At 43.9% G+C, this 288,358-nt stretch overlaps 1 protein-coding gene across 1 annotated transcript; it reads left to right on the top strand.

Moving 5' to 3' along the window:
• The first annotated feature begins 100,330 nt into the window (after nt 1-100,330).
• On the top strand, nt 100,331-255,730 carry EPAS1 (endothelial PAS domain protein 1). The gene is made up of 16 exons (XM_088477267.1): nt 100,331-100,754; nt 188,671-188,861; nt 211,806-211,957; nt 215,032-215,116; nt 217,805-217,923; nt 218,008-218,210; nt 224,533-224,639; nt 230,148-230,295; nt 232,386-232,591; nt 232,763-232,941; nt 235,571-235,684; nt 238,717-239,204; nt 242,171-242,294; nt 242,483-242,600; nt 244,911-245,084; nt 251,810-255,730. Exons 1-16 carry the CDS (start codon nt 100,729-100,731, stop codon nt 251,959-251,961), a joined length of 2,586 nt encoding a protein of 861 aa, XP_088333393.1. The 5' UTR covers nt 100,331-100,728; the 3' UTR covers nt 251,962-255,730.
• The last annotated feature ends 32,628 nt before the right edge of the window (nt 255,731-288,358 follow it).

Genomic DNA, 288,358 nt, shown 5'->3' with positions numbered 1-288,358 from the left:
ATTGCTCAAGGTCCTGCTTTATGCACCCCAGAGCAAGAATAAGCAGGGAGCCCAGGGGGCATGTGCCCCGGTCCTCTCTCTCCCAGGGTGCCCACCCTGGATTCCGGTCTCTAGGGACAGAACTCCAGCAAGGAAACCACCCCAATGTACATAAACAGAAGACTCTGATCAGCAAAAGGTAGTGTTTGTGTGCTGAGGCGTTGGTAGTTAATTGGGGGAGGAGTGTGTGTTTGGGTGCTGCTGCTGGGGTGTTGGAATAGCAGTGAATGCAGGGTGGGAGAGTGTGTGGGTTCTGCTGGGGTGTTGGCAGTGAAAGCAGGGGAGAGAATGTGTGTCTTGGTGCTGATAGGGTGTCAATAGTGAAATCAGGGGAGAGTGAGTGTGTCTGGCTGCTGCTGGGGTTTAATAGTGAATGCAGGGTGGGAGGGTGTGTGTCTGGGTGCTGCTAGGATGTTGGAAGTGAATGCAGGGGGAGAGTGTGTGCCCGGGTGCTACTTGGGTGTTAGTTGTGAATGCAGGAGGAGGAGAGTGTGTATCTGGGTGCGTGTTAGTAGTGAATGCAAGGGGAGGAGAGTGTGTGTCTGAGTGCTGCTCTTGTGTAAGTAGTGAATGCAGGGGGGAGGGTGTGTGTCATGGTGCTGGTATGATGTTAGTAGTGAATGCAGGGGGTGCAGAGTGTGTTTGGGTGCTACTGGGGCATTAGTAGTACATTCAGGGGGGAGGGTATGTGTCTGGGAGCTGCTGGAGTGTTAAAAGAATGTAGGGGGAGGAGGGCATGTCATTGGGTCCTGCTGGGATGTTGGTCGTGAATGTGGTTTTGGGGCAGTGTGTGTGAGGGTGCTGGGACTAAGGTGGTGGTAGTGAATACATGCGGTGGGGGCACCAACCACTATCTTGCCTCTGGGCTCCTGATATGAATTTATGCCCATGACTTCAGCATAACTGGTTGTCAATCTTTGTAAGGCCGGGGTACTTGCCATTATTTTGGTACATATTTTGTTGAGATTGGTGACTTTTTGTTTTGAAAAAAGGCGAGGTTTTCACTTTGTGACTTGCCTATGATGTCTTATACAGTAGACATGCTTGCAGGCATTGTTTGTCTTAAGGAGCCTACACATGGTACGATTTGGAAACGATTCAATCTCGTTTGCGATTTACCTTGAACTCCTTAACAAACGATATTGTGCCTACACATGGAACGATTGTACAAACGACCAAACGATATAGATGGGTCGTTAACGACTGCTACAAATCGTTAACGATATATCGTTTGCCAGCTAACATCCTCACGGTTCATCTTCTGTCTCTCCATCGGCTGGTACAAAATGGTGTAGGGGAGTGGCCAGGAAAAGTGACACCAAATCGTCCATCGTCCATCGCATCATTCATCGTGCATACACATGAAACGATTTTTGCCAAATCGTGAAAGATAGGTCAATATTTTTCTGCAGGTTCAAGAGATCAGCGACCACGATCAGCGAGAGCGTGCATTGGCATCGTGATCATCCCTACACGCGGCACTTTTTAAATGATTGGTCGTTCCAATCGATCGAAACGCCCAAATCATCTAAAAAATGGTACCGTGTGCAATGCTTTTACCGGCAAAACACGTGCTTGCCCTTTTACATTTCAGGCATAAACACAATTAGAGGCGCCGGGTTTTAGAACCCGGCACTTACTGTTATAAATAAACCCCTTAAGCCGCATACACACTAGACAATGTGTCTATGCAGCAACATCGTCAGTGGTAGGCCTGTCGGTGGTGCCGGCATCGGTAAGTGTATGCACACTTGACGATGCCGACAAATGATGGTGGCCATGCTGTATTCAGCATGCCATGCCATGCAGCGCGGAGCCATGCTGTATTCAGCAGCATGGCATCGCTCACGATATCCCAAGATTGGGCTGCATGTACAGCTGACTGGGGATATCGTTAACAAACCGCGGGAGCACGCATCGTTGGTCGTTTGTACCATACACACTAGACAATATGAACGATATATTGGTGGACAAATATCATTATCGTTAATATCGTTCACTTTTATCGTCTAGTGTGTATGCCTCCTTATATGTTTCTTATATGCATAGTCCAGGAAAGTATTGTCTCTACTGTCATATCCATTTTCTCAGCAAATGCTCAGAGTATCTAATATATTTGGATGATCTCATTTTCAAACCTAAATATTTAGAATATTCTGGAAAAATTTTAATTACAATAAAGTAAACAATCTTGTAAGGTTTGGCTGATTTATAGTTTCTTATCCAATCTCTGAGCAGGCTAAAGGAACCTGATATGAATGGAGAATCTTATATATAAAAGTCATTGTCTGTTTGTCTGTCTGTCCGATTATGCATTTGGACAGCCCTGCACCAATTGGATTGGTCCATTTGGATCCTGGACAGGTTTTACGGGGGTTAGGGTCCTGGTCAGTTGGTGTACGCTGGGCAAAACTTTGACCGGGGGAGACTGTTCCGGCACTTCCACTTAATGGATGTGGATGAAAACTTCACAGAAGGGTGACAATTGATCTGGGATGCCTAACTTAATACTTGAAGATTTAAACCTGGGCATTGCTGGGTACTTCAGCTAGTAAGTAATATAAATAGATAGCTGGTCTATGACCTCTCAATACTACTAGAAAACCCTTTTATTGCATTTTCGCCAGTCGAGTATTTTCTTCAGATGTGTATAAGAGACACAGGGCCTGATTCAGAGCCGCTCGTAAGTGGCTGCTCGTTCGCTCCGAGCGATGTTCGCACATCTGCGCATGCGTATGGGTCGTAATGCGCATGCGCCAACCAGTCAGTGCGGTCGGAAAATGTGTGTTCACAAAATTGCGAGTGCCTGCTAATTTGAGTGACAGGATGAGGCGTTTGTGGGTGGTAACAGGGGAAGGTGCTTGAAAACGGGGAGTGGTGATCCGAACGCAGGCGTGCCAAACGGTCAAAACGGGCGTTTTAAGGGTGTGCATAATTAACAAAGCAGCGTCATCGACCACGTCACTGGGTTGTTTCTTAGCCTGAACTGTTCACATGATTGCGGTAGGAAAATCCAACCACAAGCACTGCGAGCAGTTCAGACGCCTTTCGATGTACTCGATTAATCTAATAAATAGCGGAGATGACGTATGATGCGAGCGGCCAGGGGGTGTCTTTACAAAATAGCGAGTGCATGTTTCGTTCGCTCGCTCAGACATAGAGGCGTCAACAGACCGCAAAGAGCGAGTGCTCAATTTAAATAGCCGGCCCCTTTTTCTGAGCGAGTGCAAATAGCGTCCGGCTCTGAATCAGGCCCATAATTTGTTGACTACTTTTATATTAATTGGGACCAGTAGAAACACTATATTGACTGAGATGTGATATATAATTGCAGGTAGCATCATAAACAGTTATATCATTATTTCCAGCATATAATGGATGAAATTGACTGAAAAAAAACAAAAAAAGGATAACATTATATAAAAATTAAAGAAGTAATCTCATGATTGAAAAGTATCTTGTTGCTTATGGTGATTGTAACATCAGTCAGCAGACTCATAGTAATTCATACTCTTTGCAATTGTCAAAACTTTTAATTTACGCGCTATTTTTATTTACATTTTCAGATTTTTCTCTATTCTTATGCCTTCAACATCAATCAGCACAATCACATCTGTGTACATTCATAGGAAAGGAATTTATTTGACTTTAGAAATGATCATTGAAATTGTCTCTGAATTGGCATAAGTAGTTTGCAGAACCATGTATGTACAGGTTGAGCCTCCCATATCCAAAATGCTTGGGACCAGGGGTATTTTGGATAACGGAATATTCTGTATTTTGTAATATTTGCATAACATAATGAAATATCTTGGGAATAGAACCCCAATATACACACAGAATGGATTTATGTGTTATATGCACCTTATACACACAGCCTGCAGGTAATTTAATACAATATTTTCAATCATTTTGTGGCTCAAGCAAAGTTTGTTTACAGAAATGAAATTCATTTATGTTTCATATACACCTTATACACACAGCCTTGACGAAGCTTGTGTACATTGAACCATCAAAAATCAAAGGTTTCATTATCTCAGTCATGCCAAAATTATTCCGTATTTCGGAATATTTGGATATGGGAGACTCAACCTGTATTCTATTGGATGTCAGTGACCATAGCTTAATGTTCTTATTATATTCGAATATATAAATGGGATAATAGTATTAAATGCTGGAAATGCTTTCATTGGTATAAATACATTCATGTGATATCTAGAAATTAAGTTCAACTGGTTAACTTTAAGATAATGATTATGGAGAGTTTGGGACAGTTAGGGGTCTATTTATTAAACTACATTCGCTGTCTTGGGGACTGCGATAATGACCAATTTAGCAAGCTCTGTAAAGCTTGGATTTCCAGAGTTTGGCTCCGGTATCTAGCCCCATATTCAATATCGCAGGGACTGACGTGAATTACTGAATATTCTCTGTAAGCCGCTGTGGAATATGTCTGCGCTATATAATAATCTTACTTGCCTTTATGGTGTGAGTTTGTTGTGTTCAATAAATATGTACACATTTGTTTGGTAATGTATGATTTAGTATTTACTGCGTTTTAATATTTAATAGAGAAATGTTATTAAATGTGACAATTCTTTGAATTGTCTGATCTATTTTTAGATACAATACTGATTTGTTTAAACAGAGTTGGAGCACTTCACAGAACATTGACTACACACATCAGGGCTGTAGGAGAGTAAGACTAATGCTGGTCATACACCTGCGCGACCAGCATCAGATAAGATTAACCTCACGGCTCCCCGGAGCTCCCTGGCAGTCCCGGCGGCATATTTGATGTTTTTCATTGCAAGCGATCTGTCGTATGATCGATCCTGTGCCTCACGTGCTCATCAGGGAAACAGTCATTGAAATGACATGAATGGATGCATGATGCATCACAAGCACAAAATACACAGTACAATCTGTACATGATAGGATGGATCATATGGGCTGCACATCATACGATCCATTTTAGGATCTGCGGGAGCACGCATCGGGTCGTATCCTACTAAATAAAATACATGATTTCCACACGATACATCGTACGACTCATCGACAATCGGGCAATTGGCCCGAAAACATGCAAGTGTATGGCCAGCACTACAGTACGCCAGTTTGTCATTTGTAAAATATGTTACTTCACTCTGCACATGCCCAGAAAACAGGCCGTACGCCTTTGTGCCCATGCTGATTTGTGTAATCTGATACGCCCATGTCTGCTTAGAGTAGGGGGTGGGCAAAATACAGCCTGCGAGCCAATCCTGCCTGGTCCGCTGCCTCCCACCAATGCACGATGACAAGTGGCCCAACCAGCCGCTTGTCATTACTCTACAGTACCCCCGAACCATGCCTGCCGCTGAAAACAGCTCCCGGCTATGCACATAGGTACTGTCATACCCACAAGCAAGTTCCATGGTGCACTGCAGTGGTTCCCCCTACCAGAGCAGAGGCATAAGAGAATTCCCTGGAATGGCACTAGAGGAGCTGCAGTACAGCGCTGACTGAGTTGCCCAGCTGTTACAATCCCTATGATAGAAAGTAATAAGGCAATATTATGTATAACTGTAACATTGTATTGGACCGTGTTTCTTTGTTTTCCACTGTTGTTGTTTTTGTTTCTTAATGACTTCCAGTGGTTTTTGCATTTGAACCCTCTTCTGTTATCTTTTAGGCATAATCTTTTGTTACCTGTCTTCATTTTCATTGATATGTGAATAATTAAATAAAAATATAATGAATTTTGGGTCTGAGATGCCCACAGCAGCACTCAGGCAAATATGCAAGACACAGACTGCATAAAACACAGAGTGAAAATAGCACAGAGTGTTTCCAGCGCAGTGTTACAGCACAGGAGCTAGTCAGTAAACAGAAGCTGCATAAAACACATAGTGAAGATAACACAGAGTGTTTCTAGCGCAGTGTGTCAGTACAGAGATTGATTAATGTATAGAAGCTACATAAATATGACTGCAAGAAGTACAGTATGCACACAGAAGCTACACCCATGATGGGGTTTATCAAGTTCAAAATGGATAGAAACTCATACATCCAGGAAGTTTGCAATGGAAAAGCAATGAAAACGTGAAAGGTTGTGGAAAGTCATTATAGACCCAGATGCAAATCCAAGCCCAGGCGATATAGAGAGTGACATGGTTAGCATAGGCTTATGTGTAGAGCAACACATGTACTTTATTATACATGGGAAATAGTCAGCAAATGACAGGTGGACAACACTGTAGACGTGATGGAGGTCTCATAAAGAAGAATACATTTAAGACATGTATTACACAATACCAAGCAGTGGTAGAATTTGCACAAGGGCTGCACAGCTGCAGCCTTCCCCCTCAGTAAAATCCACCACCCAAGACACAACATGACAGTGTCTTCTTATTGGAAGCACTCCCTGCTAAAAACAGCCAGACAGGCACCCCATGGGGAGGTGTTTTCTTCCCCTGAGACTACTAGTTCAGACCACAATTAACAGAGAGAGCGCTTCCAATGGAAAGCCACTCTCCTGCTATCACAGCAGCTAAATCTGACTTCTGATGCAGCACCTAGCCTTCTTGTAAGAGCTTGATGATTTGTTGATCTTGAACACATTCAGACAGGTGGACCCAGTGGATCTTAAGCCACTGTGCCTGGAGGTAAGAACCACCACCCCAAGAACTAGCTCTGTGCCTGGAAGCATGCACCATCACCCCTGGACCTGATCTCTTTCCCCCTAGCAAGATCCTCTACAGTCATTGGCAAGAGTGCAGAACATATGAAGAGAAGCCACAGACCCCCTGTGACACACAGGTAGGAGCTGCTGCTGATACCAAGTAATGTGAATGCTGCATTGATTATATTGACAGAATGATTTCTATTTCTCAACAATTAACATTCTTTGGTGTGCAAGAAGATGATAAAGAGATTGCTACAGCAATGTTACAGAACTTGACACCAGAGTTTGAATTCCTAGTTGTGGCTCTAGAGGCAAACACAGTAAAGTTAACTACAGACACACAAAGAAACAAAGATATTGCAGATTCAACAGCGAGTGTCATGTGAGTCAAGTGCTGAGACTACTGCATTAAACTAAAAAATTTAGAAGATTCAAGTTACAACTGTCACAAGATATGTCACAAAGCATTTGAGTGCAAGCAAAAAAACTGAGGGGCCTATTCATCATCGATAAAGGGCCCAGTAACCAGGCAGAAACCCTCCATGGCATCTATGCACATGCGTGACCTTGCACCGATGAGGAGGAGGTAAGTAAGGCAGCTACAGAACTAGATATGATACTAACCAACAGCTTTTTGGAGCAGCTGTCCTGCACTAGAGCAATGATTAATTGCTCCGGTGTAAACTATCCCCTGCTGCAAGTTGGATAATTAAGTATCCCTCTCAGCGAGATCAATACTTAATCATCGGAGGCCATATGGCCTCTGATGATGAATAGGCCCCTGTGAATCTTTTGCAAAGCAAGAATTGCAATGATAAACATGAGTCATCCCTGTGTGTTACAGACAACCCGCAGAAAGGATTACTGGTATATTGATTCAGATGCAACAACGCATTTCAGCTGCAATGAGGAATGGATCACCAAGTTAGTTGCATGTGACCCTATCACAATCAAAGGGGTTGACAATCAGGTGTTTACAGCTACAAACTTTGGAACAATTAAAGCCTGCTTGAAAGCTGGGACAAGAATTAAGGTTGCAGAAATGTGAGACGTGCTTTATGTACCAGAAATGGGAATAAACCTTATGGCCATCAGTGTCCTAGAACAGAGAGTTCACAGAGTTCACTTTGCTAAAGGAAAGTGCATTGTGTGCAACAGAAAAGGGACAGTAATAGCTACAGGCACAAGCTGTTAGCAGTTGTACGTCCTTGAAACACAGCACTGTTATGCAAGGATGACAACATATGCTGGCCATACACGCTACAATTATCGGGGCGATCCGCCTGATATCGGCGGATCGCCCCGATAATTGTAGCCTGTGGGGGGGCGACCGAGGGTTATATATTGCTCGGTCGGGCATGCAGGATTGTCCAGCATGCCCGTCCGATGTGATATTTACCCGGTAAACTGTCGGCCGCATCGGGCAGTGTATGCCCAGTGCAGCCGACAGACAGACATTTCCTGTGTTCCTTCCTACGGAAGGAACAGGGAAATGTCTCCTCCCCCGGGGGTGGAGCGCAGATGTCTGCCGAATACACTGTGAGAGAAATCTCACAGTGTATGCCGGCGACATCTGCGGCTGGCAGCCGGCCAGATAAAATGTCTGTCGGTCTGACAGGCATTTTATCTGGCCGTGTATGCCCAGCATAAGTCACAAGTCATTGGAACTTTGGCATAGATGATTTGGTCACCTTAGATATGACAGTGTTCAAAAGCTACAAAACGTCAGTGTGTGACATAGAAAAACCTGTATTTTACAGCTGCATAGCAGAAAAACAAAGTCGTCAGCCATTTCCCAAGCCAACATACAGATCTACAGTACCACTTGAGATTCAGATGTATTTGGTCCAATGAAAGTAAAGTCAACAAATGGAAACAGAAACTTTGTGAAAGTCATAAATGACTTCACAAGACACGTGTACTTCATCAGTGAGAAGTCTGAAGTAGCAAAGATATTGCAGACTTCAAAAGACTTGTAGATAATCAAACTGGTTACAGACCAAAGACACTGAGGGGTAAATTTACTAAGATTCGAGATGGTCCCAATTTTCAAAGTGATTTATCTCGCTGGAATTCGCCAAAATTCAGGTGATTTAATCCCTTTTCCTTACCAAATTTACCAACAGGCGATTTGAGGCTAAACGAGTTTGCCGATGGTGAAGCAGAACGAGATATCTCTCCCGAGTAACTTGTTTTGCAGGAGATAAGTCACCCGAGATTGCAGTGTTTTCTCTCTGCAAATCTCTCCCGAGCTAGCAGCCAGCACATATCAGTGAGATATGTGCTTGCTGCTTGTGTTTTAACCCTTGTAAAAATTAGAAACATGTTTAAAAAAAAAAAATGACGTGAGGTTCCCCTAAAAACACTAACCAGCCTTGGGCTTGCCAGCCTGTCCAGGTTCTTAACATTACAGGGAAAAAAATGTGTAAGGATCCCCTGTAATGTAAGAACCAGCACAAGGCAGCAGGGACAGAGCTGGTTTTAAATATACGGAGAAAAAAAATGACGTTAGTTTCCCCGTATATTTAAAACCAGTCCTGGACTCTTTCTAATGGGGGACTGATGCCACAGCCAGGGGTGCTCTTTCAGCTTTATTTTACAGTTGTGTTGAGTGTTTTTTTAACCATTTCTTTACAGGTGAAGTACAGGTACCAGTGGGCCATTATTGCATCGCATGCTGGTACTTGTGGTTCTCCAAGTACCAGCATGCTGGGGAGGCTTGCTGGGACCTGTAATTCCACTGTAAAGACAATGATGATACATCTATTTTTTACACTTCACCTAACACAATCAACCCATCACCCACCACAAAGGGGAGGCGGGGATAGCCCCGGGCTATCAGCCTAGGCCAAGGGTGTCCTGGAGAGAGTGACCCCTTTATTGGGGGGGTCACCAACTCCTCAGGGACCCTTGGCCTGAGTTGACTAACGGTCTGGGCTGATGCTGCGGCTGGGGGGCCCGGTGAAAGGGCACCTCTGGCTGTGGCATCAGCCCCCCGATAGAAAGGGTCCAGGGCTGGTTTTAAATATACGGGGGACCTCACGTCATTTTTTATCACTGTATATTTAAAACCAGCTCTGTCCCTGCTGCCTTGTGCTGGTTTTTACATTACAAGGGATCCCTACACATTTTTTTCCCTGTGACATTAAGAACCTGGACAGGCTGGCAAGCCCAAGGCTGGTTAGTGTTTTTGTGGGGACCTCACGTCATTTTTTTTCACAATTTATCCCTATTTTTTACAGTTACAGAAAGAAACATACACAAATCACAATGATTTGTATATGTTTCTGACCATCTCGCAGCTCAGTGGGTTGAGAGTTTGAAAAGTGATTTTGCAAGAGAATTTGCTCCTATCTCACCTGAGCTTGTCATCGCGATTTTTGGTAACTTTGAGAGATGTATGTTTTAGGTGAAAAGTACTTCCGATTTGGCCCGATGGTGATTTGATTTGAGATTGCTATCTCACCTGAGTTTTACAAGGGAGATGAGAGAAATCTCTCTCTAACTCACCCGACTTTGACTTTAGTAAATTTGCAAAAAATCAATAAATCACCCGAGATGGTCATCTCGACCTATCTCGATTGTTAGTAAATTTACCCCTATCTGATAATGGTGGAAAACAAATATGAAGAAAATATGGAATAGTGCATCAATTGACCATTGCCTATACTCTGATCAAAACGGTGTGAGTGAATGAGGAAACTGTACACTAGCGGAGAAAGCAAGATGTATGCTGAAGGATGCAGGCCTAGACAAGCAGTTTTGGGTGAAAGCCGTGTCCACAGCAGTGTATCTAAAAAATGGTACTCCCACATTGCCCTAAAGGAATTAACTCTAATTGAAGCCTTGTGGAAGTACAGCCTACATACATGTGCCAATTCAAAGACAATACAAGCTGGATTCAAAATCAATATAGTGTATCCTGCTTGGCTATTGCCATTAAAGCAGTGGTTCCCAAACTTTTTTGAATCACTGCACCCTAGAGTATCAGCATGGTTTTCACGGCACCCCTAAGCCAAAAGTTTTTTATTGAGAAATTCAGAAAAAAATGTAGTAAAGTAGTCAAGTGAAGTAAATTGTACTTACCTGTCATCCTTAGGGTCAGTTATGTGGTGGGGACAGGTCTGTGCTTCTGTTTGTTCACAGATTTACATTACATTGACCACAAATAATTTGATTTGGTGCTGGACCACCAACCTGAGGCACCCCTGCAAGTGTCCTGAGGCACCCCAGGGTGCCACTGGACACAGTCTGGGACTCACTGCATTAAAGTAATAATTACAGATTGTGGAATCCAAGTATGAAAAGGCTTGTCAAGTCCAGAGATGTTGTATTCAAATAATCAGCACAAGTTACAGGGAGGCTGGAAGTTAAAATGCAGGACAAGTATGTGTCACTGGACATGCTAGTAGCTGGAGATGTATCTGAACCAGAAGCTACCAGCGTGGAAGTCCAATTACAGAAAAGCTCTTCTGCAAGATCAAACATTGGCAAACCACCTAGAAGTTATGATGAGGAATTTGCAATTATTGCATTCAGAGAGCCTCTAGATATCCAGAAGCCAAAGGCAAGATCCTATTGGTGTGAATGGAAATCCAAGATAGGAGAGATACTTTGCAAAATCAAGTAGTCACAAGTGTGAAAGACAACAAGAATCGTGACAGGGACAGCAGTTCTGAGTTTGAGTCCAAAGACTGTTGTAGCCCACGCGGTCAGTGAGGGGAATCTACCAGGAAGGTCAAACTAAAGTCACAAATGGAAACAGATACTTTCTGACATTCATAGATGACTTCACAAGACACATGTATTCTTCATCAGTGAGAAGTGCTATCTACTGTGAGGAAGTGCTGTGGCCATACACTGTACTATGCTTATTGTATAAACTTTATAATGAGTTATGCAAATATTTGCAGTGAGGGATTTAGTGACAGTAGTGTTACAGAAGGATATTCTCAGTGACCTGACCACGGTCCATAGCTCATCTATGTGCTACATATATCTAACTTAACACATCATATTGCATGGTGTAAAGCTGGGTACACACCTGAAAATATGTCTGCAGATTGATATATACACTGAACAACCGTCATTGCCATCTAACCGCGGGTCCCGCTGGCCGGGAGTCATGTCGTGCCCCTCTCCCCGGCGGCCTGTGAAGCAAGTGTACAGATGGCTGTCTGACCGCCCATACCTACAGCACGATGTGCACAGCCGATGTGATATGTCTGTGAATGAGGTTGTTTACTTTTGCTATCGATGGCAGAGAACCAATGGTTCTCTGCTATCGATGGATGAACAGGAGCTGATGGTTTGTTTGTTTTTAGTGGCAGGACTGAGCATATCCCCACCCCTGGCATCCACTAAGCCCCACCCCCATTTTTGATTGGCCCATGGCCCTGCATGCCTGCAGCAGAGGTGACCATCGAGTTGGTGCAAACCATCAATGGTTCACCATAAATGGTTTGTGTGCAATCCATGGTAACCATGCCAGACCAGAAGTATCTCTCAATCTCAGTCCCATGATGCTGAGCAGGAAGTCTTAGAGGAGAATGTGCTGAGCCCTGATTGGAGGAGCTCAGCACTCAGTCCTGTGACCCCTGTAGTTGGTTGAGAGTACAGAAAGAACTGTCCAGGAAGTTCCACCCCCTACACTGCAATTTTGTACAGAGCTGTTGGGCTTGCAGCCTGCCAGTGCCTCAGAAGTGTTGGCCCAGTTAACTCTCTAGAGGCGATTCAATTGTTGCATGGGCAGCGATAATTAATGAGTGCCCACTTTTGCAATTCAATTGTTCTGGAAGACCATTAATTATCGCCCTCTTTATGCCCTATTAGAGAGGATTTAGCCATGTAAAATGGCAAAACCTGTCTCAATTCCTGGCTAGGGCACCCTAACCACAGGTTTCTCATACATTTTTGCTCGCACCCTCATGAGAGTGTGAGCAGAAATGCCGGTGCCGGCGGCTATCGTGCTCAGATGGAGCAGCAATTGAATTGCTGCTTCTGGCTCCTTTAAAGAATAGCCAACCAGAAAACAATTGAATCACCCCCTATAAGTGAGCCCCTGCATCCCATCCCATGCATGAATCCGGGCCCTCAGGGTTTTTTTCTTAGTAAGAAAAATAAAATGTTTGGTCATTTTGGAGGCTGGTGGGCCCTAGGTGTCAGCCTAGGTTGCCATATGGATAAATCGGCCCTGCTGCTATAGCTTGACATTAGGAAACCAGGCAGCCAAAACCTCTATAAGGCGCAAATGCCAATTATGGGGATCAGTGGCGCAGACTGTGAATGTAGTGGGTCAGTTGAAGCGATCTGAATCCCTTTACCATAAGAGGTTCTAAGATATCACAAGGAGGGTGCAGGACAAAATGGTGGAAGTGAGGAAAGCTGCAGCCAGAATAGGTAATGGGCCCCCCGCTGTGGATGAAATAGAATCCTTCCTCTGGACATAAGTCAAGGTTTCAACCTGCATGATTCTGATGCACAACCTGAGCTGCCACAGCTTGGTGAGTGAATATTATTGAAAAGCAAAAAGTGTAAAATGTTTGTTTACATGCATTTGTCACAAATGCTTCACGCAAAACACAAAAAACTCTGGTCCTGATTCTGACCCGGTCGCAAGCGCTGAGCGCTCGCAACCGGGTCAATGGTGGCCCACAGCGCATGCGCACGACGGAGCCAGCTCCGTCGTGCACCTGCACGAGACCCGGCTAGTGACGGGCAATCCGTCGCTCCGGGTCTCGCACCAAAGGGGGCGAGCTGTCGATGTTGAGTGACAGCTCGCCCACTTTGGTGGGCGGGTTGGGGGGTGGCTGCCCAAACGGAGGCGTTCCCATGGGAACGCCTACCATTTGGGGGCGGCCCCACTGACATCACGAGTGATGTCAGTGGAGAGATTCCGGCTCTGTTAGAGCCGAAATCTCTCTGGGGCTTGCGGCCACAAGACCCTACCACAAGGGTCTCGTCACAAGCCCGATGGTCGCGATGGTCTTGACCATCGCGACCATCATCATGGCCGCTCACAATAGCTGTGGGTGGTCACCCACAGCTATGCGAGTGGCCAGGAGGCCGTTCTAAAAAAAAAATCCGGCCCTGATTCAGAGCGAGCGCTCTGTCAGAGTGACCGGGTCTGAATCAGGCCCTCTGTTCTTGTTCTACTAAATAATATATGTGCAAAGGTAAATCAACACAAACTGTCAAGCTGGGTACACACTGACAGATATATTGGCCGATTAATTGATCGGCCAATATATCTGGCACCCGTCGGCCAGTGTGTACCAGCGATATGTCTGTGAATGATGTCGTTCACAGACATATCGCGTCGGCTGTGCTGCACGGCCGATGGACAGATACATCTGCAGACAAATCTATCCACCGGCAAGTGTGTACGAGCGATCAGCCGACCGCCCGTACACATGCAGCGGCAGTACACGGGGGCAGGGCCGGATTGAGGGCTACATGGGCCTGGAGCTGAAAATGATCAAGGGCCTATTATGAGAAGCAGAGAGGTGTAACCACAGCTGTGTGGGTGTGGCCAGTGCCATGTGGGCGTGTACACCCCTATTCTCTCAGCCTCAATGTCTCCATATATATGTAAACGTAAAAAAAAGCTTCATTTTGTAAGGTAAATAGACCAAAATGAAATGGCAAATGGCCAGTCAACATCATGCTGTCATGACTATGGGCCTATTTTTCTGTGGAGGCTTGGAGCTGTAGCTCCATCCGCCCCATTATTAATCTGGCCCTGCCCCGCGGCTGCCTGGAAGATGATGGTCGTTCAGTGTATATGAACGACCATCATCTACAGATATATCTGCAGATCACTCGATCTGCAGATATATCTGTTAGGTGTGTACCCACCTTAAGGCTTATTAATCAATGTTTAATAATGTTTTACTGTTATATTCACAGTACCACAAAGAAAATCTGCTAGAACAAAACAAAACAACGGATGAAGTAATTGATTAGAATTGGCCCATTGGCCAGGATGGCACTCGCGAGGGATGCCGACCAAAGGGGGGGCGCCGTCTGGCAGTGCCACCAGTAGCCAAGGGGTGGCGGCTGTGTGTTTGTAATACCAGCCAGCTAATGAGAGTCAGACAGACTCTCTTTAGCTGCTGCGTCGTCCGCAGACGGAGCCGGCCGGAGCTCACTAATGAGCTCCGTGTGCCGGCTTCCCCCACAGCATGTGATGGGAGAGATGTCATACGTCATGACGTCTCTCCAATGCAGGAGAAGAGCGGCCGGGACTCAGAGAAGATAGCGGCGGTCGCGTCAGAGAGGGGATCAGGTAAGTTGAATTTTTTTTTTGTATGTGTGTGTGTAAGCCTGGCACTACAGGGGGGGCACTGAAATAGGGGGTGGCAGCTACTGGGGTGCCCGTTACTGGGGGGCACTGTATAGGAATGGCCACTACTGGGGACAATTTATGGGGGTGGCCACTACTGGGAGCACTGTATAGGGGTGGCCACTACTGGGGGCAATTTAGGGGTTGGGTGGCCACTACTGGGGGCACTGTATAGGGGTAGCCAATACTGGGGGGCAATTTAGGGGTGTGGCCACTATTGGGGGCACTATATAGGGGGGCTACTACTGGGGGCACTGTATAGGGGGGACTACTACTGGGGGCACTGTATAGGGGGGCTACTACTGGGGGCAATGCAGCATAGGGGGGATTACTACTGGGGGATTACTATTGGGGGCATTGCGTAGGGGGAGGTGGGGGGCGCCAGTCCATTACATTGCCAGGGGCGCTTGGATCACTTGATACACCCCTGCCCAGAATTTATCAAGCAGGGGTTTTGAAAACCACCATTAAACCTCCATTGAACCCACCAAAAAAATGAACTAGCCTTAGACAGGCGTGTTTGCTGATACAACAGGTACATTAATTGATTTTGATAGGCAACAATTGATTGACAGGAATATCATCCAATTGGACTATGGAGGATTATGATGTCTCTCACCAGTCATGACTGGCATATAACAGAAATACACAAACAAATATAAATATAAAACAAAAAAACACAAACACACAATCACACTGCACTCACACACCAAAAAAAATAAAACATCACACACAGGACTAAAAATATATATATATGCAAAACACATCTCAAATATAGAACAATAAACATGACTGTGATGAAAACCCTCATCACAATCACAATTAGCAATCACTTTATATCTTTCTCCTTATACTGTCCTACAACTTTCTCCTTCGCCACTAATACCTCTTTCACACGGCATCCCGAGCACCGGCATCTCGTACCCAACCCCTTTCACACTGCCAGCAATAACCCGGGTTATTTCAAATGAACGTGCAACAACTTGGGTTATTGTGCAATGTGAAAGGGCCAGCTAAATAACCCAGGTCGAGCGACTCAGCATTTCAACCCGGGTAACAAGCAGGGTTTAACATGGTTTCAACCTGGCTCCGTGGTGCAGTGTGAACGGGTATTCGGGTCGATGTGACCCGGGACAGCATAGGAAGAGCCGGCGCTTAGAGATGATCTCATTTCCAAGTGCCTGCTCGGCACGTGATGGCGGTGATGTAATTGACCCTGCAATAAGCCGGGTCGGGCCGCCAGTCTGAAAGGGGTCTCAGCCGGGTCGCACCCGGGATGGACCCTTGACCACCCACAGCTTTAGCGGGCGGCCAGGTGATGGTCGCGACCATCGGGCTTGCGACGAGACCCTTGTGGTTCACTACTGACATCATGTGTGATGTCAATAGGGCCGCCCCCAAATGGCAGGCGTTCCTTCGGGAACGCCTCCGTTTGGCCAGCCACCCCCCTGACCCGCCTACAAAACGGGGCGAGCTGTCGATCGACACCCGCCCCGTATTGCTGCGAGCCCCGAGCGAGTGACGTTCTCACTCGCTCCGGGGCTCTCGCACGCCGCGCGTGCGCACTGCCAGGCCATTGACCCGCTTGCGAGCGGGTCTGAATCAGGCACTGTGTCTATATAAATTGAATGCTGCTTCCTATAACAAACAGAGCAGTACAAGTAAATAAATACAGTATGAATAGCTTCAATTCCATGCTGGTCTGTTTCTATGATGTCAATTGAATCAATGTTGTTTCTTTAAAAGCACCTCTAAATGAATATGAATAGAATATATTCTAATCTGCAGTGGTTTCAGTCGAAATCGCAGTGAAATTGAAACCACGGCCAAAGAGAGCTCTCCACGGGGTATTGTCATTTAGAAACCGCTGGGAATCGACAGGGTTTCAGTTTAGACATCAAAAACGACCTTTAGTAAATGCTGTTAATTAGTAATAGAAACCGCCGTCAATTGAAAGCGGTTTCTAAATGACACCAAAACTGCCGCTTAGTAAATTTTTAATTTAGCCCAATATATGTAAACCCGTTCAGCCAAAAAATATTCGAAATAATTGGAGTTTTAATGTGTATGCAAAATAAATAACAATCAGAACTGATTACTTGTTAAATTTTATTACTGTATAGCTTTTTCATGCCTTAAAATTCCTTCCTTCTGGCTTTGACTTGCAAAGTTATCTATAACTTCTTCTAAATCCAGCTTCCTGGCCACGTATTGCTCGATGGATACTCCCAAGGATGGATAGAACTGCTAAACCTTCCAATCTTTGCTGACTCACGGTGCTTCCCAGATAGGGCCTCATTTACTAACAAGTTTTATCACCAAAACAAGTGATAAATGTCACTGTGTATGATAAATGATGCTCCAGCCAATCAGCTCCCAACTGTCAACTGTTAGAAAAAGTTAGACAGTTGGGAGCTGATTGGCTGGAGCACCATTTATCATACACAGAGAAATGTATCACTCATTTTGGTGATAAAACTCATTAATAAATGGGGGCCATAGTTTTTTATGATATCATGTTTGCACTGGCAGTTATGCAAAAAACTAAATTAAAGAAAGTGATTTTTTTACAGACGAGTTCACTGATTGTTGTCACTTTTGTGATGTCATCACCATGTGCCGATCACATCTCCTCATCACTCAGCCCAGCATGCGAAGGCCAATCAATCTCCTCTCTGTTCTCACTGCATGTCCCTGTGCGGTGGTGGTGGTGCACACTGCTGCATCCAGGCCACTCGCAGCATCAGGTGGGCCATAGGAAGCTCAGAGATGCTGTACAGCCTGCAGGGTACACGGCAGGTGGGCCCCCTTCACCTTGTGGGCCCCTGGACATTGGCCACTCTAGCCACCCTGTATTTACTGTGTATCTAATATGGGTGCAGGGAGTGTGGTACACACAGGTCCAGGGAGACCCACACCATACACCCTGCACCCATATAATTATATTCACCTCTCCAGAGTCCCACGTCAGCGCTGCAGCAGAAATCACCAAGAAAATGGTGCTAGTTTCGGTTTTACATTTTCAAATTATTATTTTTTTAACATGTAACCGTACAACTGTGCATGGAGCCTGTTTAATCTGGTCCTTAAAGGTGCATTATTCTGCACTGAGAAGCGCTTATAGGGTGGTATCCAATTAGCCCCGATATATATTTTCAGGGGCAAAAAACTGGGATTTTTCACTGATAATCCCTGTTTTTCGAAGATTTTCTTTCCACCCTATCCTATTGGTTTCGAGCGAACAAACAAGATAATTCTACCAAAAACAGATAGGATCCATGAGAAGTTAATGGACCTCTGTGTTTTCGCCATTGTGCTGAGAAAACACAGCACTTTTCGGGGATTATTTTTCGGGACACATCAGGTTCCGAGAAAAAAATCCCAGATAAGTGTCGGCATCGAACCGGACTTTGGGGTAATTGGATAACCCTGGGGCATCCTTTAGCACCCAAATAGTGTTCGGGGCTAATTGGATACCGCCCATAATGAGAAGATAAGACAGAAAAACATTGGGAGAGGTTCTTACATCTGTAATAATAACTATGATCAACTATATAAAAAGTCATCCAACAAAATGCTGAGTGTTTGGAATGGTTACGAAATGGGCGCAGACAGTGGCATAACCATACATGCCTACCCTCCTGGTTTTTGCAAGAGGCTCCTGATTTTTCGGGTAACCCCCCGCACCCCCGGAAGGGTAGGCATTTCTCCCGCATTCTGCCCACTTCCTAGTGAAGTGGGCAGAATGAGGAGAATACCCGCGGCGATCGCGGGTCTCCGTGTAGGGGGCGGGGCTTAAAACATGATTCTACATGAATCATGTCATTTGGCCCCGCCCCCTATGCAAATTCTAGCCCATCATGGCAATTTTACCGCAAGGGGGCGGGACTTAATGACGTGAATCATCAGGCCCCGCCCCCATCACCCCCCTCCTGCTTCTCTTACCCGGGCTTCTCCCGGGAAGAGATCTGAAAAGGTAGGCAACTCTGGGCATAACTAGGGTACTTGGATCCCAGGGCAAGATGAAAAATGGAGCCCCCCCTATGCATGCAGAATAAGAGGATGTGGCCACATGCCACAAGGGGCATGGCCACTGAAAAATGGGGCATGTCAACATGACACACCACCGTTTCTCATCATTCTGGGAACAATCGTTTTCATTCCATATGCACCTTAATGCTCCCAGTAGTAGTGCCCCTTATGCAATGCCCCTCATGCAGTGCCCACTGTAGTAGTGCCGCTTATGCAATGTCCCCAGCAGCAGTGCCCCTTATGCAATGCCCCCTGTGGTAGTGCCCCTCATGCAATGTCCCCTGTAGTAGTGCCCCTTATGCAATCCCCCTTATGCAATTCCTACAGTCTTGATGCACATTATGCAGTGCCCCCAGTAGTAGTGCCCCTTATGCAATGCCCTCTGTTGTAGTGCACATTATGCAGTGCCTCCAGTAGTGTCCCTTATGCATTGCCCCCAGTAGTAGTGCCCCTTATGCATTGCCCCCTGTTGTAATGTCCCATATACAGTGTCCCCAGTAGTGCCCCTTATACAGTGCCACCAGTAGTGCCCATTATATAGTGCCCCCAATAGTCATGACGTCTCTCCCTTCACCCAGTGCGGGAGCCGGAAGGCGTAGCTCATGGGTGAGCTCCAGCCCAGTTCCGGCCCTGGGTGCAGCAGCCAATAAGAGTCTGTCTGACTCTTATTGGCTGCAGTGCTAAAACAAACACACAGCCACCATCAGCATGTTTGTTTTAACGTGTAGTGCCGTGAATCGCACCTGCCCCGGGGCGCCCCCCTGCCGTGCTGGAACCCCCCACGTTAAGCCATATTGGTGTTGAACACTGAAATTTGTTGGCTTTCAAGAGGCAGGATAATGAACTGAGTTTTAGAACTTAAAAATTAACTATTTTAATTTTTTTTTATGTTAAAAAATAGAATATTCCGAAAACTTTACATGTAATGCATGGTGTGCTGTCCTGGCTTATCTCATTGATAAGCTAAATTCTCTGATCACTGGTATGCAAGGTTGAAAAGAATATCAGCAACAGATAAAATGATTAGCTTTTCCACAAAAAAATTGTGTTGTGGATATCAGGCACTGAGAATGATGACTAATCAGTTTTTCCATCTGCTGAGATACAGCTCAAAAAGTTCAGTTGAAGCAAAGTATAGTTGAGCATATTTTGAGTCTTCAAGAGGGATTGCAGAAAAACTTTCCTTGTATTTCAACAAAAGAAATTGAATGGATTATTTATTAATGTAAATATGGCATAAGATTCAGGCTTAACACTTACAGAAAAGAACAGTTGATAAAAGTTTTTTTCAGAAACCTCTCAGGTCCAAATTTCAAGATATGGCTTTTGATTCCTTTTGGATTTTGCCTGAAAATCAGTACCCTGAAATAGTTAATATGGCTTTAGATATTTTACTTCCCTTCTCAAATTCATACCTGTGTGAAGCAGGGATGTGCAGTCATACTCCTCAGATTTTCTATAAAAATGTATAGAGGAGCCTTGACGTGGCCTTGGTGCTTAACCATGTATTTGCAAATATATGCAACAAAGACCTCTGGAGTTCTATTATCATGTAGTATTCAAGCCATTCTGCTGTTTTTTTTTGCACTGTGCTGAAGGGAAACTTGTTTCTTTTTTTTTTTTTTTTAGTCCAGAGTAAACCCCCCTCCCTTTACAAGCACCTGTGAAAAACCATTAAGCTGATATGAGCTACTACTATTTTCTATTGCTGTTCAGATGTGTAATTAGCCAGGAGCGAGAGCCAAGCCCAAAATATCTGGCGTTAAAAAAAAAAAGATAAAACATTAGGCTACTTATTATTAAAGCAAATAAATAAAGGACATATCGAGAATGACTTGATAAAACACATACCCAGCAGCCATCCCTCCGTCATCAATCCTTCCCTAAATTTGTGATGTAGGTATGATTGTCCATGTGTAGTCAAGAAATCACACCATGCCATGTTCCTGGAGACCTGCACATGCACAGGAGCTTTTGGTACAGTGCCAGAGTCTACTCCGTGAATGCATCGGCGTGAGAGGTACCTGCACGGAGACTGCACATGAGCACTCTCTTCTCTTAAATCACGCCTGCTGAGTGCGCTATAGTGTCAGAGAAGCAGTCAGCACATTATGACCACATTGCAGGTAAAATCTTACGGGTAAACAAACACAAGGGGCCAAACGTAATAGGGTGTCAGTTTTAGTAACAGTACAAACTCGCACTTTCTCGCACTTTTAAAAAGTGCGAGTTTGTACTGAAACTCGCAAATTCAATAGCCTGCAAACTTTTCAGCTCGAGGCTACTGCAATTGCGAGTTTAGGCGAGTTTAAACTGACACCTTTTAATGCAAGTAGCATTAAAAGGTGCGAGTTTTAGAGAAGCCATCACAGATCAGTGAGATCCGTGATGGCTTCTGTGTGTGTTAAAAAAAAAAACGTGCACCCCCTCCCCAAAAGCATAACCAGCCCCGGGCTTTATAAAGCCTGTTCTGGGTCAAAAAATACAGGGCCCCGTCAGTGAAGGGGCCGCCAGCCAATCAGGGAGCATCTACGTCGGAGCAGCTCCCTGATTAGCTGAATGCGGCCAGCCTGTGACTCCCATAGACTTCTATGGTGAGAAATCCCCATAGACATCTATGGTGGGAACCGCTACATCGTAGTCGCAAGATTAATTGAGGTTAATCTTGTGGTTACATCAATGATACAATGTCGCGACTAGCGGTCAGGGATAATGCTTTGGCCGGGGAAACCGGTGAAAGGTTTTCCCTGGCTGTGGCATTATCCCCCCGCTAGTCAGAGTTCGGTGCTGGTTCTGGAATTTTCAGGGGACCCCTACTCGTTTTGTCCCCTGATTTTCCAGAACCAGGGCCAGCTCAACAAAGCCCTGTGCTGGTTCTTAATATACAGGGGCCCCCTACACATTTTGGCCGCTGTATTTTTTGAACCAGAACAGGCTTTATAAAGCCCGGGGCTGGTTATGCTTTTGGGGAGGGGGTGCACGTCATTTTTTTAAATTTAAAAACATTTTACATAAGTACACACAGAAACATGTACATATCTCATGGATATGTGCATGTTTCTGTGTTAATCTGACCTGCTCAGGATGTACTCGCTAGCCTGAAGCAGGTCTATTATTTGGGGACTTTTGGTAATCTTTTTTTTGCGAGTCTGAAACAGACACTCTATTACATTGGGCGAATTGATTGTTTTCAATGTGAAAACATCTGGATACGAGTTTGAGAATGGAGCGTTTTAGCAACTCTGAAAAATGTGAGTTTTAGTGAACAGACACCCTATTACATTGGAGAGTTGTGAAAAATTGTGAGTTTAGCACCAAACTCGCAATTTACCAAACCAGACTACCTATTACATTTGGCCCCAAGTATACGGAGAAGGATGAAAAATGGTTAAATTACCATTGAGAACGCTCTGTGGGTATAAATCTTATACCTCTACCAAATGGAAGATTTTTTCATCTGGCTGCTTACATACAAGTACTGGATGAACAGGTTGGCTCTGATTGCTAAAAAGCAAACATGACATCTCCAGGGTCTGGGAAATTCCTGGTGACAGATGATGGTAGAGGTATGAACTGTCAGCAGAACCATGACTCAGTAAAGATGGTCAGAAACATTGTATCACAAGGTGCTGGCAGCAATATATTAATTAAAAAATATATAACCCTACGGCTTTAGGCAACGTAATAGTTTAGTCCCTCATCACCCACCTTTGTAAAATATAACACAAGGTTTAGGGTTACGCAATGGATGATCCATCTATGCGTGCAATACCTGTGCTAGAATAATATATTGTAGTTATTTCAGTATGTATATATTTTTAACATATGCATATTTAAGCTTTCATATTTGTCAGTGTCCTGCAAGACTCATATTGTACTAGTATTTACAAAGAAAATAGCCTGCCCTGCTGATTACCATATTGAGGGGCCTATTCATCAACACTAAAATAACGTTTTTAAGGACATTTTTCTTAAATAACGTTATTTTGGTATTCATGAACAGACTTAACACAGGAGATATCACAGATATCTCCTTGCTAAGTCCCCCTGCGTTAATTTCCACACTCCCCATACATTAGTATGGGGATGTGGAAATTATGGTATTCATCAAATTCCGAAAATTATCAATTTTCGGAATTTGATGCAGTTACTATTCGCCACTGTGAGGTGGCGAATAGCAGAAACGACTTACCCGTATCCGCATGTGCAGGTCCCCTGACGAGTCCCTCCCGTGCTCTGCTCCGTCCTCAGGCTCCGGAGGCTGGTCTGTCATGTGTGCTCCCCAGCAGAGCACAAGAAAGTTTAGAAAAAGAAAAAAAAATTATTTTTTTTTTCTAATCTGTCATGTGGTCTGCAGGGAAACCACATGACAGACCAGCAGGACGGAGCCGGAGGCTGCTGCGAGGAAAGGTAAGTCGGGGGGGGGAAGGTGAGCGGAGGGGGGGTCGGGGGGTACGAAACTTACCGCATCTGTAGGCAGTGCTGTGCATGCGCTGGCTTTACAGATGTAACAGCGCATGCGCAGCACTGTTTCCAGACGCGATAAGGTAGTGTAGAGAGGGAAAAGTATCTATTTCCCGAAAAGCTGTCATCGCAAAAATGACAGCTTTTCGGAATAGATACTTATGGAGAGGTGGAATGATGACTTCCACCTATAATTAGTTAGAACTCCATGAGAGTTCTAAAGCTAATTATCTCCATTGAATTTTTACGTTTAATGAATAGGCCCCTGAGTACAGTGAAAAAATGTTTCTTATATTATGGTCTGAGAGTCATTGCCCATTACCACTCCGCAGAATCCAGCAGCGATGTTGTTCAGCTAAAGTGCTTGTATATACTATTATGCTGAGTACACACTTAACGATGTGTACCCAGCCAATGTCTCGTGCAGCTGGTCCCGGCAGGGGTGCCGGCATTGGCAAGTGCGTACACAACTGCTGATGCTGGGAGCGACGGCGCGACAGCGGTGGTTTGAAAAACGCAGACCTGTCATCACCGCTTTCTGGCGTGCTCTAGCGAGCCTCTGTGAATTCATCTGCAGCTGCAGAGGCCCCAGCTTCTTAGGAGAGCCACTCTGTTTGAGACAGCATAAACTTACTCAGAGGTTCGATGTACCACCGATGTTTCTGCTTTTGTCTGTAAGTAGCGGATGCTAGACGCCAGAGGTGGGTGCCTTAGTACCTCTCTCCACAAGATGGCGGCTGAGTCATTAGCATATTTTCGAAAGTCCACTGTGTACGGAATCGTAGTTGCGACAGGATTTGCACTCATCTCTGGGTCAGGCCCTAAGTACAGATTAGTCCTTCCGCTTAGAACTACAGTACTTAGGTCATTTTAAAAGTTTTAGCCAGATTGAATTACAAACCAACAAATTAAAAACAACAACATGGCTAAAGTAGAAGACTTACATATAAAAACAGGCGATTATTTAAATATAAAAATCTACCAAGCTGCAAGGCACTTGTTGTGTTTATGGATACACATCGACAACTATAACTTACAGGTGTGTATCCATAAATACACCAAGGGCCTGATTCAGAGCCACTCGTAAGCGGCAGCTCGTTTGCTCCGAGCGATGTTTGCCCAACTGCGCATGCGTACGGATCGTTATACGCATGCGCGAACCAGTCAGTGCGGCCGAAATTCATGTGCTCGCAAAATAGCTAATGCCTGCTAATTTGAGTGACAAGATGAGGCGTATGTGGGTGGTAACAGGGGAAGGTGCTTGAAAACGGGGAGTGGAGATCCGATCGCAGGCATGCTTAAAGGTCAAAACGGGCGTTTTATGGGTGTGCATATTTAAAACAGCAGCGTCATTGACCACGTCACTGGGTTTTTTTTTAGCCAGAACTGCTCGCAAAATTGTGGTAGCAAAAACCAACCACAAGAATAGCGAGCAGCTCATACCCTGTTCGATGTACTCGATTAATCTAATAAATAGCGGACATGACGTAGGATGCGAGCGGCCAGGGGGCGTAGTTTCCCAAAAAATGACCGCAAGTTTTGTTCGCTCGTTCAGACCTAGAGGCGTGAACAGACCGCAAACAGCGAACGGTTCATTTGAATAGCCACCCCTATTTTCAGGACGAGCGAGCGCTAATTGCGTCCGGCTCTGAATCAGGCCCCAAGTGTCTTTACGTCTATAGGGGCGAAATTTCTTATCTTACCTTACAGGCTGTAAGGTAAGATAAGAAATTTTGCCCCTATAGATGTAGAGAATATTTATCTAGCAAATATTATATAGCGCTCATTGTAATATCTTATATTTGTCTTGGCTGAAATCAACAATAGACACGTTTGTATATTTATCCATTTAAAAAGATTTATTCCAAATCACAATAATATTATTATCTATGTTATAACAAATATGTGATTATAATACATATAAAAAACGAGTTTGGTATGAAATACCGGCAGTCGGCATGCGTGCTGTCAAAATGCTGACAGGGGCATCCCGATGCTCGGTATCCCAACAGGTGTCGGGTAAGAATACAAACCCTCCCTCCTTCTCCCCCTAACCCTCCATTCTTGCACCCTAACCCTCTCCACCCCGCACCCTAACCCTCCCCGTTAGTGCCTAAATCTAACCCTCCTCCCTTGGTGCCTGAACCTAACCACCTCCCTTGGTGCCTAAACCTAACCATCCCCCCTTAGTGACTAACCCTAACCCCCCCAGTGGTGCCTAACCCCACTTCCAGTGGTACCTAACCCTAACCTCCCCACCTAAACCATAACCCTATCCCCCCGAGGTGCCTAAACCTAACCCCCCCCATGCGGATAACAGCTAAAACGCCCTTGTGTACTTACAATCGGGATGGCAGCTGTCGAGATTCTGGTGTTGGTATTTAGACTGGCGTCGGGATTTTGTTGCCTATGTTTAGTCCCAGGTCGGGCTTCCGACATCGGGATTTCAACAGGCGGCATCCCGTCCACCGGCAAACTAACTACATCCCATAAAAAATATCTTTCAACCATAAATCATTGTAAACATATACACCATATGAGAAATTAAAGGATTTTCAATCTTTTGTCTTAGATAAAGCTCCACATGGGAGCAAAACACGTTAGTATTGACATTTACAGGTGGTCTTGTGCTGTACTATATGCTGTGTGTATTGGATGTGACTCCCACAAGCCCGCTGTCCGCTGACAGTCTCTTTCCGCTTACCGTGACTGGGAAAATCTATAGCACTGGCCAGACATACAAAGCGGAGCCGTATGGTGAGATCCGTATTTAATTACAGCCTGCACAACGTGCATATTTGGAATCCTTACCTGTTCATTGCGATTGGTCTCCTACCACTGACCACAGGAGAGACCATACTACAGCTACTAGCCCAGGGCTGCAACTAGGGTGGACTAAGGGGGCACATGATCAGGGTGCCGAACTTGATGGGGTACCGGGAGGCTAGGTTGCTGCTCTTGTGGGTTTGGAGCCGCATCCCGGCCTTGACAGGCACAGAGATACTGTCAGTCTAATTGTTGCGGGTCGCCAGCCAATCAGAGCTCGTGGACCGGCAACCAATCAGCAGAGGCTTCCAGTCCGTGAGCTCCAATTGGTTCCCGAGCAGTGCCACATTACAATGATGGCAGTACTGACAGTTCCCCAATGTGTGGCAGCACCGTACCGCACCACCCTGAGCTTACCCACCGCATGGCCCTGGCAGGTAAGAGAATAAGGGGAATTACTGTGGCTTAATGTATAAGGGGCATTACTGTGGCATAATGTATATGGGCATTACTGTGGCATAAATGTATAAGGGACATTACTGTGGCTTAATGAATATGGGGCATTTCTGTGGCTTAATGTATAAGGGACATTACTGCGGCATAATGTGTTGTAAGGGGCATTACTGTGGCAGAATGTATTATAACAGGGACATTACTGTGTGGAATAATGTGTTGTAAGGGGCATTACTGTAGCATAATGTGTTTTAAGGGTCATTAATGTGTGGCATAATGTGTTGTAAGGGGCATTATTGTGTTGCATAATGTGTTGCAAGGGACATTACTGTGGTAACAGGGACAATACTGTGTGGCATAATGTGTTGTAAGGGGCATTACTGTAGCATAATGTGTTTTAAGGGTCATTAATGTGTGGCATAATGTGTTGTAAGGGGCATTACTGTGGCATAATGTGTTATAAGGGACATTACTGGGGCATAATGTGTTATAAGGGACCCAAATGTTTGGGTAAGTGAGTATATTTTTTGGTGCCCCCCTATGCAGTGCCCCTTTTACAGTGCCCCCAGTAGTGGTCCCCCCTGTGCAGTGCCCCTTGTGCCCCCAGTAGTAAGCCCGTTATATAGTGCCCCCAGTAGTAATCCCCCTGTGCAGTGCCCCCAGTAGTGGTACCCCCTATGCAGTGCCCCTTATATAGTGCCCCCAGTAGTGGTCCCCCCTGTGCAGTGCCCCTTGTGCCCCCAGTAGTAAGCACCTTATATAGTGCCCCCAGTAGTACTCCCCCTATGCAGTTTTCCCAGTAGTGGTACCCCCTATGCAGTGCCCCTTATATAGTGCCCCCAGTAGTAGTCCCACCCATGCAGTGCCCCCAATAGTGGTACCCCTTATGCAATGCCCTTTAAACAGTGGCCCCAGTTGTAGTTCTCCCCCCCCCATGCAGTAGCCCCAGTATTGCCTTTTATATAGTGCCCCCAGTAGTGGTCCCTCGATGCAGTGGTACTCCCCCCTCCCCCCCTTGTAGTGCCCCCAGTGGTAGCCCCCCCTTGTAGTGGTCCCCCGCTTGCAGTGCCCCTAGTAGTAGTCCCCCCTTGTAGTAGTCCCCCCTTGTTGTGCTCCCAGTGGAGGTTCCTCCCCCCCTATGCAGTGCCCCAGTAGTAGCCACCCCCTTGTAGTAGTCCCCCCTTTGTAGTAGTCCCCCCCTTGTCGTGCCCCCAGTGGAGGTTCCCCCCCTATGCAGTGCCCCAGTAGTAGCCACCCCCTTGTAGTAGTCCCCCCTTTGTAACAGCCCTCCCCTATGCAGTGCCCCAGTAGTAGCCACTCCCTTGTAGTAGTCCCCCTTTGTAGCAGTCCCCCCCTTGTTGTGCCCCCAGTGGAGGTTCCCCCCCTATGCAATGCCCCAGTAGTAACCCCAACGAGTAGACACACATGTAATAAAAATACTTACCTGAATCCCCGCTCCGGCCGCCGCCATCCGCTCCTCAGTCCATCCATTATTGGAGAGACGTCATGATGTCCGTCCCATTACCCACTACTCTGGCAGTGGGCGGAGTAGCCAATGAGAGTCTGACTGACTCTCATTGGCTGCTAATCAAAACAAACACACAGCTGCCGGTGCCAGCGGCGGTGTGTTTGTCACTATGTAGTGCTGACCGAACTCCGTCCGGTCAGCGCTACACGCGCGGTGCATCTGCGACACAGAGACACAGTCTGCCCACGGCCCGCATGGTCGCAGCTGAGGCGCCCTCCACTATGTGGCGCCCTACTCAGCTGCGTACCATGCGTAATGGTAGAACCGGCCCTGGTTATAAAGGACATTACTGTGGCATAATGTGTTGTAAGGGTCATCAGGGCCGCCACCATGGGGGGGCAGCCAGTACTCCTGTACCGGGCCCGGACAGCTGAGGGGCCCGGCTGCCAGCAGAGTAATTGCTACAGTAATTCATAACCCTCACTCAGGACAGAGAGAGTTTTATTAATGAGTCATCACACACAGGACACAGATGAGCTGTATGTGATGAGTAATTCATTAATTATGTCTCCGGCCAGCGCTGCATGATCAGCACATACCTACCTAGCACCAATGTCCTGCTTCTGATACTGTGAATCAGGAGCAGCTGCATTACGACCATCTTATAATAAAGTTAGGAGCACTGGGCCCCCTCTTGCAGACAGGTCCCCCTCTCAGGACCCCATCAAATAAGTAAGCAGTATCACCTCTGCGAGTCTGCCTCTATACTAGTTGCTCCACCCACAGCTCTCTTCCTGTCCTCCCCCCTGCTCTCATTGGCCAGATACTATGTGCACTGCACCGAGGAAAGAAATGTGAGCGAGCAACTACACACACAGCGGTGCCTCTGTCCCCTCCCCCCTCCTATACAATCTATCTGTCCCACTGTCCCCTTTACTATGCCTGAATCCTGCCTCTGTCCCCCCTCCCCAAATCTCTATCTCTGTACTCTCCCCATATGTGTCTTTGTTCCCTCATATCTGTGCCCCTGTTCCCACATTCCTCAGCTTTTGCCCCCTCTCCAACAACCACCAACCAACTGGAGAGGGGGGGACCACCTGAACATCATGGACTAACATGAGATGAAATGGGTGACTGTGGCGGCTCCAAAGGTGGGGCTGCAGCACAGTCCAAGTTACAAATAGGGGAGCCATACAATCTGTCATTTCAAACACTGCCAAACATAGATGCCTGGGACTCACTGGCAGTTGGTGTGGCCTCCCCTATTTGAATTTTGGATTGTACTGCAGCCTCACCCCTGGAGCCGCCACTGAATGGGTCTATACTCTTGCAGGGGTATTCAATATGAAACGTAAACTTCGCCGTCTATGCGGGTCGAAGTTTTCGCCGCACATCGGAGCTTTTGCCGGCAAAAAAGTATCGCGCGCGCCCCCGATTATACCCGTATTCAATATGAAATCATCGAAAATGGCACCCGGCGAATGTGAAATCAGCAAAAACTTCGCTGATTTTTGGGGAAATGACCCTAACACCCCCAAAAAGATGCTCTGAAATGGGGGATCACTCTGGATACCCCCGATTAGCCCTGCTGAAGGTTTTTGGGGTCTTTAAACGGACTCAATAGCTGCTATTTTGGGGATTTGGGAAAGTGGTGAAGAATAGTATTTAGAAGTTTTTTTTGCTGAAAATAAGTAGTCCCAGCAAATTTGGGGTACTTGAAAATGAGGGTGAGCATATTTAAAAATTGCTAAAGTGAAGTTTAAAAAAATTTGAAAAATCCACCTGCAGCAAACACCTGCAATGAAAAAAACACCTGGGGCATACTTAGGGACCCCCCTAGATTGTAGTTCGCTAGTGTTTAACTTTGTACCCCCCAATTTTTTTTTCACCCCCAAAATGAAGGTGCTTTTTTTGGCACAGTTTACCTTTAGGGGACTGTCTGAAGGTTGCAGGCTGGTTTCCGAAATGTTGCACCCCAAAACCCCAATTCTGCACTTTTTTTCGCCACCCATTCCTTGGTGATACTTTTCCGCAGGGTCGAATGCAATATACTTTTCGCACCAGCAAAAAGTTTTCAAATTGAATACGGTGTAAAAGTCAAACCGGCGAAAATGATGTCATCCGAGCGAAAACCTCGCAGAAACTGCGTTTTCGCTCCATATTGAATACCCCTATAAGTCTAAATACAGTACCATGGCACCAAAAGACTTAAATATAGAATTCAACAACAGAATCTTGATGAAATAGTTAACCCCTCGTAAATAACCATAGTTCTCACTTCCCCATCCTTCCCCTTCACAACCTTTCCATCATTCATATCCGGTTAGATTCACATCACCATCATAACATATAAGATCCAGTTCCACGGCATGACCGTTACTACAGTTGTAACACATATGTTCAGATATACATCATATACATTCGATTTAGGTAATGCAGAATTCTTGGCTCAAGTAATCTCTACATGTAACACAGAATAACACCTGCGAAACAACAAACACCTGACTACGACGTAACATGACAATATGACGAGATATGGCAACACTATTCTTTACGTAGCCCCTGAGCTATGATTCTGACATACATCCAATTTCAAATTGGACCATTAACCCGGCAATACCTGATATAATTTTAGATATACCACACAACCAATCATCACTTTGCAATGTGAGACATTCTACCATATAGAAGAAAAAGTCTGGCACACAGCTTTATTTTTTATTAATTTATTTTATATTATATTATTTATATTTATATTTTTATTCTGGATTTCACACATATATTTATATACTAATTTCCCTCAGCCAACACCAATTATTAACGCTATTCTACTATCTATACTGTTTAGATCAGTGGTTCTCAAACTCGGTCCTTAGGACCCCACACAGTTCACGTTTTCCAGGTCACCCAGCAGGTGCACACCAGGTGTACTCATTACTCAGTACACAGCAGGTGTACTCATTACTCACTGACACATTTTAAAAGATCCACAGGTGGAGCTAATTATTTCACTTGCGATTCTGTGAGGAGTCCTGGAAAACATGCACTGTTTGGGTTCTTGAGGACCGAGTTTGAGAACCTGTGGTTTAGATACATCCAATAAAGACTGACACACCCTACATTGCATCTCAACATAGGAACAGTTGGATCCCGATTAGGTTTTTTTTTACACTAGATGCTCAGCATCAGGCAGGATTTGCCCACTAGGAGGTGTTTGGCTGGATTGCAGGATATCTACCAGCCAGTTAATCACACACACACATTCTTGAAGAAGGCCTTGATAGGCCGAAACGCGTCGACAGACACATGATCAAACACACAGAGGACACAAGTTGCAGTGAGACCAGTGCATGGTCTCGCGCTGCCCGAGTTTCCTCCTATTCCTGCTTGAAAGTCTCACCCCGCTGCTTACTACAGCGCCCTGCACCGCGGAGGACAAGGATCCTTTCTGGCTTCCAAACAACGGAATTCCTCTTGCTTATAAGAACCAAGACATCACCCAATCACCCACACTTCCACATCTTTCCCTGGGAACTGACTCCAGAGAGCAGGAGCGTTAAAGGACCCTGGTGACATCGAGTGGTGAGCACAACATAGCGGGACACCGCTACTGTACATCACATACAACTGTCACACTGTTTATATACTTTGACTATCCTTCGCAGTGAGGGTAACGTATGCTATCTGTGACATGCGGTTAAGAGACCCGCCATATAAGGGAACTCTGACATCCCAATGTGTACAATCATAGATGGAATGTTTATATAGTTACACACACAGTGTACATAGGGTGACGTAAGTAACATACGGAGAGTAACCCTCTAAAGGGGCACACTCACCACCCAAGTAATTCCTATTTTACACTTTGCCCACCCAGAGTCAAGTGGGTGGGTCACTAGGTGCTTGGAGGGAAACGTATTGCTGCTGGCACAGTACGGATAGAGGCAGCCTAAAGGAGCCATCTAAACTCCCTCACAACCACACACAGATTTGGGCTGTTTTAACCCATAAATTGTTGAAAATTGAAGCATTGTGTCTGCCAATCATTAAACAACTTTATTTCCATATTTTAGAGTCACTGAGATTTCTTATTGAATTCATTCATTTAACATTCAGATACATCATTAGTTTTAGGAAAATCGAGATTTTGCATACAAAATAATAAGTATTTTTTATAGGTGTAAGGATTGAAAATCCTCCATTTATATTCATTTCTCATATGGGGTTCTATTTATTAACATTATTTTTAGTAAAATAAAGTGAGAAACGGTGTTTTCACACCCTTTGCACATTATTTTAGTATCACCTAAAGTTACTAATGGGCGATTGGAGTAGAATTCGTAAAATTCTACTCCAAGCCCTAATTATCACTTATTTTTAGTAATCAGATAGCATTTCCCATAATTGTAATAGGAAATGCGATCTGTGTGCAAGCTACCAAAAATAAATTGTGAAAAAACACCGGGGAAAGCCCTGTGATAATAACGCCACCTGGAGGTGGCGTTATCCAGGGTCTCCCCCAGTTACCGGACTCCTGCACTGCTCTAAAAGGCAGAGCAGAGCCCGGAACCGGCCCCAGTGATCAGCTGAGTGGCAGACCTCACGCTGATACACTGCTGAAAAAAAAAAAAAACTTTCCAGAGTCCAGGGACCGGAGATCGGGGCTCCAGTGATGTCCTGCCTCTGGCCAGGTGGTCTCCCAACCTGCACTGGGGCCCGGTCGTCACACCTGGTCCCAGTGCAGGATGGGATTTCAGCTGACCGGAGCCACGGAGGACATCACCGGAGCACCGATCACCGGAGGTGTGTAATTAAAGGAGGGGGGTCGCGGGGGGAGAGGGGGTGTCACGAACCTCAGGGGGGCAGGGCTTAGCGGCGGCCAGTCAGCGCATGTGCGGGTACTTGTTACAGTATTTTTTGCAAAAATACAGTGATAAGTGTGCTGAGGGGATTCGCAGGGACAGAGCTTTACCGCAATGCGAATTCAGTCAGTAATATCACACTACAATCTGCATTCAAAATGCGGATTGTAGTAAATAGAGCCCACGGTGTATATGTTTACAATGGTTCATGGTTGAAAGATATGTTTTTTTTATATGTATTTTAATCACATACTTGTTATAACATAGATGCTAATATTATTGTGATTTGGATTACATCTTTTTAAATGGATAAATATACAAGCGTGTCTATTGTTGATTTCAGCCAAGGCAAATATAAGGTATTCCAATGCAGCACCTGATATATAATAAAATAGAAGACTGTATAACATTTGCACCTTCCTCTTTCTCCTCCTTAGGTCATGTCACGCAGAAGTAGCTTCCTCTGATCAGCTCTTCTTCGATAGCTTCAACTGTGGCCCCAACTATGATGTTTTTTAATAGCAGTCATTGCAGAATTACAGACCTGGATGGAACTGGAAGCTGCAAATGACAGCTTGCTGGACAGACTGACGCACTTCAGTGAACTCGATCAACTGCAGAATAACAGTTAAAATCGAGTATGTAAAATAAATAACTTTGCTATATTTCAAAGCCATGTATTTAATTTTTGATGGCAAAACTATTTCTTACATCACTGAGTCTATTTCTATAAATTCGCAGTACAGTACAATCATACACAAAAACTGCTTTTCTGCACCAACTTTGGCTTATTTTTATGTTTCCATTTATGGCTTTAGCTATGGCTGAGATGTCTAGGTGATGGCTAGATTATAGTGTTCCCTATGCATAATGACATGTGACACAAAAAGTGTGTATAGAGTTACCTCATATTTAAATAAATTATAAGGGCAAAGGTATGCTCATGGAAGATTACAGGTGCTGAAATCCTCATTTAATAATGAATGAAATAAGAAAAAAAGTGTTATCCTCTAGCATTAAACAAGCATTTGGATTGGCTCTTTTTGCAGGTCAGTGTGATTATCCTCTAGCATTAAACAAGCATTTGGATTGGCTCTTTTTGCAGGTCAGTGTGATTATCCTCTAGCATTAAACAAGCATTTGGATTGGCTCTTTTTGCAGGTCAGTGTGATTATCCTCTAGCATTAAACAAGCATTTGGATTGGCTCTTTTTGCAGGTCAGTGTGATTATCCTCTAGCATTAAACAAGCATTTGGATAGGCTCTTTTTGCAAGTCAGTGTGGTTTGTAGACTTTTCCAAAGTACTGTAGGGCTAATATACATTATCATGATGTAATATTGGTAGGGTTTGCATATACATGCTGCAGCAAATAAATATCTTGGTGAATAGATCAAAGTGCCCAAACACCACTAAATCTTTCTTTTGACCTTCCAGAAACAAAAACAGGCATAATGGATGGACCTGTAGAATCTCTGCTGCTATCAACGTCTCAGTTTCCATAAAGGCCCCTAACAATATTCTGCACTTGTCCCATCAGCATAGTAAGGAGGTTACCTGTGTATTGGGTCTGTACTAGCCAGGGGAACCTATGCCCGCCAACAGTCCCGGGCCCAGGCCTCCCAGGGATGGCTCTCAATATGGTATGGCTACACCTCTGCAGCATATAACATGAGCCCCAGTAACTGCAATAGGATGTGGCCACGCCCCCCTCCCCCAAACACACTTGAGCATAACCCTGATCAGATTCCTCGATAGCACAGCCCCTAAGGGGAAGGAGAGACACATGAAACTGTTCTCTATCGTTTTGATTGCCACAAAATTTCCTGCTTTTACTTACAGCTCTGAGGTGATATTAAAAACTTCCCATGGTGCACCACTGGCATGTCCTAGGCAGACATATTGGGTCTGGCACAGAGATGGTAGCAAAATGGGCACAAATGAGTCCGCATCAGCACCATGTGCATCTAGTTTATGACAAGTCATTATCATCATTAGTGTATTTGCGCATACCCCGTAGCAGGTGCAAAAGACACGCCTTCTAATAGGCACATATGTGCATAACTGCTGGTCTGCAGGAGCCCCATTTGCATGACCTTACATTAGAATGCCCCTTTCACATTGCGCCTTGATGCGTCTGCAATCGCTCATTTGCGTGCCTTTAGTTTCTGTGCATATGTTAAATGATGCAATTTCGCAAGGCAAAGCCGGTTTTAAATAACTCCCAGTGTCTTGAAATGTGTAGTGAAAGCTGAAAGATTACTTCCAGCACTGCAGAAATGACTCTTAAAAGAAAATTTCCCACAATGTTGACAGGGGCCATGCACGTGACTCTGTTACTAGCTACAGCATGACTGTGCATTCTCCTTACCAAACAGTTCACAACGTCAGCATTGGGGCGGACAGACTCCGGCCACTGCACAGACACAGAAACTCTCCTTCTTAAAGCTTCTGAAACATTATTGTAACTATTCAATTATTCAATAAATATTAGCGAAGAACAATTTAGAGAAGAAGAGAATCTGAGGCGACATTTATAATGGAATATAAACTGAAGCCTATTTTGTATATATAATAACTGGAATACTTCATTTCCATGTATGCATGTGGTCTGGTCTCAGCGAGCTCTCAGGAAACAGGGGATCACCAGTTAATGTGGGATACTGACACTTGGATTCTCTCCAAAGTGTTGTTACCACATCTGGACATTGGGTTCTGCATAATTATGTATTGGCGACATTGAGGAAGGTTATATGGGAGAAAGCAATGTGAGGGTCATTTCTAAAATATAGTGATTTTTAATTAGTGGTATTTATCCTTTTGGTTGAATAAAACAATTAAAAGGCTCATACACATTCAACGCCTATAGCCTAAGAAGAGCACTTTGGGATCTATTCATCATCACTTAATTTCTACAAAAGCATTTCACCTGCTTTTGTAGAAATTAATGATGATGATTAGACCCAAAGTGCTCTGTTTGGAACCCGATAATCAGTGGCGTAACTAGGGTATCTGGAGCCCAGGACAAGTAACAAAAAATGGAGCACCTCCCCCCCAATTATGTGTGCGGTGAAAAAGCGGGCGTGGTCACGTGCCACAAGGGGCGTGGCCATTGGAAAATGGGGGCATGTCAACATGACAGACCACCATTTCTCATTACTCTGGGAACATTCCTTTCCATTCCATATGCACCTTAATGCCCCAGTAGTAGTGACCCTCTTGCAATGCCCACTGTAGTAGTGCCCCTTATGCAATGTCCCCAGTAACAGTGCCTCCTGTAGTAGTGCCCCTTATACAGTATATACAGTGCTCCCAGTTATGCACCCTTATGCAGGGCTCCCAGTAGTGCCCCTTATGCAGTGCCCCATACACAGTGTCCCCAGTAGTGTCCCTTATACAGTGCCCCCAGTAGTGCAACTTATACAGTGCACCCAGTAGTGCCCCTTATAGAGTCCCGCTAGTAGTGGTCCACCTATGCAGTGCCCCTAGTAGTGCCCATTATATAGTTCCCTAGTAGTGATCCCCCCTATGCAGTGCCCCCAGTAGTGCCCCTTATATAGTGCCCCCCATAGTATTCCCCCCTATGTAGTGACCCCAGTAGTGCCTCTTATATAGTGCCTCCAGTATTAGTCCACCCTATGCTGTGCCCCCAGTAGTGGTCCTTATATAGTGCCCCCAATAGTAGTCCCCCCCCTATGCAGTGCCCCTAAGAGAGTGCCCCCAGTGGTAATCCCCCCTATGCTGTGCCCCCAGTAGTGCTCCTTTTATAGTGCCCCCAGTAGTAGTCCCCCCTATGCAGCCCCCCAGTAGTAGTCCCCCCCTATGCAGTGCCCCGAGTAGTGGTGCCCCCTATGCAGTGCCAATACCCCTTACATATATAGGACAAAGACACACAAAAAAAACCCCACAACACTTACCTAAATCCCCGCTCCTGCATCCGCCACTGTCCACTCCTCCGTCCTCCTGGCCCACTCTGCACTATGGGAGAGACGTCATGACATCTCTCCCGTCACCAACTGCGAGAGCCGGAAGGCAGAGCTCATGGGTGAGCTCCAGCCCGCCTCTGGCCCTGGGTACAGCATCCAATGAGAGTCTGTCTGACAGCTTTTTTAAAATACATTTTTGTACTATGTTATATATGTTGTATATGTCAGTCTTATTTTCACCTTTCTTTTCATGTATATGTAATATCTTTGCGCTGTCAAATTTGTGACTTGCCCTTACTGGGCTGATCAACTAGCGTTATTCATTTTCAGATATACTGTTATTTTGTGTATTCAACAAATAGGTTTTATGCATAGGATCTCGAATTGTTCTTCTTTGCATACATTATATCTGTTTTTTCTTAGAGAACTTCTGCCTACAATTATTTAGTAACGGTACGTTGGGCACAGAGCAATTTACCCTTCTTTTACGCTAGTACACAGGTATATATGATTACGCTATTTGGGACTTTTCACACACACAGTCTCGCATTTATTATTTTTGTATTTTTTTGTTGATATACTGCATGTGTATGTTTTTGGTCATTAGTTTAATATATATTGTTTCTCTATGTTTACAAGCCAGAATTTAGACCCTTATTTTATCTAGTATTTACTAAAAGGTATGTTTTATATTTGATATGTTTTTCTTGTGATTGTGATATTTGGGGTGTGCCTCGCAAAGGAGTCCTTCTCTTTACCTCTGTTTTTGCCATTTAGACCTCTGCCAGCATATGCAATCGCAGGGACTTAATTATTCACGCCCGTTTAATGGCGCTCAAATGCACAGGCATGCCTGTGTTCTGCCGACCACCCCCTCTCACTGCAATTGCTTCCAGTTCGCAGCACCTGATTCACGCATGCGCACTGTGCAGAACACAAACATTGCCCGGCTGCGTGCGAACGTGCGTGCGAACGCAGCCTTGCGATCCAACCTGAATAGGGCCCATAGTGCCCCTGATTCACATTACACCACATAGTTGTGTCCCTTATTCATGTTCTGACACAGTAGTGCAACTGTTACACAATTCCCACATTAGTGCCCCTTATACACAATGCCCACAGTAGTAGTGCCTCTTATACACAATGCCTACAGCTGTAGTGCCCCTTATACAATGCCCACAGCGGTAGTGCCCATTACACATAATGTCCACAGCAGTAGTGCCCCATATGCAATGCCCACTGTAGTGGTAGTTGCCCCTTATGCAGTGCCCCCAGTAGTGGTAGTGCTACTTATGCAGTGGCCATGGTAGTGGTACCCCTTATGCAGTACCCCCTATGCAATGCTGCCATTAGTAGTGCCCCCTGTAGTAGTGCTCCCAGTGTTAGTGCCCCCATTAGTAATTCCCCCTGTATAGTGCCCCTTGTAATAGTGCCCCCAGTGGTAATGCCCCCAGTAGTAATGCCTCCATTAGTTATGCCCCCAGTAGTAGTGCCCCCAGTGGTAATGCCCTGTGCGGTAGTGCCCCCAGTAGTAATACCCCCTGCGGTAGTGCCCCCAGTAGTAATGCCCCCAGTAGTAGTGCCCCCAGTAGTAATGCCCCCTGCGGTAGTGCCCCCAGTAGTAATGCCCCCTGTGGTAGTGCCCCCAGTTGTAAAGCCCCCTGTGGTAGTGTCCTCAGTAGTAATGCCCCCTGTGGTAATGTCCCCTGTAGTAGCGCCCCAATTCATAGTGTCTCCAGAAGTAATTCCCCCTGTAGTAGTGCTCCTTGTAGTAATGCCCCATGTAGTAGTGCCCCCTGTAGTAGTGCCCCAGTGATAATGCCCCCTGTAGTAGTTCCCCCAGTGGTAATGCCCCCATTAGTAGTGCCCCCTGTAGCAGTGCCCCCAGTGGTAATGCCCCTGTAGTAATTCCCCCTGTGGTTGTGCCCCCTGTAGTAATGCCCCAAGTCGTAATGCCCCCTGCAGTAGTGCCCCCAGTAGTAATGCTCCAAGTAGTAATGCCCTCCTGTGGTAGTGACCCAGCAGTAAATGCCCCTGTGGTATTGTCCCCTGTAGTAGTGCCCCCATTTGTAGTGTCTCCAGTAGTAATTCCCCCTGTAGTAATGCTCCCTGTAGTAGTGCCCCAGTGATAATGCCCCCAGTAGTAATGCCCCCTGTAGTAGTGTCCCCAGTGATAATGCCCCCAGTAGTAATGCTCCCTGTGGTAGTGCCCCCAGTAGTAATGCCCCCTGTGGTATTGTCCCCCATAGTAGTGCCCCCATTTGTAGAGCCTCCAGAAGTAATTCCCCCTGTAGTAGTGCTCCCTATAGTAATGCCCCCTGTGGTAGTGCCCCAGTGATAATGCCCCCTGTGGTATTGTCCCCTGTAGTAGTGCCCTCAGTGATAATGCTCCCTGTAGTAATGCTCCCTGTAGTAGTGCCCCCAGTAGTAATGCCCCTATGGTAGTGCCCCCTGTGCTAGTGCCCCCAGTAGTAATGCCCCTAGTAGTAATTCCCTCTGTGGTAGTGCCGCCATTAGTAGTGCCGCTTACACAAAAAAAATAATACCTTAAGCCCCGCTCCTGCGTCTGACCGCTGCTGTCCGTTTGGTCACCTGCTCCTCGGAACTATGGGAGAGACGTCATGACGTCTCTCCCATAGTGCACACTTCGGAGCCGTAACCCAGAGCTCGTTGTGGGGAAGGAGCCGGGCGCCTGCTGGTAACAAAATCTCAGTGGGTGCCCGGTATCTCCCTACGGCGCCGGGCTGACATCCTAGGATTGGTGGGCCAGAGGAGGTGGAACTGGTTCCACACCATTCCAGCTCACTTTAACCCCTCGGGGTACTCTGCTTATTATTATCACAGTGTTCCCCCCAGGTATTTTTTTACTTTTTTTTCTTTGGTAAATTGGAAGCAGATCGTTACAAGTATGGGAAATGCAATTTGCTTACTAAAAATATGCGAATTAAAAGGCTTGGAGTAGTATTTTTATGAAAACTGCTCCAAAAAGCCTATAATACATTTAAGTGAAACTAAAACAGGGGTAGCCAACCCTGGTCCTCGAGAGCTACCAACAGTGCATGTTTTCCAGGTCACCTCACAGAATTGCAAGTGAAATACTTAGCTCCACCTGTTGATCTTTTCAAATATGTCAGTGAGTAATGAATGCACCAGCTTGGTTGTCTGGAAACTGTGAACTGTTAGTAGCTCTCGAGGACTGAGGTTGGCTACCTCTGAACTAAAATATTGTGAAAAGGGTGTGACACCCTTTTTTTTAATTTTTTTAGTACAAAATAGATTGATAAATAGGGCCCACAGTGTGAAATGGCTATTCTGCCGAATGGCAATGAAAAGGCCAAACATGAATATTGTGTCACCAGAAGTTTGCACTTCTGCAAAGCAGTATAATTCAGTTAAATTCGATTTGTGGTGAAAAAATATTTAAATAACTAGAATTACAGAACATGACAACTGGAAATATCCCCATAGACATGAGGAACAGGATTGGATGGGTATTCTTGCATGACTTCGGGCATCAGGAGAAATATCCCCATAGACATGAGGAACAGGATTGGATGGGTATTCTTGCATGACTTCGGGCATCAGGAGAAATATCCCCATAGACAGGAGGAACAGGATTGGATGGGTATTCTTGCATGACTTCGGGCATCAGGAGAAATATCCCCATAGACAGGAGGAACAGGATTGGATGGGTATTCTCGCATGACTTCGGGCATCAGGAGAAATATCCCCATAGACAGGAGGAACAGGATTGGATGCATATTCTTGCATGCCATGAGGCATCAGGAGAACCCTACTGTATTCATAAATAAAGGTCTCGGATTTCCTACTTCCCTCCTCTACTGTATAACCTCCTCCACCTAACAACAAGATGAATAAATGACAACCGCATGAATTTCTAATGCCTCTTGAAAGTTGTGAGAAAAGCAGAACTGATGCCTATAATATCCTTAGAAATTTAGTATAACATTTGCTATTTAAAGGGGAATTCTGTCTCAAGGTGACTTTAACTAAACCCTTTCACACTGCAACCCATCGGCATCTCCTACCTTTCTGCAGGGGGCTGCCTGGGCTGTAGTCCACACCCCCTTTGTGCGGTGGCGGCGGCTGTGCGCAGTCCTCCTTGTTCAATGCGCATGCGTGAGAAAGAAAAAAAACACAAAAAAACAGCACATGCGCAGTAAACAGCAACGGCTAGGGGCTGCATTTTCTGCAGCCCCAGGCAGCTGAATAAAGGTGCCGTAATAAAAGCAGAAGCGCTGCCTATTGGAATTGCTTTCTGCTAATAACAGTCCAGACTGGCAGAACTGTGGTTCGCGATTTTCGGGGGGCTTTTTTGCCAAGTCCGTGGGATGCCTACTTTGGAACGAAGAGGACAGAACCTCGCATAAGAAATGGTGAGTATAGTTTTTTATGAAGTTATGGATACTTTACCGGAGAAGTGGACCGATAGCTACAGGGGTACATAGGTGAGTATGTGTACATGTGTGAGTGCATGTATGTTTAATAAACTTATACTGTCACAGTGTGTGTGTCCTTTGTTTTTTCTTTATATTTATTTCAGGTGAACTACAGGTACTAGTGGGCCGTTAATGTCCTGCATGCTGGTACAGTACTTGTGGTTCTCCAAGTACCAGCATGCAGGGCAGGCTTGCTGGGACCTGCAGTTCTAGACAATGTTTGCTATTCTTTATTTACACCACACCACTCAATCAACCCGCCACCCACCGCCACCAGGGGTGGCGGGGATAGCCCCCGGCTATCAGCCTGGGCCTGGGGTGCCCTGGACAGGGGGGCCCCTTTATTGGGTCCCCAGCTCTCCAGGGATCCCCAGCTTGGGGTGACTAGCAGTCAGGGCTAATGCTGCGGCTGGTGGGCCTGGTGAAAGGGCTCCCCTGGCTGTGGCATCAGTCCCCCACTAGGAAAAGGTTGGTGCTGGTTCTGGAAGATACAGGGGAACCCAACTAATTTTTTTCCCCTGTATTTCCAGAACCAGGACCTGACCAGAGCCCAGTGCTGGTTGCGCAGAATACGGGGGACCCCTATGTCATTCGTTCCCCGTATTGTGGCAACCAGGGCTGGTTCTGACTGGCCCAGTGCTGGTTGTGCTTAAGTACGGGGGACCCCTACGTCGTTTGTCCCCTGTATTTAAGCACACCCAGCACTGGGTCACCAATGCCCGAGGCTGGTTGCTCTTTTTTTGGGGGGGGGGGGGGGCACGCCATTTTTTTCTTTTTTTCACACAGGTTTTTTTTTTTATTGTACCGCAGCAGCACAGATGGGTCTCACGGTCCCGTCGGTGCTCTGTGTCAATGATACAGATGCAAGTAGCATGGATCTCCTGGTCCATGCGCAGGGATGTTTCTAGAGAGGAGGGGGCCCATGTGCCGCCTCCAACAGGGGCCCCCTCCTCTCCGTCCGGCGGCCGGCAGTGCACTGAGCTGTGCGCGGCCAGCGCCGGAGTTATAGACTCTGGGCACTAGAGTGTGCTCAGAGTCTATAGTGTATGCACAGGTCGCCGGGAAAATGGCAGCGGCGGCCATTTTCCCTGTACTGTGCATGCGCAAATGATGGTAAAATGGCCGCCGCAGCCATTTTCCAGTCGTTTTACAGCGCTGGACCTCCGTGCTGACGTGGGACTCTGGAGATGTAAGTAATATTATGAGTGCAGGGTGTGCGGTGCAGGGCCCCCCTGGAGCCAGGGGCCCGTGTTCCCCGCATACCCTGCACCCATTATAGATACGCCTCTGTCCGTGCGTGCATCTGTATCATTGAAATACACAGCAGCACAGACGGGTCTCACTGACCCATCCGTTCTCTGTGTCAATCATGTAGCACAGGTCTCCCGGGTCCGTGCAACATGCAAATGAGCACCATAACGCTGATTGGCTGAGAGCCGGGACAGATGGCTCTGTCAGCCAATCAGCACTTTGCCCATTGAAGGCAATGGCATTTTTAAAAATGGCAGCTTGAGGCAAAACTTTGAGATCAGGCACAGAGGATCGAGAGGTTTTGCCTTGATTAGGGATCCGGGACAGGAGGAGAGATCCGAGGGGCACCTCGGATCGCCCTGGATCCCCGAAGTTCGGGTGGGTTCGGTTCTCAGGGAACCGAACCCACTCATCCCTAGTTTTTATATAGGAAAAACTAATGTTATAATACACACTGTGTCACAGCTGTCACCAGGGAGACGGGCAGGTAGAGATTACAGCCTCCCCGTATGAAGCGGGGATGAAGTAAAAACTGGAACGTTCCAGACCATATGGAAAGGCTGTAATCTCTCCCTCCCCAGTGACAGCTGACACAGACATCGTCCGAATACCACCCAATCACCATGCTGTAAACGGATCTCGGCTCAGAAGGCCCGGGTTACTCGTTACCCATTTTCCCTGAGAGAACTGTTACTCAAGTGGCTGCGGCCTTTTTACTGACTGTGTGCTTGTCTCCCCTTGACATGTGCACACCTATCAATGTAAGAATAAAGATTATTTATTTATTTTTATTTATTAACCTTTATTTATATAGAGTCTCCATATATTAAGCAGTGTTTTACAGAGAATATTTAATTATTCACATACATGAACGAGCAGAGCGTGCAATCCATACTTACCTACTCTCCCGGAAGTTGCAGGAGGCTCTCAAATTTTCGGGGAGACCCCGGAAGAGTATACGGATTTCAGGCATCCTGCCCACTTCCTAGTGAATTGGGCAGGATGGGAAGATAATTGCCGGGAATCATGGCTCTTTATGGAGGGAGCGGGGATAAATGAAGTGAAAACACCTCATTTAGCCCCACCCCCTCTTTGCGTTCCTACGATTTGCGACTGTTTGCCGTGACGGGGCCTAATGACATAGAAACCCAGCCCTGGTCCCCCAAGTGGCCAGCTGTGCATGCTCTCCGGGCATCTCCTGGGGAGCAGATAATAAAAGTCAGTTATCATGGTGCAATCAATATTAGAGTTCACTTTGTGATAAGCCAACTAATCTACCAGTCTGTGGAGTGTGAGAGGAAAACCAATGATGCAAGAAAACTACTCAGACCTACTCTAGGGCTCTGAACAAATTCCAGCCCGCGGCCCCAGCAGCAATGGTACATTAATTTTGGTTAGAGTTCCCTATGTCAAGATAAAATAGAGATTGTGAAAATCTCTTTACATACTGTAGGTTGGGTGGTGTTACCAGCCCCCTATTCCATCTGGACAGGTAGATTTCTTTACGGGTTGTCAGGCCTCCAGCAATACGAGATGAGTTATAGGCATATACATCTACATGTTACCAAAATGGCTTTATTAAGCTTGGACCTGGACTTGGAGAAGACATTAGACAGGATGGGCTGCAGCTTTATAAGGCTGACTTTGTCCCACATGGCATTTAAAGACAAATATCTATATGGCATCATGTCACTATATAAAAACCCATCTGCAGACCTGTCTGTTAATGGCTTCCTGATGACCCAATTTAAAATATAACATGGTATTCTGCATTGATGCTCGGTACTGCTAGACTTTGTGGACCTCTAACGGCAAGAATCAGAGCTAATCTGGACATTGCGTACATCCGCGGAGGTTCCGAAATTGCCCTTTAGGCTGATGACACTCTGCCCACCCTCACCTGACCAATGGCCGCTCTCCCAAAACATACTTAAGGAATCACAGACATATTCACTGTCTGGATACAAGTTAAGTATATCTAAAACAGAGGTACTAGACCTAGATATTGCTTCCCATTTACATGGCAGTTCTCTCAAATCAGATACCTTGGTACTGTGGCCCTGATTCAGAGCCAGCCGCTCTGAATCAGGGCATATTTGTTTTTTCGTTTGGAGCGGCCTCCTGGCCGCTTGCATAGCTGTGGGTGACCACCCACAGCTATTGCAAGCGGCCATGATGATGGTCGCGGTGGTCAAGACCATCGCAACCATCGGGCTTGCGATGAGACCCTAGTGGTAGGGTCTCGTGGCCGCAAGCCCCAGAGAGCTTCCGGCTCTAATAGAGCCAGAAGCTCTCCCACTGACATCACTGGTGATGTCGTGGGGCCGCCCACAAACGGCAGGCATTCGCTTGGGAACGCCTCAGTTTGTGAAGCCACCCCCCCGCCACGCCTACAAAATGGGGCGAGCTGTCGATCAACATCAACAGCCGCCCCTTTGGTAGTGAGCCATGGAGCGAGTGCTTTTTGCGCACGCGCAGTGCACACGCCGCGCGTGCGCACTGGGCCACCATCGACCCTCTTGTGAGCGCTGTGCGCTTGCGAGCGGGTCTAAATCAGGCCTAGTATTCAATTAAGTAAACATTATGAAAAACTATACAGTACTCTGCTTGCTTCCCCCCACTTCAATAGAACATCAAAAGGGAATTCAACAAGATGGCACCCACGTTTTTATCTCCTGACTAGGGAGAGTAGCATCTCTTAAAATGTACATTATTATATTTATGTCAGACCCTTCTATTCAAAGTCCCAATTTTCTATTTTTCAGTACAAACTAATCTCTACTTTTATTTGGTCCATTAGACGAACATGGGTGAGAATGACAGCACTGCATTCATATATCACGGATGGTGGACTTGGTGTACCCAACATTATGGCAGCCCACCTACTGCAAAGCATTTAAATGCTTCCACACTGGGGACCAATTTATGGACCTACATGAAAGCAATTGAGAGGCAATTGAGCTGAAATGCTGCCTGCCTATGACTGCCAAACCCGCAACTGTCACCACCACACACCAGTCATGCTTTTCTCTTGCAACCTTTGGGACTGAGAGACATCCTTTTTCAACCTAATTTCCCTGCACGCCACACTATGACCACTATGTACCAACCCATAATTTATTTCCTCCATTAATTACTCTGAATGACTCCCAATCTGGGTGCAGGGCAGTGTCCTCAGCAAACTGGCCTTCTAAGATATACAAATCTTATGTTTCTTTACATTTCTGTATAAATAGCATAGTACCACAGTACAGTTATATATAGCATTACTTTGTATAATCCCTCAGTTACTGGGACCAAAATGCACCGTGTGACATAAGTTATTCTTCAACAATTGTTGAATCTGATGTAATGTAATTCGGAAGAGAGATTGAACGTTTATCTATTTGTGTCATCACCACTAGAATATGAAACCGAATCATTTCAAAGCAATCAGCAGGCAGCAGCCCTTGTTTCAATTACAGCTATACTTTGGAGAGCACTGGACCAAGACCCAAAACTTGGCACCTCCAACAGTGTTTACAAAAGGTCTTTCAGGGTCACATTACCAGATGGTAAATCAGCTCCTGGGAACCTCAGACTAACACTGACACTGAGAGGTAAATTGAAACGACTCCTTTAATATGCAAATGATTTGGTTAAGGTGTCAAGGTACAATGTGGTATGTTTTTCCACAGACCAACCATACTCACTGAAATACTGTACAGATATGCCGGGTTTTCCCTTTGTGTAGGACATCTGGTTGTGCAAAATATTAAAATGATAAAACAAAGTAATCTGTTATATTTTTCAGTGGTCAGAAACAGTTACGTTTGTTGGGTTCTTATAACAAGTTGGATGTGCAGTGGGAAAGGTAGGTATATGGGGGAGGATAAGGGTATTGCCATCTTGAAACTCAGCTACTCAGCACTCAGATGTTATTAGTATAATATAAAGGTGGGTACACACCTGACAGATGTGTGAAGATATATCTGATATCTATATATATATATTTAAGATATATCTGCAGATGATGGTCATTCATACACACTGAACGGCCCATCATCTGTGTCTTGCTGTGGGTCCCGGTGACCAGGGAGCGTGTCCCGTCCCCCTCCTCGCGGCTGCCGATGTGTGTGTACGGGCAGTCTGCAGAACGCCTGTACACACCTACCGATTGACAGATATGTCTGCAGACATATCTGTCCATCGGCTGTGTAGCACAGCCAATGCGATATGTCGGTGAACGCTGACATTCACCGACATATCGCCGGTACACACTGATCCGCCAATGTATCTGTCAGTGTGTACAGTATTGTGTGCTCACCATTCTTTGGCTATTGCTATTTTTTCTGGCATTTATAAAAGAAATTACTTTACAGGTGGAGTGAGAAGGACACACAGTTGGTTTATTCAATGGAACTTCCCATTTAAGTTTAAGATCAGTTGCTGAATCAATGATAGAATATAGTCCGCACTAAAATCTGCCTATATCCAGCACAATCACTGTACATGTCACTGGATTCTCTTCCTCGCAAAACCCCCCACAACAAAATGGGAAAATGTTGAGGCCCATCCACAATCCAAAGTAAGTCCATGGGTCAGACAGCGGATATAATACACAGCGGAAGACCTGACCAAGTATGACCTCCAAGCCAGTCCCCAAGAAACGACACCATCCATATCTGTTACCCCTTTACAAAAGTCACCACAAACTCTTTGTGTGAAAAGTCTTCCCCAAGGTAATCTAGGGATTCTGATTGGTGGGGTCACTACTGGCATCCATCCCCTCTGCCTCACCCAGGTGTCTTGTTCCAGGTAATGGGTTGGCTCCCAAGGGTCTACAGGGACCCTGGATCGGACAATGGGAATTAAACACAGGGAACAAAAGAGCTGTAACCCACTTTTCCCCTGATTACCCTTGACCACTACAAAAGTCAACTCATTAAGTACTTTTCCAGTCTAATGTTTTGTTTTCTTTATGTTGCCATACTTTGCAGTGGTATTTCTTAAAAAAAACATGAGCAAGAGTTATGGCAAGTTATTGAAAGTCAATTCTCTCCCCTGGCCAATTGGAAAACTGTAGCACATGCTTCTCAGAAGATTGGACTTGAGCTTTGGAGACACTTGGGCTCACTCCAGAACAGCCGGAGAATGGTATAGCGTTTGGCGCAATTCTGTTAGGCACAGGATGCAGATGCATAGAGGCAAAAAGGTGTTTATTGCTCAATAGTCTTGAAAAAGACTCATCCTTCGGGGTGAAGGGATTTACAGCATAAAGTTGATACAACAGCTGGCATCCACAAAGGATTCACAAAGAAGATATATATTTTAGAACCCACAAGCCCTTCTTTTATGCTCCCTCAGGGCACAGTGCCACAGGGGGTAAGCCCGCCCTGTGGTCCCAAACCAATCAATTTAAGTGCATGAGCTGTGCATGTGCTGGCCTCATGCACGTTTAACATTGTCCCTTATGGCAAGGGGGAGTGGTGACTCCCCTGTGCCTGGGCTCAACCTCGGAGCTGGGCAACACCACGGCTCCGCTCTGTCTGGATACAGCCTGGGGAGATAAGAATCTCCCTCCGAAAACGGACTTCCAGGAATCTGCTAATTGATCAAGCTTGCCACCGCTGCCTGAATCTGAGCTCCAGAGGTGGGCAAGCAGGGTCCCTGGCAAAGACTCCTGGCCACGGAGGAAAGTCCGTTTGGAGCTCGCTGGAAATTCTTAGCTGGCTGCATTAGCCAGCTCCCTATGCACCTCCTCATCCCACTTCCAGGTATGAGGCTGCATAGGAGGATACTTTAATTCCCTGGACGGAGCTGGAAGATCCAGCAGCCCACTGAGCACTCTGGATCCCCCTGGCCGTCCAGGGAAATCACAGTTATGTACATTTTACATTTTTAAATACATTGCATGTTATAATACTTATACTGTATATACACTGAAACACTTTTATTTAATTATGTGTAATGTCTGCTTTATACAGGTGATTTTATACACTAAACCAGCCCTGCAGTGCTGAGATACTGTGAGCTGAGCTCTCAGTCCCCAGTACCGGACTCTTAGCTCTGAAGCCTGGGACAATGCCCTGGCTACAGCAGCTGTATGTTTATTCAGCAGCGTTCTGCTGCAGCTCCCTTCTTGCCATCCTGGGACACCAGGAGCCAGTGCTCCTGACCTCCAGTGCACGGCTACCTCGGTCTTCCCCTCGGTGCAGCGCGCTGAGGGTTAAACTGCTGGCCACGCTGCCTGATGTTGTTGGAGAGTCGGGAGCTAGGTTCCCTGCCTCCGGGGGTCAGCGCGCCACATCCGTCTTGGAGGCTGGGTTGCTGGAGCACCAGGAGCCTCTGCTCCTGGTCTCCAACTTGGGGCCGCAGAGAGTCTCCCTTGCCCCTGCCCACCAGGGGTTAAGTCCCTATGCCGCCACATCTGCTTGTACCTTTGCAGTCCGGGACAAGCTTGTCACGGCTGCAGAGGCGTCCTGCCGCTCTGGACTGCAGGCTGGCCAGGAGCCCTGCTCCCATAACCAGCAGTCAGCGGCCAGCCCCCTCCCCCAGTGTATAGTCGGAGTGCCGGGAGCGGAGCTCCCCATCTCCAGCTGGGAGCACTGAGCGGCTCCCTTGTTCTCCCCCCGGTGTGGCACACCAGGGGTTAACGCTAAATACCACAGCCGCCGGAGCCAGTTTCCGGAAGCAGCAGCGCTAATAGCCGGCCCCCATCGGGCAGAGGGCACACACTAGGCTGCTGTGGTCCCTGGACCGTGGCAGCTACATAGAACTACCCGGCGGTAGCGCCGGCAACATCAAACACATGGCGCCTAGCGCCTACAACAAAGCAAGATGGCACCGGGCACAGGGTTTAATCCCTTCAGTGCCGCAGCAGCCATTACCACGAGGGGAGGGCGGGGGGCGCTGGCGGCGGGACTGGGACACGGCCACAGGGGCCTTTACAAACATTTTGCTATGAGGCCTTCAAATACCTTTTTACGCCCCCTCTCACAACCCAAGCTTTAAATTGTGTAGTTGTTACCTTCTGTAAATTAATGATAGCTAGTACTTACCAGGAATAGTTTTATTTATGAATGTGGAAAAACATACATACAACAATTTCAATAATAAATTTAACATACCATAAGGAAAAAAAGATCATTGTAAAAATACAGAAAAAGACTGTCAAACCACTTTACTTTTTTATTTTTTCATGTTGGATCATATCAATCAGTGAATGTCAACAAAAATACCTGGTAATTAGCGGTCGGGGGGTAAAGAAAGAAGAAAACAAGGAAGGGTAAACAAAGCATGTGACTCCAGATATTAGTACAAGCTACCATCATTATGTTCAAATATTACCAGGGATCTGTCTATGAAAATAAGAATACCAAGGCCCCCAAGTATCGTGAAATGTATCCTCTGTGTCATGGAGAAGGGAGGTGATATATTGCATTGAGGCGATGCACCATATTTTATTAATCAGAGCCATGTTGAAGTGGCAGCAGGAAGCTTCCAATGAGCAGCAGTTAAAAGTTTGGCTGCATTAAAAATATGGCTACTGAGTTTATTCGTAGGGTTGGAGGCCCCTTTTAAAGGTTTACACAAAAGAACGTGTAATGGGTCTCTAGGGGGAGAGTAAGCAGTCACCCTACTGATAAGGGAGAGCACATCATTCCAGTATGCCGAAATCAAGGGACAATCCCACCAGATATGTTTGTATGTCCCTTTATGACCGCATTGCCTCCATCACAGATCTGAGGACATAGGGTATATATGGTACAAATTTTCAGGGACCAAATACCATTGTGTGTTAAATTTTATATGAGTTTTCCTTAATGCTGGTATTGATAGAAGCTTTAGATACCCATTGCCTAATATCTGACCAATCTGATTCCTCCAGAGTAATCCCCAAATCCTGTTCGGAATAGTTTTTTCATAACATAATTCACAGAAGTTCTATCCCCTCATAGGCAATTTTATATTTCCTCTCACAGGCAATTTTATATGGGATGTAGTGAGTATGCCGGAGGATGGGATGCCGGATGTCGAAATCCCGACGTTGGAAGCCCGACCCGGGACTAAAGATAGGCGTCGAAATCCCGACGCCTATCTAAATACCAATACTGGATCTCGACAGCTGCTATCCTGATCTAAGGTACATCGGGGCATCTTAGCTGTTAGCCGCAGGGTGGGGAGAGTTAGATTTAAGCACCACATCAGGGTTAGGGTTTGAGGGGGGAGGGGTTAGGGTTAGGCACCACTGGGGGGGGTTAGAATTAGGCACCACTTGGGGACAGTTAGGGTTATGCAATAAAGGGGGATGGTTAGATTTAGGCACCAAGGGGGAGGATTAGGGCGCGGGGTGGTGAGGGGGAGAAGGGGGAGGGTTACTATACTTACCTGACCACTGTCGGGATGCCGAGCATCGGGATACTGCAGTCGGCATTTTGACAGTAGGCATCCGGTATTTCATACCCAAACCCATTTTATATATCCTCTCATAGGAAATTTTATATATCCCCTCACAGGCAATTTTATATATCCCCTCATAGGCAATTTTATATATCCCCTCATAGGCAAATTTATATATCCTCTCATAGGCAATTTTATATATCCCCTCACAGGCAATTTTATATATCCCCTCATAGGCAATTTTATATATCCCCTCATAGGCAATTTTATATATCCCCTCATAGGCAATTTTATATATCCCCTCATAGGCAAATTTATATATCCCCTCATAGGCAATTTTATATATCCCCTCATAGGCAATTTTATATATCCCCTCATAGGCAATTTATATATCCCCTCACAGGCAAATTTATATATACCCTCACAGGCAATTTTATATATCCCCTCACAGGCCATTTTATATATCCCCTCATAGGCCATTTTATGTATCCCCTCACAGGCAATTTTATATATCCCCTCATAGGCAATTTTATATATCCCCTCATAGGCAAATTTATATATCCTCTCATAGGCAATTTTATATATCCCCCTCACAGGCAATTTTATATATCCCCTCATAGGCAATTTTATATATCCCCTCATAGGCAATTTTATATATCCCCTCATAGGCAATTTTATATATCACCTCATAGGCAAATTTATATATACCCTCACAGGCAATTTAATATATCCCCTCACAGGCCATTTTATATATCCCCTCATAGGCAATTTTATGTATCCCCTCACAGGCAATTTTATATATCCCCTCATAGGTAATTTTATATATCCCCTCATAGGCAATTTTATATATCCCCTCATAGGCAAATTTATACATCCTCTAATAGGCAATTTTATATATCCCCTCATAGGCAAATGTATATATCCCCTCACAGGCAATTTTATATATCCCCTCACAGGCAATTTTATATATCCCCTCATAGGCAATTTTATATATCCCCTCATAGGCAATTTCTTATGGGCCTGAGTGCTTCACACAGTTGTACAAAATGCAGTTATGCTGCCTATCCGATCAGTGGCAGGGGGCCCAGGGAACATGCTCCCGGTGTCTCCTCTTTAATCTGGCACTGTACTGTGAGAGAGGGTCCGGTCCAGCAGGAAGTGCCCCGTGTTCCCAGTGTTCCAATCCACCCCTGGCTGAGGCATATGCATTGCAATATGTGTGCTGGTGTTTGTATCACACATAGGGGTTTATTTACTAAGCTTTGTTAGGAGATAAAGTGAACGTAGGTAAGGTACCAGCCCATCACTAACTGCCATGTCACAGACTGTGTTTGAAAAATGACAGTTGGGAGCTGATTGGCTGTTACCATATCTCCGTTCACTTTATCTCCTAACAAATCTTAGTAAATAGACCCCATATACACCTAAGTAATTTCTCTAAGGGTTCAAAAGCTTTAAAAAAAATCCTCTAATTCACAAGTACAACTCTCAAGCTCACATGCACACAGTGACATTATATATGCATTATATATGCCAATGCAACAGAGATCAGAAGTGGCCGTCAGCCATCATCAGCATGTATTTCCTCCATGCACCCACAATTGATACATCTTATACAGGCATATGTGCATCTTTGGGGCACTCTGTATATTTGAATACAGCCTTACTGTACTTACCCTGTGTTAGTACACACGCTCCATTCCTGTCTTGCCTCTCCAATTGCAAACGTTCACAAGAGTCAGATTTACATAATAATGCATGTGCTGTTTTGTGGGCACACAGAATTTGCATATTGTATACTATCAACTCAGAGTCAGGACCTATGTTTCTATGCATGAGTGTAACTACCATAGGTGCAAGGGTGCAGCTGCTATGGGGACCAGAGCTGAGGGTGCCCATCTTCCTTGTCAAAGTTACATGTGTCAATTACATGTTTTCACCATTGGGTGGTACATAGGGGCCCTTACACACTTTTGCTATGGGGCCTTCAAATACCTCGTTACGTTCCTGTTTCTATGTTTCTATGTAATTAGTTATTTCTCCTATTTCAGTTGGATGGTCTTTCAAGCTATACAAGTTTTGTAGAAATCTGAGCCACATGCAGACTAGTTAACTAATTAACAAGGGAAAGCATCAATTTAAAAGGCATTTTATTTGCTATTTAAAATGACAAAAAAGAAGTACTTATGCATGTTAGATATAACTTGCTTTTAGTCCTTTAAATATAAGATATTCTCTAAAATTATATGAGGGATATATTAAAAATCCACAAGACAGCTCATTAATCTCAAAATATTTATTAGTCATCAAATTAATATCCAAAAATGAATTTACCAGTCTAAATTATTTAAAAAAAAAAAAAACACAATATTGATTATAGTCCTTGAGAAATCTTTGTGTTTTCTGTATACAAATACTGTGCAGACACGATCCATGCATTTTAATGATCACCTGGAACCAATGATGAGTCCCTTTGGTACTACACATATACACTCTCCAGTGGTATTTTTTAACAGTTTGAAAAAGATCTCATCGTGTATGTATTGAGACTGGCCCCTCGCAGACAAAGCTGTATAGCACAATGTCCTCCAAAGTACCAGTTACAGAAAGCCTGTATAGATGGATATGAGCTGTGTATATCAGTCACATGTTTAACGCATTTCTCTGTTACTGTTGCAATTTTAGTATATGTCAGTCTGTCTCAACCCAATCATTGTAAACATCACATTGTTCCATGTATGATTCACCAGCTGTGTATTGTTTTATTAATGCCATTCAAAACTTATAATAAAGGTCTAATAAAACTAGTTGTCAAATTTAAAAAGATCATCTAATAAAAGGGAACCGGTATGTTATAGCCCCGGACAACAGTCCGGCAGATGAAATACCAACGCTGTAAGGCCGGCAGATGAAGATCCCGCTCTCGATGCCCGGCTTACCTACGTTCGTTATGCCGGGTATCGGGATTTTGGCGTGGGGCTAATGATAGGCGTCGGTATTTAAATGCCTATCATTAGTCCCATGCCGGGATTTCACTTTCGGGAAGCTGGTTTCCAGACTACATACCTAATAAAAATGTTAGAATAAAAGAAATAGAGTTACACCAATCAATGAGCTGTTCCAATTCTCATTTAAAGGAGAAGGATGAACAAGAAAGGTATTCAACCGTTATATTGGCTTGCGGTAACGATCCTGGTACGCCGCAAGGGTATTGCAGATTTATTTCCGCCACACTCAGATCAGAGTTAACAAAGGCAACTACTGTAGCATTAAGCATATTAAGTATCCCTTAGGTAATGTTATTTGCTTGTATTTCATTTGAAATTTTGTGTCATTTATATTTTCCAGAGAATTCCTGTAACTTTCCTGGAAATTCTCATCAGAAAGCCCTCATGGCAGTGACTCTTACAGATACACACACAAACCATCTCCACAAGAGGTCAGAGACAATTTTACAGGAAGATCATCTTTTGCATCCAATGTAAAATAAAGAGAGAGAGAGAGATGAAAATCCTTCTTGGATATGATAGAGATTTGGGGGCCTATTTATCACAATCCGCATTTCAAATGCGGTTGTGATGAGAAAAATTTGCCCACATTCACATTGCGATACTACAAAATATTGCAGAAATGTACTGATATTCGGGTGTCGGGACAGAGCTTGCGAGAGAGCTCTGTCCTGGCAAATCATCTCTTTACTGTGGTTCGCAAGCCAGCATCCACCTTCTGCATTTACAAAAATTTTCATATCCCGGCAGTGTCTGTAGAGCACCTTGTTATTCCCTCCATTACCCCTCCCAGGCCACTCAGCTGGCTGGGCAGCACAGACAGCGACACACGATCAGCACTGTCGGCAGTGGAGAGGGGGAGAACAGGAAAGGGCAGCACAGATGGTGTAATGGTTAGAGTTACTGCCTCACAGCATTAAGGTCATGGGTTCGATTCCCACTACGGCCCTAACTATGTGGAGTTTGGATATTCTCCCTGTGCTTGCGTGGGTTTCCTCCGGGTACTCCGGTTTCCTCCCACACTCCAAATAAATACACTGATAAGTTAATTGGCCCCCAACGTAACCGTAGTGTCAGTGGTGAAACTAGAGGTGCAAGAAAATGCTTTGGGCCCCTCCCCCCGTGTGTATCCTGATGAAGGGGATGTAACTCCGAAATGTTGAAAATAAAACATGTTTGTTCTCAAAGGTAGAAGTCTCTGGAGTGCCGCCTATATACAGTATACACATAAAATACGTTGGATGTAAATCAAATACATTAAAAAAGTATAATTTACATAAAATACATTGAAATAGCCACTTCCACATAAAGTCACCACCATTACACTTGTGCAGGTCAGATGGGTAAGATTTCACCTGCCCATCTACTGCGTCTCTCAGCCCCAAACCCAGCCCCTGCATCTCTCAGCACCAAACCCTGCCACTGTGTCTCACAACCCTCAGCCCATGTGCCTCACAACCCCCAGCCGTGCCTCACAACCCTCAGCCTCTGTGCATCACAGCCGCCAGCCCCTATGCCTAACAGCCTCTGTGCCTCACAACCCCCAGCCGTGCCTCACAGCCCCCAGCCCCTATGCCTAACAGCCCCAGCCCCTGTGTCTCACAGCCCCCCATCCGTGTCTCACAGCCCCCAGCTCCTGTGTCTCACAGCCACAGCATCTTCATCTCCAGCTCTCCCCCCTCCCCAACCACCACCCATACCGTGGCTCTCCTCCCCAGCCAACACTTACCTGCTGCCTCCTGTGCTGTTCCTTTTCTCCAGCAGCTTGATCCTGGCTCCTCTTTGCAACCAGCGGCGTGACATCACACGCGGTACCGGCATCAAAATAAACTTTATTGCTCCAGGCCTCCCAGTCCCTAGGCTCCACCTCCGACTCCCTCTGACTGCCTGCAGCCGTGGACCAATCATAGCTTGTGGACCGGCAGCCAATCAGGAGTGGCTGCCGGCCCGCGAGCTGTGATTGGCCTGCAGCTGGTATTAAATCTGAAAACTTGCAGTGCTGTCTTCATCTGGTTGCCAGTCCATGATATGCTGCCGAGCCCCCTCTGTCAGGGCCCGGGACTAGTGTCTGATAGCGGCCCTGCCGGGGGACACTGGTGGTGGGTGCAGCGTCTCTGTCAGATGCAGGCAGCTACGGGCCCCTGCACCAAGGCGGGCCCCAGTGCAAAGCACCGTCTGCACGCTGCCTAGCGTGTATCTGTGTGCATGTGGTAAGGAATATAGATTGTAAACTCCACTGGGGCGCTGCGAAATATGTGTGTGCGATATAAATAACTGGTAATAAATAATAATAAATAATCTGCAAAGATCCCAACCCTCTGACACAGCAGGAGAATGGGGGATGGATACCAAGACTAATGACTGTTGAATAAAAATGGTTATAATAGAAAATAAATAAAACCACTCTGAATGGGGAGCTGTTTCAGTAATCCAGTCAGCCAGGGGCGTTTTAAGAGAAGAGGGGGCCCGTGTGTAGCCTCCGTGCGGACATCTTCTTCTCCGGCAATGCAGTAAGCTCTGGCTTTGTGCCAGAGTCTATTGCAATGTATTCAAATATCGCAAAGCAAATTTGGGCAAATTTATCATATCCCCTCCACATCTGAGATGCGGATTGTGATAAATATGCCCCTTAAACTCCCAGCCGTGTATGTACCGTATGTCCTGCGTAGGATAAGCCAATTACATTATAAATGTGCATGCTTGTGTTAGGCAGTTAGATAATTAAGGTTGGGTACGGGATGCCGGCGTTCGGGATCCCGGTGGTCAGAATCCCAACTAGGTTACCATCCTGACAGCTGTAGGTAAATATCCTAGTCTAACCCCTAACCCTACCACTAACCCTCCCTCTCCAGTGCCTAAACTTAACCTCCCCCCTAGTGCCTAAACCTAACCCTCCGCCTAGTGCCTAACCCTAATCCTCCACCTAGTGCCTCTCCCTAACCCACCCCCCAACCCCGCTACTTACCTTTGGGATTCCGGCGGAAGGAATGCTGGTGTCGGTATTCCCATAAGTGTCGGGGTTCTGGCGTCTGCATTCTGACCGCCGGAATCTCCGCTGTCGGGATATTGAACGTATCCCAGATAGTTATGATGTATTCAGTACACTGTAACTGACAACCCACAGCTATGTGTGCTGTAACCACAAATGTCAGCCATTCATAGACAGATCAGGGTTCCTCGTGCAGAAAGCACTGTAGGTCTACATGTATGTGCTTGTTTGTGTGTGGGTGTGTGTGTGGGAGGAGGCCTAAATATTACTCAATTTTAGTTCATTTTATTACTGCATTACCCATTGTTTGTCATTGTCATGTGTTACCTTGTCCAGAATATTTATATTTACTATTTGCTTATAGTTGGTCAGTGCAATACCACAGCTCATTCTACATTTCAAGTTATATAGACTTGTGTAGATCACCCTTTTAAATTAGTTATTGTATTTTTAAGAATGTGAGTTATTATTTGGTTCACCATCCAGTTTAGACCTTCTATATTTTAAGAAGAGCTGCCAGATCCTAAATTTTGCCACTCCATAAATAAAACAAATCTATCTGAGATAGTAATATAAGTGACCTAAGATGTTCTAAAGAACAAATGATCACTTACCTTTTTACGCTAATTTCCCAGCCCCCCACTAGAGACATCAATGGCTAGCTAAACCAGGTACATGAATACCTAGGGGTTCCTGTAGAGTTGGACTTCCTTTTTCTTTTGCGTGAAATATTAATTTCCATATTGGACATGCACTCACATAAGACTTATACTTGTGGTCATATACACTTAAGTTTTACTATGCATAGGCAGACAAAATGGGGAAGGGAAGGGGCATGCAAGCATAGGCCGAGTGCATTAAAGGCACGAACTTGTAAATTTATAATGGGTGCAGGGTGTGCGGTACACACGGGCCCCTGGGGGCCTCCGCATCGCACCCATATTATACTTACCTCTCTGGAGTCCCACGTCGGCGGCGGTATCAACGCTGTAAAAACGGCTGGAAAATGGGCGCCGCGGCCATTTTCCCATTGTTTGACGCATGCGCAGTACAGGGAAAATGGTCGCCGTGGCCATTTTCCCGGTCATGCGCTATTGACTCTGGGCACACTCTAGTGGCCAGAGTCTATCAATGCGGCTTTGGCCGGGCTGCGCTCAGTGCTCTGCCGGCCGCAAGACGGAAAGGAAGGGGCCCGTGACGGAGACTGCACACGGGCCCCTTCCTCTCTTGAAACGCCCCTGCCACCCCTTAAATTATCACGCAGGACCCGTTCTGTACATGAGCAGATAGGGTCCTGCACACGCGTGCAATGCTTAATGAGCCCCATTGTGTCAAAGAAGCAGATCATTCATATTGCACTCAGACGTGGTAATGGATCACTATTTGATTGCTTAAGTCCAATAGACGAATGTGATTACTAACACTGTGAACACATGCTATAAAAACATATATTTTCTTAATTCTATACTTCTTTTATTAACACTGCAATCCATATATGACGCTTTATTGTACGCCTGACAACATGGCACATATGCAAACCTGGACGCATCTTATGATAGGTCCGACACAGCGTGCACACTTACTTATGACTTTATTCACACGCATTTTATCAACGCCTTGTCTTCTTACAATGCGTTTAACTCTACATGTGGCATCATGAGCAGGACAAGTGGCCATTCTGCTCTGACACTGGGAGATCTTCAGCCAAAATCAAACTTCCCTGAGGGCAGAACCGTTATCTCCTCAGAATACAGGGTGTGAAAAGTACAAGACAAGGGGATAAAAAGGAAAACAACAATGGTTATATAATTAAGCCTTTTTCTACAAGGTAACAATAGTGCTGATTCTTATAAACAGAGAAGATTTTCTCACAGATAATTAGTATAATGAAATTGTTGTAAATGTCCATGTAAATAACAAAATGGTTTGTAAATGTCCATGTAAATAACAAAATGGTTTGTAAATGTCCATGTAAATAACAAAATGGTTTGTAAATGTCCATGTAAATAAAGTCAATGAATAAATAAATCACTCTGACGTCGTTTGTTGGGCAGATGAATATGGACTCTGGGAATCTACATCCCAGTAAATGTGCAGTACCAGTGTCAGTGTGTCATTTAGCAGGAGATATCTGCTTGTTTGTAAGGAGTACTATATCTCTAAGGGGCCCATTTATTAAGGATCGCATTTTGCAATGCGATCAGGGCATGCAGTACCGCCCATGATAAATGCGATCATACCGGCCGAATGTATGACCCGGCACATGCAGGGAGGCGGGCTCCGAAAAGAGCTCGTCCCTGTGATGTGGCCGGAGCGCATTCCGGACTGCTGGCGTGCGCAGTCCCGCGGACTGCACATGAGCGGCGCCCATTGCCGGCGGAGGGATCTGGAAGATTCCCTCAGCCGGCTGAAATGCGGGTAAGTGCCCATAGGACACAGCGGCTAACGCTATCTTCAGATAGCGTTAGCTGCTCAGGCCAATATAGGGAATGCTTCGCATTCCCGATATTGATACATTTAGCAGCATCGCATCCCCCATAGAAATCTATGGGGGAGGCGGCTGCCGGCGGCAATGGGGGGCTCGCAGCAGGTATTGGAGATACCTGCTGCGGTCCCTCCTTCATACATCCGGGGGATACTTAGTATTTGAGGTAAACCCCCGAAAACAGGTGTTTTCTGGGAATTTACCTCAAATGCACTTTGATAAATGGGCCCCTAATGCTGGCTACACACTGGCCGACATATTGGCCATTCAATTGAACGGCTGATACATCGTGGGCATGTCGGCGGGTGTGTACAACGTCATTCACAGACATATTGCGTCAACTGCAGCACAGTCGATGGGCGATCTATCTGCAGATGTATTGGCACCTCGTGCTGTGTGTTTGGACTTGCTGCAGAGGCCGCGGGTGACTGACATCACAACTGGGCAGGACCATTTGTGACATCAGGCAGGACACATCGGGCAGACAAATGGTAAGTGTGTATCCACTTACCAATCGTCAAATATGACGGCCGATCCGTCGTCATAATGTGTACCAAGCTTAAAGGTCATCTGCAAACAGCAAAGTGTGATTACCTGCAATACCTAATTAGCATACGCTCATATCACTGTCTTTCAGCCCCGTAAGATCAAGATGGTTATGTGGGTCAGCTGGTAATATGTGCATAATGAAAACACATCAAGGATCGTCCTAACAGATCGTCCTAAGACAGATGTCTTAGTATAATGCTAGAACAATTCACACTTTAGTCTAATTTGTGACTTGCATTGATCATGATTGTCTTTGTAAATTGGGAATGTCTTTATTATCTATCACTTTTTCTTTACAAATGTGCATTGTGCAGGCGTATACCACCTGTGTGTTACAAACTGCGTCTCATTAGAAGTGTAAGGTGAGACCTCAATCTCCATTTCTGCAATTGCGTTCAAAACTAGATGTACTCACAGGCATTTAGCAAAGTAAAAAAATAAATAAAGAGTTGTAAAACAGGAACATTTTAAGGAACTACTGACAGTTCCATCCTTATTATTTATAATAATTATTAGCAATTCAACATTTACATTAAAAGAAGAAAAAAAAGCCCAGTTCATTATTATATATTTTCTTATATCTCATGAATTATCTAAATACATCCGTGATTACTACATGCAGATACTCCTAGATGTTAAATTTAAAGGATTATTGTGTCCCACAGATGAGGCAAACAATATTCAATTCCTCAAATGCCTCAAATTGAGATTCACAAGATCTCTTTAACAGTCAATTTCACAGTTTAGTATTAAGCTTGAAGCTACGCAGTCACATCAAGAACTTGTTGATAATATTGCCAAGCCTTAGTAATATATAAACTTCACAAGGACAATGGATAAGCACAGAATCTTCAGCGTCTCCTCCTGATAGCTGCAAACGTGTAGGCAACATGTTCTGCTCTTATCTGCACAGTTGTGAAGTTTTCATATGTCACAAGTTGTGCAAGATCTCTGAAATAAACTTACCGGGGCAGATGTACCAAGCCTTGGAGAAAGCCGCAGTGGAGAAGATTCCCAAAGTAACTTATCAGCTTCTGTAATTTCATAGATTGTGCTAGATAAATGACAGTTATAAGCTTATTCATTGCTTGTGGCAACCTCTTCATACTACCTCTCTCCAAGGCTTAATACTGCTCCCCTACAGTCACTTATAACTCGATAAGAGTGCAACCGTTGGTTAAAGTTCGATTATATTAATATACTGGACATTGGGGCTAGAGAGACCATGGCCGGGCCCGGGTAATGGCAAGGGAGCGTGGCCTTATGTAGTGGTGCCTCAGCCAGGGGAAGGCGGCTGCGATCAGTGTGATTGCTCTCCCAACCTCCTGTCAGGTGCAGGCAGAGGAGACTGCTGCTGCACTCAGCCGCAGCAGCCTCCCTGTTCTGACTGGGATGTAGTTATGAGACCGGCGGCCGCAATACCGACATCGGAATTTCCGTCAAGGGACTTAAGATAGGCATCGATACACAAAGCCTATCTTAATCCCGACGCCGGAATGCTGAAGGATGCCAAGCCGAACAAAGTAAGTCTGGGGCTCCCGTAGCGTTAGCTGCGGGGGGGAAAGGGTTAGGTTTAGGAAGCGTAGCGGGGCAAGGGTTAGGTTTCACGGAGGTGGTTAGATTTACGCACCCCTAGGGGGGAGGGTTAGGCACCACTGCGGGGGTAGGATTAGACACTAAGGGGGGAGGGTTAGGTTTAGGTGCGTAGGGGGAGACTTAGGTTTAGGCACTAACGGGGAGGGTTAGGGTGGGGGGGGGGAAGGGAGGGTTAGGGGGGGAAGGTAGGTATACTTACCCGGCCCCTGTCGGGATAACAACCATCGGGATACCGCTGTCGGTATTCTGACAGGAGGCATCCCGACAGCCAACATTACATACCCATTCCGCTGACTGCGCTGCTGCCGCTAACAGGACTAGGAGGGGAGAGGGGGAGTGACGGACGTGGGCCCACACCGGGCACCTCCAGCAAGCCTGAGCTTGGCTAATCAGAAGTTCAGAACCCACTTCTGCCTCCCGCCTTCTTGACGCCCCTGCTGTACATGTTGAGTTACTGGGGAAGTACACATTGGTGTAGTTCTGTGTTTGCTAAGGTAGTGACTACTAAAGATACAATATTGCTGCCTCTATTTGTATATATAGTAATATACGTTCACATTCCCATATTTTGATGTAAAACAAGGAATAGAGAGAACATTTAGTCAAGTCAGACTAGATGGGCTAAGAGGTTCTTATCTGCCATCAAATTCTATGTCAAATTATATAGGTGTAATAATTGAACATATTATTATTGCTGTGCTGGGGAAGTGGAAACCACTGTGCAGTGTCCGTGAGGGAGGCTGAGATGACAAGCCAGTGGCTCAAGGGACAGTGAGGGGTATTCAATATGAAAGGTTAACTTCCCTGGAGAAGTTAACGTTTCATATTGGAGTTTTTTTCTGCGTAAAGGTATGGTGCGCGCTCCCGCTTATCCCCGTATTCAATATCAAATTAACGAAAACGGGAAACTCTGAAGTGGATTTGCGTAAAGTTACGAATTTTTCCTTAAAATAATTGTAAGACCCCCCTAAAGTTGTAAAAACATGGGGGAACACTACGGGTACCACGTTTTAGCCTTTAATTGAAAGTCGGGGCTTTAAATAGCCGCAGCAGGTGTTTTTTTCCCGACATTGAAGAAGTGATGCAGAAGAGCACTTAGGTTATTTTTTTCGTTTTTTTAAGTGGTCCCATCAAATTTGGGGTACATGAAAATGGGTACTAGCATATTTTGATGTCCCTAAAGTAAGTTTTTAAAAATTCTGCATTTGTGCACCTGCCGCTATAATTCTATTCTAGAAAACACCTGCCGCATACTTGCAGAATAGCCCTGAACCTATTTCCCTATTGTTTAACAATTTTTTCCCATTTTTTTTTATTGCACCCCAATTTTTAAATTAATTTTTTGGGGTTTCCCTATTTTTTTTTTAAACTTTTTTGACACAGTTCTTTTTTAAATGTCAATCTCAGGGGTGCAGGCTATTTTTTTTAAGCCTGCACCCCTAAAACCCAATTCTGCACTTTTTTTCGACACATTCAATGGTGAAAAGTTATCTCCGTTTTTTATCAAAGACTTGTCAAAACTGCGATAAGTCTTTGAAATTGAATAGGGTGTAAAAGTAAAACAAGTGATATTAACGCAAAAACGTTAAAAAGTGCGATATTAACGCAAAAAACGATGTTATCGCACCCATATTGAATACCCCTAAGAGACTTCTAAAACCACCTTGTGCTCATCTAGATGTATGGACTGAGCCGCAGTGCAAGGTACTGGTGGGAAGACAGGCAAAGCATATAAGAGTAAGCTATATGGCAGTGGAGTAAGTCAGCCAGCATGATGGACAGTGATTTTGCCTGTTAGCGGGTCCGGAGGCTAAGAGCGCTGTTGCAGGAGGCGGCGATCATTGGGAGCCAGGTGGAGGTTTCCGGAGCAGCTGGTCAGCAGTGTTGGTTTGCTGTGAGTGATAGAGGAGGCTCTCATCCCAGAGAGAGTGATGGAAAGGGCAGAGAGAGAAGTGGAGACTGGTTGCAGGGGCTCCAGACCAAGGACGTAGGAACGAAAATTTTCATGGGGGAGACAAAAGGCCAAGGACTAACATACGGCCTGGAGACCCTTTTTCTCACATTTGGTATCTCGCTTTACGACAGTTGTAACCGTGACTGTAGATATACAAAGACTCACAATCCTATGTTAATTTTCAGCAGTCTTTCTGGGGTTGGCAAACCCCAGTTTCATTGTTTATTTTACTATAAAAATTTATTTATAGTTACTTTATTGAATAAATAGTATTTTTAATATTAACTACCAATTAGTACAATGGGGCCTATTCATCATCGATAAATGGCCCGGTAACCATGCGGAAACACTAGTTTCCACATAGATTAGTTACCGGGCCATTCATCATCAGGGGTCCAAAAGGACCCCCTGATATTCAGCAAACTCCGAAAACTGAAAGCTGTGGGAGTCTGCTTACGAGAACAAGCACCATTTTCAGACGGCGCTAGCTCTCGTGGCTCCCCTCTTTCCTATGGGAAGGAGTTCCGGGGTTGCGAAGAGGGATCTGTGCGAAGAGGGATCTGAGCGAAGAGGGCTCCTTGGGTCACTACATCTATAGTCACTGCCTCCCTGGGTATGGTATGTGCTATAGGGCTCTATTTACTACGATCCACATTTTAAAATGCAGATTGTAGTGTGATATTACCGACTGAATTTACATTGCGAATTCAGGCAATATCACAGGGATTTATTAAAAATCCCTTGCAGGGACAGAGCTTGTGATAAAGCTCTGTCCCTGCAAATCCCCTCTGCTGCCTTATGACTGTATTTTTGGCAAAAAAATACAGTGACAAGGTGGCCGTGCATATGCCAACCGACCGTTGCTACCCCCCGCGTTCACGACCCCCCGGGACCGGGTCACAGTGCAGGATGGGAGACCAGCTGACCGGAGCCATGGAGAACATCACCGGAGCACCGATCACCGACCCTGGACTCAGGTATGTATATTTTTTTTTCAATGATCAGCTTGTGGTCTGTTAAGATCACACAGCTGATCACTGGGACCAGCTCCGGGCTCTGCTCTGCCTGTTAGAGTAGAGCAGGAGTCCGGTAACTGGGGCAAAGCCTGGATAACGCCACCTCCAGGTGGCGTTATTATCACAGGGTTCTCTCGGTATTGTTTCACAATTTATTTTTAGTAAATCTCAGGCAGATCGCATTTCCCATTACAGTTATGGGAAATGTGATCTGCTTACTAAAAATCTGTGATAGTTAGGGCTTGGAGTAGAATTTTACGAATTCTACTCCAATTGCCCTTTAGTAAATTTAGGTGAAACTAAAATAATGTGAAAAGGGAGTGAAAACACCCCTTTTCACTTTATTTTAGTCAAAATAATGTTAATAAATAGAGCCCATAATATCTGGTATGTGCTACGATCTGGCGACAGTGAGACTGCAGCTAACGTTTTAAATCGTCTGCATGCCTCAATCATTCGCTCTCTCTGTTCCATTGTCGTACAACTTACAAGAACAGTCAATGGGAATTGCAGCTTCCCGGTCTCATGTGACTGCTTACGCTGACTGCAAATTGTGATAGCGAAATTACTGCGTGGGGCTTCTAAGAAAGAAAAAAAAAGCGCTTGCAAGAAGAAAATGTACGCAGAACAAACATGAAGAAACAATTTTGGAAAACAGAGACAACAGTTGGCAAGTTCAAATAAAGCTATTATCGCTTCATGCCCATTTTCATTTCATTCATCCTCATTCGCTTTTGTGTAGAAGTTCATGGGGTGGCAAAACACAATCTTTGCCCACCCAACAGAAATCATGAGGAGGTAACTGCCCCCTCTGCCCCCCGGTTCCTGTGCCCCTGCTCCTGACAGTCAGGAAAGACATGAGGTTTGGACCCACCTCACAGATTGTGAACAATAGGGGAGAAGTCAGAACGAAGGGTCCTACTACTAGATGCAGGTCAGATTGTGGAAATGTAGAGTTGTAGCTGCCATTCAATGCCTTGGCTCTGAACTAATATAAAAAAGGCCTCGGAGAGTTGGGGCTATAAATCTGCCTGCCATTTTAGTACCCAGGGCCGCCATCAGGGTGGTACAGCCGGTACTAATGTACCTGGCCCGGGGTCATAGGGGGGCCCACAGCACGATGATGATACAGCTTGAGGAGAAAGAAGTTTGCTGTCAGGATCATCTACGCCCCGCTGTCAGTGTCAGTCAATGTGATACGAGCCCGTGCGGCAGGCAGACAGCTGCAGAAGCAAATTCAGATAGTGGCAGCGCATGACACGTGAGTTAGGAGGACAGACAGAGCAGAGAAAGTTCAGTCACGAGACCGCCCACATCTCCTGCCGGCTTTCCCATTCTCCGCCCCCAAACTCTCCTCCTCCTTTATTCTGCATCCTCCTGGCTCCTCCCCCCTGCTTCCATTGCATACAGTTTCCCTGCCATGCCTGCTATCAGGGGCTGAATAATTCACCGGGAAATTTCCCTATGGGCCACTGGCTTGAAGGGGTCGCTCTTTAACAAAGGTGCTGCATTTTTGGCTACCTCAGCTGTACCAGGGACCAACCCTGCAGCCCTCAGCGCTGCCCTCGCGTGTGAGACAGATAGCAGCGGGCAACCTGTGTGGTCTGCCCTGTGGAGGTGGCATTTGTAATACTCAGACGGAGATCTGCAGAGCCAGAGCCAGTAGGTAAATTTTAAAGCAGTGGTTCTCAAACTCGGTCCTCAGGACCCCACACAGTTCACGTTTTGCAGGTCACCCAGCAGGTGCACAGGTGACACATTGTAAAGATCTACAGAGGGACCTATTTATTTCACTTGTGATTCTGTGAGGAGATCTGGAAAACATGCACTGTCTGGGGTCCTGAGGACCGAGTTTGAGAACCTGTGTTTTAAAGTATATCAAGTGCCTTTGCCTCCACTCCAGCTTGCATGTCATCCAGTGCGCACAGCGTGGTAGTGGATTTAGTGTGCAGTGTACAGTAATAGTAGGAGGTAGTGTAGTCCAAGGTTAGTGGTGTGCAGTTAACATTGTTAGGCTGTAGTGCAGTGCAATGTTAGCATGCAGTCAGTGGCGTCCCTACCTCTCTTTTCACCTGGTGCGGAGAGTTTGTGCTGCACTGTCAAATAAGGGGGCATGACCTCGCGGGTAAGGGCTCGGCCTCACGGCCCGAACCCCCATTTTTTTGTCACACTGGGGGTGCTGGAGGTGCAGGCTGCCCCCGGGGACCAGCCTGTGTGAAGTGCAGGCTCCCTTACTGTTCTAGGAGCCGAGTGCTGCACGTACTGAAGCACCCGGCTCCTGTCACTGAGGGGGAGCCAGCACTTTGGTGTCACCCCTCGACTGGTGACACCCGGGTGCGGCCCCGCACCCCCCTTGTGATGCCAGTGCATGCAGTATACAGTAATAGTAGGGTATAGTGCAGTGCAATGTTAGTGAGCAGTGTATAGTAATGTAATGCTGGGTACACACTGAGCAGATATATCTGTAAATATGGTCGTTCATACACACTGAATGGCCATAATCTTCCAGGCAGCCGTGGGTCCCGCTGGCTGGGGGACGGGGGCCTGTCCTCTCCCCTTCCCGCGGCTGCCGCTGCATGTGTGCGGGTGGTCTACAGACCACACGCACACACTTGCCGATGGACAAATAATTCTTCAGATAAATTTGTCCATCGGCTGTGCAGCACAGCCAATGCTATAATTCTGTGAACGACATTGTTCACACAGGGCAATCTCTTCCATTGGGCTTGTTGGGCAGTTGCCCAAGGGCCCGAAGATTCTAGGGGCCCGCCAACCCGCCCCCCTGCAGCCGCAGCCAGTTGGTAAAACAGTGATATAATTAAAATAATAATAAAAGCTGGCCGCCGGCGCACTGTATTCCTCTGATCCTCCGCCCCCCCTGGGTGATGAGTACTCACCTCCGTTCATGAGCGTGGCGTTTGACTCCGCCCCCACCAGCCACAGTCTGTCTGTCACTTTCTCCAGACTCCGGCTGGCTTGCGTTTGGGTCTGCCCCCTGCTTCCCACAGTCTGTAACTCTGTCTGCAAGCTCCGATTGGCCAATGTTTCGCCCGCCTCCCACAGTCTGCTTGTCACTCAACTCTAAAGCTCCGGCTGGCCGGTATTTGGCTCCACATGTAAAACAAAATGAATACCACAATTCCAGCGCTATATTTTACAACAATACTTATATCCAGCTGTTTGATGGGAACTGCATCTTTGCAGAAATCATCAGTTGGAGAAATGATTCAGAGGATTATCCTTTTCTTGGTGAAAATGGAGGATGATAATCCCATATATAAAAAAGAAAAGTGCATATAGTGCAATATCGTTTAATCATATATGACATAAAAAACAAGTGAACACGAATAACAGATAGTATTCCAATCAAGAACAGGTGCTAATGGTAGCACAACATTTTAGTATAAGTATCACAAAGAATCCCCAAAAATGGCTGGAGGGCAACAATTACCGGATCATGAAGTTTTGCTGGCAAAAGTGTAGTCTTTTACTGTGCATGTAAAAATGCCACAGTTCAGCATGCAGGGCTGAGACGAAATGACATCAATATCCTTTAGGAGATCTGCACCTCGTCGTCTCGTGGGGTCCGTGAAGAAAACAAATAGCCAACGCGTTTCGACCCGTTACTTGGGTCTTTTTCAAGGTCAAAGTTGGATTGATCCTGTGAGGGACTCAGTCTCTTAAATACCCCGTCCAATCTAACTGTACCGGACGCAGCTGGTCTCTATACATAAAAAACTACAAGTCCCATGACTCTCTGCTGCGTCCGGCCAATCTCCTATCTCTGAAGCCGGGCATGTGACTCCTTTGTTTCCGCTTTATCGGTGTACTGAAGCGGCTCATTTTCTCTATCGCGCGGCGTCACTTCCGGTTAATTTCCATAGCGACTGGAAGCGTCCACTGGAGCTGGAAACAAAGCCCTGATGTATATATTTCGTAATGTAGGGCCAGCGGATTGGGAGTATACGGCATATTGAAGTTGAATAATTGAGTGAGACAAGTTCAGTTTAAAATTTAATCGCAGCGACGCCATCTTGCGAATGGCCGCAAGACTCCATTTTGGAAATGAGATCGCAAGACACCATTTTGTGTGGTCAGCATTAATTCAAGTTATAACCCAGGAGCTAAGAACAGATGGCAATGTTTTTGTTAACCTACCAAGGGCAATGGGAAAAAACAGCTTTCTAAGTAGAAGTAAATAAGAAGAGACAATGGGTATTTATACATACAAATTGGGAATCCCTGGATGCAGATAAAGTATAGTTGTGGCAATTGTAATATAATATCTACACAATTGGATTTGCCTGAATCCTAGACAAGATGGCTCCAAATCCCACAGTTTGAGGTGATAATACATTTGCACTTCACACAAGAGTCTGTGAGAACAAAAGAGGTTTTGTTTTCCTTTGAACACAGCAGGTGGGGGCCTGCTGACAGAGGGCATGTAGAATTACAACCCTCAGCCATCCACACTGCTGGATGTTCACTTCGTGTATGAGAGATTATGCACTTAAATCTCACCCATTAATAACTAGTGTCCTTATATCAAACCCCGAATACCCACACACTACATATTCGCACATAAGGTTCCATAAGCATCAAAATGTATGATTCAAGTTGGTTAAGTTAGTTTAAATGCTAAGAAATAGAGGTTTTTGATATCTAAGGTATTATACATGATAAGCAAGGTATGTTTGGTCTCGTTCTGATGCGTACGCTTTTTACAGAATCCCGGTGTTATCGGTGGAGAGATCGCATCATGCAAACTCAAGTTACGGATCGCATAACTTATAAGCAACAAAATGTTTTAGTTGATGGAATGTTAGAGGAGACGTTACCAGAAAGACCCCGGCTGTTAGAGGCAGGGAAAGTCTATTTGAAACAACCTGTTAAATGTGTCGTTACATATGCTCCTCCTCTGGGAACCAATGAGATCAGCAGGACGTTTCCCCTTTGTCCTGTTTCAGTCTGGGGGGGAATAAATACATGTGTCCAAACACTGGTTTGCCAGTTCATGCTGAATTTTGGGTGAACTGAGGATATCTAGTCAGAAGTCTATCTCTGGGTCCAGAGGCGCAGCGTATGTATAACCGAACTTGGTCTGTATTATTTCCTTTTTACGCCTAACTTGTGTATGTATAGATTGTGTGTAACTGACTGTACTTTTACCTGAATAATACTTGTGCATTGGAACCACAGATTTCCACTCCTGTCTTTATTTGCGGTCATACTGCGTACGCAATTAGCGTTGTGTTTAGAGGTTTATAGGCAGGTTTTGTCTTAGAGGTTTATAGGCAGGTGAATCTTAGAGGTTTATAGGAAGGATTATAGTAAAAGGTTTACTGACGATTTAACAGTGGGGGCTCATCGGTTTATCACACTATCTGATACACGATAACACTCGGTCATTCCTCTCTCAGCAAAAGGGTGGAGGCGCCTTTTGAGAGATGCATTAGTCTTTCATTACCACAGTGTTGCTGAGAGTGTACTGCCGGTTATTGTGTAGAGGAAGCGCTGATTAGAATCCAGGGACAAGAGAGGAAAAAGTTTGTTTTTCCTCTGTTGATAGAACCTTGTGTTTAGAGGGGTGCTGCAGTATTTGCGTACGCAGCTAAAACGCATTTTTACGTACGCAGTAAAAAAAAAAGTAATTATACGCGTGTGTGGTAGTCGCATAATTGTGTATGCGGGCGATCGCACAAATAGCGTATATGCACTTCCGGTTCTGCTGCCACATGTTTGAACAAAGCCATTGAGGTTTACATTTTTTTTTCTATCTACCAATATCTGGGTTAAACGTTTATTTTCTGCGCAGAGAAAAAGTGTGTAACAGTGTGTGTATTGTTGATAGGGGTAATTTATTCCCTAAAGTTAAGGGTACCATATGATCCTTAAGGGCTAGGTGCAAGGGTTAGCCTAGTCGCTCGGGAAGCAGCTTTACCGTTCTAAACACAGTAGCAGGTGTACATGTTGTCTTTGTTGTATAGAGGTGCGTGAGAGTGGCCGACATACAAACTCTCATAGGTTTGGAAGTTACCTTACTAAAGCTTATCCGGGTGTGGAAGTTGCCTGTTTCAAATCTTATTTAGGTGTGGAAGTTGCCTTACGAAATCTTATCCAGGTGTGTGGGCGCCGCTGACTTAAATCGTTCACAGGTAAGTGAAAGTATCTTGATTGTCTTTCACCAGCTTAAATTTTTATTGAAAAGCGTAGGAGTTGTCTCAGAATGGGAGCCACGTAAACAGTAGAAATGTTAGGCAATGATGTGCTGCTAATGGAGGCTCCAATTGGATCAGCCCGTCGTATTATGCATACTAAGTACGGTACTTATGCAATAAGGTATTGTGATATATGGTTTAATATGACGAGAAAGAGTGTTAGTCCGTTCCCCAGAATTGGTAGTTTTGATAAAAATGTGTTAGATAATGTCCAGGATCACATCAGTATGGTGAGATCCCGAGAGAAAAAGATTAAATATTTTGAATGTTTAAAAATATGGCAGCATGAAGGAGATGCTTGGCTTAAAAATGTGCAAACGACGCAAACTAGTGTTGCAAACGCATTGCCAGAAAATACATCCGCGACGCTGAGTTGCAATACGGGCGAGCCACAAATTGGCGCGCACGGGCGGCAAAGTAGCGTCGTGGAGAGTTTTGCCAGCAGTTCACGCTCACCTCCCCCACCTTATGTGGATGGAGGTGCAAGTACGGTTACCAAAAATACCAATAAAAATGTAACAAGTAATTTGTACCCCCTCTTAAGTAACCATAAAGAAAATGCTTATGATGTAGAAGATGAGCCTATTGTAATGTCTGCCATTTCCCATGCTGTGCAAATGATAGATGCTGCATCACCACAATCACGGGTGGTGCCGCCATCTCCATCGGTAACAGCAAGGGAAGTGTTAATACACTCTGCACCCATTGAGGAAGTTGTTAATACCATACGTAGCAGCAGCAGATTAAACCCCCAGCCAGGTAACCAGGTCAGAAGTGGCAACGCTGCCGGTCTGCATCCCATTCGGACAATAACTGTTCCGAATGGAAATGCGGATGCAAACGGTGTAGTGCCCACGAGGGAAGTAGTAATGCATTGTCCATGGACAAGGGCAGAACTAAATTCCATCATAAATGATTTCCCCAATCCCAAAAAGGAACTAGCCAAATGTCAAAGATTTTTGAGAAATTTGGGTAGTTCTCATGAGCCCACTAATAAAGATTGGCGTGTGGTGTTAAGGGCCTGCCTGCCACACAATACCGACGTGACAAAATTTATCACGGACTGTGTATTGGATGGCGACGTTCCCTTAACAGACCAAGTAAACCAAGGTAACATTTCCCACATTGTGACTCAATTGGATGTATATTTTCCAGTAGTAGTTAACTGGAACAAAATCTTCACAATCAAACAAAAGGAAAGTGAAACTCCAGAAGAATATTGCGACAGGGCTCTGCAGGCTATCACCCAGTACACTGGGATAGAAGAGATTAAAGATAGCATTCACCACAGGGGAATGATAGTCACGATATTAATGGATGGTTTAAAAGAGAATTTAAAAACTCGGGTTCAGACCTCACAGCCTGGCTGGCGGGGACTTACAATAGATAACCTCATAGAGTCTGCCACAGAACATGACAAAAACATCTCAAAAAAGAGGGAGACCCAGAGCGAAAAATTAATGGCTGTCAGTATACAAGCTCTGGAGAGAATGACGTTAACATCACAGCCAACAGACACGCTTGCACTTGCACACACACTCATGTCAGAACAAGTTGCTCTCACTAACCCCACTCAACAACAAACACAACTCTATCCCACTAACCAAATGCAACCACAGGTCCCAGGATATCCACCCACTTCTTTTTCCCCACAATACCCTTACCCTCCCTATCCTTACCCATATCCACCACCTTTGAACTCTGCTCAAACTCCACAACAACATATGCTTTCACCTGAATCACGGACATGTTTTAATTGCAAACAAACAGGACACTTAAGTAGAAACTGCACAGTAAAAAGAGTATGGACCCCACACCAAGGGAAACCTGGACATCCCCATAAGGGATATGCACAGAGACCAGCAAATGCTCAGCAAACACCAGCTTCAATTGTAGCCGTAAATGCTTTATTGGAGAATGGTAGCCAATGCTAGGGGTCAGGTCATACCTGTAGTCTACAGATAGTCAGGTTAACGGGAAGTACTAGGGAAGAACCGGTCTTGATGGTTGATGTAGCTGGTACTGAATATCCTTTTCTTGTAGACACAGGGGCAACCAAGTCAGTGATGAAATCTCCCGTTAATTTACAGGTGACCAACGAGACAATACCAACAATGGGTGTGACAGGTAAAGTGGAACGTTATCCTTTAACCAGACCCGCAGAGGTTAGTATTGGGCCGTTGCATACCAGACATTCTTTTCTTCTGGCTGCCGCGGCTCCTACTAACCTGCTGGGCAGAGACTTGTTATGTAAAATGGGATGTGTCATATATTGCACCCCTGATGGTGTATATTTAGATATCCCAGAGAGAATGGTATATGAGGTGCGGGATATGTTAGACACCCCTCAAAGGATAATGTACCACTCTACAGTTTTAAAAGAAAATCCATCACAAGTAGATGAAATGTTGTCCCAAATTCCAGATTCCCTTTGGACAAAAGATGGACAGGACACTGGATTAATGGCAAACGTAAGCCCGGTAATGGTAAACATAAAAAGCGGTAGGCAAGCTCCAAAAATTCCCCAGTACCCACTAAAACAGGAAGTAGAACTAGGGGTGTTTCCAATAACCGAGCGCTTATTGCAACAAGGAATTTTAGTTCGTACAGCTAGTGTAGCCAACAGTCCCATCTTTCCAGTAAAGAAGAGTGGTGGGAGGGGTTATAGGCTGGTGCAAGACCTTAGAGGTGTTAATAAGGTAGTAGAGAGCCAATTCCCTGTAGTGCCAAATCCAGCTGTCATCCTGATGCAGATCCCACCAAATGCAACCCATTTCACTGTCATTGACCTCTGTTCTGCTTTCTTCTCTGTGCCTCTCCATCCTGACTGTCAGTACCTATTCGCATTCACATACAGGGGTGTGCAATATACATGGACACGATTGCCAAAAGGTTTCATAGACAGCCCCAGTATTTTCTCCCAGGCATTGCATGACTGTTTACAAGCTTTTCAACCTGCCAATGGATCAGTTCTAATTCAATATGTGGACGACTTATTGCTATGTTCTGACTCATTTATGTCATGTGTGAATGATACTAAACTTTTGTTACTTCATCTCTGGCAAACAGGACACAAAGTGGCTAAGGACAAGTTACAGCCATGCCAGCCCAGAGTAAAATATTTGGGACATTGCCTAACCCAGGGGTTACAACATCTCACAAATGATAGAATCCAGGCCATACAAAACATGACACTGCCGCAGAATCAACAGCAAATTCGTACCTTCTTGGGAATGTGTGGATATTGTCGAATGTGGATCCCAGGTTTTTCTATTTTGGCCTTGCCTTTACAGGAACTAGTCTCTTCCTCAAAGCCCGATCGTGTCGCACACACTGAGGAATCAGAACAGGCTTTTCTTGATCTTAAGGATAGCCTGACAAAAGCTCCTGCATTGGGAATACCCGATTATGAAAAACCTTTTGATTTATATTGTACGGAAGCCGATGGTTGTGCTGCAGGTGTCCTTACACAAAAACATGGTGATGCCAGTAGGCCCGTAGCATACTACAGTGCCCAATTGGACACTGTAGCAAGATCACTCCCCACCTGTTTGAGAAGTGTAGCAGCTACCGCTTTATAGGTGAGTAAAAGTGAGGACGTAGTATTGGGCCATGATATGATTGACTACACTCCCCATGCTGTATCTGCTCTGTTGAACTCAGCTCAAACCAGACATGTCTCCTCAGCTAGGTTCACCAAATGGGAACTAGCCCTAATCGCCCCTGCAAATATTACAGTTAAACGTTGCAGTATGCTGAATCCAGCAACATGCCTACCATATGTACAACATGATGTACAAAGGGTGGAAGGAGAGGAGTTGCCGGCAGGAGGTGAGTTCAGCAGACATGATGACACCCACGATTGTATGACATATCTGAATCAGACCTTTACTGCTAGACCTGACATACATGACACACCTTTAGAGAATGTGGATGTGACTTTCTATATGGATGGGAGTTATCATAGACAAACAGACACAGGTGAATTATGTACAGGTTATGCTGTTGTAAATGACACAGACATCATGGAAGCTAAACCTCTCGGTCCTCCTCTCTCAGCCCAGGTGGCAGAGTTAGTAGCACTGACTAGAGCATGTGAACTGGCAGCAGGCAAATCTGCTAACATTTACACTGACTCGAGGTACGCGTTCGGGGTGGTACACGATTTTGGGGCTCTATGGCGTCTGAGAAATTTTATGACAGCAGCAGGCACACCAGTTGCACACTCCCGACACATAAAACATCTCTTAGAAGCAATCCAACTGCCCAAAGCAGTGGCAGTAATTAAATGCAAAGCCCACACATGTGAGGATGACCCAGTGTCACTGGGAAACAACAGAGCTGACGAAGCTGCAAAATGGGCAGCGGGGTTAAAAATGCCTTCCCCAATTGAAACAATTATGTCATTCCAAACCATTGATATGCTGAAATTAATTGAGATGCAAAATTTGTGTTCAATTCAGGAAAAATCCATATGGAAGTCCAAGGGGTGTGGGCAAGAGTCCTCCGGGCTCTGGAGGGACGGACATGGTAAGCCAGTAGCCCCCAAGGCATATTACCCCAGCCTGGCTGAAGCAGCACACGGTCTGACTCACCTGGATAAACAGGGCATGTGCAAGTTGGTGAGGGCATACTGGTGCGCACCAGGGTTTTCTTCACAAGCAGAGAAGATAGCAATGTCCTGTCTGACCTGCTTGAGAAAGAACATAGGGAAAGCGATCCCTACCGAACCATCCCACATTCCACCGACTGATGGACCTTTCCAGGTGATACAAATTGATTTCATCCAATTACCACCCTGCAGGAACCTTAAGTATGTATTAGTGTGCACAGACATATTCTCTAACTGGGTTGAGGCCTACCCAGCAGCCACTAATACTGCTGCGTTTACTGCCAAGAAAATAGTTCAGGAATTTGTATGCAGGTACGGTATCCCTAGAATCATCGAAAGTGATAGGGGTACCCATTTCACAGGTGATGTTTTCCAAAATATGTGTAAGCTGATGGGTATTAATAGCCAACTTCACACCCCCTACCGACCGCAAGCCAGTGCCAAGGTAGAGAGGATGAACGGGACTATTAAAAATAAGCGAAGTAAAATCATGGCGGAGACTGGACTAGGATGGCCAGAAGCTTTACCTTTGGTCCTACATAGTATAAGGACCACTCCTAGATTTCCTCTGAATCTGTCCCCATTTGAAATATTGTTTGGTAGACAACCTCATTTGATTATAAGTCCACAGGAAGATCTAAAAGGTAACAACGAGGTAACTGTGAAGTACCTTATATCAATGAGTAAGCAGCCAAAAGCAACAGCAGCAGAAACTGAAATTGTTGTCCCATGATATGCCTGAAATGAACTGCCATGATGTTGAACCAGGAGAATATGTAATGATCCGAAATTTCTTACGTTCAGGTTGTTTGACTGATCGGTGGGAAGGTCCGTACCAGGTGCTGCTGACGAGTACTACATCTTTGAAGGTGGCCGAGAGAGATACCTGGGTCCATTCCACTCACTGCAAAAAGGTCAATCAACCGGTGGAGAAACAAGTCGGAGACAAAGCTGATAGTGTGGATCTGTCGCTCGCGAGCTTGTTCCGGGAGGATTGAAAAGGTCGTAGTGAGATACCTGAACTGAAAGAAATTTGCAGGTCTTGTTGTGACAATGGACGGGCCTGCTGTGTTCATTTTCATATTCTCTTTCAGAGTGTTCACCATCCTGGTCGGGTCGGGAATATCCAGTTTCTGTGATGGGGGACCAATTGAGGAAACGGGAACTGATGGCAGTGCTGATGGAGTGGAGAGAGGAGGAGTGCAATGCCAATCAGGGGAGTGTCTGACCAATCTTAGTACTGTTATTGTTAAGAGAGCTGTCATTCCGGATACTCGGGGAAGGTGTGGAGGGTTATCGTCTGAAGATTCCTGTATTTGTGAGTTTTGTGGGTCCCTAGTTGATGAGAACTGTATCCAACAGTGCCAACGTAAATATAACACGTACTGGGGAGGGTATCCTTTAGAGAATTATCACAGCATGGTAGGAAAAGTGTTACATCAAACTGATTGCTGGGTGTGTTCACATGTGCCACAGGGACAGCATAATGTAGGGTTGGTGCCATTTCCGCTGAATATCACGGAAATTTTAGAATTACAAAAAGGGAAAACAGTGGATGGAAAATTCCTCTCATCCAAACCACCTCATTTCAAACTCTATCAATTTGAAGTAGATAAATCACTTTTGTGTCTAAACATAACCAACCCCAATAAACCCGGAGGTTGGGAAGTGACGGGGAATAATCAGACGATGACCTTCTCACAAAGAGCTGATAATGAGTCCATAAACTATGATCTGTTACGCACAATTAAATCAAGTGGGAAATATTTTAGGTACCGGTATACATTGAGTTCCACCAAAGAAATGATTGGTAAAGTACCAGATGGTTATTGTGCTAAAATAATACAACCAGAAACTTGCATACACCAGATGGAAGAACCTGAGATAGGATTGTTTGTAAGAGAGATGTGTTTAATGATAATGATGCATACCATTCCTTATATTCTCCCTGATAATGTATATTTTATATGTGGAAGAAAAGCGTATAAATGGCTCTCCCCAAGTTCCGAAGGTTTGTGTTATCTGGGAAGAGTAGTCCCAGAAGTTATGACCCTCACACATGTTGAAATGTTGGGAATACATAAAAACATACCCAATCTATTGACTTGTGTTTATCCGTTTGTACACTCTCTACTTTATTATCCAGAGTAGATAAAAAAGTAGAGAGTGTACAAACGGATAAACACAAGTCAATAGATTGGGCTTTTTTTACTACGTATAATTGTCAATATAAAAACATTGAGAAAATTTTAAAAAAGCATTGGAATATCCTTCAAAAAGATCCGATTATCGGTTCTCGAATACCAACAAAACCCAAATGGATTTATAGAAAGGCACCTTCTTTAGGTTCCACATTGGTAAATAGCACATTACCCAAATTAAAAACCATGTCGACCGTGAGGTCCAAAGGCTTTTATAGATGTGGGACATGCCTAGCTTGTCGACATATAAAAAGTAATGGCCTAGAAAAAACTACAAAGGTAGACATCAATGGCAAAACACATTCAATCAAAGAATTTATAACCTGCAATACCAGCAATGTTATATATGCCATTGAATGTAACTGTGGTTTGCATTACATCGGACATACCTCTAGACCTCTAAAGATACGAATAGGAGAACATCTGCGAAATATAAGAAAAGGTCTAGAAACTCATGCTTTGTCCAGTCATTTTAAACAACATCATAACTGTTCGCCACTAGCCATAAAAAGATTCAAAGGGTTAATGTGGATTAAAGGAAATTGGAGACAAAGAGATCTGTCCAAACAACTAGCTAGGGCAGAAATGAAGAAAATCTATGAACTGGGCACTTTAAAACCAGGAGGATTAAACCTTGACTTTGAAATTAAATGGTTTCTGTAATGGCTTGATTTTTTATTTTTTATTTCACCTTCCTCTTTTTATTAAATCTGATAATGGTTAAGCACTGTGCACTTTGTTGTTTTGTCATTATAACATATTAGGGATTTTTTTATATTTATATTTGGCCATATATATGTGTTATTCATTGCTATTTCTGACTTATTATAGAGAAATAGATTGCCAGGCACAAAGCACTTTAATGATGCCGAATACTCCCGATCCACTGGCCCTACATTACGAAATATATACATCAGGGCTTTGTTGCCAGCTCCAGTGGACGCTTCCAGTCGCTATGGAAATTAACCGGAAGTGACGCCGCGCGATAGAGAAAATGAGCCGCTTCAATACACCGATAAAGCGGAAACAAAGGAGTCACATGCCCGGCTTCAGAGATAGGAGATTGGCCGGACGCAGCAGAGAGTCATGGGACTTGTAGTTTTTTATGTATAGAGACCAGCTGCGTCCGGTACAGTTAGATTGGACGGGGTATTTAAGAGACTGAGTCCCTCACAGGATCAATCCAACTTTGACCTTGAAAAAGACCCAAGTAACGGGTCGAAACGCGTTGGCTATTTGTTTTCTTCACGGACCCCACAAGACGACGAGGTGCGGATCTCCTAAAGGATATTGATGTCATTTCGTCTCAGCCCTGCATGCTGAACTGTGGCATTTTTACATGCACAGTAAAAGACTACACTTTTGCCAGCAAAACTTCATGATCCGGTAATTGTTGCCCTCCAGCCATTTTTGGGGATTCTTTGTGATACTTATACTAAAATGTTGTGCTACCATTAGCACCTGTTCTTGATTGGAATACTATCTGTTATTCGTGTTCACTTGTTTTTTATGTCATATATGATTAAACGATATTGCACTATATGCACTTTTCTTTTTTAGATATATGGGATTATCATCCTCCATTTTCACCAAGAAAAGGATAATCCTCTGAATCATTTCTCCAACTGATGATTTCTGCAAAGATGCAGTTCCCATCAAACAGCTGGATATAAGTATTGTTGTAAAATATAGCGCTGGAATTGTGGTATTCATTTTGTTTTACATGTGGATTAGTATTTGAGGGTGAAGGGTACCTCTCTTTGAACACTAACTGCACCAGCTGCTTGTTCCTCTGTGCGCACTTGATTCCTTTTCCTATCTTTTCTTGGTATTTGGCTCCGCCTCCAACAGTTTGCCTGCACTCTGATGCACTGATCCACGCATAGGAGGTGAGGTGAGTATGACATTTTTTTTTACAGGTACTCGTGGATTATCTACTTGGAGAAGAAGACGTGATTGGCTTCAGGGATTCATAGGTGCGTATGTGAGATAGTAAGAGTGCATGTGTGTGTGCATGTTTGTTTTAATAAACTTACTTTCACGGTGTGTGTGTCTTGTCATTTTTTAAGTATTATTTTTGCAGGTGAACTACAGGTGCCAGCAGACCCGTAATGCCCTTCATGCTGGTGCTTGTGGTTCTCCAAGTACCTACATGCAGGGGAGGCTGGCTGGGACCTATAGTTCTACTGCAAAAGACAATATTTTTATTCTTTCAAATGCAACAGATTTTTACAAAATCAACCCGGCACCCACCGCTCCAGGGGTGCCGGGGATAGCCCCGGGCTATCAGCCTGGGGTGCCCTGGAAAGGGGGGACTCCTTTATTGGGGGGGTCCCCAACTCCCCAGGGATTCCTGGCCTGGGCTGACTAGCGGTCAGGGGTAATGCTTTGGCTGGGGGACCCGGTGAAAGGGTACCCCCAGCTGTGGCATTACTCCCCCGCTAGAAAGGGTGCGGTGCTGGTAATGGATAATAAAGGGGACCCCTACATTTTTTATCCCCTGTATTTCCAGAACCAGGACCGGCTCGGCTTAGCCCAATGCTGGTGGTGCTAAATACAGAGGACCGCTACGTCTTTTGTCCCCTGTATTTTGACAACCAGGACTGGCTTGGAAAAGCCTGGTGCCTGTTGTGCAAATTACAGGGCACCCCTACTTCATTTGTCCCTTGTATTTAGCACAACCAGGACCGGCTGTGAAAAGACAGGGCTGGTTGTGCTTTGGGGGGGGGGGAGATTTTTTTTTTCTCACTTTGTTTACATTTATTTTAACACAGATGCATGGACGGATCTCACTAATCTGTCCCTCATCTGTGTCTTTGATCACAGGTGCTTGCCGCACGGATCTCACTGCGGACATCTGTGTCTTGATACATCTATCACAGATATCCTTGATCCGTGCATGCAGCATCATGCGGATCCGAAAGATATATAATTCAGGCATACACACTCAATGATATGCCGCCAGATCGTGGACGATACCGACAGATCTTTCCTGCAGCAGGAAAGATCTGATGAGACGATGAATGATCAGCGGCAGAGGCTCCTGGACCTGGAGGACCCATCCCGGTCTCTGCCTCTTCAGAGGAGACTCCTCTGCCACTGCCTCTGTCTCGACTTGGACTCCCGACCCGGCTACAGGTGCATGCACCCACCCGCACCGCAAAGGTAAGGGCTGCGGTGTGGCTGAGCAATAAGTAACGGGGCAGTGTGAGAGACACAACTGCTCATACACAGCAGCCTATCTCCAGTGATATTTATTTACTTGTGAGGACAAAAAAGTTGCAGATACTTGACTTGACTGCAAGCGACAGCTTCTCAGTTCCAACTCCACCCTTCTGGTTACCAGGAGCAACCACCAGCGCTCCAGCGTCTATGTTTTAAATATAAGTAATTTTGGAAAGATTGTACAACTTTTCATTTTTGGGCAGCTGCAGCCTATCAATTACCCAGACACAGTATACGTAGTGAGCGCCAGGGTCAGCCAAACCTTTCTATTTTTTTTATCAAATATCCAACTGATGTTGTTGTTAGTACTACTAAATCTAAATGTTTAATTTTATTGACCATTTAATATTTTTTGTCCAGTGAATGGGTGGGTAGGGGCCCCAGTGCATTGCTTTGCCCAGGGCCCACACTGCTGTTAAGACAGCCCTGCGTTCACAGACATATTGCTGGTACACACTGGCCGACTGGCACCAGATACTGTATATCAGCCAGCTTTAGTGTGCGGCATAGAACAATTTTATTGTGCAGTGTAGAGCAATATTAGCGTGTAGTGTAATGTTAGCGTGTAGTGTAGAGCAATGTTAGAATGTAGTGTACAACAATATCAGTGTGCACTGTACAGCACTGTTTAACATTGTTACATTCAGGGTGGGTACACACTTGCACTATATCGGTCCGATTTGCCGTATTGGAATGACAAATTGGGTATATAGTGTCGTGTGTATGCCCAATTGCGTGCTCCTGCTGGTCGCGTACAATATTGTGTAATTGGCTGTGCTGCACGGCCAATCACACGATATCGCATGCGGTGTATTACATATTAATGAAGTACAGAACAACACATTCAGTTGTTCATTACGTCTTCTAATGTGTATCGACAATCTTATGGTCTGGGGCAAAGGTAAATCGCACACAACTATCAGCAAGATTGGCACATCATACAAGTAAGCACCCGGCCTTTGTCCTTGCCGGAGACTTCCTGGTAAGATGGACCTCTGGGGGGGGGGGATGACAGGGGGCCCTGTCTGTTTCCTCTGTACTGGGCACCACAATTTCTGATGGCAGCCCTGTTAGTAGTACCTCACACTTTGGGGTATATTTACTAAAGGTCGATTTTAATCGATTTTAAATCAATCTAAATTTATCTAAATCAATGTTGTGTTTCTTTGGCTAATTCAGACATTTACTAACAGACAATGGGGCCCATTTATTAAGGATCGCATTTTGCAATGCGATCAGGGCATGCAGTACCGCCCATGATCGCATTGCAAAATGCGATCATACCGGCCGAATGTATGACCCGGCACATGCAGGGAGACGTGCTCCGAAAAGAGCCCGTCCCTGCGATGTGGCCGGAGCGCATTCCGGGCTGCTGAGCATGACCCCGCGGACTGCACATGAGCGGCGCCCATTGCCGGCGGAGGGATCTGGAAGATCCCTCCGCCAGCTGAAATGCGGGTAAGTGCCCATAGGACAGAGCGGCTAACGCTATCTGCAGATATTGATACATTTGGCAGCATCGCATCCCCCATAGAAACCAATGGGGGAGGCGGCTGCCGGCGGCAATGGAGGGATCGCAGCAGGTATCGGAGATACCTGCTGCAGTCCCTCCTTCATACATTCGGGGGATACTAAGTATTTGAGGTAAACCCCCGAAAACAGGTGTTTTCGGGGAATTTACCTCAAATGCACTTTGATAAATGGGCCCCAATATTGTATTTGTTTATCTTTAACTGATGAAGCACAAGGCACAGATATGGATGTTACTTCCCTTGGGTGATGGTTGATCTTCTTCACTTCCTTCACTTCACAGTTTAGGTAGAATTCATAAAATTCTACTCCAAGCCCTAATTATCACATATTTTTACTTTTAGTAAGCAGATCGCATTTCCCATAACTGTAATGGTAAATGTGATTTGCCTGAGATATACTTAAAATAAAATGTTATAAAATACCGGGGGAAGCCCGGTGATTATAACGCCACCTGGAGATGGCGTTATCCATGGTTTCCCCCCGTTCCCCGACTCCTGCTCCGCTCTGACAGGCAAACCAGAGCCGGGCCCCAGTGTTCAGCTGTGTGGTCTAAAAAGCCCACATGCCAATCACTGCTAAAGAAAGTACAAGACAAAATTCTTTTTACCTGAGTCCAGGGCCGGGGGGGTAGATGTGGCAGGTCGGCGCATGCGCTAAACTTTGTCACTGTATTTTTTCTGAAAAATACCGTGATAAGGCTGCGGAGGGGATTCGCAGGGACAGAGCTTTATCGCAAGCTCTGTCCCTGCAAGGGAATTTTAATAAATCTCTGTGATATTGCCTGAATTCGCAATGCGAATTCAGTCGGAAATATCACACTACAACCGCATTATAAATGCCGATTGTAGTAAATAGAGCCCTTTGTGATTTAAAAATCAAGCCCATAAATAGACATTTTCATTTTCATTGGTGCAATATGACTTCCACCATAGGTAAATTGATCTCTGGGAATATCCTCACAGTTTCGTACTCACAATACACTGGTATAATATGCACATCGGTTGGTTGTTTTGTAGTCTCTAGCTGTCTCCTGATCTCCTTCTTATAATGGCGAGATCTCCAACCTTGGTCTCCCCACCAATCAAAAATACCGAAATCAGGAGAAAACTTCATACAGCTTTTTATTCTGATACAATAATTTGTAAAAGCATATAAGATATAGATAAACTCCAAGGGAGATCCTAAGTTGTTTAGTAGGAAAGAACGGGACCCCGTTTCCAAACGTTCTCCTCTCTCCTAGGTAGGGTCCTCCTTCATCCCAAACACTGGACTGCCCTCACCAATGCATTTCAATCCAAAGGATCTTACTGTGAGATTAGGTACTGAGGGCCTGATTCAGACCCGGACGCAAGTGGCCGTTCGCTCGTCCGCGCAAAAAAATGTAAATTCAAGCGATCGCTCGTATGTTCGCTCACAGCTAATCTTCCGCCCCATATTCTCCCAACCCCTCCTCTAGCTAGCGAACGTTCGAAATAGCAACCGTCCGTCTCCTTTTTTTTTTTTCAATGTCAATAAACTTTATTATTGTTAGTGTGTGTCATTACTTCCGCAGAATACGTACGGTTGGACCAAGGGGATGGTTGTTCAAAATTAAAAGTTTGTTTGAATGCTACTCTTGTTTTGCGTTTTTTTTCTAGCCCGATTTTTCATCTTTTTTTTTAATATTTAAATTAGCTTACGCATGTCACTGCATCAAGCCTATCATAACTCACATTATATTTGTGAGGGTGTAGGTCACATGACTCATACAATAGCCAATAGAATGCTTTCTGTTAATTTACAAAGTACATTAGCCAATCAAAATTTTTCTAGGACCTTTATTAAAACTGTTTTGTGTAAAAAAAATCATTGCCATCATGAGAGCCTCAGCTTTTTGTAGGCGTGACCTCCTGGTCCTCACTAATGTGATGGACCGGAGAATCACAGACCAGTCGCCCCCCATCACTAACCTCCGCAAGCGGCTGGCCTACACGGAGGTGCGGCGCCACCTGCGTACGATCGGCTACCGCAGGAATATCGGCCAACTGGAAAGAAGGTGGTCCGATTTGAGGCGCAGATCCCCACGCCTGTTGGCCAATTTGCGTCAGCAAATACATGAAAGTGTTTTTTTTTTTTTTAAATGTAAGCATACCTACGTGTGCATGTTTACAGTATAGCCCTGTTTCTTTATTTTGAACATACCTGCGTGTGCATGTTTACCGTATAGCCCTGTTTCTTTTTTTTGGACTTACCTGCGTGTGCATGTTTACTGTATAGCCCTGTTTCTTTATTTTGGACATACCTGAGTGTGCATGTTTACCGTATAGCCCTGTTTTTTGTTGTTGTTTTTTTTGGTGTGTAAATTGTTGAAACAAAAAATGAAATATGTAATAATATAAATTTTTCTACATCATTTAGGGGCTGAGCGCAGACTACAACGTCTCCAGCGCCATCCACGTCGGGCTCGTCCCCTATCCCCCACTCCCACCCAAACCTCCTCTGCCCACTCTTCCCCAAATTTCCCCTCCAACCCAGACCTGGCCGACCGTGAGGCCCCTCCCTCTCCTCACATTCCCATCCCTCCAAATTCACACTCCCCTCAACCCCCCCTCTCTTTTCCTCACCCTCAACTTCCTCCCAAATCACCCCTCCTCCATCCCTGCTGCACTGGCCCACCTCTGATGAGGACGATTTTGGGGCTCCAGGACCAGGCAACATTATGACTGGTATGTTTCCCTTTAAAACTATGGCTGTTTTTTCATTATTTTGCTTTTGGTTGATGTTGTCCTTTTGCCTGTGCAGTTCAAAATTGTAAAGTATTTCTAATGTTTTTGATATATATCTTTGTGAAACAATGTCTAGGATGTTTTCCCCTTACACATATGACACATGTCCAAACACTCATACTTGTGTCTTTCTTGTTTACGGTACCAACAAATGTTGTATTTTTGCGTAGTTGTAACTCTCTTTTATGTTATTTTTGCCAAATATTTTTTGTCTTTGTTTTTCGACAATCTTTTCGTTTGGCATTCCTTTTGTTTTGTAGTTTTTTTTGTCACCTTTTTTTGTATAGTCTGATTTTTTAGTTGTTTTTTCACATATAAATTAAGGTGTCATTTTAGTAATCCGCACATTTTTTTTACCCACAGAGGACCAGAGGCGTAACGAAGAAATTTATGCAGGCTTGCAGAATTTGAGGGGCCATGTAGTTGCCATGCTTGTGGCCTTGGATCACATTTTGGCGCACCTGCGCCACTAATTATTTTATGTTTCCCTCCAAAAAATGTAAAAAAAATAAAATTTATTTTAATTTATTTAAGTCTCATTCCTTATGTGTAAATCTTAGATTGTTGAACCTTACATAAGTCTACTATTTGTCCCTGATTTTTAAAGAAATGTAAATGTGTTTGTCGAAAGCTCAAGTAAGTATGTAAGCTTGCACATTAAACACATAACAATACCAATAGGATTGGAGAAGTAACCTCAAAATGTGAATATTTTTTGGTGTGGGTAATGTTAAATTTATAGCTACCTGCTTAGGCCTACAATTGCAAACATACTGATTCACCATAATACCTTTGGTGTTTGTTTTTAGCAACAAAGCAGGGTACTAAACTTTTCCAAATAAGAAATTACAGTATTAGGCATTAAGCAACTTTGCATTTTTAGAAACAGGTTACACTTGGTTGTAATTTACGATGGAAATGGTTGGTGAACGTAAAATAAAATTTTAATGCACACAAATAACACCAAGTGAATACACACAATAAATTAAAAAATTCAAAACACACACGCAAGTCAAAAACACACCAAAACCCCCAAAAAACACAATCAGGAACTGTTTGAAGAACTAGCATGCCAACATGAATCCACAAATGAGGAGAAGAAATCATTGTTCCCGAAGTTATATCCAATGTGTCCACATAAAGTCATTTGTGTTGATCAGGTAGTAGGCATGGTTTTTTATGGTCATTTTAGGGATTAAAAAGAAATAAAAAAAAAACAGTTAAAAGAGTACTTTAAAATATTACATGTCTACATTGTGTCATTTTTAAACATTATGAGGAAATAATTACCTAAAAAATCTGGCCACAACTTCATCGCGTATGGCCCCCCCACATACTGACCTCCGACCAACCTGGGGGGGGCCGTCCTCAGGCAAGGCATCCTCTGGCTGCATTGGGACACCACTCCTTATGGCGATGTTGTGAAATATCCCACACAGGACCACAATTTTCGAATCCATAGCCGGCAAATACATGAGGACGCCACCAGAGCGGTGGAGGCATCTGAATCGGCCTTTTAAAAGGCCGATACAGCTCTCCACCACCTGCCTGGTGGCTATAAGTGCTGAATTATACTCACTTTGTGGCCCTGGTGTGGGAGCCAAATAAGGAGTGAGCAGCCAGGGCGTGCAAGGGTAACCACTGTCTCCTGTGAAAAAAAACAAAAAAACATCAGGACCATTGTGTAACAAGCTTTGCATTGGTTGCAACAGAAGGTGTCAACTTACCCAGAAGCCATGCATCACCAGCTTGTAGGTTGTTTAATTTGTGCCAAATCCCTGATTGCCAGATGACGAAGGAATCATGTGCACTGCCGGGGAATTTGGCATTCAGGGACAGGATCTGGAGGGAGGCATCACATACGGAATGGGTATGATATACCGCTGGCCGCATGGCCGGCAGTTCGATTCCCGTCAGCGGCAGCCCGACAGGAGCAGAGTGCGAAGCAGCGGAAGCCCGACAGCGCTGGAAATCCCGATCATGGATAGGTAAGTATAGACTAACCTAATCTAACCCCCCTAACCCTCCTTAGGGGTGCCAAACCCTAACTTCCCCCACAAGTGCCTAACCCTAATCCCCCCTCTAAGTGCCTAACCCTAACCACCCCCTTCCCCGCTGCCTAAACCTATGTCCCCCGGGGGGGTGCCTAACCCTAAATCCCCCCCGGGGGTGCCTAACGCTAACCCTCCCTTCCCCTAGCCTAACCCTAACCTCCCGGGGGGGTGCCTAACCCTGTCCCCCCCGGGAGCCCTAAACTTAACCCTCCCCTCCCACGGCTGTCCACTCGCGGCACCCGGCATCAGTACGATCGTGATGCCGGGTGCCGGTCTCCGGCATCGGGGAAATGCGGTCTCCGGCATCTAGACGCCTGGCATTTCACCCATGCCGGGATAAGACAGTCGGGAAGCCGGCTGCTGGTATTTAGGCAGTCGGCCTCCCGATTGCTTCCCTCACATACCACCATTACATTCATCGAGTGAAAGTGCTTTCAGTTCCTAAATACAGCCTCCAGCCTTGCTGGAGGCTGAAGAGGTATGTGAGTGCCATTCACAACCCCTATGATGTGTGGGAAGCCAGCTATTTGGTAAAAGTTAGCCTTCGCCACATTAAGGGAACCCATATCCAATGACATTTTAATAAAATGATGGAGGTGTTTAAAAAGGGCCTCCATCACTGCCCTCAGGATCCTTGAAAAAGAGGATTGGGATATTTCCGCGACTATTCCCACAGTGGTTTGAAAGGATCCTGAGGCACAAAAATGTAACACCAACATTAATTGCGTAAGTGGTGGTATTGCTGTAGGACTGTCAATTTGCCATTCAAGATCACTCTCTATTAATGAGAGAGTGTCTATGATGATTTGTGGCGGAAGACGGTATCGCCTTAGCACCTCATCATCTGGCATTCCAAAAAGGGTGACACGTATTCTATATATCTGGGGCCTTGCACACCTGTGAGGCCTACGCCTGGGACGAAGTTGAGGTTGGTCGGGTTCTGGACCCATGGCCAATATAATACGACCAACATCAACCTGAAATGTTAAGCAAGGTACTTATTGGTTTAGAGAAATGTGTTAAGAAAAATATACCTATCTTTTCCAAGAAAACCAAAGATGCTTACAGGCCTGGGACGTGTCATGTGCAAATCAACCTACATTTCAAAATTAGAAATTTTTTAAGATATTAATTTAAAAAACTATGATTGTAAACAAATTTCGAATTCTAAAAAATAGAGAAGGGAGCACACATTAGTTCTCAAAATAGTACGCTACATTTAGTGTTAAGACATGATTTTACACTGAAAAAAGGAAAACACATTAGTACGCAAAATAGTACGTAATTTTTACAGTTAAAATAAAAAAAAATATTAGTTCGCTAAATAGTACGCTACTTTTACAATTAAATAAGGACACATTATTTCGCAAAATAGTACGCTACTTTTACATTTAAATAAGGACACATTAGTTCGCAAAATAGCACGCTACTTTTACAGTTAAAACCACTAAAACATTAGTTCGCTAAATAGTACGCTACTTTTACAATTAAATAAGGACACATTATTTCGCAAAATAGTACGCTACTTTTACATTTAAATAAGGACACATTAGTTCGCTAAATAGTACGCTACTTTTACAGTTAAAACCACTAAAACATTAGTTCGCTAAATAGTACACTACTTTTACATTTAAATAAGGACACATTAGTTCGCTAAATAGTACGCTACTTTTACATTTAAATAAGGACACATTAGTTCGCTAAATAGTACGCTACTTTTACATTTAAATAAGGACACATTAGTTCGCTAAATAGTATGCTACTTTTACATTTAAATAAGGACACATTAGTTCGCTAAATAGTACGCTACATTTAGTGGTAAGACATAATTGTTCCCAGAAAATAAACAACATTACTTAGTGAAACATATGCTAAGACCAACACATCGAATTTGTAAATTCATGAACCCAAAAACACTTACCAAAAACAGACAAATATCCCAAAGTTCAAAAAATTCACTGGGTCACTGCCAAAATAACTGTAAAAAAAAAAAATATTAAAAACATTTATAAACTATTTACTATTCTTTTTTACGGTGGTTTTTTAAAATACTTACTCAAAAATTCAAATAAAAATAGCCAAACAATAAAAAAAAATGCGAACGGAAAAGAAAGAAGAAAAAAACCCAAAAGATCCAAAACAAAAAGTCCTCCTTCTACTCAACAATCAGCCAACAATCCACTCCAACGCAAAACCTCCAACAATCATAACATGCCATCTCGACTCGAGTCTCACTAAGCCATAAATAGGCTTTATTTTCCCGCTCAAATTAAGGACGGACAATAGGAGCGCACAAGGAATGATGCGGCCGAATAATGCTGACGCATGTATAAAAACGTCACTGAAGGCCAAAATCGGTCTGCTACATTGAGAAAAAACAATGAGTACAGAGCAGCAAAGTACTAGCCAACTGGCACCATGTAAGTGTTTATATTTTTGATGGGAACATGCGTATGTTTATCATTACATTTTCAAACATTTTACTTAAAAAAATATTAAACATTTTTTAAAAAATGTGTGGAGGATGCCATGGAAGAGGCTGCTGGCCCTAGTAGGCAAACTAGGGCCAAAAAAAAAAGGCAGCCACAATTCACAAGGAAGGAGATGGAGGTTTTGGTGCAAATGTGCAATGACAACCTGGCACAGGCACCAAGGAATATGGATGCAACCCAGAGATGGAAACTGTGGGATGACATAGCCAGTGGTGTCAATAGGGTGGGTGAGTTTGAACGTTCAACCCGGGAGGTCAAACGCCAGTACGTAAAAACTACATTTTAGTAAAAAGTGTTTACAGGTCCAAATACTGCAGGAATAATGGCAACTTTTTAAACCACAGATGGAGCAACTTCAAATATCGGCTAAAGCAAAAACTGGCTGATAGGGCTAGGCATGCAGGGGGAACAGGTGGGGGTCCCACCCCTGTGTCACTGGAGCTCACAGATTTGGAGGAGCTGGCCCAGGGGTGTGTGCAGGATGAGGAGGTGTTTGGCGTGTCGAACATGGATACCGACATGCCAGACTTTGCGGCTCCTCATGTTGCCCCAGGTAAATGTTGTAATGTTAACAACTCAGAAATGTGTTTTGGACAATATCTAGATTATAATGTTATTCTTTTCTCTTTTTTCTCACAGAGACACAGAGTCTGCTCCAGAGGGGAGCTTTGGCCGCAGAATTTCTTCTGGCTCTGCAGGGAAGGAAGCAGTAGATCCAGCTGGGGACCCTGTGGCAGACAGTCCAGGGCATTCCCCCTCGCAGGCAGTGGCCCTCTTCACTGATCTCAATATTAAAACGGATCAGCACACCGAGATTCTGCAGAGGCTGGACGCCAGTCTGCTACGGGTGGCGGATGCCCTGGAGCAAAGTGCTGCAGCCAACGTGACCATTGCTAAGGCCCTGGCAGAAAATACTGGGGCCAACGTGTGAATAGCAAATGCCCTGGAGCAGCTCGTTCGCCAGCACATGTTGGAGCCGGCCTCCCTTCCTGCCGGAACATCAGGACCCTCCACCTCTGGCACAACAACAGCCATCCCTCCAAATGTGCCTAGCCCTATGCCTAGTCCAGAGGCCACAACATCTGCCTCTGGCCAGGCCAGCTGAAGGACATCCCGGACCCGTTCAGGCTCCCTCCCTACCCCGGCCAAACGGGCCAAAAGGCGATGACAGCACTGGCTAATTTTCCCACAATCCATCTCTGTGTGTGCCCCATATTCCTTAATGCCCAAAACCTCCCTCTCCTTTCTTGTGAATTGTTTTTTAATGTTGTTTGTTTGTGGATTTCAAATGCCACTTATTTTGTTTGTGTGTTGCTAAAATCTTTTGTTATTTGTTTTTACATTATCAAGTTTTTTTTATGGAAAAAAATGTAAAAAAATAAATGTTTAAAAAAATAAAATTCAGTGGAAAATCTGCAAAATTCTATTGTTAATTTATTCCAAAACTGGTTAAAAGGTAATCCCGCAAACAAAATTACCAACATTCCAACGGAAATATAAACATTAATTTTGATTCAAAGAACCAAGGGTTAAAAACAATTTATGAGTTTTAATTAACACTTAGCAAAAAACAAAAGGACGATTGTTTTCTTGGCCATAAAAAAATGAAGAAAAATAACAAACATGCGTACAATATTGTTTCCCTAAAAAACCCATAAAAAATATAGCAAAAACATGCAAAATTAAATTAAATTTGTTAGCTAATTGATTGTATTACCCAGAAATTAGAAGATGAGTAGTTCACCTGCGTACGGTTTTTAGCTACTAAAAAATGTCTATTTGCTAAACACCTTACAAGCATTTTTGCAATTCAAAGATGATTGTTTTTGTGGCCTCAATTGATAAATCGGAATAACATCGATGTGCCGCGGGAAGGACGAAGAGACTATCGTCATTGCGGTAGAGAATACCAGACCACAAGCTGAGCGAGCAGTTTTAATGGAAAGTGGATCAGACAGTGACGTATCACTTGTTCCGTTCACATTGGCCGCTCGCATCAGATAATGTATGTACGCCCAAAAAACGCCTCGACACGCCTGCGTTTTCCCATCTCCACCCCCGTCACCGCGCCAAAACGGACTGTTCTGTCAATCACATTCGACATGTCACTTCCTGTTCGCTGTTCGACGACCGACTGAAAAAACGATCGCAATCAGCTGTACGCACATGCGCACTGTTACAACGACGCATGCGTGGTTGTACAACATCGGATGACTACGAGCGAGCGGCCGCTTACGAGCGGCTCTGAATGAGGGCCTGAGTGAGTTTTGACTGGACTTGATCATGTAACCAAGCCTTAAAAGTGGTGTCATGCATATGCACCTGTATTCCAACATAGTGGCTGGCCATTTTCCAGTGTTCTGAGCAGCGCTGACACCTGACGTGGGACCATGGACAGGTAAGTCTAAAATAATATGGGTGCAGTGTGTGCGGTGCGGGGCCCCTTGGACCCGGGGGCCCGTGTGCCCCGCACACACTGCACCCATTATAGATACGCCACTGTGTGGATGGTATCACCAGAATGAGCATGCCCTGCTAGAAAGGCCACAGACAGACCACCATACTCTAGTATTCAGGGTTTTTTTTCTGATGGTACTATAGCATGCAGTACTGGCACCTTTATGGTATCATTTTTTAGTGCAATTTTGAATTCTTATAACTAGCTCCATAAACAGGAAGAAATCAGTGAAATAATTTCAGAAATGAATAAAATAGGTATATAAATAATTATATATACTGTAGCTAAGGTTTTCATGAAAGCTGAGGGTCACAGAAAGGCCACCTTAAATTCAGGTCACTCCAGTTTTACAGCCTTGTAAAAGCCAAAGATCTTGTAACATGACAGAGATGAATCTAGTACTGAATTGTTCCTATACAATGTGGTTGTTCCCAAACTGTGAGCCATGGCACCCTAGCACTAGAAGGGGTGCCATGAGTTGGTGGTCCAGGACCAAATTAAGGGCTCCATTTACTAACGAGTTCCTCCTGCAATGCTACTTAATGTTACCACTAGCTGCGTTTTCTTTTTTTCTCTTACACATATTTATCAATGACACGCTTGCCGGCGAGCGGTGGTTAAAAAACCGGGCAGCGCTCTTTTTCTCGTCCAAACAGCACTGACGAATTAAGGATGCACCGTCAGTCTGCCTTCCCGGGGTATGGGCAGTGTTTAACTTATGTGCCTGAACCTGTGTCCCGTAGACCCAAGCTCACTCGTCCTGCTACACAGAGGCTGCAGCCGCCGGCGCCGTTTCCTTTCGTCTCTTCTTCCCACTCGATGTCAGCAGCGCTATGGTGAGGGAGCAGTGGACGGGATGATTGTGCCAAAACCCATGTTCAAATTCAGCCAGTGCGGGGAGCAGTGCTGGCGGTGTCACAGTCACCATGGGCACATATCGTGACTCAGCAGCGGGAAGGGTAACACATGGTCTGTGTCCTCCTTAGCACCGAGCAATCACTGCACGGCTGTGTCCTCCCTGCACCGAGCAATCACTGCACTCGAACACATAACTGGCTGGTGGAAAGGAACTGAAGCGGGACTACAAGTTCCAGCATCACCCACAGCCAGCTTCTGACTTCTATTGTTCATGGACACCAGGCAGTGGCGTAACTAGGGTCTTTGGAGCCCAGGGCAGGTTGAAAAACACCCCCCCACACACACACACACACACACACACATAGAAAAAAGACTATATTTGTGCACCTTAGGTGCGCAGCAAAAATGGGCGTGGTCGAAGGGGCGTGTCCCCTGAAAATGGAGCATGCCAACATGACACGCCTCCCATTTCTCATCACTCTGGGAACATTCCTTTCAACTCCATATGCACCTTACCTACAGTATATGGTCAGGACCGCAACTAGGGGGGGCTAGACGTGCACCGGGTGCCGGAGTGCATGGGGTAGAAAACGGGCTGACTCATGGTGGCTTGGGGGCTGCAGATTCAGAAAACGGACATCCAAAAATGGCCGCCGCCAAGGAGGAGACAGATACTAGAGGTCCACAATGGACCTCTAATCTCTGTCTCCTCCTTGGCGGCGTCCGCATGGACTCTGCTAAAAATGGCCATCCAAAAATGGCCGCCACCAAGGAGGAGATAGATGCTAGAGGTCCTATTGGACCTCTAGTGTCTGTTTGGCCAGTGCAATGCAAACAGCGTTCCCAGAAGTGCCGGGTGAAGATGCTGAAAGCTACATCTTCTCCTGTGAAACCCTATAGCAATGAGCATGAAACCCCCTGGCAACGAGCATGAAACCCCTGGCAACGAGCATGAAACCCCCTGGCAACGAGTATGAAACCCCCTGGCAAGGAGCATGAAACCCCAGGCAACGAGCATGAAACCCCCTGGCAATGAGATTGTAACCCCTGGCAACGAGCATAAACCCCATGGCAACAAGCATGTAACCCCTGGCAATGAGCATAAACTCCATGGCAATGAGCATGAAACCCCCTGGCAACAAGCATGAAACCCCCTGGCAACGAGCATGGAACCCCTGGTAATGAGCATAAAACCCCTGACAATGAGCAGGTAATTTTAAAGTAATTAGAAGCCTTACTGTGGGGCACAAAATGGTGTCGGGCAAATATGTAAGTGGCACTTTGGTAATAGGCATTACAATGTGTGGCATAATGTGTAATGGGCATTATGGTGTGTGGAATAATGTAAGTCACAATACCAGGGATGTCTGAGTAGTGCACTGCCATATGGAGGAGCAAGGACAAAATCCAGGTACGGAAAGGGAGCGGGGCGCAAAATTGCTGCCTTGCAACGGGTGACAGATATCCTAGTTTCGGCCCTGATATGGTAGTTTCTCATAGTGTGGAACCTTTGAAGAAATGTATCCTCCCTGGGAAGACGGCATCTTCAGTCGGTATTCACTATTCATGTAGGTCACATTGTCCAGAAGATGCCTGTTTGTGTAGGAATATTAAGAAGCTCATCATCATCAACAGCGGTTCAGTCTTGAAAAAGTCCTAATCAAGTATAGGACGAGACACATTGACCAGAGCCAGCCATTGCTTTCCAGGAGATCCAGGATATTATCATCTTTAAGCCCACGCTCATCCATTTATTCATTACCTTGGGAACTGTCCTGCTACACAAGGACGCAGCAACGGCCACCAGAAATTAGTTTGACCGCTAAAGAAGCTGAAGCACAACTTGCCCAGCAAGCCTTGCTTACAATTCAGCCAGCGGCCGGAGCCGCTACATCATAGACGTGTCTGGGATAGGAGCCACTGGAGGACTTATTGCCCAGCAAGCCCTACACGTCACACACAGCGGTGACCTGCCGATCAGCTGTTTGTCCACAGTATTCGCCGTGCCTGCAATTCACTCAGCGGCTGGAGCCGCTATGCTACAGACGTGTTTGGGCTAGGAGCTACTGGAGGATTTATTGCCCAACAAGCCCTCCACGTCACACATATAGCAATGACTTGCCAACCAACTGTCTGTCCGCAGCATCTGCTGGAGGAATAGGATAGCGTATTACTTAGTGCTCCCGGTTTGCATAACCAGCGGCCACTATCGCATCCCGTGAGATCCACGTGTATATCTATTTGGATATTACATGCTGTGACTCTGTACATCTTTCATGGGACCGTATGTATAACAGTAGCGTGGCCACGCTCATAGTATTATATATTGGTTACAGAGCTATTTCTTACACTTTTATGAATTGGAGCTGGGACGCCAGCATCTTTTCACCATTTATTTATTTTAATTGCATATTTATTTATAAATTGTGATTCCTATCTAGTTGATACTCACTTCCATTAGATTTGCCACTTAACTAGTTACAGGCATATCACTATATCATTGTTATCTAGATATATAGTTACAACTATCGCTTGATATTAGATTGTGATCATTTTGGAATTATATGTGTATTTATTGGTTATTACATAGAGATTTTTATTCACCAAGTCTCCTGTTCATTTCATTAGAGAGCAAGAATCTACGATTTATTAATATTTATATAGATATTTAGTATCAATTTCCACCTTGCGCAGTAGCCACATGGTTTGTTGTTTTTTGTTTGATACAATTTTTGGTCTTAACTAGATCAAGATTGCTACTAGCTAGCAGGTGGAACATTCATGTTATAAATTTATTCAGAGCGCCGGGTATTGTAGTTTGTTAACTACATATACATAGGAATATTAAGAAGCTCATCATCATCAACAGTGGTTCAACCAGACTCGTTTACACTGTGTAACTTCCTTCCCCATGCATCTCTCAGCCACACAATCTCCCCCTGCGTCGTCTATTAGCCACATCTTCGCCTCCCCCTGCATCATCTCTCAGCCACACTATCACCTCCCCCCTGCATCATCTCTCGGCACACCGTCACCTCCCCCACTGTGTCGTCTCACAGCACACCATCACCTTCCCCCCTGCATCATCTCTGAGCCACAACATCACCTCCCCCCATGCGTGGTCTCTCAGCCACACCATCATCTCCTCCCCTGCGTTGTATCTCACAGATACACACACACACTGACACACCCACAAACTGACACACACACTGACACAGATACACACACACTGACAAACACACTGACACAGCTACACACACACACTGACACATACACACAACATACACACACACACTGACATCAATACACACACTGACATAGATACACACACACACACTGACACAGGAACACACACACACTGACACACATCAATTATTTTTAAAAGCCACCCCCCCGCGCGCAGCAGTACGTCCCCCCTACTTCCCCCACGACAGTCGCCCCCCCATGCAAAAAAACTATTACTCCCCTGGCTGCCCTGGAGCAGAGAGAGCGTCGGGGAAGGAAGAGTGAGTCACTCTCATCCGGTAGCTCTCGGGATGGAATGACAGTGACTGGCTGGGAGGCGCTGCACGCTGCTGCAGCTCCCCCTACAGGCGGCACCAGCAGGCACAGTTGCAAGTGCCTACTGGTGAGTGACAAGCAGTGGCGTAACTAAGGGGGACGAGCAGGGTGTGTGCCCTGGGCGCAGTAGGACCAGACTCTCATTGGCTGCTGCTGCTGCACACGCCACCGCCGCGCGGCAGTGATGTGTGTGTTAACCAGCAGCCAAATGAGAGTCAGACAGACTCTCATTGACTGTTGAGCTCCCACTGCAAGAGCCGGCTCCCCTACGGCTCCTGCAGTAGGTAATGGGAGAGACGTCATGATGTCATGACGTCTTTCCCATAAAGCAGAGCGCGCCAGCCCGGGAGGACTAACATGTGGTGCCGGGAGCAGTGGCTGGAGCCGGAGCGTGGATTCAGGTAAGTGTATTTTTTTTTAACTTGTGTTGTGTGTTTGCACATCGGGGGGGGACCATTACACGGGGGGAGCACTACTGGGGGCACCATTACAGGGGGGGAGCACTACTCGGGGCACCATTACAGGTGGGGGAGCATTACTGGGGGGGACCATTATTGGAGGCACCATTACTGGGAGGACCACTACTGTGGGCACCATTACTGGGGGGGACCACTACTGGGGACTACAACTGGGGGGGACTACTATTGGGGGCACTGCATCGGGAGGGGGGAACTACTACTGGGGGCACTATATAAGGGGCTTACTACTAGGGGACTACTACTGGGGGCACTAAATAGGGAGGAAAACTACAGGGGGCACTGTATAAGGGGCACTGGATAGGGGGGATCACTGCTGGGGGCCTGCATAAGGGGGATCACTACTGGGGGCACTGCATAAGGGGGGGACTACTGCTGGGGGAACTATATAAGGGGCTTACTACTAGGGGCACTGCATATGGGGGACCACTAGGGGCACTAAATAGGGAGGAAAACTACAGGGGGCACTGTATAAGGGGCACTGGATAGGGGGAATCACTGCTGGGGGCCTGCATAAGGGGGGGACTACTGCTGGGGGCACTATATAAAGGAGCACTGCATAAGGGAGACCACTACTGGGGGCACTTCATAGGGGGGGTGCACTGCATAAGGGAGACCACTACTGGGGTGCTGAATAAGGGGAACTAATGAGGGGCTGCATAAGGGGGACCACTACTGGGGGGATTGCATATTGGGGGTACTGTATAAGGGGAACTATTTGGGGTCTGCATAAGGGGGACCACTATTGGGGGTACTGTATAAGGGGCACTATTATGGGCCTGCATAAGAGGGACCAAAACTGCAGACATTGCATACTGGGGGTACTGTATAAGGGACACTACTGGGGTTAAGGTGCATATGGAAGGGAATGTTCAGAGTGACGGTAAAGGGGTGTCTCTGTTGACACGCCCCATTTTTAAGTGGCCATGGCCATTTTTGCCACACGTGCCGAAGGTGCGCGCACATAGGGGGGGGCTCCATTTTTACATTTGCCCTGGGCCGAAAATACCCTAGTTACGCCACTGGTGACAAGTCTTCTTTGGTCTGGGCGCAATGGGGCAGGGGGCGGGTGGTGCGGGTACAATGCCCTGGCCGGCGGTGCCCCCCCTTTGCTGGGCCTGCCACGACGCTCCCTAGTTATGCCACTGCCGCCAGGACCGCAGCGCTTGTGAGAGCTATTTTACAGTTACTGGAAGCTGGAGAGTTGAAATTATGACAACGAAAGGTAAGTTACAAACACCACTTAAATATCAACACCCTGTTATTTCTAATGCAGAAATAAAAACTTGATAGTATTGCATTAGAACAGCTCTATCACAAATGATAAATGGCTGCAGCTCTTAAATTACATACACAACGAGTTTACAGTAGTTAAAACTCGTTAGTAAATGGAGCCCTAAATTATTTATGGTCAATATAATAGGCAAAATAAGTGATAGTGGGTGCCAATCATAAAATATGTGGACAAACAGAAGCACAACCTTGTCCACTACCACAACTGCACATAAGGACAACATGAAAGCTCAATTTACTTAATTTAATAATTTTGCTGAATTTCTCAATAAGAAACTTTTGGCCTCTAGGGAACCGTGATTCAAGAAAGTATGGTAACCACTGTGGCAAGGTGTTTGCCATTACTCTTTTTATGTACAGTGCTGCAATTCTGCTTATAATATCTTATTTTATTTATATACTAACAGTTTCTTATATAGTGCAGCATATTCCGTTGCCATATACAATTGTAACAACATTAATAGAACAAAACAAGTAATAACAGACAGACATAGAGGTAAGAGGGCCCTGCTCGCAAGCTTAAAGTCTATTGGGAAAATATATTATCAGCATATAGTATCCATATAGTATACCATACTATGGGCGGGATGCAGCAAGGTGAGAAATGTGGGTTTGACAGCATTGCTCATATGCACCAAGCCCCGGAATGCGATGCACTCTGAGGCTCAGTTGCGGTCAGGGGCGTCTTAAGAGAGGAGGGGGCCCATGTGCATTCCCAGTCCGGGGCCCCCTCCTCTCTCCCCGGCGGCCTGCAGCTGACTGATGCCCAGAGTCTACTGCGCATGCGCAGATCACCGGGGAAATGGTGCGGATTCCATTTTCTCTGCGATTTCCTCACTGCACATGCGCAAACACCAGAAAAATGGTTGCGGCTGTCATTTTCCGGCATTTTGTGCAGCGCTGAGACACCCGACGCGGGACCTCGGAGCTGTACGTTTTAGATAATATGAGTGCAGGGTGGGAGGTGCGGACCCGGGGGATCGTGTGCACTGCACACCCTGCACCCATTATAGATTACGCCCCTGGTTGCGGTGGGTAACACCTCCTGATGGCGTTACCTATAGAAGCCTTTGGGCTTCTTTCCGCAGAGTGCTGTGAGAGGGATCCAATCAGATCCCTCCCAGCAACACCTGCGGCGCGCGCGTCCTTCTGTGCATGCGCAGAAGGATGCCGGAGGACCTGGAAGCAAGGGTGTATCTATGGGTACCCTGACAAAGTAAGAGACTGGCGCCCTTCCCCCCCTGTTGGCAGTTAGTAAACAGACACTGTGGTGGCTGTACAGGTGGCGATCGCCTCCGCCCCCCCGCCCTTGTCATCCGGCGCTGATGCTCTGACTGAGAGATCAGCAGCAGCACAGACCTTTGACAGACAGAAATGGCCACGGGTGGCCCTGCCAGGCGGCGCTGGTGCCCCCCCCACCAGCCGGCGACCCTGGCGAGTGCATTCCGGGACAATAGAAAGATATGCCCCTGCCCAGAAGTCCCTTCTTCACAAAGGGACGCTCTTACCGAGAGCGCGGTCCTTTGCAGTGATCGTCATGCATCTCACCCTATAACTATTTCAATGCAAACATCTACTTATTTTTTTTTACCAGTGTCAGTAACACTTAACTTCAGTAAACAGTTTTGATGTATCTTGACTAGATAGAAAGATGAAATATTGATAATATTGATGAGAGAGAGATATCTGTATGGTGTGTGTATAGTGTACTACAGAGACTCTCCCACTTGTGTCTCCTGCCAGCTGGGTGCCGGCCCCTGTCAGCCAGCCGGGCAGCTGTGGGAGGGCCGGGGGAGGTGGCAGCAGGCGGGGCGGGTACTGCTAGCTCCAATCCGGGCCAGGACATGTGTTGTTGCCTCTGCTGGAACGGGACAAGCTGTAAAGAGCTGGAGAGGAGAACCTCCACCCACCGCTACCCCGGAGAGCCAGGGGAGCTCAGAGCTCGCTGCCCGGCTCCGGATACACGGCGCTGCCCCGCTCTGCCAGGAATCCTGCCCCTGCCTGGGTGGCTGTACAATCCTCAGCAGTGCCCTGAGACTGTACGGCCAGCCCGGAGCCCACACGCCTAGGACCCGCTGCCCCAGACTGTCTTCTACTTTTATAGTTTCTTTCTTTCTTACATTTTTGTTCTTTTTTGTTTTTGTGCTGTTTGCTTTGTGCCCCCGTAGCTCCGGGCAAGAGCACACTGATTGCCCCTCGCCCTTTAGGACACTTGGCAGAAGCACAGAATTGCTGCAATCTATAATATTGTCAGTCAGTCTCTGACACAAGTCATGACTGCAGAAAAGGAGAAGAAGAGGTAGGATCAGAAATACATTTCTCGTTGTTATTACTATTATTTTCAACATCATATGGTATCACTGTGTTATGCCTGTACAATTTGGGGTACATTGTCACCCTGTGTGTATTACCTGATAATGTACATCTTGGGCAATTTCTGCACTTGTCACAAGGTGCCCTGACTAACATTATACCGTGTCTCGCCTGCATGTGTCATCCTTCTGATCACTGATAATTATGCAACTGAATAACTATTAAAACTTTCTTTTATATCAGCCATTATATTTAAGGTCTATACATCATAATTGACAATGAACAATTGCAGAGTATGCATCAGTCACATACAGTAGCATGCATCAGTCACATACTATAGCATGCATCAGTCACATACAGTAGCATGCATCAGTCACATACAGTAGCATGCATCAGTCACATACAGTAGCATGCATCAGTCACATACAATAGCATGCATCAGTCACATACTATAGCATGCATCAGTCACATACAGTAGCATGCATCAGTCACATACAATAGCATGCATCAGTCACATACAGTAGGATGCATCAGTCACATACAATAGCATGCATCAGTCACATACAGTAGGATGCATCAGTCACATACAATAGCATGCATCAGTCACATACAGTAGCATGCATCAGTCACATACAGTAGCATGCATCAGTCACATACTGTAGCATGCATCAGTCACATACAGTAGCATGCATCAGTCACATACAATAGCATGCATCAGTCACATACTATAGCATGCATCAGTCACATACAGTAGCATGCATCAGTCACATACTGTAGCATGCATCAGTCACATACAGTAGCATGCATCAGTCACATACAATAGCATGCATCAGTCACATACTATAGCATGCATCAGTCACATACAGTAGCATGCATCAGTCACATACAATAGCATGCATCAGTCACATACAGTAGCATGCATCAGTCACATACACTAGCATGCATCAGTCACATACAGTAGCATGCATCAGTCACATACTATAGCATGCATCAGTCACATACAGTAGCATGCATCAGTCACATACAGTAGCATGCATCAGTCACATACAATAGCATGCATCAGTCACATACTATAGCATGCATCAGTCACATACAGTAGCATGCATCAGTCACATACAATAGCATGCATCAGTCACATACAGTAGGATGCATCAGTCACATACAATAGCATGCATCAGTCACATACAGTAGGATGCATCAGTCACATACAATAGCATGCATCAGTCACATACAGTAGCATGCATCAGTCACATACAGTAGCATGCATCAGTCACATACTGTAGCATGCATCAGTCACATACAGTAGCATGCATCAGTCACATACAATAGCATGCATCAGTCACATACTATAGCATGCATCAGTCACATACAGTAGCATGCATCAGTCACATACTGTAGCATGCATCAGTCACATACAGTAGCATGCATCAGTCACATACAATAGCATGCATCAGTCACATACTATAGCATGCATCAGTCACATACAGTAGCATGCATCAGTCACATACAATAGCATGCATCAGTCACATACAGTAGCATGCATCAGTCACATACACTAGCATGCATCAGTCACATACAGTAGCATGCATCAGTCACATACTATAGCATGCATCAGTCACATACAGTAGCATGCATCAGTCACATACAGTAGGATGCATCAGTCACATACAATAGCATGCATCAGTCACATACAGTAGCATGCATTAGTCACATACAGTAGCATGCATTAGTCACATACAGTAGCATGCTATATGATAAGCTGATTGGTAACATAGTCATGCCATAAGCTAGCACACAAGTTTTACAACTGCTTTACATAGCACCTGCCTGCATATGTGTGCTTTGCAAAGTATCTGTGTATCTTGTTATGGGTCTATTGGTAATTTCTATCTATCTATCTATCTATCTATCTATCTATCTATCTATCTATCTATCTATCTATCTATCTATCTATCTATCTGTGTTATGTCCGTTTAAATATATTGCACAATTGCAAAAAGAAAAGTAAGCTTTAGACGTAGAAGAGGAAAGCTGCTCATTTGTAATAGCAGAAATTAGTGGTGTACACATTTGCAGGAGACAATCATAGAGGCTGCAGCTGTTTCAGAAACGTACACTTTACACTTATGAGGACTGGTGCTCGGAGCTCATAAGTGGAGATTTCGTGTCAGTAAACTGTTAGAGCTTTGATTGAGTACACAAATTATTTCTTGAAAAGGTTTATTCCAGTGTGACAGAAGATGTAAATGATTTGTGCAAGAAGGCTACTTATTAAGAAACGGGTAACACTTTAAGATGAGACGTTTAAGCGGAGAAACTTATAGCTCAACTTATTGGCTTTTTAGTGTATGCAGGTCAAGGGTTAAATGGGGAATGTTAAATCACTCCACAAGTGGTCACTTACACTCTTTATTCTTAGTGATACTTCAATAGAGCTGTATGACACGTCTGTCACCTCCCCAGTCACTAAAGTACTGAAACTCTCATCTTCTAACTAGGGACTGATAAGAGTTGTACAGAAAAGGTCTCACCGGTCACTTGGTCTGTTGTGAAGATATTGGTGCTCTCTGGAAGCCAGCCAAGTGAGTTAGGATTTTAATGCTAAAATCATTCTTGCTTATTTGTCCAAAAACAAAATATGAGACCGGTTTCAGAAAACTAAAACCAGACTCCTGTTTATTATTATTATGCACAAATAAACCAAAGTTATTTTGGCATTAATGTCCTGATTTCATTTATGCTGGAAGAATCTGTTGAAAACATTTATATAGTTGTTTATTAGTGTTTTCTTTTTTTTATACAAATAACCAAATGTGATTTTAGCAGTCCATGGTCCTGTAGCTATGTTTCAGCTGCAAAAATGGCACTGAAAATATCAAATAAATCACTGACACTATACCCGACCTCTCACATTAATGACGGTTTTTAGATTGCTCCATCCGAGCACCAAGGATCTCTCCTGTCCTGCAAGAATCTGTCCACAAAGTTCTGCTTTTTCAGGTTTTGCTTTCTCCTATCCTGTTCTGTGATTTTGTTTATCACACAGCGATTCCCAGGACAACAGTTAACATATGATTTTAATAAATATTATTTTAGCCTTCAGATATTTGTTAATGACACATGCTCACATGCATCAGACATATATAAAAATAATTATCCGATATCTATCTTAAAGAATAAAAAAAAATGCGGGGCGAGACCCACTCACCCCCACCCACCACCCCTGTAGTCATAATAAAGGAAACCTGCTAATGGGAGTTTTTCCGCTGGGGCAGTTTCTTTCACAGAGACTGAAGTCTGTAGCAGGAAGACTTTGCTAAATAGCCCAATAGCCTATTTCCTTCCATTCAGACCAGCCCAAGTAGAAGTGTAGCACAGTCTTCATAGGGAATTAAATAAAGATTCAATGCATTTTACACCAAATAAACATGTTAACCAAATATTAGCTTTTGTTGGTCTGCCTTGAACGAGCCTGATTTTAGGCAATATACGATTGGTTGCTCTGTGCAGCTGTACATTTATACTGTCCATTCCATGCTAATAAATTGGATGTGTAGTTTATACTGTTGTTCGCTACGTCAGTACTGACTAATGTTTCTATTAAGAAAATTGCATATCAGACATAATTACAAGTTATTGGTTGAAAAACTAATAAAAAATATGTTCTATAAAAAAAATAGGAAGTATTAATGGCAAATAAGTTACATGTTAAAGCTCAGGAACATTACACTTGTGAACAGTGATAAGATGTATTGAAAAGCCCATTCATGCAAGTGCTATTTGCTATTTAGTATAATAAATATATACTAAATAGCAAAAAAACAAACTACTCAAAAATGTTTTATTAATATGGCCTGCCACTGTCATTTTAGTAAAGTTTTAAATAGAAAATGAAAGTTATTCCTGTGTGAATTATAACCATTCAATGTAGCTAATACATAACTGAGAGATTCCTCATTTTATCCCTATAGAGAGATTGTTTTAAGTCATGTTTTTTTTTACCATTATGGCAGCTGCCGCAAAATGTACAGGAGTGATAAGTGCAGGACGGATATATATATAATATAGTTTCTGATTTACGCTTCCATAAGCTTTCTTTTAACTAGAACTTATTTTTATTTTAATTTTAACATGGAAAACGCATGAAATGAGAATTCTAAGTGTTGTATTGCAGATCCCACAGGCACACATGTTGCACCCGTAATGGCCTGTAATTGTGTAATTGCACTTGATGACAGAACTTGAGACAGTTAGGAAAGTTGATTTAATGAAATTAATAAAAGTTAGCAGCAAGTTATGTACTTTATAACATAACATATAAAACCTCTAAAATGGACTTTCCAGTAATTATGTCATATATCAGTAGAATACACAATCTATATGATACTCAACCTTTTCACAAAACTATATACAACATTTTGAAAGGATTGTAGTGCAGTAGTGCATGGAGTAACTCATTTATAGCTCCTTAGCTCTTTGTCAGTATGTGCTATATTTGCGCTATTGTTCTGGCTGTGTTGCTTGGTTATTGTGTTTGGTCTGCGTGTTGTGGGATTGCATAGGTTAGAAATGTGTTTTCCAATTACATACATTTACAATTTTGCCATTACTCCCAATGCATTGCTTGTTCAACCCACAGTTAAATAACGAAATAACTCAGGATAGTTCAGGGGGTACAAGACCTGTATTCACTTCTGTGATATTTTAGAATGTTATGTTATTGTAACACCCTGGTATTGCTCAGCATTGAATGCTACCATTTACAAGGTACTGAAGAAATCAGGGCCTTTTGCATAGTTCACAGTGTGTGCAATGCCTTGCAAATCAGGGATTGCCTTATATTTACCCATATATTAGGCATGTAAATGGTCACTAAAGCAACAAATAGATAATACGTTATAGTAGTGCCTCTATCCTACTCAGTCTGGTTATTATTCAGACCTAATGACCTCACAGAAGAAGAGATACTGGTCACGCTGACGTAAGGCCTAATGCAGAGCGCAGTCATATTAGGTCACATTATGGGGACAGCAGCTTTGCTTATAAGACCACCTGTATACCTATCACTATGCCTTGCGGTTTCTTCCATTTTTACCTGTACCCCATTCGCCTGCCCCCGTTTCCTCATTATAGAAAATAAGGGAACCCCATCCCCTGGATTTCCTTGTAACCTGTAGACTGTGTGAGAGCTGTATAGGAGATAAAATTAAGTTGGTAAAATGAAAGGTGTGTTTTTGAAAAGTGGACACTTCACAAAATAAGTGTTTAGCATCACTATGTAATGAGTGAATTGGCGATTGTGATTTTACAATCATACCCTGGAATCATTTGGGATTATGCTTTTGTCTTTCCTTACACTTTATAGAGCGTGTTTTAATCCTTACCTGCCCCGATGATCTTACAAATGTAACTCTCTAGCACATAAGACATGAGAACGTTCACTTCTCAATATGTTTTTTGTACTGTGGGAGAAAATTTCCTGTATTTATTGATAGTGTAATGGGTATTTATATAGAAAGATGAGATTTGACATTGGCGCGATATCAATCTAGATACAGGCAACTTTTATGGAATCTGATGGTTGAGCTTCCTTTCGTTCAGCACAATTGTCTTTATGAAAAACGAACAGTGATCGGTTAGATCCAGTTGCATTAGATCCCATTGATTACTGTAAAGATTGGAGATTTGCATGATTTACATAGATACACCCTGAAATTACAATGTCACTAAATATAAACTATAAATCTAAAAAAAAATATCTAAAATGTATCTTTTTACAAATGTTAAATATAAATGTAAAGTTTTCCCTATATTGATATAAGTTACTATGTTTGTTTCTGTATATAACTTTGCCAACTATCTCACTGCAAACTATTCTATTGTTGCAGTCGTTTTTGGAATAGTTCACATAGATAAATATTTATACAATTCAATTATCAATGCACAAGTTGCAGGAACCTAAAATAATTAAGTCCTTATCTTATGTTATCACAAACTTGTGCAAATGTTGCATTGTAACTTGAATTTTCTGAACATTTATCTATGTGAAGAAACATATATTATATTTTATAATTAAAATCTGAGTAAAAGCATAACATAAGTAAATGTACCCTATCAAAATGCAATAACGGGACTGGTCTTTTGGTTACTTTATCTGCTGGGGTTTTTTTCTCTAGTAATTATCAATATCTTTTGAGAAGCAGATATTTCAGTGAAGTTTTCAGGTTATCCTGGATTGTATTGTTAATTGTATTGATATATTGACTGTATACAGATGTATCCATTGCTATCCCATTGCAGTATGGAAGTAACAGTGTTAGACATATCACCAAAATAAACCTCCAGGTTGGTCGGAGAACAGGTTTAGTTAAGTTGCGACTCCCTGAATGTTTCTCATGCCTGCAGTCATGGAACACTGAGACTTGTGGTGGTCTGAGTAACACTGGTTAGGCTGAGTTTTGTATTTGGTATTTAGGATACTGAGCTGAAATCAGCATTGCTTTAAAGCCACCATATATTTCTTTCTGGCCATAGGATAAAAAGGGTGGCATTGTTACTAGTGCACTTATTTTCCATTTGAAACACATTCACCACCTTCTATTTGTCTATTGTCAGCATTCATATAAGTACTATTTGTACTCAGGATTATTATTTATTGTGTAGTTACTAGGTCACAGTAATGTTATTAGTCTCGACAAACCGCTCTAAGATGCTTAGTGCATGCTTCATGTTCTTATTATTAGGCATGGAACATGCTAATTGTGGTAATTATCTGCAAACAGATTTCATTAATTTCCATGGAGGAGCATGAAGTAGACAGTGTGAAGCCTCTAGATAGGGCTCTCATCAGTGTGATATGATAACCGGTTGCACCCATGTTAGCTGAAGCTTGCTCACGTCCATATTATGTTTATCAAACCTTCTAGAGGTGGAGGTGTTTCCCATAACATCAAGTCAGATTCTAGCTATTGTTTATCTAAGACTTTCGATTAAATAAGAGCTAGAATCTGATTGGTTGCTTTGGGAAGTACCTCCACTTATCCTATTTACTTCAGAATTGATGAATTTTCCCCCTTTGCACCCTAAGATTAAAAGATCTACGACCCTAGCCGCAATTATCCTTATATTCCTGATTCATGGTCAGCCTATATTACAGGAAAATGAGCACTGAGTTTAAGATTCTTGGCGTAAAAAAGGTGACTGTCCTGGAAAACCAGTAACGCATATTCCTGTGCCCTGGTCCTGTGTCATGGTCTTGGTCCTGTGTAATATTTGTGCTTCTGTCCATTCTTGTCCTTTTCTGATGGAGTCGTTTTCTCCTGGAGTTCCATAAAGCATCATAGATGTCTACATCAAGTTTTTTCTAATGTACTCAATAAGGGGGGAATTCAGTTGTTTTTATTGTGGCTTTAGCTAATGGGTGCCCTACGGAGCAATTCAATTGTTGCTCCGATCAGGCGTGAGTGCACACATTTCCGCTCGCAGCCTCCTAAAGTGACAAGTAAAAATCCTGCAGTACAAATGCTTCTGTGATGTTACATACCCATTTTGTAGAAGTGTACAGAGCTTTACAGTCAAGCACATGCATTTGCGGGCCAAGATGGTTACATCTGCGTTGGTGCAAAACGTGAGAAGTATGTGTTGGGAAATGTGTTTGTGCACTTCAGTCAGTGCAATAACAGTGTTTAGACACCGAAAAGTGACACCAGTCTATGTCCCCCTCAGTATCATGATCCATTTAAGCCATACATTGATGATAAAATGAGTAATATTGAGAAGTTGTTTCCGAAAGACTGGGAAGTGTGTGTTGGAACACACTAATCTGAAAAGTAGCCATACTAGAGCACATAAACAATATTTACTAAAGTGCGGGTTTTCAGAAGTGGAGATGTTGCCTTCTAGAAGGTGTTGGATAAATGTTAAGTAGAATCTGATTTGTTGCTATGGGCATCATCTCCACTTCTAAAAACCCGCACTTTAGAAAATATACCCCTATGGATCAATTTTTACTAAAGATTGCAAGTTACAGATAAGAAAAAAGTGCATGGTGCAAGAGAATTTATTCAGCACTAGCTGATGCACCCGTTTTCACCCGGGTAGACCTTAGATATTTACTGTTTCCATTTTCATCTCACCACTCCAATAACACATTAATCCTTCACCTCTATAGTAAGCAACCCCTCCCTCACTGGTATAGTAAAACATGACCCTCCCTGACCTGTGTACTAACACATTCTACTTCCTCACCTCTGTAGTAACACATTTCCCTCCCTCAACTGTATTGTAACACATTCGACAATCCCCTTCTTCACCTGTGTAGAAATATAATCCCTCCCTCACACCTATAGTAACACATTACCCTCACACTTGTAGTAACTTACTCCCCTCCCTCACCTCAGGAGTAACACATTACCCCTGCTTACTCCTGTTGTAACACATTCCTCTCCCTTGCTCGTGTTGTAACACATTCCCTTCCCGCACCCCATAGTAACACATATAACATCATACCTCCCAACATGACCCTCTCCAGTAGGGACACAATGCTCAGGTCCTGGACTTCCCTGGTACTTTATGATTGGTGGCGGCTCCATAGGTGTGGCTGGAGCACAGTCCAAAATTCAAATAGGGGAGTCACACCAACTACCAGTGAGTCCCAGCCAGTGATGTTTGGCAGTGTGTGAAATGACAGTTGGTGTGGCTCCCCTTTTTGAATTTTGAACTGCGCTGCAGCCCCACCTCTTACCTGGGAAGTCCAGGACCAGAGCATTGTGTCCCTCCTGGAGAGGGTCATGTTGGGAGGTATACATTCCCCTCCCTCACCTGTGTAGTAACACATTCCCTTCCCTCACTATTCAAATAGGGGAGCCACACCAATTGGCAGCACTTGGGATGACAGTTGATGTTTGAATATGAACTGTGCTGCAGCCACGATGAGACAGTCAGGCAGGACATTGCACAGGGGGAGGAAACATTTTAGCCCTTTTCACCCCCTTAGGAGTCGAATTTTGAAAAAATGTCTTCTTAGTGGGCAGTTACATCATGGAAGGAATATACTCCCCGATTTTCATGTTTCTAGGTCCAGGAGTTTGGGCTGGGCGTTGATCAGTCAGTGAGTCAGTGTGTGAGAACATCTGATTTTATAGGTATATATATATAGATTATCAGGAGGATGTTTTTCTGGACTCTGACCCAAAAAGCTTACAATCAAAATGGTATATTGAAAAAAATACACACTAGGGTGTGATTCAGAGTCGCACACTGCTGCGTCCACTTTAGCGTGTTTTGCCGTAGTCGTGTCTGCGACTTTATGCTAATGTTAGTAGTAGCCCTTACCCTGAGAGGAATGAGCAAGGACTGAGACACCCACTTTGTGCGTCGCTGCCATTGGACGCACCATTGAAACTTGTAACTGCCCCATGTCAGATGCAGAATCGAGTAAGGCCTCCTCCATTTTGAGTGGTTAAGCGTCTGAATTTGCAAGCAGTTAACCGTCAGGCCCGCGACACTCCATCAGACTACGCAACTCCCTGTATATGAATAGACACCTCCCAGTCACAAAGGGAGCCTCAGCATATTTCCAATACTTTGCCGAGAATGTGCCTCTCAATCGTTACCTCTCTGTGTGTACACACCGTGTGATGAACGCACTGTGTGACTTTTTAGCGATTTAGAAGTGCACATGAAAAACATCGACCATTTGCGCAAATATCGGCAACATGAGTGCAATTATGAAAGTAAGGGTGCAATGGAATTATTGAGTGCAATAAGTCTAGATCAGTAGTCTCCAACCTGTAGCTCGCAAGCTACAGGTAGCTCGCGGTCTTAATTCTGGTAGATCACCTAGCTGCAGTACTGCCGAGTCAACTAGGAGGAAGTGACCTCTGATGTGTGCTTCCCCGTCGAGCATCGACGCCATGGATGGAGCCACAGGGAAGCACGTCAGGTGATTTCCGCAGCCTCTACAGCAATCACCTGACGTGCTTCCTCCTGGTTCCACCAACGGCGTCTACTCTACGGCGGAGTGAGTGACTACCGCCCAGCCCTGCCTGAAAATCACACTGCAGTTTTTCATTTTTATTAAATTACCTGCAATTGTTTGGTTATTAGCCAGATTTTTTTTTCTACAATTTTAGTAGCTCTTCAGGAGGTTTAATTTTTCTAAAGTAGCTCACACCTCAATTAACATTGGAGACCACTGGTCTAGATGTAATAATGTTAAAATGGAGCTTGAGTCTTCAGGGGGGGAGTGTGATACAGAGGTAGGGAGCAGTGAGTGAATGTCCCAGATTTATAGGTGGAAATGAATGAACAATTATGGGGAGGAGCAGAGGAATGTAATGCTATGTATTATTATGTATGAAAGCATGTAGAATTACATTGTAGTAAGATTGCCAGGGAGCCAATAGAGGAGAGCAGGGGCAGAGATGGAAACAAAGCACAATAGATATTTCTTGCAGCTTTGTCAATGAATGGTAAGGGGAAACGATGGAAATCATGGAGTAAAAGGTTACAGTAGTCAATATGGGAAAGAATTAGGGCAGGAATTAGTGTTGTATGGCTATATGAGAAAGGAAAGGGTGTATCTTATCAAAGTTTCAGAGGATTTGACATAATTGTGTGATTATTTGAATGTGGGTAGTGAAACAGAGTGACAAAATCAAATATAAAAAACAGGACGACAAGCCTGGGAAACTGACTCGTCAGTGTAGGTGATGACTTTACGTATGTTAATGAAACTTCATGTACAGCAGGGGTGGGGAACCTTTTTTTCTGCCGAGGGCCATTTTGATATATATGTAACACTATTTGCTGGCCTGGTTTAGGCCATGCCCCCACTGCGTGGTCACATGGGGGCGGGGCCAAAATCGCCGGTGATGACAGCAATGCCCGTAGCATCCTGAGGATGCTCCGTGGAGCTGTAAGGGCAGCGTTGTGACCGTCTGAAGCATCCTAAGGACGCTCCAGGTGGCACTGCTGCATAGATTCTGGCTGCAGGGTGCCATTCTAGGCACCCTGCTAGCCAAATGAGGCTAGCAGAAAAAAGCTCTGAGGGCCAGACCAAATGATACCGAGGGCCTTATATAAGGCCCCCGGGCAGGAGGTTCCCCATCCTTGATCTACAGGGTCCAGAGAGAAAAAAAATAAACTCTGTTTTATTAAAGTTGAGCATATAGCCTTGGAGAGCCATCCGCTTAAACCTGATCAGTAATTAGTGATTCTTGTCAGTACTCCAGGTGCATAAATGTCATAATTAAATCCAATGAGCTACATGAGGAAGCCAAGTCACCGCTTATAAAGCACTGGCCCTAACAGTGATCCCTGAGGTATACCAACAGATAATTCCATGACAGCTGAAGATTACTCACTAAAAAGTGATTAAAGTGACAAGAGCCACAGAAGAGCAGTGTTATGATGTGAGAGTCATACGCTGTGCCAAATACTGCTAAAATGTCCAAGAAGATTATGAAGTACTGTCTATTAGATGTAACCAGGTAGAAGAGAATCAAATAGGTTATTGGCATCTAAAAAGATGTTGTTTAGAATCTGAGGGCTCCAGTATGTTATCATAAAGGGTGAACTATAGGCTGGTATTATAGCATATGTCTACTAGGTGAAGTGTTTTGCATGATTTAGCTACATACACAAAACCAGAAAATCTGTATTTGGTGCCTTTTGGGGATGTCGAGGTTTAATGCACAAGACAAAAAAATTGTGGGTGGAAGTAAAAAGGAAATATATGATTCATCCAAAATTGAAGACTGAGAGGAACATCTGATATAATAACATAACCAAAGGCATCAAGTTCATAGGCAAAAGGGTAAAGAACTCTTATCACATATGAACTTTTATATACCGCTGAAAAAAAGTTTTGACATTGCTGAGTCATATAGACAAATAAAAACATTTCCTGATCCTCAAACCATTTATTATTACTTAAAGGTTAGTTACTATTACATTTTAGCAAAGTACTTCAAAGTGCTTCTCCCAGCTAGCCATGCTCCAAGTATCCGTGCTATGCTGGTCTAGTTCTGTAGCAATCTCTACACATATTAGCCCTGATTCCGAGACAGACGCAATGGCGATATTTTTGCTATTGCGCATGGGTGAATGCAGCAATTGCAATGCGATTATGTTCGTACAGAGGAATCATTTGCAAAGTGAGTGACAGGTAGTCAGCATATGACAGTGGTAACTGGGGGTGGTTAGAAGAACGCAGATGTGTCTGACCGTTTAAATGGCGTTACATGGGCGTGCATAAATTAGTCATTGTGTTCTCCTGCGCAGCATGAGAGCTCTCTGCTTGTCAGGAGAGCCGCAGTGGTTGTGGCTGATAAGACTGGACTGCTTGTTGTGCGTCAATGCTACGAATGTTTACTCTGTTGCATGTCATCGGACGGATATGAGAAGGCAGCAGTGGGCGTCCCTATGCTCGGCTGTGCTTTGGAACGCATTAGCTTATTTTAGCAACTATGACCCGTGAGATAATGTGATTGCGACTAGAGATGAGCAGTTCGGATTCTGTGGAATCCGAACCGCTTCGAACATTGGGGATCCGAGTCCACCCGAACCCTGTTTGGGTGTTAACCGTCTAACTCGGATCCCCGTTCGGGGCCGAACGGCGGCCGCCTGATGTCGGATTCTCACTAGAGAATCCGACATCAGGGCTCCTATTGTGTAGGGCAGAGAGCGCTGTGATAGCGCTCTGCCCTACACAGACACAAACACACAGCCGCCAGCGGCAGCTGTGTGTTTGTTACAGCAGCCAATGAGAGTCACACAGACTCTCATTGGCTGCTACACGGAGGGAGCCGGCTGGAGCTCACACATGAGCTCCGTCTTCCGGCTCCCTCCTCAGCCTGTGACAGCAGAGCAGACGGCGCGGGAGCGGGGATACAGGTAAGTTTTTTTTTTTTTTTTTTTACTTGTGCAAGGGCCGGGGGCGCTACTGGGGGGGGGTCTGCTACTGGGATTGCGGGGGGCCATACTACTGGGGGGGCCTGCTACTGGGGGGCGCTATAGTACTGGGGGGGTCTGCTACTGGGGGGGCTATACTACTGGGGGGGGTCTGTTACTGGGGAGGTCTGCTACTGGGGGTCCATACTACTGAGGGGCCTGCTACTGGGGGGCTATACTACTGGGGGGGTCTGCTACTGGGGGGGTCTGCTACCGGGGGGGCCATACTACTGAGGGGCCTGCTACTGGGGGGGCCATACTACTGGGGGGGCATACAACTGGGGGGGGCTTACTACTACTGGGGGGGGCATACTACTGGGGAGGGGCTTACTACTACTGGCGGGGCATACTACAGGGGGGGCCATACTACAGGGGGGCTACTACTGGGGAAGCCTACTACTGGGGGGGGCCTGCTACTGGGGCAGCCTACTACTGGGGGGCATACTACTGGGGGGGCCATACTACTGGGGGGGCTGCTAATGGGGGGCATACTACTGGGGGGGCCTGCTAATGGGGGGCATACTACTGGGTGGCATGCTAATGGGGGGCATACTACTGGGGGGGCCTGCTAATGGGAGGCATACTACTGGGGGGCGTTCTACTGGGGGCACTGCATAGGGGACCCTACTACTAAGGGGACTGCATAGGGGGCACCACTGCTGGGGGCATTGTGTAAGGGACACCGCTACTGTGGGCATTGTGTAAAAGGGGCACTACTGTGGGCATTGTGTAAAAGGGTCACTACTGTGGGCACTACTGTGTGTCGTAACATAAATAAGAGACACTACTTTATGGTGTAATGTGAATCAGGCCCTATGTGCGGTGTAATGTGAATAAGATTGTGCACTGTGACTCTTTGGGCCGTAGCCCACTATGTAAACAAGTACTGTGATTCTGCTGGCCGTACCCCACTGGGTGGGTGCACTACTTTTTATTTCTGCCACTGCTGTGTGGCAATGTGTCATAGATGTGCTTTATACTGTGGTGTCTGTGTCGTTGTGCCGCTGCTTTGTCGCTTAGTAACCAGTCAGCTCACTGCAACCTTTGGCCAATAATGTTGAAAACAATATTATAAGCTGTGATATGGTCTAAATTGACTGGAAATTAATGTTATTGAGGTTAATAATACTCTAGGAAGAAAAAAAAGACCAATTTATGTGATTTTAGCTTTTTTTGTAAATTTTTGTAAAAAAATCCAAACCCAAATCCAAATCCAAAGCCAGTCACCGCAGTTTGGCAAATCCAAATCCAAATCCAAAGCCGGACGACGAATTAGAACCAAATCCAAATCCGGCAAAAATGGTCCGGGGCACATCCCTAGTTGCGACTGCACAGGACTAGCTCCAGGGGGAGCCGCACCCTGTGCAAGACGGGAAATGGTCGTTCCTTACCTACGCATTGGCCGAAAATGGGTGTGTGGCCTAATTATCATATACCATGATCCCTAAATGACGTTATTTGGGTTGTGCCCATATGGCACGCCTCCCGTTAACGTCAGGCTGGGGGCGAGCCCAGCACTACGTCAGTAGCTGGGCTGCCCCCAACACTCTTCTACACTGAATGGATGCCGCGCACATGCGCAAGGCATCCATTCTTCTTCTCCAAGGCTGGCAACGCCGCACAGCTGCAGCAGTGAAGGTGCCAACTTTGTCGAGCAGGTGGAACAGCGGGGCAGTGCCCAAAAAACGTGTCCCATTGAAATCGGGAATGGCTGGGAGGGGTGCGCCCTCTATGGGGTGGCGCCCCTGTTCAACCCCACTGGTCGAAGATGCCTCGAGCCGGCCCTGTGATTGCATTACCGTCCATCTCTGAATCGGGCCCATTGGGTAGAGATAAGTGTCCATTGGCAGCTGTGAAACCAGGCAGCCTGTCTGGAACACCACATATCACTGCCGTCGGAGGATGACTGAACACAGAATTTAACGTTCTCGGGACATCTGTATGTCAGTGTCTGTGTGACTCCATTCTGTGAGCTTGTCCTTGCTTTTTAGACAAACCTCACATATGAGTACATCCACGACATAGGAAATTACTTACCTGGCCTGTTGCAGGGTTGGCCATCGACCATCAATGATTAGTAACCAGTGATGGTCTGACACCGATGGTAAATATTGGCTGCTGAGGTCAGATGTCGGACAGCCGCTGCGATCTGCGCATGCACATTTGGGTGTTTATGATGGGTTAAATACCATTGAAGGTTAACCCATTGGTGGCCATCCATAATTTAACTTCTAAACTGAAGTGTACTCGTTGCCTACACTATGTGAGGCAGCCATTTTGTGAGCTTAGTCAATGTTATTGATCAGGCAGATCCTTTAACTAGCCCCTAATTAGGCTGCCATCTTGTAGACACTACTCAAACCATAACCCACAATGAAAAGCATGATATGAATTCTGTAACGTTCCTTGTTATGTGGAGGGCTGCACAGCTATTGTCGCTCTGCAACAGGATTTCAATATGGTACCTGGTTAGTGCTGTTGGTCTCCATTTTTCCAGTGTGTTTAGTAAAAGAGGCTGACTGTGAGGAAGTTATCGAGACAGCACATTAAAGCCAGCTCCGTTTCTGAACTTGTTTGCCGTCTCCTAAAGTTGCAAAACAGACTGTTTGTTGTATTTTTACAGATGGAGTAGATTTGATTGTGTTGAGAATCTAGTCATTCTTTGCAGAGATTAAATGAACAGTACACCAAGATAAAGGACTATGTGGATATCTGTGCTATTTGTGCGCTCGTTAGTTTAGCTGGGAATTGCTCAGAATAGTCAAATGCACTTTTTTTATGGTGTAATAAACTTTACTTAAACACCAACTACATTATGTCAATTGTCCCCTAGAACAGATTATTGGTTGTTTTTCCATTTTGTACTCTGTATCTGTGAAATCTATACATTGCAAATGTTAAGAAATTTGTATTTGCCATAAAATTTCATTTTTTTAAATTTATTTTTCATTTATATTGATAGATATGGAGGTTACCCTATTGAAAGCACTTTATCAAGTCAAGGGAAGGTTCACTGCTCAATACATGTAATTATTCTCTCAGCATATACAGTGGCTGCTACAGAAATTGTGCCACATTATGGGGGGAACTCAATTACCCACGGTAAATTACTGCAGGTAATAATGGAGGTAGCCTCAGGCTTAACACCAAGGCTATTTAATTAGCCTCCCGTATTCGCCCGATACCTTAGTGGGCGTTAACGCACAGAATCCGTGATGAGTTCACAGACTTGCGCGTTAACTGGCAGTTACCACCCGATAACGGCACATTTAACAGTATTTCTTTTCGGGTCTTGGGACACCCAAAAAGAAATCCCAGATAAGCGGGGCTAATTGAATACGGACCGGCGATTAATTAGCACCAATTCACTAACGGGGCTTATGCCGCGTACCCACTACCCGATAACATAGAGCGATTGCACGATTACGACATCGTAATCGTGCAATCGTTCAGTAATCGGGTACATATCGGGGATGTAAATGTCAGAAACAACCAGCCATGCGCACTCCCGCTGGTCGTTTCCAACATCAATCATCGCCCGAGCATGCTGGTCAACCTGACAATAACGTCAGGTTGAGCATGTTAGGGGATGATTGATGTGCCTATACTGAACGACTGAACATTCAGTGTAGACACAGCACTAGATTGTGAAACGGTTGCACGATTACATCGTGCAGTCGTTTCTTTGTCTGCTAGTGGATGTGCCCCATTATTGAATCCTGCCCTTAGTCCTGGTTAGCAAAGTATTGCAGAATAACAATACAATGAGCATGTGTGGATTATAACAGATTTCTGTAACCAAAGCAATAATATATTTCTAGATTTTCATCTTGTTTAATTAGGTGAAATATAATCAGTACTACATCAGTATGTTTTAGATGTAAATAATAGAATAAAAAAAATGTTTATTATTATTATTAATAATAATAATAATAATAATAATAATAATAATAATAATAATAATAATAACAATGATATAATAATAATTTCATTTATATAGCGCTTTTGTAAAATTGTACTTAAGGCGTTTAACAGATAGTATGAGCATAATACAGAGGTTTAGATTTTCAAAAAAATACAGAAACAATGAACATGGGGCATGGTTCATTAACGTTTGCAACTGCGATTATGCACGCAATCGGGCTATTGTTTTGTTCTGCGCAAACTTATGCATCTGTGTAGTGTGCACAAACCAGCCTCCGCGAAAGGGACTGCGAGCGCAATGAATACGCAGCCCCATCGCAGAGTGATTGACAGGAAGTGCCATTTATAGGAGGTGATGGGGGGTGGTCTGCAAAACGCAGGCGTCCCAGTGCGTTCGGACACTGTTGCAGAGGCGTGCATAAATTAGACACTGCAATGCCGTATGCAGCCTGAGGACTTATAGCGTGCATGGTTATTAGCAATTCCTGAGTAAGGTCAGAGCTTGTGCAAGTGTGCATGAGGCTGCTACTTGATGGTTCTGATTGTTTTGCAGTCTTGCTAAACATTACGTATGTGTGCTAAGTAAAGTGGGCGTCCTTGTGTAGTGCTGCGACGGGATAGTGAACACAATGGATTAGCATACTAAAGCAGTTGAACTGCGTGCGTAATCACAATTGCATACGCAGTTGCGATCCGTAGTGATTCAGGCCCATAATACAAAGGTGTGGCAGCCAGCTTGGGTCATCAGTTTATCAGATTATTCATCCTACCCACAAAGGATACAGGTGAGGCAGCCATTTTAGGTGTACTACATACGATTACACTGGGCAGAATAGGCAATGTCTGGAATTGATAACACACAATGGGGGAGATAAAAAATACTAGCTTTGTTCATTCTACACAACAGAGCCCCAGATGAGGCAGATATGAAATCTTGGAGAGCAATAAAGTGAAGAAAGAGCTAAAGTAACAACCAATCAGCTTCTACCTGTCACTTTACAGGCTGTGCTAGAAAAATGACTAAAGCTGATTGGTTGGTACTTTACCTCTCTCCTCTATCTCCCACAATGTGATATAAGCAATACATGTAAATAATAAATGGGGGATGTCTATATAGACAGCCTGCCACTTCATACTCAGGAGCAGATCTGGAAGGTCTTTGAAAGTGCAACATGGTTGTTATCTCAAGCATTCCGTTAAGGCCCGGGTGAGTTAATATCATGCAATGCCTGATTGTGGTTAAACTTCGTTTAAACTATGTAGTCTCATATTACGGATTGACTGTATCTTTTCTTTCTTTGCTATTTCCTTTCTTCCTTTTTCTTTTCTTCTTTTTCTGTTTTTTTTGTTTTTATCTATATTTAGTATTATTAGTTTTATATTACTCTTTCTCACTCCTTGCAGTGGGGTATATATATTTTTATGTTTACAATGAAAACTAGATTCCGTTAAATAGTTTATTATTTAGTACGTATTTGTAATGAGGTTGGTTGAGACCACATTTTTCTCAAACTTCTAGAAAAATGTTAAATCACTGCTGTTTTTTGTGATATGGGGCTCTATTTATTAACATTGTTTTTACTAACATAAAGTGACAAAGGGTGTTTTCACACCCTTTTCACATTATTTTAGTTTCACCTAAATTTACTAAGGGGCAATTGGAGTAGAATTCATAAAATTCTACTCCAAACCCTAATTATTACATATTTTTAGTAAACAGATCGCATTTCCCATAATTGTAATGGAAAATGCGATCTGCCTGATATTTACTAAAAATAAAATGTGAAAAAATACTGGGGGAAGCCCTGTGATAATAACACCACCTGGAGATGGTGTTATCCAGGGTCTCCCCCGGTTCCCCTACTCAAAAGTCAGAACAGAGTCGGGAGCCAGGCTCCAGTGATGAGCTGTGTGGTCTAAACAGACCACAAGCTGATCACTGCTAAAAAAAAAACCCCACTTACCTGAGTCCAGGGCCGGTGATCAGTGCTCCGGTGATGTCCTCCAGGGCTCCGGTCAGTTGATCTCCCATCCTGCATTGTGACCCTGGTCAACTGCTGCATAGAACAACTGACCGCGTCACAGTGCAGGATGGGAGACCAGCTGACTGTAGCCCCGGAGGGAGGACATCACTGGAGCAGCGATGACCGGAGGTAAGTGAAATTAAGGGGGGGTTGTGTGTGCTCGCAGGGGGTCGTGATCGCGCGTGGGGGAGTGTAGCGGCGGCTGGACGGCCGAATTGCGCTGCACCTTGTCACTGTATATTTTCCGAAAAATACAGTAATAAGGCTGCGGAGTGGATTCACAGGGACAGAGCTTTATTTCAAGCTCTGTCCCTGCAAGGGATTTTTAATAAATCACTGTGATATTGCCTGAATTCACAATGCAAACTCAGTCGTAAATATCACACTACAATCTGCATTCTAAGGTGCCTATGTATCAAACCTTGATGTGAGATAAAATTGTGACATATATATTACCGACCAATCAGCTCCAAACTATAATTTCTTAAACACAGCCTGCAAAATGTAAGTTAGAAGCTGATTGGTTGGTGATATATATCTCACAATTGTATCTCACGTCAAGCTTTGATACATATGCCCATAAATGCGGATTGAAGCAAATAGAGCCCGTAATCTTTGTTTCGAAATTGTGATAAAGGTCTGTCTATCAATTTTCATTATACATTTTTCTCAATATGGGGCATATGTATCAAAACTTGATGTGAGATAAAATTGTGTGATATATATCACCAACTAATCAGCTTCTAACTTACATTTTGCAGGCTGTGTTTAAGAAATCATAGTTTGGAGCTGATTGGTTGGTGATATACATTTCACAATTTTATGTCACAACAAGCTTTGATACATATGCCTATGTATTGTCCAACAATTAAGAAATTTGTATCCTTGACGAAAGAACTTAACAGAGGTCTCTATATATACAGTATATTATAGATACAAAATATAATGGGCTTAGGGGCATATGTATCAAAGCTTGATGCGAGATAAAATTGTGAAATATATATCACCAACCAATCAGCTCCAAACTATCATTTCTTAAACACAGCCTGCAAAATGTAAGTTAGAAGCTGATTGGTTGGTGATATATATCTCACAATTTTATCTCATCAAGCTTTGATACATATGCCCTTAATGTTTATCTAGTGCACGTCAAGTAGAGAGCTGGAGGGAGGCTCCGTTCCCTCCGTCCCCCCACAGCTCTCACTGGCTGCCTACTGCCTGCCTGGACACAGCCCATTCCCCCGTCTGGGGAGAAAGTAAAGAACTATACACCTTATTGGTGGAGAAGGTTCCCAACCTCTCCATGCAGGTGACGGCTGGGTCCTGCACCGGCCTGTGGCCGCACAGACATGGAAGGGTGGAAGGGACCTTTGCAGGGATTTGTAAACAAGTCATCGCTGTGGGAAGTGGATACATGTCACATTGTTAAGTACATAGGGGTGATTCACTCTGTCTGTCTGATGCTCCTGCAGATGGTTGGACATGGCAGATAAGTTACAGTGAAAGATGTCCTGGAGATGAGGAGCCCAGGGAGTTAATGGGAGTGGCTACATTTGGCCAGAGGGTGGGCAGGCTGTACCGGTGATGTTCAGAGGAGCTCTGACAGCACAGGCAGATTCCGCAGGAACCCTCTCCCGCCAAATAATCACTGTGCAGCCGGGCAATTAGAAGGGTGTGTGGGCCTGTGCATGCTGGCCACTCCCTGACCGCTAGTTCATCACATGGAACCCCAGCCTCAGAGATTAACCATTGGCATCGAGGCACACACATGATACACATGAATAATGTATGCATACGCACATGTACTGCTCATGCATTCTGACCCTGTGCATAGTATGAATAGTGTCATGTATACATCATGTACCAGGCTCTACATAATAAAACATAGTCGTGTTGTAAATGAGTTCTAAACACGGCATCCAATGACTTGTGAGAAGAGTCCTGGTGAGAGAAATGAGGGAGAGAGAGAGAGATGGGAGACAGGGAGAGACACAGGGAGGGCGAGAGAGGTGCGGGTTATGGAAATATGGGGAGGAAGAGAGTCACGTTTAGAGTGATACGGAGAAAAAGATGGGGAAGAGTGTGATGGGGGTAGGACAAGAAAACCGGGGGGGGGGAGATGCATTGAAAAAAATGGGGAGTGGGAGACCGGAAATGCAGATAGGAAGGTGGAGCAAGAGAGAGGAAAAATCCTTAGATGTTTGTCATTGTTTCTGTACAGTGCAGAAAATTCTACTTACTGTATAAAAATAACAAATGAACATACCATTAACTGCATGCTATATCTATTTCAATGACAACATCTGCTTACTTCAAGTGTCAGTAGCACTTAATATACCAGTAAACAGATTTGATGTATCTATCTTATCAAAACCCATATCTTAGCAAAAATGACTTTAATAGGGCCTGCAGTGAGAATATAGCCATTGTCAGCCTCTGTTACTTCTGAAGACTACGGGGCCCATTTAGTAATGATGCGATCAGGGCATGCAGTACCGCCCATGATCGCATTGCAAAATGTGATCATAGCGGCCGAATGTATGATCCGGCACATGCAGGTTGACGGGCTGCGATGTGGCCGGAGGCTGCTGCGCATGCGCAGTCCCGCGGACTGCACATGTGCGGCGCCCATTGCCGGCGGAGGAATCTGGCAGATCCCTCCGCTGGCTGACATGCGGTAAGTCCCCATAGGCTACAGCGGCTAACGCTATCTTCATTTGCATTCTGGATATTGATACATTTGGCAGCATCGCATCCCCCATAGAAACCTATGGGGTAGGCGGCTGCCAGCGGCAATAGAGGGATCGCAGCAGGTATCGGAGATACCTGCTGCAGTCCCTCCTTCATACATCCGGGGGATACTTAGTATTTGAGGTAAACCCCCGAAATATTTACCTCAAATTCCCTTTGATAAATGGCCCCCTACATGTATCCAGATTGTAAGCTACTTGTAAACTCTGCGATAAAGGCAGTGCAGGAAAAATGAAAGCACAATTAGGAATGTTCTGCAGTAATCTGATTGCGCTCCAGTAGGAAGACCTTTAAAACCTTTAAAAACAAATAAACCATTTGCAGTTGTGGGAGAACTGGATACGAACCTTTGTACATCTGTGTGTCATTGTGTATGCAGGTATGCATAATCCTGTAAGGTAAAAAAGCAGATCTGATACAGATTTACATGATTGTGATTTTCAGTATTTGCTGTTCACCATTTTTTGGTGCAGCTATCTATTCTCCTGGTTCTTTCTTTTATTTTTCTTTGTTCTAGAACGGAATGACCTGTGATCATGGTATTAGTGAGAGCTGCTATCACTTTTGAAGCACAAGTTAATGGCCCTATAAAGCTAATTGATGCTGCGCTGCGTTGACTCATGACAGGGAACTGCTTAGTGTTTAATTTACATTTGCAGTAAAACGGAGGCAAAGTGTTTCCCAGGACACATATTTAATTAAATCTGTTTGATTTTAAAATGATCCTTCACTGGGAAGTCAGTCTGACACAGTGCAGGTGGCTCGCGCCACTCACATATGACATAACCCAGCTGGTCGGGTGGCTGTGCTTGTTTGTTTCTATAGAACATTAGTTATGGCCATATACAGGATTAAAAAAATAATAATAATAATAATAATTTAGAACTACCAGACAGCAGGAAAATCACTGATCCACTGGTCTTATAGCATATCATGCTTAGGTTTTGTTCTTTTACTTTAAATAGAAAATACATATATATTTTTTTTTACTTTGGTAAATATTATATATATATTGCCAAGATTAATGTGCAATTGCTTGGTGATCAATGATGGAACAGTTATGCAGTGAGACATAAACATTTCATTTGATGTGGTATAGTACATGTTTTTAACCATAAGGTGTCACTGTGACAGTTTTTCTTGGCAACCAGCCCCTTTTACAGACTCCTCAGGAAGGCACAGTTAAGCTGGGTACACACTGGACGATATATCGGGAGCTCAGTCGAACGGCTGATATATCGCGAACGTGTCGGTGGGTGTGTGCCCCCCATTTGTCTGTTAACGCCAGCACAGCAGGTGGCCGATATATCTGCAGATATATCGGTGCATCTTCTGCTGTGTACGTGCGATCTGTCGACCACCCGTACTGCAGGGAACTGGCAGTGAGTGACAGCTCAATTGGGCAGTCAAATATAAATTCCCGCCCAGTTGTGACGTCAGGCCCGACACATCAGGAGGACGATTGGTAAGTGTATATGCACTTACCAATCGTCAGATAGGTCGGTGGATTGGCCAAACGGGTGACTGGTCAACCTAGTGCGTACCCAGCATTACTCATTATCTAGTAAAAAACTGGGGGAGGTTTACCAAAGCTTGGAGAGAAATAAAGTGGAGAGAGATATAGTACTAACCAATCAGCTTCTGTCATGTTACAGGCCGTGTTTGAAAAATGACAGGAGCTGATTGGTTGGTACTTTATCTCTCTCCTCTTTATCCCTCTCCAAGCTTTGATAAGTCACCCCCACAATTACAATATGAAGTTTTATATATTATTAAATGGTTGATTACAACTGATTAGATATAGTGTGAAGTGAGGCGGAGGCACAGAGGAGAGGTGTCATTATAACGAATGCTGCATGAACGTTATTTAACATAATCTCACAGCAGTTTGACATTAGACCGAGCAGGTGACCTGTGAATTAAGGTATCCTATTGGTTGCATCTGTCATCACATGGCATTTACTTTAACATTTCAATATTTAGTGAAGCATTAGTGAGCCTTTAAATTAATCCTAAATATTCCACCCCACAAAATAAGATAGTAAGATGACCTGTTTGTCAGGCTGTGCCGCTCTTGCTAAACTTAATGTTTCCTATGATATTGCCTGTGTGTCACTCAGCTACAATACACACCTGGCAGATATATCTGTAGATGATGGTCGTTCATGCACACTGAACGGCCATCATCTGCTTATGTCCTCGGGTCCCGGCGGCCGGGGGCGGGACCTCACGGCTGCCGCTGTGTGTGTACGTATACACTGGCCGACGGGCAGCAGATATATTGGGCGATCAATTGATCGGCCAATGTATATGTCAGTGTGTACCCAGCACAAGGTATGCAGTTAAATAGGGATTGAAGGTGGCCGTAGATGGCACGATATGCGCGCCGATCCGACGGATCGGCACAATATAGGTGCTATACCGTGCAGTGTATGGGCACGAAATCTTACCTGATATCGTGCTGCGCGCTCCCGCGGGAACGCGAATCGGTGAGCACTGTTACAGTAAAACTCTTAATAACACCATACCAGTTACTGAGTCTAAGTGCCAACTGTTAGAGAGGAATATACTGTATATCTATATAACTGCGTTACAGTTAATTGATAAAACTCAGGGTGTAGTTATAAACCATACTGCCAGTGCAGTACTATGGACAATGAGGGATCTTCATCTATAACTAATAGATTATAAAGAAGCCAATGTTACCTAAAGACTGGTACTGACATAGACACTGTTGCAAGGTTTGCAGTTACATAGGGACTCAAGGTGGCCGTACACGGCACGATATAGGTGCTATATCATGACGTGTATGGGATCATAAATCGCATCCCCAGATCTTTCCGCAGGTTCATGCGATGTCCGATCCCATTCAGATGGTGGAGGGGGGAGCCGGCATATCGTGCGGTCAGCGGGGACCACGCGGCGGCCATTTTTTCAGGCGTTTTTACAGCACCAAACCCCCGCGCCGACGTGGGACTCCGGAGAGGTAAATAATTCTATGGGTGCAGGGTGTGCAGTGCGGGGCCACCCTGGACCCAGGGGCCCGTGTTCCCCGCACACCCTGCACCCATTATAGATACGCACTTGCTGGTCACCCTTTATAGAGGGTAAAGGGGGGTTACATGTGTAAACTGATTCTTCTGCATTTTATGTACATATGATCCATATCCAGGGGTGAACGCAGTGTCTGTACCGCACGCTAGTGGACGATGTTTTCAGTCTGCACATGCGTTCAAGTCGCACTCACATGCGTCCCGGTGATTACAGCCGAAAGCCACAGAATTAATTCGGATGCAGACAGAAACCATTTCAGTGGGCGTTCTTGGGTGGTAACGAGGGTGGCTAGCAACGCGGGCGTGTCGTGAGAGTGTCACAATCAGTGATTGCATATTGTGCTGCAGTTGCACTAATTCTGGTGGCCATGTACAAACAGAGATTTTGCACCTCTATAGAGTTGGTGTAATCACCGATGGTGCAACCAAGGTACTGCTGATGGTGCGTCTTACTGCACACAGCGGCGGATTAGAGACGCACCTGGCAGGTGTCGATGTACGAATTTCATCGGCTGCAGCATTAGCATAAAGACGTAGTTGCACAACATTATAAGATGCAACCGCAATTGCATTAGCTCGGCCCTTTTAATCAGACCCAAAAAGTGCTAGCCTTTATACTGGCTTATTGCAGTGTGCTGGGGGAAATTCTCTTTGTGTTCTTTATACTCTTGTGATACAGAAAGATCATGTCATTGTGCTGTCTGATTACATGACACAGCAAATGTGTAATATTCCCTTCTATAGAAACCCGTCAGACAGTTTATCTGACAAGGAGCAAAGTTGCTTTAGTTAATTTTTTCTGCCTGAACTTCAATCAGAGAGATGCCCCAGTCTTGACCCTCGCTGCTTCTATGAATGTGTAAAGTCAGCATTTTGATTAACCCAGTGTTTTAGGAGTCTCCTCAGTAGCGTCTACAAACAGCTGGGTGTTTTAATTGCCTGTGCAACTTTTAAGGATTAAGGGCCTGATTCAGAGCCGGACGCTCTGAACGAGCGCCCGCTCTGAATCAGGGCGTTTTTTGTTTTTTTTGGTGCGTCCTCCTGGATGCTCGCATATCTGTGGGTTACCACCCACAGCTTATGCGAGCATCCATGATGATGGTCGCGATGGTCAAGACCATCGCGACCATCGGGCTTGCGACGAGACCCTGCGGTAGGGTCTCGCTGACCCAGACGGTAGGCGTTCCCATGGGAAAGCCTCCGTCTGGGCAGCCACGCCCCGGCACGCCCACCAAAGGGGGAGTGCTGTCATTCACCATCGACAGCACGCCCCCTTTGGTGCGAGACTCCGAGCGACGGCTTCCCAGTCACTCGCCGGGTCTTGCGCATGCGCACGACGGAGCAGCCTCCGTCATGCGCATTTGGGTACCATTGACCCGCTTGCGAGCGTCCTGCGCTCGCGAGCAGGTCTGAATGAGACCCTAAATCAGAGCAAATTAATGGATTGTAGCAAATGCTATGCATCAGCTTGTCTCTGCAGTGGGGTCTGGCATACAAAGTGTTAATGGTATTTTAAACCTATTTGTTGATTTTCTGCATATAGGTAAACTCATGGGTTGATAGATTAATATATATAAAAATGAAATGGGCAGTGCAATGCTTACGCTAAAACTGTGACCCAGAGGGATGTGCCCTTGATAATCACTACAGGCAGTGTTGACAATTTATCTTTATAAAAATTTTAGTATTAGGAAGTCTCTGTAATAGAATGATTTAGGAAGAATCATTTTTTTAACCATTTTCACTTAGATGTATTAATGTGTTATAAGTGTTCCATCAATCTTATGCTTGTTCAAACATTTTGGATGCTAGTGGTTAGTCATTTTCACAGGGAAATAAAAAGGGGGGGAGGATTCTCCATTCCCCTTCTGTATGTGGGGGGGACATATTGGGGATGTGTGGTATCTCATCACTAATGTAGAATCACTTTAGACATATACCAAATATGTCATTTTAATTAATTATTCATGTCACTAAATATAATGTGAAGTAATTTTTAGTTTATCTTATATATAATTATTTTATTTGAATCAACAGAATATTTTTCTGGTCATATGTTCTTAATAATATCTCGATTCTTTTTTCTCTCTCTCTCTCTCTTCATTCTAATGGTAAATTAAGTTGTATTAAGCTTGTTTAGTCATATGTATAATATACTCTATTATCACCAAGATTCCCAAGGTGAATTGTTATAGAGTAGCAGTTAGGGCGATTACCTTGGGACTAGATGGTCAGGGGTTCGAACCCAGGAATATCCACTGATTTATTTTATATAATTTTTTATGTATAACTGTTTAATTTACTTTCAATGTACTCTATCATTACTTAGGTTTTCCAAGATTAATACTATAGAGTAGTGGTTAGGGTGATCGCTTAGGGAATAGATGGTCAGTGGTTTGATCCCAGGAACATCTATTAAAATTAAATTTATTTATATATACTTTTTATGTACAATTGTTTAGTGTATTTACAATGTTATGATAGGATGTAATTGTGGGGACTCGATCATATCTATATATATTTTTTGGATTCAGACCGCCCGTACACACCTGCCGATGGACATATATGTCTGCAGACATATCTGTCCATCGGCTGTGCAGCACAGCCAATGCGATATGTCGGTGAATGGCGATGTTCACCGACATATCGCAGGTACACAATGGCCAACGGGCAGCAGATATATTGGCCGATCGGCCAATATGTCTGTCAGTGTGTACCCAGCATAGGATTGAGCACTTTTTCTATTGTGACACTAATGGTACCTGTAGTACCACATAAAAAAGCCTGTTAATAAAATACACACACATACCGGGAAATAATTTGTTAATAAAAGAAACCCCCCAGTCTGCATATAAAAGGGTGCATACGCATTTTTGTGTTCATGCTCAGAATGGAAATGTGTATTTTAGAAGAATAATAAGAAGGTACTCCCAACTCCAAAAAAAAAAAAAAAAGGAAGTTATCGCATGGAGTCAGCCAGTACAGCCACCAGTCACTTTATAAATGCAGTATATCTGCAATAGTGAATAAACATTTAATAAGAAAGTGTGCTGTGTTTGTGTTGGGCTGGTCTCTGAAGTGGCCGTCTTATATTTATGCACATACTTTATAAAAAGGAATGTAACTTACCTGGAAAAAATGCAGTTGTTTGGGAATGATGCCAATCAGGGTGACTTCTCATTATATTAACCTGCTATTAACCTTTAACTCTGTCCTGTGCACTGACTATACATTAAGTACAGAGCTAGATAGTCAAAACTAAAATATCAACAAATACTGCGCACATTTCACTATATGATGCCTTATCAGCCAAAAAATTGAATTCTAGAAACCTGTGGTATTGGTTGTGTATCACCCTATGTAATGGAATAAGGACACGTGCTATTACAACCATCAGTGATTTGGCACTGATGGCCGATGGTTTTCCTATCAAGTAGGATCCAGTAGTTCTCCATTATTGATGGCTATCATAGGCGATTTTTTTTTTTCTCAAGGTGGGACTAAGCTCAGTGTCGATAAGCCCCACTCCATGATTGGCCCTCACCTGACATTCCCCACAGCAGGGATGGTCATTGATGGATGAAACAATTGATGGTTTCATGCCATCGATATTAACAACTGATGGCACTATTGATAGTTAAGTCACAGATGGCCTTCTCTATATGATACAGTTACTGAGACTTAGGACCTCATTCAGAGTCGGTCGCAAGCGCCGATACGCTCGTAACCGACTTGGCCGCGCTGTGCATGTGCAAGCCCTGGAGCAACAGAGAAACTCTCTCGCTCCGGAGCTCGTTACCAAAGGGGCGGCTGTCGATGTTGATCGACAGCTCATCCCGTTTGGTAGGCGGGCCGGGGGGGAGGCTTCCAAAACGGAGGCGTCCCTTAACGAACGCCTACCGTTTTGTGGGCGGCCGCACTGACATCATCAGTGATGTCAGTGGGGAGCTTCCTGCTCCATCAGTGCAGAAAGCTCCCTGGGGCTTGCGGTTGCCGAGACCCAACCTTAGGGTCTCGTCGCAAGCCCCGATGGTCGCGATGGTGATCACCATCGCGACCATCAACCTGGTCGGTCGTTAAGCTGTGGGTGGTAAGCGGCCACCCTCATTCAGAGAGAGCAATCGCTTCTTGCGACCGCCTCTGAATGAGGGCCTTAATCCTGACCACTGCTGTGAATACAGAGCAATTCCAAAATGAGTGAGATAATGCCAGTTGACACTTAGAAGTATGGAGTGACACAATAACTGGCCTAGAGCAGTGACACTACTTGGGACAGTTGAGATGTTCTGCAAAAATCTAAACTTAAGGCTTTTTTTTACATTTGCATTTTCAGGGAATTCAATTAGTCACCGTAATTTACCTTGGGCTAATTGATTCCCTGGAGTTATTCAGTTAGCCTCAAAGTCAGCCGCCGGTAGCATTTATCTGGGATTTTTTTTCACCACTGGACAGGCAGTGAAAACAAATCTCCGATAACTAAGTGGTTTACGGGTGACGCGACCCTGTTAAGGAACTTTTCATGGATTCTGTGTCGACACAGAAACTCTCTGTCGACACACTTAACACGTCAATTTAACGGGCGTTAACAAAGGTTTCGGGTAAAATAGGGAGCCTAATTGAATAGGCTCTGGTGATAAAGCCCGAGACTACCTTCCTTTTATACCCCCGTTAAGTTATCGGGGCTGATTGAATAGCGCCCAGAGAGTTATTATTGCTTATTGTAACACTTCCAAATCTGAAAGTAATGTAAATTCTAAGAATCACAGATAAAAAAACATTGGGGATGGCGGTAAACGGCACGTTGACATTTGCCTACAGTCGGAGCAATCACGTTACTTAGTGTATTTATAGTCTGTGTAGAGAAACATACCACCCTGTCTTTAGTAGACTTAAGTAAGTGAATTAAACCTGGTCAGCAGCCAGGGCGCTGTACTAGGCACTGGTAACTGCAGATCCCGCATCATCGCAGCAGGAGCCTGGGGCATAATGGCTTACAATTATTGTTTGCAATTCTTTAGTCAAGAAAAAACTTGCTCTGGAGCAGCCACCGGAGTTTATAAAAACAACCCACGGCCGAAGCCCATAAAGGTGGAAAACAGCATCTTCACAACAAGAGCGGGCACGCTTGTTTTGGCTAAGTTCACCGTGCACTCTGGAATTTTGTACACCCTGTCCTGAGATAAGACCAGCTTCTTTACAAATGCATGGTCTCATAACTTGCATAAAGTAATGCTAGAAACGTTCTAGATTTAGCAGTAGGGGAAGAAGGGGGTAGTGAGGATATTTTAAGACTAGCTCGGAGAAGCAATCCCTCTTTTCATGGATATAATTACTGTGATGAATTTGTAAATGGTGCGAAATAGAAAGTCATCACTGTGGCACTTTTAAAAGTTCTCTACCTTCTCATCAGTTAATTAATAGTTGGTCTTCGCAACATGGCTTGTCTACCTATACTATATTACGCATGCCGCTTCATGAAAACCTTTCCTTTGACTTCAATGTAACTTGACCATTTTGTTGGTACATATGGTAGTGTTCACTCTAGCACCCTGCACCTTTTAAAACCCGTGCAGTTTCTCTTTCCTGTCTGGGGTGTCACTGTCTGATCTGGTACTTCTAGCACACAAACTGCTGAATCTCAGCGGTTTGTTGCATCAGCAGAGTATGCTAGAAGCACTAGAGCAGAGAGTGACACCCCAGGCAGAAAAGAGGAACTGCACCGGTTGTGAAAGGATGCTAGAATGAAGACTAATATGGAATGCAAGCTGTTTCAGGCAAGTGCAATGATTATGTTGACTTCAAAGAGGCAGTGGGCCAAATGTAAATTGCTGAGAGTTTAGCAGTGACTCACACTTTTTAAACTCTGCCAATGTAATAGAGTCAGAGAACAGGCATACTCACATGTTTTTAGACTACAAAAACTCTCATGATTTAAACTCTCAGCCCGATGTTTTCCCATTTTGAAGATAAAACTTGACCAATGGGAGAGTTTACTACTAAACGCTCACAGTTTCTAAACTCTCACCCTATTACATTTGGCCCTAATATGTATATTCTGAAACTTGGTGACATCATTAACCATTCACTATTAATTTGTACTAATGCATTATAAAATGTACTTTTAAAGAAACAAAATGTAATATTTTTCTTTTTTAGGTTATGCATTTCGGGAGGTTAGGCAAGTATGCAGAATGGATATTTATATTGGTAATCCTATTGTAGCATAGGTGCTAACCATATGGGACTGATGTGCATTTACAAATGCTTCAGGGCTATTACCTACTGGCATTAAACATCGTGCTTTAACTATTGAAATTTAAATTGATAGTAAAAGCATGTAAACGGGTATGGGAAGGAGAGCTACTGGTTGTCCCCCAGACCACTTTCCCTTGCACCTGCGGCTAGTAGCAGCAGTGGCAGCACAGCATCGTCTGTTGGATGCAGCCTGCTCTCTGCTCTTTTTACTTGCATTCAATTTAAGTAATTGCAAGGAGGCCAGTAGTCGCCCCTATACCTTCCCATGACCGCGAGTGAAAGGACTGGTTACCCCCATATGTCAAACATAACTTTTGTTATGCTTGTGGGTATTCAGCCTTAGAACTAAGGAACATAGGGGGTCATTCAGACCCACTCGCGAGCGGCAGTACGCTCGCAAGTGGGTCGATGTTCCCCACTGCGCATGCGCACGACTGAGGGAGCTCCGACGTGCGCATGCACGAGACCCGGGGAGCGAAGGACTTTCCTTCGCTCGGAGTGTCTCACCAAAGGGGGCGTGCTGTCGATGGTGACTGACAGCACGCCCCCTTTGATGGGAGTGCCGGGGGCGTGCCTGCCAGACGGAGGCGTTCCTATGGGAACGCATACCGTCTGAAGCCGGCCCCACTGACATCACTAGTTATGTCAGTGGGAATGATTTTGCCTCTGATAGAGCCAAAATCACTCCTGGGCTTGCAGTTGAGAAACCCGACCACAGGTCAAGACCATCGCGACCATCTTGTTGGACGCTCGTATATGCTGTGGGTGGTGGTATTAATGGAGGAGGAGGGCCCTGATTCAGAGCGAGCGCTCTGGTCAGAACGTCCGGCTCTGAATCAGGGCCATACTGTAATGTAGGGCAATTCCTGCACTCTAGACAGGACCAGCTTAAAGCTGTGTCTTTACTGTTCGTTCTCTGGGATCTCCTTAGGGTCTATTTGCAAGTGGCGGCTTGCTTCCCATTGTTTTTAAGCCTGAAATTTCAAAGGGCAAAGCTTTTATTAGCAAAACACCATGTTTTGCTATTAAAAGCAATGTCCATTTACATTTTGAGCTTAAACATGCTTGGAAGTGGCATCCTTTGCAAATAAATCTAGTCTTTTGCTTTGCAAGTAGATATTAGGGCAGAGACTAGAAAATAATTTTTCTTCTGTAGAACAAATACTATCAATCTCACATTATTTCTTTAGATATATATTTGTTTTTTTCTGTTTAGTTTGTGTGCAGTCATGTTTGCAATAGACAAGTAATCAACATTATGGGCCAAATGTAATAGGGTGAGAGTTTAGAAAAGTGAGAGTTTCTGACACTTTTTACACTTTGCCAATGTAATAAAGTCCAAAAACAAAGTAACAGAGTGAACTTGCATGTTTTTTTAGACTTAAAAAACTCTCACGATTTAAAATCTCATTCAGATGTTTTCCCATTTTGAAGATAAAACTCAACCAATGTGAGAGTTTACTGCTAAACTCTCACATTTTCTAAACTCTCACCCTATTACATTTGGCCCTATATATTAATTAAGCAGCAGACTGCAAACCACGTTTATCCCTACTAATACACTGAAGTGCAAAAAGTCATGGGATAGAGTGATAGACTAATGCCATGGGAAAAAACACAGTGAATCAAATTGATACAATTAGTTTGTATCAGAGAGATACTAAGATCAAGTAAAAGTATCAGTATACTAAGCCCAAGTAAAAAAAAATCACAAATACAAAGGTTTCAGGCAATGTGCTGCACAGCAGTAACTGAGTCTGAAATTGCTTACCACAGAACTACAGAATGGAGTGGCTGGACATAGTAAATTCCACAATATTTGTATCTTGTGATGTTTGGTCACAGACTTACCTGGGCAATGCCAGGTACTACAGCTGGTTTTAATTTAAATATTGTGTCAGTATATGTGTAATCATTATACTGCAATATTTACTTATTTATATTTGTTATAGGTAATGGTGCATACACACGGTCAGATTTTTCATCAGATTTGAACGATAACGATTTTAAAAATCGTTCAATCGTTCAAATCTGATGAAAAAATTGTTAATGTGTACAAGCATGAACGATGGATGATGAACGATGCGCGTTCACGTTTGTTAGAGAACGATATCTGACATCTGACATGTTTGTAGTCAGATTTGTCAGATATTGTTCTTTTTCTTCAGATATCGTTCAAATCGTTGAGTAAATCGTTAGCAAAATCGTTCAAATCGTTCAAACGATATCGTTCAAAAGAAAAAATTGACCGTGTGTATGCTCCATAACTGATATAGTTGTGTGTCACTTTACGCAACCAATAACAAAATGTACAAATGTATGTGTATATTACTTACCTTTAAATCTCTGAGCTAAGTGGAAGAACGTTATTATTTTGGAATGGCTGTGGACAGCCTACACTTGTGTGCATGCATGTGTCATTTTTATCAATGATGGGCAGAGAGGGAAAGAGTTGTCTGTAATTGATGCACAGAATTAAAATATAAGGGTGCATACACACGGTCAGATTTTTCCTTCAGATCTGAACCATAACGATTTAAAAATCGTTCAGTCGTTCATATCTGAAGGAAAATCTGACATATCTGACATTCCTGAACGATGGACGATGAACGATGCGCGTTCCCGTTTGTCAGATAACAATATCTGACATCTGATGTGTTTGCAGTCAGACTTGGACGATTCATTTTAATGCAGTCAAAAATCGTTCAATCGTTCAAAACTTTGGTAAAATCGTTCAAATCGTTCAATCGTTCATCTGACAAATCTGACAAATCTGACCGTGTGAATGCTCCATAACTTTTATTAGTCTTTAAAATATGTATGTGTCATTTTTATCCATTAGTTTCTGCTCATAGAGTTGAACGTTCTGTGATTCCTACACTTGCAGGAAAAATGCACAGCGCAGCTCACATTATGTCCTTATTTGTCAGAAAAGTAAAACGTATTTGTTTAAAATCAGAGCAGTGTGAACAAGCTGGTTATGTAACTCTAACTGAAGACATTCGTAAAAGAAAGATAATTAAGTTTTGGGATAGACTGTGCAGTATATTGTTATTATAGAGTGATTGCATTTACATAGTTCCGTGACAGTTGATGAATGTTCCCTGCTGACATGAAGGGTGAGACACTGTCAGCTTCTGTTGAATGCTGTTCTAATCTTGCTTCATGATCTGTCCATGCATTTTCCCACTGTCATGCTGCAACAACATTTTCATCTTGAGTTCAGTACAGTTTTGATTTTACACTTTTGTGTAGATCTCAGCAATAGGACAAAGGCTGCGACTTGAGCGCTAATTATCATAAATAAATTGACATTTTAGGTAACTTGTGTCAGTGGCGGAACTAGAGAGTGGTGGGCCCAGGTGCAATAATATGCCTTGGGCCCCCCTACACAGTGCCCCCAGTAGTGCCCCATATACAGTACCCCCAGTAGTGGTCCTCCTATGCAGTGCCCCTTATACAGTGCCCCCAGAAGTGGTCCCCTCTGCACAGTGCCCCCAGTAGTGCCCCATACACAGTGCCCCCAGTAGTGATCCTCCTATGCAGTGCCCCCAGAAGTGGTCCCCCTATGCAGTGCCTCCAGTAGTACTCCCCCTATGCATTTCCCCCAGTAATAGTCCCCCCTATGTAGTGCCCTCAGTAGTAGGCCCCCTATGCATTGCCTCCAGTAGTAGTCCACCCATGCATTGCCCCCAGCAGTAGTCCCCTCTATACAGTGCCCCAGTAGCGGCCACCCCCTCTATACAGCGCCCCCAGTAGCACCCCCCCATACAGTGCCCCTAGTAGCGGCCACCCCCTATGCAGTGCCAATGTCAGTGCCCGTGCCCCTTACACACGCACACAATAAAAACCCCACACAACTTACCTGCCGCGACCGCCGCTGCTGCTCTGCACCATGGGAAAGACTTCATGACGTCTCTTCCCATCACCCGCTGAGGAGGGAGCCGGAAGGAGGAGCTCATGAGTGAGCTCCAGCCAGCTTCCTCCATGGACTCAGCCAATGAGAGTCTGTCTGACTCTCATTGGCTGCTATAACAAACACACTGCCGCCGTTGGTGGCGGTGTGTTTGTTACTGTGTAGTGCGGACCGCTCTCACTGTGGTCTGCACTACACTTAAATACTGTGGGGCCCGGAGGACACTGGCGGCAGGTGCAGCGGCTATGGGCCCCTGCACCACAGCGGGCCCAGATGCAAGCCACCGGCTGCACTGCTGCTAGTTCTGCCTCTGGCTTGATTCTTGATGTAAGTTTAACACCAGTGGTCTATTCATAAAAGGGCCAAATTAACTAGTATTGTCACTGGCAATTGGATTTCACCCTGCATATTAATGGGGTCACCAGTAGTGATAACATGGGGTAGCCTAATTAACAAGCACTCAAGCACTGCGGCAGTACAACCTGTTAAATATATATATATATTATATATATATATATATATATATATATATACTTTTTTTCTTTGATTTTTTTTATTGTTTTTTATATTGTCTACAAAGTGCAGCTTAAAACCAGAGTCCAAGCTTTCAATTCTTTTACACATGCATGAATTGGCTAACCGGGTCATGTATGTGCATGTTTCTGGCACAAAGAAGCAATAAGCTGATCCCTACTACTCAGGGCCAGCATCACCCTGACTTTGTTATTGAGACATTTTTTGAAAATCAGCTTTTTCACTGAATTTTAGTAGATAGACTCCTAAGTTTGGCCTAATATTGCTGCTAAAAAAATCGAAATAACATAAAACATGTGGTCTTGTTGTAGTAAGACGGACCCAATAACCAACACATACTTAACAATGCAAACATGGGATCTAGTATTATGGCTCCTACAGATCCTCGCGGTTAATGGAATCTTTCTCTTGGTGTTCAGATTTAATTAAGACATCCAAAAAGATTACTGTCTGCAATAACGGCAAGACGTGTTGACCAATAGGGATGAATTCTTATAAATTTATGATGTGTTAGATGTTTTTTCTTGCTACTACTCATTCTATTCTTTGACAGACTCTTTGGGGGCAATTCAAATAGGTGCTAATACTTTGCGCTAAATTGAATACTTTCCTTTTAAGGTGAATGTGTGACTGACAAATACAAATTCTAAAAGTAAAAGGCTAGAAGATTCTTCATTGTGAAAAATGGGAAGGGTATGAATATTATTTCAAGGCTCTATTATTTTTGCGGCGCATACTATTCTAGAACAAATTAGTGACCTGACCAGTCTCCCTTCATGTGTGGGGAGTAACATGACAAAGAATGGTAGAAGATTCTATTTTTGTATAGGGATGTTGGGAGGATGAGAAGTTCAAATTTCAAAGCAACTTTTTAGGTGCATGTTCATCAAATTGTTTCATATGTAAATGTAGGAGTATGGTTTTTGAGTATATAATATGTTCTATAGACTGTATAGTATTTAAAAAATATATTTTTTTCAAATGTTGCTAAATTCCCATTGTTAGATTTGTTCTGGTTAATTAAATCCAGTATAGAGGATATTTTTAACCTGTGAACTTATTTTAATGCAGATTTTGTTTTTATTGCAAAATTGCGCTCCATGGTATCTATATACTGGGCCTGGGAGCTCTCTAATATTTGTGAGGTTCTAAGTCATGCAGATTGATCCAAAACTTTCGGAAAATACTTTTGGACTGTGAATTATCTAGACTGCTAACACTACTTGGGCAGTGTAACCTGCAATGCAGTAAGCAGAGACTATGCTGAAGGCAGTCCTGTGGAGTTGTTAAGGCCAAAGGTCAAGCCTTTAATGGGTAAACAGCTGTGTACCAGTGAGGACTTTATGGAATGTGCACATTATTTACTTGTAGAACAGTTCTGGTTACCATGGGTGCTCATCTAAACGAAGAGTAAGCTGCCCTTTATTATATTTTAAATATGACAAGGTATAGTTATGTTGCATTGTCTCAGCACATATGTATAGGTTTACAGTAATTGCAGGGGTTGTAGTGATTAGAACAGGTTTGGACAATGTGTGGCTTTTTAGTTTGTTATTTATTTACTATATCATGCAAAGGTCGGGCGCCTGTGGTCACTGAATCTGTAGGCGAGAAATACCTTCTGCACTGTTCCAACCTGCAAAAACAGGGGCTTTTTACAGGTAGAAGCGGATCCAGCAATTGGGTGCAAACATGCACCTGCTAAAGACATTGTTTATGCTGTTAGGTGGGAATGTAAACGGTACAACCTGATTTAGCACTCTCAGGAATGGGGGTTGGGGGGGGGGCTGGCTAGTATGTGTGTACAGCAATCATTTAGTACTTGCCCCGCATGCAAAAATAGATTATGCATTTTGTGTCTTTTGCATTTGTCACCTGGACTGTTAACACAAAATCAGCCCCTTAATATATATCCAGCTCAATTTAATGGATTACAATGAATAAACTAGTCAATTTGGCATGCACCAAAGTTTGGGCACCCTGTCAGTCAGTACTTGGGGCAGGGCCGTAACTAGAATGGTGCGACCTGTGCCATGGCACAGGACACTGTAGGGCATGGGTCGCTGTTTGGCCCTGTCAATTTTCCTATTATCATTCTCACTTGTAGCTTTCTCTTATTCCCAGAATCTCCTGGCCTCCCCTATCTCTTCCCTGGCCCTTCCCCATGAGGCCATGGCCCTTTTTCAGGTGCACTCTTATGTCCCTATTTAAAAAAAAATGGGGGGAGGGCGCCAATGCTCTCTCTGGCACATGGCACCAAAAAGTCTAGTTACGGCTCTGATTTGGGGACACCTTCTTTGGTCTTGCATTAGGACTTTTTTTTCCCACCCCACCTTTCGGTTTGGACTCAGAAACAATGTTAGGTCTTCTTGCATGCTGAGTTGGGGTGATCCTCTCATATTTTCAATAATATCTGAGGCTGTGATGGCCTTTCCGAAACATTAATCATTCATTCTTATAACTACTCCACTGCTAATTTTGAGTTATGTTTTGGATCTTTGGCTTGACAAAGTTTTCAGTCTCATTTCCACTTCCGATTTCATCACTCGTGGATTTGCTGTTGTATAGATGAATCCATTAGTCTTTATTTTACATAGTTTGTAGTTGTGGCCAGATAATTACATTTTTGTTTCTGCAGTGCACAGTACTTTATTGCTAAGGGTCCTGGGCTTATCTTTGCGTTTTCTATACTTCAATCTTTGTGTTTTCTATACTTCATATATCAACTTGTGTCATGAGTTCTATAGGGAACATTTCCTTCTGACAAGTCATATTTGTACAACAAGTCTCCCTGAGGCCTTCAAGAACTAGAACAAAAACATATTTCTGTATTTTATACCTAATAAATAAGGATGTTATGACATCAGTGATTTAGAAATGTCACACATTACATCAGCGAAAGTATCCAGTCACATGGTCGACATTTATTGTCAACATGCATAGAATGTTGACATTATTCAACATGACGACAGGCAACAGGTCGATATTCTCAGAATGCCGACATGTGAAATAATGTTGATATTATCAGAAAGCCGACGGTTAGAGTTAAGCGCAGGCTGGGAGGGTTAAGCTGTGGAGGGAGGGTAGGGTTAGGCATACTTACCGGATCGCAGCTCCGTCAGTCGCCTCAGCAGGAAATGCTGGTAACATGGTCGCTGGGACCTGGAAGACATATAGCATGTCAACATGAGACATAGGGAAGATTTCATATAGCCAACCTGATGTTTGCCTGAAGAGGTCCCATTTACTCACTCGCAGAATGTTTGCCATAGACGCATGCAAAAGAGAGAGAGCACTAACAATCTGTAGTGCAATTGGCTACTAACAGGAAAGAAAAATATTTCTTGCAATTGTTTGAAGACCTTTTTGGATGCTTTTATTAGAATGAAATGCCTATTCATATATTCTAACATGAAACTATTTCCTTCCTAGCCCCTTGTGACCCTCTCAGTAAACTTCTGTTGGGCTGTGCATATTTGGAATTTTTTTTAAGGACAATACTCATTACTTTCCATTATTAAACCGCTATAAAATAAAGAAACGATCTATGAATTCTGAATTGCTGGGTAAGCTTTTGACTTTTTGTGAGATATTACTTGAAAAGCTCTTTTTAATATGGAACAAAAAGAAATCAAGAAAATCAAACATTTTTTAATTTTTTTAGTTTGTTTCATGTATTTCTGCGAGTCCTTTCTTGTTCTTTGTTGGTTTTATTCAGTTGTTTTTCGCTCCTACATCTTGGATAAAAAATAAAAAAAATCTTTGTAGCTCCTTGTTGCTTTTGTCACAAGCAGATGGTGCAGACTGCCACGATCATCTGATTTTTTTCTCAGCTGTTCACCTGGTTTGGTTGGTGCATCACAGAGGTTGCTCATTTTAATGATCTGAATTGTGCCATGCCCTTTATAAAGCAAGTAACTCTGTCTCTCATACAGTGTCAGCCATGCTATGTAGTTGCTATCCTGATTTCTTGCTCTTCCTGCTCTTGGTGTGACTGTTGATTGGATATCCCACCACGGCCCTAACTGTGCGGAGTTTGTATATTCTCCCTGTGCTTGCGTGGTTTTCCTCCAGGTACTCCGGTTTCCTCCTACACTCCAAAAATATACTGGTAGGTTAATTGGCTCCCAGCAAAAATTAACCCTAGTGTGTATGTGTGTGAGCATGTGTTAGTGAATATAGATTGTAAGCTCCACTGGGGCAGGGACTGATGTGAATGACCAAATATTCTCTGTAAAGCGCTGCGGAATATGTGTGCGCTATATAAATAACTGGTAATAATAATAATAATAATAATAATATTGACCTTGTGTGTTTGTTGCCTGCCCTGACCTCGGCCTGTATACTGCTATTGCTTGCATGCTCTTTGTCCTGACCCTTCCTGGGTCCAGCTGTTCTGAGTCTGGAGAAACTTGTTCTGGAGCAGCGCCACAAGTTAAACTAGGTGAGTAGTGCTCATTGCTGTATGTGAATTGTTCTAGTGGCAACTAACAAAGATGTAGCTAATTCTAGGAATCTTATCCTAGCAGCATAGTTTTGACAAAATTAATAAGGTAACAGTGGCCAAGTTCTTCTCCAAGGAATGGAAAATGTAGGTCAATGTGACAAGCCAGGCCACTTACTTTTCAAACGGAATTGAGAATTTTCTGCTAAAATCTCCAGGTCACAACCTAAAGTGGTCCCTGTTGGCGAAATGTTTAAATTTAATATTTGTATGGAAACTTCAATATTTTCTTCTGACTTTGTTATAAATTTGGGCTCCTCGCACTCAGCTTTGGGTCAACATTCATGTGCCAAATAGAATTGGGTTGTCCACTGGGCTGTCTGACCCTAAATCCTGGGAAACAACGAGTGACTCTACTCTTCTACAGGTATTCATATGGGTTGATGTTACAACTGACTATAGGAACAAAATAATGATATGATAGCACTTAAAACCAATCACTTTTGTTATCTAGCTACTTTTATTGATATTTTTATATTTCTTCTGTATATTGTTTATTGCATTCACTTATGTATTACACTGTCAAGGAAAATATTCTTGAGATATTAATATTATGTCTCTACATCGTCAACATCTTTATATATAGTGAAAACTAAAGACTTTGGGCCTGATTCAGAGCCGTTCGTAAGCGGCCGCTCATTCGCTCCGAGCGATGTTTGCCCAACTGCGCATGCGTACGGATCGTTATACGCATGCGCGAACCAGTCAGTGCGGTCGAAATTCATGTGCTCGCAAAATAGCGAATGCCTGATAATTTGAGTGACAGGAGTAGGCGTATGTGGGTGGTAACGGGGGAAGGTGCTTGAAAACGGGGAGTGGAGATCCGAACGCAGGCGTGCTTAAAGGTCAAAACGGGCGTTTTATGGGTGTGCATAATTAAAACAGCAGCGTCACTGACCACGTCACTGGGTTATTTTATATCCAGAACTGCTCGCAAAATTGTGGTAGCAAAAACCAACCCCAAGAATAGCGAGCAGTTCATACCCTGGTCGATGTACTCGATTAATCTAATAAATAGCGGACATGACGTAGGATGCGAGCGGCCAGGGGGCGTATTTTTTCAAAAAACGACCGCAAGTTTTGTTCGCTCGTTCAGACCTAGAGGCGTGAACAGACCGCAAAGAGCGAACGGTTGTTTTAAATAGCCACCCCTATTTTCTGGACGAGCGAGCGCTAATTGCGTCCGGCTCTGAATCAGGCCCTTTATTTGGTTGCTTTTTTTAATTTTCTTTTTCTTTTTTTGTGTGTTATGTTGTGCAGTGGTCAGCATACAAACATTCTATCATCAATCACCTGGAATATAATTTGTGTTTTGAAATACAAGGATATTTAAAGTGAATTATCAAACCTCAGCCAAATCTTAGAAAGTTGACTTAACTTGCTTTATGGAAGCCACTGATAATTTGTGGGATAGATTCAGCATATGCATAGTTAATCCGCTGTAATCAGAACAAGGGCTTACTAAGAGGAACAGAGATAACTGCTATAAACCTTTAGCTTGCATGATAACATATACTGAGAGAGTGGAGATTTAACCCCACAGTGACCAGGTTCATTATCACATACTTGCCTGTATTGTTTACAAAAAATAAGTAAAATATTTTACTTTACTGCAGATATAATATATCTGCAGTAAAGTAAAATATTTTAGTGCAAATAGATATTTATTAATTAATTTGTATGAAATAGATAAACAAGACATAGAAATCAATGAAAATCACAATTAACACAAATAAAATATGAAAGAAAGAAGAAAACAAACAAAAAAACCTTTACAACACTAATAACTCAAGAAAAAGACAATAAACTCGAAGGTTTGAGGGGAAAATAAACAGAGACAATGGGGCAAAAGGTAAGAAAGAGAGAGAAAAAAGTAAAATATTTTAATTATTTTTTGTAAACAATACAGGCAACATGGCAAACGCAGGATTTTTATGGGGGGGGAGGGGGGGGGTCTCCATCAGGGCCGACGCTACCACTAGGAAAACTTAGGCAGCTGCCTAAGAGCGCCGGCCACTGCAGGGCGCCTCTGGATTGATGTGTAGTGTGGACCGCACATAAGTGCAGTCCGCACTACATCACTAGTAACAAACACACAGCCGCTGGCGCCGGCAGCTGTGTGTTTGTTTTAGCAGCCAAAGAGAGTCAGACAGACTCTCATCGGCTGCTGTGCCCACTGGCGGTGCCAGGCTGGAGCTCACTCATGAGCTCCATTTTCCGGCTCCCGCATTGGGTCATGACATCTCTCCCATCATGCAGAGCGGGCTGGCCCGGGGGGACAGAGCAGAGGAGCGGACGCTGGAAACGGGATTAAGGTAAGTGGAGGTTTTTTTTAAACGTGTGTGTCTGTCCGGCCCTGGGATCACTGCTGGGGGTACTGCTGGGGGAGGGGGACTACCACTGGGGGCACTGCTGGGAGGGGACTACCATTGGGGGAACTGCTGGGGGGACTACCATTGGGGGCACTGCTGGGGGGGACTACCACTGGGGGCACTGCTGGGGGGACTACTACTGGGGACATTGCTGGGAGGGGACTACTACTGGGGGCACTACTACTGGGGGCACTGCACTGGTGGGACCACTACCTGGGGCACTATATAAGGGGCACTGTATAGTGGGACCACTACCTGGGGCACTATATAAGGGGCACTGCATAGGGGGACCACTACTGGGGGCTCTGGATAAGGGGCACTACTGGGGGCACTGCATAAGGGCTTGTGTTGCTATCTTAGGGTGGGGGAGGGCGCAAGGTTGAAGAAATGCCTAGGGTGCCAAGAAACCTTGCACCGGCACTGGTTTCCATCCATATATACATACACACACATACATACCTTATGCACACACATATGTCACATATACATTGCAAACAAACTTACCTTGCGGCAGATCAGATCGGCACAGGAACGAGCAGGCTGGCACCATTTAATTAGGCCCCTCCCGCTCACGGCAAAATGTGATTCGCAGGTCAATCGGGGGGGGGGTTGCGGGGGCCAAATGACTCGATCCCAAGGAAATCGCATCATATTGGCTCTGCCTCCTCCATATTGACCCGCGAATCGTGGCAATTTGCAGCGAGGGGGTGGGGCTTAGGAACATGGTGCCTGCACTCCAGTCTGTCGGTGGGGGGGTTTCTGGGTACTCAGAAAACCCCCCTGTGTGCGCTACTGGACAAGTATGTGATAATGAACCTGGTCATTGTGGGGTTAAATCTACACTGTCTCAGTAAATGTTATTATGCAAGCTAAAGGTTTATAGCGGTTCATGTAAACAAGTACAAGAGGAGAATATAATGCAGATGTAATATAACGTGTGTGTATATATATATATATATATATATATATATAAATATATATGTATTAGGGATGTGCGCCGGACCATTTTTGCCGGATTTGGATTTGGTTCTAATTCGTCGTCCGGCTTTGGATTTGGATTTGCCAAACTGCAGTGACTGGCTTTGGATTTGGATTTGGATTTTTTTACAAAAATTGACAAAAAAAGCTAAAATCACATAAATTGGTCTTTTTTTTCTTCCTAGAGTATTATTAAGAGTATTATTAACCTCAATAACATTAATTTCCAGTCAATTTAGACCACCTCACAGCTTATAATATTGTTTTCAACATTATTGGCCAAAGGTTGCAGTGAGCTGACTGGTTACTAAGCAACAAAGCAGCGGCACAACGACACAGACACCACAGTATAAAGCACACCTATGACACATTGCCACACAGCAGTGGCAGAAATGAAAAGTAGTGCACCCACCCAGTGGGGTACGGCCAGCAGAGTCACAGTACTTGTTTACATAGTGGGCTACGGCCCAAGGAGTCACAGTGCACAATCTTATTCACATTACACCGCACATAGGGCCTGATTCACATTACACCATAAAGTAGTGTCTCTTATTTATGTTACGACACACAGTAGTGCCCCTTTTACACAATGCCCACAGTAGTGACCCTTTTACACAATGTCCACAGTAGTGCCCCTTTTACACAATGCCCACAGTAGTGGTGTCCCTTACACAATGCCCCCAGCAGTGGTGCCCCCTATGCAGTTCTCTTAGTAGTAGGGTCCCCTATGCAGTGCCCCCAGTAGAATGCCCCCCAGTAGTATGCCCCCCCAGTAGTATGCCCCCCATTAGCAGGCCCCCCCAGTAGTTTGCCCCCCACTAACAGGCCCCCCAGAAGTATGCCCTCCCAGTAGTATGCCCCCCATTAGCAGCTGCCCCAGTAGTATGGCCCCCCCAGTAGTATGGCCCCCCAGTAGTAGGTTGCCCCAGTAGCAGGCCTCCCCAGTAGTAGGCTGCCCCAGTAGTAGCCCCCCCAGTATTATGGCCCCCCAGTAGTATGGCCCCCCCAGTAGCAGGCCCCCCACAGTAGTAGGCCCCCCCGTAGTATGGACCCCCCAGTAGTATGGCACCCCCGAGTAGTATGGCACCCCCGAGTAGTATGGCCCCCCCAGTAGTAGGCCCCCCCGTAGCAGGCCCCTCAGTAGTATGCCCCCCCCAGTAGCAGACCCCCCCTGTAGCAGGACCCCCCCAGTAGTGTGGCCCCCTCAGTAGCAGCCCCCCCCCCAGTAGTATGGCCCCCCCGCACCCCCAGTAGCAGACCCCCCCAGTAGCAGACCCCCCCAGTAGCGCCCCCGGCCCTTACACAAGTAAAAACAAACAAAAAAACAACTTACCTGTATCCCCGCTCCCGCGCCGTCCGCTCTGCATCCACGCGCTGAGGAGGGAGCCGGAAGACAGAGCTCCTGAGTGAGCTCCAGCCGGCTCCCTCCGTGCAGCAGCCAATGAGAGTCTGGCGGCTGTGTGTTTGTTCTGTGTAGGGCAGACTGCTATCACAGCGGTCTGCCCTACACAATAGGAGTCCTGATGTCGGATTCTCTAGCGAGAATCCGACATCAGGCGGCCGCTGTTCGGCCCCGAACGGGGATCAGAGTCAGGCGGTGATCATCGGATCCCCAATGTTCCACAGAATCCGAACTGCTCATCTCTAATATGTATATCCATATAGTATATATATGTGTGTGTATATATATATATATATATATATATACACACTAAACACACATACATATCTATATATAATATAGTTAAGTGTGTGTGTGTATAATATATATATATATGTATCTGTGTACGTATGTATATATATACATATATATATATATATATATCCACACACACACATGTTCTATTACATCTGCATTATATTCACCTTTTTTACTTGTTTACATGAAGTTAGTAATTTTCTGGGAATATATGAATATTAATGTGAACTGTGCTTTTCATTAACTTAGCGGGACATTGAGTGAATAAATAAGCACGTAGTTGGCAGCATAAATACGTTTTCAAGCATGTGTATGACAGGGCCGGAGTGGGACTAAAATAGGCCGTAGCATTTAAAGCACACAGGCCTACCTCGCGTCAGCACCTGACTACTGGCATAGACTCCTCCCCTTACTACTCATGAGTCCTCCCACTTCTTAGTCTGTGCTCTTATAAGGGTCACGCAAGCCGGCCGCCACAGATGAGAGAAAGAGGCCAGGAAATCTCCGTCAGCCAACGGAGATCCTGGCCTCTTCCCTCCCCCCAACAGTGGCAACATGCCTTCGTTTCAGAAAACTGAGGCTGTGCTGCCCCCTCTCGGCCCTCAAACAGAAACAGACTGTCAATCACTGACCGTCTGCTGCCCCTCTGTGTGCATCCACGCAGAACCCGTACTGCACATGCCCAGTACGGGTTAGGCGTCTGCGCAGATTGCCGACCAACGGTAATCTGCGTTCAGCAGTGCATTGGCGTGCAATGCTGAATCAGGCCCATTGTCTGTTAGTAAATGTGTGATTTAGCTCCAGAAACACAACATCGATGTTGATTGATTTTTAAATCGATGAAAATCGATTAAAATCTGCCTTTTGTAAATATGCCCCCTAGTCTTTATCCTGGCCAGAGAATGCATAAATCACTCTGGTCTGTGGTACTAGAAGAGCTAGTTAAATAAACCATCTTTTTATTTGTAATATGTATATACAATAGTATGTGTGTGACTTTCTATTTTTAGTGCACTGGTGGTAAACAGAGTAATCTCTCTGCAGAAATTTCAGAAGAATGACATGTAAATATGTTCTTGGTAAATGATTAAGTAAAGTTTGGGCTCACATATACAATGACTTGCTACTGTTATATGTGAAAGGTAACTAAACAACCCATGTTTTACAGTTGAAAATTGGGTATAACTATAAACAAACACATTAAGGCCAATGTTCCCTTTCCGGTGGTCGATAAATGTTCCTATTATGTAGTTATTTTTTTTCCTGTAAATTATTTATATTTTGGCTTTATTTATTTTGCGGTTTTACATTTGACATTCAGACACATATAAATCAAGATGTAGAATATGATTATCATCAGCTTTATTTTTTTTTCTCACGTCTCCTGAGCCACATTAACACTTATCTATGCCCGTTGGGAAAAAAACAAAACAAAGTGGCCCACTCTGAAAGTTAAAATTAACAATTAGGAATTATTCTGTCGGACTATTTATCAATGATCACTTGCCGGGACAGCATGGTCGATAAAGGGCTGTCCCGCAAAGCTCTTGGCAGTGAAATGATATCTAGCTCTATCTCTTCACCACCTTTTCTGACACTGCTCAGGCCTGGTAGTGTCATTTAGCGAAAACCTGCGAAGGATGACAGATCCTGCGGGAGACAGATTAAATGATTCCTCTCCTGTGAGAATGCCTTCATTGGCACAAAGCGGCTAACTCGATATGAAGATGAGGTTAGATAACGGTACAGGCTTGGTAAATAAAGGCCAGACTGAAGTATCTATAGAGAATAAATGGGACTGCGGCCTACAGTGCTGTTTAGTCTTTTGCAGATATCTGTGATCAAAGGCTGTGAGCGCCCTGTGCTGGCCCCACCCCCTTTGCGCATGACGTCGGGCATAGGGGGGTGGGGCAGCAGGCACCTGGAACTTCAGCAGTGCCCAAAGAGCCTTGAAGACACTCCGGGCAGCTGCAATTACGGCAGGGTGCCTGCTTGTAGCATCCAAAGCGATACTGCCTGCAGGGTGCCTGCTCATAGCATCCAAAGCGATACTGCCTGCAGGGTGCCTGCTTGTAGCATCCAAAGTGATACTGCCTGCAGGGTGCCGTTGCAGGCACCCTGCTAGCCAGAAGCAAGGGCCGTGTGTGTGAGCGATGTGTCACGTGACGCTAATGAGGGAACTCTGGAGTCGCTCTATACTGTATGCAACACTGACTGCGCATGTAGAACACAGGCCTCTGACAGCCCCCGTCCGGGATCTGGTGGCGCTGGGAGTGATGGACGTTCCCCTAGGCACATGCTTAGGGGTACCACCATCTGGGAGGCGGCACTGAAGGCTCCCCTGCATGAGAGCCTGATGAGGCCAGGTGATTCTTTTTTCTTAGAATTTACAACTTATTTTTTTATTTTGCAATTGGCAGGATGCGGGCAAAGGGCAGCAAATTGTTGTGCGGGTGATGTGGGTGAGGTTGGGACTGCTTTGGTGGGACCAGAACTGACATAAAGGGGGAGAACCGGGCAGTAACGTGATGGGGACGACCAATAATGTTGTGTATAGGGGTGGCCTGACCACCAAATCCGCTCCTGGACGCTGGGTACCTGTTCTCGGTAATTGTAGAGTCACAACGACCCTCTGTGGGTGCCCCTTTGTGTGTGGAAGCTCCCGTGATGACCGCCCATCGCCCCCCACCCCTTTTAATCCAGCTGTGGCTGCATGGTTGGGAGGTATGCTGTCTTGTGTTATTATTGTACATTTGTTTCTGTCTGCATAAGAGCATCATCAGTTTATATAAAGTGCCTTAGGTTGGGATTGTTTTCCCTAGGAGAACTAGGTGATAGTAACCCTATATAGGGTTGTGTGTTTTAACTTTTTCCTATGCACACTTAAAGTACAAATATACTGTATATTTTTATATCCACAATGCCCTCCCTGACCTGGAGACAGAATCCAAATAAAAATCTTGTATTGTGTTATTTTCCTTGCTCCAGCCAGTCACTTCCCGCAGCGCACCAGCACTTGCAATTATTACATCTCCTTTCATGTAGTGTTTGCAGATTTGATTTCTGTTTCAGTTCTTGTACCATTAAGTCGCACGAAACAAGAAGAGGTGATGAAATGTGAGGGTCAGTTTCCTAGAATCTTAGTCTATGCAAAGGACGGTGCTGGGGTTTTCTAAGTTCAGGCATTAAACTGATGACATGAGAAAATGACAATCTTATCTGCCCCTCACACAAGCTGCATGTTTACTGCATCGGGACAGTCTTCATGATGCGCAGTGCCAAAGATCTTACGGCATTTGGAGCTAAAGTAGGAAATGCAATGATTAAACCCGTGCACTAAAAAACCTTTTGTTAGGAGTGTTTCCCTTTTACCCAGAGCGGATTGGTTAAGATAACAACAACAATTTGTCCAAACCGGATTGTACCCTAATTACATTGTAGATGTTTACAGATGTTTAAAGGTGGTGCCAGTCAATTAAGGATGTAAGAGACATTTCCTCATCTAGCTTTCAGTATAGCCATTCACCCTTTCAGTTCCAGAGGTCAGAATTGCAGCAGAAGAAAGTTTTTTTTTTATTTGCATTATCGGTGTCCTATTCTATATACTGGTATATGTTTTTATTCTGTTTATATAGAAACAACCCTAGTACAACTCAGCTTTTGGTAAATGTAATTATCCATATGTTTTATGCTGTTGTTCTTTGTAACTTAGGGAAATTTGCAGTATCTGTTCTTCATTTGTGTGATGTATTTAATTATTCCCCATTATATGTTAAATTATACAAAATTATATTGGTTTTATTATATTCTACACCAATGGTCAGGTCACTTTGTAGGTATGGTATACCATGTCTGTATAGTGGGGCTAATTCAGCTTAGGACGGAATTGCAAAAATGCACGCAGGCAGCTTTGCAATTCCCTTGCTAATCTGCAAATGCAGCAGGAGGTGTGTAACACCGACTGCTTTGCGTTCCCAGCACTGGGGCCGAGGTTGTTGCGATGGTGGATGGCTTACTCAGGCTGGCCAGCTTGCAAGCCCAGGAAACTGCATCCGTGGATGCAGCCCCTGACCTTGCTACTCCTGGAAAACGGAGCGGACATGCCCCCATTTCCAGGAACACCGACCGTTCCCGCACCGCCCCTTAAATGCCTCTGCCTGTCAATCAGGCAGAGGCATAGAAGGGGCTGCGTGCAATCACTAGCAGAACGGGTCCTGTGCATGTGCAGATTTCCGATAATCAGGAATTTGCGTTCATCATTGCACATATGTGCAGCAATGCTGAATCAGCCCCAGTGTGTAGTAGAATTGTATTATGATCATATTTCAGTGCTAGGGTCCATAGGGAAATATGCCATTTTATAATATAATATTTTTAGAATGATAATTTCCAATGGTAAATTCATGTAGGGTGGGTATAGTGTTTTTCCATATAAAGTGTATTAGAATTATATTATGATCATATCCAGTGGTCTTGTCATGTTGGGGGCTGTAACTTACTGTATCTGCATTGAATAGTTTTATGATCATATCTGCCATTCATTAGAATCATATTTTGATCAAGCCCAGTTGTCAGGTCATGTTAAGGGTAGAGTGTTCAATGCTGGTGTAAATAATAATCTAATTTCATCATGTTATAGGGAATTGTAGTGCCCTGTGGCCTCCTAGGGGATAAATACATGTTGTGGGCATAGATATGTTCAAGTGCCCCAAGGTTTATACATTGTCCGGTATCCAATTAGCCCTGGTAAATTACCACGGCTAATTACCTCGGGCAGAGCTATCCAATTAGCCCCGATGCCGGCACTTATCGGGATTTTGTTTTTCGCCTGCCTCATGCAGGTGAAACCAAATCCGTAATAAAAGGCTGTTTTTCTCCTGATCGCGGCAGTGAAAATACATAGGTCTGCTACTTTTTTGCGGATCCTATGTGTTTTCGTGAGAAAAACAAAGTTTGCGAAATTAAAAAATGGGGTTTAATTGGATAGTGCGAAAAAAACAGTCGGCGAAAAAGACCCCCAAAAAACGGCGAAAAAAAACCCTGTTTTTTTTTCGTTCTAAATTTTTTTTGCCGCTAATTGGATACCAGTCTTGGCCTACTTGCTTTATTCAATTTTCTTTAATGATGAACCACTCCTCGCACCAAATTGCTTGTCTTTGCTCTGCGTTGATGAACAAGGTATTTATCACAGTGGTAAAAATGGCACTGACCTTTGGACTTGATCTTGGCTAAGTGCGAAGAAACTTATCCTCAACATTAGCAAGACTTAAGGTGCATACCCACTATACAACTAATGAACGATATCGTTATTGTTCATAATACTGTGCAGTGGATATTGTGCCCACACTGAACGATATATCATTTAGGGCTCTATTTACTACAATCCGCATATTGAATGCGGATTGTAGTGTGATATTACCGAGTGAATTCGCATTGCGAATTCAGGCAATATCACAGGGATTTACTATAAATCCCTTGCAGGGACAGAGCTTGCGATAAAGCTCTGTCCCTGCGGATCCCATCCGCACTCTAGTCGCGGTATTTTCGGAAAAAATACCGCGACTAAGAGCCCGTGCATGCGCCGACCCACCGTCGCTACTACCCCCCCACCGACGCTAAGCCCCGCCCCGGCGCTAAGCCCCGCCCCCACGATCACGGACCCCGCGACCCCCCCTCCCCCCCCGCGACCCCCCCTCCCTTCATTACACTTACCTGCACCTCCTGACGTGCCTAACGGCCAGCTGACCGGAGAGGAGCCATCACCGGAGGCCCGATCACCGGTCCCTGGATTCAGGTAAGGAAAAAAAAATGTTTCATTTTTTTTCTTTTTTTTACAGTAATCAGCTTGCGGTCTACTTAGACCACATAGCTGATTACTGGTACCGGCTCCCGCCTCTGCTCTCCCCGTTAGAGCAGAGTGGGAGCCCGGTAACCGGGGGAGACCCTGGATAACGCCACCTCCAGGTGGCGTTATTATCACAGGGCTTCCCCCGGTATTTTTTTACAATTTATTTTTAGTAACTTGCACACAGATCACATTTCCCATTACAATTATGGGAAATGCGATCTGCTTTACTAAAAATAAGTGATACTGGGGGTTGGAGTAGAATTTTACTAATTCTACTCCAATTGCCCTGTAATAACTACAGGTGAAACTAAAATAATGTGAAAAGGGTGTGAAAACACCCTTTTTCACTTTATTTTAGTAAAAATAATGTTAATAAATAGAGCCCTTAGTGCGAGCACCCTCCCTCATCCTCGAACATGCACAACCTCACGATGTCGTCAGGTTGGGCAGTATGTTCAGGCAATGACAGGTGCCGACAATGACCAGCGGGAGCGTGCATCGCTGGACGTTGCCGGCATATCCACTGCACGATTAATGAACGATTGAACGATAATAACTGTTGTTATCGTTCAATCGTTCATTTATATCGTGCAATGGATATGCGCCTTTACTTCAAGCTCTTTCACGAGTTGTACCATAAGATATCTGCTAAAACTCTGCTATAGCATTAAAACCAGATTATTAGTATTATTATTATTATTATTTTTTAAGTAATGCACTTCCCATGGTAATTTTTAAGAGATAAGGGATGCAGTGGGCCCTCCCCCTATACCTCTTGCCGGCAGCCCCATCTTTCTGGTGGTGGGTTTGAAAAGATGGTGTATGAGCAAACGATAGCAAACAGTCTAACACAGTGCCAGAGTCTTTGCTATCTCCTGTGCTGTGCCATCCTTCCTAATTTCATTCTCCAGAAAGATGGTGCTGCTGACAGCAAGTACGTGGCACCCTTACTTCAGCCAGCAGCCAGGGTGCCATATGGGCACAGTGGCGAATCTATCCCGGGTACAGAGGGCCTGATTCAGACCTGCTCGCGAGCGCAGGACGCTCGCAAGCGGGTCGATGGTGCCCTACTGCGCATGCGCACGACGGAGGGAGCTCCGTCGTGCGCATGCGCGAGACCCGGCTATGTCGCTCCGGGTCTCGCACCAAAGGGGACGTGCTGTCGATGTTGATTGACAGCACGCCCCATTTGGCGGGCGTGCCGGGGGCGTGGCTTCAAAACGGAGGCGTTCCCATGGGAACGCCTACCGTCTGAAGCCGGCCCCACTGACATCAGTAGTGATGTCAGTGGGAGTGATTTTGGCTCTGATAGAGCCAAAATCACTCCAGGGCTTGCGGCAGCGAGACCCTACTGCAGGGTCTCCGTCGCAAGCCCGATGGTCGCGCTGGTCTTGACCATCGCGACCATCACCTTGGACGCTCGCTATAGCTGTGGGTGGTCACCCACAGCTATGCGAGCGTCCAAGAGGCCGCTCCATTTTCATGTAGGAGGGCCCTGATTCAGAGCGAGCGTTCTGGTCAGAGCGTCCGGCTCTCAATCAGGCCCAGAGTCCTATGGTCCTGTGTGCATTGCATATACCCAGCACCCATTAAAGGTATGCCATTGGTACTTCCTTCTCAGACAAAAATTATTGCTTCATTGACTGACCAAGCCATGATTAGGGTTGCAAAGCAAACTGCGGGCATGGGAAGAAGGGGTGTGGCCAAATTCCAGAAGGTGTGGTCACATCCCTTCAGGAAAATAAAACAGAAGGAAAATTACTAGAAGACAATTCCTGAGGCTCCTGGCGATCTGTGGTGAAGGAGGAATTACCTCCTCTGCAGGACGTGCACTGTGGAGGGGGACATTTCTCTTCCTCTGTAGCTTGCTGGGCCCCTCAGATAATACCAGGCCCGGGTAATTAGTAGCCACTCTCCCCACCCACCCCTCGGCACCCTTGGCCATGTTTAAGTGGGGTTGTAAAAGTGTGACTCTCTGATTTCATTGTCAGACTGAAGTCATGCTGTCATGCTTAATTCTAAGTGTGTTTTGTAAGCAAAATACCACAAATTGTGTGGTGGAATACTATGTACTCAGCATTTACGAAAGGTTGAAAATATGCAGATTCTTTAGATAGTGATCTATTTTTACTTGTTTGTTTATATTTATGTCACAGCTTTGCCGCGCATCATTGCGCGTAAAATGACATCTAGAGGTGAATCTGGGCAGCCATTTTGTAAGGGAAATTGTCAGGAGGAGGCACAAAGCTTTAATATAGCATATTTATCCGGCATCTGTCCTTTTGTTTTTTTTGAGAGGTGCCAACATTTTGATGGAAATAGAATAATAGAATGCTTTATAGTCCTAGAATGAACATGGGTCAGATATACACCATCAGGGGCCAGATGTACTAAGCTCTGAAAAGTGATAAAGTGGAGAGTGATAAACCATCAGCCAATCAGCTCCCAACTGTCATTTTTCAAACACAGCCTGTAACATGACAGTTGGGAGCTGAGTGGCTGCTCATTTATCACTCTGCACTTTATCACTTTTCAGAGCTTAGTACATCTCCCCCCTGTCTGTATTCACACACAACCTTGGAGACCTCTCTCCTTGTTTCATCCAATAGCTGATCCTTCTTGTAAAGATCAGTCTACCGATTACCCGCCCACTCATTTCCCCACTTAAGTTAAACTTATTAGATTAATTTATTTGCTCTGTTAATTTCCTTGAATGATGAGAATGTGGCACCTCCCCTAGATTCACTTTGACTGCATAGAACTTGGTTTCCTCAAGTGGCTGCTGTTATATAAGTCAGGTGCAGCAGTTGTTAACCCAGAAAATTGCATCTTTACGGAAGGGCGTCTTTTGATAAACAAGAGTGTAACTGTTTTTTGTTTTTTTTCAACAAGACAATGGGGTCTATTTATCAAATAGTCCCTCGCCAAAAAACACTATTTAACAAAAAATTGCCGCCAGCAACTTGCTGCGTCGCAGATCTATTGGGTATCCCTATTGGCAATTCGTTGCCCAGGCATCACTGGGTCAAACAGGAACAGTGCACTGGGAAGCTCAGCAAAAAAAAAAATAGAAACATATTTTAACATGCTTCAAACAAGAAAAAATGCTTTATTGAAATGAATAATTTTCTCTTGTTTCTTGCATCTACTACGACCATCCTTATATAACAATAGGTGGTCAGACACCGACACAGATACCACCAATGTCCTCAAATTCAGTATAAAGCTTCCGCATGCAAAGGGAACCCCGCGCAATGGCCTCCACCGGCAATACCCAGCGCTGGCCTTCGCAGACTGCAGGCTTTTATAAATAGGGCAAATTAGATGCTTTCACTGAATAAAGGGATCTTCTTCCTTTGATAAATATTTATTCTACGCCTGAAGGCAGTGCTGTGGTACACAACGTTTTGACTGTGAATACTTTAATTTATATGTACATGTGATCATATGAGCATAACATAATGAGTCTGCCTTATTTTATGTTTAATGAACCCTATTAAAAACGGTTCGCTTGAAAATGAAATAAATAGACGTAATATGGAGTTATCTGTTGTCCATCAGGTACACAGCGTTCTAGAGGAAAGTACACCAACAAAAATACATGTGATGTGTTATCCTTTAAAGCTTTGCAAAGTTCTGTGATGAATTTGGCCCGGTGACCGAGCATTGCTTGCTAACTGCAGTTCACACAGACTGCTTGCCAGGCCTGCCCAGAATACTGTCTCCTCTAACTTCCTGTGCTCATGGATAATATTTCCTTGCGCCTTGAATTATTGTGTTGTTAAGCCCGGTCTCTACCCAGTTGTCAGTGAAGGAGGAGAAAAGAACATCTTGGCTACGTACTGGTTAACTTCAGACCATTGTTTGTCTCTCGCACTGTGCAGTATGCACGTACTGTAGTATCATTTGAATAACACACTAACTGCGTATAGCCTTTACCCAGAGCCGTAACTAGACTTTTTGGTGCCCTGTGCCAGAAAGAGCATTGGCACCCCCCCTATATTACAAATAGGGGCATAATGCACCCGAAAAAGGGGCATTGGCTCATGGGGAAGGGCCAGGGAAGAGATATGGGCGGTCAGAAGATGCTGGGGATAAAATAACAGGAAGTTACAAGTGAGAATGGTAATAAATAGAAAATTGACAGGCCCAAACAGCACCTCCTGCCCTGCGGTGCCCTGCGCCATGGCCAGGTCGCACCACCTTAGTTACAGGCCTGCCTTTACCAATGCGTATTACCTGCATATCAATTATTGTATCACTGTATTAAAAAAAATGCAGCTAGGAGCTAGAGACATCCACCAAGATGTATACCTACAATAATGATCTGGCGTGGGTTAGAAATTACTCACATTGGGTTTAAGCATTTTTAATAGCTAGTGAGCACCATTTGTTACCCTTGGTTCTTTTTCATTTTAGACTCCTGGTGGATCCATGAAGGAAATTCAATGTTTGCGGAAAAATGTCTTGTCTATGTACTTAATCATATTTCAAATAAATTTAGTTCACGTATTTAGTGGTATAATTCCGTACCTGCAACATTCATTTTACCTGTAGGTTTCACTAGTTAAATCATTACGTGACTTGTACGGGGACCCGCCAGGGGGTCACCTCAGTCTGCTCTGCCCTCCGCTCTGTCCGGCCCTGCCAATTCTCAATCCACTGCTCTGCCCCCTGCTCTGACTACTGTAGTGCCCCTCCGCTCAACTTTGTCTCACCGCCAACTTTGCTCCATCACCCCTTCCCCACCACCACCACCCCAAACTTTCCCTGTGCCTCTCCTGCTTTGTATGTGCCTCCTTCCAGGCAGTGGGAGCAGTAGGAGGGTTAGCACGTTCCCCGGCTCTCAGATCTTAAATTATTATATAGGTAAATATATATATACTATGTGTGTGTATGTGTATATATATATATATATATATAAATATATCAAATACTACCAACTAAAAGTAGAAGTAATGTTTTTATAAGATACTAACAAAAAAAAAAAAAAATGGCATTCCTTATTATATGTTGTTGGTTTTATTTATTTATTTTTGTCCTATTCTTTTTCTGTTCCCTGACAGATTGCACCTGGTTTAAAATTAAAATGTGATGTTTTTGTATTAATAATTGTTATCATCTGCTTTGATAGTACATTTCCAAAGCGCAAGTAATTTTCCTCTTGGGCGCAAGTTATACCAGATTGCAATAACTTTAGGACAGTCCTGCAATTGATAGTTCATACAAATGAAATTAATCTCAAGGATTTATTCAATAACACCTGGTGCAATGGTGTGGTATTGACAAAGAATGGTGAATTTATAGCATAATACTATAGGTATAACAGCATTTTTGAACCTCAGTAGTAAAGTACTTCATTTAGCTTTAGACAATAGATCTAAACCCATAACTGACCCAATTTCTAATTAACAGCTCAGGACAAAATAAGGCATGCTCCAACCAACATAAATGACACCCAGATCAGTGCAAAACACAGCCATCAGCCCAAACAGTACCCCCTTTTCTTGTGGGCTTTTCCCTATTTATCCTCTGGAAAATGGAACTTTTGTCAACCAGCCACCCGTTCTTCTGTTTCGAGTTGTCTCAGAGATTAAAGAGCTGGGAATAAAAAATGAAGGGCTCTGGGCAGATACAAATAGGAGCCCAGCAAATAACATGCAAATCATGTTTGGGCACCTCTTAGAAATCGTCAAATGTGTTCTCTGGTGTATTTTCTAAATTTCAAAATGTAGAGTGAGATTGTAGCTGCCAACAACTGAGTTGACCAGGGGCAGACTCGCCATCTGGCACTTCTGACAAATCCCAGAAGGCCCTGATGGACCAGTCCGACCCAAAATCCTGGCTGAGCAGCAATGCCTCCTGGCACTCCGCTGAGCCAGCATGCAGAGAGACAAGGGCGAGGCCATGCCCATGAGCTATGACCATGCCCCTTTTCCATGTGCACATGCAGCAGAGGGATGACGGGACTGTTGACTGTTGTCACCACACTGATATGTCCCAGTTATACCAATGGCAGGATCTCGTATCATTCGTCAACTCACATGTTTAGCCACATTAGACAGGGACCCTGGGCGAGATTTATCAAACCTTCCAAAGAGGACACGTGAAGAAGTTCCCCGTAGCAACCAATCAGCTTCTATCTATCATTTATCTCATATATTCTATGAAATGAAGGTTTGATACATCTTTTCACTTAACATTCCAGGCGAGCGGTTCACATGGGGTCAGCTAAAAGAGTAGGCGATTCCTCTACAAATTAATTGTGGTAATGAACAAAAAGACAAAAATTACTTTTACTATTAGACAAAATGACTCAAATGTAGGAAAAATGTATATTAAATTGTATTAGAATTTATTTGGAATATATTATCTAAGCACGGCTTTAATTTGTATTTTAATTAAATCTATAAGCAGGAGTTATTCTGCAGAGACCGCAGTTTTGCGGCGCTATTTATCTTTAGTGGTAGTTGCATATACTTAAGCGGTGATAATGCAGCAGAGGCATGCTTAATTATTAGGAGACGTAGAGGATATGTTGATTGGCTTTACCAGCAGTCATGCTTGAACAAAATATCTTCTGAAACACGTCTAGTCATGATTTATACAGGAAATATATGTTCTTTACATCATTAAAAACATTTTTTACGGTTCTCTTTTATTAGAATTAACAGTAATGAGATGTGCTAATGTAACCCGACAAATAAGGCTATTAGGAAAACCTGTATCGCATTCTGGAAAGAGAATTACAAATTGGGTTACAGTATTTCCACTCTTTTAATATAATGTGTATGCTGATTACTCAATGTTCTGCCTTCTTATACTCAATGCTTGTACAATATAATAGAGGGTTTAAATATTATCAGCTAACAGATCGGATCAGGCGTTTAGTAAGCTCTTTGCTGTTGACACTGTATTGAGGTTAATATAAAAGTAGCTATCAAGAGTTTGATGCCACATCAGCAGTAATAATCATATTTTTGTATGGGAACTATCTGCAGATTACAGATGCAAACGGATGAAGATATTAGTACAACTGACGTGGGTGGGTTTTCATACTAATATCTATAAAAATAATGACAAAAAGTACATTGAATAAAATATGTTATTATTTTTGGTGAAAAACTAAAGTACTTTTCTGCACATCATTGTGGAATATATGTAAATCATTTGGTAATTGGCTGTCCGAGCTATTTAATAATACTTGTAAGGAAATGTAGCTTAAGTAAGTATGTAATAAATAAATGTTATAATTTGAAATTTGAAGTAAGTTGTTCAAATTATTACATTTATCACATTTTCTAAAGAGGACAAGTGGAGGCGTTACCCATAGCAATCAGAGGTATGTAGTCAGGAAGCCAGCGGTCGAAGTCACCGACCGCTGGCTTCCCGACTGTGAAATCCCGGCATGGGACTAATGATAGGCGTCAAAATACCGACACCTATCATTATTCAGACGCCGAAATACCAAATAAAGGTAAGCCGGGCGTCGGGACCTCTTAGCCGCGGGAGGGGGTGGTTAGGTTTAGGCACTCCCGGGGGGGAGGTTAGGGTTAGGCACCCCTGGAGGGTTAGGTTTAGGGTGCGGGAAGGGGGGGTTGGCTGTAGGCACCCTAATGGAGGCTTGGGGGGGGGGGAGAGGAGAGGGTTAGAACTTACCTTAGTCAGGATTTTCAGCTTTCTGCCTTCCAGCATCTGTATTACACCCGCCGGACTTTAGTCCGGCGGTATGTCATACTGATTCCCAACTAGATTCTAGCTATCATTTTTATAGACTGTACAAGATAAATGATAGCTAGTAGCTGATTGGTTGCTATTGGGACCACCTCCCCTTGTCCTAATTAGAAGGTTTGATAAATCTCATGATATAATTGTATGATAAAAGTGGCAAATGTATGTAGTCTCTACATTAAGGTGATACTGACGTCCAGCGGTATAACATACTGATTCCCTCATATTCTGTTCTGATTTAATTAGAATAAGTTATACAGCCTATGTTCACTCATGGATGTTTTCATGGCTCTGTATAGCGAATAGTGCAGTGAAAAAGCAAAAATCTATCTGTTTAGACTTTATAGACTTTGAAAACCTATTAATGTCATGGAATTATTATGCCTACATTCATATTTCCTTTGCTCTTCTCAAACTTTTGAAATTTGAAAGAAAGCAGTTCTCTGGTCAAGGGTCTTACCTCCAAAAAACACATTTTTACAATTAAGTGATCGCGTATGATGTTTTGAATGAGTACACATTATTTGTATTTATCATTTGGCACATAACGTGTAATTTAGATAAAAAAAAAAATCTCCATTTTCTCATTTAAAAATCATTTTTTTATACATGCAGCATCCTAACAACAATAAGTAATGCACTTTGTAATGACCATATAGAGAGATGTCTCTGGGGAAATTTCTAAATAAATAGCTGTAACATAATATTTTGGGTCTTGGATCAATCAGTGTGTGCATGTAGGGGGCAGAGTGTACCATATGTAGGGAGTGATGTGTATGTTTGTGTGTATGTAGGGACTGATGTGTATGTTTGCAGGGACCATTTTAGTGGCCGATATACAATACTGGAAGCACTCTACTGGCCAATATAAAATTCGGAGTACCTTTCTAGAGACCAGCATATAATAAAGAGAGCATTATAGTGACCTATATACATTAGAAAAATTCACTCAGTGTTCTTGATAGTTTTGGTGACTTTATTATCATCAGTTATACTGCCATTCATTTCCCAAAACAATAATAATAATCCTAATTATGATTTATTATTACTACATATATAAAAATTATAATCAAATGTTTAATAATATTTCTGACTTGGAATATATATATATATATACTTTTTTTTTTTAACACACACAATCTACTACATACATATCAATAATTTAAAAGCAAAATAATAGTATAGTAAAAAAAAAAATATTATTCCCAATGGTTTTCTTTTATTACTAGTATCATGATCAGTGCCAGGTTAAGGTTCTCATGGGCCTGGAGCTGAAATTTATGAAGGGCCTATTATGTGCTGTTGCAGGGGGTGTGACTACTGATATAGTGTGACCAGTGATGTGGGGGTGTGGTCTGTGCCGTGGTGTGTAGCTAGCACCATGGAGCATAGTTACCCACATACATTCAACCATCTCCGAAAGACTGATCCTAAGACTATGACACTGCCATTTGCACATTGTCAATTACCAGAGAAGGACGGATGATACATCAGGGTGCATACAGAGTCCGCTTCGTCGCACGTAATGACTTCACAGGTCTCACGAGATGTGGTGACACGAAGCATCCACGCCACAAGTGAGCTGTAAACAAAGAATGTAATTGGGATCCTGCCGTGTCATTGTTGGCCCAGTGTGGGTATTTAGCTCGGTAATTATCATGTTTGTATGCACCCTGACAAAAATTTTAATCTTGCACTTGCCCCTTCCTATCTCATTCAAATATTGCACTTTTAGTTGCCATTGTTTCAGACATAAAAAATAAACATGCTCTCTATATATATTTATAATATATACACATTAATATATATTTATTAATAAACACATGTTTTTATTATATTTAATATAAATACATGTGTACTATATACTGTATGTATATCATATATATATATATATATATATATATATATACACACACACACACATATATATATATACATATATATATATATATATACGCACACAGTATAAATAAAATATATATATATATATATATACATTCTGTTTAGATATTTAGAATATATACACATATATTATTTATAAACACATTTAAAAAAATATTTAATAGTATAACTATGTATAGATAATAGATATGCATACATATAAATATATATAGTAATGTTGATGGGCGGCACACTCGTTATACCTCCAATGAGGTTCCTGGTGCCTTCCGTAGGTAGCCCCAGCACAGCGATCCAACATAAATCTGCAAACCGGCGGCAATTGGACAAAAAAGTGTAGTACAATAGGCAGGTGTAATGCCAACGTTTTGATAAATTTAATACATCGTCATCAGGGCTCCGATGACGATGTATGAAATTCATCGAAACTTTGGTATTTCACCTGCCTATTGTACTACACTTTCTTGTCTGAGTGCCGCTGGTTTGCGGATTTATAAATATACACACACACATATACTATATATATATATATATATATATATATATATATATATACATATATATATACACACACACTGTGTATATCTATATATATATCTATATATATGTATAGATATATAGAGTGTATACATTAACATTATATATATATATATTATATACATATATATAGTATAAATATGTACATATATTAGAAATATTGAAGTATACATATATATATATATATATAATACACAGTATATTCTTTCATAAGTAAATTGGGCTGCCCTGCATTATATAGCCAATGTATACTTCTACTATACAGCAGCAGCCTGGCCAGCAGGACTGACAAGCACCTTACCTCGGGGGACTCATCAGACACCATGCTGCTGCTGCTGCTACCAGGCCGCCTTCACGGATCTGCTGTGTATGAGCCTATGCTACTGGTGGGCTGCTTGAGGGTGCGATGCGGTGGTGGCGGTGGACGGCACCTATGTGACGTCACACGCAGTGACGCGGAGGCGGCGCCACTGCTGAATCACTGTGTGTTAGCAGCGCTTGGAGGGCTAGTGAAGCCCAGCCCTCCACTGCGGCTGCTGTCATCATGTTTATGCATTGTATGGTGCTGGCAACTCTTGATCATCCACCGACGCCGCGGCTAGGCAGGAGACGGGGAGCGGGGCGGGCCCACGGACTGGATGGGATGGCCACTGGCAGGCTGTCTACAGCAGCAAACACACTTCAGATGTCTGTGGGCCTATTCTAATGGTGGGCCTGGAGCTGATACTCCATCAGCCCCATTATTAATCCGGCCCTGATCATGATATCAGACCCCTGATCGGAACCCTCCGTCATTTGGAATCAGATGCAAATCTGACCCCTCCTTCAACCTCCTTCATAATTAGAAATCAGATTTGACCACCCCTTGTTAAAATAAGACCCCAAATTTGCACACCACCCCTTCTCCCCTCTAATAATCATACTCAAGATCTGAATCATGCCCCGGTCTGAACCCTTCCCCCAAATTAAATATCATACTCCATATCTGGATTCCCCCAAATTTGTGTGTAGCTTTACTAGATATGTAAAGTGTTATTCTGTGCTCTATTTACTACAATCCGCATATTGAATGCAAAAAATACCGTGACAAAGTGCCCGCGCATGCGCCGACCGACCGTCGCTGCTACCCCCCGGCGCTAAGCCCCACCCTTGACGCTAGGCCGTCCGGTCAGGTCAGGGCCGGATTAACAATGGGGCGGGTGGAGCTACAGCTCCAGGCCACCCCATGAAAATAGGCCCACAGGACCAACTGCAGTGCAGGTAGTGGTGACAGGAAAAAAAACTATTTCCTGTCACCACCCCAGCATTCCGAAGCCCTGTCCTTCCTATCTAACCTAACGGCCACCGGAATCATTGCTCATTATACCCTGTCTCCTGCCGCCCGAAGCCCCGCCTACTGAGTCAACTCTGCTCAAAACTCCTCCCCCAGACTGTCCAAGACTCTGCCTTCAGACAGCCCTGATTAGCGCTAAGCCCCGCCCCTAATTCGCGCTAGGCTCCGCCCCCAAAGCTCTATTTCTGGGATGACTGAAACTGAGCACACGGATCTTCTAAAGTTCCACCCACTCACCCCACCATCAGTACTGCAGCCGGGCACTAACCAGAGGTGGGTGTAATGCTGGCATCTGTATATGTGTGTGTGAGTGTTGCCACAACACAAGCATGACCTCTGCTGACAGCTCCCTCCTTAAACTCCCCCATACAGTAAAATGTCCTGCAAAGAGAGCTGTGAGAAATAAAACCTGCAATGCCATAAAAATACAATTGAAATCATTGAGACAGGTAACCCCAAACACACAAGCTTTTCCATCACAATTATGTACAGTGCAGGAAAGTAAAAATATTTTTTATTCTCGTTTTGTTTGTGCCCCAATATGTATTTTATTTCACTGATTTTAGATATTAAAGATAATAGAATATTGTTCCTAATTGGAGGCGCACCATAATTTTTCTTTGCCTTGTGCGCCATTAACTGTTGATATGCCTCTGTATGTGACGTCACATAGGTACCACCACTCTCTGAAGCAGCTGTGCCCGACCAGTGAGCACAGCCACTGATCTGTCAAGGTGGCCCGTCTGGGTGACTGATACTCCCTTGCTGGCTGCTTGGCTTCTGCTGATTGAACAGGCCCACAGTTGTTATCTGCTGGCTGCTACTAACGATGATCACTGCACTGGTATGCAGGCACTGACAAGATTTTAATGTTATATATATATATATATATATATATATCTCAAACAAAAGGCCTGCTTCAGAACCAATCGCTAAGCTGTGGACGCTCGCAAAAGGGGCCTGGTATGCAAATCAAGTGATTGCTCTTTGTGGTGTAAGGATGCCTCTATATCTTAGTGAGCGATGGCAGTGAGCGTACGCAGGACTATAAAACCTCCCACCTGTCACTCGCTGCACATGTCATCTCCAGGAAGTGTGTGTTTAATTGGGAACATCGAGGGCCATCGGAGCTGCTCGCAGCGCTTGAGGTAGACCATACCCTCCCGCAAGCACTGCGAGCAGTTCAGGATAAAAAACAACCAAGTGACGTGTACAATGACGCTACTTTGCTAATTATGCACACCCATTAAACTCCGTTTTGGCACCCAGACACGCCTGCATTTGCACAGCCACACCCCCGTTCACAATCGCCTTCCCCTGTTACCACCCACAAACGGCGCAATCTGTCACTCAAAGTAGCGGCCAGGCTGTGTAGAATGAGCGCTCATTTCCCGATCGCTAAGACTGGCTTGCACACGCGCATTGCAAACCATACGCATGCGCAGATGTGCGATTATCGGCAAGAACGAGCGAGCGCAGCTTATCGATCGGTTCTGAATGAGCTTCAAAGAACGAAGGCGCAGGCACTTAAATATAACAATGCCAGTGAAATAAATAACTCAAAATACAAAGATAGCGTCACACAGGACTGAGGCTTTATTTGTCCAGAGTGTTAAAAAAAACAACAAGTATTTTCTGATTCCACCTGTGTGCTCAAAATTAATAATATGATGTAAGGCCCATTTATTTTATCTCTGGTATGACGCCTTATTGTACATCATATTATTAAGTTTGAGCACACAGAGATGGAATCAGAAAATACTACACCATTGGGGCGCATCATGTTGGTTTTGATATATATCTGTGTATTTTAGAGTCTTTTGACGCAGCAGCATCCTTATGCTAATGCTGCGACCCATTTCATTAATAGTGAGACGCCCACTTGCAGCGTCTTGCGGCGTTGCAGTGCGATCTCTGTGCGTCTTTAGACCATCTGTGCACCAATGGATGCATCCGATGCTGTTCTGCATCTCTAAGCGCTAACAATGGGAACGCATGCACTGTGCGCCTGGGACTCATGCACAGAATTAAAAACATTGGCCAACTGCATGCGGTATCAGACCCTATGTGACTTTGTTTTGGATCTCACTATGGTGTCTAGATCTAACAACTTCTCAGTATATCTATTAATGGGATAAGGTATTTTTATAGAGAAAGATGTCACAGGGTCTGATTCAGAGCCGCTCGTAAGTGGCCGCTCGTTCCTTCGGAGCGATGTTCGCACATCTGCGCATGCGTATGGGTTTTAGTACGCATGCGCGAACCAGTCAGTGCGGTCAGAAATCGTGTGCTCGCAAAATAGCGAATGGCTGCTAATTTGAGTGACAGGATGAGGCGTTTGTGGGTGGTAACAGGGGAAGGTGCTTGAAAATGGGGAGTGGAGATCCGAACGCAGGCATGCCAAACGGTCAAAACAGGCGTTTTAAGGGTGTGCATAATTAACAAAGCAGCGTCATCGACCACGTCACTTGGTTGTCTTTTAGCCTGAACTGCTCGCATGATTGCGGTAGGAAAATGCTGCCACAAGAATAGCGAGCAGCTCATACGCCTTTCGATGTACTCAATTAATCTAATAAATAGCGGAGATGACGTATGATGCGAGCGGCCAGGGGGCGTTTTTTTTCAAAATAGCAACCGCATGTTTTGTTCGCTCGTTCAGACATAGAGGCGTCAACAGACCGCAAAGAGCGAGCACTTAATTTAAATATCCGGCCCCTTTTTCAGAACGTCCGTCCGCAAATAGCGTTCGGCTCTGAATCAGGCCCACATTCATTACATCACTAAGTGACCCGTGTGCTCTTTAATAGAGACATTTTCAGATTTACAGTATGTCATCACTATGTGCCATTTTAACAAGGAGTGTTCTTCTTTGTAGACTCACGCATTACACTACTGATATAAGCAAAAAGGGAAGAGCGATTCTGGGGTCTATTTACTAAGCAGTGGTAGGAGACAGAGTGAAAAGTGATAAGGTGCCAGCCAATCAGCTACCAACTATCATCTCACAGGCTGTGTTTGAAAATTGACAGTTGGGAGCTGATTGGCTGGCACCTTATCACATACTTATCACTTTTCACTCTGTCTCATAACACTGCTTAGTAAATAGACCCCTTAGGCTTTTAAAGGTTGGGACTAGTCACACCACACAACACAGGCCACAACTGCTGTGCAGACGGGATGTAGTCAGGATACCTGCTGGCGCTATCCCGCCCACCGATATCCCGACACCGACATCCCGAAATGGGACTAAAGATATCTTTAGCCTATCTTTAGCCCCACTACAGAATCCCAACACCCGGCTTACCGATCGTAGGTAAGCCGGGCGTCGGCATCGGATAGCCGTGGGTGGGGGGAGGGTTAGGTTTAGGGCTCCCGGGGGGACTTAATGTTAGGTACCTCCCCAGGAGGGTTAGGGAAGGGGGTTAGGGTTAGGCACCCCTCCGGGTGGGTAAGGATTAGGGGGCGGAGGGTTAGCTTTAGGCACTAACGGGGGGGAAGTTAGGCACCCCTAAGGGAGGTTTAGGGGGGGGAAGGGTTTACTTACCTGGCGATGTTGGGATCTCCTCCGTCGGGCTGATGCCGCTGACATTTCAATCCAATTCTGTGCAGACAACACCCCCACATCACTAGTCAACCCCCCAAGCACTGGACACACCAACGCGGGGCACACAATAGGCCCTTTATAAATTTCAGCTCCAGGCCCATGTGGGCCTTAATCTGGCACTGGGTCAGGTGATCTCCCATACTGCACTGGGACCCGATCACCTGATGACCGGGCAGCAGTACACTATGGGAGACCAGCTGACGGAGGGGAGACATCACCGGAGGCCCGATCACCGGTCCCTGGTGTCAGGTAAGTAAAAAAGATTTTTGACAATTTTTTTTTTCTTTTACAGTAATCATTTTTTTTTCCTTTTCTTTTACAGTAATCAGCTTGCGGTCTGTTTAGACCACACCGCTGATTACTGGGACCGGCTCCCGGCTCTGCTCTGCCCGTTGGAGCAGAGTAGGAGTCCGGTACCCGGGGGAGACCCTGGATAACGCCACCTCCAGGTGGCGTTATTATCACAGGGCTTTCCCCGATATATTTTTTACAATTTATTTTTAGTAACTCTGGTCGGATCACATGTCCCATTACAATTATGGGAAATGCGATCTGCTTTACTAAAAATAAGTGATACTTAGGGGTTGGAGTAGAATTTTACGAATTCTACTCCAATTGCCCTGTGATAACTATAGGTGATACTAAAATAATGTGAAAATGGTGTGAAAACACCCCTTTTCACTTTATTTTAGTAAAAATAATGTTAATAAATAGAGCCCCAAATCCCCATCCCCCATTCCATTATGACTTCCAATTATAATACTTTGTGTGTATGTAGGGGACAGTGTATATGTGTTTGTGTGTAATTTTGGGGGTGATATGTTTGTGTTTATGTAATTGGTTTTGTATGTGTGTGGAGGGGGCAGTATGTGTGTGTCTGTATTTCAATGTTACTGTCTTTTCAGAGAAGAGACAAAACTATTATGGTTATTTGGCTACACAGTATATCAAGAACAAAGGTTTTTCACATAAAGCGGATATAGACATAATATTCTATCCTCCTGCTAGGAGGTGCTGAGGCAAATGCACATGTGAATATAATTCTGTTTCTTTAGTCATTTCCTTTACTAATTATATTGTTTAGAGAGTTTCTACTTCTTAAATATTCAGTTACAAAAGAGAGTAATTATCTAAGTACTATGCTGTAAAAAATAGAAAATTACCAGAGAGCTATATGCAGCTGGAGATAGGAGACAGTAGACAGCTGGGACGTACAGGAGAATCAGCACAGACTGGGACAGACAGCAGGGATCAGAGCAGGCAGGATGGAGAGGAGTCAGCACAGGCCGGGACGGACACAGGCACAACAGTCACCGCAGGCGACACTCAGCACATGCACTCCTGTGCATGATATGAACACAACAATACTATAGGCACGAATCTCCGCCGGAGCTGATGAGGATTTGCTTCCTCCCTCACTGCAAAATCTGGTAGCCAGGCAGCAAAATCTGGTAGCCATGGCGACCTGGCCCCTGGGATTTGTCGAGCCCTGTCTTAATGGGAGTGTAAAATCTGACTTTCTTTCTTCATCCATTGTAGTCCAAGTTGGAAAAAAACAAACAAACAAACAAAATGACCCTCATCTGTATGGCAGATGCAAATGACCAAGATTCCCCTTCACTGACAGACAGTTATTAGCTGCCAACATGGGAAAGTAACCGAGACTCCCTTTCACTGCCAGCCAATCACTAGCTTTTAACATATTTCTCCTTCCCAAACTCCATTGCATTGTACACATGAATGGCGGTTAGTCAGACAACAGATCCTTATTCATTGCGTTTAGGTGGATCACGGGTTTGAATGGGCAGATCTGGGGTTGGCATCTAACCTTCAGTAGTTATTTCTATTGATTATATGCCCGTCCTCTCTTCCCTTGAAAATCTTGCTGGCACCTAGACTTTATTGATTAGCTCCTGATTTCAGTATAAGTTTATCAATCTTGAATTAAACCATTTCCTATTATGTCATGGGTTTGTTTGTTTTTTCTAAACCACAATGCATCTCTTATTGAATGAGCAATTAAACCTCTTGCCCACAGGATATAGATCACAAGGATTTCAGCATTCAGTTTTTTATGTCAACCCAAAAAATTCTCAGTCTGTGTGTAATGTATAGTCAGTCTGGGCCCGCGTATGTCACATGACTAGTTCTGAAAGCATTCTTTTATGGAAAACATTCATTGAAAGCAAAATATACCATCCTATGAGGGCCACCTCATATAAAGAACTTGTTTTTACAGGATCTTGATATCTTTATTTATAGAGGGGGCAAACTTTAATTCATCCATAGAATTATTTTGTTTAACTGCTTGATATTATTGAGTGCATATAGAGTACAACTACAGAACTAGTTTTTTTTATCATTGTTAGTACTAAAGGGAATGCAGAGTTGCACACAACAAAGATCTTGCACCTTATAAAGCAGGGGTGGCCAACCCGTGGCTCTCGAGCCGAATTAGGTTTTGTGATGTGGCTCCCCCCACTGAAACTGTGAAGTGGTCAGAGGCTAAAGAAGTCTCTGATCACTTCAGAGGCCAGTGTTCCCAGTGATGCAGTGTGTGGGTGACGTCATGATCTAGTTAGATCCAGTCAGAGGCAGCGGGAGCCAGAGCCAAAGCCAGCGTGGTCAGGTAAGTACTGGGCTGTGCGCACTGCTTAATGGGCACTACTTTAGCGGGCATTGTATATGGGGCAAAACTACAGGGGGCACTGCATAAGGGGAAAAACTGCAGGGAGCACTGCTTAAGGGGCACTACTTTAGGGGGCACTGCATAAGGGGAAAAACTACAGGGAGCACTCCATACGGGGGCCCAAATACAGGGGGCACTGCATAAGGGGCAAAACTACAGGGAGCACTGCTTAAGGGGCACTACTTTAGGGGGCACTGCATAAGGGGAAAAACTACAGGGGGCACTGCATAAGGGGAAAAACTGCAGGGAGCACTGCTTAAGGGGCACTACTTTAGGGGGCACTGCATAAGGGGAAAAACTACAGGGGGCACTGCATACAGGGGCCCAAATACAGGGGGCACTGCATAAGGGGCACTACTTTAGGGGGCACTGCATAAGTATTTTCAGTGTGCTGGGCTCGCCCCCAGTGTGACTAAATACAGTATTTTCAATGTGCTGGGCTCGCCCCCAGTGTGACTAAAAACGGGGGTGTGACACAAGGTCATGCTCCTGCAAATGTCATACCAAAGGCGTGCGCACAAAAATGGGGCGTGGCCTTGTGACAGCATGCTATCGGCTCTTTAGTTGACTAGAGATATTTTTTCGCTCTTTGCCTCTGACTGGTTGGGGGAGGCAATCGGGAAGCCGACTGCCTAAATACCGGCAGCTGGCTTCCCGACTGTCTTATCCCGGCAAGGGTGAAATGCCGGGCGTCTAGATGTGGACACCCGCATTTCCCCGACGCTGGGAGATTGGCGCCCGGCATCACGATCGTAGTGATGCCGGGTGTCGCGAGCGGACAGCCGCGGGGGGGGGAGGGTTAGGTTTAGGGCTCCCGGGGGGGACTTAGGGTTAGGCACCCCCCCCGGGGGACTTAAGTTTAGGCAGCGGGGAAGGGGGTGGTTAGGGTTAGGCACTTAGAGGGGGGATTAGGGTTAGGCACTTGGGGGGGAAGTTAGGGTTAGGCACCCCTAAGGAGGGTTAGGGTTAGGGGGGTTAGGTTAGGTTAGTGGATACTTACCTATCCACGATCGGGATTTCCAGTGCTGTCGGGCTTCTGCTGCATCGCACTCTGCTTCTGTCGGGCTGCCGCTGACGGGAATCGAACCGCCGGCCATGCGGCCGACGGTATTTCATACCAATTCCCTGGTTGGCCACCCCTGTTACAGAGCGTTCTTCAATCGCGTCTCCACTTGCGGCTGTAGGGGTGTAATTGGGTAGCCATGGGGCATTCATAGGTAGGTAGGTAGGTGGAGTGAGGGTGTGTTGTGAGCTTGTAGTTATATTATGCAGTAATCTGCCTGATTTTGGACAAATCTCTTGCACCAGGTATTGGGCTGGTGTAAGTGTGCACTGATAATAGCTGCTTCCATGTGCAGATGTGCAATCAGCCTGCAGGTACCTATGTTTAGTTAAACGCATGCAAATGCATTCCAGCTAATTTGCCTGCAACTCTGAATAACCCCTTAGTATTTGTTACTTTACATATTTTTGCCTAAAAAAAATATATAAAAAAAAAAAAATATATATATATATATATATATATATATATATATATTCCAAAATGTAGAACAATAATGAAAATACATAATAGTTATTAATATATTGTAAAATCACTAAACATTTCTTTCAGTAATCACTGTAAGGGGCACTGCCACACAAGTTTATTATTGGAATAAGAAAAAATATTTCATTGTGTATGACCTATGTCACCTTGTGAAGCATTTTGTACAGTTTGATGAAATGACAAAGGAAATAGATGGCATTGCATTGATTGCTGTTCCTGTGCACGATCATATAAACTAGTATCTGAAGGCATTTTGTGGGGAAATAGAGAAATTTATGGTAAAGTAAATTAATAATTTTAAATATAATTTGCTATTTTGGGGATGGCGCTTTAAGCTGTGGAACGCAAGGGCCTGATTCATAGATGGACGCTGGGGTGTCCGCTCTTGCGTCTGTTGCCAGAGTCGCGGCAGTGATAATATGCAAATGCTAGTTTCTGCTTTCCCCCTGCTGTAGTAGCCTGTGTCTGAATGTTCAGGTACTGAGATAACCACTTTCTTTGTTTTTGGACAGTGATACACCGCATGTAGTGCTCAACAAGCCACCATCGACTCTTTCAGCAGCTCTGTGGCAGGTGCAGTTTCTCCGTACGGGCACGGCCTATTTGGCTGAGATATGGATGGACATCGGAAGCCGATGGTTAGCAACCATTGATGTGTCCGATTTGATGAAAGTACTTTTTCCATCGAATAGCGGGAAATCGATTTTTGACAGCCTTCGGATGCAGCTTTACGACGCCTATCCGATGGCTGGCTGTTGGGGGAGCACACACTGCGGCTCTGCATAGCAGAGCTGTGGTTAACCAGGGGGAGAATATTCTCAGTGTAAGGGAAGCTTGGAGACAGCCCAGCATCTCAGAAAGTGCTGGGCACGCCCCCACAGTGACGCGACCAGGGGTGCTGCGAAGTTCCACCCCCGTTCCCATAGGCTCCGTCCCCTTTTCCACCCTTAAGTGCGCAAAGCAATGACTGCTTCTGCGCATGTGCACAGTATAACCATCGTGAAGGTTATACCATCGAATGGTTGTGATGCGATGGCTAGTTGCCATTGCATCTCTGGATATGATGGGGAAGCCCACCAACCATTCGATGCCGGGCTTCCGATGTTCATCCCTAGACTGAGGCTCTGGGTCAGAGAACGCAGTTGCTTTCAATTACACGCCCACTCCACTCCGATAACATGTCCATTAGATGGATTTCAGGCCACCTTCCAGTCACTACCCAGCAACGCCCATCACTTTGCCGCCCCATTTCTGATACTGATTGTCTCAATCGCAACATAATCTTTGTGGTACACAAGTGTAACTCATGTATCGTAGGGCTTTCCAGACCTATTTATATTTAATTCAACTTACTGTAATTAGTACTTTTAATTTTTATTTATTTTTTGCATGTGTTTAATTATATTTTACATGATAAATTCACCTTTACACGTGAGCCCACTTTTATTTTATCAACCAATATTTATTAGAATGCAATGCTGTTGCTTCCACTGTATTGCAAAGCAGAAGTCTGTTGGCTTTCTGTGGCATCACTGATCCTGATCGGTATACGTAAATAACAATGTTCAGCCTTCAGTCGACATCGCCCTTTGGCCATGCAGCAGGGCCAATGGGGTATGTCACTAACAATGCCATGCAGCTGAATGCTGCATGACACGTCCCTCCTCCCATTGGACCAGGCATAGCCAGTGTGTATGCACTTGCTGCCGGGTCTTGTCGCTGACTATGTTGTGTTGACTACACATGGGTACCCAGGTTTAGAGATTCGGGAGCAAATTTCCATAAGTTTTAGTTTTTGCTGCAAGTTAGAGAAGTCTCCAAGTAATGTCTGTTTTATCTAAAGGTCTATAATAGAGGGCATGCTGGATTTATCTACCACATTATCTGGAGATACTGTCTAGGGCCTGCCCTGATGCCAGGTACCAAGGAAGATGTGGCATGACATTTTTGGGAGTGTGGTTATGCCTCCCTTAAACTCCCGCACCCCTCACCTTTTTCCGCACACTATGGACCTCATTCAGACCCGGTCGCAAGCGCTGAGCACTCGCAGCCAGGTCGATGTTTAGGCCCTGCGCACACGCAGCGGCCGCACTTCGCGTGCGCAAGCCCCGGAGCGAGAGAGAAATTCTCTCGCTCCGGAGCTCACTACAAAAGGGGCGGCTGTCGATGTTGATCGACAGCTCAACCCGTTTTGTAGGCGTGGCGGGGGGGTGGTTTCACAAACGGAGGCGTTCCTTAAGGAACGCCTGCCGTTTTGTGGGCGACTGCACTGACATCAGCAGTGATGTCAGTGGGGAGCTTCCTGCTCGATCAGAGCACGAAGCTCCCTGGGGCTTGCGGTTGCCGAGATCCAACCTTAAGGTCTCGTCGCAAGCCCCGATGGTCGCGATGTTCTTGACCATCGTGACCATCAACCTGGTCGGTCACTGAAGCTGTGGTGGTAACCCACAGCTTAGCTAGCGACCAGGAGGCCGCACTTGAAAAGTCAAGCGGCCACCCTCATTCAGACCGAGCGCTCGCTTCTTCCGACCTCTGAATGAGGGCCTATGTGTGCTGCAGGGAATCTAATGAAAACTTGTGGTTTTAAACTTAGAAAGATATTATTATGTACTGGAGTGTCTACAGTATGCTATTAAAACACTCTACAAAAACAAAATATGGCAACAAAAATTTTAAATACCGTATATACTCGAGTATAAGCCGAGTTTTTCAGCACATTTTTTGTGCTGAAAAAGTACCCCCTCGGCTTATACTCGAGTGAAGTGTAGCGCTGACCGGACGGAGTTCGGTCAGCGCTACACAGCACAAACACACAGCCGCCGGAGCCGGCAGCTGTGTGTTTGTTGTAATCAGCAGCCGCTGAGAGTCTGTCAGACTCTCAGCGGCTGCTGCTGCTCCCACTGTGGGAGCCATCTTCCGGCTCCCGCAGTGGGTAATGGGAGAGACGTCATGAGTAATGACGTCTCTTCCATTCAAAGCGGCCGGAGGAGCTGTTAGCTGCGGGACCAGGAGCGGGGGTTTCAGGTAAGTGATTTTTTTAAAATTCTTATCACGTCTCTCTCTACTGATGGGGGGGACTACTGGGGGCACTACCAGGGGGCGATTACTACAGGGGGCAATTACTACAGGGGGCACTACCATGGGGGGATTACTACAGGGGGCACTAAAAGGGGGGATTACCACTGGGGAAACTACCAGGGGGGGATTACTACAGGGGGCACTACCAGGGGGGGATTACTACTGGGGGCACTAAAAGGGGGGGATTACCACTGGGGTACTACCAGGGGGGGATTACTACTGGGGGCACTACCAGGGGGAATTACTATTGGGGGCACTACCAACTGCTGCATTTCCCACCCTAGGCTTATACTCGAGTCAATAAGTTTTCCCAGTTTTTTGTGGTAAAAGTAGGTACCTCGGCTTATATTCGGGTCGACTTATACTCGAGTATATACGGTAAATAAAATGAGTGTATTGTATTAATTAGTCCCACTTTATTTAACTGCCTATAAGTGACATGTTTATATAGAAATAATAGGCATTTTGGTCAGACATGCTGATATGTATGGTACCCTTGTTAAGATGAAGGTGATATTGGACCAGTTTTCTGTATAGTATTGTGACAAACGTCATTTTCAGTGTACCAGCACAGCAAGGCCTGTTTCTCCTTTTTAATTTACACAGGTCAAAGGATTTCCTCTTGTCTTACTACAAGAGGATGTTTTTATTTTATTTTATAACGTCTGATGCTCTAGGGGACTGGACAGATGATGTACTTAGGGATTGGGAGGATTAGTGGAACATTTTTTCAGAGCTGTGGGCCTGATTCAGAGCCGGACGCTATTTGCGGTCGCTCGTTCAGAAAAAGGGGCCGGCTATTTACATTGAGTGCTCGCTCTTTGCGGTCTGTTGACGCCTCTATGTCTGAGCGAGCGAACGAAACATGCGCTCGCTATTTTGTAAAGACGCCTCCTGGCCGCTCGCATCCTACGTCATCTCCGCTATTTATTTGATTAATCGAGTACATCGAAAGGCGTCTGAACTGCTCGCAGTGCTTGTGGTAGGATTTTCCTACCGCAATCATGCGAACAGTTCAGGCTAAGAAACAACCAAGTGACGTGGTCGATGACGCTGCTTTGTTAATTATGCACACCCTTAAAACGCCCGTTTTGACCGTTTGGCACGCCTGCGTTCGGATCTCCACTCCCCGTTTTCAAGCACCTTCCCCTGTTACCACCCACAAACTCCTCATCCTGTCACTCAAATTAGCAGGCACTCGCTATTTTGCGAGCGCTCGATTTCCGACCGCAATGACTGGTTGGCGCATGCGCATTACGACCCATACGCATGCGCAGATGTGCGAACATCGCTCGGAGCGAACGAGCAGTCGCTTACAAGCGGCTCTGAATCAGGCCCTGTATGAGGTCTTCACATTAACCAAGCCTTGTGCCCAGTACAAGGGCGTTTCAGGTTGTTTGTTGTAACAGATGCTTAGGGATCACCTATAACCTATAAAATCATGTTTTCTCAGAGGACCATAGAGGATGACCATTAGGCATCCTGAGCAAATTTTGACCCTGGGGGGGCAAAGGTAAGAGGCGGGGCTTGATGCTGTGAATCGCGTCATTGCAGCCTGGGCCCCCCGCTGTACTATTCTATGATTTTTATACAGTGGGGACCGGGCCAAGGTGACGCAATTCACAGAGATTCGCAACATCAAGCCCCAGAACACACACTTCTCTGGCGCAGTGGGTGGGTCCTGGAGGCTGCAGGGTTGCCTTAAATTGTATTAAATTCTGATAGAAGCCCATCCCTACAATGTGTTAGAAGTGAAATGATCGCTTATGTGATCACTTCAATTCCTTGGGACCCTGGCACGGTTTTCTGCATGTGCGGCTTACTGACTGCACAAGTGCAGGTGACCCTTGACGGGGTGGGGAGGGGAGGGGAGGGGGGGTATTTTATGGATCCATTTCCCAATAAGTTCTGTGGAGTGTAGCCTACAGGCTACAATGGGTAACACTATCTGAAGATGGGACCAATTCCAGGGATTTGTAAATTCCACAATTAAGCAGCCCCATAGAAACCTAAAGGGACTGCTTTTGTGATAAAAAAGTGAGGTTGCGCAGATATTTCCAATATCTGCTGCAGTCCAATGTACATACAGGTATACTTAATATTTGCTGGTAGAACACACACCCTCAGTCGATACCGGATGTTGTCAAGGGATATCCCGCAAATATTGCTTGATAAATAGGCAGGGCCGGATTAAAGTCTGTGGGGGCCCCTGGGCAACAAATTTGTGGGGGGCCCTATCAGTGATCAAAGATTATATATATATATATACACACACACATACATACACACACATTTTATATATATATATATATCTATATATATATATATACGGTATATATATATATACACACATACAGTCAGGTGCATAAATATTGGGACATTGACAGAATTTTCATATTTTGACCTCTATTCACCACCACAATGGCTTTGAAACGAAACAAACAGGATGTGCTTTACCTGCAGACTTTCAGATTTAATTTGAGGGTAATTACATCCAAATCAGGTGAACGGTGTAGGAATTTCCTGTCTGCTCACCTCCGTGGGCTTCAGGCAGGGTTCGATCAGACGTGGTTGAGGCCGGGTGGGCTGGAGTGGGGCTGCACAGCGTGACCTCTGACGTCACGCCCGCACAGAGCCTGCCTGCCTGCCACCGGCCGGAGCAGCGCCGCGCTCTGAGCCCAAGTGCTCAGCGCTGCCCGGCTGACTTGCCTGCCGAGGAACACTGCAGCGCCGGTCTAAGTAGTAGTGGCAGGGGACAGGGTGTGGGGGCCCCCTAGATGTGGGGGCCCCTGGACGATCGCCCCTGTCGCCCTGCCTGTAAACAGGCCCCTTAGTGATTAGTTATGCCAATCAATGCATTCGCACTGCCGCCGCAGCACAAAATGCAGATGCCCCCTTACTTTTATTCACAGCCTGAAAAGTTAGCTAGATAGCGAAAACATCGGTAACATCGAGAACCATCAGACCCATACGCATAACAGTGATTGACCAGACCTCACTCAGGATTTGGCTAACGTCCTGTGCGCATCTAGACCTCTGGCTGCATATGCTGCTGCAGAGGCTTAATTATGCACGCCCCTGTAACGGCGTCCCAATGTATAGGCACACCTGCGTTCGCCCGACCACCACCCCTAAACGGCACTTCCTGTCACTCAATATCGTTAGGGTCTGCGTACACACTGCGATCCCTTACACAATCACAGTGGCTAGTTCGCAGACACGCAGTGCGATGCATGCGCAGTGCAGAACAATCGGCCAGGTGCGTGGGAATTCGCGGCTGCGTTCCTTGCCGAATCTGGCTTTTAGTCCAGAATTTTATTGATAACTGGATAGAAAACCAGTCCTGTCACTAATTTTATTTACAAAAAGGGCTGTCAATCACAGTTGATCTGTCATTCTTGATGGGGTTTTTTGTATTCATTTGCATGTTCACACACCACACTGGCGACAGGAGCTGAGTTTTCCATCATTTAAACAGTTTTTTTTTAGCTTAGTAAATAACTACATTGCAATACAAACTGGCCATAATGTGGTTAATCATTGACCGACGTGAGATTCTGGTAATACAGTAGCAGTGCTTTATGAAGTAGGATTGTTCACTTCTGTGGCTGCAGCTTGACATCCTCAGTAAACTCTTGCTGGAATGTGATTGCATTTTTCACAGTGAGCTTGATAAGGGCTTGGGATAGTTTCAAGAACCCTGGGAGAAGCTGATGCTCACAGTAGCTGTGGTTGAATGCTCAGTATTATTCTATTTAATCAGTAAAATGTATTACTGCCATTTGCTTAATCTTGGACTGTGAAATACTGTTACTCTTCATTACAAGATAAGATTGTCCTGGCTGTGTCACATACTTGTAACCTATGACATTGCATTTATATGTAACAGTTATCAACCTATGTCCTTACAAAAATGCCATGTAGCAGGGGGGAAATTGCAGTTCCAGAAAAGGGTTAGGTAACCTTCAGAGCTCCAGAACTACACTTCCCAGCATGCCCTTCCACAGTTTTAGAATGCCCTAACAGCAAAACTGGCAGGGCATGCTGGGATCTGTAGTTTCACAGCAGCATGTTGCCTACCCCTTCTCTAGAATATGACTACGATGTTAGCTCTGCACTGAAATCAGTTAACTAATAGTCGCTATAGGGCTGATTAGGAGTTGCAAGCAAAATGGCTGTAGTCATGGGCAGCAGCGGAAGCCAGATTTACTAACTTATAATGTGACATTTCATAGGGCTATTGCGGATGTCCGTGTGTCTGCAAGCGGGAAGCCGTGCCGTCCATTGATTTTATACAACCACTGCAGCCGTCAACATTAGCAGGTCAGGGGCTGATGATAGGCGCAAGAGATCCCTCAGGAAAAGGCTTCCCTCCCCTGTTTGCATGACTCAAAATAGCACTTTTTATACACGCCCACAAGTCAGGGAGGTTACGTGCGATCGCAGTATCACCGCCCAGTCCCCCCCCCCCACACCCAAACAACCAGTTCCACAGAAACATAGATTAAGGGCCTGATTCAGACCTGTTTGCAAGTGCATTGCGCTCACAAGTGGGTCGATGGTGGCCCAGTGCGCACGCACGAGACCCGGAGCGAGTGCAAAAAACGCTCGCTCCGGGGACTCACTACAAAAGGGGCACCTGTCGATGTTGATCGACAACTCGCCCCAGTTTGTAGGCGTGGCGGGGGGGTGGCTTCACAAACGGAGGCGTTCCCATGCGAACGCCTGCCGTTTGTGGCGGCCCCACTGACATCACCAGTCATGTCAGTGAGAGACCTTCCAGCTCTATTTGAGCCAGAAGCTCTCTGGGGCTTGCGGCCCCGAGACCCTACCACAAGGGTCTCGTCGCAAGCCCGATGGTAGCGATGGTCTTGACCATTGCGACCATCATCATGGCCGCTCGCAATAGCTGTGGGTAGTAACCCACAGCTATGCGAGCGGCCAAGTGGCCGCAACTAAAAAAACCTGCGCCCGCCCTGATTCAGAGCGAGCGCTCGCTTTTTGTGAGCATCTCTGAATCAGACCCTAAGTTCCGTCCGACTCAGAATAGGACAGACATATGCAAAAATGCGTAACTACGCATCTCCGCATGCGCTGAATGCAAAACCTCACCGTTTATGTCCGTGTGCAGGGATCTTTCTGTCTTATTCCAGAGAAATAAGAAAGCTCTTCCTGATTATATGATGACGTGGATGAAAACATAATAAGGAGGCTTGGAACCCCTCTTGGAAAAAAAACAATTTATATTTAGTGAAAGCTACAAAGTAATGCAGATAAACTAATAAATGAATCACCCAAAGATGTTAAACCCTTGAAAAACTAGTGCCTTTCTGTAAAATAGCAGTAATCCGTTTTGCAGTCTCTACCATTTGCCTTCCATGCCGGATTTAGAAAACCACTGACATAAAGAAAGGAAACAGGATAGAGCTGTTTGTCTGAATGCTGTTGTACGTCTGTTTTGGGTCGCTTTGTGTAGCACTTTTGTCGGATACAAACATTTCTTAGTTTACCCAAAGCATTTAAATGATTTATTTTAGTCTCATGATTTGGCTGTCATGGGTTAGTAGATGAAATCAAATGGGCTGAAGAAAGTTCCCATAATATGAGGCACATGAGTTGTACGTACACAGGGCCTGATTCAGCAGTTCATGCTAGTGCACTGCTCAACGCAGATTCCCGATGTTCGGGAATCTACGCAGGCGCATGACCCGTTCTGCACATGTGCAGAACGGGTATGCGATCCCGCTCGCAGACTGGCAGTGATTGACAGTCTGCTGCCGTTTGTGGGCGAGGAGGGGGCGGCGATGGCCTCAGTTTCCTGAAACGGAAGCACGTCGCCACCGTAGGAGGGGAGGGAAGAGGCCAGGATCTCCGTCGGCTGACAGAGATTCCCTGGCTTCTTCCTTCCAACTGCGGCGGCCGGCTGCGGGACCCCATGGGTCACTTCAGCCGGGCGATGTTACGCAGATTATCCGATGCTGCGTTGAACAACGCAGCTCGGATAAGTAATGCACAGGAGGCGTGAGGCTTTACAATTACGATCCTTGCTGAATCAGGCCCACAGATCTTAGCTTTGTGCCTTCACCGGGGGCCCCCAGCACTATCTTGCTTTATTTTTAGATTCATTTGTTATAACCTGTAACAACACTTGTGTTTAAAATGCCTGCTGATATGTGATTACAAAAAGGTATAACTTTTTTTTATTATAGAAATGTATTGATTTAACTTATAATCTACATTTATACCTCTTTCACACCAAAATTCTGAGTCAGACTCTGAACACGACTCCATCCCGTGTCACAAGCGGGTCAGACCCCATTCAAACGGAACCCGTGTCAGCCTTGCAAAACTTGTGTGTGTCACTACAAATGGATGTTTTTCAGGCTTACAAAGATGAGGTCACAAAAACTGGGTGGTGACTGCTCTACAGCCGCTAATCTGCTCATTTTAGGCATGACCAAGGTCAAATGACCCGGTCGTGCCTTTAAAACCGCACTGTTACCCAGCTCAGTGCCGGGTTCGACCCTCGTACCATGGTCGGATTCCCCGGACACGCAACTCGGGTTGACCCTCACACCAAGTCAGGATCCAGGTTGTCCCAGCAATGACCCAGGTTATAAATTTGGTGTGAAAGGAGTATGAGTTATCTGTGACCAGTAGCGGATCCAGGAGTGGGGTGGGCACAGCCTACCTCTCCAGCCCAGCACGTCCTGCTGTGTGGAGGGTCCAGTGAGCTCTCCTCTCTTTCCCTGCCTAATGTGCTGCCGCAGCTGCGCTGCCATACAGTGGTTAGTGGGCCGGGTAGAAGGTTTATCCACCCCTGTCTGTGGCCCTTTTGAATGTTAGTGGGCAGTCCATGCGGCCCCTTTATAGCTGTGTACCCAGCGACGGCAGATGTGACGGCGCGATATATTGGGCGGTTTGTACACACCGCACGATCTGGTGTACGAGCGTCCAAAATATTGTTCCACTACCGCATCCAGAAGTATGATGTCGGCCGCCAGAACTTCTGATTAGCCGTGCATACACTGCAGATCAGTATATATGACGAATGACAAACGGGAGTGCACGATAGTGTGTACACACTGGCGTCACGATATGGACGATATGTTGTTCCAATTCGCCTCAAAACAGTCCAATATATCCTCTCGTGTGTCCCCATCTTATCAGGGTCACCATAACTGGTCTGGTTCAAAAAGAATCACTTTATTGCCACCAGTAAATGTATATTGTATAAATTAAAGCCATAAGTCAGTCAGGGCTGCAGTTTTCTAAATTATATCAATATTTGGTGGTGACATTGTTAAAGCTGTAGTAAAACTAGTGTAGGTAGAAAATTGTCTATTTTCAGTCTATTTTTAATATTGTTTTCTTGCAGAGTAGCTATTACTGCCAGCTACAAGTGTATGTTACTGTCATTGTCATACTATGCTCATACAACTAATAATAATATAACATAAACAGGATGCTGATTGGAGGATACAGGATTTCCCCTACAAAATAAAACGTAAAACTAAGTAAAAAAAAAAAAAAAAAAGTAATCCTAATGAAACCAATTATTAAATCATAATACCAATAAAATTGTTCTAGTCATCCAAAGAATAAGCAAGAAAGTGTCTGTGTGCGTGTGCGTCTGTCAATTTGTCCTTTATGTACAGCCAGAGTTTTTACCTTGCTCCACCAAATTTGGCATGGTGGTGTTGTTTGATCAGGATTAGATTTTTGGCTATGTTTGAAGTTCCTCAGGGCCACATAGTCTACATAGTGCCCACCAAGTAGGCCGTGGAGTCTTTGAAATTTTGATTTAAGCAAGTTTGCTCAGGATGTCTTCCAGCGCCTAAAACTGCACTGATCGGAAGGCACAGGCTGATATGTACCAGTGGGGGGGCAGGCAGAGATCCAACAGAAGTGCAGTGAGTCAGAGGATCAACTGTCACACTTCACCTGCACTGACAGTTACTAATCTCCTCCAAGCACATTTTCATATGCCATGGTCTCCAATGTTGGTCTGCAGAGATTTCTGCTCCACAGTAATTTATGTACTGCACTGATAAATGAAGGCTGCAGATGGACTTCAAGGTCCAGTCTTCATCCCGGGCAAGTCCGGGTAACCTAACTAGTTAATCATAATTATTATGATCATGTAACACCCCCAGGTGGCAAAGAAATGTTTGGGCCAGATAAAGAACCGTCTGCATATTCATGTACTATTGCAAACACAATAAATAAAAAGCAAATCGCTTTTTGAGGGAATAAAGCCAGGTACATATGAATCAAGTTTAATGCCAGATTATATGTACAAAAGTGTTGAATGCTATGTATGTTTATATACTGTATGTATGTATAATCTTGTATCAAGTGTAAAGGCCCCCTTACATGGTGCGATATGCACACAGCGATGCGGTGGCCGATCCAACAGCCGACATATTGGGCAATCCCCACACACGGAGCGATCTAGTGCACGCCTGATATGCCTGCACCCCCACCCGCATAACACTGCATGGGCTTGATCGTTGATCCCCCAGATCAATTGAACAAGCAGAAAGATCTGGAGGAGCATCAGACGACCCCCCAAGGGAACGTGCACTGGCCGATATCATGCCCACACACAGAACGATATATCGGCGATATATCGTTCCAATCCGTCGGATTGGCCGCTATATCGCTCCGTATGTGGGGGCCTTTCATTTTTTTGAAATGTACATATTATATAATCTTAGAAAACACAGACAGAGTAAGTGCTTCAAACAATACTCGGAATGTACAAATAACTAATTGTGTCTTCAAAACACTACTTGGAATGTGCAGAAGTGTTTGTAGTATTCAAAATACTGCATGGAATGTAAAAAACAGTCAGCACATGTAAAACAGGAACTGTGCCTACATGTTTCTCTCCAATGAAACCTTGAAATAATACAATAAATAGCGTGCCTCCCTAAAATGGCCATGCAAACCTGCTCATTGGTAATAGATCTGGCCGTAAATTCAAATTACAGTTTGTCCATCATTAAAAAAAGTTTATAGATCAGTAAAAAAAACATGACATCATAACTTTCACTGACATTACTACACTAAAAAGAACATGCACCATACTATAAGCTTTGGAAGAGCCGTCGAGACATACGGCGGGCCCGAGTGATACTGAGGGGTATGCCCAAATCCAGGAGGCGTCGCTATGCCCCTTTCAAAAATCAATGAAAAATACTATGCGCACCACTACAAATTGGAGGAACGCTTGGATGGGGTACAATTGTCCCCATCAACAGCTAACTGAGGCCCTCTATCAAGCCCAGTCCCAGGTAATTAACCCCTCTCTTGCTCCCCTCTCGGCGCCCCTGAGCTTTGGAACTCAATATTTTTGCATTACCAGTTCCCAAACCCCTGCTAGTCTTTAAGATTGCTATAAATTTCATATTTATATGTATAAAACAATTCTCGTGTCAGTATAAAATTGCAGTTTTTTCTTTTGTTTTGTTATAAAACTGTCAGTAAAAATATCTATATTTTTTTTTTTGTCAGGAAATATATCTCAATGTAGTATGTAATGGCACAACATAAGCGTCTGGTTATGCTCCCTGAGGCAACTGGGTATAGCAGTTGTCACACCAAGACCTTACCCACTAATCCATGTACTTGGCTGATTGTTTCCTGGCAAATCCGGGGCCTGGGTAGAATTACATAACATTCGAGTTTATTGTCCATTTTAGTTGAGAAGTCGTAATCAGAGTTCTAATCTGTACCAAAATAATTCTGCTACTTTATAGAGTTACCAATGCTATTCTTGCCTGGTTGTTAATAAATATGTTTAGAATGAGCTTATTTAAAAAAATATTTTTTTTTTCCCTGATACAGCGGTGGCGGCATTCTGCAAAATGATTTTTAGTTCAATATAATATTTTTACTAGGTTTGTATAAATAGGGTTTTGTAGTAATAGAATAATAATTGTGAAAGCAGAATGTAGGACACTGTAGAAAAAAAAATTAATTATATGTTGGTTAAAAGCACCGTTGCTGGAGAGCAGCATCTTGGGGGCATGTTCTCATGACACTACATGTTATTTTTGGCTGCAGTACTGCTCCCTTGGTAGTACAGAACTGTACTGCAGCCTATGGCTCTCTGATGCCTTCATAGGAGCACACTGTGCAGATCAATGAGTCTCAGGCTTTTCCTGTTGTGCCTCCTTCAAGAAACATTTGCTTCCTCCTCTTTAATAAAGTAAACACATTATATATTGGGGCTTATGAAGTTCAAATTAAAAAAAAAAAAAGTGCGGTAAATACCTAACCTTAGAGAAGGCCACCTTTCTAGTCATTTTTTGGAGATAATATTTGGCAATTAGATGATATGGGCTAAAAATGACCGCAGTGTCCATTAATAATGCAGAAACATTGGACAGATGATTATGGGAATGTTGGTAATACTGGTTGGAATATAACTGCAGATTACTGATATCGGCCTGTGTTGCATTCAGCTTCTGACTGCAGTCATGGCTGACTACTTGTGTCCATTCGGTCCTTAGAGTCCAAACAGCCTTTTAGATTGCCAAAATCTGCATTAATATAACTCTGAGGACAAGAGACGCTAACTGGAAGCCTTGAAATTGCAGAACTATATTCTTTACCTAGATAAATAAAATATACTACAGTATTTGGGGAAAAGTGGCATGGCAGCCATCTTACCTGGTTGTGTTCTCTTAGAGCTTCTGGTGCCACTTCCGCTTACTGCTAACTTTGGAGGTATCCCTATCTTCATTCTTTTGATATTCTAATTGTGGAAGTTTTGGAAGTGTATTTGGGTCTTTGTCCCATTGATGCTAGAGGTTATTTCTGATAGTGTTTGATCCATTAAGGGAACATAACTGTTAGCTATCCCAATGCTTTATTTTTATACATTGCCTGTGCCTTGTACTACTGTATGATGACTGCCTCTCATTCTTATGCACTCGGCTCTGGGTATTAGTATTTATGTTCCCTCTACATGACCTCATCTCCCTTGCTTCTATTAAGTAATCTACCCACTGTTTTCGGAATCTATCTGTTACTGATGTCTGATGTAGTTTGGTGAAATGAAACATGTCAAAAGCCTCTGCGTGCAGTAATTTGGTAATTTAAGGGGTAAGAGGCTTTACATACTATAACTATTGGCGGGATGTACTAAGCATCGCATCTGCGATACGGTATATCCCGCCTGTCTTCGGCTACGTTGTGATGGCTCCGGAGAGAGGGACTTCCGGGTTTAACACCCAGATGTCCCTCTGGTGTCCTTCTGTGCATGTGCAGTAGGCCACGGTCCTCAGGGGGGTGATGGGAACATACCGATAAGAAGTCCATTGGGATGAAGCACCGGAATGCTTTGTACATATGGTAAATGCGGTAAAACCCCGAGAGAGAAAGAGAGAGAAAAAAATGTAAAAAATAAATAAACACTCATGAATAGGCCCCGAAGTGTTTGGAGTCACCAGTCATAACATGTAAAAGTGGGTAATAGAATTAGAGAATTAAAGGCAGTATATTTACTTTAAAGCGGCGATAACCATGATTATTTTTACTGGTGCTTATCACAATTTATTTTAAAAATCCTGGCGAGGTAACTGAGCAATACTTATACTGGCCATACACTAGTACGACTAGTACGTCCTGGCCGCACGATTGACACACGATGTACATACGATCTCATGATAGGATCGATCTGCAGTTTAAGAGGGAAGGTCATTGAAAGAAGACACACTTCTTCAAAATGTAACTCAAATGATGCTGGTCAGACGCACGATGCATCACATGCACAAATACACGGCACGATCTGCATACGATTACGATAGATACTATGGGCTGCACATCTGATCATACGATATAAGCGGCGGGAGCATGCATCGGATCATATCCTACCTAAATACTACACGATTTTGACACAATTCATCGTACGACGCGTCTAAAATCGTGCAATCGGCCTGAAATCGTGCTGGTGTATGGCCAGCATTAGCTACCTCTGTGATAATGGTAATAGTTAACTAAGCACTTGGCCGAGCCTGTCTCAGGGGATCTGTGCATGCATTGCCTTACATATGTACCGTAGTGGTGCTGAAAGGACATTCAGTTTTACTAATAAAAAATGAAATAAAAAATAACTGAGTAAAATAAATCAGCTAATAATCTGAAATTTTTTTTACCATTTTGAAATTGTTTTAAGGACCAAAGCATTTTTTTCAGTTACTTTCTTCTGTTATTGCTATCGTAAGGACAAATGTCGGCGGGCTCCACGTACAATAATCTAGCCTATACTTTGCATAGGAAAGCTATCACCATCGAGACCCCCCAAATATATGCAGAGATATTGCAGGTCTTACCCCATAGATGTTTAGAGTAAAGGTTGGGATTGTCACCCCACAATAAATATCCGCCGTAGTTACTAAATCAAAATATTGATTGATGATTGATACATAAAAAGAAGAAAAACTATTAATTTGTTTTATTTTACTCTATAACATTAAATTACCTTTAGTAATATAAGTCATAGTGTTCTGATGCTATATCTGGTAAGAAATATCGATACAGTTGTTATATATATTCTGAGTTAAAATATTTAATTTTATTTTAATATAAGCTTAGTTTGTATTTTGTACTGTAACTGTAAAGCACTTTGAGTCCTTTAGGAGAAAAGCGCTATATAAATAAAATTATTATTATTATTATTATTATTTCATATGTTGGAATATCTGGAGCAGTCTTAGCCAAAATAAATGGCTCCAGTTTCTAAATCCAATAATCTGTAAAGCACATTGAGAACTACGGTGTAATAGGTGCTGCTTTTAAATAGTCACCAAGTATTATTGGTAAAACATTAAATGACAACTTGTTAGAGGAATGAGACTAAGTAAAGTTTCTACCACTTACTTCAGTCTAACTTATCAAACAGTGCAATATATGTTTGACCTTTCCGGGCTAGTGTGGGTGCTTATAGCCTTGACTACTCTAGCTCAGTTTATATTCAATTATATTTAAGTTTGGCAAATGTCTCTGGACATCTGACAAAGGGCCTGATTCACTACGGATGGTAACTGCGAATGCAATAGCGATTACGCACGCAGTCTCACTGGGATAGTATGCTAATCCATTGCGATCGCTATGCCGCCGTAGCATAACATAAGGACGCCCACTTACCTTACACACATCCGTAATGTTTAGCAAGTCTGCAAAACCATCGGTACAGTCGAGTACAATCGGGGCCTCACGCACACTTGCACAAGATCTGACTTTATTCAGGAATTACTAACTTCTACGCACGCTATGAGACCTCAGGTTGCGTAAGGTATCGCAGTGGCTAATTTATGCATGCCCCTGCAACGGCGCTCCAACAGACTGGCACACCTGCGTTTCGCAGACCACCCTCCTATCACCTTCCACAAACGGCACTTCCTGTCAATCACTCTGCGATGGGTCTGCGTAGTCACTGCGATTGCAGTCCCGATCGAAGTGGCTGGTCCGCGCATTGCGATGCATATGCAAGCACAGTACGCAACAATCAACCGATTTTGTGCATATTAGCAGTTGCGATCCGTAATGAATCAGGGCCAAAATGCCTTGGGAAGTCCAGATCTTTCTACACAAAGTTTATACATAGATCTATGTATCATTTAAAGTGCACCCATCCATCAACTAGACACAGTGGTGACGGGATCCAATGCTACGTGTCACTTGTGCCTTAGTGAGGTCACTATTTCCATTCTCATGGATCCACACTGATTGCTATTGGTTGCATCCACCTTTTCGGTGCTAGATCCACTTTAATTGTCTTTACTTTACAACTTTGAAACAATTTACATCAACATTTATAATGTGTTCCTCCTTGTAGACAGCAAGGAGAAAACCCTCCTAGATCACCTTTCTGCAAACAATGGTCAAACCTGTTTCTTGCAGAGTATTATGAGATGTCAGAATTTTATTGATTCATTCAGTACAAAAGGCAAATTAGAGAGCAATTAACTATACAGTAGTCTCTATTGCATGAGCTTTATAGAGTCCCAGCCAGCTTGCCAAGTGTCACATTGATATTGCACAATTCCCCTCCATAAATAAATGTCTGGTATACAGTCAATACAATATATGTCATTTATAATGTGTGTGTATCTGGCAGGATAATCAGTGTTTTTGCGATTGAGCGCAACTATTGTCATAAGGTCTCTAAGTCGCCACATCACTTGGTGTATATAATACAACAGGTGGCGCAATACGCATAGTCAGCGGGTGTTGTTGGGAATGGATGTGTCTGTGCAGTGAGTTTTTCCAACAATTATTGAGTACAGGATTTCATCACCCAAACACTTTAATGAGTGTTTTCATCGGAGCCAATCTGTGTAGTATCCTGACATGCAGGTCAATGGAACGTAAACAAGATACAATTAAATATGCTTTATCCCAGTACATTCAGAGACTGTGGGGCTAATTCAGAGATATACGTGAACCTGATGGTTTATATACATCTCCAATGGTGTGAGATCTGCACATGCTCAGATGCTGCACTGCACACGCTCAGATCTGGTTCTGCGATATAGCTCGCAGTGCCCTGGCCTGGCACCTAAATGGCGTGTTGGGAAATGTGAATATCTCTGAAATACCTGCATTTGCAATTTTCCATTCAGTAGCATTTCTAATTTGCATTTGGATCTGCCTTTCCAGGAGCAGTTCAGAGAGGAGGAAGGAGAAGTCGCGAGATGCGGCCCGGTGTCGGAGGAGCAAGGAGACGGAGGTGTTCTACGAGTTGGCGCATCACCTGCCGTTACCGCAGAACATCAGCTCCCACTTGGATAAGGCCTCTATCATGCGATTGACAATCAGTTTCCTCCGCACACAAAAACTCTTATCGTCTGGTAAGAATGATAAAATGGCAATAACATATGGATTTTTATTACCACTAAGGGCTGGATTCAATTAACCGCAAAAATTACCGTGCAAGGAAAAGTGCTAGTCGCCTCTGACTTTTACGCCAGGAGCTATTCAATTATAAACCCTTTTCCTCACGGCTAATGCGTGTTAATCCATAGTTGCCGGGATAAGTGCCCAGAGCTATGTGTTAATGCGTGTGCGACACTTAATGCAGATTTCTGTTTGTGCCTCCCTCAGGCTCGTACAGAAATCCTCGTTAAATGCAGCCTGCGGAATGCAGCGAGCTACAATTGAATAGCCCCGGCCACAGCATATTAGCCTGCTAATTGAATCCAGCCCTAGGTGTTCGTGTAGCCTGAATGTGCTGTTTTGCTTTTTGTTAAAAGTCATTTACATATTTTCTGATCATAACAAGTTTGGTGGCATTGTTGTTACTGCTGTCTGTGACATTGTAACATGTTAAGGTCATAAGCTAGGTGGCGCTATTGCTGTCTATGAAATTATAACTTTTCTAATGAGTTGAGCAACTTGACAGTCATTATTCACATTTCTAGGTAAAAGAGAGCATCTGAGGCATGTTCAATGAGCATATTACACTTAAACTATGCAGTTTATGTCTTATGTAACAAGCATTGGGAAACTGTTTTAAAACATTCTTAAGTCAATCAATAGCTAACAATTTAGCCTCCATTAATACAAAACAAATTATCTATCTATCTATCTATCTATCTATCTATCTATCTATCTATCTATCTATCTATCTATCTATATACCATTTTTGGGAGCCTTTTGTGTGGTGCCAATGTGTGGTGGGGTCCTTCTGTGTGGCGCCAGTATGTGCTGGGACCCTACTGTGTAGTGCCAGTGTCTGCTGGAACACATTTGTGCAGTGCTAGGGTTCTGCCAGTGTGTGGTTGGACCCTTATGTCCAATGCCAGTGAAAGCCCTTAACCCCCTCCTTGCCCCCCAGTACTGTGCCAACTACTGTCTAGCCTTGCCCCTTCCCTACCCCCAGTACTGCCTGCTCTTACTCCCCTCTAGCCCCTGCTCTACCCCAACTTCTCCCTGCTTTTACCCCCAGCTCTACCCCAACTGCTGCTTGCCCTTTACCCCCTCTGCCACAACTGCTACCTGCCTACCAGATTGTTCCAACTGCTGCCTGCCCTCACCCCCCATAGTATATTATGGGCCCCAGAGACAGCGTAGTAAGACCCCAATATTTTAAAGTGAGGGTTCCCTGGGACCAACACATGTTTTCACTCAGCGCGATCACTGCAGGCACTGGTTTTGATTGATGTAAGTGCTTTGCTAAACTTCTGTTTTGTTTGTGAGGTGGAAACTTTGTTATGCTGGGTACACATTGGCAGATCCATTGGGCGTTCAATTAATCAACCAATATATTGTGTGTGCGTCGGCCAGAGTGTACCAGCAATATGTCACAGACTATTGCTTCGGCTCTGCTGCAGAGCAAATAGCAGATATGTCTGCAGATATATCTGCCCATCGTGCTGTGTGTACGGGCTGGTCAGCCGCCCATCCGTACACTCGCTGCAGAAGCCGCGATGTGATCCCCGGCCAGCGGGACCCGTGGCCGGATGGTTGTTCAGTGTGTATGAACAACCATCATCTGCAGATTTATCTTTCTGGTGTGTACCCAGCTTTACCATAGAGGCGAGTCAGTGGCTAGATAGACAATGCAGGCACTAGGACACTCACCAAATCCAATTAAAATGAATATTTAATAGATCAACTTTAAATCCATCAACGAATCAAATAAGTAGACATTTCAACCCTCGCAGGGGTCTTTATCAAGACACAGCAGAATGCAGCAGGCAGCATCAGTCAGCAGAGCAGGAAGCATGTACCTATACATGTAATACACACATATCAGTTGCGTTATCTTTTTTAATTGTGTTCTTTTGGATTTTTTTCTTCTACAGTATAACATAACTCAGCGCACTAACTAAAAATAATCTGACTGAAAAAAAATAACAAATGACCATTGTTGTCATAAACACTTTGTTACAGGAACAAATAAAATAAAGGTCTGATAACCCTGCCAAGTATTTCACCATCTCAAGTATTTGTGAAATATTTGTGACGAGAGCTGGGTTATTACACAATAAATGCACATTTTTTCAAGATTTGTTTATTAAGTTAAGCATTATCCCAAAGATAATGGGGTCGGTTCACCGCATGTTGCTGTCGGGCATTTATCTGGCAGTTACATAGGCTGCGATCAGAATCTGCCTTCTACATTTATCCTGAGGAAGCCACCGGCACCCATTCCGCACATAATAAATTCTGCCCCACAGAGTGGAGGTTTCTTGGCGGAGGTTTAGAAATCGCTCCTAACTTGTCTCTCTGGCTAAAACTGCATCTAGGAAATGTGAGAGAAAACTGTCACATTTGTAAACTCAACCAATGTATTATAGTCACAGATCAGGCAAACTCGCATGTTTTTCAGACTTGAAAAAAAAAACTCTCAAGATTTAAACTATCATCCAGGTATTTCCTGTATTGAAAATACAACTCGATCAATGTATTAGTGTGAGAGTTTTACTGTTGTACTGCTAAACTCTCACATTTTCTAAACTCTCACCCTATTACATTTGGCCCCTTGTGTCATTTCTGTAACTAGTACTAAGAGTCCTGTTAGTGCCATCTTGTTACAATAAATACAGGGTTTTTTCACTTGCTATTGCCCCCGAAGTTTTTTCTAATCATATATTATATGGTCAATGAGTGTTGATGTGGTCAATGTCAACATGCTGAGCATGTCAACATTCTCGTGTTGACGTGATGAATGTCCACAAAATGTACCACACCCCACTCGAGAAGCAAGAACAACAGCAGCACTAGAGACAATGGGAACGCAAGGACAGGTTTGTAACAGTAAGGGTTGCCGCCGGATACAAACTATTAGGCATAAAGGGCCTCATTTACTAACGAGTTTTATCACCATAACGAGTGATAAATGTCACTGTGTATGATAAATGGTGCTCCAGCCAATCAGCTTTCAACTGTCAACTGTTAGAAAAATGACAGTTGGGAGCTGATTGGCTGGAGCACCATTTATCATATGCAGTGACATTTATCACTCATTTTGGTGATAAAACTCTTTAGTAAATGGGGGCCAAAGCATGAGTTTAGTGGGATTTATTTTAATAGTACATATTAGGGAAGCAGTTGATGAGACTGTACATAAAGGCAAGCATTCAGTCACTGAACAAGATTTGGAGACAAATGACAAGGAGTACAGGTGCTAATGAGAGAACAAGATGAAAGATGGCTCTGTCGGAGGGAGTTTACATTGTATACAGTACTATAGGGATGCAGAGATAAACTGAGGCTGTAGATCATCCCTCTGTGTGTTAATGGAATTAAGGTACATTTTTCTCATAATAAATCTCTCACTTTGTTTCAATTCTATAAAATAATAGGAAACAAGAAACTATACTAGACTTGCTGACGTGAATGTGATCAGTCACTTTTTATGTGAACCCTGTAAAATGACTGTTTTCTCAAAGTATTGTCTTTGTGGCTCAGCAGCTGCCCCAGACTTTTCCAAGTCGTGGTTTTGTAAAAGATTAATTAAGTTTGTTTAGTAAATATAATGGATTCAAATTATAAGCCACTATTTAGATCGCAGATAGCCGGTAGCTATTTATCTCTGATGCTTCCCAGAGACTTGCTGTCAGATAAGACCAAAGTATGGTTCAAATCAAAGACAACAAAACATTTGGGTGTTAAGCAGAGGGAGCTGAGCGAGCGGTTTCCATGCCCTGGCAGTCCGTGCACATGTGCTGCCTGGTGATGGGGCAGATTATTGGTAGTTGAAGTATTATCGCTGGTATTTTTGGGTAGTTAGATGGGCAGTACTGCTCTGACGGAACATACTGAACATTTCCTAAATGAGTTTTTCCCCAGGAGTGATTAGTATCTCAGTTTAGTTAGTGTTATAGGATTGGTTATGGGATGTTAGCGAGATAACAAATGTAGTCTTTGTTTGCACAAAGTGGAGGCAGCTATTTTGTGAGCAGGGTCATGTTACATGTTTTCAGCACAGTACATAGACAAGTGACAAGTTCACTTTAAAGATACCGTTTACACCACTAAACCAAACATCAATTCTTCCAGTTCATTACAAATCATCATTATTAATGAATTAGCATCTTGGGAGATAAGAAGATGAGGATTTCAGGAGTCAGAGATGTACGCTAATGTCACCGCAGCTGCTAATGTTGCAGCCATCCGGAGATGTATTGACTGTCGTCTTTGCGAATCCAAGTATCTGCATAGAAAGGGCCTGATTCAGTAGCATACGCAATAACGATTACGGACGCAGTCGAGCGATTGTCTGCCATTGCTCATGTGTACAAGCCACACTGCGCCTGCGCAGCGTTTGCATTGCGATTACGGACGCACAAGGAAATCCTTCACAAAGTGATTTACAGGCTGTCAGCGTTTTGGGGGTGGTCAGAAAAAATGCAGGCGTTTCATGGGCGTGCATAAATTAGCCACTGCTATTGCATACGCAGCATGAGAGCGCTCTGCGTGCGAGGAGACTTGCAGTATCTGTGACTGGTCAGACCTGTTGTAAATGCGGCATGACTGGCCGATGTGCGTCGATGGTACCGATGTTTACGCAGAAGAGCGAGGTTGGACAGATGTGAGAAGGCAGCAGTAGGCGTCTTTATGCTGGCTGAGCTTTGGCAAGCATTAGCATGTTTTCCCAGCTGCATTCCGTGCGAAATCGTAGCTGCGAATGCTACTAAATCAGGCCCAAAGACGCGCAGAATGGCCGTGGGAGCTGAGACGTCGTATGTATGTTTACTGTGTACGTGATCGCAGAAGCAGGATGTGACACGCCCCCAACGGTCACAACACGCCTTTATTTTTACCCGACACTGCTCATTACCATCCGCAATGCTCCCTGACGTCAATCACATTGCGAATGAATACTTGCTGCGATCGACTATGGTAAAGGACTTTGACGCATGCGCAGTGCGATTACGAAAACAATAATGCAGTTGGTCCAAACTTTCTTGAATCACGACATCATAAAGTATCAGCATATTTTTCACGGCATCCCTAGGCCAAAAGTTAGTTATTCAAAAGTAAATTGTGCTTCCCTGCCGTCTTTAGGTTCAATTATGTGGTTGCACTTCTGTTTGTCCACGTAATTTATGCTTGCCAGCAATCAGCACTAGTTTTGGCTATCACATTAACCATAATTTCATTCTGTTGTGGACCACCAACCCGTGGCACCTCTACAAGTGCCTGCGACACCCCAGGATACCACAGCACCCAGCCCAACCTCTCAGTGAATATTGCCCCAAATGGTTGGATGTGACTAAAATTGATTAGATCTCTTCTGATCATTTCTTAAAAACAGTCGGCAGTGGATGACTAATGCCCCCCATACCTCAGCGACGCATTGACGAAATTTCCAGATCCTCAGATGCCGGGGTTGGGGCATTGAGGAAATCCAATATGATAGATTTCCCTGATTTGCCCATCCCAAACAAAATATTATCGAGATAGACGAATCAGGGATTTTTAACATGAAGCATTTCCCTGATTCCCTAACGGATGGCAGATCATCGAAGGCCGCCAGTCAGATCAGGGAGTCAGGGAAACAGCTGTCTGATGTATGGGGCCCTTAAGTGTTATATATAGCCTATGTGGAAGTTATTTCTATGTAAAAGACAGTTATGTTGTAACAAAATGCAATCAAAAATATAACAATGAGGCAATTTACTAAAGTAATTGCGACATGGCAGGAGCCCATAGCTGGTTTAAAGTGATTATCTGTGCTGCGATCTGGTATAAGTTACATTGCTGCACTTTTGCACCTATGTTAGCAAATACTTCCAGTTTCTCCTAAAGTCTAATGCCAATTTATGGTTCCAGCATTGTTCTGGCTACTCTTCCTCATATTTCAGGATAATGCTATCCAGCTTTTGGTGTAGTGAGCCAGATGTGTGTTATGAATATTGTTCTCTGGTTTAATCCAATAGGACAGAATTAAAGCTGCTAAAAAGGCCTCAGAAAATGTTATACTCAGTCCAGGGGCAGCCTTTTAAACAGACTTCTTGTTAGGTGCTTATTTAACACCTTCGCTGTTTAGGCTTCTCTCACTCCTGAGACTATTTTTGCAATGGTCACAGTCCAACATCAATATCACTATTCTTATTATGCGGTACCACGCCACCAAAAAAAACTAGTTTTTGTTTTGTTTTATTGGGGGTGGGGGGCCTTTGGGGTTGATTCAGGTGTGGATTGCGTCACGGAATGCGATTCTGCATTGCATCTACATCACAGATTTTGTTCCACCCCATAGTTGTGAGCAGAAAGATCTGCATGTTTCCGCCGATTCCAGGGGTACAGTTTATGGCAAGGATACGCTGGCATTGCGCCCTGTGATTGAATTGACCTCTTTAAATTTGTTTATACCGTCTCATACACCATATAAAATCCACGCAAAATGGCAGAAAAAGTGTTGTTGTTTTTTTAATAGTGAGTTAAAACACATATGTTTCATGCTTCAGCAATAATCCACCAAAAATAGCAAAGAGTAGGATTCTATACAGTAGGTTTTTAGAGATCTGGGCATTAGGACCCCTCATTCTCTGTAAATTGTGATGTTTTGTGTAATTGTGGGTGTCATTGTCTGGTGTTCAGACAATAATTACCAAGGGCGCTTAGTCCAGAGCAGTCAGGCTAACGAAAACCGGCACCTGATTGGTTGATGTGGTTTACAGCACATAATTTCATTATGGCAGAGGTTCCTAAACTGTGTGCCGTGGCACCCTGGGGTGCCTCAGGACACTTGCAAGGGTGCCTCAGGTTGGTGGTCCAGCACCAAATCTAATTATTTATGGTCAATGTAATGTAAACATGTGGACAAACAAAAGCGCAAACCTTTCCACCAGCACATAACTGAACCTAAGGATGACAGTGTAAAAGAGGTATTACATAATTTTAAGTCGCTTTTAGAGCGACTGCAGCAAAGATATGTAAGGACAATTCTGTACTGTAATTATTTTGTGTTTTATTTAAATCAGTCATGGGCAACATGTGACCCAGGGTCTCAAGTTGCTCTCCAAGCCTTGATCTGAGCCCCACAGCTAGTCACGCTGTGTGGCGTATTGAGGCTAGATGTATGAGGACACATCTGTAGGTAGGATTTATATATACTGAACATCTGTAACATGTGCAACATAAAAAAAAATGATGTAATACCTCTTTCTGACCTGGGTTATTGCCGGGGTAACCCAAGTCCTGGCTTGGTGTTAGTGTCAACCTGGGTTCTGTGCCCCAGGTCCTCGACCCTGGTTACGACCAGGGTTATTCCCAGGACCGACCCGGATATGCTGCAGTCTGAAAGGTGTAACCCAAGTTACGGTAAAAGGAACTGATTGGCGGATCAGGAACTTTTCATGACTCATCTTTGTGAGCCTGTATAAATACGTCCACTTCTAATGACACTGCTTTGCAGGGCTGACACAGGGCTGGGTACAGTGTGCAAGGCGACAAACCGGGAATAACTTGGGTCCAAGGTTCAGAGTGAAAGGGGTATGAAGAGCTGTAGCACATGTTGAAACAGAGGGCCTGATTCAGACCCGGTCGCGAGGCTGCATTCGCACACAGCCTGTCGATGTTTGCAACCTGCGCATGCGTACAAGACGCAGTGCGCGTGCGCAAACCAGTCACTGCGATCGGGAAGCGATCGCGGCCAGAGCGCTGCCGCTCCGGAAGCATGAGTGATAGGACGTGCCGTTTGTGGGTGGTGACATGGAGTTGTCGATGGTAACACGTCACATGGCTAAATTAAACACATTAGCACTCGCAGTGCTTGCGGTAGGGTATGGTCAACCACAAGTGGTGCGTATGGGTCAGATGTTACTTGATGTTACCGATTGTTTAATACACTTCCTGGAGATGACGTATGTTACTAAGGGAAAGTGGGCGTCTTGTGTCAGGCTGGTGGGCATCTAATTTCATACCGCGATCGCACGGCAAAACATAGTGGGCTTGCTAATGTCTTGCTAGCGATCGCGGTATTTGCATACTTTGCGGATGGCTGCGTGTGAACGCAGCCTTTTGACCGAGTCTGAATCAGGCCCAGTGTTCAATATCCAGGATCAGACCCAGGATTTAGGTGTGAAATGGGTATTTGTAACGCTTATGACACTCACTATCCAGAAATGAGAAACAGTTTCCAAAATTATAAGGATTCCATTTTTACTCTGCTTGCTTGATATAATATGAAGTTTATTTAATACCATAATGCAGTGGTTCCCAATCATGGCACCCTAGAGTAACAGCATTGTTTTCATGGTACCGCCCCTAAGTTTAAAAGTGTTATTAAGAGATTCAGAATAAAATGTAGTAAAGTGAATTAAATTGCCCCCCAGCTACTTCCTGATTTGTTAACAAATGTGTTTGTTTTATCTTGTATCAACCTGCTGAGATGTTATTAAAGATAGGTGTTTCTTGATGTTAAAGAGGAGGGGAAGGGAGCAGGAATCTGGACGCCAGGCATGTACTAAGGACACGCCGTATGGCTCTTTTGCAGGGACGACTGGGGCTGTAGAACATGAATAAATAGAAATGATAAATATCGACCTTTTGAATGTGTCAACCATTTGACCATGTCGACCTAAATACATGTCTACATATGCTTGGTCAACCCAATGACCATGTCATCCTACTGACTGTCGACATTCAGAACCTGTCAACCTTCTGGTTTTGACCTTCAGACTGTCGACCAGGAAGCTCACACAGACCCAGGAGAACAGAGATGTATTGAACATTGGAGAGAGATAAAGTACCAACCAATCAGCTTATAACTGTAATCATACAGACTGTGGGCCTGATTCAGACCCGCTCGCTAGCGCTGTGCGCTTGCAAGCAGCCCGATGGTTTGCGAACATGCATGCGCATGCTTCGTTCTGCGCGTGCGCTTACTACTCTGTGCGATCACAGGCCGCTCGCTCGCCCAGCAAAACCAGCCCAGTGAAATGAGTGACAGGAGAGGCCGTTTGTGGGTGGTAACAGGGGCAGGACCCTAATAACGGGGGTGTGGAAGTGCGAACACAGGCGTGCCTGGGTGTTTCAACGCTGTATTTAAGGCGTGCATAATTAACAGGCAGCGTCATAGTGCACGTCACATGCCTGTTTTTTACACTGAAGTCCTCGCAGTGCTTGCGGCAGGGTAAGGCAACCACAAGCGCTGAGATCGCTACCGATGGTGCTCGATGTACCAATGTTTTAATACACTTCCTGGAGATGACGTGCGCAAGTGGGCGTCTCAACATACGCTTATGGGTGTCTGCATACACAGAGCGATCAGTCGCACAGCCAAAGTGGGTGTGCTTATGCCTTGGCGAGCGATCACTTCCCATGCCGTCACTTTGACAAATTTGCATACGCTGGATGCGAGCGATTGCATCTAGCGAGCGGGTCTGAATCAGGCCCAGTGTTTGAAAAATAACATTTAGGAGCTGATTGGTTGGTTCTTTATCTCTCTCTCCACTTTATCTCCAAGGTTTGATACATCTCCCCTAGAAACTTAACATAGATAGGCCATGACCTCGGTGCAGTAATGCTAACTGTGATATGAAAAAAAAGAAGCTTTAAATTTCATATCTTATCAAACTTAAGAGAAAGATCAATAGTTTAACGCAATCATAAGATTAAATGTGTAACAAATGTAACGTGTAATCCTCAAGCACAATGCCTGTGGATTACACGTGTGACGTTTGTTACAGGGGTTAAATTTAGGACTGTGTTTTATAAACAATTGCTTTTCTCTCTTTGATAAGCTTCTTAATTTCAATATTTTCAAGTATCTTAGGGTGCGCTGATGAACAATATTCCAAGCTATGGCTAATGTAACCCACAACAGTAATTGACAACAATCTATCCTGTACACGAGTATTCTTGCTATGAACTCTAATTAAAGTAAGCTAATTATTATTTATTTTTTGTTATCTTTTTAAATTATTGTGACTTGTAGGTTGCTTTTCTGAAACAGTCTCTATAATCCAGTCTATCATGTAATCTAATACAGGAAATACACGTTTTAAGTTATCTGATATAAATGTCTATTGGCTGATTCAGAATCGCAGGCTGCTGCGACCGCTTTAAATTTTTTTGCCATATATGCGTCTGCGACTTTCTGCAAGATGCTACAATCAGACGCAGCATGGGGCAGGTGCAAGTTTAGATGCTGCGTCCGATTGTAGTGTCTTGCAGAGTCGCAGACGCATATATGGCAAAAAAATTTAATCAGCCCCTAGACGTTTATATCAGATAACTTAAAACGTGTATTTCCTGTATTCTCCACCAGAAAATGGCCTCCATTGTAAGCAGCCGTGTGTCCCTATCGTAGCTGCAACCCTGTGTGTACACACCATAGAATGCATACCCTGTGTGACTTCACTTGCCTACTCTCCCGGAAGTTGGGTGGGGGGCTCACAATTTTTCGAGCAGTCCCCCACAACCCCAGAAGAGTGGCCGGGCCTTCCGCATTCCGCCAATTTTCTAGTGGAGTGGGCAGGATGGGGAGATAATACCACTAGGAATTGACGTTCATAGGGAGGTGGCGGGACTTCAATTAATGCGACCGCATCATTTTAGTCCCACCCCCTCCCTAAGGACCCGTGTATTGCGGGCATCTTGCCACGATGAGATCAGGGCCTAATGACGTGATAGCCCAGACCCGTCCCCCGAAGTAGCCAGCTGCATCTTCTCTCTGGCTTCTCCTGTAGGCAAGTATGACTATTGCGTGCAACTCAGAATAAGACCCATAGATTGTAAAGCATATCTTTGGATGCAGCACCATTTTTCTTCAGTATGGCCCAGTAGATGGACTTTCTGATAACAAAGCAAACATAATAGCAGTAAATATTATTTGGAAAAATAACATATACAGTGTATTGAATGAAGAGTGTCTTCATTGGTTGTCTATAACTGTGTCCGATGGTTTACAGTCACCTATTCTGAGAGAGTGCCACAGAGCTATATTTTACCTGTGAATAAGGGCACAATAGAAATTATAATGTAATACATAAGGAACAGAGGGTCATTGTCAAAGACTAAGGGGCATATTCAATTAGGTGTGAGGGTGAGGATAGAAAAAATCCCGTACCTGCAGGGTTTTTACTGCAGGTGCAGGATTTTTACTATTCAATTAGGTGCAGTGTGTTTTATAGATATTGAGCGCCGGGAGGCTTGTTTTACGCATCTCCAGAGCAAGTCTGATTTTTCCTAGTCTTTAATTTTATGAAAAATCAGTGGGACTTGCTCTGGCACCCCGGTGGCTTGGCCCCCCCTGAGGACCAATTAAGCAAGTTTCCAATTAGCTTAATTAGTGCTTAATTTCTCACCTTCTGCAGCGCTGTCTGTTTCCTGCAGTGCTGGGACCTGGTCTTCTGCAGCAGCGGTGAGTATTTCAGTGTGTATGAGTGAGTGACCCCCATTGTATGTGACCGGCCCCCCATACTGGGTGTTGGAAGAATGACATCTCCCAGCAGCCCTTGCGCCTCCCAGCACCCCTGGTGGCTTCTAGCAGCCCTCGGGACTTTCAGCGGTCCCCTCCCCAGTGACTAGAAGGAGGGGAGGACACCGGGAGCCGCAGAGACCACCGGACACGTAAGTATCTTTTTATTTTGTTTCACGCGTCGCAAGGTTTTCAGAGCTGAAAACCCTGCGACCACTTTCTTTTTTTGAATTGGGTGTGAGGTTTTTTACCTCGCTAAACTGAATATGCCCCTAAATATGTCATAATATCTAAGCAAGACATTCTATGTTAGTGGTTGCCAAACTTTCTTGAATCTCAGCACCCTCGTGTCAGCATTTTTTCATGGCACCCTAGGCCAAAGTCTCTTATTGAGAAATTCAGCAAAAATATGTACTTAAGTAAATTCTGTTTATCCGTAGGGTCAGTTATGTGGTGGAGGACAGGGTTGCACTTCCTTGTCCACATATTTTCTATATGGACAAGGATGTGCAAGCCTGATTGGAAGCCACTAGCACTGGTTTTTCCTATCGTATTGACCATAAATAATTTGATTTGGTCCTGGACCACCACAGCAGGGCCGGCTCCAGGGGTCAGAGCACCCTGTGCCGGCCCATCATATGGCGCCCTCTCATCCGTGCGCGCCCGAATTTGGGAGCGTGGCCTAATTACCATAGGCCACACACCCCCTATGTGATGTTATTTGGAGGCGTGCCTGCATGGCACTCCTCCAAATAAGGTCAGGCTGGAGGTAAAGCCCAGCAATCCGTCACTGGCTGGGCTTCCCCAGCCCTCTTCCGTCAGTGAATGGATGCCATTCACACTCCGGGGGTCCAGCACCGCCGCACAGCTGCGGCGGTGGGGGTCCCCAACCTCCCAATTAGACCACCCGCGGGCCACTTCGGCCCGCGGATGGAGCAGCGGGACAATACTGTTCCACTGAAATCGGGATACTGGGGAAGGGTGCCGCCCTCTAGGGGTGGCGCCCTTGTGCGACCGCACTGGTCGAACACCCCTAGAGCTGGCCCTGTGCCACAGCACCCAGATTGGGAACCACTGGTCTACGTTCTAAACTGACAATAACTAAAGAGTACAATTGAAGATTATTCAATCACTGTTCCTCATACTGCATCACAGCAATTTACAAGAAGAATCTTTGTAAACAACATGACTTTTCTGGAAAATGCTGAAAATGCAGAACTGTAATGTAAAGGCACACTAATATTACTTACTGCTGTATTAGAAACAAAAATCCATTTCTGAGAAAGTGCTTTAATATGGCTGATAACTTGGGTCCAACTCATGTAAGATGTGTCCACATACATCTAGGCTCCTTGTGCGTTAAACAGTCCTACTACTCGCGCTATGCCGAGGTGTGGCTCAGTAGCACTGAGCGTCTTTTCGTGTGACTTTTTCCCTTCAAATGCGTCTTATTCGCACAGTGATGCAAAAAGGACACACAAGTAGCTTCTGCTGATTAGAATGATATGCGGCATGCCTATATTCTGTGTGCGACTGTGGGTGTATCTGCATGCGAAATGCTACGTTACAGTGTCAGCATCTGTGACACTGTAACGTAGCGTTTCGCACGCAGATACACCCACAGTCGCACACATAATATAGGCATGCCGCATATCATTCTAATCAGCAGATGCTACTTGTGCATCCTATTAACATCACTGTGAAAATAAGACACATTTGAAGGGAACAAGTCGCACAAAAAGATGCTTGGCACTACCGATGTCACACAGTGTTATGTGTAATGCAACTTGTAGTGCACGGAGGATAGATATATGTGGATACATCTGTAACACAGGTCACAGTGCATGGTGCAGCCATTGGGTTCATCTATGCAAGTGGATTCCAAACTGGGTGCTGTGGCACTCTGGGGTGCTTCATGGCACTTGCAGGGGTTCCTTAGGTTGGTGGTCCAGTACCAAATAAAATTATTTTAAGTCAGTATGATAGGCAAAACCAGTGCTAATGGCTGCCAATCAAAATAATTTCTGGACAAAAAGAAGCGCAGCCCTGTCCACCACCACATTACTGAACCTAAGTGTGCATATCCACTTCCCGACTGTGAAACGAGAGCACGATTACGACATTGTAATCGTGCTGTCATTTCACAGTCTGTGATGTGCCTACACTGAACTCAGTTCAGTCGTTCAGTGTAGGCACATCAATCATCCCCGTACATGCTGAACCTGATGTGATCATCAGGTTGACCAGCATGTACGGACGATGATAGATGTCTAAAATGACCAGCGGGCACGCACATCGCTAGTCGTTTTTGACATTTACATGGCCGATTTGCAGACGATAAGCAAGCGATTAAACGATAACGATATCGTTCGATCGGCCTGTTTAATCACCTAGTGCACAGGTTCTCAAACTCGGTCCTCAGGACCCCAAACAGTGCATGATTTCCATGTCTCCACACAGAATCAGTGAAATAATTAGCTCCACCTGTGGATCTTTTAAAATGTGTAAGTGAGTAATGAATACACCTGTGCCCCTGCTGGGTGACCTGGAAAACGTGACCTGTGTGGTGTCCTGAGGACCGAGTTTGAGAACCACTGACCTAGTGGATACACGACATAAGGGCGACGAACAAGCACAATTTACTTCAGTTAATTTTTGCTGAATTTCTCAATAAGAAACTTTTGGCCCAGGGATGCCGTGGGAAAAATGCTGATACTCTAAGGTGCAGTGATTTGAAGAGTTCGGAAACCACTGATCTATGCAATAAAAATGGACAATACATTTTGTGGCTACAGATTTCCAATCATATACACGGCTTAAATTACCTATAAAAAAACATCCTTTCTAAGTTATCTGCAGTATTTTAGAGGATTTAAAAAGTGCATGCATTCTATTTTAAACCAGAAATAGTTAATATATGTTCCTTATAAACAACATATTGTACAAGACTCCAGTGGATGACAGCTTTGCCCCTTCTACTTGATGATGCAAATTATGTCAGGCACCGCCCACCACTACTTTACATACCTATTTTATGTATCACTTGGTGAGAAGCTATGACCAGTAGGCCTGTGCTGCTTGTTAAATACTTGATCATTTGGAGGTTCTCTCTCTCTCTCTTTCTCCCAGTGTATTTATACTGTATGTTCCCATTTAGGGTTGTCCATACTAAGGATAGTAAAGCAGCCACCAAGGGGTAGAGGGGTACAGTGCCACCTGGCTGTCAGGGATATTGATACCAGTCCTAGTCTAAATAAAAACATTCAGTGCTTTGTAGAAACACAGTGCTTTATCTGTACTGTGTAGAAAGATCTTTGTGTGTATATGTGAAGTGGATAATAAAGACAATTAGTGATTACTGTGGATAAATTATTTATGGTTGTTCAAAAATAATTATACACACAAGGACACATGACCACTGCCATACAATAGATGTTTGTAGTCACCATCAAAACATCTGAGAATGTAGGTCAGCGCATATTAGAACCACTGTTCATGTCAGACACCAAATAAAATAGAACTTTGATATCAGTCTGGAGCGCCCTCTACAGGAACCAAATAGAACAAGGTCAGCTTTTGTCATTCCAATTGTGGGCCTAATTCACTACGGACCGCAATCCTGCGTACGCACACAGTTCAACTGCGATAGCAAGCCAAACCATTGCGATTGTAATGCAATCTCAGCACCACATAAGGACGCCCACTTTATCATACGCACATCCGTAAGGCTTAGCAGAATAGCGAAACCATCGGTACAGTCGAGTACCATCGGACCCATACACACACTTGCACAAGCCCTGACCTTACTCAGGAATTGCGTACTTCAGTGCACGCTATGAGGCTTCAGACTGCGTATGGTATCGCAGTGGATAAAATATGCACGCCCCTGCAACGCCGATGAAACGCACTGGCACGCCTGCGCTCGGCCGACCACCCCCTCCCCGTCACCACCCCAAATGGCACTTCCTGTCAATCACTGTGCCATGGGTATGCGTAACCTCTGCGATCGCGGTCCCGATCGCAGTGGCTAGTTCGCACACGTGCACTGTGATGCATTTGCAGAACGCAGCAATCGGCCAATTGTGTGCGTATCTGCAACCGTGTCCCTTGCTGAACCAGGCCCAGTGTCAGCTAATATCGCATCTTAGTGTTTGCAATTCCATCATACAATAGGTAGGTCAGATAAACATTTCTCCGGCAGCAATATGAAAACTCTGTAACAGACTTTGCTAAAACTTCGGTCAACTGAGACAAATCCAAACCTCACATTTTGGGTGTTAGTAACCAGGGCCGGACTATAGGGGGGGCGACAGGGACGGTCGTCCCGGGGCCCTCACACCTAAAGGGCCCCCACACAACAGCAGCAGCAGCTGCACAAGAGCAGGCACCGTTATCAAGCCCCGCCACCTCGCGGCAAAATGCGGGACAATTGGCTAGAGGTGGAGCCAGCATGATGCATTTACATTACAATTGTGTCACTTGGCTCCGCCCCTTTCCGATTGACCCGCGAATCGCGGCCAAGGCCGCCGGGGGGGGAGCTTAATAACATGGTGCCTTCCTGCCAGGTCCCCTCCCATCCACAACATGCAGTGGCGCAAGTGTGTGTGTGAAATGTATGTATGTATGTGTCTAATGTACAGTATGTGTGACACATGCATGTGTGGTGTATATATGTGTTTTTCTGTGTGAATGTATGTATGTGTGTAAGTATATAATTATATATGTACATATACAATTATATTGATAGGGGCCCCCACAAAGTTGTTGCCCCAGGGCCCCCTCAAACCTTAATCCGGCCCTGTTAGTAACAGAAATTTGGGCATAGCCGTGTTAGGGGCCCGTCCGGCTGCACATTGTTGCACTGTGCAGTCCTGTGCATTTCCTAAGGGCCAGACAAGTGGGGGCAGGCCGTACGACTAGTGGGGGGCGGCCCGAATGATGAGCGTGGGTGAGCCGAACGACAAGTGGGGGAGGGCTGGATGGCGAGTGGGGCGGTGCTGACAAAAGGGCGAGGGCTAGGAGGAGTGAGGGTGGTCTTACGTGCCCCGAACTCCCCAAAGCCTTATCCAGCCCTAAATGAGAGGATGTTGGAGCTGTAAGTGTTCATTACATTTTATAATTCACTATATGCACCTCAGCTGAACAAAAGTTATTCCATTTAAAGTAAATAGTGGCTATATTTTGATTAGTTCCACCTTCAAAGTAAAAATGTGCTTTGTATTGATAAAGATGTTCTTGCAGCCACTAAATAAGGACCACTTAAAAAAAAAAAAAGAGATAAATCTCCACACTCTTAATTATATTATAATACCCCTAACACAAGTCCTCCAACCACCATCAGTAGATATTTGCACATCCCAGTAAACCATACCTCCCAAGTGTCCCAATTTAGGCAGACCTGCCCCAACTCCTGGGAATGTTGGGATATAAATCTATGCCACTTACTGATGTCTTGCATAGTGGAGTGAGCAGTTGCCATATGCACCTGCCACTGGTGCGCAAGGGCTTTGGGGCTGTACTAAAACATCAGAAGCACTGTGCACAAATCCATTGTGTTTCAACCATGAACCCTCATAAAACGACCACGTTCCCAAAATCAGATGCCACATCTCTGTAATGATTACATAAATTGGAATAATGGAAGGTATGCATGAGACATAAACCTGATTTCAAAAATCATGATGACCCCAAATTAACAGCAGAAATTAGAATAGGCCTCAATAACTGCTTTAGTAATTATGTGGTGTGTCTTTTATTTCAAGGCAAAACCAGGTTAGTTTCGACCTAATCAAGTAGTTTTAGAGGACAAAATTGCCAGCAATGTGCTGAGATAAGCACCAATAAGAAACCTACGGAATAACCAGCCTCCATGTGCCACATATTGATATCTCTTGTGATAACTAGCAATAATACAGTTACCAATTATTTAACATCACGGTGAAGAGTGACAAGAGCTTGAAGGAGAAATGCTACAGTGATAACATCTGCAGCATTATCATATGAAGATAATAGCTCCAATAATTCTGAATTCAATTTTAATCTCTCTGTGCAAAAGTGAATTATAAAACGTGTATATCATCATTGTCATTAGTTTTATGTTTACATATCAGATCTATACAATGATAGTGTACCTTTAAACGATGTTGGGAAGCATGTATGGGGAGTTGGCAGTGCTGAGTGCAGTGTACACCCTGACATTAAAGAGCAATTAAAGCTTGTTTGTTACATTTATTAGCTTTAAAGCATGTAAGATAAAGGCGCATATCTACTACACGATATAAATGAACAATAACAATATCGTTACCATTCATCGTCTGCAATATCGTGCAGTGGATATGCCGGCAATGACCAGCGATGAGCGCTCCCCAGGCATCTGTCATCGCCTGAACATACCGCCCAACCTGCCGATATCGAAAGGTTGTGCGTGTTTTGTGCGTGTTTTGGGATGAGGGCGGGTGCCGGCACTGAACGACATACCGTTCAGTGTGGGCACAATATCCACTGCACAGTACAATGAACTATAACGATATCGTTATCGTTCAATCGTTCATTAATCGTGTAGTGGATATGCCCTTTAACCCTACAGAATAGGAGCCTTCAGCGAGTGTTGTCAGCCTATACTGTTCTTTACATTTTATATTTCATAAATAGTAAATTTTGTTTCTAACTATCAATATCAAACAATCTGTGCAAATCATAAAACAAAAATGTAAAATGTTTCAAACCTTATTGGAGAACTGTTATAGACCAATAAACTATTGCAGCCTCCAATTTGTACATTTTTTGCACATAATGGAGACTTTTGCGCTACTGCACTTGCGAAGATCTCCGGAAAAATTGCGCCATTGCCATTTTCCCAGTGATTTCTCTGCCGTGCATGTGCAGGTCTCCGGAAAAATGTGAGAATTAACAAGCCAGTGGCATTGGCCAAGATTGCAGATGTCCCGATAGCCCAAAGTAACCTCTCATCTTGGAAACAACAGCTTTGGGGATTCCATATTCTTAGGAGGTTAACCCTTAAACTACCAGTGCTGCATATAGATACTGCCCCCGCTGATTGAAAGGTCAACATTGATTCCACGAAAGAAATGTCTTCATGCTCACATCTATGAGTCATTTATTTTTGAAATTTGTGTAGTTGCTCTCGACCAGTCAATCAAAATGCACAGCAAGCAATAGACCAGCTATTCGTGGGACGATCAAAGCTTCCTGCAGACATAGGGGGTATGGCTGAATGAATTTGATGGCTGTGGCACAGTGGATTGGGAGGTTGGGTGTTGTTGTGTGCACCATGGATGTATCTTAGGCAGATGACGGGGTTGGACAATGTCTAGATTTGCATTGTAGAATGCTGACATCTCCCAGTGATGTTTACAATTCCAAACACAAAAAGAAAACATATTTTATTTCCAAAATGTCCACATATGCTACTGTGCACTCAATTAAATGCCATATTTTAAACCATTAATGAAAGGACTAATCACTTGAGGGTCTGTATTTGTGTATGTGCTGTCAGTGGTGTTTGTACAGTGTAGAGTAGAAGGAACTCCCTGTGCTGTGGGAAGCAGGATGCAGATCACTTAGTGTGTGGGTCACGTTAATGACCTCAGCTGACTAACACTGTCATTTTCTCTGGAAATAGTAAACGTCCTTGAAGTTCTGTAAGGACAATTAATATGAATCCCCTGGGAGTTCAAAGGTCACATTCATAGCCAGCTCTATATAAATCTCCCAGCAAATGCAGTGCAGATAGAATACAGGGTCAGGTCAGCCAGCATTCACATGTCCCTGTAATAAAGCTTCACCAAACTGCTTCTAATTGCTCATTTTAGGGACAAAAGCTTTAGGATTAAGGGGTCTATTTACTAAGCAGTGTTAGGAGACAGAGTGAAAAGTGATAAGGTGCCAGCCAATCAGCTCCCAACTGTCATTTTTCAAACTCAGCCTGTGAGATGACAGTTGGGAGCTGATTGGCTGGCACCTTATCACTTTTCACTCTGTCTCTTAACACTGCTTAGTAAATAGACCCCTAAGTAGTATTAATTGAAAATAATGTTACAAATGTCACATTGAATGTAGGCTACGCATATGAAATGTCAGACAGGCCCTCAGTGATATCATTGGTTCTCAGCAAAATAATAGGCTGCATCCTGGTCCAGCCCACAAAATGGATTCTGCTATATAACTTCCTCTTCCTTGATGATATATAGTTCAGTTTTTCCAGCCTGGTTTTGTTATATGGAATACATAACAGAAAGCCACGTTCACCAAAAACAAATTAGTGCATAACTGTGATACTGTCCACAGTGAGAAAGCAAAAATGCGCATAGGCCTACTGATATTCCTGATTACTAGGTCTCATTATACAGTATCTGTTACCCCCATACAAAAATATTTTTCTAAAATGTAAAAAAAAAAAAAAAAAATGCAGTCATGTAATTCCCAATAAAACATCACGCAGCTTTGCAATGAAATACACAGGCATGTTATGTGTTTTTGTTTCATGTTCAGAAAAACAAAACTGAAAATATTAGACCGCTATTGCTGAATCATAATTCCTGTTACTGTTCAATCATAATTATCACGGTCATTACTATTGAATGACAGTAGTCTTGACCTTTTCTATTGAATGAGAATTGACCTGTATTGACCTTTTCAATTGTTCTGATGCTGGTAGAGAATAACTATTTTCCCGCATGCTGCTATAGAATGAGAATTGTCCTGCATGCTGCTAGTAAATGAGAATTGTCCTACATGCTGCTATAGAATGAGTATACTCCTACCTGCTGCTATAGAATGAGTATTGTACCACATGCTGCTAGTAAATGAGAATTGTCCCACATGCTGCTATAGAATGAGTATACTCCTACCTGCTGCTATAGAATGAGTATTGTACCACATGCTGCTAGTAAATGAGAATTGTCTCGCATGTTGCTAGTGAATGAGAATTGTCCTGCATGTTGCTAGTGAATGAGTATTGTCCTGCATGTTGCTAGTGAATGAGTATTGTCCTGCATGTTGCTAGTGAATGAGAATTGTCCTACCTGTTACTAGTGAATGAGAATTGTCCTGCATGCTGCTGATGAATGAGAATTGTCCCACATGCTGCTAGTGAATGAGAATTGTCCTGCATGCTGCTGATGAATGACAATTGTCTCGCATGTTGCTAGTGAATGAGAATTATCCTGCATGCTGCTGATGAATGAGAATTGTCTCGCATGTTGCTAGTGAATGAGAATTGTCCTGCATGCTGCTGATGAATGAGAATTGTCCCACATGCTGCTAGTGAATGAGAATTGTCCTGCATGCTGCTGATGAATGAGAATTGTCTTGCATGTTGCTAGTGAATGAGAATTGTCCTGCATGCTGCTAGCGAATGAGAATTGTCCTGCATGCTGCTGATGAATGAGAATTGTCTCGCATGTTGCTAGTGATTGAGAATTGCCCTGCCTGCTACTAGTGAATGAGAATTGTCCTGCCTGCTACTAGTGAATGAGAATTGTCCTGCCTGCTACTAGTGAATGAGAATTGTCCTGCATGGTGCTGATGAATGAGAATTGTCTCGCATGTTGCTAGTGAATGAGAATTGTCCTGCATGCTGCTGATGAATGAGAATTGTTCCTGCATGCTGCTAGTGAATGAGAATTGTCCTGCATGCTGCTAGTGAATGAGAATTGTCCTGCATGCTGCTGATGAATGAGAATTGTCCTGCATGCTGCTAGTAAATGAAAATTGTCCTGCATGCTGCTGATGAATGAGAATTGTCTCGCATGTTGCTAGTGAATGAGAATTATCCTGCATGCTGCTGATGAATGAGAATTGTCTCGCATGTTGCTATTGATTGAGAATTGTCCTGCCTCCTACTAGTGACTGAGAATTGTCCTGCATGTTGCTATAGAATGAGAATTGTTCTGCCTGCTACTATAGAATGAAAATTGTCCAGTCTGCTACTATGGAATGAGAATTTTCCTGCCTGCTACTATAGAATGAGAATTGTCCTGCATGCTACTATAGAATGAGAATTGTCCTGCATGCTACTATAGAATGAGAATTGTCCTGCATGCTACTATAGAATGAGACAGGGGCGTCTTAAGAGAGGAGGGGGCCCATGTGCACTCCCTGTGCGGGGCCCCCTCCTCTCTCCTCGGTGGCCGGCAGCCGACTGAGGCGGCTGGCCAGCCACCGGAGCATTAGTAGACTCCGGGCACTAGAGTGTGCCCGGAGTCTACTGCGTATGCGCAGAACACCGGAAAAATTGCTGTGGAGGCCATTTTCAGGTGTTCTGAGCAGCACTGACACCCGACGCGGGACCACGGAAGGTAAGTTTAAAATAACATGGGTGCAGGGTGTGCGGTGCGGGGCCCCCCTACAGCCGGGGGCCCGTGTGCACCGCGCACACTGCACCCATTATAGATACGCCACTGGAATGAGAATTGTCCTGCATGCTACTATAGAATGACAATTGTTCTGCCTTCTATAGAATGAGTATTGTCCTGTATGTTGCTATAGAATGAGAATTGTCCTGCATGCTACTATAGAATGAGAATTGTCCTGCACGCTACTATAGAATGAGAATTGTCCTGCACGCTACTATAGAATGAGAATTGTCCTGCACGCTACTATAGAATAAGAATTGTCCTGCATGCTACTATAGAATGAGAATTGCCCTGCATGCTACTATAGAATGAGAATTGTCCTGTATGCTACTGTAGAATGAGAATTTTCCTGTGTGCTACTATAGAATGAGAATTGTCCTGTATGCTACTGTAGAATGAGAATTGTCCTGCACGCTACTATAGAATGAGAATTGCCCTGCACGCTACTATAGAATGAGAATTGTCCTGCATGCTACTATAGAATGAGAATTGTCCTGCACGCTACTATAGAATGAGAATTGTCCTGCATGCTACTGTAGAATGAGAATTGTCCTGCATGCTACTATAGAATGAGAATTGTCCTGTATGCTACTGTAGAATGAGAATTGTCCTGCACGCTACTATAGAATGAGAATTGTCCTGTATGCTACTGTAGAATGAGAATTGTCCTGCATGCTACTATAGAATGAGAATTGCCCTGCATGCTACTATAGAATGAGAATTGTCCTGTATGCTACTATAGAATGAGAATTGCCCTGCATGCTACTATAGAATGAGAATTGTCCTGCATGCTACTGTAGAATGAGTATTGTCCTGTATGCTACTATAGAATGAGAATTGTCCTGCATGCTACTGTAGAATGAGTATTGTCCTGTATGCTACTATAGAATGAGAATTGTCCTGCATGCTACTGTAGAATGAGTATTGTCCTGTATGCTACAGTTGCATGAATGCATCATATGAGCTTTTTGAAGTTACTGTTTTGTGTTTATGAACTTATAGCACTTAATATTATTTGTGTGCTGTTTTTTTTCTGGCAGTATGTGCAGAGAGCGACCTCGACACAGACTCTGACAAGCAGATAGACAGTTTGCATCTAAAAGCTCTGGAGGGGTTTGTAGCCGTTGTGACTCAAGATGGTGACATGATCTTCCTGTCTGAAAGCATTAACAAGCACATGGGCCTAACACAGGTGAGAAGTCCAATATTGTACTGGCCAGTTACCAGTGCTGCTTTTTGACTATACCAGATAAAGGAAACCCAGTATTTCAAAAATGCCACCTATCTACTAATCATGAATTAGATAAATATAAGACAAATACAAACTTGTGGAAGTGTATTTTTTTAGGTATGCAATACAGATGTGTCCCCATACATCCAGCTTCAATACGCCATGTAGCATGAGATGCTTGGGGCAAGTGAGCCACCAGGTCTCATGTGACTCTGCTAGCGCTGTGTGTCTTTTGTATCCCAAAATGCGTCTTAATTGCAATGTGCTGGGACTAGTACACACCAGGAGACTGCACTGATTCATTTGATATGTGACAATTGTATAACTTTGTGCGACTAAGTCTGTGTATAAAGCACAACAGAATTGGCGTGGAAAAAACTGCAGCCGCTGCATCATAGCACTTCGTATACAGATTCAGACTCATTGACACACAGATATACAAGTGTTGCATATAAACTCAGTCAGTGCAGTCTCCGGGTGTGTTATTAGCATCACATTGTGACTGATGCACATTTTCTCTCAGAAAAGATGCCAAAAAAATGACGCTCCGTGTAAGCAGTCGTACAGGGCCTGACACGCCGGGAGGAGCTGTTTGGCAATGTATAAGGACACATCTGTATAATGATATTAGTTATGTAGCTAATTACAGATGTCATGTAAATGTGGGGATGTAGTCAGCATCCTGGCAGTCAGGATGCCAGCGGTCAGAATACCGGCCCTGGAATCCCGGCTCCAGAACCCAACACCTGACATCCAGACGGTACGTATTAGGGTTTGGGGTTAGGCACTAGGGGGAGGGTTGGGGTTAGGCTGTGGGGGGGAGGGTTAGGGTTAGGCTGCGGGGGGGAGGGGGTGGGGGGTTAGGCTGCAAGAGGGGAGGGTTAAGCTGCGGGAAAGGAGGGTTAGGGTTAGGATACTTACCTAATTCTGTCGGGAGTCTGACTGTCGGGATTCCACTGTCAGTATTCTAACTGCCGGCATCTGGACTGCTGGGATCCCTTTCCAACCCAAAATGTGGAGGCTACAACATTACACTGAGAACATACACATATATCTGCTAATTCTGTAATTTAGCTTTAACGACAGTGGTCCTGATCTTGAGTCAGATGCATTTGTGAAAACGGACGCATCTCCCGTTTTCAAGCCACCTGCGCATTTGTCTGAATAGCACAACATGGTGTGCACATGCGCTGCAGGATGTGCCTGACGTGGCCATTAGGTGCGTGCATGAAGCATCTTGTGTGAACCGAGACCAGCATCAAATAAGCATTTCTGGGTGGAGAATATCATGACGCACGGAGTGTTTTTTCTAATGAGCCTGCCATGGGAGTGTATGTACATCTCCCTGTGATTCCGAGTTCTGCATACAGGAAAGGGACCTGTTTCTGAAGAATTTTTTTGCACCTAGCATGTGGACACAGCTATCATTATATCCATGAGAAGACAGCCTATCATTATATCCATGAGAAGACAGCCTATCATTATATCCATGAGAAGGCAGCCTATCATTATATCCATGAGAAGGCAGCCTATCATTATATCCATGAGAAGGCTGCCTATCATTATATCCGTGAGAAGGCAGCCTATCATTATATCCATGAGAAGGCAGCCTATCATTATATCCGTGAGAAGGCTGCCTATCATTATATCTGTGAGAAGGCAGCCTATCATTATATCCGTGAGAAGGCAGCCTATCATTATATCCGTGAGAAGGCAGCCTATCATTATATCCGTGAGAAGGCAGCCTATCAAATCATCTGGAAGGGAGGACTTTACATAAAGTGTTTTCTGCAGAATTGAAAAGCAGCCTCCTCATGAACATTGGTTCAGCAAACAAAATGGCTGGTTCCATTGTCTGCATGTAACATTTTTAAAGCAAAGCAATAATCAAAAAAATGATTGTGATAGGAGCACTAGAGAAGTTAGGGATGGCAAGTATATGTGTCCCAGATTCCTGTAATATGTATTTTAACCCCCAGGAAAAGTCTGTTTTACAAACAGATCTGAGGGTCGGCTTTTGGTAAAAGCCGGAGAATGGGTCCTGGGGGTGTGGATGTGAGAGAGAAGGGAGGGCTCCATCCACAGGGCCGTTTCAGGTGTTAGTCCTTTCAGCCTGAGAGCAGGCTAATTAGGGTTTACACCTGGAAGTGGCTCAATATAGCTGTGTAAGAGTTTTGATGCAGTGTCTCACACACCCTGTGGAGAACAGACACTGAGGTTTTGTTCTGAGACACTGTGACATTGGTATGTACTATGTTTGTGGTAAGGCAGTAGGCCCTGCCACATGTAGAGAGGGAGTTACCTGTCTAGTTAGTGCCCAGACGGGTTAGGGTTTATTTTTATGTTTTGTTTGTTTGATTATTGGTCTCACACAATAAAAACTGGTGCCGACCAGCTTGCACGAAAACCTTCGACTAGTGCTGTTTCCTGGCTGCTGTGTGTAAGGAGGTGCCCATCTACCCCAGGAGAGGGACCCCTACCCTGATCATATCACATTATATTATGTTTAAAATAATGTATGATGGGGTAAAAAATTTATATTCCTGTAGGGGCTGATTCACACACACACGTGTCTGCTCAGAAAATGGATAAAAACACATAAACACTAAAACGTCCTTTAGACAGGTTTTAGTGATGCATTTTAAAGGCTTATTTATTAAATTTTTTTGATGTATTATGATTTTACCAACACAATCTATTGTATTGGCAGCCAGTGACGTGCGGTGAGGTCAATTTCTGGGGAGACACACATGTATAAACACAGTCTTTATATCAAAACTCTGGAGCATAACAGGGAGTAAACTGTTTGTGCTATGTACTAAAATTTTCAATGCAGCATTAAAATATTAGAATGCAGTGACAGGAATGAGCCCTTAATTTATGTGTCATATTTTGTAGTTTCAGGAATTAACACAACAATGACCGAGCCCTAAACATGTATTTTTTTGATTGTCGTGCTTTATTATAATTAGCATATAAATATATATTGGCATATATTAGCATGTGTAAGAAATATATAAACCTTTTCATTATAGGTTGAATTAACAGGACACAGCATCTTTGACTTCACCCACCCATGTGATCACGATGAAATCAGAGAGAATCTAAGTTTGAAAAACAGTAAGAAATATATTTCTTTTGTTGTTTTATTTAGCAGGCTTTCCAAGCCAAAGTGTAACCATTTCACAACAATATGAATGGAATTCCAATATAGGCTGCTTGAACTGATCCGAATGATAGTCCATAGTCTATTTTCAACCTAATTCTGGGCCTGAATCAGCAAGGATCGCAATTGCAAAGCTGCACAAAGGCTATAGATACAGCATATGATATATGCACAAAGGCAGCTTTGCAATTACGATCCTTGCAATAATGCAAATGCAGCAGGAGGTGTATGACACCCCCTGCTGAATTTGCGATCCCAGCACAAGCTGGGTTCACCATCGTGACCATTTCGACAATCAGTGGTCGATGGTTATGATGGTGGATGGTGCCGGGCCTACGGACAGCTGAGTAAGCCTCAGGCTGGCCGGCTTGCGAGCCCAGGACACTGCAGTGATCAACACTGATCCTGGGCTAGCCACTCCCAGAAAACGGGGCGTACATGCCCCCGTTTCTGGGAACGGCTGGCCATCCCAGCCTTCCCGCACCGCCCCTGTCAGTCAGGCAGAGGCATTCAAGGGTTCACTGCTGAATCAAGTCCTCTATTTTATTTTCTTTAAATGTTACCAGTTTTTCACCAATTGTTTGTGTGAAAGACTGCCATGTGTGTAAAGAAAATGCAGGTTTATCAGTAGAATTTTATATTTAGTGCTTAGTGGTAATAACATTACAAGCATAGTACAAATAAATTATTGGGGTGCTATTGTCTTATTTATAGTACACAGTGGGCCTGATTCAAATAGTACTTAAACTCGATGGTTTCCGTACTAATCTGATTGTTTGGGGCCTGCTCAGAACAGGTCCTGCAATCTCGGTCGCAGATCCCCCAAGCTGCAGCATGACCTGATAATTAGGAAGTGGAGCGGGGGCGTGCCTGGTCTGCGTTCCCGGTTGTGCAGAGGCCAGCGTTTGCATTGTTGGACGCAGATTTCCTGTCCTCGAAAGCTGCCAGTCTCAGTAAGCTGAAGCTTACTCAGTCTCGTCGGTGCTGCCGCCGGTCGCCATGGTGATCCGATGCAGCATCTACAGATGCTCCACTCGGATTGCAATTGCTGTCAGGAGGCGTCTGCTTCTCATAGACGCCTCCTGCAGCATTTAGATATATTTGCTGGACAGTATTGTATAGCCGCTTCCTTGCGGCTTTGCAGTACTGTCCACATCTGAATCATGCCCAGTGTCTGTTGTCAGTTACATGTGCTCCCAGTGTCTGTTGTCAGTTACATGTGCTCCCAGTGTCTGTTGTCAGTTACATGTACTCATAAGTATTTGATTTTTGCTGTACTTATAAAATTTGCAGAAGTGATTGATGACTTATGGCCATCGTTCAGTCTTCACATACCATGAAAATCTTGAATGACGTTAGTTTATTTAAGTTGTTTAGAGTTTGTGTGGACAATTTGTGACATTGCTCTCCAGCCAATATCCTTCTGCTGTATCAAGTCATTGTCTCATCACTTTGTACAAAGGGCATTCCTTGTGAAAGTAACCCATCTCTCCCCTTACATATCTTAGTGTTAGTCACTGCTAAGTTTTACTGCACTTTCGCCAATGTCTAATTACTGCATTCAAGGTATGCTCATGAAATCAGCAGTCTTTGATAAGCTGAGAGTATTGTGTCTAATTATTTTAGTAGTTGCATATTCAAAGAAAGCTCTATACTGTAATGTATGTATAATGAGCATAAAATATTATACTGGTAAGAATTAGGAGGGACTTTGAACATGATTGCTTCTGCCTTTGTCTTGGTTTTTAGTACTTTGTTTGTTGGTTCATTGTATTTAACCACTTTAGTGGCTCAATGTGACTGGCCCAACAATGTTGCATGTGTAGTTTTCCTGGGAAGATCAAATGAGTTTTGAGAATACTGATCTGATAATCCAGTCATCTTGCACCTGGGGTTATTTATTGGTCCACCATTATAAATAGCATCATTGCATTCTCACTAAGGGGCCTATGTACTAAGCCTTGGAGAGAGAGAAAGTGGACTGAGATGAAGTACCAACCAATCAGCTCCTAACTGTCACTTTACAGGCTGTATTTGGAAAATGACAGTTAGGAGCTGATTGGTTGGTACCTTATCTCCGTCCACTTTATCTCTCTACATGCTTAGTACAGAGACCCCAAAACCACGACATAATCATCACACATTATATCGCTGTAAATATTTGCATGGTACCTACTATTTGGGCTGGTTTTAAGCTTGTTACTGTTGCACCAGCATGATGTAAGCTGTAGGTTAAGAGTCTTGTAACCAACAGCAATTAGCCTTATAATTTCTCAAACTCATATTATTTTGTTTTTTGTGTCAGTGATGATTATAGCAATATGTGATGTGTTGTTATGGGTTAAATGGTGAAATGTTATTACTTTGTTTGTTCCATGGCAGTAAAGCCATATACTCATTTCTTCTGAACCCAACATAGATTATTTTTGTTTTACTTTAAAAGTATGGGGACAATCTATTAAGCCTCCTATAGAGTGGCAACCAATCGGCTTCTAGCTAGCATTTATCAAGTATATTCTATAAAATATGTAGAAGCTGATTGGTTGCTATGGGGAACTTATACACTGTTTAAGAGGCTTGATACATCTCCTCTCCTCCATGTCCTGTAATCATTTTACCAGTATGTGTCTTTTTACCTAAAGGTGCAGGTAACGGAAAGAAAAACAAAGATGCAAATACTGAGCGGGATTTCTTTATGAGGATGAAGTGTACGGTCACCAACAGGGGCAGAACCGTAAATCTCAAATCTGCAACGTGGAAGGTAAAATCAAAGTCTGTGCGATTGATTGGTAACACTTAGCCAGTCGTCTTGTTAATGCTGATTATTGTGCTCCATTCCGACTAGGTGCTTCACTGTACTGGTCACGTCAAAGTGTACAACTCCTACAACCCACACATGCTTTGTGGCTACAAGGATCCTTTACTCAATTGCTTGGTGATGACATGTCAGCCCATCCAACACCCCTCCAACATTGACATCCCGCTGGACAGGAAAACGTTCCTGAGCCGTCACAGCATGGACATGAAATTCACATATTGTGATGACAGGTGAGACCTTGGCTGAGAAATCACACAGATGCTCCATATTATTTATAAGGCCTGATGCCCTTACGTTTACAGCTACTACATGCTTTTGACAATCAGGCTTCAGGGGAGTAGGCGGGTGTCTGAGAAGACCGTATATGATGGTTTGCTGTTCTGATTGGTGACACAGCCAATCACAAACTACCGGCCCAGATTGCCCCTGGACAATCTCCGTGCCTTTCAAACTTCTCTTAGGCCTGTACCACACCTTTAATTCAGCTGGTTACATACCTCTGCAAGGGGGGAGATGTACTAAGCTCTGGAAAGCTTAGTACATATGCCTCATCTTTTGATGTTACTAAATAGCTTCTCATACCAATAATAGTACTTTTTATCCTCTATAGCAGGATCCTGCCACTTACAGATAGCCTGGACAAAATGCTGATAATAGCACTTTGCTGGGGGTCCCTATGGGCATAGCCCAAGAAAAGTATTATTATTGATAAGAGAAGTTATTTATTAAAATTAACTTAATCTAGCTGCTAATTGTGTTACCTTGATGACCTTGAAATGGTTATAAATACTCAATAAAAGGAAGGAGTGTTCGTTGGACTTGGTGTTATTCTTTTACCAATGTAAGAAATGATAAAAAGAGAAAGCTCTAGCATACAGTGGTCAAGTAATGCTTTATGGGGCTTCCACAATAAAACCACAGTATACTGTAATAAAGGAAGTTAAACAATACTTTTCTGATTTTTTTTTTTGTTTTATTACGCTAATCCTATTTATCCCGTAAAAGATATAAATAGAGACAAATAAAATGGTTAGGTGCCAGCTCTAAACATAAGAATATAGCAGGCAATAAAGAAGCACATCCATCTCTGGTTTACAATGTGCACCAGAGGTTTAAATTTTATTGGGTCATATGATTGCATTTGACACACTGACTTCTAGCTCACGTCTGCAGTGACAAGCGGTTGAGACCTATGAACCGAATGTGTTGAGCATTTGGCACAGACACGAGTGCACAATATCCCTTACAATTTGCTTTCGTTTTACGTTTCTAGTAATGTCCTTGTGGGCATAGTTACATGGGGCTGTAACTGACCACCTGAGCATTTGTAGGGATGGAGATATTATTCCGGTCAATCAAGGAACTATAATATTACCTTCCCATCACCATAGGCGTGCGAAGAAGCTGGCACTTCCTCTCCGACCAGGTCATGGACTATCCCATACCTCTGGGACATGCACTACTCACCTGGCCCCCGAGGTGAGAAGTCTTATGTCCAGATGGGGTGGACGATAAGTGGGGTAGTCCATGACCAAGCGGAGGGGAAAGTGCGGAAGCAGCACCCACTGTGGCGGCTTTTGCGCACGCCAATGCCCATCTCTCTCCTCCAAGCTCCACAGGCGGATAGTCTAAACTGCCTTACCACTTTTCTTTCCTACCACTCCCTGCTGGGCTTGTCCTCTCCACTCTTCAGAAACTGCCCTTATTAAAGACCATAATGACTTTCTTGCTGCCAAATTCAAGGGCCATTTCTTTCTGCTCATTCTCCTTGACCTAAATGCCACTGTGGACCATCCTCTCTTCCTGCTGGCGGAGAGTGGTTTATTTGCTGAGCGCCAGATGCAGCAGCGATCACTTATGGCACAATTGTAGTTTGCGGCCAATTGACTCTCCAGCATCAGTATAAACAAAAAGCAATCTTATGTATATAAAGACTAATAACATTATTAATAATAATAATAATAAATAATAATAATATGTTCATTTCTTGTATCCATTACACTATGAGAATACAAAATGCTGAGGGTTCCACTGGAATGTTTTCTATATACTGAAGTCTTTTGTCTGATTTATGTTCGGCTAACGAGGTTACTTCTCAAGACCAAGGAATAAAAACTGTTTATACTTCAAATATCTCCAGAATCATACTATCCATTTAATATAGGCTTTAGTGCCTGTGGAATAAAATTAATATTAGGTACAATACAGAAACCTCCGGGATATACTCAATGTTATTATCTTCATTATGTTTTTATTTCACATTGTACTAGATAGATGGAAAATATAATGCTTATCCAGATATGATTAGGTTACTTATTGCATAGACATCAACAGGCACGTTGCACAGAGACCTATTGGCAAGCTAATTGTACAGCATCCCATTTGACAGACTTGCTACTTCCTAACTGCACAAATTCCCTCTGCACCCTTTTCCAGGCATGCACAAATGTGGCTGCTTGGTACATCACAAAAGAATTTTAGCTTTGAATGTAGATCGAGTCCAAAAGTCTGGCTGCCCCTGTGGTAGAAGATAACACACACAGAGGTGTATAGTGGTCAACTACAGTTATCTTCCAACCTTATTACTGACATGCCTAATAATGTTCTCTATATATCTATCAGATTATTTTTGAGTATCGATATTGTATTCGGACCACATTCATATGATTTGGGTCTATATCATTTGTGATATTGCAGTGTTTACAGCAACATTAGGCTATAGATAACACTACGGGTTAATTAGTAATAATTCTAAGTACCTAATTTTTGCAGTACAGGTATTGGGAAATGTCGTGTTTGTTCATTTTGTCCTGGATGTAGAGTTCATATTACCGCAGGGCCACATCATGCAGAAAAAATATTTTAATGAGTTTTATAAATGACATGGTTACTAGGCTCGTATGAGCCTGAGCAAATCTGGTGGCTTGGCACCTTGCAAGCAGTCTGTTTCCCCTGACCTCCAAACATAGTATGTTTATTATTGTAGCAGATTATAAAGCTCTCTTCTAGGTGTATAGCAGGGAACAAGGCCAGTAGTTTCCTCTAATGATGGCTTCCTTAAAAAGTGTATGAATAAACCTGAAGGTACTCGAAAGTTTTAAATGTATCCATATTTATGTTTTGATTATCGTAAGCTGGTTATGTCATTCATGTAACCTGCTTCAAGCAATGGTTAATAATATTAATATTCCTTCCGTTTGGTAGCTGTACAGATCCCTTTTTTCTGCATTTAGCAAAAATACATCTTTTTATTTACATTTATTAACTAAAGACAGAAAAAATACAAGGTAATCCGTATGTATGAATGAGAAATAAATCTGTTCTATTCTGTCTTTGTAGCTTAATGCAGGCCATTGCTTCAGTTATTAACTGTTTTATGGTCTGATACAGATGTGTCCTCATACCGCTAGCCTCAATATGCCATGCGGCGTGAGATGTGCCAAGCGTTGGAGTGTAGCAATCTTTTCTTGAAATTTGTGCCTTGTTGCTATAGACGCAGCAAAACACCACTCGATCTGTACCAGAGATGCCAGGCTGCGACTTTAACTACACAGGACTTAGTTTTAAGTATGCACAAAGTTGAGTGAAACAAAGTTAATAAAGTGGAGATATATCAAATGGCTATAAGTGGAGAAGTGGTCCATAGTAACCAATCAGATTGTAGCTACCATGTAATAGATTGTACTTGAAAAATGATAGCCATAATCTGGGAAGCAATCGGGAAGCCGACTGCCTAAATACCGGCAGCCGGCTTCCGACTGTTTTATCCCGGCATGGGTGAAATCCCGGGCGTCTAGATGTAGACGCCCGCATTTCCCTGACGCCGGGAGACCGACGCCGGGCGCCGCGAGCGGACAGCCGCGGGGGGGGGGGGGGAGGGTTAGGTTTAGGGCTCCCGGGGGGACTTAGTGTTAGGCACTAAGTCCCGGGGGACTTAGGTTTAGGCAGCGGGGAAGGGGGTGGTTAGGGTTAGGCACTTAGAGGGGGGATTAGGGTTAGGCACTTGGGGGGGAAGTTAGGGTTAGGCACCCCTAAGGAGGGTTAGGGTTAGGGGGGTTAGGTTAGGTTAGCAGATACTTACCTAGCCACGATCAGGATTTCCAGCGCTGTCGGGCATCCGCTGCTTCGCACTCTGCTCCTGTCGGGCTGCCGCTGACGGGAATCGAACCGCCGGCCATGCGGCCGGCGGTATATCATACCCATTCCCATAATCTGATTGTTTGCTGATGGAAACATCTCCACTTGTCCTCTTTACAAGGTTTGATAAATTTCCCCCTAAGACAGAATTGACTTCTATGTTTGGCAGCGGTTGGGGTGGCAGTTGGTCTGGTTCCCCTATTTGAATTTTGGACTGTGCTGCAGCCCCACCCCTGGAGCCGCCACTGGTCGCAACTCTTTCTACACACCCGTGGGATGCTTTTCTTACATGCTAACACCCCATTGCCACCCAGTAGCTTCCGCTCAGGCTTCTGTGAGAAGTGAACATAAAATGGAAGCTGCTCAAATCAGTTTGGCAATACTCTTTAGGTGCATGAAAAGGAGGGGTCATTCTAAACAGAAAAACAGAAAGGGGAGTATCCCCTAAATATCCTCCAGCACACTAAATTGTACCTGCAACAATACATGAAAACTATATGGTAATAGATATTCAGAGATATTTGTTGCATGCAACATCTCAAAACTGGCTGTAGGTGATTTGCTGCATATGTAGATGGCGCAACATGTGCGGTTTGCTTAAAAAATATTTGTAAGATACGGGTGTACCTGAGAATCAGGCCCACAGTTGGCATAGAGAGCGCATATGTTTGTTACACTCTCCTGCCAACACAGTCTATAATTTTACCTATGTATAATATGCAATACTACAGCTATGTACGATATGCGATACTACAGCTATGTACGATATGCGATACTACAGCTATGTACGATATGCGATACTACAGCTATGTACGATATGCGATACTACAGCTATGTACGATATGCAATACTACAGCTATGTACGATATGCAATACTACAGCTATGTACGATATGCAATACTACAGCTATGTACGATATGCAATACTACAGCTATGTACGATATGCGATACTACAGCTATGTACGATATGCGATACTACAGCTATGTACGATATGCGATACTACAGCTATGTACAACAGAGCCGTAACTAGACTTTTTGGTGCCCTGTGCCAGAAAGAGCATTGGCGCCCCCCTCATGTTTCAAAGAGACATAATGCACCCAAGAAAGGGCCATGACTTCATGGGGAAGGGCCAGGGAACAGACAGGAGAGGCCAGGAGATGCTGGGGATGAAATAAGAGGAAGCTACAAACAAGAATGATAATAAACAGAAATTTGACAGGCCCAAACAGCGCCCCTTGACCTGTGGTGTCCTGTCCGATGGCACCAGCTGCACTACCCTAGCTACGGCCTTGATATGCAATACTACAGCTATCTACAATATGCAATACTACAGCTATCTACAATATGCAATACTACATCTATGTACAATATGCAATACTACATCTATGTACAATATGCAATACTACAGCTATCTACAACATGCAGTACTACAGCTATGTACAATATGCCATGCTTGCCGACATTTAGCTCCCTCCTTCCGGGAGGGAGCTGTCGGGCTTACAGGGCTGGGAGCGTGACGCGGTCAAAGGGGGCGGGGCCTGGCAGATGACGCGGACACATCGCCGGGGCCGGGAGGATTGCCTGCCTTCCCGGGAGGTCGAGAGCGGCACCCGATTTTCGGGAGGCTCCCGACCAAATCGGGAGGGTAGGCAAGTATGCAATATGCAATACTACAGCTATCTACAATATGCAGTACTACAGCTAGCTACAATATGCAATACTACAGCTATGTACAATATGCAATACTACAGCTATCCACAATATGCAATACTACAGCTATGTACAATATTCAATACTACAGCTATGTACAATATTCAATACTACAGCTATGTACAATATTCAATACTACAGCTATGTACAATATTCAGTACTACAGCTATGTACAATATGCAATACTACAGCTATGTACAATATGCAATACTACAGCTAGCTACAATATGCAATACTACAGCTATCCACAATATGCAATACTACAGCTATCTACAATATGCAGTACTACGCTATGTACAATATGCAATACTACAGCTATGTACAATATGCAATACTACAGCTATGTGCAATATGCAATACTACAGCTATGTACACTATGCAATACTACAGAACTATTTTAGTTCCATAGACTTAAGAAAAGGTAAATCTTAGTTGTTATGTTACAATTTCCCTTTTAAATGACTGAATTCTCGTAGTCTGTGCTTTTAGGAGATTATCATCTGTATCACTGCAATGTTTCCAGAGGTTCTCTGTGCAATAATCATTAATGATGTCCCAATAATGACAGGCATACTGTTGTCAGTGCGTTTGTGTATTCATTTGTAACACAATTTATTCAGTCACAACTATTTGACAAAGATCAAAGCCTTTTGTGGAGCACATAAATGATCTCAAACTAAACATGACTTTTTTATATTTGTAGAATTGCTGAATTGATTGGATACCATCCAGAGGAGCTGCTTGGACGCTCTGCGTATGACTTTTATCATGCTTTGGATTCAGAAAGTATGACGAAAAGCCACCAGAACTGTAAGTATTAAGCTTTCCCTATATGCAAACTGTGAAGTACATCCCAATAGGACTGTACAGTAGTAAGATCCAATGAATAAGCATCCATTTGGTTTATTAAAAGGACAAAGGGGGAAGTCAAAAAGATTTTGATGTATGACATTTTTTTAAAGGTTCCTTGTATACGTCCCTACCATTAAGAACTTGCGGAGGTAGCCATTTTGGGTGCTAGGCCATTAATTATGGAAAATCACTATGAACTAATGACATAACTGCCTACTCTCCTTACCTCTCTGCCCCCCCCCCCCCCCCCCCTTGGTAGCTGTCCGCAGCTGTCCACTTGAGGGTGGTCCAAGGTGGCATATGAATCGCTTAATTCGGCCCCGCCCCCTGGTTCACAATGGCGGCATTGCGAAGCTTGGGGCGGGGCCATGAGGATGCGATTACACAGTCATGTCTCCACTCAGCCCCAATGCAGCTTCACATCCCAACCACGCCCCCTCCTATGCCCCCCCCCTGCTATTTTGCTATGCCAACCAGGCTGGGGCAAGAATGTCGGTAACTATGCATAACTGATGTGTGAGGAACAAAATTGCCAAATATATAGTGACTATAGGTGAAGCCGCAATGGGGCTATGGCTACTATAATATCCCTTTAACCACTTAACAGGCTAATATTTTTTTCAAAAATTTTGCCAAAATTGACGATTTTTTTTATGATCAAATTATATAAATATTAGTTATTTAAACCTGTTTCAGTATATGATTTGTTACTAAAATTATAATGATTAACGTTTATTTATGTCATTTGATCATTAAAAAAAAAAAAAAAAATCTAAACTGTATAAAACTACTTCTTGCTAACAATTCACTGCAAAATATACTAATTATTTTAATGTAACAAGTTAGCACCTGTATTAATGTGATCTAAAATGTAGCAATGCACCTAAAAACAAAACTACAATACTCCATTACTAACTGATAATGTTCTCCATATTCCAAACTCCCAATGTACGGCGCATTCAGGGAGTGGCCTGGCAAACACTGTGTATAAATAAGATGAGTATTATTATAAGCCGGCAACAGTCATTAGGCAAAGGAGACTGAAGTCATCACACTTCATTTCATTCGCACAATGTTGTAATGTTTCACATTGAGGTGAGGTTATTGTTCTGAAGAGTCCCAGCTATGTGTTATTAAAGGGTAGGTTTCTAGTGTCTAATTACTTAATTTGACTGAGATCATTTGGAAGTTAAGTACTTAATTTGGCAAAGCATGTAGTACATAGTGTTTCTCGTGTGCATTAGACAGTGGTTAATGTATTACTTATTATTTGTACAGTATTCGCAATGCTAAACATTGACTGTGTTCAATGACTGGAAATTAAAGGGCTAATTTGGGCTTTTTTACACATAATGCCTTGTATTGTTTTTAGAATGTGCTCAAGTGCAGCCGTACACAAAGGAGTTGCTCAAACAGGCCTGGTGTGATAGGAGTGTGTCAGAGTCTAAAGTAATGTTGTTTAATGGATGAATCAAGTTCCCCAGCACTGCAGATGCTCTGGGACTGATACTCAACTGGACATAAAGTCGCTGTAGTTGATGTGAGCTGCGGAATCCAGAGTTATTACCTTATGCACATACAAGATTCCGTTAGGCTAATGAGAGGATTCGTACATCTGCAAGCAGAAAGCCGTGCCACCCATTGATTTTGCACCAACCGGCCGCAACCGTCATTATGAGTATCGGCACTTGCACTAGGTCCAAGAGATCCGTCAGAAACAGGCTTCCCTTCCTTGTACACACGACTCAGACCCACACGGAGCTTTAGATACACATCCAAGACCGTTCCGTGCACTTCATTGGCGCTGTCCAAGTTCCCGCCCCCAAAACTCCCAATTTCTCGAAAAGACAGATCCAGCCAAGGTCCATCCAGAATAGGACAGAGATGCGCAGACATTAGTAAATTTGCGTTTGTGCATGCACTGTATGCAAAAACCTCACCATTTGCGTCCATGGTCAGAGGGGGTCATTCAAACCCGCTCGCGAGCAAAGGACGCTGGCAAGCGGGTCGATGTTGTGCGAATGCGCATGCGCACGACGGAGGGAGCTCCGTCGTGCGCATGCGCGAGACCCGGCGAGCGACGAGGAATACGTCGCTCGGGGTCTCGCACCAAAGGGGGCGTGCTGTCGATGGTCTGAGGCTTCAGATGGGAACGCCTCCCGTCTGAAGCCGGCCCCACTGACATCAGTAATGATGTCAGTGGGAGTGATTTTGGCTCTGATAGAGCCAAAACAACTCCTGGGCTTGCGGCAGCGAGACCCTACCGCAGGGTCTCGTCGCAAGCCCGATGGTCGCGATGGTCTTGACCATCGCGACCATCTTTTTGGCCGCTTGCATATGCTGTGGGTGGCCACCCACAGCTATGCGAGCGGCCAGGAGGCCGCTACATTTTCAGGTAGGAGGGCACTGATTCAGAGCGAGCACTCTGGTCAGAGCGTTCGGCTCTGAATCAGGCCCAGAGATCCGTCTAAATCCGAATCGGCCCCTTTATATGACCTGGTTTCTTCAGCAAGTCACCCGTGACTGTGGATATGTGGAGGCCAATAGTGACCCTCATATTGACATTGACTACGTCTACACCTAATACTGCCAGTCTTGTCATTATACCTGGTATAAGCACTTGACCTTTTTTATCAGGACCCTGTCACCCATGGTGCAGGGTGTGATCATGTTCCAGTTTTTAATTTTAAGTGGCATGAGCAAGAGAAATATTTTTTTTTTATAGCAACAACAGGTCCCTTAAGCAGTAGAACTTAGTGGTATCATGTTTGGTTTGGAAGATACAGACTACCCCGCGGGGGGGTCATGATCTTCAGGCTCATACACTTCAGCAGTCTCCCTGGTAGACTGTAGGCTGGAGAAGTCAATTTCCAACCAAAAGTCTACTTAGGGCAGTTTGGATTTTAACTCATGAGAGGTGAGGCATTACCGGGGATGGGGGGGATTTAAGTCTGTGCCGAGGACAAAGTGTGCACTAGTTTTATGTGTCCCTGCATTTATGCAGGGGCGTATCTACCAAAGGGGGGGCGCCATCCGGCAGTGCCACCAGCAGCCAAGGGGTGGACTACCCCCGCTAGTCCCCCAGCCACACAAGTGTATGGCAGACTGCAGTGAGAATGGTCTGCACTACACAGTTTACAAACACAGAGCCGCGTTTGTTATAGCAGCCACCCAGTGAGAGTCAGACAGACTCTCATTGGCTGCTGCGTCGTCCACGGAGGGAGCCGGCTGGAGCTCACTCATGAGCTCCGTCTTCCAGCTCCCCCGGCAGCGGATGATGGGAGAGGCGTCATGACGTCTCTCCCATAGTGCAAGATGAGTCAGGTAAGTTGTATTTTTTTTCTTCTGTGTGTGTGTAATCCTGGCACAGCACTGTATAGGGGGTGGCTGCTACTGGGGGCACTTTATGGGGGTTGCCGCTACTGGGGGCTCTGTATAGCGGGGACTACTACTGGGGGCACTGTATAGGGGGACTACTACTGGGGGCAATGTATAGGAGGACTACTACTGGGGGCTATGCAGCATGGGGGGACTACTACTGGGGGCACTGTATAGGAGGGACTACTACTGGGGAAAATGCAGAATAGGGGGGACTACTACTGGGGGCACTGTATATGAGGGACTACTACTGGGGGCACTGTATAGGGAGGCTGCTACTGGGGGCACTGTATAGGGAGGTTGCTACTGGGGGCAATGCAGCATAGGGGGGACTACTACTGAGGGCTCTGTATAGGGGGGACTACTACTAGGGGCAATGCAGCATAGGGGGGACTACTATTGGGAGCAATGTATAGGGGGGCGTACTACTGGGGGAAATGCAGCATAGGGGGGATTACTACTGGGGGCACTGTATGGGGGGGGCGCCAGTCCATTACATTGCAGTTGGATCCCTAGATACACCCCTGCATTTTTGTAATGTTATGACTGTCCAGATAACAGTTGGCAATTGTAGTGGTCTTAGACCCGTATTCAGTTAGACGGGAAAAGTTGAAATCCGCGGAAAGTATCGCAGTTGACGTCATGTTGCCAGGCGGAAACTTTTCACTGTATTCAATTGCAAAGACTTTTTTCGCGTTTGTGGAAAGTCAATGTAATGTAATAGGCGGAAAAGATTCGCCTTTGAAAGTAGGCGGAAAAAAAGTGCAGAATTGCGGATTTGGGGAGCAAAGGTGGGGAAACCACTCAGCACCCTCGGGACAGCACCCAAAGGATAACTGCGTCAAAAAATCCCTAAAAAAAAGGAACACCCTAAAAAATTACTTTGAAAACGGGGGCAAAAAAGTACAAAGTTGGGGTACAAATATAAAAGTAGCGAAATAGACTATTGGGGGGTCTGCAAGTAGGGGTGATGTGTTTTTTTGATTGCAGGTGCTTGCAATAGGTGGGTTTTTCAAAATATTTTAAACTTCACTTTAGAGACTTTAAAATATGCTAGCACCTATTTTTAAGTTCCCCAAATTTGACAGGAATACTTATTTTCATCAAAAATACTATTTTATGCCATTCTTCACCACTTGTGCAAAGACGCTAATTGGAAGCTATTGAAACAACTTAAGTACCCCAAACAGCTTTATTAGGCCTAATCGGGGACATCTACATTGAATCCCAATGTTAGTGCACCTTTTGTGGGGGTTCAGGCTGATTTCCCTATTTCTGACAGCACTTTCTGCCTGTTCCGACATCGCGGCTTGCCGTTTTCGCCGTCCTTTGGAATCGAATAGGGCGAATAGCAGGGGCGTGCCCGATAAGTTTTCGCCTCCAAAACACGTGATGACGGCGGAAACAAGATTCCGCTGCCGGCGGCGGAATTATAGCAGCTAATTGAATACGGTCCTTAGTGGGAAAGTTCATCCCTATTTGTTATGTGGGTTGAGTGTAACTACAAAAGGGACTAGTATACAATAGTAATTCATTTATTAGTTGGTAGTACACAATACATATCAAAGACAGAATCATTGAGATCCATGTTATCAGTTAGGCCTTATGTTGACAGCAGATCAGACCACAATGTGAAGCTGTATAGTAACAGACAACACAAGGTGTAAAGAAAGTGTAGTGTTGTTTTTTAGTAGATGATCACAAGACTTGTCTTTACAATGCACCCACTGTTTGTGTATGATATGTTTTACTGTATATTGGAAACTGTGTATCATTCATCAATAAACCTTAGTAACGCAGCCGCAGGTAATACATTATGGTTTATTCCACAAACATGTTATTTATCATTATGGTAAATAAAATAAACCCATTTAGCATTCTACATCTAATAAAGTGCCCATATTGTGTTTCTGTGAGCATTCACATGCTGAAGACTGAAGGCCCCTGACATCGTGGTATATTTTTATTGGCTTATATTGGCCTGCTGTGTTTACACTGGTGCTCCTTTTGTTCAATGTATAAAACATGTTTGTATAGAAAGTTATTTATGTTACGCTGGCTTACCATGCTTTTCATGTGATTTACTAGTGTGCACAAAAGGTCAAGTGGTCAGTGGTCAATATCGAATGCTTGCAAAGCGCGGTGGGTACGTCTGGGTGGAAAGTGAAGGCACAGTCATATACAACACACGCAACTCTCAGCCACAATGTATCGTCTGTGTGAACTACGTGCTGAGGTGAGGAAACTAAACTCTCGTTAACTCCTCTGCTATCAGTATGGTATTATCTTGTTACAGTGCTGTTGTATTCATGGTGGACAGCTTTTGCCGACACAAACACCACTAATCTGTAAACCAAATGATGTTCTTACATTTGTACATGTAATAAGGAAAGTCACATTCTTCATAAACATAATCTAAAAAGAGTGTAAAATAGTATTCACGATAATGTCAGTTAGAGACATGGAGGCTGAAGCAGAGTTAAAGGTACACTGTTGGCCGAGTGTAGCTTGCGTGTTTTTACACTGCGTATGCTCCGGAATTTTACGGTCTCATCTACATTTAGAGCTGAAGAGGTGTAACTGGGGGCGACGGGGACGTGATATTTGTCCAAAATGGATAGTAAAGGGTATATTTACTAAAGTGCGGGTTTTTAGAAGTGGAGATGTTGCCCATAGCAACCAATCAGATTCTAGCTATTATCTTCTAGAGGGTACTAGATAAATGTTAGGCAGAATCTGATTGGTTGCTATAGGCAACATCTCTACGTCTAAAAACCTGCACTTTAGTAAATATACCCCTAAAAATCCTGCACAGAATAATGTGTAGAAGAGGGTTGATGTAACTGAACCAGAGTAACAGGGTTAGATGGTTACCATATGGTATCAGTATAGAATATTGGTTTCTGGTGGGAAACACAAGAAGAGACAGTGATGCTATGCACTGGGATGAGGGCACTCTTTATAAGGTAGTATAGAAAATATTAAAATGTAACTTTTATTGGATGTCTTAAAATGTATGGCTGTTTGAATATCAAATGACAAAAACACATAAGGGGAAATGTATCAAACCATGGAGAGAGATAAAGTGGAGAACCAAAGCAACCAGTCAGCTTCTACCTATCATTTGTCTAGCACAGTCAGTGAAAATGACAGTTTGGAGTTGATTGGTTGCTATGGGCAACTTCTCCACTTTATCTCTCTTGAAGGTTTGATGCAACTCCCCCATGGGTGTGAAAAAAAAGTGAATAGATTGTAATTTGGTGGATGACAGAGAAGTGGATGTCCACAATTTGAACCTTCACAAAATTTCACAAACACTTAAAAGACAACTGACAGAGATTCTTTAATAAAAAAAAAAGTTTGGTAGCATATTGGTATGCGAATAGAATGTAGTCACTTCTAAAGGTTTGGGTAAGACAAGGTGGGTAGAATGGCCTTGGGAGGGTATAGCAGAATAAGGAGGAATGTGAATTGAATGCTACAACTTCTGCTTTCCCTGTGTCTCCAGGACAGTGAATGCAGCATGGATGGGGAACCTCAGGCCCTGGGGCCATATAAGGCCCCCGGAATCATTTGGTCTGGCCCTCTGAGTTTTTTTCTGCTAGCCTCATCTGGCTAGCAGGTTGCCTAGAATGGCACCCTGCAGCCAGAATATATGCAGCAGTGCCGCCTGGAGCATCCTGAGGACGCTTCAGATGGTCACACCGCTGCTCTCAAAGCTCCACGATACATCCTCAGTATGCTTCGGGCATTGCTGACCCCGCCCCGTGTGACATCACACAGAGGGGGCGTGGCCTACACCGGGCCTGCGAATATTGTTATATATATCAAAATGGCCCTCGGCAGTAAAAAGGTTCCCCACCCCAGGCATAAAGGATTAGAGAGTCATGTACATAAGGTATAGTAAGAGGGTTGTAAAGTGTGTAGTATGTCTTCTGCTGTCCACCACATGTTTATGATAACAGTGGACAGGGGGGTCGAGAAGAAATCCTTTAGCCCGACCAAACATCACGTTGAATTGAATAGCTTCAGGAGCTCCCTCCGGGGCTATTCAACATCGCATTGAATTGAATCGCCCTCTTTGTTTGCTACATGCAAGAGCAGTATTTTCTCTGCATACAAAACAAGTAAATGTATTTGCACCCCTGGCATTGCAACATGGTTTTTTCATGGTGCAGATTATTCCTTCTTTGCTTTTTTTTTATTATGTGCTCCTAACGCTGAATCAGGCCCATACTGCACGGTTATTAATGACCCAGTTACTGCTAATAATTATGACTTTCATTGAGCAGGCTTTTTTTTATGAGTTTTGATCTTTCTTTTCAGTGAAATTGAGATGGTCGATGTTGTATTTTCCATGGACCAAACAGAGACTCTGTTCAAACCACAGCAGATGACCATGAGCTCCATCTTTAGCAATACCGTCCCTGAAAAGACGAGTGATATCTTGTTCGCCAAGCTAAAGGAAGAGCCGGAGGAGCTGGCACAACTTGCTCCCACCCCAGGAGATGAAATTATCTCTTTGGACTTTGGTTAGTAGATTTAGTCCAATCTTCTGGTTGTAAACTAGCACCTAGTTGTATTATTTTTATTATTGTTGCAAAAAAACCTAGCATTTGCATCCCTTGCAGTGCAACATGATTTATTCCGTTGCAAATAATTTGCATATGTCATTGTGTAAACAATATTTCATATTCCTGCAGGTGCTCAGACTTATGAGGAACCATCAACTTATAACAGTGGTGCCAAGACGAGCCTAAGCACGTGGCCATTGGAAGTCCAGAACCGCAAGGCTGATATTAACCCTCCGTCCTTCAAAGCGCCGCAGGTGGCTCCTGGAAATGCTACACCCAGTGCAAGCACTAACAGCAGTTGTTCTTCGGTAGGAAATTACTGAAACGAAGCATCCAGTAGTCTAGTCTTCCAGATGTAGTTACAATAATAATTGTACAAAAATATATACATAAAGTTTTGGTGAAAAACAAAATATAGATATTTCAAACAATATTAAATAAAAGGGGGAGATGTACTAAGCTCTGGAAAGTGATAAACTGGAGAGTGATAAACTACCAGTCACTCAGCTCCTGTCATGTTACAGGCTGTTTTTGAAAAATGACAGTTAGGGGCTGATTGGTTGGTACTTTATCTCTCTCCAAGGCTTAGTGCATCTCCTGTATGAGGAGTGTTCATTAAATCTACTGATGACACATACTGGGAAGCCTGCCTAAACCACACACCTGATTCCAAAGGTTCTCTCCATAGTCTTTAGGTATTTCACTTGTAGCTAAATGGATCAAGGTTAACAGGTTAAAATCACATTTGGCAGCGGAATTGTCCTTGTGAATGTACCTGTGACTAAGTACTCAGTGTTCTGTACAGACCACACTCCTCAGGACTGAGCTACAGGGATAGTTCTCTGCTGTTATGTTGTTGTTGTTATTATTATAATGTTAGAACTCGCCCTAACGATTTGTAAGGACTTTTAGCTATTAATGTTACTCATGCCAGATGATTCATCAGCAGTTTCTCAGTGTACTACATACATGTATTCCTGGTGTTATCAACCAGCAGCCGGACGTAACATTTTATATTAGGTTAGTGGCTATTCTCCAGTAAGGCAGGTGACCGATGCTAGCCATTGGCCATCCAAATTTATCGAGAACCGTCAAATTGTCTAACCATATCTGCCCATTTGTGGGCAACTTCAGTCTTCATCGACAGAGAATGAGGATGAGTTGGGTGTGATTGTGCCCCAACTTCTAGACACAGTTTGTGGTCATCAAAAAAGCCGCAATTACAGCCATATGCAAACAGCAACTACAGATGTGTCCTTGCTCATCTATCCTCATCTATCAGAAATACGCCATGCTGCGTTATATGCCTGGTGTGATGAGCCGTGAGGTCCAGTGCAACTCTGCTAGCCTTGGGCGTCTTTTTTTACCGGAAATGCAATGCCATGCAACTAGGGCGCACCAGGAGACTGCACTGATTCATTTTATATGTGACACTTTATATCCGTGTGCTACGGAGACTGTAAACGGAACTTGGCGTGGAAAAAAGCTGCGGCCGCTGCATCGTAGCCCTTCGCATGCTGATTGAGAGAATCAGTCGCACACAGATATACAAGTGTCACATATCAAAGTATTCAGCACAGTCTCCTGGTGTGTCCTAGTCACCTCGCATTGTGACTTAGGTGCAATTTCGCCAAAAAAAGAAGCAAAAAATACAACGGGCACTAGCAGAGGCCATGCACGCCGAGAGGGGCTGTTTGGTGCGACTTCAGCAAAGACAAGTGAGGACACATCTGTATCTTAAGGTGCATGCTTGTCACTAACTGTAGCGTTTACATCTGATTTATGCCAGGCATATGCACATACACTTGTGTCCCACTTGTACTGTACCCATAATTTTAACCATTCATTTATTTGCCACAAATGCATTGGAACTTGGGCATCAGTAAAACTGCTAAAACCTCTAACACAGCAGAAATAATCCATCATCTACTGTACAAATAAAGAACTATTTTGCTTGAGGACAGCATAATATCTGCCCAAGCGATTAAGAAGTCACCAATCGCTGCCAGCAGAGTTTTTTTAAACAGCCAATCACAAATGGTTCTATAGCTGTGGATTGTCATCATCATCCACTATTTGGCCCTTACATTCGCACATAATATGACTTTCTCAGATGCATATGCGCCTTTGTTGTCTTGGTCTGCAATCCAATTGTGCCAACATGTCCTTACTGCATCCGGCCTATATTACAGGAGCCCTGTATAGGTTTTGCTACTTTGATTTTAACATTACATTGCAAGATTCTAAAGTTTCAAACAAATCTAGACACATTCTGTACAGGTTGAGTCTCCCATATCCAAAATGCTTGGGACCAGGGATATTTTGGATATGGGAATATCCCCTATTTTGGAATAATTGCATACCATAATTAAATGTCTTAGGAATAGGGCTAAACACAGGATGCATTTATGTGTTATATACACTTTATACACACAGCCTGAAGGTAATTTTATACAATATTTTCAATAATTTTGTGGCTTAAACAAAGTTTGTATACATACATGAAATTCATTTGTTTCATATACACCTTATAAAACACAGCCTATAGGTCATTTTATACTTTATTTTTAATAATTTTGTGCCTTAAAAAAAGTTTGTGTACATTGAACCATCAAAAATCAAAGATTTCACTATCTCAGTCATGCTAAAAATATTCCGTATTTTGGAATATTCCGTATTTCGGAATATTTGGATATGGGAGACTCAACCTGTATATATATTTTTTTTCGTTTCTGACTTATTTTTTTTTATAGATAAGACTGAGTGTTTTATGTTTTTTATGACCTTGTTATAGTTAGGGGAACAATGACTTCAGCTTCAATTCATTGATCTTACTGCCAATTTGACTCACAATTTATTATTAATATTTGTATTATATTATTATTTTTATTTGTTTCTCTGCCATTTAATTTCCATCTCTCTCCTTTTGTATACCAGCCAACAAGCCCGGCAGAATATTACACTACTTTGGATGAAGACCTCAAGATTGAGCTGATTGAAAAGCTCTTTGCTATGGACACAGAGGCAAAGAATGCATGTACTACTACACAGGTATGTTGATTATGACAAAAAAGAAGTTTTCTGTTAGTAATTGTGCATCCACCATGTGACAGACACTACTTAGGAAAGAGGTACAACAGGCCCATGAACAGAGATTGTGCTGCGCACACAGATCAGTCATATAGGGATTATTATTAACAGTTGTTTATATTCCGCCAGCGTATTCTGTTGAGCTTTGCACTTGGGAACAGCAAACATGATTGGGAAATAACAGACAGACAGAGAGGTAGTAGGGCCCTGCTCACAGGCTTACTGGTATAAATGTACACACTTTAATGTACATTTATAACACTTAGGGGCAGGGCCGGACTGGGACTAAAAATAGGCCCTGGCATTTAAAGCACACACAGGCCCACACTGGCGTCAGCATCTGCTCCTGGCACAGACTCCTCCCCTTACTATTCCTGACTCCTCCCACTAAGCTTATGCCATTACAAATATAATTAATATTAGAACATGCAAGTGTACATCAATCTCTGTATTAAAATACACATACAGAGCTGAGAGCTCACCCTACAGGGGATTCAAACATGTTCCATAGTCATACATTTGGGGCAGCATGTAATAGAGATAGAGTTTGCCAGAGGTGCGGGATGCCGGGTGATCTCAATCGTTTTTTTAAAGTTGCAATCATTTACAAGGCAAAACCAGTTCAGGTTTGCCTTGTAAATGAATGCAACTTTAAAAAAACGATCGAGATCAGCCGGCATCCCGCACCTCCAGCATACTCGATCCCTAGTACATGCCGCCCTTGGTTGGTTCTGTTAGTTAAAGCTGGCACACAGGGATGTTTCTAGAAAGGAGGTGGCCCATGTGCAGTCTCCGACACGGGCCACCTCCTCTCTGCCCGGCAGCCGGGAGCGCACTGAGCTGTGCACGGCCAGCACCAGAGTTATAGACTCTGGGCACTAGAGTGAGCCCAGAGTCTACAGACTATGCACAGGGCACCGGGAAAATGGCCACGACGGCCATTTTCCAGTAGTTTTTTCAGTGACGGACCTCCGTACCGACGTGGGACGCTGGAGAGGTAAGTAACCGTATGGGTGCAGGGTGTGCGGTGCGGGCCCCCCCCTGTACCCAGGGGCCCGTGTGCCCTGCACACCTTGCACCCATTACAGATATGCCCCTGCTGGCACTTCATTGATGTGAGTCACACCTGTGAACCTGCTGGGTGACCTGGAAAACATCAACTATGGGCCGGATTCAATTACCGCTGATATTATCTCATGTTTTTATGTAAAAATGGAGAAAACTTTTCTCCATTTTGAGAAATGAGGAAATATTAGCAAAATCTCTTATTTCGGGGTAAAAATGTGGGGATTTCTTACAGAACCCTTTGGACAGTCCCCCTAATGATACTTTAGTGAAAAATGTTTTTCGTAAGTTGCGTACTTTGGCGAAAAGTGACCGCTGAAAATGTTTGTTTTTTTTAAATGCATTTAACGCATTGGGTCTGTGTATTTCGGAGGGCCATAAAGATGCGCCAAGTGTTTTAAAACATCGTACGTGGCTGGCGCAGGCGTGTATTTGGGTTTTGAAAAAAAATACGTGTGCCAGCCAAGTCTGATGTTTAAACACTTTTTTTGTGAAAAATGCGTTTAACGTATTGGGTCTGGTATTTCGGAGGGCCATAACACATTACACACGGCGCAGAGTCTAAAATGCCCCCATCGTATTTCTCACACGGAGGCACAGGCTGCGTGATGACATCATGACGCGGCCGCGCATAGTAAACACTGCACCGCCCGGGAGGCGGTGCTGCAGTGTCGGGTATCTCTGCGTTCGGCCGGACCGGCCCATTTGGCCATCGGCCCTTCTGGCATTTGCCAGAAGTGCCCGATGGCCAGTCCGGCCCTGCTTAGGGGCATATTCAATTAGGTGCAAAAAGTCAGTTTCTGCGGAAAACTTGACGTCATTTCGCCAGGCGAAAACTTATCCCTGTATTCAATTACAAAGACTTCGTCGGTGCGGAAAGTCAATGCATTAGAATAATTGAAAAAGATTTGCCTATGAAAACTGTCGAAAAAAAGTGCAGAATTAGGGTTTTGGGGTGCAAACTTGTGGGAACCACCATGCACCCTTGGGACAGCCCCCCAAAGGTAAACTGTGTAAAAAAATAAAAGTTTAAAAAATACTTAAGAATATACCAAAAATTACTTTGAAAAAGGGGGCGAAAAAGTACAAAGTTGGTGGACAAACTTAAAAACTAGCGAAATAGACTCTAGGGGGGCCACCCAAGTATGCCCCAGGTATTTTTAACATTGCAGGTGCTTGCGGCAGGTGGATTTTTTACGTTTTTTAAAACTTTAGCACCCATTTTCATGTACCCCAAATTTGCTAGGACTACTTATTTTCTGCAAAAAAAACTGCTGAATGCTATTCTTCACCACTTCTGCAAGACGCTAATTAGCAGCTATTGAGATCATTTAAGTACCCCATATACCTTCAACAGGCCTATTTGGGGGTATCTATAGTGATCCCCAATGTCATTGCATCTTTTGGGGGGTGTCAGGCTGATTTCCCCAAATCTGACAGAACTTTTCGCCAGGTCCGAATTCGCCGGGTCCTGTTTTCGATGATTACTAATTGAATATGGGGATAAGCGGGGACGAGCGCGATATTTTTCCGCATGGAAAATCTGCGATGTCGGCAAAAAGTCCGGGACTTTTCGCACCTATTTGAATATGCCCCTTAGGGGTAAATTTACTTAGATGGGAGTTCTATTAAGAAGTGATGTTGCCCATAGCAACCAATCAGATTCCAGGTATTATCTTCCAGGTGCTAGATAAATGAGAAGTAGAATCTGATTGGTTGCTATGGGCAACATCACTTCTTAAACAGAACTCCCATCTTAGTAAATTTACCCCTTACACTCTATAGAGTACCAGGAAATACCAAGCAGGACTTGGTGTTCTCTATTCAGATGTGTGCTTCAATTAAACACTACTGTACATCTGTACAAAACATCCGTGAGGTGCAGTTTAGTTAATTAACTGTTTTGTTCTTTTTTGTTATTTCCATAGAATGACTTTAATGAACTTGATCTTGAAACACTTGCTCCGTACATTCCCATGGATGGTGAAGACTTCGAGTTAAATCCCATATGCCAGGATGAATGTCCCCTTGGTGACAGTCCTCAACCCCCCCAGCAGAATTTAAGTAGCATGAATACACTCTTCCAGTCCAGTGCTCCCCTTTCCCAGAACCAGTTCCTTCACCAAAATTTTTGTCAAACTATGGCAGCTAAAGGAAGTAATCCTAGCCAGGACTCTCTGCCCATCGGGCTTTTTCATTGTGAGAGGAAGTCTCCTCCATTATTGGCATACCATACTGGTGGTGGTACTCCCCTCTCTTCAATAGGAGGCCGGCCTGATACACAGTGGCCTCCAGACCCACCAGTCACATATACACCAACAAAGTGGAGATCAGTAAATCAGTATCCCGAGCCTCCAACCAACTCGGCTTCAGGACACCCAATGCATTTGCACAGGATGTCGCCATATAAGCAAAGGTGAGGCGAGCGAAGGGAAGATTCTACGTTGCTCATGTCTGCCTCTTTATTTCATAGCAGTTTCTGTCTGCCTTGTCTATAGTGTGCTTCCAAATGGACATATTTACCTTTCATATAGGGCCTGGTTCTGAGTGACACGAGTCCAAATTTAGATGGATATCTGCAAACTGCACATGTGCCGCAAAAAGAAAAGGTAGACTGTGTAAGCGCCATACCGTACATAGGCACACGGATGGATTTGTTTGTGTGAAATGGGCGTCTCCTGGCGGTAACTGGACAGTTACCATGTGGATGCATGCTAACAGATCTGTCTCCAGGGAGTGTAGGCCAACTCCCCTGCTTGTTTGGAGCGTGCAGATTGAGATGGGGTGCCTGATTCTGATGGATCTTTTACTCGCAGCATGGGGTGGGTCCCGATACTAATAATGGCTGCAAATGGGAAATAGTGGCGGCACCGCCTTCTACATGACACTCAGCGGAATCTATCATATCGATCTAACATCTAAATATCTGTCTATTTATCTGTCATCTATCTATCTGTGTATTTATCTATCATATATCTGTCTATTTATCTATCATCTATCTGTCTATCTTCATCTAATATCTAATATATGTCATATCTGGGTAAAGGTTATTATATCCATCTATATTACAGCTTAATGACTGATTGAATATATGTTGTGCTAGTATATATAGAAATACCTGTATGTCAGTGGTGTATCTATAATGGGTGCAGGGTGTGCTATGCACAGAGGCCCCTCTCCGGAGTCCAGCGCCAACGCTGCAGAAAAAATGTGCTGTGGCCATTTTCCTGGACATATGCGCAGTAGAGAAGTCACAGAGAATGAGATGTAGTTATGAGACCGGTGGCTGCGATGCCGCCAATCTCAATACCGACATCCAAATCCCGACAAGGGACTTAAGATAGGCATCGAAATATCAACGTCTATTTTAATCCCGATGCCGGAACGCCGAAGGATGTCAAGCCGAACGAGGTTTGTCTGGGGCGTCCTTAGCGTTAGCCGCAGGGGGGTGTAACGGGTTTAGGGTTAGGTTTTGGGGTGGAAGGGGGGTTAGGGTTATGCACTAAGGAGAGAGGGTTAGGTTTAGGCAGGAAGAGGGGGGGTTAGGTTTAGGCACTAACGGGGAGGGTTAGGGTGCGGGTTGGGGAGGATTAGGGTTAGGCTACAACAAGGGAGGGTTAGGGTGGGAAGGGGGAGGGTAAGTATACTTACCCCCAATCATCGGGATGCCGCTGTCAATATTCTGACAGGAGGCATCCCAACAGCCGGCATTACATACCCATTCCACAGAGAACATGTAGTGGACGCCATGTTACTGCATGTGCAGTAGTCTCTGGCACAGTGCCCAGCGAGAGAGGAGGGGGCCCGCACAGAGACTGCACATGGGCCCCCCTCCTCTATTATACCGCCCTTGCTTTATGTGCACACACAGGAACATTACATGGCTACTACATCTAGCTTTATAGCTATATATCTATCGAACTTTAATAAAATATGTTGACTTGTACTTTTCCACTATTCTGCTCCTAGAAAATGTAAAAACAATAATGTTACCATTAACAATAGAAAAACATAATAAACAGCTTATCCATGCAAATGCAAATAAGCGGGCTCTATGGCGTTTTATGGATTGAGCCACTGTGCAAGTTCCTAGGGCACTCATTTCTATATAGGGGGCATGTATTTAGTTATATGTGAAATGTACCCATTGCATACCTGAATTGCACTTCAGCATAACACCACCCTCTCATGGTAACAAATACGCATATATTTTTTTTTAATGGTGCAGAATATATGACAATGGGTCTGATTCAGCGGTGGTACCGATGTTTGCGCAATTGAGCGATTATTTGCTACTGCACATGCGCAAAAAGTCCTGAAACCCAGACGGCGCATGCGCTCCCCTGAGAGTATGGAGAGACGCGCTGTTGCATACAGAATCACTGCCATTCGAACTGGCAGCACATGGGCGTTCCTGGAGGTGTTTGGCAGGCAGCCTACAGTGTGCGCAAAAAAAGTGCATCTCACGGGCGTGTTATGGGAGTGTCCCGGGCGTGTCAGTGAGCACAGCTATGTTCCCAAACGCAGGGCCGCAGCCACAGAAGCCATGTTTACAGCAATTTCAGAAGGAGACACTGCTCCAGCCATAAGGTGGGTACACATTAGACCAGAATTTCTCAAACTCGGTCCTCAGGACCCCACACAGGTCATGTCTTGCAGGTCACCCAGCAGGTGCACAGGTGTAGTCATTACTCACTGACACATTTTAAAAGATCCACAGGTGGAGCAAATTATTTCACCTGTGATTCTGTAAGGAGACCTGGAAAACATGCACTGTTTGGGTCCTGAGGGCCGAGTTTGTGCATTAGACATTAGGTCACCCGATTGGGCCGACATATTGTCCACATTGGCAAATGTGTACCCACTATGTCGGATCTTGAGCGCTCCCGCAGGGTCGTTCATCACATCAACAGATTGAGCTGCATGCATGTTCAATCTTGTCAATTTGATGAACGATCCCATGCTACATATCGTGCGGTTGTTCACCATAACGTGCGGTGTGTACAGACCACACAATATTTCGTTCATCGCATCGTGGGTTGGCTGGTTACACATGTCGTCTAATGTGTACCCAGCTATAGGCTGGTGCAAGGGTCTACGCAATGGTGCGCAGATGGTGGCGTGTTCAGAACTACCGGTGGAGTTACACTGTCCACGGGCATTGAAAGTGGGTACCTCAGGGATTGCACTGTCCGGCGCACAGTAGTGTACAAGGGGGAAGCTGAAACTAGCATTTGCATATTACACACAAAATCGCCATAGGTCCACCTCCGCATTTGGCCCAATATGCCTTGCTGGTCAGTTATAACGTAGTAATCAGATTCTGTGACTAGAGTATATCTTAGTAGAATATAAACAACGTAATGGAAATCTTTTCCTCAGGTCACTTGAGAGTTTTGGGCAACGAGAAAAAGAAATTCACCCCAATGATAACTTGTACTGCAGGAATATGAAGAGGAAGCGGCAGCAGGACTATGGGGATCAGGGGTTTCCACAGCTCAATGTGGTAAGAAGCTATCCTACACATAGGGTATCCATAAACATGGAGTACCCCCTAAATTTAAGAATGTGTGTGTATATATATATATATATATATATATATATATTGTTTTTATATCTATGTGACACTTAATGTGTGATCTAATTGTTAGTAGGATATAACTTACGTTATTACACTTGTTGTGTCTTCCCTAGGGGGAGTTACCTGATAACACCCTGCCACTGTTACTGTGGAAAAGAATGAAATCCCTCAAATCAGGAATGTGTCCACTTGCTTCAGAAAAGAAGTCTCTGAGTACAAGTGTTCTAACAGGTAAGGGGAAATTCAATACAGGATACCACAGAACACGCCTGATGGTATATGTCAGGGTGTAAGGAGAAATCACTGTACCCCAGAGCATACAATCCACCCAACAAGATCTGCCCCATTTCAAATCAATACCCAAAACTGAGCTGCAGACATCAAGCAGGGAGCTGTGGGAAGCTATCCAGGTGGCATGGGTCAACATCTCTCCAGAAGTCATCCGTCCACTTGTGGAATCGATGCCACGTCGAGTTGCTACTCTTTGCCGGGCTATATATATGTATATATATATATATATATATATATATATATATATGTGTGTTTATATATATATATATATATATATACACACAGTCAGGTGCATAAATATTGGGACATTGACAGAATTTTCATGTTGTGGCCTCTATTCACCACCACAATGGCTTTGAATTGAAACAAACAAGATGTGATTTAACTGCAGACTTTCAGATTTAATTTGAGGGTAATTACATCCAAATCAGGTGAACGGTGTAGGAATTACAACGGTTTCTATATGTGCCTCCCACTTTTTAAGAGGCCAAAAGTAATGGGACTATCAACTCAAAAGCTATTTCATGGACAGGTGTGGGCTATTCCCTCGTTATTTCATTATCAATCAAGCAGGTAAAAGGTCTGGAGTTGATTCTAGGTGTGACATTTGCATTTGGAATCAGTTGCTGTCGACTCTCAATATGAGATCCAAAGAGCTGTCACTATCAGTGAAGCAAGCCATCATTAGGCTGAAAAATCCAAACAAACCCATCAGAGAGATAGCAAAAACATTAGGTATGACCAAAACAACTGTCTGAAACATTCTTAAAAAGAAAGAATGCACCAGAGAGCTCAGCAACACCAAAAGACCCGGAAGACCACGGAAAACAACTGTGGTGGATGACAGAAGAATTATTTCCCTGGTGAAGAAAAACCCCTTCACAACAGTTGGCCAAATCAAGAACACTCTCCAGGAGGTAGGTGTATATGTGTCAAAGTCCACAATCAAGAGAAGACTTCACAAGAGTGAATACAGAGGGTTCACCACAAGATGTAAACCATTGGTGAGCCACAAAAACAGGAAGACCAGATTAGAGTTTGCCAAACAACATCTAAAAAAGCCATTACAGTTCTGGAGACAAAGATCAACTTGTACCAGAGTGATGGGAAGAGAAGAGTATGGAGAAGGAAAGGAACTGCTCATGATCCAAAACATACCACCTCATCAATGAAGCATGGTGGTGGTAGTGTCATGGCGTGGGCATGTTTGGCTGCCAATGGAACTGGTTCCCTTGTATTTATTGATGATGTGACTGCTGACAAAAGCGGCAGAATTAATTCTGAAGTGTTTTGGGCAATATATGCTCATATTCAGTCAAATGCTTCAGAACTCATTGGACGGCGCTTCACAGTGCAGATGGACAATGACCCGAAGCATACTGCAAAAGCACCCAAAGAGTTTTTTAAGGCTAAAAAGTGGAATGTTATGCAATGGCCAAGTCAATCCCCTGAACTGAATCCGACTGAGCATGCATTTCACTTGATGAAGACAAAACTGAAGGGAAAATGCCCCAAGAACCAGCAGAAACCCAGCGTCTGGTGATGTCTATGCGTTCCAGACTTCAGGCTGTAATTGCCTGCAAAGGATTTGCAACAAAGTATTAAAAAGTGAAAGTTAGATTTAGGATTGTTTAGTTTGTCCCATTACTTTTGGCCCCTTAAAAAGTGGGAGGCACATATAGGAACCGTTGTAATTCCTACACCGTTCCCCTGATTTGGATGTAATTACCCTCAAATTAAATCTGAAAGTCTGCAGTTAAAGCACATCTTGTTTGTTTCATTTCAAAGCCATTGTGGTGGTGAATAGAGGCCAAACTATGAAAATTCTGTCAATGTCCCAATATTTATGGACCTGACTGTGTGTATGTATGTATATATATATATATATATATATATATATTACAGTATATATACATATAATAGGGCAGTATAAGGCAAGACCGAACTATATATACATTCCTTTTGCTTTCATTAGCCCAGATATTGCATCGTGAATAATTCAATATGTTTGTTGCCTTTTGTCATCATTGTGGAAATCACTGCATTTAGTTTAGTGGTGTTGCCAAGTCTAAGCACTGCTGCTGGATGTGTCTAGTTTTGCGTCCAGAGATGAATGAGCCGCATTGTTCCAATGTCACAAGTTTGAGTTCTGTATGTGGTTTACTTTCCAAGGGCTCCAGACTGATTGGGGTCATTTCATCCATATTGTATTACTCACTTTAAGAATTAAACGCAAACCTTTGTTTTTAGATGACTACATCAGTAATAGACACAGAGGAATAAGCCAGCATCTGACCCAACGATCACAGTCACAGCAGCCCTGCACATCCAGCTCCCAAAGTGGAAGGCAAACTCCTTATCCAGCCACATTTTTCAGCTGCAATTACCATGACTACAATATGCCGCAGTCACAAAAAGCTAAAGGTATTTTTTTTCAACACAGTAGATTTGCATATTAGTGTCACCTGATTTGTTTTGTGTTCTAACTAGGGGTGAGCGGGTTCGGATTTCTGAAATCCGAACCCCCCCGAGCCCCCCCGATCCGAGTCAGGCTCGACTTTTCCCGCCTGACTCGGATCTGACATCGAGGCAAAACGTCATCATCCCGCCTTCCGAGTCTCGCGGGTTTTGGATCCTATATAAGGTACCCGCGTCGGCGCCATTTTCTCACTCGGCTGTGGACAGTGAAGAGGGAGGGTGGGAGTTAGTGCTGTGTAGTGTAGTGTAGTGTAGTGCTGCTGTTGTCCACTACTTCAAAGTCCATAGGGGCTGGCTGTGTTGTGCTGTGCTGCTGTTGTTAATAGGGGCTGTGTCCACTACTTCAAAGTCCATAGGGGCTGGCTGGACTGTGTTGTGCAGTCAGTTCTCCATAGGGGCTGTGTCCACTCCAAAGTCCTGTGCAGTGTCCCAGTCCTAAAGGGGTGCTGTAGTGTTGTCCAGGGGGTGCTCTGTCCATCAGGGGTGCTCCCCCCAAGTGCTAAAAAAATAATATATTTTCTGTGTTTGTGAATTGTGTGCGCAGTAGCCGCACGTGCATCAACAAAGTAGTGCCAAGCGTGCGCCTGTGTCATAAGTAAAGGGCCGGCTGGCTTGACCGTTAAAGGGTGCTGTAACCCCCGAAAGTACACTCCAGTCCAAACCAAAAAAAAATTATTTTCTGTGTTTGTGAATTGTGTGCGCAGTAGCCGCACGTGCATCAACAAAGTAGTGCCAAGCGTGCGCCTGTGTCATAAGTAAAGGGCCGGCTGGCTTGACCGTTAAGGGTGCTGTAACCCCCGAGAGTACACTCCAGTCCAAACCAAAAAAAAAATTATTTTCTGTGTTTGTGAATTGTGTGCGCAGTAGCCGCACGTGCATCAACAAAGTAGTGCCAAGCGTGCGCCTGTGTCCCATAAGTAAAAGGCCGGCTGGCTTGTCCGTTAAAGGGTGCTGTAACCCCCGAAAGTACACTCCAGTCCAAACCAAAAAAAAATTATTTTCTGTGTTTGTGAATTGTGTGCGCAGTAGCCGCACGTGCATCAACAAAGTAGTGCCAAGCGTGCGCCTGTGTCATAAGTAAAGGGCCGGCTGGCTTGACCGTTAAGGGTGCTGTAACCCCCGAAAGTACACTCCAGTCCAAACCAAAAAAAAAATTATTTTCTGTGTTTGTGAATTGTGTGCGCAGTAGCCGCACGTGCATCAACAAAGTAGTGCCAAGCGTGCGCCTGTGTCATAAGTAAAGGGCCGGCTGGCTTGACCGTTAAAGGGTGCTGTAACCCCCAAAGTACACTCCAGTCCAAACCAAAAAAAAAATTATTTTCTGTGTTTGTGAATTGTGTGCGCAGTAGCCGCACGTGCATCAACAAAGTAGTGCCAAGCGTGCGCCTGTGTCATAAGTAAAGGGCCGGCTGGCTTGACCGTTAAGGGTGCTGTAACCCCCAAAGTACACTCCAGTCCAAACCAAAAAAAAATTATTTTCTGTGTTTGTGAATTGTGTGCGCAGTAGCCGCACGTGCATCAACAAAGTAGTGCCAAGCGTGCGCCTGTGTCATAAGTAAAGGGCTGGCTGGCTTGACCGTTAAGGGTGCTGTAACCCCCGAGAGTACACTCCAGTCCAAAAAAAAAAAAATTATTTTCTGTGTTTGTGAATTGTGTGCGCAGTAGCCGCACGTGCATCAACAAAGTAGTGCCAAGCGTGCGCCTGTGTCATAAGTAAAGGGCCGGCTGGCTTGACCGTTAAGGGTGCTGTAACCCCCGAGAGTACACTCCAGTCCAAAAAAAAATAAATTATTTTCTGTGTTTGTGAATTGTGTGCGCAGTAGCCGCACGTGCATCAACAAAGTAGTGCCAAACGTGCGCCTGTGTCATAAGTAAAGGGCCGGCTGGCTTGACCGTTAAAGGGTGCTGTAACCCCCGAAAGTACACTCCAGTCCAAACCAAAAAAAAAATTATTTTCTGTGTTTGTGAATTGTGTGCGCAGTAGCCGCACGTGCATCAACAAAGTAGTGCCAAGCGTGCGCCTGTGTCATAAGTAAAGGGCCGGCTGGCTTGACCGTTAAAGGGTGCTGTAACCCCCGAAAGTACACTCCAGTCCAAACCAAAAAAAAATTATTTTCTGTGTTTGTGAATTGTGTGCGCAGTAGCCGCACGTGCATCAACAAAGTAGTGCCAAGAGTGCGCCTGTGTCATAAGGGCCGGCTGGCTTGACCGTTAAAGGGTGCTGTAACCCCCAAAGTACACTCCAGTCCAAACCAAAAAAAAAATTATTTTCTGTGTTTAGCCGCACGTATATATCAAATCGATATAACATAAATGGAGGACCAAACTTTCTCCGATAAAAATAAAATAGAGAAAGATCAAGAACCACTTCCTCCTAGTGCTGAAGCTGCTGCCACTAGTCATGACATAGACGATAACATGCCATCAACGTCGTCTGCCAAGGCCGATGCCCAATGTCATAGTAGAGGGCACATACAATCCCAAATGGCAAAGTTCAGGAAAATGACCTTGAAAAAGACATTTAAATCAGCTGAAGAGAAACGTAAACTTGCCAATATGCCATTTACGACACGGAGTGGCAAGGAACGGCTAAGGTCGATCCCTAGTATGTTCATGACTAGTGGTGCAGCTTCACATGACGATGGAAGCCCTCCTCCCACTAAAAAAATCAAAAGAGTTAAGCTGGCAAAAGCACAGCGAAGAACTGTGCTTTCTAAGAAGATATCACAAATCCCCAAGGAGAGTCCAAGTGTGGTGGTGGTTGCGATGCCTGACCTTCCCAGCACTGGACGGGAAGAGGTGGCTCTTTCCACCATTTGCACGCCCCCTGCAAGTGCTGAAAGGAGCACCCACAGTCCACTTGCTGATATGCAAATTGAAGATGTCACTGTTGAAGTACAACAGGATGAGGATACTGGTGTAGCTGGCGCTGAGGAGGAAGTTGGCGAGGAGGATTCTGATGGTGATGTGGTTTGTTTAAATCAGGCTCCGGGGGAGACAGTTGTTGTCCGTGGGATGAAAAAGCCCATCACGGTCATGCCTGGGCAGAAGACCAAACATTCCACCTCTTTGGTCTGGCAATATTTCTATCCAAATCCGGACAACAACTGTCTTGCCATATGTACCATATGTAAAGGTGAAATAAGTAGGGGTAGGGACGTCAACCACCTAGGAACATCCTCCCTTATACGGCACCTGCAGCGCGTTCATAAAAAGTTACTGTCAAGTTCAGAAACTTTGGCTAAGACCGTAAGCAGTCCAGGGACACCTAAATCCCGTTGTCCTGTTGTATCCAAGCGCCTGCAAACCACACCGTCAACTCCCTCCTCGTCAATTTCCTCCTTAGTCAGGATCGGAAGTAGTCCTGCAGGCCATGTCACTGGCATGACTGACTCTCCTATCCGGGATTCCTCTGGAGGATCCTGCATTGCTACGCCTACTGCTGCCGCTGTTGCTGCTGCTGGGAGTCGTTCATCATCCCAGAGAGGAAGTAGGAACACCACTACTTTTACTAAACCATTGACCCTCCAACAGTCCTTAGCGAGGAGGATGAAGTACGACAGCAGTCATCCTGAAGCAAAACGTATAACTGAGGCCTTGACTGCTATGTTGGTGTTAGACGTGCGTCCGGTATCCGCCATTAGTGCAGTGGGATTTAGACAATTGATGGAGGTAGTGTGTCCCCGGTTCCAAATCCCGTCTAGATTCCACTTCACTAGGCAGGCGATACCGAGACTGTACAGAAACGTCAGAAAAAGTGTCCTCAGTGTCCTGAAAAATGCCGTTGTACACAATGTCCACTTAACCACGGACATGTGGACAAGTGGAACAGGGCAGACTAAGGACTATATGACTGTGACAGCCCACTGGGTAGATGTATCACCTTACGCAGCAACAGCAGCAGCGTCACCAGTAGCAGCATCTCAGAAACGCCAGCTCGTTACAAGGCAGGCTACGCTGTGTATCACCGGTTTCAGTAAGAGGCACACCGCCGACAACCTCTTAGAGAAACTGAGGGAAATCATCGCCCAGTGGCTTACCCCACTTAGACTCTCCTGGGGATTTGTGATATCTGACAACGCCACCAATATTGTGCGGGCATTACATCTGGGCAAATTCCAGCACGTCCCATGTTTTGCTCACACAATAAACTTGGTGGTGCAGAATTTTCTGAAAAGCGACAGGGGCGTGCAGGAGATGCTTTGGGTGGCCCGAAAAATTTCTGCCCACTTTCGCCATTCAGCGACTGCGTGCCGAAGACTGGAGCGCCAGCAAACACTCTTGAACCTGCCCCGCCATCACCTGAAGCAAGAGGTTGTGACGCGGTGGAACTCAACCCTCTATATGCTTCAGAGGATGGAGGAGCAGCAAAAGGCCATACAAGCCTATACATCCACCTATGACATAGGCAAAGGAGGGGGTATGCACCTGACTCAAGCGCAGTGGAGAATGATTTCCGTGTTGTGCAAGGTTCTCCAGCCCTTCGAACTTGCCACACGTGAAGTCAGTTCAGACACAGCCAGCTTGAGTCAGGTCATTCCCCTCATCAGGCTTTTGCAGAAGCAACTGGAGAAAGTGAAGGAGGAGCTAAGACGGAGCGATTCCGCTAGGCATGTGGGACTTGTGGATGAAGCCCTTCATTCGCTTTGCCAGGATTCCAGGGTGGTCAATCTGTTGAAATCAGACCACTACATTTTGGCCACCGTGCTTGATCCTAGGTTTAAAGCCTATGTGGTGTCTCTCTTTCCGGCCGACACAAGCCTGCAGAGGTGCAAAGACCTGCTGGTGAACACACTGTCAGCTGAAGCGGAACGTGACACGTCAACGGCTCCTTCATTTTCTCCCGCAACTGGGGCTGCCAGGAAAAAACTTAGGTATCCTAAGCAACCCGCTGGCGGTGATGCAGGGCAGGCAGGACCAAGTTTGGACATCTGGTCCGGACTGAAGGACCTGGCAACAATTTCTGACATGTCTACTGTCACTGCATATGATACTGTCACCATTGACAGAATGGTGGAGGATTACATCGGTGACAGCATCCAAGTAGGCATGTCAGACAGTCCATACCTGTACTGGCAGGAAAAAGAGGCAATTTGGAGGCCCCTGTACAAGCTGGCTCTATTTTACCTGAGTTGCCCCCCCTCCAGTGTGTACTCCGAAAGAGTGTTTAGTGCAGCCGGGAACCTTGTCAGCGAAAGGCGTAGGAGGTTGCTTCCACAGAATGTGGAGAAGATGATGTTCATAAAATGAATTATCAGCTCTTCCAGGGAGACCAGCCTCCAGAAGGTACAGAGGGACCTGTGGTGGTGGATTCAAGTGGGGACGAGTTAATACTTTGTGAGGATGAGGATGTACACACTGAAGAGGGTGAGGAATCGGTGGATGAGGAGGATGAGGATGACATCTTGCCTCCGTAGAGCCAGTTTGTGCAGGGACACATTAATTGCCAGCTTGTTTTGTGGGGGCCCAAACGAACCAATCATTTCAGCCACAGTTGTGTGGCAGACCCTGGCGCTGAAATGATTGATTTGTTAAAGTGTGCATGTCCTGTTTATACAACATAAGGGTGGGTGGGAGGGCCCAAGGACAATTCCATCTTGCACTTCTTTTTTTTCTTTGCATTATGTACAGTTTGGGGCCTAGTTTTTCTAACTGCCATCCTGTCTGCCACTGCAGTGTCACTCCTAGATGGGTCACGTGTTTGTGCCGCCCACTCGTGTCGCTTAGCATAGTCATCCAGCTACCTCGGTGCAACCTTTTGGACATGAAAACACTATTGTGAGGTGTGAGGTGTTCAGAATAGACTGGAAATGAGTGGAAATTAAGGTTATTGAGGTTAATAATAGCATAGGAGCAGAGAAACCAACAAATTCTGTGATTTTAGCTGTTTTTATGCTTTTTAAAAAAAAAATACAGATCCAAAACACAAAACCCAGAACCCAAAACACGGAAGGGTGGTTTTGGCAAAACCAATCCAGATCCAAAACACGAAGAAAGATCCAGATCCAAAACCAAAACACAAAACACGAAAAGTGGCCGGTGCACACCCCTAGTTCTAACATTGTGTAAAGGAATGTTAAATGGCTTATATGTAAGATGATCAGTAGGCAACAGTGGGACTTGTAGGATACACTGATATCCATTAGTGAGCGGTGCAATGTTATATGATTTAATGCCCTCAACATGGCCCCACTGTGTAGGTTGTACAAGCACTTTATTCATAACGCCGCATGTGCCTGGTTTTATGCCTGGAAAGTGACACGTATGACACAGAGCTGAGGGTAGGGACAGACAACTCTAATCATTCCTTTTCAATACATTATATTGGGCCTGATTTAGACATAGAAAGTAATGCACAGTCGCTGTGTCTTTGTACTACCCTGACGCGTTAAGTCACACTGCGTCCGTCAACGCAGGACCCGATCTGCACATGCGCAGTTCAAAAAACATCTGAGATGTACGTAAACCTTCGGGTTTGCGTTCCTCCCTGATTAAGGCCCATTTTTATTGTGAGTTTACATGGACAGGTTCAAGTAACCCCTTAATCTTTATAAGTTGCCCCTATGGGTGCATTGAACACAAATTGAGAAAACCTGGTTATTTCATAATACAATTTATTTTTTCTTACCTTCAGTTTACTTCATGATTTCTGTTTATGCCATGTTTTCTAGATCTGACCAACCGTCTCATTGGCCCATCGTTTCAACCCTATCTGTTGCCAGAACTGACGGGATATGACTGTGAGGTTAATGTGCCAGTACTGGGTAGCTCTAACCTTCTGCAAGGCTGCGACCTCCTCAGGGCACTGGACCAGACCACCTGAAGACCGACTGGACCAGACCACCTGCAGAGAGAGACTAAATGTTTATTGGCTTATAACTGTTCATACATAAAGGCTTCACTTTCTAAAGATATTTTTCAAGATATTTTTCAAATAGCCAGTTTCTACCACTGATACTCATTTTACACCATTACTCACAAGCAGAACTCTGTCCACAGTACCAAATAGTGGCCTTATTGAAATGTCAGATTGAAAAAAAAAAAGATATGTTTATGTTTTTACCTGCTGTATTTTTTCTTTATTTGAATAAAGTGTGTAGTATAGAAGATGTTTTACACAAACGTATACCCCTGTAAAAGTAATTTATATTTTTTTAAATGGCCACAAATGATCTTTGGCATATATATATTTGCTTATCCTGAAGAATTCAGCGTGAACATGGAATATGTTACTGATACGAGTAGGCACATTGGTGATGATTTATTATAAAACACATGGCAGTGCCATGTGTCGCCTTTGTGGTTGCAAATGCCGTGAAAGAATTCAAGTGGAACTTCTTATAGTAATGTGCCCAATGAACACTGGTTGATTCAGACGAGACAGACGTGGTTTTTAGAACATTGTGTATGGGGGACTTTAATGTATATACAGGTTAAACTCCAATTACCCTTAATGTTGGGTGTTTTCCAGTTCATGAGTGACTTACAGAAAAACCCTTTGTAATATTATTATGTAAAGTTACAAAGCCTCAGATTGGGCAATTACCTATATTTTAGAAACTATTTCGCACCATAGGGTTTTACAATCAAGACAAGGGTCGGTCTCTACCTATCTGTTGTGTGATCTAACCTATTGTTTAATGAAACTTGTGCATTAATAACATGGCTAAGAACCAGAGCTTGCTATCAAGAATGTATCACATGTCGGTAAAGCTCAGGGTTCATTGATCGGGTTTACTATGAACATCAAAGTCCGTCACCAACTTTTACCTTTCATACTGCATAGTAACGATAACATTAATTTTCCAAGCATACATTCCAATTAAATGTAATCTTAAACTCTACATGTAAGAGCTTTGTATACACTAACACAGAATTATATATCATTTGGGCCAGTCTGCCTCAGACCTTTACATTTGGATGAGTGATTGAGTGGTACTTGATACAGGCAGTAGTATGAAATAACATATGTTTGGAGAATAGAGAATCACATGACCTAATCTGCATTCTTCACGATGTAAAGAAGTCCAAAAAAAAAAAATTAACTAAACTGTTCTATTTTCAGATCAGAAAAGTTGAGGATAAAATGACCAACTGCTTTATTGTGACTGTTCAGCATTTCCTGTTTCCTCCTTATGTGTTTACTCGTATATTATACAGATGCTCTGATTGTTCCCTTTTTTAATTTTACTAATCAAGAAGGGGTTAATGATAAAATGCAATTGGGCATCTCCTTCAATGTTGCACAATTTACCCTATCAAACCTTGTATGCACTCTTTGTATAGACAGTTAACACTGTGCTTATTACAATTAATGCTTTAGGTTAATGCTTGTTTTACTGGTACAGTATCTTTTTCGTTTGTACAGTGTTTTTTTGTCAGCAAGACTCTTGCTCAAACTTTTGTTTGTATTCTTCCATTTGGCAACAGTTATTGTTCAGTTAATACTATTATTGCATTATATAATCTATCCAAAGCAATCTACTTATATTGTTAATCACACATTATAATTTCAATCTTTCACTTTACTGCACAGTAGCTACTCTTAAAGTCTATCTGTCACTTTCCACACTGTAAAGGTGGCTGTTTTGTAGGCTGAATCATTATATAGCCAATCAATCCACTAGGGACCAGTGAATGGATAGCCTGCATTCACTTGAATGTTGGTTCATCATATGAAATTGCTGCCTACACTGTTTGAAAGTGAATTGAAAACTTTTAGATTCAATAGAATTAAATTTTTCATTATGTTATGGGTCTTTTTTATTATTATTAAAATTATTATTATACATATAAAGATATATATATATAATACATATACATAGATACACGTGATTCAGGGTCTCAAAACTGTTAGCTTAACCTGCATCAGTTGATAGCTCTTCAAGTGCAAATAGTCGGGTTGTACTGCAATATTTTAGTGAGGGCATTGTTTGTTTATTCTTATATCTGTATATAAATATATGTGAAAAGTTATATATCTATCGTGGCAACGCGCTGTAGTGGCTCTCTTTTGGCAAATGCCTAGATGGGCACACTGACTCTTGCCACTCTCAGGAATCGGCCATATCATTCCGATTAATGCAGCCATTTTTTACCCAGTTCTCAATTTCTTATTGTCTAAATCAGGGTTGTTCATTTTAGTCTTCGGTGGTCTTTTCAAATCTCCAAAAGGTGCCTTATTGTAAGATAGAACTAAAGTTTATAAATTAACATTAAAAATAGCATTGTGTCAACCACACGAGTTAGATATGTGAATTGCACGGGTTTATATTATATGCCCCCATTCTGTTGTGCCTTTTTATTCTGGAATATTTCATAAAGATCAAGGTAAAGTCTTGGGCTACCTGTATTTATTACCGGGAGTTGTAATCTATAAACAGCTGGATGGCCCCAGCACAGGCTATTTCTTCCTGATCCATAGTACAATACAGTACTAAATTGTGGTTAGCGCAGGGTGATTAAAGACTACTGTCACTGCTAAATCAGGTAGCACCCTGATCCTGGCACCTGTGGTAGATTACCTACATTTGGCTACTCACCATGGCTGGAAGCTGTATTTAGCTTTGTTGACTCACCAATGCAAAACACGCTTGAAGAAAAATACCCCATGAAAGAAGCATTTTTTCAGCTGACCCGATGTCTTGAGAATCAGTGAGGCATCTCCTAGCTTACTGATTGGCTGCATTCTCAACTATTGCCTCAGTCTACAAAATAGCCACACACCTAAGAATTATCTTTCTAACCAGCCAACTGGTTGGAACCAAAATCTGGCAGTGATGTGCGGTGAGGTGTGGCATTAGATCAGAGCCTTTCCTGTCATACTTAGGTATACTCCAGAGTTTTGGCTATAAAAATTATAAAAAAAATTTAAAGAAAATATTATAAATATCATCTTTGTATTATTCTAAGACTTTTTATAGTCGAAACCCTGTCTACCTTTTCTGAACCTCCCTGATCAAAACACACCAAATTTTCACCACTATATACTGCTGCACCTTTGTATAATGCCCACATGAACCCTCGGGGAAAATTTTTTATTGGTCAATACTGACAAATGGACATTTTCAAGGTGAAAACTCTTGAAATCTGAGATTGCCCCTGGAAATTAGGGACACTTGAAGCACCCCTTGTCACAATGGTAACTAACTCATAAGCAGGGCTGTGGATATAATTGGTTAATATTCATTCTGGATTCCTTTTTTATCAGGATTGTTAAGTCACTATTAACTATTGTTTCTTTATCAGGATTAGTGAACTTGCAACTCTCCAATGGTTGTGAGCCTACAAATTAGAGTTCTAGAGTAGCTTGAGCATTCTGCTCTAGGTCATTAATATCAAATATTAAAACACCATAAACTGCAATACATGAATTGGATTCTATATTCTTCCATGCAAACCGTGGTGCTTATGTCAAATATTTTAGACAAAATATATAACCATTGACTGACATCACATATACACTATGTAACAATTTTTGGACATTTGGTCTAATCCGGAGGGGGGACATTTATGATTGTTTTGTGTTTTGTTGAAGTGGCTATCGAAATGTTTTTTTGTTTTTAAATAAAGTTGCTTGCTTACATTTTATATTAAAACACTTTGTCTTTTTAATGTTTGTCTGGAAGTTTGAATAAGGAAGTTTAGAGGTGGGAATTATCACTTTTATGTTGTCCTTATTACATTAACCTTTTAGTTAATCATTTATGAACAGTGCTAATAGCAGAAATGTGTTGTAGTCCATAGTAACCAATCACTCTAGGAAGACAAACCTAATGAGTTGCTATGGGTTACAGTACATCTCTGTTATATTGTGCATTCATAAACCTTTAAATAGCTATCCTTATGCTAGGCTTCAAATATCAGGTCAATAATAAAATACACTCACCGCCGTCTAACATTATCCAGGGGAAACTTAGTAATTGTTTATACAGTTCATCTTCAGCTCTACTTGTTGCCTAGTAAAAGTGAAGATATTTCTATTGGCTAAAACAATATCTAAAAGAAGTGTACTAATCATTTCACTAGAAACTAATATCACTATGACTATGAATTCAGAGGTTTTATGTTCATGAATGGTGTTTGAACCCACTTCTTAGACCCTCCCTCCAGGAGAATAAGTGCTTGATATGTGATGATGCGTTTCAGTCCTTCAAAGCTCTGTCTCTGCAGTACAGTGCTGTGATTTGAATCATTGTGCGGGGGTGGGGGTTTGGACATGTTGACTCAATTTGCAGCAAATTGCACCTTCAAAGACCCATTAACTTTACTAGAGAGATAGGCAGATTCTAGGAGTGTGACCTACTCTCCCAGGAGTCTGGGAGAACTCCTCAAAAATCCTAAAGCTGGGTACACACTGTGCCGGCTGATCCACCGTCACAGAGGCTTAGGTTAGGTTAGCTATATAGACTTAGCGATCTGCATCTCAATGTGTTCCCTGACATCTCAATGTGTTCCCTGTGTGTTCCCTGACATCACAACTGGGCGGGCATTTGAGTTGAGCTGTCAGTCAACTGCGGTTCCTGCAGCATGTGTACTGGTGATCGGCTAACTGCCCCGTACACAGAGCCAGATATAACGCTATATCTACGGATATATCGGCCATCTGCTGTGCTGCAGACCAGACTCGATATGTCAGTGAACGACGTTCGCGATATATCGGCCATTCAATCGATATATTGCCCAGTGTGTACCCAGCTTTTGCCTCCCAGACAATTTGGGAAAGTAGACAAGTCTTGCCAGCGAAATGATTGCTTTTACATTAAACAAAATGAATCGTTTTACGTTATGTACTTAGCTTACTGTAGATAGAGCTTTTTAGCTGAAGTGTGTAGAGTCCTTAGCAGGTTTCTGGGGCTGTTGGTGCACTTGAAGGGTTTTTCTCACTTTTGAATAATATTGGTTTACTTCCTGTGTAGTGTGACCAAAAGTGCGTTTCTATCCTTGCAGCTATTTCAGACCATCCGAGACCTGGTATTAAGTAATTATCAGCATAGAAAGTGATTTCCTAAACTACACTATGTGGCTGAATATTGATGATATCACTGTATGGAAAGTAGGGGTGAGCGGGTTCGGATTTCTGAAATCCGAACCCCCCCGAGCCCCCCCGATCTGAGTCCGATCCGAATCAGGCTCGACTTTTCCCGCCTGACTCGGATCTGAAATCGAGGCAAAACGTCATCATCCCGCCTTCCGAGTCTCGCGGGTTTTGGATCCTATATAAGGTACCCGCGTCAGCGCCATTTTCTCACTCGGCTGTGGACAGTGAAGAGGGAGGGTGGGAGTTAGGGCTGTGTAGTGTAGTGTAGTGCTGCTGTTGTCCACTACTTCAAAGTCCATAGGGGCTGGCTGTGCTGTGCTGCTGTTGTTAATAGGGGCTGTGTCCACTACTTCAAAGTCCATAGGGGCTGGCTGGACTGTGTTGTGCAGTCAGTTCTCCATAGGGGCTGTGTCCACTGCAAAGTCCTGTGCAGTGTCCCAGTCCTAAAGGGGTGCTGTAGTGTTGTCCAGGGGGTGCTCTGTCCATCAGGGGTGCTCCCCCCAAGTGCTAAAAAAATAATATATTTTCTGTGTTTGTGAATTGTGTGCGCAGTAGCCGCACGTGCATCAACAAAGTAGTGCCAAGCGTGCGCCTGTGTCATAAGTAAAGGGCCGGCTGGCTTGACCGTTAAAGGGTGCTGTAACCCCCGAAAGTACACTCCAGTCCAAACCAAAAAAAAAATTATTTTCTGTTTGTGAATTGTGTGCGCAGTAGCCGCACGTGCATCAACAAAGTAGTGCCAAGCGTGCGCCTGTGTCATAAGTAAAGGGCCGGCTGGCTTGACCGTTAAGGGTGCTGTAACCCCCGAAAGTACACTCCAGTCCAAACCAAAAAAAAAATTATTTTCTGTGTTTGTGAATTGTGTGCGCAGTAGCCGCACGTGCATCAACAAAGTAGTGCCAAGCGTGCGCCTGTGTCATAAGTAAAGGGTCGGCTGGCTTGACCGTTAAAGGGTGCTGTAACCCCCAAAGTACACTCCAGTCCAAACCAAAAAAAAATTATTTTCTGTGTTTGTGAATTGTGTGCGCAGTAGCCGCACGTGCATCAACAAAGTAGTGCCAAGCGTGCGCCTGTGTCATAAGTAAAGGGCCGGCTGGCTTGACCGTTAAAGGGTGCTGTAACCCCCGAAAGTACACTCCAGTCCAAACCAAAAAAAAAATTATTTTCTGTGTTTGTGAATTGTGTGCGCAGTAGCCGCACGTGCATCAACAAAGTAGTGCCAAGCGTGCTCCTGTGTCATAAGTAAAGGGCCGGCTGGCTTGACCGTTAAAGGGTGCTGTAACCCCCAAAGTACACTCCAGTCCAAATCAAAAAAAAAATTATTTTCTGTGTTTGTGAATTGTGTGCGCAGTAGCCGCACGTGCATCAACAAAGTAGTGCCAAGTGTGCGCCTGTGTCATAAGTAAAGGGCCGGCTGGCTTGACCGTTAAAGGGTGCTGTAACCCCCGAAAGTACACTCCAGTCCAAACCAAAAAAAAAATTATTTTCTGTGTTTGTGAATTGTGTGCGCAGTAGCCGCACGTGCATCAACAAAGTAGTGCCAAGCGTGTGCCTGTGTCATAAGTAAAGGGCCGGCTGGCTTGACCGTTAAAGGGTTCTGTAACCCCCAAAGTACACTCCAAACCAAAAAAATATATATTTTCTGTGTTTGTGACTTGTGTGCACTGTGGCTGCACGTGCATCAACAAAGGAGCAGCGCCAAGCGTGCGCCTGTGTCCCATAAGTAAAGAGCCGGCTGGCTCATTTCTTAAAGGGTGGTGTAACCCACAAAGTGCACTACTCTCCAGCAAAAATAAAAAAATATTTTCTGTGTTTGTGTGCGCTTTAGCCGCACATATATATCAATATAACATAAATGGAGGACCAAACTTTCTCCGATAAAAATAAAATAGGGAAAGATCAAGAACCACTTCCTCCTAGTGCTGTTGCTGCTGCTGGGAGTTGTTCATCATCCCAGAGAGGAAGTAGGAACATCACTACTTTTACTAAACAATTGACCCTCCAACAGTCCCTAGCGATGAGGATGAAGTACGACAGCAGTCATCCTGAAGCAAAACGTATAACTGAGGCCTTGACTGCTATGTTGGTGTTAGACGTGCGTCTGGTATCCGACATTAGTGCAGTGGGATTTAGACAATTGATGGAGGTAGTGTGTCCTCGGTTCCAAATCCCGTCTAGATTCCACCTGCATCCTCAAAGCAGCAGCGACAAGCGTGCGTCTGTCTGTTAAAGGGTGGTGACACCCTCAAAGTGTGCTACACAAACAATAAAAATATTCTTCTTCTTTTTTCTGTCTTTGTGAATTGTGTGGGCTGTAGCCGCACCTGCATCCTTAAAGCAGCAGCGACAAGCGTGCGTCTGTCTGTTAAAGGGTGGTGACACCCTCAAAGTGTGCTACACAAACAATTAAAATATTGTTCTTTTTTTTTCAGTCTTTGTGAAATGTGTGGGCTGTAGCCGCACCTGCATCCTTAAAGCAGCAGCGACAAGCGTGCCTCTGTCTGTTAAAGGGTGGTGTTACTCTCGAAGTGCTCCAAAAAATAAAAAACTATTTTTTTAATGTGTTTGTGACTTGTGTGCGATGTAGCCGCTCTTGCATCCTCAAAGCAGCAGCGACAAGCGTGCGTCTGTCTGTTAAAGGGTGGTGACACCCTCAAAGTGTGCTACACAAACAATAAAAATATTCTTCTTTTTTCTGTCTTTGTGAATTGTGTGGGCTGTAGCCGCACCTGCATCCTTAAAGCAGCAGCGACAAGCGTGCGTCTGTCTGTTAAAGGGTGGTGACACCCTCAAAGTGTGCTACACAAACAATTAAAATATTGTTCTTTTTTCTGTCTTTGTGACTTGTGTGGGCTGTAGCCGCACCTGCATCCTTAAAGCAGCAGCGACAAGTGTGCGTCTGTCTGTTAAAGGGTGGTGACACCCTCAAAGTGTGCTACACAAACAATTAAAATATTGTTCTTTTTTTTTTGGTCTTTGTGAAATGTGTGGGCTGTAGCCGCACCTGCATCCTTAAAGCAGCAGCGACAAGCGTGCGTCTGTCTGTTAAAGGGTGGTGACACCCTCAAAGTGTGCTACACAAACAAAAAAAATATTCTTCTTTTTTCTGTCTATGTGAATTGTGTGGGCTGTAGCCGCACCTGCATCCTTAAAGCAGCAGCGACAAGCGTGCGTCTGTCTGTTAAAGGGTGGTGACACCCTCAAAGTGTTCTACACAAACAATTAAAATATTGTTCTTTTTTTTTGGTCTTTGTGAAATGTGTGGGCTGTAGCCGCACCTGCATCCTTAAAGCAGCAGCGACAAGCGTGCGTCTGTCTGTTAAAGGGTGGTGTAACTCTTAAAGTGCTCCAAAAAATAAAAAACTATTTTTTTAATGTGTTTGTGACTTGTGTGCGATGTAGCCGCACTTGCATCCTCAAAGCAGCAGCGACAAGCGTGCGTCTGTCTGTTAAAGGGTGGTGTAACCCTCAAAGTGTGCTCCACAAACAATAAAAATATTCTTTTTTTTTTTCTGTCTTTGTGAATTGTGTGGGCTGTAGCCGCACTTGAATCCTCAAAGCAGCAGCGACAAGCGTGCGTCTGTCTGTTAAAGGATTACATCGGTGACAGCATCCAAGTAGGCATGTCAGACAGTCCGTACCTGTACTGGCAGGAAAAAGAAGCAATTTGGAGGTCCCTGTACAAACTGGCTCTATTTTACCTGAGTTACCCCCCCTCCAGTGTGTACTCCGAAAGAGTGTTTAGTGCAGCCGGGAACCTTGTCAGCGAAAGGCGTAGGAGGTTGCTTCCACAAAATGTGGAGAAGATGATGTTCATAAAATGAATTATCAACTCTTCCAGGGAGACCAGCCTCCAGAACGTACAGAGGGACCTGTGGTTCCAGCAGGGACGAATTAATACTCTGTGAGGATGAGGATGTACACACTGAAGAGGGTGAGGAATCAGTGGATGAGGAGGATGAGGATGACATCTTGCCTCCGTAGAGCCAGTTTGTGCAGGGACAGATTAATTGCCAGCTTGTTTTGTGGGGGCCCAAACGAACCAATCATTTCAGCCACAGTTGTGTGGCAGACCCTGGCGCTGAAATGATTGGTTTGTTAAAGTGTGCATGTCCTGTTTATACAACATAAGGGTGGGTGGGAGGGCCCAAGGACAATTCCATCTTGCACCTCTTTTTTTTCTTTGCATTATGTACAGTTTGGGGCCTAGTTTTTCAATGCCATCCTGTCTGCCACTGCAGTTTCACGCCTAGATGGGTCACGTGTTTGTGCCGCCCACTCGTGTCGCTTAGCATAGTCATCCAGCTACCTCGGTGCAACCTTTTGGACATAAAAACACTATTGTGAGGTGTGAGGTATTCAGAATAGACTGGAAATGAGTGGAAATTAAGGTTATTGAGGTTAATAATAGCATAGGAGCAGAAAAACCTACAAATTCTGTGATTTTAGCTGTTTTTATGCTTTTTTTAAAAAAAATACAGATCCAAAACCCAGAACCCAAAACACGGAAGGGTGGTTTTGGCAAAACCAATCCAGATCCAAAACACGAAGAAAGATCCAGATCCAAAACCAAAACACAAAACACGAAAAGTGGCCGGTGCACACCCCTAATGGAAAGTGATTGATATGGAAGTGTATTATGACATTGATACATTATTAAAGTATACTGATCTTTCACTGTGGGTTGTGAGTCGTTGATATATTTAGCCAGTAACTATGTGAGGTAATACTTTATAATGTGTACATGGATTAGTTGGTACCAAAATGCACCATGTTACATATGTGCAGAACTGAATCTGATGTCTAACGAGAGATAATGAACATGCTAGCATTATCTATCACATAATTCATTAGTTATATTTTATACTTGTAAAAATGACAGAACTTTATAATTATTTTCTTCAAAGGAGGTCTAAAATCTGGGAATAAAGTTCTACTTTGTTACCAGTGGTGGCTCCTTTACCTTTATACTATCCTGCACAAATTAGCAAACTGGCCGGCTTCTAGGGACTGCAATGGCTGCAGACCCTAGAACCTGGCTGCTGTAATAGGGGAGTGGCTTCCCATGGACTGGCAGTCCCAGGGAGAAGAAACACCTCCCCCTGGGACTGCCTGTTCGATGCGATTAGCAGGGAGCACTTCCAGCGGGAAGCCACTGCCACTACTAGACCGTCCCTGCGGGTGGCGGATTTTAATGGGAAAGCTGCAGTCCCCCAGGTAATATCCGCCACTCTTTATCAGTATTTAACTTTGGGTTCCTTTAATATTTCCCTGTGGAATGAAAATAATAATCTCCACATTACCACAAATAAATTAGTTTTTCAAAAACAATCAGCATTGGGAAATAACTTGAAATGAGAATAATTAACGTCTATAGTTGCAGCTAAAACCTGTCTACTTACTTGCTCTGATATTGGTTATGTTTTTTAGGGTGTGGTGACTTTTTCCATGGCAAGTACGGCAATACGGCACCTGTATCTCTGACCAGTTGGATGATTAATTATTCCTATCGCTTATTCAAATTTGAGTCCTTATTAAGGTTCCATTTTAGAGTGAGCATGTTTTGCGGGACCGGATTGATGCTTGTGGGGGCCCCAGGACAACAAACTCGACTATCACAATTGTCAAAATGATAAATTAAAAAGTATAATGTGTAAATACTCCCAGCACCGCACATGTTTTTTAGACACTGTAGAACCCCCAGTGTGTGGGGGACCCTAGTTAACTGCCCCATCTGTCCATTATTCATGCAGCACTGATGTTCTGCCATATGTGGAATTTACAGCCGAGCAAGCTATGTTGAATTGCTAGTGGGGCAAAGGCAATTCAGAGCAAATCCTGCGTGCACATGCTCTATTTTTACCCTGCATTACACCCTCTTCCAGGGCTAGTGCGGCTCTTATTCCCATGTGGCGATAATCAGCTGCTTCGCTGATATTGGCCTGGAGCTGTAAGTGTTAAGGTCAGACTGAGGGGATATGGGTATGTGTGGTACTGGAGCTGGCTCGAAGAGAACTTGCAAGTCTTACCTGGCAGTAACCCTTTGATGTAGTGTGCAAAACACCCATTTTCAGATGCTGTAGGCCGGGCATATAGACCATTAATTTATACACTTGTAGTTTTCAATGAATAATGTGCTTTGTTTCTAGCTGTCTTCTGTACGTGTAGCAGTGTCTTTATATTACACTGGGGAACAAAAAAATATTTATTTTTTCTTGCCAAGGATTTCAGATCGGTCTGAGAGTACTTGCAGATCTTCGCTATAGCTGAATTGGCTCCAGTTTTCAAATTAATGAAAAATTATAAAATTCAATTATTTTCCTCATTTGAAGTAAAAAAAAACGAAACTAAGTTGATTCTGTTAACTACTACCCTCTTTCAACAATAAGAAGAATTAGTTTTATTTGTGATAACGTAGCTGGTAGTCACGTTTGAGACACATAAAACATTCATATCTCCTCACTAACGCTGGGAGGAGGCGTGGCAGTGCACTGCTGAGCCTGCTGGGACATCCTCAGACCACAGCCACGCCTCCTCCCAGCATACAGAGAGGAGCAACGGAGAGGACCGAGTGACGCAGTTAGCACAGCTGCTGTTCCTTTGTTCGGCCCTCTCTTTGTCCCACCCAGGGCCGGATTAAGGTTTGAGGGGGCCCTGGGGCAACAACTTTGTGGGGGCCCCTATCAATATAATTGTATATATTTATATATACACACCTACTGTATACATGCACATACACCACACACATATATTTATATACTTACACACACATACATACATTCACACAGAAAAACACATATATACACCACACATGCATGTTTCACACATACATTACACACGAACATACATACATACACACACTTACCATCTGCACTGCATGTTGTGGATGGGGAGGGGAGCTGACAGGAAGGTACCATATTATTAAGCTCCACCCCCTCGCGGCTTTGGCTGCAATTCACGGGTCAATCGGAAAAGGGCGGAGCCAAACGACACAATTGTAATGGAATTGCATCATACTGGCTCTGCCTCCGGCCGATTGACCCGCAAATCGCTGCATTTTGCCGTGATGTGGGTGGGGCTTAACGATGCCTGCTCTTGTGCTGCTGCTGCTGCAGTGTGGGGGCCCCTTAGGGGTGGGGGCCCCGGGAAGACCGCCCGTCGCCCCCCTTATAATCCGGCCCTGTCACAAACCAATTTCCCACCGTTCGGGCTTGTTTTGTTCAGTACGTCCTCGGCTTTTGTTGGGAGTTAGCACTGAATGTGTGAAACAAATCGTTTTTGCCGTACAAATTAGTTCTTCTCGGAGACGGTGTACTAACAACCCTGATGTTTTTTGTTATATTTGTGCCAAATATAGTGTTGCAAAAGAAAGAAAAAATATAACTTTATTCGTAAAACAAGCGCATCAGGATTATTTTGGACGTCACATAAGCCTGCAAGACGATATCTGGGTGCCTCACAAAGTTTGTAAAACCTGCGTGGAATCACTCTGCAATTGGACTAAAGGTGAACGAAAAGGACTACTTAATTTTGGCATACCTATGATGTGGTGTGAGCCAAAAGATCACTTGAGTGACTGCTATTATTGTGCTGTAAATGTGAAGGGTATGAAAAGAATTGCAAATGAAAATACCCAAGTATGAATTCTACAAAACAACCGATACCACAAAGCAAAGATTTACCTGTACCATCATTCAGTTCTTTGGATCTGATTCAGACCCGCTCTCTAAGAAGCGTTTGCTCGTAGCTGGCGATGGTTCACAATGTGCGCATACGTATGCATTGCAGTGCGCAAGCTAGTCCGAGCGATCGGGAAGCGTACGTTCACCGAGCATAGACAGCCCATCTGAATGAGTGACAGGACAAGCCGTTTGTGGGCGGTAACAGGGGCAGGTCACTAGAAACGGGAGTAGAGGTGCGAACGCAGGCGTGCCTGAGTGTCTTGACGCCGTTTCAGAGGCGTGCATAATTAACAGGAAGCGTCATAGTACACGTCACCTGGTTGAATTATACACTGAAGTGCTCGCAGTGCTTGCGGTAGGGTATAGTCAACCTCAAGCGTTGCGAATGCATCCGATGGTACCGATGGTTGCATACACTTCCTGGAGATGACATGCACAAGTGGGCGTCTTAAGACAGGCTGGTGGGCATCTGCATACACAAAGCGATCGCATGCCAAGACATAGTGGGCGTGCTTATGCCTTGCCGTCACTTAACCGAATTTGCATACGCTGGGAGCGAGCATACGCATCTAACGAGCGGTTCTGAATCCAGCACTTTGTGCGAAGATGAATGTGATGATGTGGAAATGTTAATTTCCTCCCGTGCAAGTGACAACACAGTTGAAAGTGAGTTTGAAGAAAGTTCTTCTACAAATTTTCTCAAAAGCAACTAAACGATTTAATTTGTGACTTGAATTTATCGAAAAAAGGAGCTGAGCTTTTAGCATCCAGACTTCAAGAAAAGCACTCTCTTGAGCCGGATGTTACTATAATGTCATATCGAAATAGAGAGCAAGTCACACTGCCGTTCTTTAGCCAAGATAACAATCTTGTGTATTGCAACAATATTCCGGAATTTCTCCAGAAGATGGGCTTACCAGAATATCAAGCAGAAGACTGGCGACTCTTTTTGGATAGTTCTAAAAGGAGCTTACAATGCGTATTACTGCACAATGGGAATAAATTTGCGGCGATTCCTATCTGTCATTCAACAAAACTTAAAGAACAGTATGAAAATATCAAGTTAGTCTTAGAAAAAAATGCTTATTCTCAGCATCAGTGGTCTGTTTGTGTCGATTTAAAAGTGGTAAACTTTCTTCTTGGGCAGCAAAGTGGATATACTAAGTATCCTTGTCACATATGCTTATGGGATAGTCGTGCAAAACAAAAACACTGGCAGCAAACCGTATGGCCTCCAAGAGAGTTATAACTGTAGGAGAAGCCAACATCATTCATGAGCCCTTAATTGAGAGGGAAAAAATCATATTTCCGCCTCTCAATATCAAACTGGATTTAATGAAACAATGTGTAAAAGCATTGGGCAAGTCAGGCGATTGTTTCATGTATATTTGTGGAACATTTCCATCTCTTAGTATTGAAAAATTAAAGGCAGGAATTTTTGACGGCCCATAGATACGGAAACTGGTGAAGGATCCAAATTTTACCACATCTATGACAAACCGAATCTGAAGCATGGCTGAGTTATGGTCTGTCATTCAAAAATTTTTAGGTAATCACAAAGGCAGACAACTATCATGAATTAGTCGACAACATGCTTAAAATGTTTTGAGAAAGTAGGTGCCAACATGAGAATTAAAGTACATTTTTTGTACAGCCATTTAGATCACTTCCCGCCCAATCTAGGAGATTTAAGTGAAGAACAGGATGAACGGTTCCACCAGGATTTCAGGTAATGGAAGAAAGATATCAAGGAAGGTGGGATCGTCACATGATGGCCGCAATTAGACACCTTAGCCACAAAGTGTGAGTGGAGCAGTAATTATAGTACAAAAGGCAAAACTGCCCAAACCAGATGATTGGTAGTGATTGCACTTAATTTGAAGCCTAAATGTTTTGTTAGCTTCTATAAACAAGTTTTCTGGACTGTTTAGCAGAATCAATTTATTTATTTACTTATATATTTTCGCCTATAGGAATTTTTTCTTCCTTTACAAACACATTTTTTAAGTTACTTAATAATAAAAGGTATGTTTTAAACATCATAATCATATCACATACATTGAAGATTTCAAATAACAGTGCCCCAAAAAGGAATATGTTTATTTTTTTTGCCTGTGCAAAACATTCCATTAGAATTTCTGTTTTTTTATTCCTGGGAGCACCACCAACACCTATTATGTAATATAGAGGGTCCCCTCCTATTGACATGCTCTAAGGTACTGTTGGTTTATTGACTATTTGTTTCACAATTTTTTCATCTAAAACCAGTGCAGGAATCCTTCTCCTAAATCCCCATTTCCCAATTCTTATATATAACACTTATGTATGTAATTATCGTGTGTCTTTTTATACCATTTTACGAATCAAAATTAATCAGAATAAAAAAAATCGTAACTATTTTTAACATTGTTTAATTACATTTTTCATAAAAATTAAAGACATGCATATCTCAAAAAATAGAGTCAATTGAAAAATAAGCATGGCATATTCATGATCAGGAGCACAAAATTAATTGATATCGACTCTTAAATCCCTGGCAACCTATTGACTGTTCCCCAGTGTTATCAGACAGAATTGATGGATTGTTTCTTTGCTGTGGAATCTGACACTATTCTGCTGCCTTGATATGGGACGTAGTTAATAGACTGGCGGACACCATGGAGGTGGTCTAAATCCCAACTATACATGCCCAAAACGGGAGTTAAGATAGGCGTCGAAATACAGATGCCTATCTTAATCCCAACACCAGAAGCCTGACCCCCGCCATCCCGATCGTCAAGAGCCGGGCAAGTATACTACTTAGCCCAGGGATGGGGGTGTTAGGTTTAGGGACCCCAAGGGGGATTTAGGATTAGGCTAGGGGAAGGGGGGCTTAGGGTTAGGCACCCCACGGGAGGGTTAGGGGGTAAGAAGGGACGGTTAGGGCACTTACCAGCCAGTGTCGGGATGTCCTCCTGTCAGGCTGCAGTAATCGGGATTTGAACCGGCGGCTAAACAGCCATCAGTATTTCAATCCCATTCCCTTATTAAAACTGTATCCAGTGCACAGAATGGCAGCAAGATACCCTGATATAGGAACTGAATGGCCATCCTTGAAATATTAGTAGCATGCAAAATACAGATTATTTAAATATATCTGGCTATATGAAGACTAGCTGGATATTTTCTCTCTTGTTCTCTTCAATTTAATTAGTCATTATTGAATGATATAACTATTACTAGATATGCACACTATTTGTGTGTTGCAAAACCCCAATATCATATACCTAGCCTTGAATGTGTTCTGGGTAACAGCTGGTTAAACAAATGAAGAAATGCATTTTGCTCTAGTTATGGCCTGCAATTAGCACACGCACAGTGTGGTTATCTGCATCATTTTAGAAAACAATTAGGTGCTGTGTTCTCCATGCCAATTCTAGCTCTGTGAATTTACAAGCAAATCATGGCACAGAGCACAGACACGTGAATGGACAAGTGTATGGCTAAACACTGCTTTCTTCACATTTGGACTGAGTAACCTTTGCTGTTGAGTCTTGTCTGGCAAACGTATCTTTGTTTGTGACTGTTATGAGCCCAGGAAAAGCCAAAACACCTGTTGCATTTTACCATCTACACTGTTATTATGACATATGCCACAATGGGAACCTGCTGGGTTTATTTTTACATGTTACTAACTAGTAACTTTATCCTTTGGTTGTGTTATAATTAATATTCAAGCACTCTAGGGGGTACATTTACTAGGAATCGTGTTTAGTTGATTTGGTGTGTATTGGCAATTTTGGTGCAATTTAGCAAATCGGGGATTTACTAAAGCCAAAATCGCACCAGAAACATGACTAAACACACCAAATAGCCACAGCCGGCATCCCGAACGTGAGTATAGCGGGTTAGCTTTCAGCCGTGGGGGGAGGGGTTAGGGTTGGGCTGCTGGCAGAGTCGACCCTAGCCAAATTAGTGCCCTAGGCATTATTTTTTCTGGTGCCCAGTCCCCTCCCATTTGGGATCCCAGAGATGGGTTTTGCCTCACAGAAAGTGGTGTGGTTTCATTGTGCTGTGCTCCCATCCCATGCAGCCTCATTCCCCCCTTATGTCTCTCCAGCCCCAGTCCAGAATCTGTTTTTGTGTAAAAATATTTATTATAAGACACCTACCTTTTTTCTTCAACTCTATGCTTCTTCTGTCTTCTCCAGGACACTCATTTTCAAGTTCTTGATGTTCCTCTCTTTGTGTCAAGCTCCTCTTCAGCCATCCACCATTACAGAGCCACCTGCTATCTTCTATCATTAGTGCAGTGTGTCTGAAGTTCTATAGGGCACATTGTCCCCTCACAGCACAACACCCCAGGCTCTTTCCTCATAGCAGCCCTCTCCCAGCACAGATCACAGCATAGCATCCATCACTCCTCTCCCATCACCACTCTCCCCTCACTGCACAGAACCCTCACCCATCTCCCCTTGCTGCACAGCACCCTCACCCATCACTCCTCTCCCCTCACTGCACAGCACCCTCACCCATCACTCCTCTCCCCTCACTGCACAGCACCCTCACCCATCACCCTCTCCCCTCACTGCACAGCACCCTCACCCATTACCCCTCACTGCATAGCACCCTCATCCATCACCGCTCTCCCTTCTGTGGACAGCACCCTCAAGCACCACAAAATGTGTAATCTGTGTCCACATTTTGTGTTTTTTTCTCAGATATATGAAAAGTCAAACAGGAAAAAAAAACCATAACATGTGTGGACTCCACTGACATAATTGTACAACAATCAAAATAAGTTATAACATAAATTCAAGGTGTCAGACTCAGACATTGTACTGTCATGTATTACATTAGTTTAAAAATGAAACTCACTTACTTCCCGTGTCACTCCTTCGCCATCCCCCCTGCATCTCCCCAATGCCATGCCCCCTGCTACTCACCAGCGTTATTCCCCCTGCTACTCTCTAGCACCATTCCCCACCTGCATCATCCTCCCCGCATCTCACCAGTGTCATCTTCCTGTGTCACTTCAGTTCATCTCGTTACGTCACTCCAAGTCACACCGTGTCACTCCAGGTCACCCCACTGTCTGTCCAGCTCATGGCCCCTATAGTCTGTGGAGAGCCGGCCAAATATAGCCCATCAATGACCCACTGCCTGTATGTACTGTATATCTATTTATTAAAAATGATTTATTGAATTATTGCCCCCCTCTTTATGTATATTTATTGAATTGTTTATTTACAGTCACTCTCCTCCTGACCACCCACCAAACTCCGCCATTATATTTTTTACTCACTACTCACAGTGGTGCTCTGTGTGAGAGGCGTCCGATCCACTAGTGTCCCGTCTGGGAGTTTCCTCAGAACAAGAATGAAACAGCTGAGCCACATGGCGGAAGGAGAGGCACCATTCACATTACCTATTGGACGTGCACAGCGGGAACTCTGTGACTCCTCTGACAGGAGTCAATTGATTGGCAGCCAGCGGGGACGGGGTGCTTGAACACCTGGGTCTCAGAGAGCCAGAGTGAGAGGAGGGGTGTAGAGGTGAGGTGCGGGGATAGCCTTCGTCCTCTTATTTGTTATAGCACCCGGCGAGCTACGGCACACTAATAATGAGTCAGTTTGACTTATTGTTATCACCGGCAGCTGACGCCTTCAATGCGGTGGGCCCCGCCGATAGTTCTGCTAGCTGGACCCCAGACTGCCTCCTCTACGCACGCGGCTGCATGTTACCCGGTCACAATTGTGGTCCACGGCACCCAGAGCAGCCGTCTGTCCATTCAGCCTCTTCCCCGCTCCTGGCTGCATGCTGAGCTCCGGCTGTAGTAGACAGAGCAGCCATCTGCTGGTCCTAGGTTTGGAATGCCCCTAGGCATTCGCCTAGGTTGCCTATGCCTAGGGCCGTCTCTGGCTGCGGGGGGAGGAGTAGGGTTAGGCACCACCATGGGAGGGTTAGGCACTAATAGGGTGCGGGGAGAGTTAGGGTTAAGATGCAGGGAGGGAGGGTTAGGGGGTCAAGGGGGGGAGGGTTAGAATACTTACGGAACCCCTGTCGGGATTCTGAGCATTGGGATGCTGCTGTCTGTGTTTTGACGCCCGGCATCCCGACTGCCGGTCTCCCATACCCAACCCAGCAGAAACAGGTTACTTTGCTGTATTTAGGCAAACTTTCTCTATTTTGGATTCCACTATCTGACTGAAAGGATTTTGTATTGGTCTTTTTTTGTTTGAACCCACAAATCCATCAATTTGCATGAAACTGATTCAATTGTGAATTGAATCGGTTTCAGGAGAATTGCTGGATTTGAGAGTTCAAGCAAAAAAAGAACAATACGATTCAAATCGCACATGCCACAATTTGCAGAGGATCAACATTGAAAAAAGACAATAATAAAATACGATTCTTAGTAAATTTGAGATTTGAAACGCAAAACGTTCTGACAAAGACCACGACTTCAAATCTACCCCAATCAAGATTCCTAGTAAATGTAACCCTAAAAGTGTACGAAATGTCGTAATGAGACCACTCTGAAAAACCTCCAAAAGGAATCTGTTGTTCAGTGGAACACCGCAAAATGCATCTTATATATATATATATATATATATATATATATATATATGTGTGTAATGGCACTCCTGGTACAAGAAATGTCAACTGCAGTGGTGCCTTCCCAAATATAACAACATACGCATGGTGTCTATATAGAAACAGTAGACCAGGCGGCACTCATCTGGACTTGGTAGAAATACTAACGTGGTTTATTTAGGCCGACGTTTCAAGGCTATGAAGCCTTTTCATCAGGGTATATATATTTTTATATATATATATATATATACATATATATATACACATATATATATGTATATATATATATATATATATATATATATAGAAAGAAATGGTAGGCGGCACTGAAGTTCTTAGAATACAAAAAATTAGTTTATTCCGACGTTTCAGGGCATATACAGCCCTTTTTTCAAGGATACATTAAAAACATACATGATTAAGGTCTTACCTTAAGTAGGTTCACCCGGTGTGTGTGCACTGTCAGGAGTGGTTGCGCGCGTCTGCACGCTGCATGGAGCGTCTCCCACTGATGACATCATACTAGGTCAGCTCTCCAGGTTGTCAAGGTAACCATACGCAATGCAAGTGAATTATTGCTAAGAAGAAAGAGTGAATAAAGAAAAGAACCGTCACCCTGGGGAATGCTACGAACGAGCAGCAAGATCCACAAGCATCTAAGAAATATAATATGTATAATCACATGTTAATAAAAATACTATTACTACTTAGAAATAGCGATTACTCAGTCAAATAGACATATAAACACATAGTGATTCAAATGCTGACAAATCTAAGTATTCAAACGAAATGGATCATATCACAGAGAGTTCCAGCAAATTTTATCATTTAGACCATGAGGTGTGATAGTGTTAAGTCTCGCTATCCATTTAGCTTCTTTTCTTAACAAATGTCCAGCCCTGTCTCCTCCTCTGAGGCTAGGGGGAACATGATCTTTTATTTTATGCTGGAATGTGGCCAAACTGTGTCCTCTCTCCGCAAAGTGGTGAGCTACAGGTTGGTCACTATTGGTGCCAGCTAATTGCTGATCGTATTGCAGTTCGGTGTAATGCCATTCTTTCTCGCATTGTTCTGACCGTCTTGCCAACTTAATATAGCCCGCAGGGGCATATAATAATGCGTGGAAGTACAGGTGAGTATATGGTTAATCTTGAACTTTGTGTTATTATGTGGATGTTTAAATTCCCCACCTGTTAACATATTGCGGCAAGTAGTACACTGTAGACATTTGTAGCAACCATTGTTTTTAGTGAGAAACGTGGTAGTGACCCAATCACTTTTTTTAAAACCACTGATATCTGTATGCACTATATGGTCTCTGATATTACGACCTCTCAGGAAACAGGTCATTGGTTTTACACCTTGAAAGCATGTAGTTTCATTGTCCGTGGCTACTATAGGCCACAGAGCTTTACTGGCCCTTTGTAAAACAGGACTAGACGTGGAGTGATGTTGTTTCGACGTGATAGTCGATTCTTTAGTTCTTATAGTTGGTTGTAGAAGTGATGTTCTGCTGAGGCCCTTAACTTCTTTCTTTTGTTGTTCTAAAAGTTTAAGGCTGTAGCCTCTGTTCCTGAATTTACAGACAATCTGGTCCAGGGCTGAGTCCACTTTGGTGGGATCACTGGTTATCCTGGCCACTCTCATCATTTGAGATCTCGGTAGCCCCCGTTTTAGTGAGGCTGGATGATGACTGGATGCTAGTAACAGACTATTTTTGTCTGTTTGTTTAGTATATACTGAGGTTGTGATGACTCCTCTATCCACAGAAACCTGCACGTCCACGTAGTTGAGGGTGGTCAAGCTAGTTTGGAAGGTCAATTTAATAGGTGACGACCTTTCATAAATGCTTGTCATCAGGGACTTAAAACGATCTTCTCCTCCTGTCCAAAACATAAATAGGTCGTCTGTGTACCGGCAAAAATACAGGATGTGGTTAGAAATTTCCGGATCTTCAAAGAACATCTGTTGTTCTTCTTGTAGCATGTAGATATTGGCGTATGTCGGTGCCACGTTGCTACCCATTGCACATCCGTAGTTTTGGAGGTAAAATTTGCCGTCATACAGAAAATAGTTGCGCATAAGGGTTAATTCTAAAAGCTGCATAAGAAGTCCAATATCTAATTCCTGTAGATTTTCCAAAATAAGCAGTTCCTTGACGGCCCTCAATCCCTGGTCATGTGGAATAACTGTGTATAAATTACACACATCCATTACACAAATAAGGGTATTCTCTGGTACCTGTCTAATTAGGTTCAGTTGTTGAAGAAAGGACGTGGTGTCCTTAAGAACTGAAGGCTGTTTAGATAGAAGTGGTTGAAAAATGGTGTCTAACAGTTGGGACACTGGGGGTACAGAGAATTTCTTGCGGAGATTATTGGGCGTCCAGGAGGATGTTGAAGGCTTTTATGTATCTTAGGGACTAAGGCCCTCATTCAGAGCCACTCGCTATCGGCAGTACGCTCGTTCCGAGCGATGTTCGCACATCTGCGCATGCGTACGGTTTTTAGTACGCATGCGCGAACCAGTCAGTGCGGCCGAAAATCATTTGTACGCAATATAGCGAGTGCCTGCTATTTTGAGTGACAGAATGAGGCGTATGTGGGTGGTAACAGGGGAAGGTGCTTGAAAACGGGGAGTGGAGATCCGATCGCAGGCGTGCTTAAAGGTCAAAACGGGCGTTTTATGGGTGTGCATAATTAATATAGCAGCGTCAATGACCACGTCACTTGTTTTTTTTTAACTCAGAACTGCTCGCAAAATAGCGGTTGAAAAAACCAACCACAAGAATAGCGAGCAGTTCATATCCTGTTCAATGTACTCGATTAATCTAATAAATAGCGGACATGACGTATGGTGCGAGCGGCCAGGGGGCGTTTTTATCAAATAAACGAGCGTATGTTTTGCTCGCTCGTTCAGACTTAGAGGTGTGAACAGACTGCAATTTGCGAACGGATCATTTGAATAGCCACCCTTTGTTTTTGAACGAACGACCGTAAATAGCGAACGGCTCTGAATCAGGCCCTAAGTACATTATCGGTACTGTGGGGAACTTCTGAGTTACCCTCCCCTTACCTAAAAGGCCACTACCACTTGAAATGCCATAACCCAGGTCTGGTCTATTATTATAAATCTGATCTGTCGTCAGGTGTGCCTGAATTCCAATAGGCGAGGAGCTGCTTTCTGTGTATGTAGACTCATAGAATCTTTTCTTGACCTTCGTAAAACTTTTTTAAAACTATTTTATCAGAGAGAAAATACGTTTATTTGCTGCACAAGTGCTACTTATTTGATTATTAAAAAAAAAATGTTTTTTGGGAAGAGGATTGAACCTTGCACGCAGACTCACCCCTATGGTTGTGTAGTACAGTGATTCTAATTTCCATTATGAAAAGCTTATAACAATAAGAAATAGAAACCACTGTAGGAAAATGCAGATGAATAAACTGATGATCAGTTTACATTTGTTCCTAAAATGTTCACACAGGAAAAAGCTTATCATGATAATCACTGATGATAATTAGGTCTCTGCTGATTTCCAGTTAAGCACCTCTAGAAGATTATCACTTGCTGCTACATTCTGCCTTATTACATGTTTGCTTGGAACCAGGCTTTGTTTTATTTCACTGGTTATGCCAGCGTAGTGGCAGAATTTGTTACCGTCAATTCACATCAATGTCAAGAGCATTATACCATGCACATAATTGGACTAATGAGGTTTACTGTTAGCAAACTCTTTTGTGTTGTTTTAGCAATTAAGCAAGTCAAGCTGTGTATTCCCGCTCTCTGCAATCTATTACTTTTACACATGTTCCTGTTTCGGTGTCCTTGTATTACACAAAGACATGTAAGATGGCATTTTGAGCCTGATGAAGAGTAGGAGTATAATTCAGCAGAGGAAGCAGTATTTTTTTTTTTTCACGCAGATTCCAGATGTTCGGGAATCTGTGCAAGCGCCGATCCGTACTGGGCATTTGCAGTACTGGTCTGTATTGCCTCTTGCAGTTCGGCAGCATACTGTCAGTGATTGACAGTCTGTGCATGCGTCCGAGTTGCACTGCTCGTGCGTCCTGATGGTTATTGCCAGGACTACAGAACGAATTTGGAAGCAAGAGCGAGGGATTACAGTAGGCATTCCTGGGAGGTAACAGGGGATGACTAGCTAGATGTAGGTGTATCGCTGGCGTGTCTTTTTTTGTATAAAGATGCAGTTGCACTGACACAGGCTGCCATGTTTAGATGGAGATTGTGTGCCTGCATTGGGCTGGTGAAATATTCAATGGTGCGACTTAATACACATACAGGGGCGCTGAGAGGGGAGGTGTGGGTACAAATTACCCGGGCCCGGGCTTGCTGGGGGGACCCGGGTCTGGCACCGCTCCCACCCCTCTTACACCACACAGCGCCCCACACTGGTTATGCGCCGGGCTGAGGGGGCTCACTGTGTCCTCCCGGTGCTGCAAAACTATGGGCCTGATTCAGAGCCACTCGTAAGCGGCAGCTCGTTCGCTCCGAGCGATGTTTGGCCAACTGCGCATGCGTATGGATCGTTATACACATGCGCGAACCAGTCAGTGCGGTCGAAATTCATGTGCTCGCAAAATAGCGAATGCCTGATAATTTGAGTGACAGAATGAGGCATATGTGGGTGGTAACAGGGGAAGGTGCTTGAAAACGGGGAGTGGAAATCAGAATGCAGGCGTGCTTAAAGGTTAAAACGGGCGTTTTATGGGTGTGCATAATTAAAACAGCAGCGTCACTAACCACGTCACTGGGTTATTTTATAGCCAGAACTGCTCGCAAAATTGTGGTAGCAAAAACCGACCACAAGAACAGCGAGCAGTTCATACCCTGGTCGATGTACTCGATTAATCTAATAAATAGCGGACATGACGTAGGATGCGAGCGGCCAGGGGGGGCGTAGTTTCCCAAAAAACGACCGCAAGTTTTGTTCGCTCATTCAGACCTAGAGGCGTGAACAGACCGCAAACAGCGAACGGTTCATTTGAATAGCCACCCCTATTTTCAGGACGAGCGAGCACTAATTGCGTCCGGCTCTGAATGAGGGCCTATGTTTTTTTAAAGCTAAGGGGGTGTGGTCATGCCTTCCGCAATTGGGCCACACCCCCTTTTTTTTACCGGGGCCCAGCGCAGCTCTTGATGGGCCTGTACTCACAGCAATGGATTAGGGCTGCAGTCAATGGGGTCTCAGTAGGAAGATCTTCGGCTGCGGCACTGGCATAAAAATTGAGTCGTGGCTGCATAAAAGATGCTCCACCATGTCCTGAATGTTGGCGTAAAAAGGTATACTATTTTTAAACAATATTTCGCTGGTATCTGTGCAATATTGGACATTTTAAGATATTTAATAAAAGTCACGTATTATTGGATTCAAAACTTTTGTGCGCTAGTTAGAGAAAAACGCTCCTTTTTTTTCTTATTGCATGCATGTCCTTATTATTAGTGTTGTCGGGAGGCTGCAGCCCAGAGGTCGACATTTTACTTCATACATATGACAATTATGTATTTATATATTTATGAACAGTTTCTTATATAGTGCAACATATTCCATTGGGCTTCACAATTGGAAACATTAATAGAACAAAACTGGGTAATAACAGACAGATATATAGGTAGGAAGGCCCTGCTCGCAAGCGTACAATCTATAGGGAAATAGGCATTGATACACACACAATCTATAGGGAAATAGGCATTGATACACAAGGATAGGTGCTATATATTGCATTTTGGTCCAGCCAGATTGCAGAGTTTTTTGGTGGGGGGTATAATCTAGTCACACATGAATGTTGGTCAAAGGTAAGGAGGATGTAAAAGAAAGACTATGTGTGAGGTTATGTGTGGACTGTGAAAGGGATGTAATTAGATATGGAAGCTATGAAGTTTATGTGGGTGGTTCTAGAATCTGATAAGCTTGTCTGAAGAGGTGAGGATTCAGGGAATGCTTGAAGGTTTGGAGACTAGAGGAAAGTCTTATTATGTATGGGAGGGTATTCCACAGAGTATATAATAAGTATTCAAGGCGCTGTAAATTATTACACATTTAAATGGCATATACCGGTATTTTAATTTACATATAATCACATACATTAAACATATTTCACATAAAAACCAAACAATAATCCTGCCAAAAGATTAATATATTATGTTAAATGTACAGAGAAAGCTCCTTATTCCAAGGTCATGTGTTCAGTCCTCATAACAGAACACTATATAATGATTTCAGTAAAAAATGGCAATTAAGTTGTTAGTATCCAGTCTCTGAAAATATGTAGCGATTCACTTTTCAATAAAAGCTTGTTTTTATAACATGATATGTTTTGTTGGAAAAAAATGGAATTAAGATCCTTCAATAAAGTGCACTATATATCCATAAAAAGACACAAGTGTCAGCTGTCTTTTCATCAACAATGGAGCACTATTTGTGCGGCAAATAATCCTTTGCAGGAAAAATGAAGCTGAACCAAAACAATTTGTTGAATGGAAGGAAACAGAATTGAGTCCTTCCACTGTGTGTCAATAAAACACAGTTCAGCTGTTTGATGTAAATACAAAATTAACAGTCTCCGGTCTCCAACAATTTGGTACCTTTTATGCAGCCACTTATAGACCTTTTGCAGGAGGGGGAGAGCTTTAGATAGGGGGGGAGTTTTAGATATCCGCTATATCCCTCGGCAGTATGTGTAATTAAGTACCTCTTCCCATGTATTCGAGTCCAGGCACTTTACACTGCTAGCCGGACCAAGTGTCTCTCTTACCACCGCTCCTTACTGTTCTCACGGCTTCGGCGCTGTATGATTATGGTGACCGGTCTGTTATCTTCAATATGAGACGTCTTTTATGCTATGCATTTCTCCACCTACTTTCTCGGTGGCTTGCTCAGGCTCTCTTTTCACTATTTAGCTACCATGCACATGCGTCAATTCACCACTGCTCTGCTTTGCAGATCAGCAGGTGAAATAGAGACCCCCCCACCCTTTTTCCCTCACAGGACACTGCTGCCTGTGGGTGGGACATCATGACAGTGCCTGAAAAGTGAGACTCTAATGCCAAAATCGGGAATGTTAGGAGGTATGTGACCTATTGTTGTGGAAGAATGGCGGAGGTGGATCTCTCGCATCCCCGCCACTTCCTAGTGAAGTAGGCAGGATGTGGTGATAATGCTAGGTATCACTGGACTGTAAGGAGTGGTTGGGGCCAATATGATGCAATTCTAGAAGAATCATATTATTCAAGCTCCGCCCCCTCCCCACCAGGCCTATGATACTCGGTAAGATATCCCAATCCTGCCTACTTCACTAGGAAGCGGGCCTAATGATTTAATGGGGCAGGGCCTAATGATGTAATGGGGCAGGGCCTAATAATGTAATGGGGCAGGGCCTAATAATGTAATGGGGCAGGGCCTAATGACGTGAAAAGCCTGCCCCCGAATTGCATTCAGTCTCAGGTTTATATTGTATACAAAGAAATGTTTGATGGGTAATTCTAAGCACTCCTTATGAGAGATGTGACAATATTGTTGCTCTAGAATAGATAATTCAGTGGTGTTTTAACTGTATGACACCCAGGCTATACACATTTACATTTCAAAGGATAATTTATTAAATATAAAATTGGAATAAAAACAGTGCAAATTACATGATTATCTGCAAGTATCCAAATAACATTCCATATAAGGTGCAAAGACGTAGAAATCAAATTTCAGAAATTACGTTTCATATAGAGTTAGTGCAGAATTAGTATATAAGAATCCCCTTGTCTCATATCATTTTAGACAAACAAATAGAAACAGGGTCCATAAGATTCATGCAACACCCAGAATGACTGTTACACTGCTGCAGCTATATTTGGGGGGGCAGGTTGCTTATACCCCTAAAAAAATCTATAACGAGAAGCCAATTTAATCTGTAAATCCATTGCATTTCTTTTTTTACAAGTCTTTGGATCGACATTTTTCTTTCACTTGTACAATACTCATAAATCTTTTAATATGAAATTAGATTTGTTATGATTAGTTTTAAAATGCTCTGACAGAGGATGACCTTCACGGATGTTGTATATGTGTTCGGATATGCAGGTTTTCAAGTTTCTTGTGGTTTTGCCCACATATATCAACCCACATGTACATTAAATTTCTTGACTGGCATGTGACAAAATTATTAATAACGTATTCCCTGTTATTTTTATTTGTTATAAATGAGGTAATTTTTCTAGTGTTTCCTTTATTATTAGTAGTGCGGCACATCAGGCAAGAACCGCACCTATGAAAACCCTTAATTCTATCGCTCATTGGCTTCACCTCCATCAGTCAGTGCACTTTTTACTACTTTATCCTTTAAGGATTTAGATTTTCTATAGATAGGTGGTAAATGTTCCTTTAATATTGGATCCTCTTTGGGCATACTCCAAGTTTCTGTGATACTCTTTACCAATTGTTTGTAGTGTGACCCATACTGATTAATGAACGCTCAATCATATCTCAAATTACTAGTTCTTTTTTTGTCTTTGCCTTTCAATAATTTGGCTCTCTCTATATGAACTGTCTTTTCTTTTGCTTTATGTAACACTTCTAATGAATAGCCTTTATCCTTAAATCTATTACTCATTTCCATAATTTCTTCTTCCCATATATTTTTCTCTGTGCAATTTCTTTTTGTACGTTTACATTCCCCTATCATCCAGCCATCTTTTATGGTGCTCGCTAGTAATATCTATGTAAGAATTTGAATCTGTCTCCTGTCTGTGTGTTTTTGTACAGATAATGCCGTCTTTAATATAAATGACAAGATCTAATAAGGTGAGATTAGTTGGGCTAATAGTAAAAGTTAAAAAGATATTAAAATCATTGTTATTCAAATTTTGACAAAACTGGTTTAGAATTGCTATATCCACTTTCCACACAAAAAAATATATCATTATAAAATGGGAACCAACACAGGAGGTTTGTCCCCTCTGTCTTAATGGGGTCTATATACAAATGCTCACAGTAGGCCATAAATAAATTGGCATAGCTGTGGTCAAACCTAGTGCCCATTGCTGTTCCTAAAATCTGAAGATAAAATGATCCGTTAAAATAAAAATAATTGTTCTTTAAAATGAAAGCAATAGACTCTATAATAAAATCCTTAAGCTCTCTGGAATAATTGCTTTTATCTAGGAAGAAAGTAATTGCTTCCTGGCCTTTGCTTCAATCTATAATAATGTTGAGACTACTAACATCAGCGATACCTAAGATATAATTATCTTCCCATTAAAGGTCTTTTAGTTTCCTTACGGTGTCCGATGTGTTTTTTAAATATTAATTATTTTTGATGACTAATGGTTGGAGGTAATGATCTATAATAGCTGATAGATTGTAGGTTATACCATTTGACCCAGAAACAATGGGTCTATCCGGGGGATTTGTTGCATGCTTGTGAATTTTTGGTAATATATATCATCCAATTGTCAGTGTACCTCTGCAACGTAATCTTCTCAATTCATAATTACCACTGCTCTCCCTTTATCAGTGGGTTTAATAATAATTTGATTATTTCCTTTTAAGGATTTTACTGTGTCTTGTTAATTTTTAGTAATGTTTTTCAAACAACTTGATTTAATATTTTTAATATCTCTTTACACTAAAGTACAAAAACAGTCCATATAATTTACCTTTTGTTTTGAGAATTTTGACTTAGTTTTAAATTTAGTGGAAGGGACATCATTTTGAACTAGAATCTCCTCAAAATCCTTATTCTCTTTGGAGATGAAGAATTTTTTAACACAAAGCTTCCAAATGTACTTCTGTGAATCTATATATACCTCAAAGGGGTTTATATTGGTCGTTGGAGAAAATTTTAACCCCTCCTGTAACACAATTACTTCCTGATCACTTAAAATATGTGAACTTAGATTAAACACCTTCCCACTATTTATTGGTTTATTGGTATTCATTGCATTATTGCCAATGTTGTTTTTATGTTTATTCTTATTTTCATTATTATTCCATCTATTCTGTTCCCTCCCCTCCCTCCTCTGGTAGTTTTTCTATTACACATTATTCTCTTCTGGGAGTCCAATTGTCCAAGTTTAAAAACATTTTTTCTATCTCTCTTTCCCTCCTCAGGGGTTCAAACCTATTTCTTTGGGGGAACAAAAATGTATGTTCCCTTTAGATTTGTTTATTGAATGTTCCTAATGGTTTTTTTCTTCCTTTATTTTGTGTCCAGAGTTCTTCTTATTTTCTATGTTTCCAATTTCTATGATTTTTTATATTTTCCCCACCTCCTCGTGGTCTGTTATATTTCCTATAAGATGGCATGTTTCTATACAAATGTTGTTTTCTTTGTTGTAGATATGGAGTTTTATTAACTTCATCTTTCTTTTTTTTTGGAAGAATTAATTATATTTCTGAATTTGATTGTAAGATATCCTGGTTTCCAAAGATGTTACCTTATCAACATTTAATTCTTCCTTAGCAATTCATATGTCTCTTTGGTACTTCTTTTTGTTTTTTAACCTTTAATTCCCTAATATTTTTTTCTAATTTACTCAATATTTGTTTTTCCTTAGTATTAACATCCTCTAAGTCCATAAAGGGTTTCAATAAAAGATTCACAGACTCTATTTCCTGATTCAAATCCTTTAAATCTAGTCTCCTTTCTTTTAGACTTAATTTATTAGTGAATGGGAGCACACTTTTAGGATATTGTCCCAATCTCTTTTAAAACTCTATCTCGCTGACTCAAAGGAAGGAGTTTTACTCAATTGTAAACCCTTTGGGATTAGATTATTTGCATGATATTGTTCAAGGGATACTACTTCCCACCAGTTATGTTTCTCCTTTAACATACACTTTTCTAATTTATAAATCATATTATATATTAATATTGTTCACTCATGAACTGGGATTCAAGAATAAAGGCAATTGCCCAAAAAGTAAAATATAACTTTTATTACATGTCCTTAATATTTACAAGCAAGTGAAATATAAACAATTGAGTATGAAAATTAATTAATGTGTCTTGTCTTCAGTGTGTTAATTTTGATATTACATAATGACCTTTATCCTTATTGTGTTAACTTAATTAGGATTCCATGTATAGAGGTCATATAATTGCTGGGTTCTGGAATATACCTAGTGATCCTATTAATTTGTCCTACATAGATCTTCGGATGTCGATATATTGGTAACTTGATTACTACAACAATTAACAATATGGGTCTATATTTAACTAGTGATTATAATGTAGCCATCGGTATCAAAATACAAAATGCATTGGAACCCTTATTGTTGTATAATTAAGAAACCTGCAGTTAGTGTCAGTCTCAGCTAGAGTTATGTTAAAGGATTATATAGACACTACCCAGAATTCATATAGCAGCATACAAACAATGTTCCTCCGTTGGCATTACTGAATAATCAGGGTGAGTTTATCATCTATACTCAAGTGATTAATAGTATGATGAATATTACGACACTGCTGTGGTAACAATGTGAGATTATTGCTCCTCACACAGGAATAGCATATGTACTGTATTCAATTGATCAGTATTAACCACAAACTATTGTAAATCAATTACATCCCTTTATTCAATAGGTGTGATTCGTAATCTGCATCACTGTCAATTAGCGTTGGATTTATAGATTTTAATATAGCCGCTACTTAGTTCTCATGTAGCAGCATGTAAACAATGTTTCTTTTTTGTTGCTATTGCCTCTCAGAATAATCTTCCGTAGTATCCACGTGTGTACAATTAGATTTTATGTATCTCTATAAAAGATTCATAAAAGTAATTAAAGTAGGCAATAATATTACGAGGACACATATGTAGGATTTTGATATTAAATGTCTCTCACTGACATTCTCAGCTATACTTTATACATAGATAAATGTGTATGTATCACTTCATTATTGGAATTGTCCCTCTGTTCGGTCTACACACATTAATATTCAGGGAGCTATAGCCAAATTAGATAGTGAATAGTCTCTCCCTAGAGTCTGTAGCCAGAGTTCAGACAATCACTGGTATAAATCATATGGGAATGACCCGTGGCCAACCTTGCAAAGTACGCGAGTTGGATCCCTGGGTCCCTGAGAGCTGGGCATTTTATAGATACAGTAATCCCTTTATTTTCCCAGAGACTCTGGCTCTAGGAAAATGTCTTAGAGGGTTTCTTCCTACAAGAATGGAGTGACTACTACCTATCTTGAGCTCTTTTAGACATGTGACCTTAGGGCCCATTTATCATAAACTATCATTAACTATTTGGGCATACAGTATTCTCAGAAAAACACCCATTTTTGGCTGATATCCACAAATATGTAGCATTCCTGCAATGTATTGCAATGTATTATGGAGGGACCACAGCAGATATCAATCTCCGACAGCAGCCGCAACCTCCGCATGTTTCTATTGGGGATGCGATGCTGTCATATTTGGGTGTGGTATAAGAGATAGACAGTAATTAGTTAGACAATGTCTAGATAGACACCAGATGTTAGACAGTCAATAGTTAGACAGGGAAAAAAGTTCGACACAGACAAAAGTCAGACACACCAAAGTTAGACATGTAAAAAGTTTGTCAGGTACAAAAGGTCGACAGGGTCAAAAGTTTGACATGAAAATGATCGATACAAAAATGGTCGACAATTTTTTTTGTTTGTTTTTTAGCCCTAATCTTCACCCTAACCCTAAAGGAGCATACACACTAGACGATATGCTCCCTGAGCAATATCATCTAGTGTGTCCCTGGCAGGGTGTGCTCAATGTCGTTCATGACATTGAACACACCCGCTGAACGATAGCATTAACGATATCGTTCAGCGCCGTGCTCTCTCCCCCATTCCCCAACATGCAGCAACCTGACAATATCATCAGGTTGGCCTGCATGTATACCCGATGAACGATAAAGACGAACGTCCTGCGGGAACGTGCATCGTTCGTCGTTCATCGTTATCGTTCATCGTTTAGGTAAAAAAATGGACAATAAAGTGAACGAGTGAACGATAACGATATCGTCCAGTGTGTACGCACCTTAACTCATCCCTTGCTGCCTAACCCTAACCCTCCCTCCTGGTGCCTAACCCTGACCGTCTGGGTAAGTGCCTAACCCTAGCCGTGGGGTAAGTGCCTAACCTGAACCCTCCAGTAAGTGCCTAACCCTAAAAAGTTTTGTGTCGATCATTTTCTTGTCGAACTTTTGACCCTGTCGACCTTTTGTACCTGTCAAACTTTACATGTCTAACTTTAGTGTGTCTGACTTTTTTCTGTGTCGAACTTTTATCCTTGTCTAACTATTGACTGTCTAACATCTGGTGTCTATATAGACATTGTCTAACTAATTACTGTCTATCTATAGCCGGGAACCCATTTCAAATAATACTGCACATCGATCTTTGCTGATCTTTTCTTGTTTTACTATTTGTCTATTTTCTTACGTCTTATTTACAGCTGATTTTATCATATCTTTATCTCAAGTTTGTTCCTACGCCATTTCAAGTAATTGTGCGTTATTAAGGGGCCTATTCGTTATCATTTAACAACTCGTTACACAATGTAACGGGCCCATTCATTATTAGGGCCCTATTGGACCGTCTAGTCAGAGCCATAACTAGACTTTTTGGTTCCCTGTGTCAGAGAGAGCACTGGCGCCCCCCCAATTTTTGAAATAGGGACATAAGATAGTACACCTGAAAAAGGGCCATGGCCTCATGGGGAAGGGCCAGGGTAGAGATAGGGTAGAGATGCCAAAAACCTCTGTTCACTGCAAAAATTTATTTATTTATATACAATCAGTTAATTTGGAGTTGAGCACCTGTATTTCTTCTTTTTGTGCATATATCAATTGTCTCCACAGGTAGCACCTCCAATTATGTTTATATATGGTCAAGGTGTGCAGTGTGAGGTCCATTTCCTATAGAGATAGGGGAGGCCAGGAGATGCTGGGGATAAAAGAAGAATGATAATAAACAGGAAAATTGACAGGCCCAAACAGTGCCCACTTGTCCTGCTGTGCCCTGTGCCATGGCAGAGGTCACACCACCCTAGTTATGACCCTGCATCTAGTATTCAGCAAACTCAGAAAACTGAAAGAGATTGCTTGCGAGAACCAACGCCATCTTCATGGCCATCTTATGAGAAGGTCCGGGTTTTGCGAATGGATCCCTCCTCGTCAGCCGCACAACGCGACCTTTGACTGTGTGCATTTGTGACCTCACTAGGCTTATACATAATCGGAGGCCGTATGCGCAAAGCCGCCGGGGAGGTAGTGAGGAGGCGGTGGAAGGATCTGTACGGATCCCTTTTTGCTTCCCCGGAACTCCTTCTCATAGGAAGGAGTGGGGCTACGAGAGCAAGCGCCATCTGAAGATGGCTCTTGTTCTCGGAAACAAACTCCGAAAACTTTCAGTTTTTGGAGTTTGCTGAATATCAGTGGGTCCTACCGGACCCCTGATGATGAATAGCCCAGTAACCTAAAAATGCGGCAACTAGCATTTCCGCATGGTTACCGGGCCATTTATCAGTTGATGACTAAGCCCTTATATCACAGCTACTTTTGCAACTTGTGGCTACTTAATTATTAGGCCCCTGATAATGAATAGGCCCTATAGAGTCTATATTTCTACAATTTTTTTATGCCAATTTGTTATGTATTTGTTAAAAAGTTGCCACCGTTCTACATATATTTAATACAACTAAATATTCCGTAGTGATTTTGGCAACAAACTGTGTGGTTTGTACTTGTCAAGTACAAAAGGTTGGTGGTGTTGCTCACAGGTTTCCTGAATTGATCTCTGGTGGATAGAACACCCTATCATTACCCCTGAGACCTGTACAGATTTAGGTGGAAGCACTCCCATTCATATAACAAGAGAAATGGTAAGAAGAGTGTTACAACATGGGCACAACTTCTGCACGGCCCTATCCATAGGCATGTAGAAAGGGGTGTTGCATGGATAAAACATTTGCAAGTTTTGATTCCATGAGCTCTGAGTGCTGGTTCTCATTTCTTATTAATTACTGTAATATAATAATGTTTCATGCTTAACCTTAAATAAGCTTTGACACCAAAAACATACTAATAGAAGAGGTATGTGCTAAAGGCCAAGAAGAATGTTTGAGGATAAGAGGGAAGTGAGATATTATCTCCAGCTAATAATGAGAAAAGCCCGCAGGGTCATCTTCCACAATCCAGGGAGATTATCCTGCCACAGAACCAACTGGCTCACCCGAATGCTTTATATGCCAACTGTGAATCATGGAAAGGTGCCCACGGGGTGTTTTCATGCCCAACTTGAAGATTTGTCTGGGTTAACAAGCGTCTCGTTTTTTTTTTTTTTTTATTATTATTATTATTATTCTTTGATGACTGATGTTTGCTACCAACACATTCATGTTATTCCATATTTTGACATGCTTGTTTTTCACTAGGTGCCAAATTCACTTTACAGAGCCATTAGCTGGGGTTTTTTCTCTTGGGTGATAATAGCTTTTACTCAATTCTGCACACCTGCCTTACTTTTGTGCCAAGTGAAATGAATGGCTCTCTGTCCTCGGAAGCTCACGTACACATTTACCACTAATACTGTCATACATTAAATTATGTTACTCCTAATTATGAGTCTCCATCCCTGCAAATATTGCATTCTTAATCCGTTCACCTTCAAGCGAAAACAACTCTTTTCTTATAAGCTGTCTCACTTGTTCGCTTCCTTTGAGATAACTTGAAGGGACTGTTGACATCATTACACTAATATGGCATAATGGTTTGACTCTGGCCAAATGATCTGTTTGCATCCATGTTGTTTAGAAGCTTGTTCCATAGTAACGGTTTAAGAAGGTTCAGTAAGGTGACACTCTTCTATCCATCTATATATGTTATAAATGAGAACGTCTGTTTGTTTGTCTGAATGCGATAATCTCCGCAACCACTGAACCGATTGTGATGCGGTCTTCACCATTGTGTGGGTAATTCTCCAGGCAGGTTTTAGGCTAAGGATCATCACAATCGGTCATCAGGGGGCTGTGGGCGGGGCTCTGCGGGGAGGGGTCCACTGCATTGCTCTCGGCAAGTGTAAATTATTTTCAACCCTAGGCTACGAAGAGGAGCTTTAGCTGTGAGCAGTGAGAGGAGACCAGAGCCTGCAGTAAAGAGGGCAGCGCTGGTGTACCTGCTGTTCAGGGACCCATTATGTCTGGTGATCGGTGGAGCTTCCTGTCACCTGGGGAGGCTGCAGCACTGTCCTCAGTGATGAGAACACCGTATGGCAGTCACTGAAGAGAACAGAGGGGCCGGCTCAGTACAAGTCTCTACAGGTGGTTTCTGCGCAGGATCACCGACTTCCACCCGAGCAGAGGTGGCTCAGTGATTGGTAACTGGTGCTTTGAATTTTATTCCAAGGAGAGCGCTACCTGCATGTAACTTGCATGCTATCAACATATCTGTGTAGATTCACTTTGGATGTTCCAGTTTACAACATAGGCCCGTATTCAATTAGACGCGAAAAGCCGAATTCCGCAAAAAAGTATCGGCGATTGCGACTTTTTGCAAACTAATCTCCGTATTCAATTCCAAATTATTTCGCGGACGCGGAAAGTCAATGCAGTGTAATAGGCGAAAAAGATTTGCCTCTGAATAGCAGGAGAAAAGAAGTACATTTTTTTTTTGGGGTGCAAAGGTGGGGAACCACTCAGAACCCTTGGGACATCCCCCCAAAGGACAACTGCCTCTCAAATTCCGCCATTACAATCCAGATTTTAAAGGTAGCCGTGCTTGTGCTCAGATGGTTAAATCAAATTGACTGTACCTGGACTGTAATGGTGTGCTCGTAGGTATGGCAGATGGAGTCTGACTTTACTGGCCCTCCCTGGGAGTTGCAAAGAGTAGCCCATAGGCTTCTATTGGCTGGGTTCAAGCTCCG

Source organism: Taudactylus pleione, unplaced genomic scaffold (assembly GCF_031769625.1).
Source record: "Taudactylus pleione unplaced genomic scaffold, aTauple2 ptg000201l, whole genome shotgun sequence".
In the NCBI taxonomy this organism is placed as follows: domain Eukaryota; kingdom Metazoa; phylum Chordata; class Amphibia; order Anura; family Myobatrachidae; genus Taudactylus; species Taudactylus pleione.
This window is presented reverse-complemented; position numbering and strand designations above follow the sequence as displayed.

Bases quoted from the DNA above. Each gene is read 5' to 3' on its own strand.
- EPAS1 (XM_088477267.1), top strand. From the start codon at position 100,729: ATGACTGCAGAAAAGGAGAAGAAGAG. The intron at 188,862-211,805 runs GTAAGAATGATA...TTTTTCTGGCAG, and splicing joins ACAAAAACTCTTATCGTCTG to TATGTGCAGAGAGCGACCTC. The intron at 215,117-217,804 runs GTAAGAAATATA...TTTTACCTAAAG, and splicing joins GAATCTAAGTTTGAAAAACA to GTGCAGGTAACGGAAAGAAA.